Raw genomic sequence first — 288,358 nt, forward strand, 5'->3', positions numbered from 1 at the left:
AACCACAATGAGATACCATCTCACACCAGTTAGAATGGCAATCCTTAAAGTCAGGAAACAACAGATGCTGGAGAGGATATGGAGAAATAGGAATGCTTTTACACTTTTGGGAGTGTAAACTAGTTCAACCATTGTGAAAGACGGTGTGGCGATTCCTCAAGGATCTAGAACTAGAAATACCATTTGACCTAGTGATCCTATTACTGGGTATATACGCAAAGGATTATAAATCATGCTCCTATAAAGACACATGCACACATGTGTTTATTGTGGCACTATTCACAATAGTAGAGACTTGGAACCAACCCAAATGTCCATCAATGATAGACTGGATTAAGAAAATGTGGCATATATACACCATGGAATACTATGCAGCCATAAAAAAGGATGAGTTCATGTCCTTTGTAGCGACATGGATGAAGCCGGAAACCATCATTCTGAGCAAACTATCACAAGGACAGAAAACCAAACATCACATGTTCTCACTCATAGGTGGGAACTGAACAATGAGAACACTTGGACACAGGGCAGGGAACATCAAACACCAGGGCTTGTCATGGGGTGGGGGAATGGGGGAGGGATAGCATTAGGAGAAATACTTAATGTAAATGATGAGCTAATGGGTGCAGCAAACCAACACGGCACATGTATACATACGTAACAAACCTGCATATTGTGCACATGTACCCTAGAACTTAAAGTATAATAAAGAAAAAATAAAATTAAAAAAAACTTAGTATAACCTAAAAAAATAATGTGGCACATGTACACCGTGGAATGCTATGCAGCCATACAAAAGGATGAGTTCATGTCCTTTGTGGTGGCATGGATGAAGCTGGAAACCATCATTCTGAGCAAACTATTGCAAGGACAGAAAACCAAACACCACCTGTTCTCACTCATAGGTGGGAATTGAACAATGAGAACACCTGGACACAGGGCAGAGAACATCACACACTGGGGCCTGTCATGGGGTGGGGGTTGGGGGAGGGATAGCATTAGCAGAAATACCTAATGTAAATGATGAGTTAATGGATGCAGCAAACCAACACAGCACAGGTATACGTATGTAACAAACCTGCACGTTGGGCACATGTACCCTAGAACTTAAAGTATAACAAATAAATAAATACTTAACTCTTCAATGCCCAAACAATGATAAACAGCTACAAGTATCAAGACCATTTAGGAAAAAAATGACCTCACCAAATGAACTAAATAAGGCACCAAGGACCAATCCTGGAAAAACAGAGATATGTGACTTTTCAGACTGAGAATTCAAAGTGGGTGTTTCGAGGAAACTAAAAAAAAATTCAAGGTAACAGAAGCAATTCAGAATTTTATTAGATAAATTTAACAATGATATTAAAATTATTAAAAAGAAGCAGAAATTCTGGAGCTGAAAAATTGACATACTGAAGAATGTATAAGAGTCTCTTAATAGCAGAACTGATAAAGCAGAAGAAAGGATCAGTGGGCTTCATGATAGGATGTTTGAAAATACAATCAGTTAAGTCAAAAAATTAAAAAGAATAAAGCACACACACAAGATACAGAAAATAGCCTCAAAAGGGCAAATCTAAGAGTTATTGGTCTTCAGTAGGAGGCAGAGAAACAGATAAGGTAGAAAGTTTATTCAAAAGAATAATATCTGAGAACTTCCCAAACCTGGGAAAAGATATCAACATCCAAGTACAGAAAGGTTATAGAACACCAAGCAGATTTAACCCAAAACAGACTACCTCCAGGCATTTAATAACCAAACTCTTGAAGGTCAAGAATAAAGAAAGGATCTTAAAAGCAACACGAGAAAAGAAGCAAATAACATACAATGGAGCTACAATATACCTGACAGCTGATGGAAAGCTTTCAGTGCAAACCTTACAGGCCAGGAGAGAATGGTATGACATATTTAGAGTACTGAAGAAAAACAACTTTTACTCTAGAATAGTATATCTGGCAAAAATATCCTTCAAGCATGAAGGAGAAACAAAAACTGAGGAATTTCATTAGCACCAGACCTGCCCTACAAAAACAAGCTAAAGGGAGTTCTTCAATCTGAAAGGAAAGGACATTAATCAGCAATAAGAAATCATCAGAAGGACCAAAACTCACTGCTAATAGTAAACACACAAAACCCCCAGAATAGTGTAACACTGTTAATTGTGGTGTGAAACTACTCTTATCTTAAGTAGAAAGACTAAATGAACCAAACAAAATCAATAACCACAACTTTTCAAGACATACACAGTACAATAAGACATAAAGAGAGGCAATAAAAAGTTAAAAACTTGGGAGATAATGTTACAGTGTAGAGTTTTTATTAGTTTTTTGTGTGTTTGTTTATGCAATTATGTTGTCATCAGTTTAAAATAATGGGTTTTAAGATAGTATCTGCAAACCTCATAATAACCTCATATTGAAAAACACAATGGATACACACACAAAAAAAGCAAGAAATTATACCGCCAGAGAAAATCACTTTTACTAAAAGGAAGATAGGGAGGAAGAAAAGAAGACTTGAAAACAACTAGAAAACAAATAACAAAATGCTAGGTGTGTTTACGTATCAATAATAACATTGAATGGAAATGGACTAAATTCTCCAATAAAAAGACACAGAGTTGCCTAATGGATGAACAAGCAAGACCTAGTGATCTGTTGCCTACAAGAATCACACTTTATCTATAAAGATACACATAGGCCAAAAATAAATGAATGGAAAAAAATATTCCACGGCAAAGGAAACCAAAAAAGCGCAGGAATAGCTATACTTATATCAGACAAAATAGATTTCAAAACAAAAATTGTAAGAGAAAAAAGTCATTATATAATGATAAAGGGGTCAATTCAGCAAGAGGATACAATGGTTCTAAGTATATATGCACCCTCCACTGGAGCACCCAGATATATAAAGCAAATATTATTACAGCTAAAAAGATAGACCTAAATACAATAATAGCTGGGAACTTCAACATCCCACTTTCAGCATTGAACATATGTCCCAGAAAGAAAATTGACAAAGAAAAATCAGACCTAGTCTGGACTACAAAATAAATGGACCTAATAGATATTTACAAATGGAAATTAAACAATATGTTCCTGAAGAACCAGTGGGTCAATGAAGAAATTAAGAAGGAAACTGAAAAACTTTTAGAAACTTGTGATAATAAAAACATAACATATTAAAACCTATGGGATACAGCAAAAGCAGTACTAGAGAGAAGTTTATAGCTATAATTGCCTACATCAAGAAAGAAGAAAAACTTCAAATAAACAACACAATAATGCATCTTAAAGAACTGGAAAATCCAGAGCAAACCAAATTTGAAATTAATGGAAGATATAAAAATGATCAGAACACACATTAATGAATTTGAAATAAAAATACAAAAGATTAAACAAAAAGTTGTTTTTCTGAAAGGATAAACAAAATTGACAACCTTTAGCTAGACCAACAAAGAAAAAAAGGGAGAAGACCCAGGGAAATAAAATCAGAGACGAAAAAAAGACATTACAACTAATACTACAGAAACTTAAAGATTATTAGTGGCTACCATGAGCAACTATATGCTGCTAACTTGGAAAATGTAGGGGAAGTGGATAAATTCCTAAGCACATACAAAGATTGAATCATGAAAAAATATCTACAACCTACCAATAACAAGTAATGGGATCAAAGCCATAATAAAAAGTCTCCCAGTAAAGAAAAGCCCAGGCCCAATGGCTTCACTGCTGAATTCTACTAAACATTTAAAGAATTAATACCAATCCTACTCAAACCACTTCAAATAATAGAGGAGGGAATACTTCCAAACTCATTCTAGAAGGCCAGTATTAAACTGATACAAAAAGCAAAGAGGTGTCAAAGAAAGAAAACTATAGGACACTACCTGTGATATACATAGATATAAAAAATTTAACAAACTATTAGATACCAGAATTCGACAATATATTAAAAAAATCATTCATCATGACCAAGTGAAATTTATCCCAGGGATGCAAGGATGGTTCAACATATGTAAATCAATCAGTGTGATACATCATATCAACAGGATGAAGGACAAAAACCATATGATCATTTCAATTGATGCTGAGAAAGCATCTGGTGAAGTTCCCTTCAGCATCCCTTCATGATAAAAGCCCTCAAAAAACTGGGTATAAAAGGAACCTACATCAACATAATAAAAACCATGTATAACAGACCCACAGCTAGTATCATACTAAATGAAGAAAAACTGAAAACCTTTCCTCTAAGATGTGGAACATGGCAGAGATGCCCACTTTCACAACAGTTATTCAAGATACTACTGGAAGTTCTGGCTAGAACAATCAGACAAAAGAAAGAAATAAAGTGCATCCAAATTGGAAAGGAAGAAGTCAAATTATCCTTATTTGTAAATGATATGATCTTGTCTTTGGAAAAACCTAAAGACTTCACACACAAACAAAAACCTATTAGAACTGACAAACAAATTGATTTAAGTTGCAGGGTGCAAAATCAATATACAAAACTCTGTAGCATTTCTATATGCTGACAGCAAACAATCTGAAAAAGAAACCAAAAAGGTAATCTCATTTTCAATAGCCACAAATAAAATTACATACCTAGGAGTTAAACACAGAAGTGAAAGATCTCTATAATGAAAACTATAAAACACTGATAATAAGAGGACACAAAAAATGGAAACATATTTAATGTTCTTGAATTGGAAGAGTCAATGTTGTTAAAATGTCCACACTACCCAAAGCAATCTACAGATTCAATGCAATCCCTCTCAAAATACCAATGACATTCTTCACAGTAAAAGAAAAAACAATTCTAAAATTTACATGGAGCCACAAAAGACCCAGAATAGCCAAAGCTATCCTAAGTAAACAGAACAAAACTGGAAGAATCACATTTCCTGACCTCAAACTATGCAACAGAGCTATAATAACCAAGAGAGAATTGTACTGGCATAAAAACAGACACATAGACCAATGCAACAGAGTAAAGACCCAGAAACAAATCTACACACCTACAGTAAACTTATTTTCAACAAAGGTGCTAAGAACATACACCGAGGAAAAAGACAGTCTCTTCAATGAATGGCTTTGGGAAAACCAGATGTCGATATGCAGAAGCATGAAACTAGACCCCTGTCTCTTGCCATATACAAAAATCAAATCAAAATGGATCAGACATAAATCTAAGACCTCAAATTATGAAACTACTACAAGAACACAGGGAAACTCTCTAGGACATTGGATTGGGCAAAGATTTTTTTGAGCAATGCCCCAAAAGCACAGGGAACCAAAGCAAACATGAACAAATGGGCTGGCATCAAGTCAAAAAGCTTCTGCACAACAAAGGAAACAACAAAGTGAACAGATACCTGAGAGAACGGGAGAAAATATCTGCAAGCTACCCATCTGACAAGACATTAATAACCAGAGTATATATGGAGCTCAAAAAACACTATAGAAAAAAAATCTAATAATCCAACTTAAAAATAGGCAGAAGATTTGAACAGACATTTCCTCAAAAGAAGACATATAAATGCCAAACAGGCATACAAAGAAGTTCAACATCACTGATCATCAGAGAAATGCAATTCAAAACTACAGTGAGATATCATCTCACCCCAGTTAAAATGGCTTTTATCCAAAGAACAGGCAATAACAAATGCTGTTGAGTATATGGAGAAAAGGGAACCCTCTACACTGTTGGTGGAAACATAAATTAATAAAACTACCATGGAGCACAGTTTGGAGGTTCCTCAAAAAAACTAGATCTACCATATGATCCAGCAATCCCATTGCTAGGTATATACCCCAAAGAAAGGACATTAGATTCTCAGAGATGTCTGCATTCCCATGTTTGTTGCAGCACTGTTCACAATAGCCAAGATGTGGAAGCAACCTAAGTGTCCATCAACAGATGAATGGATAAAAATATGTGGTACATATACACAATGGAGTTGTGTATATTCAGCCACAGAAGAGAGTGAGATCCTGTCATTTGCAACAACATGGATGGAACTGGAGGTCATTATGTTAATTGGAATAGGCCAGGCAAAGAAAAACATTGATGTTCTCACTTATTTGTGGGATCTAAAATTCAAAACGATTACACTTGTGGAGATAGAGAGTAGAAGGATGGTTGCCAGAGGTTGGGAAGGGTAGTGGCAAGGAGGTGGAGATGGGAGTTGGTTAATGGGCACAAAAAATAGAAAGCATGAATAAGACCTAGTGTTTGGTAGCACAACAGGGTGACTATAGTCCATAATAACCGTACATTTTAAAAGGACTGTAAGACTATAATTGGATGGTTTGTAACACAAAAGATGAATGCTTGAGAAGATGGATAACCCATTCTCCATGCTGACTATTATGCATTGCATGCCTGTACCAAAATATGTCATGTACTCAATAAATATATATACCTACTATGTACTCACAAAATAAAAATTTAGAAAAAGAACTGTTAAGGAAAATGGCGTATTATATGAGAGAATGAGATAGGCTGGAATTTTTTCCCTTGAATAAAAAGGGATGTTTAAAAATTTAAATAAAAATTTCCAAGAAATTTTGTAAGGTATTAACAATTTGCAAAAGTAATCCTAGTTGCATTATCTTTTCAGGTGTGTAAAATTGTATAAATAAAAAAATACATCAAATGTTTTAAGACTCAGATGGTAACATGAGTGCATCAACAATTTTATACATTTCCACTGATTTCAGTTTGAGGACTGCCTGAGGAATCACTGTTTAATAGGTAGACACATTTTAAGATAGTACCTTTTTTACATGTTAGGGTAAATCTGGGTATTTTCTACCAAATAGAATCACTTAAGTAAAAACTTGTTAGTGTGTCATGAGCACTTTTCAGCATCAGCCACAGACATATCATAATTATAATTATCATGAGCCTGACATTCTTCCAGGATCTTCGGGTCTAACACGCTTCTTGAGCACATCTTCCTATGGCACTGAGGCGATGTCTATTCATGAATTTCCTTCCACCGCCATTTTTTGTTCTTAATTTTACCACTAATTTTCTTCCCTGCAGCACCTCCACAAACAACTTACATGTAATGCCTCCCTCTGGTTGCAAAACATCAATTTCATGATTAAAGAAATAAAGAAGGTGAATTACAGCAAGTAAATGGGGAATACCCTTCAGAAAGCAGCCTTATAAGAGCTGCTGATAGATAACATAAAAACAAAAAATGGATTATGATAATGTAGCCCTCTCATACATGAAATACAAGCCCCAGCTGAAAGGAGTTACAGAACCTCTAAAGGGCCGTCAGTAACCTGTCTAAAAACTTACCAAATTCTCTCTCTGGCTGGAAGGGTCAAACTACTTGCCCGCTGTTGATTTACTTCCTCAGCAGGACTCCATTGAAACTTCTCTCATATAAAAGGAGGCATTATCAAAGACATTACATGGTAAACCTGACCCACCATACTATGAAATGCTTATCAGCTATTGGAACATGTCACCTAGATTTTGAATTATGGTTTAAAAGGTGAGAAATTAACACCCACCTACACATGTACATGCACACACACACATTGTTTAAGAAAAATATGAATATGAGCTTATGGTAAAGGCTCTAGTCCTTACGCTGTTGATGACATTGATCAAGGGAATATACAAACAAGGAAATGTGTGACATTGAGCAGCCCTATGATTTGTACCCCAGAGCACCAAACGGCACTATTAATTACAGCCAAAAGGAACACAGGCAGATTTGGGACTCAAGTCTCTAAGACATGATTATAGCCTGAAAAATATCAAAACTAAGTTTATAAGAAAACAGAATATTTGAAACACAAGAAAGATCACGTTCCATTCCTTTGTTAAAGGTAGTAATAAATATTGTACCTATAGTAAGTGTGCAAGGTGATTAAAAATAATTAAAACCTAAAGAGTGGGTGAAAGCATAAAATAATTCTATTTCTTAAAAAAGACCTACACAAAACTAAAAATGTAGTGTTTTATTCAGCTATATATTTTCCATAAAAACATTATAGTCTCACAGATACACTTATGGTAAAAAATAATAAGCTAAATAAACTCTGAGAAACTAGTAACTAATAATAATAATTATAAGAACCACCACTACCACTGGCATAATGATCTATGCTTAGCTCATGTGCTATCTAATGTCCTCAGGGCAGACATTACTCATCACGTTTCTCTGCAGAGTCCAGAAAAGATGCAACATTCTTCTCAACACAGATATCCAGGCAACTGCTACCAAACATCCTGAACCACAGGACAAATCTCTTTGTAACCTATAGACTCTACTTACTGGACAATTTGTAGATTAGTTATTTCCTAACTTTCTGTACATAAAAGCAGTGTCAACAGACCAAAATCTAACTATTGGTCTCCACTATGGAATTAGAAAGCTATCCTTGGGGAGAGGGAGAAACTGTCTAATGCATGTCAATTTGTTAAGTACTAAATTTTGTACATTAAATTCATTTAAATATGATTTTTCAGGAGAGACAGAATGAACGCAGGGGAGAAAATTACCCCCAAATCAGCATCTTTTATACCAGTATGTGTTAAAGAAAATGAACTAAATATCATGAACAATGCCAACTACTGTGTCCCTGACTATTCTCCTCACCTCTTCCAAGCAACTCAAATCACTTTTCTTCCCTAGATACCTCAAAGCAGGGTCTAACTACAAAATATATGCACTCTTCTTTAAATACACGTTTTCCTGGTCATTTATTATATAATTAAACTAAAACTCAATAGGTCGTTATACTTCTGCTGTGTTCAGTGTCTTGCATGAGGAGAAAGATGTCCAGCTTTAAACTTTTTCCATCACAGGTTAATAGCATAGGAAGAATTTTGTGGAAGGTCTGAACTAGGCCGCATATTTTAAAAGAAATACACCTATTACCTTTAAAATCATATATATTCACTTCCAACTCAAATGGCAAACGAAGCACCTCCCACTCGAAGCCCAGATGAAATATTTTAAATGTGTGTTAAATAAAAAATTTCTGGCCGGGCGCGGTGGCTCACGCCTGTAATCCCAGCACTTTGGGAGGCCAAGGCCGGTGGATCACAAGGTCAGGAGATCGAGACCACGCTGGCTAACACGGTGAAACCCCATCTCTACTAAAAATACAAAAAAAAAAAAAAAAATTAGCCGGGCATGATGGCGGGCGCCTGTGATCCCAGCTACGGGAGGCTGAGGCAGGAGAATGGCATGAACCCGGGAGGCAGAGCTTGCGGTGAGCCGAGATGGCACCACTGCACTCCAGCCAGGGCGACACAGCGAGACTCCGTCTCAAAAAAAATAAAAAATAAAAATAAAAAATAAAAAATTTCTAAAGCAATTTTGTAGGGTATTAACAATTTGCAAAAGTAATCCTATTTGCAATATCTTTTCAGGTTGCACATACAGAGGAAGAGAGATTGTTTAAAATAATAAAAGCATTGATGGTAGAGACAAAAGGAAGATACCTTAGCTGATAGTTAACAGACAGAAACACAATGATGAAAGAACACAACAGCCAAAAATACCAGACAGAAGGGGACTCTGGAAATGTCACCAAAGCCACAATGACCAGGCTATTCAAAGAGGTGTGATCAGCATCAGCTGGCTACTCAGGTCCCTTGCCTTCTCATTTACTACCTCTAAACAAAGCACGTTCCTCTGGCAGGAGAGGTATTTATACCCCAGCATAGACCTAGGCCTGTCTCTGAATAGAGTGAGCCACCTGCCTATGTGGGGACACACCTTGTCTTGTGGCCTGAGATGAGGAAGGCAGGCCTGGAGGTGACTTGTGGATCTCCAAACCTGACGCTGGAAGGGGGAGCCAACACTAGGGTAAGATGTTCTAAAGCTCATGACCCCAAAATACAGCCTCCCTGATTTTGTTTGTTTGTTCCAAGAACATAAGGGGTTCACCCTAGCCACTCCCACCTACGCACCACAGGGAAGCTGGTCTGTTGACATCCCTGGCCACTGGCAGCACTTGTAGAAGCCCATAGTTGCCCATCCCAGCCACGACCTTTAAGACCTGCTCAGGAATCAGACCTTTCCAGCTGCAGTGGAAACCCATTAGGCCACCTATACTATTCAGTCTCCTCCTTGTCCATAAAAATGAACAGACAGCCAATGACCACCCAGTCATTTAAGGAAATCCAACAGCAAGAAAGGAAAGGACAAAGATGTAAATAGAAAGCGAGGCAGAATCTGAGCACAAGCGAACACACTAGCCCTAGGAGAAACAGATAATTCATGGATGAGAAACCTTCAAACAGATAATTCATGAACAAAAAACATTCAAAGGATATTACATCATATTATGTTAAATATTACAACACAGTCTAGTTCACCAAAGAACAAACTTGGCAAGGCAAAAAATGGAAATCAAAAATAATCAAAGACCTACTGAAGAAGTAAAAATAAAATCTGTTGAAATTAGTAATTTACATGGGCCAGGGGCGAGGATGGGGCCTGGTTCATCACAAAGGGGTCACTCTGAGTGATGAAATGTTCTACATTTTGATCATGGTCATGGTTACTTGACTACAGGTGTTTATCAAAACTCATAGAACCATATTCTAGAAAGAATAAATTTTACTCTATAAAAAGTCTGAAAAGTGATTTTAAAAAATGCTTCTTGAAATAAGTGCCCAGCAGAACAAACAAAATATCTTTATCAGACATACCCTAGACAGATTTCAGCATCCAAAAGTAGAACTTCAGAAAGCTTCTGGAGAGGGAGAAAAAAGTTTGCCTATAAAGTTATCTTGGGCTGGGCACAGTGGCTCTTGCCTTTAATCTCAGCACTTTGTGGGGCCGAGGCGAGCAGATTGCTTGCCTGGGCAACATAGTGAGATGCCGTCTCTTAAAAAAATGAGAGACAGCGAGCGAGAGAGAGCGAAAGAGTGAGAGAGGAAGTTATCATATATCTTATCAGCAAAACTATGCCTTTAAAATTTAGAGGGAAAATACTTTTCTACCCTATGAAGACAAAAATGTGACATTTTCAATCAAGCAATGACTCAAAGTTACAACCCACGTACACCATGTTTTTAAAAATTAATATAGGATATTTTTTATGAAAACAAAAATATTCAAGAGAGAACTAAATGGTATAGCAAATTCAGTGACAGCTAAAAATGCCCTAAAATGGTGTTTTTAAAACTTTGATTAGAGCCAACAGTAAGAGATGCATCTCCTCACAGCTTAGAACACACACAGATGTGTATAAAATGCAAGCTTCAAAGTAATATCTAGACTTATATTATGTGATGCTCTAGAAGTTTTCCTATTCTATTCTAGTATATTCCTTTTTAAAAATACTGTTCTTTACCCACTAAATCAACGTCCTGACTCAGTAGTGGATCCAATCCATAGATTAAAAAACAGATTTCACAGAAGCAAGCAAGCAGAAACAAAACCATGAAGAATATGAGGATCTACTAGTCCATGACATGTGGGATACTCCTTTTGACTGGGAGAGGTCTAATGGATTATGGAGTTGGAGAATATTTTTGAAATACCTATTGTGTTAGTTCTTCTCATGTTGCTACAGAAAAATACCTGAGATTGGGTAATTTATAAAGAAAAGAAATGTATTTGGTTTATGGTTCTGCAAACTGCACCGGAGGCGTGGCACCAACATCTGCTTCTAGTCAGGCCTCAGGAAGCTTCCAATTATGGTGGAAGGCAAAGGGAGAGCAGGCGGGTGTGTCACATGGTGAGAGAGGAGGGAAGGAGAGAAAGGGAGGGAGAGGGAGGGGGGAAGGAGAGAGAGAGAGAGAGAAAGAGAGAGAGAGAGAAGGTAGTATCAGGCTCCTTTAAACAATCAGCTCTGGCCTGAACTAACAGAGTGAGAACTCACTCATTACCACAGAAGGGCAAATCTCCAACACTGGCGATCACATTTCAACATGAAATTTAAAGGGGACAAATATCTAAGCCATATCACCAATTGACTTTTTCTTCCTCCCACTATTTCCCCCTTTCTGTCTCCCCAATGTCTCACTGAAGGAAGTACTCTTTCCAGGGTTCAGTCTTAGGAGGGATGACAGTGTAGAAAATGGAAGTGGCCAGCTAGGTTCTGCTTTGGTATCTCCTAACACCTAAAGACATTAGGTAGAATATACTAGGAGCTCCTTGTGGGGAAATCATTATAAAGAAAATGGCTCTAAGAGATTATCATTGAGATTAAGAGAGGAAAGGAATAAAGAGAAGAAAGAAAGGGGAACTTTGTACACCTAGGCCTGGCTCAGATCCCCCAAGCCCAGGCAGATAGGTCATTGACAGCCTCAACAGTAGTGGCCCATGGGGACCAGGAAGCCCATGTCCACAGGAACTTCATGTGTACTCCATGGCAGTCTAGAACCACAGGAGTCAGAAAACGAAAAAGGCAATGGAAACAGGAAGAAGGAATCTTTCACAATAAACTATGTAGGCTTGGGATTGAGAACCAGGCAATAAAGCCAAGATGTGGCCTCCTGCAAGGTCCTGGCACCATGCAAGTCCCCAGTGATTTAGCCACTATTTAAAGGAAAAGGATGTGGAGACTCACATTTACTCATATTAAATTTTCATAAAACAAATTTATATTAAGTTTTCAAGCCAGAATAAGCACTAGAATAAAAACTGTTATGGGAAAATAAAGTTACATTTCTGGTACATCTTAGTCCAGGACTGAGAGTTACACTTCAGACAGTTACATTTTCTTTTGTTGTTGTTAACATCTATTTTAGGTTCCAGGGTACATGTGAAGGTTTGTTACACAGGTAAACTTGTGTCACGGGGGTTTCTTGTACATATTTCATTACCCAGGTATTACGCCTAGTACCTGATAGTTATCTTTTCTACTCCTCTCCCTCCTCCCACCTTCCACTCTCAAGCAGACCTTAGTGTCTGCTGTTCCCTTCTCTGCGTTCATGAGTTCTCATCATTAGGCTCCTACTTATAAGTGAGAACATGTGGTATTCAGTTTTCTGTTCCTGCATTAGTTTGTTAAGGATAATGGCCTCCAGCTTCATCCATGTTCCCACAAAAGACATGACCTTATTCTTTTTTATGGTTGCATAGTATTCTGTGGTGTATATGTACCACATTTTTTTTGGCCAATCGGTCACTGCTGGGCATTTAGGTTGATTCCATGTCTTTGCTATTGCGAATAGTGATGCAATGAACATTCACATGCATGTGGCTTTATGGTAGAATGCTTTATATTTCTCTGGGTACGTACACGGTAATGGGATTGCTGGGTGGAATGCTAGTTCTGCTTTTAGGGTGGAATGGTAGTTCTGCTTTTAGCTTTCTGAGGACTCACCATACAGCTTTCCACAATGGTGGAACTAATTAACACTCCCACAAACAATGTATGTGTTCCCTTTTCTCCACAACCTTGCCAGCATCTGTTGTTTCCTGACTTTCTTATAACAGCCATTCTGACTGGTGGGAGATGGTATCTCATTGTGGGTTTGATTTGCATTTCTCTGATCATCAGTGATACTGGGTTTTTCTTATATGCCTGTTGGTTGCATGTAGGTCTTCTTTTGGAAAGTGTCTGTTCATGTCCTTTGCCAACTTTTTAATGGGGTTGTTCTCTCTTGGAAATTTGTTTAAGCTCCTTATAGATGCTGGATATTAGAGCTTTGTCAGATTCATAGTTTGCAAATATTTTCTCCCATTTTGTAGGCTGTTTGTTCTGTTGATAGTTTCTCTTGCCATGCAGAAGCTCTTAATTTTAATTAGACCCCATTTGTCAATGTTTGATTTGACTGTGATTGCTTTTTGTCTTTCTCATAAAATCTTTGGCCATTCCAATGTCTGGGATGGTATTGCCTAGGTTGTCTTCCGGGATTTTTATAGTTTTTGGTTTTACTTCTAAGAGTTTAATCCATCTTGAGTTGACTTTTATGTATGGTGTAAAAAAGGGTCCAGCTTCAATCTTTTGCATATGGCTAGCCAGTTATTCAACAGACATTTACTGAATAGGGAATCTTTCCCCCAGTGCTTGTTTCTGTTAGCTTTGTCAAAGAACAAATAGTTGAAGGTGTGTAACCTTATTTTTGGGTTCTCTCTTCAGTTCCCTTAGTATATATGTCTGTTTTGATTACTGTAGCCCTGTAGTATAGTTTGAAGTCGGGTAACCTAATGCCTCCAGCTTTGTTCTTTTTGCTTAGGATTGCCTTGGTTATTCCAGCTTTTCTGATTCCATATGAACTTTAAAATCGTTTTTTTCTTTCATTTTTTTTTTTTTTTCCAGGCAGAGTCTCGCTCTGTCACCCAGGCTGGAGTGCAGTGATGTGATCCTGGCTCACTGCAACCTCAGCCTCACAGGTTCAAGCGATTCTCTTGCTTCAGCCTCCTGAGTAGCTGGGGTTACAGGTGTGCACCACCACACCTGGCTAATTTTTGTATTTTTAGTAGAGATGGGATTTCACTGTGTTGGCCAGGCTGGTCTTGAACCCCTGACCTTAAGTGATTCACCCCGCTTGGCCTCCGAAAGTGCTGGGATTACAGGCATGAGCCACTGTGCCTGGCCCGTTTTTTCTAGTTCTGCAAAGAATATCATTAGTAGTTAAATATAAATAGCATTGAGTGTACAAATTGCTTTGGGCAGTATGGCCATTTTAATGATATTGCTTCTTCCTATCCATGAGCATGAAAGTTTTTTAGCCTTTACATTTGTCTGTGTCATCTCTGATTTCTTTAAGCAGCAGTTTGTAGTTCTCCTTGTAGAGCTCTTTCGCCTCCTTTGTTAGCTATATTCCTAAATATTTATTTGTGTGGGCATTGTGAATGGGATTGAATTCCTGATTTCGTTCTCATCTTGACTGTTGTTGGTGTATAAGAGTGCTAGTTATTTTTGTACACTGAATTTGTGTACTCAGACTGCTAAAGTTGTTTATCAGCTTAAGGAGATTTTTGGCTGAGACTATGGGGTTTTCTTTTCTTTGGAAATGGAGTCTTGCTCTGTCACCCAGCTTGGAGGGCAACGGCATGATCTCGGCTTCAACTATGGGGTTTTCTAAAGATAGAATAATGCTGTCTTGCAAACAGGGATAGTTTGGCTTCCTCTCTTCCTGTTTGATGCCCTTTATTTATTTGTTTGATTGCTCTGGTGAGGGCTTCCAATACTGTGTTGAATATGAGTGGTGAGAGAGGGCATCCTTGTCTTGTGCTGGTTTTTGAGGGGAATGCCCCCAGCTTTTGCCCATTCAGTATGATCTTGGCTGCAGATTTGTCATGAATAGCTCTTATTATTTCAAGACATGTTCCTTCAACATCAGTTCATTGAGAGTTTTTAACATGAAGGGTGTGGAATTTTGTGGAAAGACTTTTCTGCAAATATTGAGATAATTGTGGTTTTTGTCTTTGGTTCTCTTTATGTGATTAATCACATTTATTGATTTGCATAGGTTAAACCAACTTTGCATCCCAGGGATGAAGCCTACTTGATTGTGGTGGATTAGCTTTTTGATGTGCTAATGGATTCAGTTTTCAAGGATTTTGTTGAGGATTTATGCATTGAAGTTAATCAAGGATAACAGCCTGAAGCTTTATTTTCTGGTTGTGTTTCTGCAGGTTTCGGTATCAGGAGAATGCTGGCCTCATAGAATGTGTTTGGGAGGAGTCCCTCCTCCTCAGTTTTTTTTTTTTTTTTTGGAAGCATTTCAGCAGAAATGGTATCAGCTCTTTTTTGTGCATCTGGTCGAATCTGGCTGTGAATCCATCGGATCCTGGGCCTTTTTTTTTTTTTTGGTAGCTTATTTATTCCTATTCAACTTTGGAGCTCATCATTGGTCTGTTAAAACATTCAATTACTTCTTGATTCAGTCTTGGGAGGGTGTATGTGTAGAAAAATTTACCTATCTCTTCTAAGAAGGTTTTCTAGTTTGTGTGCATAGAAGCATTTTTAGTAGTTACTCATGTTACTTGTATTTCTGTGGGATCAGTGGTCACATTGCCTTCATCATTTCTAATGGTGTTTATTTGGATTGTCTGTCTTCTCTATTAGTCTAGCTAGTGGTCTATCTATCTTATTAAATTTTTCAAAAAATCAACCCCTGGATTTGTTGAACTTTTGGATAATTTTCTGAGTCTCAATTTCCTTCTTCAGTTAAGCTCTGACGTTGGTTATTTCTTGTCTTCTGCGAGCTGTGAGGTTGATTTATTCTTGCTTCTCTAATTCTTTCAATTGTGATGTTAGGTCATTAATTTGATACCTTTCTAACACTAATTTTTATTGTGTTGTGGTTCAAGAGTATGTTTGGTATGATTTCAGTTCTTTTCATTAGCTAAGGATTGTTTTATATCCAATTGTGGGGTTGATTTCAGAGCATGTGGCATGTGGTGATGACAGAATGCATATTCTGTTGTTTTCAGGGACAGAATTACGTAGAGGTCTATCAGACCCACTTGGTCCAGTGTTGACTTCAGGTCCCATATATCTTTGTTAATTTTCTCCCTCAGTGATCTAACGTCAATGGAGCGTTAAAGTCTCCCACTATTATTTTGAGGGAGTCTATGTCTCTTTGTAGATCTCTAAGAACTCGCTTTATGAACCTAGGTGCTCATGTGGTGGATGCATACATATTCAGAATAGTTAGGTCTTCTTGTTGAATTCAACACTTTACCATTATTTAATGCCCTTCTTTGTCTTTTTTGATCTTTGTTGGTTTGAAATCTGTTTTGTCTGAAATTAGGATCGCAAGCCCTGTTTTTTTCTGTTTTCCATTTGCTTGGTAGATTTTCCTCCATCCCTTTATTTTGAGCCTATGGGTGTCATTATGTGTTAGACACGTTTCTTGAAGACAGCATATGATTGGTTCTTGTTTTATATCCACCTTGCCACACTGTGCCTTTTTAGTGAAGGGTATTTCACCCATTTACATATAAAGTTAGTGTTGATATTTGTGGATTTGATTCTGATGTTGTGTTGTTAGCCAACTGTTATGCTGGCTTGCTTTATAGTGTCAGTGGTCTGTGTATTTAAGTGCATTTTTGTACTAGCTGGTGGTGGTCTTTCTATATTTAGTGCTCCTTTCAAGATCTCTTGCAAGGCAGGTCTGGTGATAACAAACTCCCTCAACTTTTGCTTGTCTGAATAGGATCTTATTTCTCCTTCACTTAGGAAGTTTACTTTGGCTGGATATGAAATTCTTGGTTAAAGGATTTTTTTTCTTTAAGAATGTCAAATATAGGCCCCCAGTCTCTTCTGGCTTGCAGGGTTTCAGCTAAGAGGTCTACTGTTAGCCTGATGGGGTTCCCTTTGTAGGTGACCTGCCCTTTCTCTCTTGCTGCCTTTAACATTCTTTCTTTCATTCGGACCTTGGAAAATCTGATGATTATGTGTCTTGGGGATGGTATTCTTGTGTAAAATCTTGCAGGAGTTCTCTGTATTTCCTGAATTTGTTTGATTCTCTAGCAAGTTTGGGGAAGTTGTCATAGGCAATATACTGAAATAGGTTTTCCAAGTTGTTGGCTTTCTCTCCGTCCCTTTCAGGGATGCCAGCGATAAATAGACTTGGCCTCTTTATATAGTCCCATACTTTTCAGAGGTTTTATTCATGTCTTTTGGTTGTTTTTATAATTTTTTGTCTGACTGTCTCATTTCAGAGAGCCAGTCTTCAAGCTCCGAAATTCTTTTCTCAGCTAGATTTATTCTCCTGTTAATACTTGCAATTGCATTGTGAAATTCTTGCATTGTGTTACTCAACTCTGTCAGGCCTCTTAGTGGTGGTGGTGTTTTTTTTTCCTATGGTGGCTATTTCATCCTTCAGCTCCTGTATTATTCTATTGTGATTCTCGGTTTCCTTGCATTAGGTATTGCCAGCTTCCCGAATCTCAACGGTCCTCATTCCTGCCCATAGTCTGAATTCTATTTCTATCATGTCAGCCAGCTCTGTCTGGTTAAGAACTCTTCTTGGAGAACTGTTTTGGTCATTTGGAGGACGTATGACACTCTGGCCATTTGAGTTACCAGAGTTCTCGCGTTGGTTCTTTCTCATCTCTGCATGTGGGTGTTTCTTTAACTTCAGTGCAGACTCAGTACAGTCAATAGACTTCTTTTCTGGATGTTTTCACAGAACTGACACTTTATTCGGGTCTTGATTTGAAGCTGACTTCTTGTCTTTGGTTTCAGAGGTGGGTATGTTAGCAAGGTACTTTTGGCATTGAGGTTCTAGGGTGTGATCCAGTAGGTGGCGCTTAGGAATATTGGTCAGTTGGTAAACTCTTGCTCGCTTGTGTGCTCCTCTATGTTGAACCACACTTGCAGCCCTGTTCCTTCCCAGTACTCTGAAAGTATGGGTTCCTCTCCCCCTTGAGTGCTGGCTGTAGATTGTGGCTTGGCACTCCTGGGCTGCCCGCTGCAGCTCGGGGGCGATCTCAGTGTTTATGTTCCTTCCCCAACTTGGAGGCACAGAGAAAGGGACCTTAGTAGTGGCTGTGGCCAAGGGTCTTTCGCGTGTCTCCTGGGGGCTCCACCCATAGAGATGCAGGTCAGCATTCACTCAGTGCAATCAGCCCAGGTTGGAGTGTCTGTGCTGTGGGCCCAAGCCGGGGGTTCCCTGTCTGGTAGTGAGCAGAGGGGAGCGTGTGGGGCCCATGGGAGATGGACTGGCCTCCTCTCCTTGGGTCAACTGCAGCTCGTTGGAGGTGTGGATCAAGGACATAGGGTCTTTGCTCCTTCACTAGTCCAAGGGTAGCAAGGGCAGTTCCACTGCAGACGCAGTGGCAGAGAGGCTTTCAGTTGCCCCTGGAGGCTGTGTCAAGGGAGTTGCCGAGCTGCCACTGGCTCCATAGGTCTGGTGAGTGGTGGCTAGAGGACCTGCCAGGTGAGGAGTTTCAGGAATGGGCATCCATGTAACAGTGTGGCCACTTTCTGTAGGGCTGCTGCAGTATGCTGAGGGCCTGCTCCAGTCCCTAGTCACCTTGGATTTTTCAGCACCTGGAGGTATGAAGGTTGCAAAACAGCAAAGATGGTGGCCTGCCCCTCCCACTGGAAGCCCTGTCCCAGGGAGGTATGGAGCTGTTGACGGCCTGAATGCATCTGTAGGAGGTAGCTGGAGAGACCTCGGTTGACAGGTCCCGCTGAGTGAGGAGAAGCCTCACTCAGAAAAATATTGGGGCCACTTTTCTTTTTTCCTTCTTTTTTGAGGGAGTCTCACTCTGCCACCCAGGCTGGAGTGTAGTGGCGCAATCTGGGCTCACTGCAACCTCTGCCTGCTAGGTTCAAGCAATTCTCCTGCCTCAGCCTCCCGAGTAGCTGGGACTACAGGTGCATGCCACCACGCCTGGCTAACTTTTTGTACGTTTAATCAAGAGGCCGTGTCACCATGCTGGCCAGGCTGATCTCCAACTGCTGACCTCATGATCTGCCCACCTCAGCCTCCCAAAGTGCTGGGATTACAGGCGTAAGCGATTGTGCCTGTTTTTAGAAAACAGCACTACGTTTTTTTCAAAAACCAGTCTGTGCATCATTCTGTTGAGCAGCTGTGTTGTGCTGTGCTGTGCTGTGCTGTGCTGTGCTATGCTGGGGGTCTGCTTCCGTCCCCGATCTCCTCGTTCACTTCTGAGCCCGAAGGCTGGAAGGGCTAAGTTGCCCAAATAGAAGAGATGGTGGCCTACCGCACTCCCTGGGAGCTCCATCTCAAGGAGATTTGGGACGTCTGTCAGCCAGAGAACACTGGCAAGGGTGGCTGGACACCCCAGTTGAAAGCTCCCACCCAGTGAAGAGGAACGGGATCAGGGACCCACTTGAAAAAGCAGTCTGGCCACATTTTCGTAGAGCAGCCCCCAGTTGGCCCTTTTAAGCGGGTCCCTGATCCTGGTGTTTTCCACCTGACAGAGATCTGAAACCTCCCCAGGATGAACCTCCAAGAAGGAGAGGCAGGCCGCCATCTTTGCTGTTGGGGCAACTTAGCCATTGCATCCTGCAGGCTTTAGAGGGTTCAAGCCGATCGGGGGTGGCAGTGCCAGCCGAGCCCAGCCACACGCCATCCTCACTGAGCGGGACCTCCCAACTGGAGTCTCCAGGCACTCTTGCCAGTGCTCTCCAGCTGACAGAGGTTTGAGGCCTCCCTGCGACAGAGCTCCTAAGGGGAGGGGCAACCTGCCATCTTTGCAGTTTTGGTGGCTTGGCGGATCCAGCTTTCTGGCTTGGAAGTGAACCCCGTGACCAGGAATGGGAGCGTACCCCCAGCACAGCACAGCTGCTCGATGAAAATATGGCCAGACTGCCTACTTTTTTTTTAAGCATTGAGAGATGGACTGGCCTCCTCTTTTTGGGTCAACTGCAGCCTGCTGGAGGTGTGGATAAGGCAGGTAGGGTCTTTGCTGCTTCATTAGTTCAAAGGTAGCAAGGGTAGTTCCACTGTAGAGGCAGTGGCAGAGAGGCTTTCAGTTGCTCCTGGAGGCTCTGTTCAGGGCATTGCAGGGCTGCTACTGGCTTGGCATCTCTGGTGGGAGATTGCTGGAAGCCCAGGCCCAGAGGACCAGCCCCCTGAAGAGATACGGTAATGGGCATCCACGTGACACTCTGGAGACTTTCCTGTAGGGCTGCTGCAGTATGCTGGGGGCCCAATCATGTCCCTAGCCAGCTCGGATCTTCCAGTATCTAGAGGTAACACGAGTGAAGGCTGTGAAACAGCAAAGATGGCGGCCTGCCCCTCCCTCCAAGAGGTCTGTCCCTGAGAGGTATGGACCTGTTGGTGGCCCAAACACACCTGTAGGAGGTGGCTGGAGACCACAGTTGGGAGGCCCTGCCCAGTGAGGAGGAACAAGATTGGGGCCCCCTTTAAAAAGCAGTCTGGCCTCGTTTTTGTAGACCAGCTGCGCTGTGCTAAGGGTCCGCGCTTCAGCCCCCAGTCACCTAGAACACTCCAAAGCCCACAAGCTGGAATGGCTAAGCCACCCAAATGGCAAAGGTAGCGGCCTGCCCCTGCCTCTGGGAGCTTCATCCCAGGGAGGCTGGAAACCTCTGTTGGCTGGCAGACACTGGCAGGGGTAGTTGAAGACCCCTGCCAGGAGGTCTCACACACTAAGGAGGAACAGGATCGGCAGCCCACTTTAAAAAAGCAGTCTGGGCTGGGCACGGTGGCTCACCCCTGTAATCCCACCACTTTGGGAGGCCGAGGCGGGCGGATCGCTTGAGATCAGGAGTTCGAGGCCAGCTGGGCAACATGGTGAGAACCCGTCTCTACTAAAACTCCAAAAATTAGCTGGGCATGCTGGCCTATGCCTGTAGTCCCAGCTGCTCGGAAGGCTGAGGCTGGAGAATTGCTTGAACCCAGGAGGCAGAGGTTGTGGTGAGCCGAGATTGCACCATGTTTTTGTAGAACAGCTGTGTCGTGCTGTGCTGTGCTGTGCTGTGCTGTGCTGTGCTGTGCTGTGCTGTGCTGTGCTGTGCTGTGCTGGGGGACCACTTCTGCCCCAGGTTGGCCTGCACTCTCTGAAGGCCAAAGGCTGGAATGGCTAAGTCGCCCAAGTGGCAAAGATGTTGGCCTGCCTCTCCTTCTGGGAGGTCCCACTGCTCTGCTACCGCCCCCCACCACATGGGCTTGGAATCTCCAAAGCTCAAAAAATGCAATGGCTAAGCTGCCCAAACAACAAAGATGTCAGCTCATTTCTCCTTCTGGTATGTTCAGAAAGGTTTCAGATCTCTGTTGGCCAGAGAATAGCACGACTGGGGACCCACTAAAAATAGTCAACGAGGGGCTGTTTTGCAAATACGTGGCCAGGCTGCTTTTTTTAAGCCCATAGAGAGGTGGGTGTGGATGGGGTCCCCCAGCACATCACAGCTGCCCTGTGAAATGAGGCCAGACTGCTTTTGTAAGTAGGTCCCTGTTTCTGTGTCTCTTCACTGGGAGGGAGCTCTCAACTGGGGTCTTCAGCTACTCTTGCCAGTGGTCTCCAGCTAACACAGATTTGACTCCTCCCTAGGATGGGACTCCCAGAGGGAGAGGCGGGCCATCTTTGCCACTTGGGTGGCTTAGCCATTCCAGCCTTTGGCCTTCAGAGTGTGCAGACCAACCTGCGGCAGAAGTGTTCCTTTAGTACAGCACAGCAGAGCTGTTTTACAAAAACTTGGCCAGGCTGCTTTCTTAAGCATGTCCTGGATCCCATTTCTCATCACAGGGCCAGGCTGCTTTCTTAAGCGTGTCCTGGATCCCGTTTCTCTTCACTTTGTAGGACCTCCCAAATGGGGTCTCCAGCCACCCGCACCAGTGTTCCTTGGCCGACAGACATCTTAAACCTTGCTCTGTGGGACCTCTCAGAAGGAGGGGCAGGCCACATCTTTGCCATTTGGGCGACTTAGCCATTCCAGCCTTCGGCCTTCAGAGACTGCAGGCCAACCTGCGGTAGAAGTGGTAGCACAGCACAGCACAGCACAGCGCAGCACAGCTGTTCTATGAAAACATGGCCAGGCTTCTTTCTTAAGAGTGTCCTGGATCCTGTTTCTCCTGACTTTGTGGGACCTCCCAACCGGGGTCTCCAGCCACTTCCATTGGTATTCCTTGGCCGGCAGACATCTTAAACCTCACTCTGTGGGACTTTCCAGGAGGAGGATCAGGCTGCCGTCTTTGCTGTTGGGATGACTTAGCCATTTCGGCCTTCAGTCTTTGGAGAGTCAGAGGCATCTGGAGGCTGGAAGAGACCCCCAGCACAGCACACTTGCTTTATGAAAATGGGGCCAGACTTTTTTGGGGGGTGTGTTTGTGTTTTGAGATAGAATCTCCTTCTGTTTCCCAGGCTGGAGTGCAGTGGCACAATCTTGGCTCACTGCAACCTCCACCTCCTGGGTTCAAGCAATTCTCCAGCCTCAGCCTTCCGAGCAGCTGGGACTACAGGCATAGGCCAGCATGCCCAGCTAATTTTTGGAGTTTTAGTAGAGACGGGTTCTCACCATGTTGCCCAGCTGGCCTCGAACTCCTGATCTCAAGCGATCCGCCCACCTCGGCCTCCCAAAGTGGTGGGATTACAGGGGTGAGCCACCGTGCCCAGCCCAGACTGCTTTTTTAAAGTGGGCTGCCGATCCTGTTCCTCCTTAATGTGTGAGACCTCCTGGCAGGGGTCTTCAACTACCCCTGCCAGTGTCTGCCAGCCAACAGAGGTTTCCAGCCTCCCTGGGATGAAGCTCCCAGAGGCAGGGGCAGGCCGCTACCTTTGCCATTTGGGTGGCTTAGCCATTCCAGCTTGTGGGCTTTGGAGTGTTCTAGGTGACTGGGGGCTGAAGCGCGGACCCTTAGCACAGCGCAGCTGGTCTACAAAAACGAGGCCAGACTGCTTTTTAAAGGGGGCCCCAATCTTGTTCCTCCTCACTGGGCAGGGCCTCCCAACTGTGGTCTCCAGCCACCTCCTACAGGTGTGTTTGGGCCACCAACAGGTCCATACCTCTCAGGGACAGACCTCTTGGAGGGAGGGGCAGGCCGCCATCTTTGCTGTTTCACAGCCTTCACTCGTGTTACCTCTAGATACTGGAAGATCCGAGCTGGCTAGGGACATGATTGGGCCCCCAGCATACTGCAGCAGCCCTACAGGAAAGTCTCCAGAGTGTCACGTGGATGCCCATTACCGTATCTCTTCAGGGGGCTGGTCCTCTGGGCCTGGGCTTCCAGCAATCTCCCACCAGAGATGCCAAGCCAGTAGCAGCCCTGCAATGCCCTGAACAGAGCCTCCAGGAGCAACTGAAAGCCTCTCTGCCACTGCCTCTACAGTGGAACTACCCTTGCTACCTTTGAACTAATGAAGCAGCAAAGACCCTACCTGCCTTATCCACACCTCCAGCAGGCTGCAGTTGACCCAAAAAGAGGAGGCCAGTCCATCTCTCAATGCTTAAAAAAAAAGTAGGCAGTCTGGCCATATTTTCATCGAGCAGCTGTGCTGTGCTGGGGGTACGCTCCCATTCCTGGTCACGGGGTTCACTTCCAAGCCAGAAAGCTGGATCCGCCAAGCCACCAAAACTGCAAAGATGGCAGGTTGCCCCTCCCCTTAGGAGCTCTGTCGCAGGGAGGCCTCAAACCTCTGTCAGCTGGAGAGCACTGGCAAGAGTGCCTGGAGACTCCAGTTGGGAGGTCCCGCTCAGTGAGGATGGCGTGTGGCTGGGCTCGGCTGGCACTGCCACCCCCGATCGGCTTGAACCCTCTAAAGCCTGCAGGATGCAATGGCTAAGTTGCCCCAACAGCAAAGATGGCGGCCTGCCTCTCCTTCTTGGAGGTTCATCCTGGGGAGGTTTCAGATCTCTGTCAGGTGGAAAACACCAGGATCAGGGACCCGCTTAAAAGGGCCAACTGGGGGCTGCTCTACGAAAATGTGGCCAGACTGCTTTTTCAAGTGGGTCCCTGATCCCGTTCCTCTTCACTGGGTGGGAGCTTTCAACTGGGGTGTCCAGCCACCCTTGCCAGTGTTCTCTGGCTGACAGACGTCCCAAATCTCCTTGAGATGGAGCTCCCAGGGAGTGCGGTAGGCCACCATCTCTTCTATTTGGGCAACTTAGCCCTTCCAGCCTTCGGGCTCAGAAGTGAACGAGGAGATCGGGGACGGAAGCAGACCCCCAGCATAGCACAGCACAGCACAGCACAGCACAGCACAACACAGCTGCTCAACAGAATGATGCACAGACTGGTTTTTGAAAAAAACGTAGTGCTGTTTTCTAAAAACAGGCACAATCGCTTACGCCTGTAATCCCAGCACTTTGGGAGGCTGAGGTGGGCAGATCATGAGGTCAGCAGTTGGAGATCAGCCTGGCCAGCATGGTGACACGGCCTCTTGATTAAACGTACAAAAAGTTAGCCAGGCGTGGTGGCATGCACCTGTAGTCCCAGCTACTCGGGAGGCTGAGGCAGGAGAATTGCTTGAACCTAGCAGGCAGAGGTTGCAGTGAGCCCAGATTGCGCCACTACACTCCAGCCTGGGTGGCAGAGTGAGACTCCCTCAAAAAAGAAGGAAAAAAGAAAAGTGGCCCCAATATTTTTCTGAGTGAGGCTTCTCCTCACTCAGCGGGACCTGTCAACCGAGGTCTCTCCAGCTACCTCCTACAGATGCATTCAGGCCGTCAACAGCTCCATACCTCCCTGGGACAGGGCTTCCAGTGGGAGGGGCAGGCCACCATCTTTGCTGTTTTGCAACCTTCATACCTCCAGGTGCTGAAAAATCCAAGGTGACTAGGGACTGGAGCAGGCCCTCAGCATACTGCAGCAGCCCTACAGAAAGTGGCCACACTGTTACATGGATGCCCATTCCTGAAACTCCTCACCTGGCAGGTCCTCTAGCCACCACTCACCAGACCTATGGAGCCAGTGGCAGCTCGGCAACTCCCTTGACACAGCCTCCAGGGGCAACTGAAAGCCTCTCTGCCACTGCGTCTGCAGTGGAACTGCCCTTGCTACCCTTGGACTAGTGAAGGAGCAAAGACCCTATGTCCTTGATCCACACCTCCAACGAGCTGCAGTTGACCCAAGGAGAGGAGGCCAGTCCATCTCCCATGGGCCCCACACGCTCCCCTCTGCTCACTACCAGACAGGGAACCCCCGGCTTGGGCCCACAGCACAGACACTCCAACCTGGGCTGATTGCACTGAGTGAATGCTGACCTGCATCTCTATGGGTGGAGCCCCCAGGAGACACGCGAAAGACCCTTGGCCACAGCCACTACTAAGGTCCCTTTCTCTGTGCCTCCAAGTTGGGGAAGTAACGTAAACACTGAGATCGCCCCCGAGCTGCAGCGGGCAGCCCAGGAGTGCCAAGCCACAATCTACAGCCAGCACTCAAGGGGGAGAGGAACCCATACTTTCAGAGTACTGGGAAGGAACAGGGCTGCAAGTGTGGTTCAACATAGAGGAGCCACACAAATGAGCAAGAGTTTACCAACTGACCAATATTCCTAAGCGCCACCTACTGGATCACACCCTAGAACCTCAACACCAAAAGTACCTTGCTAACATACTCCCATCTGAAACCAAAGACAAGAAGTCAGCTTCAAATCAAGACCCGAATAAAGTGTCAGTTCTGTGAAAACATCCAGAAAAGAAGTCTATTGACTGTACTGAGTCTGCACTGAAGTTAAAGGAACACCCACATGCAGAGATGAGAAAGAACCAACGCGAGAACTCTGGTAACTCAAATGGCCAGAGTGCCATACGTCCTCCTAAGGACCACAACAGTTCTCCAAGAAGAGTTCTTAACCAGACAGAGCTGGCTGACATGATAGAAATAGAATTCAGACTATGGGCAGGAATGAGGACCGTTGAGATTCAGGAAGATGGCAAAACCTAATGAAAGGAAACCGAGAATCACAATAGAATAATACAGGAGCTGAAGGATGAAATAGCCACTATAGAAAAGAAAAAAAAAAGAAAGAAAAAAAACCCTAAGAGGCCTGATGGAATTGAGTAACACAATACAAGAATTTCACAAAGTCTACAGCTCCCAGTGTGAGCGACACAGAAGACGGGTGATTTCTGCATTTCCAACTGAGGTACCGGGTTCATCTCACGGGGTAGTGCCAGACAGTGGGTGCAGTGCACCGTGTGTGAGCTGAAGCAGGGCGAGGCATCGCCTCACCCGGGAAGTGCAAGGGGTCAGGAAATTCCCTTTCTTAGTCAAAGAAAGGGGTGACAGACAGCACCTTGAAAATCAGGTCACTCCCACCCTAATACTGCGCTTGTCCAACGGGCTTAACAAACGACACACCAGGAGATTATATCCCACACCTGGCTCGGAGAGTCCTACGCCCACGGAGCCTCGCTCATTGCTAGCACAGCAGTCTGAGATCAAACTGCAAGGCGGCAGCGAGGCTGGGGGAGGGGCGCCCACTATTGCTCAGTCTTGAGTAGGTAAACAAAGCAGCCGGGAAGCTCGAACTGGGTGGAGCCCACCACAACTCAAGGAGGCCTGCCTGCCTCTGTAGGCTCCACCTCTGGGGGCAGGGCACAGACAAAAAAGAAGACAGCAATAACCTCTGCAGTCTTAAATGTCCCTGTCTGACAGCTTTGAAGAGAGAAGTGGTTCTCCCAGCACGCAGCTTGAGATTTGAGATCTGAGAACGGGCAGACTGCCTCCTCAAGTGGGTCCCTGACACTCTAGTAGCCTAAATGGGAGGCACCCCCCAGTAGGGGCAGACTGACACCTCACAGGGCCGGGTACTCCTCTGAGACAAAACTTCCAGAGGAACGATCAGGCAGCAGCATTTGCGATTCACCAATATCTGCTGTTGTGCAGCCACTGCTGCTGATACCCAGGCAAACAGGGTCTGGAGTGGACCTCCAGTAAACTCCAACAGACCTGCAGCTGAGGGTCCTGACTGTTAGAAGGAAAACTAACAAACAGAAAGGACATCCACACCAAAAACCCATCTGTACGTCACCATCATCAAAGACCAAAGGTAGATAAAACCACAAAGATGGGGAAAAAACAGAGCAGAAAAACTGGAAACTTTAAAAATCAGAGTGCCTCTTCTCCTCCAAAGGAACACAGCTCCTCACCAGCAATGGAACAAAGCTGGACACAGAATGACTTTGACGAGTTGAGAGAGAAAGGCTTCAGAAGATCAAACTACTCCGAGCTAAAGGAGGAAGTTCGAACCAATGGCAAAGAAGTTAAAAACTTTGAAAAAAAATTAGATGAATGGATAACTAGAATAACCAATGCAGAGAAGTCTTTAAAGGACCTGATGGAGCTGAAAACCAAGGCACGAGAACTACGTGATGAATGCACAAGCCTCAGTAACTGATGCGACCAACTGGAAGAAAGGGTATCAGTGATGGAAGACGAAATGAATGAAATGAAGCGTGAAGAAAAGTTTAGAGAAAAAAGAATAAAAAGAAACGAACAAAGCCTCCAAGAAATATGGGACTATGTGAAAAGACCAAATCTACATATGATTGGTGTACCTGAAAGTGACAGGGAGAATGGAACAAAGTTGGAAAACACTCTGCAGGATATTATCCAGGAGAACTTCCCCAATCTAGCAAGGCAGGCCAACATTCAAATTCAGGAAATACAGAGAATGCCACAAAGATACTCCTCGAGAAGAGCAACTCCAAGACGCATAATTGTCAGATTCACCAAAGTTGAAATAAAGGAAAAAATGTTAAGGTCAGCCAGAGAGAAAGGTCAGGTTACCCACAAAGGGAAGCCCATCAGACTAACAGCTGATCTCTCGGCAGAAACTCTACAAGCCAGAAGAGAGTGGGGGCCAATACTCAACATTCTTTTTTTTTTTTGAGACGGAGTCTTGCTCTGTTGCCCAGGCTGGAGTGCAGCGGCGTGGTCTCGGCTCACTGCAAGCGCTGCCTCCTGGGTTCACACCATTCTCCTAGCTCAGCCTCCCAAGTAGCTGGGACTACAGGTGCCTGCCACCACGTCTGGCTCATTTTTTTAGTATTTTTAGTAGAGACGGGGTTTCACCATGTTAGCCAGGATGGTCTCGATCTCCTGACCTCGTGATCCGCCCTCCTCAGCCTCCCAAAGTGCTGGGATTACAGGCATGAGCCACCTTGCCCAGCTTTAACATTCTTAAAGAAAAGAATTTTCAACCCAGAATTTCATATCCAGCCAAACTAAGTTTCATAAGTGAAGGAGAAATAAAATCCTTTACAGACAAGCAAATGCTGAGAGATTTTGTCACCACCAGGCCTGCCCTAAAAGAGCTCCTGAAGGAAGCACTAAACATGGAAAGGAACAACCAGTACCAGCCACTGCAAAAACATGCCAAATTGTAAAGACCATCAAGGCTAGGAAGAAACTGCATCAACTAACGAGCAAAATAACCAGCTAACATCATAATGACAGGATCAAATTCACACATAACAATACTAACCTTAAATGTAAATGGGCTAAATGCTCCAATTAAAAGGCACAGACTGGCAAATTGGATAAAGAGTCAAGACCCATCAGTGTGCTGTATTCAGGAAACCCATCTCACGTGCAGAGACACACATAGGCTCAAAATAAAGAGATGGAGGAAGATCTACAAAGCAAATGGAAAACAAAAAAAGGGAGGGGTTGCAATCCTACTCTCTGATAAAACAGACTTTAAACCAGCAAAGATCAAAAGAGACAAAGAAGGCCATTACATAATGGTAAAGGGATCAATACAACAAGAACTAACTATCCTAAATATGTATGCACCCAATACAGGAGCACCCAGATTCATAACGCAAGTCCTTAGTGACCTACAAAGAGACTTATACTCCCACACAATAATAATGGGAGACTTTAACACCCCACTGTCAACATTAGACAGATCAACGAGACAGAAAGTTAACAAGGATATCCAGGAATTGAACTCAGCTCTGCACCAAGTGGACCTAATAGACATCTACAGAACTCTCCACCCCAAATCAACAGAATATACATTCTTTTCAGCACCACGCCACACCTATTCCAAAATTGACCACATCGTTGGAAGTAAAACACTCCTCAGCAAATGTAAAAGAACAGAAATTATAACAAACTGTCTCTCAGACCACAGTGCAATCAAACTAGAACTCAGAATTGAGAAACTCACTCAAAACCGCTCAACTACATGGAAACTGAACAACCTGCTCCTGAATGACTACTGGGTACATAATGAAATGAAGACAGAAATAAAGATGTTCTTTGAAACCAACGAGAACAAAGACACAACATACCAGAATCTCTGGGACACATTCAAAGCAGTGTGTAGAGGGAAATTTATAGCACTAAATGCCCACAAGAGAAAGCAGGAAAGATCTAAAATTGACACCCTAACATCACAATTAAAAGAACTAGAGAAGCAAGAGCAAACACATTCAAAAGCTAGCAGAAGGCAAGAAATAACTAAGATCAGAGCAGAACTGAAGGAGATAGAGACACAAAAAACCCTTCAAAAAATCAATGAATCCAGGAGCTGGTTTTTTGAAAAGATCAAGAAAATTGATAGACCGCTAGCAAGACTAATAAAGAAGAAAAGAGAGAAGAATCAAATAGATGCAATAAAAAATGACAAAGGGGATATCACCACCGATCCCACAGAAATACAAACTACCATCAGAGAATACTATAAACACCTTGCTGCAAATAAACTAGAAAATCAAGAAGAAATGGATAAATTCCTCGACACATACACTCTCCCAAGACTAAACCAGGAAGTTGAATCTCTGAATAGACCAATAGCAGGCTCTGAAATTGAGGCAATAATTAATAGCTTACCAACCAAAAAAAGTCCAGGACCAGATGGATTCACAGCCGAATTCTACCAGAGGTACAAGGAGGAGCTGGTATCATTCCTTCTGAAACTATTCCAATCAATAGAAAAAGAGGGAATCCTCCCTAACTCATTTTATGAGGCCAGCATCATCCTGATACCAAAGCCTGGCAGAGACACAACAAAAAAAGAGAATTTTAGACCAATATCCTTGATGAACATTGATGCAAAAATCTTCAATAAAATAGTGGCAAACCGAATCCACCAACACATCAAAAAGCTTATCCACCATGATCAAGTGGGCTTCATCCCTGGGATGCAAGGCTGGTTCAACATATGAAAATCAATAAACATAATCCAGCATATAAACAGAACCAAAGACAAAAACCACATGATTATCTCAATAGATGCAGAAAAGGCCTTTGACAAAATTCAACAACCCTTCATGCTAAAAATTCTCAATAAATTACATATTGATGGGACATATCTCAAAATAATAAGAGCTATGTATGACAAACCCACAGCCAATATCATACTGAATGGGCAAAAACTGGAAGCATTCCCTTTGAAAACTGGCACAAGACAGGGATGCCCTCTCTCACCACTCCTGTTCAACATAGTGTTGGAAGTTCTGGCCAGGGCAATCAGGCAGGAGAAGGAAATAAAGGGCATTCAATTAGGAAAGAGGGAGTCAAATTGTCCCTGTTTGCAGATGACATGATTGTATATCTAGAAAACCCCATCGTCTCAGCCCCAAATCTCCTTAAGCTGATAATCATCTTCAGCAAAGTCTCAGGATACAAAATCAATGTACAAAAATCACAGGCATTCTTATACACCAATAACAGACAAACAGAGAACCAAATCATGAGTGAACTCCCATTCACAATTGCTTCAAAGAGAATAAAATACCTAGGAATACAACTTACAAGGGATGTGAAGGACCTCTTCAAGGAGAACAAACTACAAACCACTGCTCAACGAAATAAAAGAGGATACAAACAAATGGAAGAACATTCCATGCTGATGGGTACGAAGAATCAATATCGTGAAAATGGCCATACTGCCCAAGGTAATTTATAGATTCAATGCCATCCCCATCAAGCTACCAATGACTTTCCTCACAGAATTGGAAAAAACTACCTTAAAGTTCATATGGAACCAAAAAAGAGCCCGCATTGCCAAGTCAATCCTAAGCCAAAAGAACAAAGCTGGAGGCATCAGGCCACCTGACTTCAAACTATACTACAAGGCTACAGTAACCAAAACAGCATGGTAATGGTACCAAAACAGAGATATAGATCAATGGAACAGAACAGAGCCCTCAGAAATAATGCCACATATCTACAACTATCTGATCTTTGACAAACCTGACAAAAACAAGCAATGGGGAAAGGATTCCCTATTTAATAAATGGTGCTGGGAAAACTGGCTAGCCATATGTAGAAAGCTGAAACTGGATCCCTTCCTTACACCTTATACAAAAATTAATTCAAGATGGATTAAAGACTTAAATGTTAGACCTAAAACCATAAAAACCCTAGAAGAAAACCTAGGCAATACCATTCAGGACATAGGCATGGGCAAGGACCTCATGACTAAAACACCAAAAGCAATGGCAACAAAAGCCTAAATTGACAAATGGGATCTAATTAAACTAAAGAGCTTCTGCATAGCAAAAGAAACCACCATCAGAGTGAACAGGCAACCTACAGAATGGGAGAAAATATTTGCAATCTACTGATCTGACAAAGGGCTAATATCCAGAATCTACAAAGAACTCAAACAAAATTACAAGAAAAAAACAAACAACCCCATCAAAAAGTGGGCAAAGGATATGAACAGACACTTCTCAAAAGAAGACATTTATGCAGCCAAAAAACACATGAAAAAATGCTCATCATGACTGGCCATCAGAGAAATGCAAATCAAAACCACAATGAGATACCATCTCACAACAGTTAGAATGGCAATCATTAAAAAGTCAGGAAACAACAGGTGCTGGAGAGGATGTGGAGAAACAGGAACACTTTTACACTGTTGGTGGGACTGTAAACCAGTTCAACCATTGTGGAAGTCAGTGTGGCAATTCCTCAGGGATCTAGAACTAGAAATACCATTTGACCCAGCCATCCCATTACTGGGTATATACCCAAAGGACTATAAATCATGCTGCTATAAAGACACACATACATGCATGTTTATTGCGGCACTATTCACAATAGCAAAGACTTGGAACCAACCCAAATGTCCAACAATGATAGACTGGATTAAGAAAGTGTGGCACATATACACCATGGAATACTATGCAGCCATAAAAAAGGATGAGTTCATGTCCTATGTAGGGACATGAATGAAGCTGGAAACCGTCATTCTCAGAAAACTATCACAAGGACAAAAAACCAACACCGCATGTTCTCACTCATAGGTGGGAATTGAACAATGAGAACACATGGACACAGGAAGGGGAACATCACACACTGGGGCCTGTTGTGGGGTGGGGGGAGGGGGGAGGGATAGCATTAGGGGATATGCCTAATGTTAAATGACAAGTTAATGGGTGCAGCACACCAACATGGCACATGTATACATATGTAACAAACCTGCACGTTGTGCACATGTACCCTAAAACTTAAAGTATAAGAAAAAAAAAAAGTCAGGAAACAACAGGTGCTGGAGAGGATGTGGAGAAATAGGAACACTTTTACACTGTTGGTGGGACTGTAAATTAGTTTAACTATTGTGGAAGTCAGTGTGGCGATTCCTCAGGGATCTGGAACTAGAAATACCATTTGACCCAGCCATCCTATTACTGGGTATATACCCAAAGGATTATAAATCATGCTGCTATAAAGACATATGCACACGTATGTTTATTGTGGCACTATTCACAATAGCAAAGACTTGGAACAAACCAAAATGTCCATCAATGATAGACTGGATTAAGAAAATGTGGCACATATACACCATGGAATACTATGCAGCCATAAAAAAGGATGAGTTCATGTCCTTTGTAGGGACATGGATGAAGCTGGAAACCATCATTCTCAGCAAACTATCGCAAGGACAAAAAACCAAACACCGCATGTTCTCACTGATAGGTGGGAACTGAACAATGAGAACACCTGGACACAGGAAGGGGAACATCACACACTGGGGCCTGTTGTGGGGTGGGAGTAGGTGGGAGGGATAGCATTAGGAGATATACCTAATGTAAATGACGAGTTAATGGGTGCAGCACACCAACATGGCGCATGTATACATATGTAACAAACCTGCACGTTGTGCACATGTACCCTAAAACTTAAAGTATAATGATAAAAAAAAAGGGAAAACAGATGAGAAAGGCAGGGACTATAGTTACGTCAATAGGGACAAACACTGCAGTTTTAGTCAAATATGTGCCATCTTTGTAGTAGATTTTGACAGGTAAATTCTAAATTATTGTCTTCTTGATAAGTAAATGTGATGCTTAATGCCATGGCAGCTGTTGGTATCTTATGCCATTTATTAAAGGTCTACTAAATCCTTTCAAGGCATATGAGCCAGTGCTCCTGAGGAAAGCAGTGACATACATGCTTTCTCCTGATGTCTCCAAGTATGTAAAATTCATTAAAGCTATTCCTGAACAATATAAAGGAAGTTTCCTCAGTAAGGTAAATCTTCCCAATCTTTTGCCCTAGGAGAAAATGTGGATTATAGAAAAATAGTGGGTGTGAGTAAAGTGGGAAATTATTTGGGTAATGAGAATATATTTTTTTCTTTGGGGCAAGGAAGCAAATCATGAAAACAAGATTGGAATACAGAAATATGATACTAATATATATAGTAAATTCTTGAGAAAAGAGGCTGATAAAACAAAATTTTAAAACAGAAACAATAATACAAGATTTAGAACAAAGTTTATGAAAAAAGTGTAAAAAAATACATTCTTGTTCAGAATATATAAAGAACTCTTACAAATCAACAACAAGAAGGCAATCAATTAAAACATGGTCAAAGGATAACGACCAGGTTTTTCATCTAAGAACATAGACAATGGCCAGTAACCACATGAAAGGATGGTCAACATCAAAGGGAAAGGCAAATCAAAACCACAATGAGGTACCACTTCACACCACTAGAATGCCTATAATAAAAAAGATGAAAAATAAATACTGGAAAAGATGTGAAGAAATTGGAACCCTCATACACTGCTGGTGGAAATGTAAAATTGTACAGCTGTGTTGAATAACAGCCTGACAGTTCCTTGAGATTAAACACAGTTACTATTTGACCTCGATTCCCACTTGAGTATTTACCCAAGAGGAACATATGTCCACATATGTGTCCACAGTACGTTATTCATAATAGTTAAAACCTGGAAACAATCGAAGTGTCCATCAACTGTTAAATAAAATGTGGTATTTCTCTGCAATAGAAAATTAATTGCAAATAAGAGGAAATAAACTACTGATACATGCTGTATGATATAGATGAGCCTTGAAAACATTATGCTAAGTGAAATAACCCAGACACAAAAAGCCAATGTTTTATGATTTCACTTATATAATATACCCAGCATAGGTAAATTCATAGAGACAGAAAGTAGAATACAGGTTACTAGGGATGAAGAGAAGGATTATAGAAAGATATTTAATGGGTACAGAGTTTCTATTAGGGATGATGAAAAAATTCTAGAAATGGATAGCAGTGATTGTTGTATGACATTGTGAATGTACTTAATGCCACTGAACTATGGAGTTAAAAATTGTTAAAATGCTAAATTATATGTTATGTATATTTCACCAGAACTTTCAAAAAGAATTGACAAAGTTTAGAGCATTTTAAACAGAATACAAGATTTGAACTAAAAAATTCAAGAAAAAACTACATTTAAAAATTATTTTAAATTAAATATCAACTTAACCTTCTCCCCCAAATCAATTAACCTTATAATTATATTAACAACATAAAAACCATATGATTATGTATTAGATGCAGAAAAAGCATTTGAGAAAATTGAACATTTTTCATTAAAAAAATAACCTCAGCAAACTGGAGATACAAGAGAATTTCCTCGACATGTCAAAGGGCATCTTTAAAATACCTAATGCTAACATTCTATGTAATGATGAAAGGCTGAATGCTTTCCCTGAAGATCGAGAAGGCATGTCAGCTCTTACCACTTCTACTCAACACTGTACTGCAAATTCGAGCCACTGTAATCACTTTTTAAAAGGGAGTTGGGAGAAGGAAGAAAGGAAGGAAGGAAGAAGAAAAGGAAGAAAGAAGGGAGGAAGGAAGAAATGGAGGAAAACAAAAGGCATCTAGACTGAAAAGAAACAGGTAAAACTATCCTTATTCACAGACATAATCATCTATGTGGAAAACCAAGTGAAGCCAATTACAACGCTACTGGCACCAATGAGTTTTGCCACATTGCAGGATACATGACCAATATATAAAAATCAATTGTAATTCTATATGTTAGAAATAAACTGCTAGGAATTGAAATTTTAAAAATAATACTATTTATAATAGCATTAAAATATAAAATTCTTGGGAATATATCTGACACTATGCAAAATATCTGTACAATGATAACTAAAAAGTATTGTTGAGAAAAATCAAAGAAGATCTAAGAAAATACCTTATCCACGAGTTGAGAGAGTCATCATTATTAAGATTCTTTACCATGACATAATGCAATCACAGTCCAAATCCAAGCAGGTATTTTGTAGAAATTGACAATTGATTTTAAGACTCTCATGGCATGTAGATGACACAGAAATGCGCAGTAACTCTGAAAAAAACAAAAGAATAAATTTAGAGGAAAAATACAACCCAGTTTGAAGAATTATTACAAAGCTACAAAAATCATAACAGTGTGATTTTGGCATAAAGATAAAGAGATCAATAGAACAGAACAGAGTCCAGAAACCAAGTCTACATAAAACACATACACACACACATACACTCACACATACACACACTCTCTCTCTCTCTCTCTCTTAAAATATGACTGGTCAAGTGACTGCTTATGAACTGTAATTGCTTGATACATGAGTCTAGCATCTCTTGGCCTTAAATCACTACCATAACCTCGAGAAGCTGATGATGCCTTTGTTTTCTGAGAACAGTTTCAGTGTGCAAGCTGACAGTTCCATAGAGATGGAACAAGTGTAGAGCCAGAAAAAAAAGGGATACACACAGACTTCTTAAGACTTTTTTTAAAGCTATTGAAGATGATAAACTAATGAGGCATAAGTATACTTTTCATTATGAATGTTTGTTTTCACATCTTTCAGTAATGTGTATAAGAAAAAGTATTTAATGTGGTATTTGTTAACCAAGCAACCCATTCACTATTTATATTTATTTCAGAAATCCATGATTTAAATTTAATTCATAATTTTTGGCAACATACCTTCATCTACTTCTGCAGTTATGTTTCCTTGCACACCTGCTGCATCTGAAACTGTGAAATCTTATTAATAATGTTTAAGTTAAACAAGAGACATTATCATGTAGCCCTATTATATGTCAAGGAGGGTTGATCAACACTAACTTGAAAATCTGAAATCCAAAATGCTGTACAATTTGAAACTTTTTGAGCACCCGCATGATACCACAACGGGAAAGGTCCACACCTGACCTCATGTGACCGGCTGTGGTGGAAACACAGTTAAAACTTTGTTACATGCAAAACATTTTTGTAAAACATTGTACAGGCCAGATGTGATGACTCACGCCTGTAACCCCAGCACTTTGGGAGGCTGAGGCAAGTGGATCACCTGAGGTCAGGAGTTCAAGACCAGCCTGGCCAACCAACATGGTGAAACCATCTCTACCAAAAATACAAAAATTAGCCTGGTGTGGCTGCACGCACCTGTAGTCCCAGCTACTTGGGAGGCTGGGGCAGGGGATTGCCTGAACCTGGGAGGCAGAGGTTGCAGTGAGCTGAGATCACAGCACTTCACTCCAGTCTGGGTGACAGATCAAGACTCTGTGCCCCACTGCATCCCCCAACCCCGGGCAAAAAAAAAAAAAAAAGTAAAACATTGTGTAGAATTATCTTCAGGCTATATGCATAAGGTATATATGAAACATAAATGTATTTCACGTTTACTCTTGGGTACCATCCCTAAGGTATTTCATTAGGTGTATACAAATACTCCAAAATCTGAAAAAATCCGCTTTTGGTCCTCCCAAACATTTTGGACAAGGGATATTCTAGAAAAATAAAATTCCTTTTCAGTGTGACAGAAAATAAGAGATTGACTTGTTGAACTTGAACTTACCAAAATTTTCTGAAGCTGCTCAATTTTGTCCGCTCGCTTTTTCGTTCTAATTTTTAACACGGCATTTTCTATTTTAAGCCTAAAATATATATTTTAAAATAATTATTCTCAGACATAATTTTTTTTTAAATCATATAAATTCTGAACAAACATCTGAAGGAATAATTATATAAATTCTGAGATATTTGAAAAGTAGAAAATTGAGAAACTGTTGTTATTTTTTTACCTTTGTATTGTGGGTGATGTGTAAAATTAAAAATAATGTAGAAAATTTATGCATTTCAAAATAGCCTAAAGCTGAAATTTTTCCTTGACTTCACATAGACATACTTATTATCTTAACTGATACAATTCTCCTACTACACTACTCATTTGCTTTATAAATACTCAAGATATTTTGTATGTTGCTTTAAACTGTACTTTTGCATGTGGTCTGGCAACTCCTCAGCACGTCTTAGAATCTCTGTGCGTTGATTCTGCATTTCTTGCAACTAAAACAAAGAATTAAAAACAACCTTTAGGTGTGGAAATAACCCAAATGCCCATCAATAGGTGAATGAATGAACAAAATATGGTTATATATAAAATACTGTTTTTAGACTATCACAATCTATTTTATTAAAAAATGATAATCTAGGACAAATCGACCTATTACTTTTTTTTTTTTTTTGAGACAGAGTCTCGCTCTGTCACCCAGGCTGGAGTGCGGTGGCACTGTCTCGGCTAACCACAAGCTCCGCCTCCCAGGTTCACACCATTCTCCTGCCTCAGCCTCCCGAGTAGCTGGGACTACAGGCGCCTGCCACCACGCCTGGCTAATTTTTTGTGTTTTTTAGTAGAGACGGGGTTTCACCGTGTTAGCCAGGATGGCCTTGATCTCCCGACCTCGTGATCCGCCCATCTCGGCCTCCCAAAGTGTTGGGATTACAGGCGTGAGCCACCGTGTCCGGCCCCTATTACCTGTTTTTTAACTAAATTTTACTGGAATGCAGCCACACCCCTTCAGTCTGCATATTGTTTACGGCTACTTTTGTGCTGTAACTGTAGTGTTGAGTTGTTGCAACAGGGATCTTATGGCTCACAAAGTCTCAAATAATACTACTTGGCCCTTTACAGAAAAGTTTACTGCCTATGCTCTAGGATTAAAACACAGTATTTTTCTTTTCTAATTTCTATTTTATCAGATATTCAAATTTACAAAATTGGTAAAATGGGGAAACATAGGAAATTATAGTAAGCATTTATCTTTTTCAATTCCAAACACCACTATATCAACCATAATTTCATTTCTTTTTTGTCTGTATGCATTTAATTTTTGTTGTAGCAAGAAAACTTGCACTTTTTTTTTTAAGATGGAGTCTTTCTCAGCCACTCAGGCTGGAGTGCAGTGGCACCATCTTGGCTCACTGCAACCTCCACCCCCCCAGGTTCAAGCGATTCTCCTGCCTCAGCCTCCTGAGGAGCTGGGACTACAGGCGTGCACCACCACCATGCCCAGCTAATTTCTGTATCTTTTTTAGTAGAGATGGGGTTTCACCATGTTGGCCAGGATGGTCTCAAACTCCTGACCTCAGGTGATCCACCCGCTTCAGCCTCCCAAAGTGCTTGGATTACAGGCGTGAGCCACCGCGCCCGACCCATTTCTAACATTTAAAACTAAGCATCATCTTTCCTTTCCAGGGAAACCAGAAGAAAATTTTAAAATAAACAGAAAAATAATTAAAATAGATAGATTCTCCTATCGAGTGGCAGGGCTCATGTCATCATTAGGAGATAATTTATTTAAAAGTGTCATCTTAAAATGCAGGGATGTCCATTGACATGCCAAAGGAGAAGCCACGTTGTCAAAATGCCCACTTGACCCACCCAAACATCTCAAACCTACCCTTTGCTGACCTTCTATAACCCCATTTGTAAAGTTTTTTGTTTTTGTTTTAAGCAAGAGAAAGTAGACACATACATGTTGGCAAATGCTAACTGTCCATAGTCATATGACTCTGACTATAGACCAATATAAAGTCAGAGCAAGGATTTTCATCAAAATACTAATTTATTCTGCAGAATGGACTTTCTGTACCAGTTAACCAGAAACCCATGAAATAAGTAAGCACAAGTCTTTATTCACACAGAAAAGTAGAGATTAAAAAAAGAAAATTTTCTGAAACATTCCATTAGACATTATCCTCTGAATTAATCTGGCTTGTCTCCACGTGGCAATGAAAGAAATCACTAAAAATATACTGTAAAAAGAAAAAAGAATTATCTAATCTTCTGTGAGAAATGATGTGTAATTCTCAACTTTCATAAGGGGAAATAGTGTAAGAAAAATATTTATAATTATAAAACATGGCAGAGATTGAGAAATGGATGTATTATAAAGATAATCAAATTTTAATAAAATTAATTATAATGAAAATACAAAAGAAAGCTCTCCACTGAAACTAGTGTCCTGAAACACTTGATATTATTTAACCAGCTACAGAGTAGCTGTTGACATGCTAAGTTTCATACATACTTGACTTCTCATCTGGCCTAATTTCTTTTTTAAACTTCGTGCCTCATCTTCTAAATTAATGCGACGTTCTGATGAAATCTCTAGCATAGCTTCTAACAGCAATTGTTTGTTCAGGGCATCATCCACTTCTCGTTGAAGCTGTCTCCTGACTACCTGGTAAGATGTTATTTTTGTTACTGATTTTACATATCACTTATTATTAAATTTTGTTAATAATATTTAACTCTAATATATACACTTCGAAAAATACCACCACACACTGATTCTTCTTCTCCTCCTCATGTGTACACATTCCTGTTTATTACTGAATCCAGTTAAGGATAAAGAAGGTGTTATCTTTGTGCCAAACTGGTGCCGTGTTACTCATACAACAGATTCAGCGCACTGATGAATGCGCAATGCTTAAAAACCTTCTGAGGTCTCAAAAAGAAACAGGTATGTGGGTGGGACTGGTGGCAGTGAATTTTACACTGCAGTGTTTTCCCTCTTTTTTATAAGAAGAAGCTCAAATCAACCTCAGAGTTCTTCACATATTCAGTCACCAGCTCAAATCCTTCCAATAGATTTCCATCTCAGAAGAAAACTAACATTCCAATGGCCTTAGAGGCTCTAGTTAACCTGGCTTCCACTTCTCTCCCTGACCCCAGCTGCTATGTCTCTCTTCCCTACTCCCACCATTCCTACCACCCCTCATTAGTCTAAAAATGAGGATCCAATGTGAAACTAATAAATCACAGACAGCTAAGCTGATCTTTGTACCGGACAACCTTATATCCAAATGAGAGTCATTGAGCCTTGAAATAAAAATTAAGACCACATTTTTGACTGAAAAATTGAAAGTAAGTTATAAATGCCAGTGGGAAGATTAAATCAAATATGGCTTGGCTAACATTTACCACATTTTCCCCATATTATAATGTAAGAAAGATGTCTTTAAAGAATGGAATGTTTGTATCAATATATAATTTGAGACCGAATTATTTTCAGATTTAAGTCAAATTGACATGAATGAAAATAAAATTATACCAACTAAGATACATTAAAAGCTATTGAGGAAGAATAATTATAAAATAGGAAATACACTTTAGTTCATCTGGGAAATCTGGAATTAACTGTCAAAGTAATCTAATTAATTGAATCTATTTCAAAATAACACTTTAGGTATGAATATTTCTTTATATCTGCTTTATCATAATCCTAAAATGTGGCAACATACAGACATCAAAATTATTTCAGCAGTGTAAGACTACATTATAAATGTTAGTCTATATTAACATTTTGTAACTGAAACGTTTAAAATTTCCTAAGTGTCACATTGTCTTTACTCAAAGGAAAGCATCTCCTAGGTCTAACTTTTATTTGCTGGAAACAAATTCCGTTTCTAAGGTGATACAGCAGAACCGTTTATCATGTATATATTTTGATATTCAACTAGATTCAGTGTTTAGCCATAACCAAATATACTTTAAATTTTACTTCAGGAAGTTTGAAAAATACTTATCTTTCTTGATACTTACTTCTCTTTCTTCTTTCTCTTTTTCATATTGGCATTGTCTTTCTTTTAAAAGAGTGCATTCCTTCATCAACCCCTTATTGTTCTCTTCTAGCTTTCGACACTCAGCTTGAAGTTTTTCTACAGTATCTTCACATTTGACTTGGATATTAATTATTGTTTTTTCCTGATTGTCAGCTTTCTTGCGAGCATCATTACATTGCTGTTGATACAACAGATTTTGGCTTTGTAGGTGAAATAGTCCATCCTCTACAGATTGCTGCTTTCTCACGTATTTTTCCAAAATAGGTTGGTCATTTTGGTACATGTGCTCAATGTCCTCCAATCGACGCTGTGTTCGGCTTAGGACTCCTTGCATGTGTTCTATATGCAACGTCTTTTCTTTGAGAGCCTCTCTTTCATAATGGAGCTCAGTTTCCAGGCCACTGGATGTACTCTCAGCTTTAGAAAGTTGCTGAGAAAGAATCTGAATGTGAGAATTAGTGTCTTCTTGTAAATGACACCATTCATTCACTGTGTTCTGGAAAGCAAGCTGTAGGTCTCCTTTTGATGACTGACGCTGATCATGATCACATACGGCAGCAGCCAGTCTACAATGGCATGATTCCATTTCTGTTTCCAGTCTTGATGTGCTTTGTTTTTCCTTCTGTAGCTCAAAATTGAGCATTGTATTCTCATCCATCAGAACATTAAGCTCTTTACTATACCGGGTTATTGTTTTTGTTAATGTTTCCTCATTCAGCTTGAGAGTCTTTTCAAGGTCTTCATTGTTTTCCTTTATAATTTCAATATCTTTGAAATATTTATTTTCAGTTTCCTGGTTCTGATGTTTTATTGTGTCTATTTCCAGCCTGAGTCTGGCAATTTCATCCCACATCAAGTGATTTTCCTGCCACAGGTCTCTTTCTCTTTCATGAGTATGAGAATTCTAAATAAAACAAAGAAAACTCTCAACTAGCACCCAATAAAATGATATATTATGATTTCTTCTGAGACTAAATAAGTAATAACCTGTACGTTTATACAATGAAAGAGTTGCCATCTGGATATCCAACTGGAAAAAAAAAGTTGAATCAAAACCTCAAACCTTTTAGAGCGTAAATTCTCAAAAGTTCAAAAATGTATTTGAAGACAATGAATCTACGAAAGCAAAAAAAAAGAAACCACTAGAAATTCTTTAAGAATCTAATTTTTTTTAAAAGAAGTCTTTTACTGAATTTCAACAAACCCAAAAACATAAATGATTAATAACTATGATTACATTTAGAAACTGGGTTTACACACTAACATCTAACCTTTACTTTCCCTATAGTAAGAGCCTTAGCTCTGCAGATATCTGGACAGATAAAATTTTCCAAATTCCTTAAGTTTCTTTTTCCTGTGAATATTTTATAGATAATTCTACTTTTCTTACATTTTTAGAGTCAGTTTTAACAATGACATGTATTGATAAATGACAGATCTAGGCATTGTACTAAGCACTTTTGTATGCATACATCAATAAATTCATTTAGTTATCACAATTCTGCAGGGAAAGGTTAAAAATAGAAGCAAGCTGCTGGATTTTTCCTAGGTTCTCTGACTCTGCTTCTAGTGCTCCTCCACCAGATCACAGTTACTTCCATGGGGTAGATATACAAATACAATAGAAACCTTTTCTTTCAAAACACCAAAGAAGATAAAATTTATAAAGCTCTTCTTAGGAAATCCTGAGATTATGTACTATTATGATAACTTTTATTTCCTTTTCACAATGTTTGAAACCATAATTAATGCAAAATAGGGAAAACTACACTGAACTATGTCACTAGGAACAAATTACTTACCAACAAAATATCACTAAGTATATATATTATGGGATATCATTGTTTTCCAAAGGTCTTTGACCTGAAATAAAATATAACTTTGAAGCCAAGATTTATAATAAATAATTGTAGCTATAAGTATCATTTATTTTTAAGATGAAATAAAATTTGTGGTTTGTTTTAGAATATCCCTAAGTCAAAGGGATATTCTAAGTAATATTAATAAAATAAAATTAGAAATGCAAAATTTTACCAAACATTAATTTACCTGATTTAAGTTACTTCTTACAGTCTTCAATTCCACTTCCAATGATTTGAGAGTCAGTTTAGATTGTTTTTTCACTTCAGTTTGTGTCCTATATTGCTCTTCCATTATTTTTAACTCTTCTATATCTTTTTCATACAACTCTTCAGCCTTTATTCTTTCTTCTTCTTGTTGTTGTAAGATAAATCTGTAGTTAAATATACTTATCTTAAAATCCTTTAAAAACAAAACACTTATATGCTGGTTTATTATCCTAATAAAGTGCCCAAGTTCTTGAATATTTTTTCTTTCTAGTTTTCATGTTAATTTCTCACTTCGATGTCTTCCAAAGAAGACATATAAATTGAAAGGTAGTAAGGAATGAACATCCTGCTAATTGATTAGCTTCTGTTACTAGTAATTCTCGTAAATATTATGGAAAAGGATGTTGAAAATTATTAGCTAAAGTTACAAGTTAAAAATTACCTTTTCTTCACACAGTAATAATTACTCCTCAGTCAGGATGAATCATTTAGAGTTAGCTAATTTTTTAAAAAGTTATTTTTTATAAACAAGTTGATACCTTCACTAGAAATAAATTTTCATCTTCATGAAATATGGCAGGTATCCCTAAACATGATTTACATTGTAAGATAGCACCTCCAGATGCCTTCTTGCAACATGTATCTCCAGATGACAATAATCCAAGACTAAGCTAAAGAATCTAAGATGTTACCCCATACGTTTTATGTTTCTTTTTCTGGTAACACTTTTGACTTATTCTGTTGATTAGTATGTATTTTACAAACAATTTTAAAATCCATTCTCAAACAAGACAAGATCTAATATTTAAACAATAAAGAATAATATCTGCCTTCCGCATAGAAGTTTGAATTAATTTAAACTCTGTAGCAGAGACAGATGTTCACTAAGCTAATCAGTAATCACTTTCCATTTTACTTTTCATTCGCTGCATATTAAGAGTAAAACTGGGCCAGGCGTGGTTGCTCACACTGTAATCCCAGAACTTTGGGAGCCCAAAGCCAGCAGATAACTTGCGGTCAGGAGTTTGAGACCAGTCTGGCCAAAATGGCAAAACCTCATCTCTACTTAAAAAAAAAAAAAAAAGAAATTAGAAAGGCATGGTGACGTGTGCCTGTAATCCCAGCTACTTGGGAGGCTGAGGCACAAGAATTGCTTGAACCCGGAAGCAGAGGCTGCAGTGAGCTGAGATTTCGCCGCTGCACTCCAACCTGGGTGACAGCGCAAGACTCTGTCTCAAAAGGACAAAAAAACAAACAAACAAACAAAAAAACTGGTTAATTTTAAAAATAATTACTCTGGGTGGAGAAAAGTATACATTTCATACTCAAATTAGAAATTATAAACTTTCTTAAGAACAACTTAGTAATATTAATCAACGATCTCTTTTAAAAAGCTCCTATACTCTAACCAGATAGCTTTATTTTGAAAAATTTATCCAAAGTAAAGAAATAGAAATGTAGAAAACTATGGATCTGTAAGATGTTTCTTACAGCATTAATACAAAAAATTAAAACCCCCAATTTCAATTTATTAAATAATGAAATTTCCATAGGGTGGAATTCTATATAGCCATTAAAATAATGATTTAAAGGAATATGCAATTAATTATTAGAGAAGTATTCACAATTAACTTGTGATTTTTTATCCAAAAATTTCACATTCCACAATTTTAAGAGGTTTTCTTCTCTATTAAACCCTAGAAGGTAAGTCAGCTATTACAAAAATTATCCTACATATCCTTAGTATAAATAGTTGAAATATTCCTTTAAAACTAGAATGTGATACCTCAAATTACAGAGCTTTTTTTTCCCTTGAAGATTCTGATGCTCTGACTGTGATTTGGTTTTGTCTGTTTCAGATAGTACCTTTTGTAGTACGCTAATATTATTTTTCATTTTTTGAAATTTTACTTTAAGTTGTTCACAGTAACATTTTTGATCCTCTATTGATCTTCCACATGCAGCTGTTGCATTCTTGCTTTTCAATAGGCTAACAAAATCTGTAACCGGGAGAAGACAAAATAGAGATAAAATACATGAGTAGGTTTTTAAATATAAAGGACTATGCATTTCAACATGGCACTCATTCATACACTGAATGAATATGTACATATTAAGTGCTTGCAATGTGGAAAATATTTCAGAAAGCTCTTCAGATAAAACAGACAACACATCTGATCTTGTTTAGCTTCAAGTGTAGTAAAGAACACAGACAAAAATGTGACAATTACAAATTCGGATAGATGCTATAAGAATACATGGCTGTTTTAGTCACGTAAGAGAATCTGACCTATCCTTGGCTCAGGGAAGATTTCCCTGAGGAAGAGAAGGAGACACTGAGAAATAAAAAATGAGAAGGAAGCAGTTGAGCAAAGGAGGAAGCAAAGCACTCTGGCTAGTCTGCTGCACGTGCTGGAGCTCTGCGGCAATCTGCTTCCAGCCAAGAGGGAGCAACGGGTGCTGATTTTCCTCCTTACCTGAAACAACCAAAAACAACACAGACAAAATATATTCAACAATGATTTTCAACACAGTGGACTTCAGATAATGAAGATGGTCGTCACTAAAAGACAGGAAACAAATGTAGGCCTTTTTGTTGACAGAGCTTCTTTTGTTGACAGAGCTTCCAGGCCATGACAAAGCGAGAAAATCTGACATAGATTCCCTGAGCTGGGGCGGTGACGCTAAGAATCTGGTAAAACAAAAGCAGAGAGAAATCACAGGACAGAATACTGGAGAGAAGAAAGCAGCAGAGGAAACAAACCCTGGAGATCTGCAGAGGTCCCCTCTAAAGTATTTAGTGGAATAATGAAAAAAATGGATGTGTGCTAGGAAACTTCCTAAGACCAAGGGATGGCGAGCGGTGGAGGGGACACGATAGAAAAAGATGAGGAGAAACCAAGCCTGCTGTTCACAAAGTGCCCGGAAGAGGGTCCAATCCCAAGAGCCAGGCCCAAAACACTCATACTTCACAGGACAACAAATAATCCGAAAACTCTTGCCTCAGGAGTGGCAAATTACTCAAAATCTAAAAGCAAGAACAAAAAGAATTCTGTTTATAAGTAAATCACTGTACCCCAAACAAAGCTCGAGACAATAAGTGAAGGCATGAAAGGTATTTCTTTAAAAATCAAACCACACTTGCAGAAATGTAAATTACAATGTCAGAGGTAAAAACTACAGTGGAGGAAAATAAACACAGATCGCAATCGTAAATTTGTCATGATGAACTATGAGAAACCTTCAAGCAACTAATATATAAATCCCCAAATAGAAAGGAACAAAGACAGAAAAGAAAATTGAAAAATAATTGGCCCAAAAATTCTAAACTTGGCAAAATCCATATTCCCACAGATCCAGGAAGGAACTGTCTGGGACAAAAAAAATAAATAAAAGTGTACCATTGTCATTTTCTTATACCATCTATGATGTGGTATAACATTACTTGAAGGTAGACTGTGATAGGTTAAAATTATATACTATAAATCCTAAATAAACCATTGAGATAGCAAAGAGTTATATATAAAAAACCAAAAAAGAAATATGAAATCAAATCATAGAAAACAGCTGATTAATCTAAAGGAAAGCAGAAAAAGAAGGGGAACAAATAATAGCGAGACTAACAGCAATCAAACAGCACAATGACAGACAAACTTAACTATACTGAATATCACATTATAAATGAAACTGGTCTACAAGCCTCAATTAAAATGCAGACTGACAGATTCTATAAGAAAGCAATACCCAATTACATGCTGTCTATAAGAAATGTACGTTAAATGTAAAGACACAAATCGGCTGCAAGAATAGAAAAAGATATGTGCTAACACTTGACAGAAGACTACTGAGAAGAAATGGTTCAATTAATATCAAAGTAGATTTCATAGCAAAACAATTTCCAGCAATAAATAAGGTCACGTCACAATGATAAAAGTTTCAGTTAATCAAGAAGATATAATAGTCCTAAATGTTTATGCCCCTAATAACATAAGAAATTCAAAGTACATGAGGCCAAAGTAGATAGAACTATAAAAAGAAATAGACAATTTCTAGGTAATCTGAGGTTTCAATACCCTTTACTCAGGAAGTGATAGAACAAGGAGGCAGAAAATTAGCAAGAATAGAGCAGACTTAAACAACACCATGCCTTTCAAGTACCTATGGAACACTTGCCAAAATAGACAATATTTTAGGCCATACAATAAATCTCATTAAAAAGATTAAGTAAAAAGAATGTAAGTCATACAAAGTACATATCCTGACCACAAATCAATGATATTAGAAACCAATAACAAAAATAATGCTAAGAAATATTCAAATACATGAAAACTAAGAAACATACATCTAAATAACCCTGGTTCAAAGAGATGATGAAAAAAGAAAATATTTTGAACTGAATAAAAATGAAAAAATAACATATCGGGGTTGGTAGAATGCAGCAACAACTGCACTTAAATACAAAATTTTTAGCACTAAATGTCAATATTAGAAGAGTCTCAAATCAATAACCCTGACTTCTACCTTAAGAAAATGAAAATAAATAAATAAATAAAAAATAAAATAAGAGAATTAAACCCAAAGCAAGCAGAGGGATAAAAAACAAAACCACCTGCTGTGGTCTGAATGTGTTCTCAAAAGTTTATATGCTGAAACCTAATCACAAGGGCAGATTTTTAGAGGTAGTCATATCATGAGAGCCAAGCCCTTCTGAATGGGATTAGTGTTCTTACACAACACACCCCAGAGACCTCCTCCGCCCCTTCTGCCATGTGAGGACACAGAGAAAAAGAACACATCTATGATCCAGGAAGGTTCCTTACCACACAGCAAATTTGACAGCACCTTGACCTTGGACTCCGCAGACTCCAGAACTGTAAGAAATCATTTTCTACTGTTTATAAGCTACCCAGTCTATGGTATTTTGTTATACTATTGGTTTCAGGAAAAAAAAAAAAAGAAGATCAGCAACACCAAACACTTTGGAAGATTGATAAATGTGAGAAATCTCTATTTACCCTGGCTGATCAGGAAGAAGAGAAAATACAAATTACTAATTTCAGAAATGGGTAATGTCACATGATTACAGACTGTACAGATACAAAAAAAAACCAAGGTGACATTATAATTTTTATGTGTAAACATGACAAAATAGATAAAATTAACAAATTCCTTAAAAGGGAAAATTACTAAATCTTAACCAAGAAGCAATAAATAACCTGAATTGCCCTAAATATAAAAAATAAACTTCAGTCATAGCTGAGGACCGTCCTAGAAAAAGAAATTCAAACTCAGCTAGCTATGGCAGTGAACTCCACTAAACATTTTCAGAAGAAATAATACAATTCAACACTAACTCTCCAAAAAGAAACAAAAAAGAGTACATCCCAACTCACTCTTTAATGTTAGCATTACCCTGAACCAAAACCAGACAATGATATTACCAATAAAAAAAACTCCCTCATGAGCGTGAATGTAAAAATTGAACCAATTTGTGAAACAACCAAGACATCCTCCAATACGTGAATGAATAAACTGGTTAAACAGCCAAACAATCGAATATTACTCCATGCTAAAAAGATATGACAAATCAAACCATGAAAATACATGAAGGAACCATACATGCATATTACCAAGTCAAACAAGTCAACCTAAAAAGGCTACTTTCTTTTTTTTTTTTTTTTTTTTTTATTAAGACAGAGCCTTACTCTGTCTCCGAGACTGGAGTGCGATGACACAAACTTGGCTCACTGCAACCTCTGCCTCCCAGCTTCAAGCAATTCTCCTGCTTCAGCCTCCTGAGTAGCTGGGATTACAGGCGCCCGCCACCACACCCGGCTACTTTTTGTATTTTTAGTAGAGACAGGGTTTCGCCATGTTGGCCAGGCTGATCTTGAACTCCTGACCTCAGGTGATCCACCCATCTTGGCCTCCCAAAAGTGCTGGGATTACAGGCGTGAGCCACCGTGCCCGGCCTAAAAAGGCTACTTTCTGTATGATTCCAACTATATGACTTTCTGGAAAATGTAAAACTATGGATATGGTAAAAACATCAGTGGCTGCCAGAGGATGAGGGACACCAGGAAAGGATACACAGGCAGAGTACTGAGGATTTTTAGGGAGGTGAAAATAATGTATATGACACACATACATGTCAGTGTACCTTAAGACCAAACCCATACGATGTATAGCACCAGTGCACAATGCACACTACGGGCTGCAGGTGATTCTGATGTGCCAATGTAGGCTCATCCATTGCAGCAACTGTACCACTAAGGGGAGGGTTACTGATAAGGAGGGAGGCTACATATGTGTGCAGGTAGAGGGTATTTGAAAAATCTCTGTACCTTCCTCTCAATTTTGCTGTGAACATAAAACTGGTCTGATAAATAAAGTCTTTATAATAAACCAATAAAGACTTTATCATAACTTCTTTAGCAAATTGAATCCAACAGTATAATAAAAGGACAATACATCATAAACAAATGGGGTTTTTTCCCAGGACTGCAGGGTTGGCTTAACATTCAAACATCGTTGTTATTTGCCAGATTAACAACGGAAAACAGTAGATCCACAGAATCATCTCGACAGATACAGGCATTTGATACAATTCAACACTCATTGCTGATTTTGTAAAAATGAGAAAGTCTCAGCAAAATAAGAATCCAGGGACCTTCTTCAGCATGATAAAGAACATCTATGATGAACCTACAGCTAACATGTATCATGGTGAAAAACTGAATATGTTCTCCAGAAGATGAAGAACAACACAGGAATGTCTGCTTTCACTGCTTTTATGCAGCATTGTTCTGAAGAGTCTAGTTAGTGCAGTCACGTAAGAAAAAGAAATAAAAGTCATCCCAGTTGAAAAAATAAATAAAACTGTCTTTGTACACAATCATGACCACACAATAGGTTTACGTAAACTCTAACCTGTGAGCCAGCTTTTTGTCTTCGTCAATGAGCACAGCTGTGTTCATTAATTGTACAGGTTGCCTAGGGCCGCTCTCATATTACAATGGCAGAGTCTATCAGCTACAACAGAGACCCCTTTTGCCACAAGTCTTTAATAAGAGGGTACTTTGAGAAAGAAAAGGTTTGAAAATCTTTGGTCTATGTAGAAAATCTGATCAAATCTACCAAGAATTAATAAGTGAGTATTATTAGTACCAGGACTAATAAGTGAGTTCAGTAAGATTGAAGTATGCAAAACCAACATACAAAAATCAACTGTACTTCCATACACTCGTGATAAACAATCAGACTAAATTTTTAAGCATATGATTTACAACTACATCAAAAACTGAAACAGAGATAAATCTGATAAACTATAGAAAGACATATACACTAAAAACTACAAAATATTACTGAGAAAATTAAATATGACATATAAATGCAGACATCCATTTTTTTAAAGAGTAGGAAGATTCATTATTGTTAAGAAGTCCATTCTCCATAAATTAATCTACAAATGCAACACAATTCTAACCTAATGTCCAACAAGCCAGCACTCGTTGGACATTTTTAAATGACGAGGTGATTCTAAATTTTTTAAAATTGACAAGCTGATTCTAAAGTTCATGTGGAAATGCAAAATCTAGCATAAGCAAAACACAACAAAGAATAGAAAAATCAACTTCAACAATTATTATACATCAACAGTAACCAAAACAGTGGGCCACTGGTACAGGATGAGTATCCCTTATTAAAAATGCTTGGGACCAGAAGTGTTTCAGGTTTTGGATTTTGGAATATTTGCATCTACATAATGAGATATCTTGGCGATAGGACCCAAGTCTAAACACAAAATACTATTTCAGAAAGACAGATGGTAATTAAAAAAATACTTTTAATAATTTTGTGCATGAAACAAAGTTTGTGTATATGAGGTGAATATGTTTAGTCATTAGGATCATGCATATTAACCACACCCATAAGAATGGCTACAAATAAATACTGCAATACTTAGTGTGACAACACAGTAACCGCAACAGTCCTGTTGCGCTGATCAGATGGAAATGGTACACTTTTTTTGAAAACAATTTGGCAGCTTTTTCTAAAAAGGGAACATAAAGCAGCATAGGACACTTTTGTGGGTTATGGATAACTATCTTGATTATGGTGACACTTTCACACATGTATGTATCTGTCAAAACTTATCAAACTATACACTTTACATATGTGCACTTTAACATGTATCAGTTATACCTCACTGAAGCTACTGATTGTAGGAGCAAACACCTGGGGCACTGGCTGTGACACACGGAGAAACAAGGGTACGGAATGAAGCAGTATAAAGCTAGAGCATTGTCATCTTTACCTTATAGCAATGACAAGTGGCAGTTGGGTGTTAAGCAAGCAGGTAACATGATCAGATGTGAATTTTAAAAATGTATATAATTATGATTGCAGAATAGACCATGGCTTTGGAAGGTGGGGCAGTAGGGAAAAGAGGTGTAAGGTTATCACAGTATTCCAGGTACAAGATAATGACAACCTGACCCTGGGTAAAGGCATAGAGGAGAAGCAGAGTCAACAAATAGATTGGGAGTGTCATTCACACTGAGAAAGGTACAGTGGAATGATCACAGCTCTTTGGCTAAGAGTATACAAGATAGAGTAGTTCTCATTCTATGTTCACAAGAAGCATATTTCCGAGATGAACATCCCTATAACACATCAGTGTTCTATGGTGCAGTGCTAAGCAATATGTGCATACATTACTATAGGATAGGGAAAGAGCCTTATATTTATGCATTGGTCCTACCTTTACACTCCATTCCACTTTGTTCAATGAGTAACATAAAATTCTTATCATCAGAGTAAGGCAACTCATCATCCTCTGAGGTTTTTTCAGATGACCCAGTTATGTCATTAAGGTCATCCCTGAAATATATTTGGCTTTTAACCTATAAAATAAATAACACTGTTTCAAAATGCCCTCGAAATATTTATAGCATATACTAAATATACACCAGTGGGAATTATCTGTCTTTTTACATGAGCAAAAACACAGGTACTTCTTAAAATAACTGACTTTGGTTAAAAGGGTGCTTTTATGAATGGTTACTGCTGCTTTATCAAAGTCAGTGTCTTTACAGCAAAAGATTTTCTGTTTTTTACCGTGATCTTTTTTAAGGTATGTTCAACAGCATTCTTGACAATTTACTTTTATAATACCTTGCTCTTTTCATTAGAGGTTTTCCTTGCAAGCCTAAAAAAAACCCAAAAAATTCCAATCAGGCAAATAGTAAATATGTAAAATACAAAGAATATCTAAAACTTTTTTATATAAAACCTCTGTGTTTGTAGTTTCTCTCTCTTATTTATAATGTTTACAGGTAATGTTTTTACAGGTGATGCAAAATACAATTTTTTTTACAAGGGGAAAAACTATAAATGGAAAGGGTAGCACTACAGGACAAATGAAATATATTAATATCAAAAAATTAAGTTTAAATCAAGCTTTCTGATCATCAAAGACAGAAAAAAATGTTATTTGCAGTATTTGATAAAAAAATATGTATCCTGGGGTTTTGCCCTTTTTAATACAAACAAAGTTTTACTGGTACTAAGACCTATTTGATAAATATTACTTATGTAACAGAATCCCTTTTTTAATGATAACATTAGCTAGCCTTTTAGGGACATACTGTGCAAGTACTGTGCACTATTCTAAACACTGTACATGTATTTAAGTCATTTAAATCCTCCCAGCAATTCTGTAAAGTAGGTAACATAATAGATATTTTATAAAGAAAGAAACTAGGCACAGAAAGGCCACATAACTTGCCCAAACACATAAAACTGTTCAATAGCAGACTAAGCATTCAAACCCAAGAACTCTGGCTCCAAAACATGTGTTTTGCAATATGCTATGAAAGTAATATTTATTTTCAAGTAATATGATAGCAGATGAATTCATATTATCTTTCCATTTGCGAATATAAGTAATAATTTCTGAATTTTGTAATATTTTAAAAATAAGATTTTAACCTTGGCATTTTTTTTTAAGTTCAGTGGTACAACTGCAGGTTTGTTATATATGTAAACTTGTGTCACAGGGTTTTGTTGCAGATTATTTCATCACACACGTATTAAGCCTAGTACTCATTAGTTATTCTTCCTGATCCTTTCCCTCCACTCATCCTCCACTCTCCACCTTCCAGAAGGTGCCAGTGTGTTTTGCTCCTATCAATGTGTCTATGTGTTCTCACCATTTGGCTCCCATTTTTGAGAGAGAACATGTGGTATTTGGTTTTCTTTTACTGTGTTAAATTGCTAAGAATAATGGCCACCAGCTCCATCCATGTTCCACCAAATGACATGATCTCATTTTTTTATGGCTACCTAATATTTCCTGGTATATATGTACCACATTTTCTATATCCAGTCTATGAGTGATAGGCATTTACTTTGATTCCAGGTCTTTGCTATTGTGAATAGTACTGCAATGAACATATGCATGTGTCTTTATAACAGAATAATTTATATTCCTTTGGGTATACACCCAGTAATAAGATTGCTAGGTTGAATGGTACTTCTGTCTTTGAGGAAATGCCACACTGTTTTCCACAATGGCTGAACTAATAATATACACTCCCACCAACAGCGTATATGTATTCCTTTTTCTGTACAACCTCACAAGCATCTGTTATTTTTGTACTTTTTTTTTTGAGACGGAGTCTCAGTCTGTCACCCAGGCTGGAGTGCAGTGGCGTGATCTTGGCTCACTGCAACCTCCGCCTCCCAGGTGCAGGCAATTCTCCTGCCTTAGCCTCCTGTGTAGCAGGGATTATAGGCGAGTGCCACCACGCCAGGTTAATTTTTGTATTTTTAGTAGAGACGATGTTTCACCATATTGGTCAGGCTGGTCTCAAACTCCTGACCTCGTGATTCATCTGCCTCGGTCTCCCAAAGTGGTGGGATTACAGGCGTGAGCCACCATGCCCAGCCTGGACTTTTTAATAATAGCCATTCTTACTGGTGTTAGATGGCATGTTAATAGGGGTTATGATTTGCATTTCTCTAACGATCAGTGAAGTTGAGCTTTTTTTCCATGTTTGTTGATCTTGTATATGTCTTCTTTTGAAAAGTATCTGTTCTTGGCCTGGAGCAGCGGCTGACATCTGTAATCCCAGCACTTTGGGAGGCCAAGGTGGGCAGATTACCTGAGGTCAGGAGTTCGAGACCAGCCTGACCAACATGGCAAAAACCCATCTCTGCTAAAAATACAAAAATTAGCAGGGTGTGGTAGGGCATGCCTGTAGTCCCAGTTACTCGGCAGGCTGAGGCATGAGAATCACTTAACCCGGGATGGGGAGGTTGCAGTGAGCGGAGATCACAGCACTGCACTCCAGCCTGGGAGACAACGCCAGACTAAAAGAAAAAGAAAAAAAGAAAAGTATCTGTTCATGTCCTTTGCCCACTTTTTATGGGGTTTTCTCTTGTATTTAAGTTTCTTACAGATGTTAGATATCAGACCTTTGCCAGATGCATAGTTTGCAAAACGTCTTCCCTTGTGGAGGTCGTCTGTTCAGTCTGATGACAGTTTCTTTTGCTGTGCAGAAGCTCCTTAGTTTAATTAGATTCCATTTGTCAATTTTTGCTTTTGTTGCAATTGCTTTGGCATCTTCATGATGAAATCTTTGCCAGTGCCTATGTCCAGAATGGTATTGCCTAGATTGTCTTCCTGGGTTTTTATAGTTTTTGATTTTACAGTTAAATCTTTAATCCATCTTGAGGTAATTTTTGTTTATGGTGTAAGGAAAGGGTGAAATTTCAATCCTCTGCATATGACTAGCCAGTTTTCCCAGTACCATTTATTAAATACGGTCCTGTCCTTGTTGCTTTTTGTCAGGTTTGTTGAAGATCAGAGAGTTGCAGGTGTGTGTTCATATTTCTGGGTTCTCTATTCTGTTCAACTGGTCCATGTGTCTGTTTTTGAACCAGTGCCATGTTGTTTGGTTTCTGTAACTCCATAGTATAGTTTGAAGTCAGGTAGTGTGATTCCTCCAGCTTTGTTCTTTTTGCTGAGGACTGCCTTGGCTATTCACACCCTTTTCTGGTTCCGTATGAATTTTAAAATAGTTTCTTGTAGTTCTGTAAAGAATGTCAATGGTAGTTTAATAGGAACAGCATTGAGTCTACGAAATGCTTTGGGCAGTATGACTTTTTTTTTTTTTTTTTTTTTTTGAGATGGAGTCTTGCTGTCATCGGCCTGGGCTGAAGCACAATGGCATGATCTCTGCTCACTGCAACCTCCACCTCCTGGGTTCCAGCAACTCTCTTGCCTCAGCCTCCCAAGTAACTGAGATTATAGGCGCCTGCCACCACGCCCGGCTAATTTTTGTATTTTTAGTAGAGGCAGGGTTTCACCATGTTGGCCAGGCTGGTTTCAAACTCTGTCTTTGAGCAGTGTTTTGTAGTTCTCCTTGTAGAGATCTTTCCCCTCTCTACTTAGCTGTATTCCTAGGTTTTTATGTTGTTGTTGTTTTGGTGGCAATTGTGAGTAAGAATTAGTTCTTGGTTTGGCTCTTCACTATTGTTGGTCTATGGGAATGGTACTAATTTTTGCACATTGATTTTGTATCCTGAGACTTTCCTCAAGTTGTATCAGCTTAAGAAGATTTTGGGCTCACACTATGTGGTTTTCTAGGTATAGGATCATGTCATCTTTAAACTAAGATAGTTTGACTTCCTCTCTTCCTACTTGGATGCCCATTATTTCTTTCTCTTGATGGATTACCCTGGCCAGAACTTACAATACTACATTGAAAAGAAGTGGTGAGAGAGGGCATCCTTGTCTAGTGCCACTTTTCAAGGGGACCGCTTCCAGCTTTTGCTCATTCAGTATGACGTTTGCTGTGGGTTTGTCATATATGGCTCTTATTATTTTGAGGTATGTTCCTTCAATAACTAGTTGAGAGTTTTTAACATAAATGTTGAATTTCATCAAAAGACATTTCTGAATCTATTGAGATGTGATTATCTCAATAATAAACAGAATAATTCTGTTTATTTGATTAATTACATTTATTGATCTTTTTTTTTTTTTGAGAGGCAGTCTCGCTCTATCATCAAGGCTGGAGTGCAGTGGTGCAATCTTGGCTCACTGCAACCTCTGCCTCCCGGGTTCAAGCAATTCTCCTGCCTCAGCCTCCTGAGTAGCTGAGACTACAGGTGTGTGCCATCACATCTGGCTAATTTTTTGTATTTTTAGTAGAGACAGGGTTTCATCATGTTAGTCAGGATGGTCTCAATCTCCTGACCTCATGATCTGCCCACCTCAGCCTCCTAAAGTGCTAGGATTACAGGCGTGAGCCACTGTGCCTGGCCTATTGATTTGCACATGTTGAAACAACCTTGCATCACAGGGATGAAGCTAAATGCTCACATCAAAAAGAAAGATCTTAAGTTCACAACCTAATGTCACAACTAAAACAACTAGAAAGGCAGGAGGAAAATCTAGGTGAGTGACTGACATTCTGAAAGCCAAGTGAACAAAGTGATATAGTGGAGAAAGTTCTCCATGGGGTCAAATATTGCTGATAGGTTAAATAAAATGAGATCTAAGAAATTATGTCTAGATGTATTACAGTGAAAAAATGACAAGCTTGAGAATAACAACTTTGGAGGAGTGGTGAGAGTGAAAATTACAGCAGTGAGTTCAAGAGTGAATGGAAGGGAAGGTTGAGTCCATGAGTACAGACGGTTCAATTTCAAGGACATCATACCTAAGTGGCATTATCATGGATGACCTAATTTTCTTCTTGCTCAGCTGTATTTCCCAATACTTTTATAATGATTAATTACCTAGTATGTTTTAACACGTTAAGCATTTAAAAAATTAAACACATATGGCATTTTTATAAGCCAGACTATGGTATAAATGAATAAAGCCATAAAATTATAGAGCATTTCTAGATTATATAAAAGTGATTATCATTTTGCTCATGCTTATAAAGACCACAGAAAGACTAATGATTTCAAGGACAGTATTTCTTACTTGAGAAAACTCACCCAACTCTGAGACATTTTATACTCATCAAATACACAAAACAATTAGTCATACTAAAATACTCAATTCTGTAACAAGAATAAAAAGTTACAATGCAAAAATATCTTCTTTCGTAAACTTAATTTTTGTAAATTATACAATATGAAGTCACTAATGAAAAATATGGTGTGGTGCATACTTTTCAAAGGAAGACTAAAGACATGCATTGAGAGTGCCTCTAAACAGGAAATACACTGCATTGGCAGCACCTTGGTTTTAAGCACACAGGTCAGCAAATTAATAGTGTGTGCCAAATTCAGCCTACTACCTGTCTGTCTGTTTTTTTTTTTTTTGGTAACAGTGAAACCTATTCTTTTATTGAATGACAACGAAACCTATTCATTTATTGAATGACAGTAATTCATTTATCGAGTGACAGAGTGACACCTATTCATTTATTGTCTATGAAAGATGTTGGACTACAACAACACAGACTCTCTGGTCCATAAAGCCTAAAATTGTTACTATCTGGTTCTTTACATAAAAAGTTGGCCAATTCCTGGCTAGGTAGATCAAAGGTCCTTTGATATACTTCGATAACGTTTAGCAATATTGTAAATATTTATATAAAATATGGATCCCCATGTGCAATCCCTTGGCAATATTCAGATTATTATAAATGTCCAATATTTGAGCACTTTTGCATTGAGAAAAACAACAATTTTATAACTAACGATTATGTTGATAACAAAGTAAAGTGCCAACGTAGCATGTAGCTTCCTTTTCTAACTCAGTAAACACTACAAGTATTAAGATCATACAGTATTGTATTCTGACAAAATTTGCTTAAGAGAGTTGGTACTTGCAGAGTGGGGTACTGCTATAAAGATAACCTGAAAACGTGGAAAAAACTGGAACTGGGTAACGCACAGAGGTTACAACAGTTTCAAGGGCTCAGAAGATGACAGGAAGATGGAAAATTTGGGAATTTCCTAGCGACTTGCTGAATGGTTTTGACCAAAATGCTGATAGTGATACGGACAATGAGGTCCAGGCTGACATGGTCTCAGATGAAGATGAGGAAGTTATTGAGAAACTAAAGTAAAGGTCACTCATGCTATACTCTAGCAAAGAGACTGGTGGCATTTTGCCCCTGCCCTAGAGATCTGTAGAACTTTAAACTTGAGAGAGATGATTTAAGTATCTGGCAAAAGAGATTTCTAAGCAGAAAAGCATTCAAGATGTAACCTAGCTTATTCTGAAAAGCATTCATGTAGTCACAAAGATGGTTTGAAATTGGAACTTATGTTTAAAGGGGAAGCAACCATAAATGTTTGGAAACTTTGACGCCTGACTATGTGGTAGAAAAGAAAAACCTGTTTTCCGGGGGAGAAATTCAAGCCTCCTGCAGAAACTTTCATAAGTAACAAGGAGCTAAGTGTTAATAGCCAAGACAGTGGGGAAAATGTCTCCAGGGCATGTCAGAAATCTTCCCAGAAGTCCCTCCCATCACAGGCGCAGAGGTCTTAGAGGAAAAAATGGTTTCTTGAGTTGGGAACAGGGCCCCACTGCTCTGTGCAGACCTGCGACATGGCACCCTGCATCCCAGCTGGTCCAGCTCCAGCCATGATAAAAAGGGCCAAGGCACAGCTCAGGCTGTTGCTTTAGAGAGTGAAAACCCAATGCCTTGGCAGCATCCATGTGGTGTTGGGGCTACAGGTGCACAGAACACAAGAGGTGAGGTTTGGGAACCTTTGCCTAGATTTCAGAGGATGTATGGAAATGCCTAGATGTCCAAGCAAAAGTCTGCTGCAGGGGCAGAGCCCTCATGAAGAACCTCTGCTAGGGCAGTGCAGAAGGGAAATGTGGAGTTGGAGCCCCCAAAAAGAGTTGCCAATGGGGCACTGCTTCGAAGAGCTGTGAGAAGATGGTGACCATCTTCCAGACCCCAAAAAGGTAGATCCACTGACAGCTCATACTGTGCACCTGGAAAAGCTGCAGGCACTCAACATCAGACCGTGAAAGCAGCCACAAGGGCTGAACCCTGCAGAGTCACAGGGGCAGAGCTGCCCAAGGCCATGGGAGCCCACATTTTGCATCAGTGTGCCCTGGATGTGAGAAATGGAGTCAAAGGAGATCATTTAGGAGCTTTAAGATTTAATGACTGCCAAGTAGAGTTTCAGACTTGCATGGGGCCCATGGCACCTTTCTTTTGGCTAATTTCTCCCATTTGGAATGGGAACATTCACCCAATGCATGTACCCCCACTGTATCTTAGAACTAACTAACTAATTTTTGATTTCACAGGCTCACATCCTTGTCTCGGATGAGACATTGAACTTGGACTTTTGGGTTAAAGCTTGACTGAGTTAAGACATTGGGGGCACTGTTGGGAAGGCAGTATTGGTTTTGAAATGTGAAAAGGACATGAGATTTGAAAGGGGCCGGGGTGGAATAATATGGTTTGGTGCTGTGTCCCCACCAAAATCTCATCTCAAATCATAATCCCTACCTGTCAGAAGAGAGACCTGGTGGGAAGTGACTTGATCATGGAGGCTGTTTCCCCCATGCTGTTCTTGTGATAGTGAGTGAGTTCTCACAAGAGCTAATGTTTTTAAAGTGTGGCACTTCCTTGCTCTCACTCTCTCCTACTACTTTGTGAAGAAGGTGCTTGCTTCTCCTTTGCCTTCTGTCATGATTGTAAATTTCCTGAGGCTTCCCCAGCCAGGAGGAACTGTGAGTCAATTAAACTTCTTTTGTTTATAAATTACCCAGTGTCAGGTAGTGTCTTTATAGCAGTATGAAAATAGACTAATACAAGATGTGTTATCAAACCCAATGCTTTAAAGATACTTTACTGGTGAAATAATCACTACACTATAAATGCAACTTCATTTTTATAAGAGGGTTGCATAGTACATTATTTTATGGGTGTGACTACTTATTTCCTTTAATTAACAGACTTTTACACAATCTCAAACATTTTGATATGACAATGCTATAATGAAAGTTCTTACCATATATATGTATGCACGCAACAATTTCATATAAAGAAATAACTACACATGCATATATATGTTGGCCTATTGCATGTTATGTATATGATATACAAGATATCTTCTATATCATATGTATAATAAATATACAATTAATGACCTCAACTGCTTGTGTGTATGTGTAAACTCATATTTTCCTGTAGAATCTAGTCCCAGAAGTAAAGCTGTCAGGTTAACAAAATGACATATTTAAAATTGTGATGCATGCTACTGAACTACCCTTCAATAAAGATTTACCAATTTCATTTAGCAACAGTGTATAAGAGCATGTCTTTCTTCACATTTGTCTAGTTACTTTTTAAATAAAACATCAATATGATTGGAAAGACCATATCTCATTGCTTGTTAATTTGCATTTTATGATTACCAGGCAAGGCAGAATATTCCTCACAAAAGTATAAAATTTGTTAATCGTACATATTAACCCAAATTAGAATTCATTTTATAGTACAATTAACAGTGATCCGCTGTTAACTATCGCTACAGGATTACCTATCAAACTCGCCATTCTCCTTCCCGGGAGATTGATGATTATCAGGTTTTCTGTTCTTTATTTTGTGAATTAATTCATCAACATCATCATTATAATTGTCACTGTCATCAGCATGTACGTTTCTTGACACTTCCATTTTCTTATTTCTGCATTTCTTCATTTTTTCTTCAACCTTCAATGAAAGTTTCATACTGAGAATAATTGTCATTATTTTATCCAATAGAAAGAACTTTTTTGTGTTCATTCATTTAATCACTTGACTCAGTCTGTCATATTAGTCATGACATGATAAAATACCTTGTGCTTACTTTTTCATTATATATAATTATGTTATAATTTTTATTGAAATTCATATAAAGTCTGATTTATTTCTGTTTGAGTGAATAAAATTTTCAAAACTTTCAAAACGGGCCCATTCCAAATTTGTGCTTTTATTCCCATTGCTGTCTAATATACATTTTCACCCCCGATGCCCTTGTGATGAGCAGAAATAGAGAAATAAAAAGACGAAGCCATCAAATCTGTCCTCTTCTATTTTTACCTCCTGGAGTTTACACTAAACGGCCAGATTTAGAGGATGTGGGGCTTCAAGAACAGAAAGGAAGCTTTCCCCTTTCTACGGTAAGCTTTCTTTTCCCACTGTCTTTTATTTTACTTTCTCCCTTTGGATCCTAGGATATCGAAAATGTGAAGGTGCTTGCTGAAATACAAGAACCAAAATTTGAAACCACAAAAGAAGCAGAGTGAAACTGCTGAGATGCTACTTTAGAGTTCTGGAAAATGAGATGCTTCCACAATTTCACATTCAGTAACCATGACATTTTATAGCTGGAGGATATACAGTGTAAGTAGTTATCTACTTTGGCCCCATTATCAAAAAAGATTAAATGATTCATCTAAATCCCCTGGCATTTTCCAGCATTTTATTGCACAAAACCTGATAATACTGTTTCATAAGGCTGAATCAGATAAATTACCGATAAATTCATCAAATTAATCAGAAGAATTAAAAGTGTAACTCTGGGAAAGTAACATAATGCCTCAGAAGGGGCTGAGAGGCCTCATCTACTTTTACTTTTTAAGATGAACATCACCAGATTTTTGTCTATCTTTAAAACTCGATGTACCGAAATCATGTTTCTACTTTGGAGTCAAATACTAAATTTTGGGCTGAGAATCCATGGTACTGACATAATAAAGTTATACATGCTAAAACTTATGCTCTATTAAACAAAATCACATTAAGATCTGCTTTGACAGAAACATGCGGAAGTTGTGATTAAAAAATAGATGGAGATATCTATATACATTTGTTTTCAAACATACTTAAGGTTGTCATGATGAAATTGTAAGCCTTAACATATTGAGTTAAATGGATCAACTTGCACATCTGAAAGCACAACATACAGATTCCTTTGCCCATGAATATTTGTTCCAACTCTCAAGGACAGACACATTTTTATAGCACTTCTCAGTCATTGCTTCCTTCCCATTGATTTCCCACTTTAAGTAAGTGCAATTCATCTTTAAGTCAATAGGGAAAAATTAAACCCTAGAGCTTATTAAATTTTTAAGCAATTTCCTATAGGCTAACCCTAGTTTACAAGTGTCTATATCCATGATATATGAATAGATTTTTTTCCCAGTCCCTATGCCACTTGTAAAATGGACAGACAGACTTGGGTTGATCAAGTAATGAAGATTATAGAATGTTTTCCTGATCTCCTATCATTTAAATTGAGAAAGAGCCTATTTCTACACACAATTATGTATATAGATAACCCGATTTTACGTAAGAGCTTTTCATAAGTAAAGAAAATTAGAATGCACCAAATAATTGGTCAAGAGAAAAAAAACGAGCAGCAGCAAGTGGCCCTGTAAATCTTTCTGAACTTTTCTTTTTTCTTTCTAAGAAGAGCTGTGAGAAGAGAGTGACCATCTTCCAGACCCCAAAAAGGTAGATCCACTGACAGCTCATACTGTGCACCCGGAAAAGCTGCAGGCACTCAACATCAGACCATGAAAGCAGCCACAAGGGCTGGAACTCTAGTTGTAATATGCGTGCCTCATTCTTAAGTCTTTGTATATTGTGCTGTAACTATTCTTCTAGATGTACTTTTAATGCTCTGTCACTGTGTGGTGGAGAAGAATGCACATTTTCTAATCCAAGTTCTATTCTTTTATAGTTATTTGTACTGTAATTATGATATAATGGTTTGTGGAACAAGTTTTGAATTGGTTTTGTATTCTTATTAAGTGTCTGTAACAACAGAAACACTATGCTTTTTTTTTTCTCACATACTTAATTTCTCTGGAGCAGGTAAGCCACAAATCTAAAAGGCTTGTTGGATCACTAAACTGAGGCACATTTCTGATGTCCAATTTGCAATTAATGTTATGTTGGTGATTTTTTCATCATGTACCTATAACACTCTTGGTCTTCTTTTATTTCAATTGTAACTACTTCTGGGTTCCTTGCTTTTGTACTTTTTGTGTCATTATAAAATTCTCCCGGTCTATGTTAAAAGCATGTTCTGTGTCTGGTCTGTTACTATTTTCACAGTATACTTTATTTTCATTTAAATAAAAATCAGAAGATGACTGGCAAGCAAATTCTGGAGGCCAAGAGTATAAATGAGATCAAAAGACATTTATGAGGCTGCACTATTTTTAAACAGGAAATATTAGGAATACATATTAGATGAACACTCTAGATACATCTTTTCCTGACAATCAGGTGCATTATTTGTCAAATTTGAGGGTATTTTCTTTAAGTTTGCTATTCCTGTAGAGTTATCATGGAGTGGCTCTTCCTAAAAACGAGGCAGCAGTTTTGTATTCTTCACAAATTTCACCCAAATTCTGCTTTAACTCAATTTTGATGAGTTTTAAAGTTTTTTTCCACCTCATTTGTCTTGTTTGATCCACGTTTTCCTCATACTTTTGCACATAAGGGAGTCTTGTATATACAGATATATGCTATTACAATACTTGTTCACTTCTGTTTGTTGAGACATTTTTTGCAGATGTGAAAGTGGAAGATTATGAGTTTTGTTTGTCAGATGTCTTTTCTGTCAGGGTATATGTTTTAAGGATAACTTTGTCTTTAAATAATGAAGTATGAAAAAATGAAAATTTAACTGTTAAATTTCTTAATCTATGTTTACCTAATCCCAAATTACTGTCTTGTAACCAAAAAGTGAAAAATAGTTTGCATAAGCCTAAAATATAAGAAAAACACAAACTATCAAACTTTACTTTGACAGTGTCTGGAGTAACATTAATTCATTGTGTGATAGATTTACCAAAAATGAAAATAAGAGATCATTTTTAGTAGTACAAAGGCATCTTCACTTAACAAGATTTTATCTCACTGTACTGGAAATACTGATACCCAATAGTGCACATTTGAGTGTTTTTTTCCAAAGATTACTAACCGGTGAGTAGGCAAACTTAAAATTATTAGGAGTCAAAATCAACACCAATCAAAAGAAAAGCAAATTCTTACATTTTAATTCAAATTATATACTGTAATATGATAGTGTTATATAGCTATATAAACTATAGGCTTAAGTCAAGTTCTAATAAATTTTCAGGTCCACAAATGACAATTGATTTTAAAAATTTAACAATATTTGCAGATTTCCTATGTTGAAATAAATTGGGAACATTTTTGCTTGAACCCAAACACCAAAAGTGCCATTTTGCAAGGTCTGATTCTCTTGATAGGTAGAGTTGGGTTGATTTTATGACCCCATTCTGCCCTGAACATAGATATTGAAATTAGTAAGAGATCACAATGGAGAATACATTTTTAATCTTGGTATTAGTCACCAGTAATATAAAACTGCAAATTTTGGACCATTGGCAATGATTACTTCTTTAACAGGAATCCAAATCAGCAGCCATCATTGTTAAATTATTCATAATTTTTATTGCTTAAAATTATAATTCAATATTTGATATTACCTTCTTTATTATATTAGGTTATAAAAATGGAACAGCAAACAATACTCCGGAACTTTTTGCCTCAGTTCCAAGGTTAATATTAGCTGTAAAATCACTGTAGATTCTTAGAACACTTTAAATTTTATAAACAGTTAAAATGTTATTAAAATTAACTATTAAATTACATTCAATTGATTCTAAAAGGCTAGTCCAAAAGTAATTTCATTTGGATTATGCTACATTACCAAAGAAAACCAGAAATTTGAAATTAAATTTTTACATACCTGTGGCTGGCTGCTTTCACATCCTTCAAGCCTTTCTTGCTCTCCCTCTGATGTCGTTTCTAAGTCTTGTTCTGCTCACAAATCCATATATTTAGTTAAAATGAACTACTTAGAACAATTAGATAAAAACTTTAGTCTTTATAAAAATAGAAAATAACATATTTTTCTTCTATAAATTGAGAATTTTAATGAAGCTTAATCTTTAGCGATATATCTACTTCTTAAGAATTACTTCTAGTTCTCCAAAACTTCAACAAACTACTTGGCAAGACACCAGATGTCACCAGATTCAAGCCATAGACCAACATCTCAAAGATTCGCTCACAAATGAATCCACCCAACAATATAAATGAACAAAACCATCAGAAAAACAAAATTTGAAAATCCAGTACTAACAGATAAACTAACACTACATATTGTTCTTTACTTCCTAATATTACCTTTATAATAACACACTAAACCTGCTTCTCATTATGAGTAACTTCCAATATGACTGTTACTGCTTATACCTTCATCCATATACACCCCGTTCATTATATCTGAAATGTCTTCCTCTACTATTCTGACAAATTTCATTTTTCAACAGCTGTGTAAACTCTTCTCTGATTCTGGCTCTTTCCCCAGACAAACAGTTTTATATAATACAGGTTTCATAAAACATGCAATTAAGGTTTCAAAAGTGAGTTTATGTTTTAACCGACTATAACTAAAATACAAAGTAGGGGTTGGTGGATGACCCTGAGTTTTCAGGAATGAAACGGCGGTTCTCTGGAGACTGAGTACCCTTTGCGGTGCCCAAGGAGGCCGAGCTCTGTTGCTGCGAACCCCAGTGGTCACACCTGCTCCTATCTCAGCATTACTTCAGAACCGACCTACCCCAGAATGGTGTGGAGTGCAGTACATTGGCTTGTCACCAAGCCACCATTCTGGTTCCCAGGTTGCGTCTCTCCACTGGACTAGTGAGAGGGTCGTCAGTGTTTTGCTCCTGGGCCTGCTTCCAGCTGCTTATTTGAATCCTTGGCTCTGTGACGGACTCTACTCCTTGCTGCAACCCTCACTCTTCATAGTTACTGGGGCCTTGGACAAGTTGTTACTGACTATGTTCATGGGGATGCCTTGCAGAAAGCTCCCAAGGCAGAGCTTCTGGCACTTTCAGCTTTAACCTTTGCTGGGCTTTGCTATTTCAACTACCATGATGTGGGCATCTGCAAAGCTGTTGCCACGCTGTGGAAGCTCTGACCTTTCTGACTTAATACTTTGAAGAACTGATGTATGCCTCTTTGCCTCTGCTTTGTCATGCCATTCAACTCACAATAAGGAAGAAATAACAGGGTAAGTCCATTGGTGGACAGCCTTCTTCTCTTAATCACAAGATTGTTTTCCAAATTTAATATTTGAGGAAAAGGTTTGAGAGGAATTATGACTAAGAAATTGTGAGACTGAGTTTTGTATTGCGGTGAGTTAATGGGGTTGCCTCCCAGCTTCTCATAAGAGTCACAGTATAACTAAACATGATATGAGCTTTTGCCTTTTATCAATCTCTTAAAGAGAATCCAGCTTTATTACTATTAATATATGATCAAATTTCTGTTTTTGCCCTGGGAATGATGGACAAAGGGAAATACTGTTAATTCATGAATAAAAACATCGCAGAAAATTAGAGAGTGTTCAGTTTTTGAAAACTTCCCTCTCTATTCAGTAGATACCACCTACTGATGGTTACATATACTGGGGAAATTTTAAAATTAGGAAATGCTGATATCTCACATTATGAATTTCTAAATCTTAGGAAGAAAAGCTTGGAGTGCTTCTGAATATAGAGAAGTTCCATTTAAGGGCAAGGTTCCCCTTGTAGACATATCAAAATATTACAAATTCTAAACTGAGACTCAAGTCTCAAATGTGTTTTACTTGTTCTGAAACAATCTGTCCATGAATATGAAACTATAAGTAATACATTGCTATTTTCCCACTATGGGAATCTCCAATGTGAAAATGTATTCTATGAATTGTTTTTAAATAAAATGTTGTATAATTAAAAAAAAGAAAAGTACACACATTCCAAAATGAACCTAATGGCTTGCAAAAAAAAAGTGTTTTTCAGTTAAGAATAGCAAATCATGATCCTGAGAGGATAAATGTCAAAGCTTATGGGAGAGTGCTGTGGCATATCTTTAATGCAACACATCATACTTAATTATACCATTATCCTACATGTATTTTTAAGTTGTGGGGCTGTGTGGCACAGCATGTGTCCTACTTCAAAGAGGCAGCCCCTGGTCTGTTCTGGTAATGGTTGCTGTACTTTTACTATAATGTGCTGAGGCTAGAGTTGGGCTATTCGAATATTATTATAATAATCTTTTAGCTAATGGTAACAGAGTGTCTTCTTCTAACAAAATTGATATTATCATGACAATTAACTAGCAGATAGAATAAATCTCACCCTAACGAAGTAAATGTATCTCATTTTATCTCCACTTGGGGGGAATTAAGTCAATACTAGTGAGACATTCTTGGTATGAGAATATGTAACACGGCCTGTGCTTCTCAATAAGGAATTTATTTTCTGACTTCTCTACACAGTAGGTATCTTTAAAAAATAACATCCTATTGGTATTGGTACAGTTCTTATTGATGTTTGTTCATGGTACCAGAAAGGTCTCATTGAAATTCTTATTTTAAAGACAGTTACTTTTTGAGTGACACAAATCACTATGTCAGAGTTGATCTCTGAACAACACAGGTTTGAACTGCAAGGGTCCACTCATCTGCAGACTTTCTTCTGCCTTTGCCACCTGAGATGGCAAGATCAATCTCCCTCTACCTCCTACACCTCCTCAGCCTAGCCAACTTGAAGACTCTGAGGATGAAGAGCTTTATGATGATCCACTTTCCACTGAATAAAAATATATTCTTTCTTCATTATGATTTTCTTTATAAGTTTCTTTTTCTCTAGTTTACTTTATTGTAGTAACAATACAGTATATAATACATATAACTAATATGTCTTAATTAACTGTATAATCAATAAGGTTTCTAGTCAACAGTAAGCCATGAGTAGTTAAGTTTTAGGGGGGAGTCCAGAGTTATATACAGATTTCAAACTGAATGGGGGACTGGTACCCCTAAATCCCACACTACTCAAGGCTCAGCTGTAATATGTATTTACTAAATGCAAAGCATCTATTTTATAAATTAAAATATCCAATGTTATAACAAATCCAATTCATCATAAGGTGACTACAAAGAAAACATACCACATACTAACTTAATCTTTTTTCTTATTTACACAAAAATATCATCTAGAATTTCAGAAACTACAATAATGAGTTTTTTTCAGATAATACTGCTTGAGATTATAACTTGCCTACAAGTAACTTTTTAAATAATTCTGAAATCTAGATTACTAAGAAAGTAATTAAAAAATATACATTCAATTTAGAGTGGTTTTTTTAAACTGCTGTTTTATGATCAAAACTTCCTTCCTCTTATTTTTTTATCTATGACAGGACCATCGAGAGGAATTCACTATCAGAAGTCATACCTGGATCGCTATTTTGAAGACTTTTACGTCTCTTGTTTGCTTTATATTCAGAAATTATTCCACGAATGCTATGTATCAAAATGCAGTAAATACAATTACTATTTTAATACTGATATGAAAAACTTTACCAAATACATTAAATTCTTAAGAGTATATCAAACAATATCAGAACTTTAATTATACACTTTTAGTTTGTAAGCTCTACAAAACTCTTATTAAGCTTCTAATTAAAGAAGAAAAAAGTATGAAGTGAGGACAGTATAACTCAGTAAATTAACACATGTGAAGTTGACATAATGGAAAATGATCTGACTCATAATAGGACCAATGGGTATTTGTTCTTGAACAAGTCTCTTCTCTTAGGCTCAATGTCTTCTTCTAAAGAATGAAGGTTTTACTACCTTATTTATTAGGTTATTATAAATGTTTAATGAAACCACATTTTAATGTGCTCAGAGAAATAGTAAAGCAATGGAATAATTTGTTCTTGAACTTTTTTGCTGAAATTATTTTGGAATCCCAAATGAAATCCAATGTGTATTTTCACATATGTTCTAATATTAAAATGTTATGATCTTTTGAAAATGTTGTTAAGTCCTAATTTTGCTTGTTACTTGTTCTATTATTTGTAGCTTATGATTCAGGACATCTCAACTATTTCACAGTTTGTAACTAAATTGATAAATAGATTGTCTCATTAAAATAGATAACATGATTATCCATTGTTACTTATGTCATCAATCACACCAAAGGCAGAAAGCTAACAGATGTCAAGACCTGGCTTGGACTACTACTATTTTTCCTCTATAGACTCGAACTCTGAACTGGCAGATCTTTGTTAGAATGATGCTTCCTCTCCATGGTCATCCCCAACTGACATGGAAGACAAAAACCCTCATATTTTTGAAGTGTCATGAAGGAGATGCAAGTGGTTATTTTTTCATTTCTGAGATACATACTAACAATATATTTGCACACAACACACCACGAGTTTACTCAGCGCCATTCTCATTTCATAGATTACCTTACTCCAATGTTTTTGTAATGAAAATGTGTAATTTCATTATTGGCTAGCACCTGTTTTGCTTTGACTCACACTGTTTTCCGGGAACTTGTCAGCAAACTAGTCAAATGGCCTTCTTGTAACTGTGTAAAATATGGACTGCTTCACAGATTAGTGTGACATGCTTATGCAGGGGCCATGCTAATTTTCTCTGTATTGGTCCAACTTTAGCATATGTGCCGCGAAGCAAGCACAAAGCTCTACTTTTGTAAATGGATGCTGATCAGTCATGGATGAAGCTTGGCTCTGTTCAGTCCAACTCACCTACTTGAGACAGATAATTCTGACTAATGGCTTCCTATGAGGTAATATTTGAAGATATTTTAAAAACTTGAGGTGGAGAAGCAAGTGGGCTGGGAGATTTTTATTATTATGGAAAACAGATCACTCAAGGGGCCAACCACAAGTCCGAGCCCACTGCGGACAACATGGGACCTTCCTCTATCTAAGAAAAGCTGCTACATAAGATATAAAGGGGCTTGGGGTAAAAAATCTGGTAACAAAGAAGAAAAAACTTTGATATCTTCCTGCAACACTATCTGAACATCTCTAACAGCTTAGAACTATCCCAACTAATATTTGCTAGAGAGAAGACAAACAAGGGACTCACAGAATAACTTACCATGAAGGTCTAGGATTCCAGGCTAAGATGTGTGCTCCACATGAGGTTTTGAGTATGGGGGGGAAGGGTCAATTTGCTCACTACGTGTGTGGGTAAAGCTAGAATGTCCAGCAGCCAGAGCAGGGTACTGGTGTTTTGGAAACAACAGCTGGGCATATAAGCATATTTAGGTGAACTATAAGATGGGACTTGGAAGCCCATGTATAGGTTACTATAAAGACTGAGGATCTGAATCACAAGGGGCATCCTGGTGGCAAAGGTCAATCTTTACCAGACTGCAGGAGCAGTTTCAATGACAAAAAGCAGTAACAGAATCCATAGAAAGAACAGAATAATTAGAATGTCCTTTCCCCCCACCCACCGCTCCCCACTGACTTGTAAAACATGATTGTCTTCCTCAGACTTAGGGAACCTCTTAGGTTCTTGAAAAATTCAAGGTGGAGGGTATAGGAGACAGCTCCCAGGAGATAGTCCAACATTTTCTGATACACTGGACATTTCAAGACTCATAACTAATTATAAAAATCATTTTATCCCATGCGTAGGGGTTATACTTGGAATGAAATGGAAAACATTAGGATCCCTAAGCATAGAAGTCTTAAGAGACTTGAGTTAAAGAATCCTACACTCATTGCTACTTCTAACTTGTCTAGTCTTATGCTTGATTTCTGGCTGATGAAGTGGACTAACTCACTGCCACTCCAAAACTACCTGAACCAAACTATGAAATCTCACTTGATATATAAGATGCAATGGTTACAATAACTTTAAACCTCAATTTAGTGTTCACTAGCCTTTTTAACACTTACGCTTGAAACTTAGAAGCAACAGCGTAGTCTTCTGCAGTCCATCCAGATATATCTTGGCAAAAGACATCAATATTGTGCTGAAGAAGCTGGTAGACTACACTTGTTGATCCATTACGAGCAGCAAGTATCAGGGCTGTTCTAAAATAAGAAAGATAATTTCATGCTTAGGAACTTTAGCAAAGCTATGTTAAAAGCTAAATTTATAAACTTTACAAATTTAATATGCCTGTCCATGTAGAATTAACCAATTACATGTACTAATAAACACAAACTTCTTGGGTGCTCAAGGGTTCATCTTTGTAAATTGCCACCAAAGCCAAACAGAAGGAACAACAAGGAAGCCTCTTGTCCCACTGGGATATGACATAGCAGAAGTTGATAAAATAAAGTCCTTTGATGGGCAGAATGCTATGCTCAGGTCACTTATCTAAAGTAGCTAAAAATTTAAGTGAAAAATTATCCATTTCTTCCCTAGTCTGATATAATATATTGTAATTCAAAATCAGCGTGGGGTCAATAAGAGCTATCTGCAGGTTTAAAACAATAATAATAATGCTAATAATAGCCACAGTAGTTTCAGTTAATAATGCTGATAATCATATGCGAGGCACTGGATTAAATGCCATATATACATATATTAGTTATACACAACCACCCTTGAAGGATATATTATTATTCTCTTGTTTCATAAAGGAAAACACTTGGTGATAAGTAATGTTCCCAAGGTCACACATCTAGTAAGCAGAAAAGCTAAGAATTAAACCCAGTCTTGTGTGAATCTATAGCCTATCTCTTTTTTCTCATTGTCACCCATGGCTTGTAGTCATTAAAAGTTTACCCAGTTGAAGCTATCTTTTTTCCCTCTGCCCACACTAATTAAAAATAACATCAAAATACACTAGAAGTAAAAAGAAGAAAAAACCCAATGAACCCACAGTATCTGGCAATAGCAATTAATAGTCACTTAGGAATAACCTAACATTAATATTTTTGAGAGAAAGCAAGCTAAAGCAAAGAGTCATCCAAAACACAAAATGATTTTCAACTCTAATTTATCTTTAACAAAGTATTTTTAAAGGAAAAGCATGTAAGAAGCAGAGGTTGAAACTACTATAAAAGAGTTAAGAAATTTCAATATTGAGTCACAAAGTAAACTAAAAGTTGAAGTCTACACTTTTAAAACAAGTAAAACCAATATGAAATCCCTTTAGTTAACATAAGATCATATGACTCAAAGTATCACCTCATCCATCAACAAACATCAGTCAATGTAACAAGAGAAGACAAATCCTGCAATACACTATTTTTTATGTTGCCCAGTCCAAATAATTGTTTTTCTACCTGATGACTTGTGCTGGTATTTCTCTCTATCCCAATAATAATAAGTTAATCTTATCAATTTAATATTTCTGACAAGTGACTGTTACCACTCTAGAACACCACTCAGGTTTAAAAATGAACAAAAAAAGAACTATTGTACCTTCCAAAATCATCTATTGCAGTTAAATCTGGTTTTTTCTTCAACAAAAATGCCACCATTTGCTCTTTTTTCCTATTTACAGCTAGTAAAAGTGATGTATGTCCATCCTGCAAAACAGCAAAAACAATTTATAATTCACAAAATTACACACTTCCCAACTGAACTGAAAACCTTATGTTAAGATCCTATGAACTTAAACATGAAGCAGAAAGTAAATAAAAAGCAATCCCTTCCTTCTCACTCCACTGTGCTTGCCCACATGCTGCTCCTTCCCTTTCAGATACCCCTCCTAGGGTGTCTGGAAGGCACAGTAACAGACTGGAGCACATATGCCTCACATAAAGGGATAACCGCTGCACAGCATACTCAACAGTGATATGAGCTCAAGGGAATCCAGATGTGATCCTTTAAGAGAAGCCTGAAATCTAGACACGTGTATGAGTTTCCTAAATTTTACATGTTGACACAGCTTATGGAGGTAAACTAACCTAAATCTATAGGACACATTTAGACTACAGACCTCGTGTTTTCATATTTGTTATGAATGTATTTTTAAATAGTTGTATGTAAAGCAAATATTTGCACGTAATATATTTCCTTCTAGTTTCAGATGTTTTACTAAAAAAAATCATATGTCAATGGTAAAACAAATATACTTGAAATACTTTGAAAAGAACATTGGTTGATCATACCTGGCTTCTTGCTTCAATATCTGCACCATATGCAAGCAGTTTTCTTGCCATTGATATATTCTCATTATCAATGGCATAGTGCAGAGCAGTGTTGCCATACATATCTCTAACATTTGGGTTGGCGCCATGTTCCAGCAGGATGGATGCACAAACTTCTTCTTGACATTGTACAGCCTGTCAGTATTAGACCAAGAAATAGACTGTAAATTCTAGGAAATCTTCCACAGGATTCACCAACTAGTCACATTTCAATGAGGTGAATTAATTTTATTCTGTGAATTTAAATTAAATCCATCCCATGCTGAAAGAGTTGGCTACCATATACCTTGATCAGAGCTGTCCTGTTTTCACTGTCAGTGAGGTTAAGCTGGCATTTTCTGGCCACCAAGTCAGCCACCACTCCCGGATGGCCATGGGCACACGCCAAATGTAGAGCAGTCCTATGAGAATGAGAAGTCGTTTTAGGCAATTGTAGTGCACAGTCCCAAAACATACAATGACGCATGTAATTGTAAACATCAAATAGTATGTTATCCCTCTGCCTTCAGAACAAATAGTTACTTTTCTTGTGAAGAAAGGCAAGGTTTCCACATCCCGGGTGCTGCTGAGCCTGCCAGGGTAGAAAGCCCAGTGCCCTTGGTGACAACACTCACCCCACCCCCACCCCCACCCTTGCATCGTACCCACATCCTACCCAACTCTACCCCCCACCAGTCCCCTCACTCCATCCAACCCCCACCCCATCCAAGCCTCACTCCACTAGACTCCCCACCACAGTCCCCCACCCAACTCTACCCCTCACCACAGTCCCCCACCCCATCCCACCCCCCACCAGTCCTCCACCCCATCCAACCCTCACTCCACTCCCCACCACAGTCCCCCACCCAACTCTACCCCTCACCACAGTCCCCCACCCCATCCCACCCCCCACCAGTCCTCCACCCCATCCAACCCCCACCCAACTCCACCTCCTAATACAGTCCCCCACCCAACTCTACCCCCACCACAGTCCCCCACCCCACCCACCCTCACCTGACTTCCACCCCACCCAAGCCTTCACCCCGCACCGTATCTCCCCTACCCAGAAACCAGGAACAGGGGCTTCTCCCATATCCCCAGGCCTCCTCCCGGCTTCCTGTTCCCCTTACCTGTTCTTCTTGTCCCTGTCGTTCAAGTCATTCAGCCTGAGCAAGATGCTCTCCATCACCTTGTTCACATCACCTGTGATGGCAGCTTTGTGGATCATGCCCAGATCCTTCTGCCGGACTCGGTACCCGGGATTTGAGAAGCCATCCTTGTCACGATTCTTCCTCCAGGTAGCCATGCGTCTCCTGCAGGCCGCCAGGAACGACCCCCTGACCTCCATCCTGAAGCCAAAGATCTTCTCCCAGGCTGAGGAACGGCTTCAAGACACCTCAGCTCCCACTCGTTTTCTGCCTCTCTGGAGCGCAGCACCAGCACGTAACCAGGTCCAGCTGCAACCTCCGTCAGGGACACTCCAGTCTCCAGCTGCTCGGAGGAGCACCTAGCCCAGCAGAGCCGTTAGGCACCAGCGCGCATGTGCACCTCAGCCGGCCCACGAGGCCATCCGCGGAGAAACAGCCCTGAGCCTCGCGCCCTCCATTCGCGGGCGCCACCTGCTGGTGGCGCACCCGCCCTCCCCCCACCCCCCACCGCCCCCCGCCTCCCCGGCCAGAACCCTTAGGCACCAGGGTACATGCGCACCTCAGCCTGCCCGCGAGGCCCTTCCCGGGAGCTGCGCACTCTCGCGAGCGCCGCCTGCTGGCTGGCTCACGCCTGTGATTCCAGCACTTTGGGAGGCTGAGGCAGGCGGATCACGACCTCAAAAGATCGAGACCATCCTGGCTAACACGGTGAAACCCCGTCTCTACTAAAAATACAAAAAATTAGCCGGTCGTGGTGCCGGGCGCCTGTAGTCCCAGGTACTTGGGAGGCTGAGGCAGGAGAATGGCGTGAACCTGGGAGGCGGAGCTTGCAGGGAACCGAGATCACGCCACTGCACTCCAGCCTGGGTGACAAAGCGAGACTCCGTCTGAAAAAAAAAAAAAAAAAAGAGCCAGGCTTTCGGTGCCCGGCAGGGACTCAGGAGGAAGCCGCAGAGCCATAGATCTGCCTTGGTTGGTTCTGCCCTAACTTCGCCCTGTGCTACCCTGGGCCTGTTCTACCCTGCCCTGCCCTGCCTTTGGCTCTGCCCTGATCCTGCTTTGGCCCTCACACTGGCCCTAGTGCAGACCTGGCCCTAGCCCTAGCCTTGGCCCTGCACGGCCATAGCCCTAGCCCCCTCCAGGACCCCTCCCCAGTGCCAGCTGCAGGCCCTGGAGATGCTGCAGTGAGCCCAAGAGTACAACGCTCTTCAGCCTGGTGTGGCACGGCACAGCGCAGCGCCCAGGCCCTACTCAACTATGGTGTCACCACGGACACCAGCACACTGCTGGCGGGACAATGCCACCTGCTGGAGCAGGACGAGAACAGAGACACGCCACTACACCTGTCCATCATCCATGGGCCGACCAGGGTCATCAAGCACATAGCCCGTGTCATCTACCACACCCAGCACCTTGGCATCGTCAACCTCACCAATCACCTGCACCAGACACCCCTGCACCTGGCAGTGATCACCAGGCAGATGAGGGTGGTGAGCTTTCTGCTTCAGGTGGGTGCAGACCCAGCACTGCTGATTGGCATGGAGACTCAGCCATGCACCTGGCACTGCAGGCAGGCCCTGGTGCCTCTGAGCTGCTGCATGCACTGCTTTGGAGTGGAGCTGCCGCTGTGCCTCGGCTGTTGCACATGCCTGACTTTGCAGTACACCTGGCGGCCCAAGCCCAAAGCCCCAAGTGCCTGGATCTGCTGGTGAACAGTGGGCCTGAAGTGGAGGCCACAGAGCGGCAGGGGGGCCAAACAGCCTTGCATCTAGCCACAGAGATGGAGGAGCTGGGGTTGGTCACCCATCTGGTCACCAAGCTTCGGGCCAATGGGAATGCTCACACCTTTGTGGGAAACACACCCCTGCACCTGGCAGCGGGACTGGAGTCCCCAACCCTCACCCTCCTTCTGAAGGCTAGTGCTGACATCTATGCTGAGAATGAGGAGCCCCTGTGCCCACTGCCCTCACCCCCTACCTCTGATAACGACTGGGACTCAGAAGGGCCTGAGAAGGACACCCAAAGCAGCTTCCAGGGCCACACGCCTCGACCTTATCCACAGCACCAAGGTGAAGACCTCGCTGCTAAATGCCGCTCTGAACACCAGGGAGCTAGCTGCCCCTGACCCCACCCAGCCCTGCAGGGCCAGGGCTGTCACTTGGTGACACAGCCCTGCAGAACCTGGAGCAGCTGCTAGACGGGCCAGAAGCCCAGGGCAGCTGGGCAGAGCTGGCAGAGAGGCTGGGGCTGTGCAGCCTGGTGGACATGTACCAACAGACGGCCTTGCCCAGCGACAGCCTCCTGCACAGCTATGAGCTGGCTGGCGAGGACTTGGCAGGTCTGCTGGAGGCGCTGTCTGGCATTGGCCTAGAGGAGGGAGTGAGGCTGCTGAGGGGTCCAGAGACCTGAGACAAGCTGCCCAGCACAGCAGAGATGAAGGAAGACAGGGGGTACGGGAGCCAATCAGTGGAGCAGGAGGCAGAGAAGCTGGCCCACCCCCTGAGCCACCAGGAGGCCTCTGCCATGGGCACCCCCAGCTTCAGGTGCACTGACCTGCTGCCTGGCCCCAGCCCCCTTCCCGGACCCCCCGTACAGCATCCCCACCTATTTCAAATCTTAAATTTAACACCCCACACCCACCCCTCAGTTGGGACAAATAAAGGTTTCTAATGGGAAGAGAAGGACCCCTCCTTCCCAACTTTGGAAAAAAAAAGCCAGGCGTTTCCCCAACCCCTCATGCTCTGGCCAATCCACCTGTGTTCCTCAATCAGCCCAGGCTCCTGGAACACAGCCTGCTCTGCCTGCGCGCAGGGGCAGGGGCCTCCTGGAGCCTCCTTCTCTACCCCACTCCCTGTCCCTAGACAGACCTTTCCATCAGTCAAAGCTCCACCGGGCAGGAGGGCAGAGCCCCAGCTCTGGTTACCAGAGATGGGAGGTGGAAGAGAAGACTTGAACAGGTACCGGAAACAGGTACAAAGTAACACTCAGATGACAGGGAGGAATTCCGCTCTTCTGTTCCACAGCAGAGTGATGACAGTTCATGGCATCATTGCACCTCTTTCCAAAAAGCTTGAAAAGGAGGATTCAGAATGTTCTCATCAGAAAGAAATTTTCTTTTTCTTTTTCTTTTTTTTCTTGAGACGGAGTCTTGCTCAGTCACCCAGGCTGGAGTGCAGTGGCCAATCTTGGCTCACTACAACCTTCGCCTCCCAGGTTCAAGTAATTCTGTTGCCTCAGCCTCCTGAGTAGCTGGGATTACAGGCACGCACCACCACACCTGGCTAATTTTTGTATTTTTAGTAGAGATGGGGTTTCACCATGTTGGTCAGGCTGGTCTCAAACTCCTGACCTCATGATCTGCCTGCCTCGGCCTCCCAAAGTGCTGGGATTACAGGCATGAGCCACTGTGCCCGGCCTCCACAAAGAAATTTTCACAGCGGTATGAGGTCATGGAGACACTCAATAGCATGATGTCATCATTCCACAGTGTACGTGTGGACCAACATGTCTCAATCTATCCTCGCAGTGTAATCATTTACTATTTGGCAAATGCGATTCAAGAAATATGAATAAGCAATGGTAAAACTCACGTGAGACCATGAAATTTCCTAAATTTCCAAAGCAATCCTAAGACGTCCAGACTCCATCGCATGCACCACACTCCCCGATTTCCAATGTCAGGGAAAAGCTAGGGACCCGTTTCCACCACACAGACCAGTGGAACAGAAAAGAGGACTCACAAGTACACCCACACACCAAAAACCACCTGATCTTTGATAACATCCAGGAAGATAAGCCATGCAGAAAGGACTCTCTATCGAATCAATGGTGCTGGGAAAGTGCACAGCCACGTGCAAAGGAATATCCCTGGGCCCTTACCTTCACCCTATACAAAAATCAACTCAAGGCAAATGAAGGATGCCAATGGAAGGCCTTGAGCTATAAAAATCCTACAAGAAAACCTGAGAAATACCCTTCTTGACATGGGCTTGGGCAAAGAATTGATACAGCTGAGTTTCCCAACAGCAACGCCAAAACAACAGGGCTTAACAAGTGGGATCTAATAAACTTCTGGAAGAGCTGACTCAGAGCAAAAGCCATCACCAAACAACTGAACAGACAAGCTACAGAATGGAAGAAAGTGTGTGCAAACTGTGTATCTGACCAATGTTTTATAACCAGAATCCTATAAGGAACGTAAACAAATCAATCACCTATTTTTGTGCATTTTTAGTAGAGACAGGGTTTCACAATGTTGCCCAGGCTGGTCCCGAACTCCTGAGCTCAAGAGATGCGACAGCCCTGGCCTCCCAAAGTGCTGGGATTACAGGTGTGAGCCACTGCGCCAGGCCAAGTATTTAACCTCTTTATGCCTGTTTCTTACATTTGGAAGTGGGGATGCTGTAAGTACCCAGGCTATAGAGTTATTGTGAGAATTAATGCCTCACATATATACAAATTTATACAGCTATACTCTTAGAACAGTACCAGGAGCAAAGAAAGTACTGGTTAAAATTTTAGCGATTATTAACTACTACAAATACTACTACTATTATAAATAGCATATGATGTATTATTACTACTATAGTTATCTTAAAAATCTAAAATAAAAATTTTAAATAATATTCTAATGTAATCTGTCAGGGTTAGGGTAGAACCAGTTCAGGGCCAGGGCCAGGGCCATGGCAGGACCAAGGTCAGGAGCAGGGGTCAGTGCCAGGCCAAGGCCAGGGCTAGGGCCAGGTCTGTGCTAGGGCCAGTGTGAGGGCCAAGGCAAGGTCAGGGCAGGGCCAAACTCAGGGCAGGGGAGGGTACAGAAGGCCTAGAGTAGCACAGGGCGAAGGCAGGGCAGGGCCAACCAGGGCAGGTCTATGGCTGGGGCAGGGCCAGGGCCAGAAGCAGGGTAGATGTAGGGCCAGGGCAGGGCCAAGACAGTGGCAGCTCCAGGGCAGGGCCAGGGTTAGGACCACGGTCATGTCCAAGGCCAGTGCCAGGAAAAGGGGAAGGGCAAGGGCAGGGCCAGGGTCATCTAAGGACCAGGAAAAAAGCTAGGCCCAGAGCAGGGCCAGGGTTAGGACCACGGTCATGTCCAAGGCCAGTGCCAGGAAAAGGGGAAGGGCAAGGGCAGGGCCAGGGTCATCTAAGGACCAGGAAAAAAGCTAGGCCCAGAGCAGGGCCAGGACAGGTACCTGGCAGGGCCAGGGTCTGGGACAGGGCCATGGTAGGGCCAGGGCCACAGCCAGGTCTGTGCTATGTCCAGGCTCAAGACAAGGCCCAGACAAAACTAGGGTGAGGGCTAAGGTAGGGCCAGGGCAGGGTCAAAGCCAGAGTAGGGCAAGGACAGGGCCAGGGCAGGGTGATGACACAGCCAGAGCATGGCAGGGCAGGGTGGTGCCAAAACCAGGGGCTGACCAGTGCCAGCTCAGGGCCAGGAAAAGGCCAGGGCCAGGACAGAGCCAAGAAAGGGTCTGGGTCAGGGCCAGGACCACAGCAGAGCAGGGCCAGGGCCAGGGCCATGGCACAGTCAGGGCAGGTCCTTGACAGGGCCAGAACCAGGCCATAGTGAGGGCAGGGCAAAAGCCAAGGCAGGGTCAGGGCAGGTCCAGGGAGGGGCCAGCGCCAGGCAGGGCCAGGGCACAACCAGGGCAGGGTAAGGCAGGGCAACAGTACCAATGGGCCATGGCAGGGTGAGGTCAGTGCCAGGAGAGGACAGAACAGGCAGGGCCATGGTGTGGCCAGGGCAGGAAAGAGCCAAAGCAGGGCCAGGACAAATCAGGGCGAGGACATGTCCAAGGCCAGCTCAGGGCCAGACCAGAACCAGGACCATGACCATTGGCAGGACCAGGGTCATGACAAGAGACAGGGCCAGAGCCAAGGCAGGGCCAGTGTAGGTTCAGGGAAGGTCCTGGCCAGGGCAGGGCAGGACCAGGACAGGCCAGGTAATGGTAGGGCAGGTCCAGGGCAGGGCCAGGCTGAAGGCCAAGGCCTTGCCCAGAGCAGAGCCAAGGCAGAGGCAGGGCCACGGCATGGCAGAGCCAAGGTAGCACAGGGCCAAGAAAAGGCCAGGGCAGTTAGGAGCCAGGGCAGGGCCAGGACATTGCCAATACCGGGGCAGGGCCAGGGAATGGCCAGGGCAGAGCCAGGACCATGACCATGGCAGGGGCAGGACCAGGTTCGGGGCAGGAGCAAAACACGGGCAAGGACAGTGCAGGTTCATGGCACAACCAGGGTCCAGAACAGGGGCAGGGCAGGGCCAAGGAAGGGTCTGGGCCACAGCAAGACCAGTGACAGAGCTGGGGCTAGGACAGTGACAGGGCCAGAATCAGGGGAAGGGCCAAGCAGTGCAAGGCCAGGGTGGGGCCAGGCATTTCAGGGTCAGGGCCAGGGCAGAACCAGGGTAAGGTTTCAAGCAGGGAAGGGCCAGGGCCAGGACAGGTCCAGGGCAGGGCCATGACAGGAGCAGGGGCTGGGGTAGGGCAAGGGTAGGGCCAGAACAAGGGCAGGGCCAGAGCAGGGTAAGGGTCAGGGCCAAGGCCAGGGTAGGGACAGGATGAGAAATATGGCAGGACCAGGGGTAAGGCCAAGGCCAGGGCTGAGTCAGGGCAGGGGAGGGCATGGTATGGCCAGTGCAGGACAGGACCAGAGCTGGTCCATAGACAGGGCAGGGCCCATGATGCCAAGGCAGGGCCAGGCTAGTGCCAGGGCTGAGGCAGTGTCCGAGGATGTCCAGGGCACAGCCAGGTCCAGAGCCAAGCCAGGGAATGGCCAAGTCAGGGTAGGGCAGGGCAATGGCAAGGCTGGGTCACTGCCGGGACAGGGCAGAACAGGGCAAGGTGATGGTAGGGGCAGGGCAGGGATAGGCCAAGGCAGGGCCAGGTCACTTCAGGGCCAGGACATCTCCAAGTCCAGTTCAGGGCCAGGGCCAGGGCTATGGCAGGACAAAGGCCAGGGCAAGGGCCAGGGCCAGAACCAGGTCTGGGCTAGGGCCAGGTCCAGAGCACGGCCTAGCCAAGGCTAGCGTGAGGGCCAAGGTAGGTCCATGGCAGGGTCAAACCAGAGTAGGACAAGGGCAGGTCCAGGGCAGGGTGATGACACAGCCAGAGCACGGCAGGGCGTGTGGTGCCAAGACCAGGGACCGACCAGTGCCAGCTCAGGACCAGGAAATTTCGACCATGGCCAGGGCAGAGCCAGGAAAGGGTCTAGGTCGGGACCAGGACTAAGGCAGAGTAGGGCCAGAGCCATGGCAGAGTCAGGGCACGTCCCTGGCAGGGCCAGGTCCCAGGCCAGGGATATGGCAGCAGCAGGGACAGGGCCTGGATAACGGTCAGGGCCAGGGATATGGAAGGACCAGGGTCAGGGCCAGGGCCTGGGCAGGGCCAGGACAGGGCCAGAACCAGGCCATAGTGAGGGCCGGGCAAAAGCCACAGCAGAGTCAGGGCAGGCCCATGGAGCGGCCAGTGCCAGGAGGGGCCAGGGGACAACCAGGGCAGGGTAAGGCAGGGCAATGGCACAACTGGGCCATGACAGGGCGAGGTCATTGCCGGCAGAGGGCAGAACAGGCAGGGACATGGTGGGGCCAGGGCAGGGACGGGCCAAGGCAGGGCTGGCACAAATCAGGGCCAGGACATGTCCAAGTCCAGGTCAGGGCCAGAACAGGACCAGGACCAGGACCATGAACTTTGGCAGGGCCAGGGCCATGGCAGGCCCAGGTTCAGCACAAGGAGCAGATCAGAGCCAAGGGCAGGCCAGCACAGATTCAGGGAAGGTCCAGGGCAGAGGCAGGGCCACGGCTTGAGCCAGGGAAGGGCCAGTGCAAGGGTAGGGCCAGGGCAGGGACACAATAACACAGGGCTAAGACAGGGCCAGGGTGGGGCCAGGGCAGGGTAGGGCAGGGCCAAGACAGCCAGGTAACAGTAGGGCAGTCCAGGACAGGGCGGGGCCAGGCTGAATGCCAATGCACTGGCCCTCCCTACAAGGCTCCTGCCACCTGGCCACTGCCGCAGCTCCGCCACTGCCATAGGCCTGCCCCCACCCTGGCTGCTGCCACCTGCCTTCCTAGTGTTGCGACCCTCCTACCTCTCTGGCACGCTTCAGCGAGGCAAGCTGCAGTGTTGCAACCTTCAGTGTATGGCAGGTGTCTTCTCCTCCTCCTGGCACGGAGCAGCTGGGCAGACAAAGCCAGAAGAGCCTAGAGGAAGATGCAAAGGGTGGTAGCATCACAGCCTCGCGTTGTCATGTGAGCCACTGGGTGGCAGAGGCCAGTTTCAGCAAAGGCACTCACACCCAGCCTCCAAAGTCCAGCCTCTCCTTTTGGCCCAAGCTAGCCAGGAACTGGGGCCTAAGGTGGGTGCTGGAGACACCACAGAGCCCAGCTCCCCACTCCACAGGAGCCGCTGGGCCCACCGGGGCTGCACTCCTTGTTGAGCAGGAGCAGCAGAAACTCAGAGATCAAGCCAACCCTCTGCATCCAGGTGCCAATTCCCGTTCTGGACGCCTCCACGCACAGGGCCCTGTTCCCTGTGGTGTCTGCTACTCCATACCCAGAGGTGCCAGGCAGTCTCTGTGGCACAGACCCAGAATGCACAGGCCCAGTAACCATGGCAGGTGTGGGCTCTGCCATGCTTAGGATTCCCACGGAAACACTGTGCACCTGCCACACTCCAGTATGAGCAACAGGAGGTCGCCCTCTGGAGTGTGGAGTCCAGGGAGAGGAGAATTGCTCCTTCCTTGGATGCCACCACTGTCGCTGCCACCTCTACCAACCACCGCCAGCAGTGCAGCCCCCAACAGCACCCAACTAGCCCCCCTCCATGGCTAGTCCTGCCTCAATAGCGCCCCCCACTTCCACCCCCAACAAAGCCGCCAGCAGCGTAGTACCTGATTAGTGCCCCTAACCTGTCCTCCTCCACAGGCACTGCAGCCCCAGAGAGCACCCATAACCCACTCCCCGCCATGGGCAGCACCGCCCCATATAGTGCTACCAACAGGTACCCCCAACGCACGCAGTGACACCTCTGAGAGTGCCCCCAACGCACCCCCTACTGTGAGAAGTCCAGCCCCAGATAGCCCCTGTCCTACCACTCTGGTAGTGCTGCAGTCTCTGTCGCCGCCACCACCAACCACAGTGAGGCGAGCCGCTGCGCCACAGGCTCTAGCCTCCAGCTGCCAGGCACGGAGCGGCTCTTGCTGACGGCCGCCTCCTACCACTTCAACCACGCTGCTGTCTCCATGGCCATCTTCTTTGACTACAAAGGAATAAAACTAGATATAAGTAAGAGAGTGATTTTGGAAACCATACAATCACATGGAATTTAAACAATCCATTCGTGAATGAATGACTAGTGGGTCAATGAAGATACTAAGATGGCAATTGAAAAATTTCTTGAAACAAATGGTAATGAAAACACAATATACCAAAACTTATGACACACAAAAAGCAGTAGAAAGGCAGAAATGTATAGCTATAAGTGCCTACCATCCAAACAGAAGAAAAACTTCAAATAAACTATACACCTTAAACAACTAGTAAAGAACAAACTAAACCCAACATAAATAATAAAGATTGTAGCAGAAATAAAATTGAAATAAAAAAACACAAGATTAAACAAAAAGTTGGCTTTCTGGAAAGTTAAATAAAATTGACAAACTTTTAGTCAGGCTAACTAAGAAAAAGAGAAGATTCAAATAAATAAAATCAAGAGATAAAAAAAGGAGACATTACAACTGATGCTTCAGAAATGCAAAGGATTGTAACTGGCTATTTAATAGGCCAATAAATTAAAAAGCCTAGTAGAAACTGACAAATTCCTAGACACATACAATCTACCTAGGTTGAATCATGAAAACATCCAAGACCTGAACAGATCGGTAACAAATAATGAGATTGAAGCCATCAGAAAAAGTCTCCCAGTAAAGAAAAGCCCAGGAACCGATCGATGGCTTCACTTCTGATGGCTTCACACCACACATTCACAGACCTAGTACCAATCCTACTCAAAGCTATTTTGAAAAACAGGAGGGCAGACCTAGTACCAATACTACTCAAAACTATTTTGAAAAACAGGAGGGAATACTTCCAAACTTATTCTATGAGGCCATTATTACCATAATACCAAAATCAGACAAAGACATCAAACAAGGAAACTACAGGCCAGTATCTGTAATATTGATACAAAAATCCTCAACAAAATGCCAGCAAATCAAATTCAACAATACATTAAAAAGATAATTCATCATGATCAAGGGGGATGTATCCCTGAGATGCAAGGGCCATTCAACACAAAATCAGAGGGATACACCATATTAACCGAATAAAGGACAAAAACAGTACAATCGTGTCAATTGAAACTGAAAAAGCATCTGATGAAATTCAGCATCCTTTCATGCTATAAATCATCAAAAATCTGGGTACAGAAGAAACATACCTCACCATAATAAAAACCACACGAGAGAGACCCACAGCTAGAATCACATAGGATGGGGATATATGGAAAGCTCTTCCTCTAAGATCTGGAACATGATAAGGATGCCCACTGTCACCACTGTTACTTAACACAGTACTGGAAATCCTAGCTGAAGCAAAATCCTAGCTAAAGCACACACCAAACTGTCCCCCTCCCCGCACCCCATAGCGCCCTCAACCCAAAACATCCCACCCGCCCCCGTGGGCAGTGCAGCCCTGGATAGTACCCTTAACCCTCCTCACTGCTGCCGGCAATACAGTCTGGGATAGTGCCCCCAACCCGCTCCCTGCCGAGGGAAGTGCAGCCCCGGACAGGGCCCCCAATTAACCAATAGTGACATTTTACTTTGCCAATATTAAGATGATCTTCTGTTGAAATTTAGCTGAAATCTGTTTAACCCCAGAAATGGCTGCACTAAAACTGTAGAATTGATTATGACATATGAGGTGATGAAGCTGACCTACGTAGGGATGAAATGACATAGTATCTGAGATCTTCTTTAAAATGTTTAAGCCAAAATAAATACATAAAGTAAGTGTGGCAAAGATTTACTGGAGCTGGGAAGTGGATGGGTGACCTTTTTCTGCTATTATCTCTATTTTTGTGTATGTTTGAGATGTTTGATAATATGAAAGAAGGATCAAGGGAAAGATGCTTTAGAAAAAGATTTCACATGGAACTGAAGCTGTGCATGACTTTCCATTCTTTAAGTTGGCCTGTGGGATTTGACTATCCCAAATCAACTTCCCGCAATACCTTAAGAATGATGAGCACTTACTGAGACAGCAAACAGCGATGGTGCTGATGTGACTGGAAGTGTAGGTAGAGGAATAAATCATCCTTGAATCATGTAACAAATGGCAAAGAAAGTGCTACCACAGTGGGTCTGGTGATGTGCTATTCTCTATTGCTACAAGAGAAATAATGCATTTTCAAGTATTTTATTATTTCCTTTATATCCTTTAAGTGCTCTGTCAGCTTGATCAATACAGAGAAAAACACATTTTCACTATGATAAAAAGAACTAGTCAAAACCTACTGTGAGAGTAAAATAAAATTAAAATGACTTTTTTTCTTTCAATAGCCTTATTTCCATTGAAAGTCTGAGATAAGATGCTAAATGTCACTGGTAGAAAGCTGTGCAAAATGCTGCCCTTCAATTCCAAGGGTAGGTGGTTTAGAAACTGCATTGACCGGCCAGGTGCAGTGGCTCACGCCCGTAATCCCAACACTTTGTGAGGCCGAGGTGGGCAGATCACCTGAGGTCAGGAGTACAAGACCAGTCTGGCCAACATAGTAAAACCCCATCTCTACTAAAAATACAAAAATTAGCGGGGTGTGGTGATGGGTGCCTGAGATCCCAGCTACTTGGGAGGCTGAGGCAACAGAATCACTTGAACCCAGGAGGCAGAGGTTGCAGTGAGCCGAGATCATGCCAGTGCACTCCAGCCTGGGTGACAGAGCAAGTCCCTGTCTCAAAAAAAGAAAAGAAAAGAAAGAAGGAAGGAAGGAGAAAAGAGAAAGAAAGAAAAGGAAAAGAAAGGAAAGAGAGAGAAAAAAGAAAAGAAACTGCATGGACCTACCAGCACATTTTCTGATGTTATAATGAGTCTATTTTTGTTTCTTTTGGGGAGATGCTGGTGTGGAGATGCTTTTAGCTAAGAAAAACATCATCTTAGATTTTCACTTAAAGCTAAAAAGATCTAACAATTTTAATAATTGGGAAGACATCAATACAAATATAAACTTTTCTGTACTAAAACTGTAGAATTGATTACGACATATGAGGTGATGAAGCTAGGGGAGAGTCAACCATTTCCTGGGATTCTCTAATTCTGTAACTTACTTTATGTACTGTTTTACAGTTCAAGAGGTGTTTTCACATCAATTGCCCCATTCCATCTTTATTTCCACTCTGTGTGCAGGCAAGGCTTTATGAAGTAATGCTCTACAAAGAAACTGAGGCTCGGAGGGGCAAAATGATGACTTGATCAAGGTCATACAGTTACCAAAAGGGTGGTGACAGGACTATTGATTTATAATCAATAAATTACTTAGAAGAAATTACTTAGAAGACAAGAGTAACGAAAATGGAGACATGCTAACCCTTGCTTACCTTTCAAAGCCAATCTGCCGGAATGTCTTTTCCCATGTTGAGCCTGTAATGGAAGGGAGAGACATAATCAGTGCACATCAAGGACTCAGATACTTTTGTCCAGCTTTTCCACACACGCTAGATATTTGGTTTTATGTTTAGGTAGGATGACTGGTTTTTCTTCAAATGCATTACTCCCCACCTCCAGTCCCAGATGGCCTTTGTAGAGTACAGAAAATTTAATAAAAAGTCCGCATATACAGAAGTCGAGTCCACATAGGGATTTAAGTGCATATAACCTGCAATGTGGCCAGCCACAATGGCTAATGTCTGTAATCCCAGCACTCCGGGAGGCCAAGGCAGGCAGATCACCTGAGGTCAGGAGTTCGAGACCAGCCTGGCCAACATGGCGAAACCCTTTCTCAACTAAAAATACAAAAATTAGCCGGGCATGGTGGTGGGCACCTGTAATCCCAGCTACTCAGAAGACTGAGGCAGGAGAATCACTTGAACACGGAGGCAGAGGTTGCAGTGAGTCAAGATCGCACCATTGCACTCCAGCCTGGGCGACAAGAGCAAAACTCCATCTTGAAAAAACAAAACAAAACAAAACAACAACAACAACAACAAAATCTGCATGTGACAGAACTCTCCATGCCAACCCCTCTGGTAAAGCATTAGGCCACGCCAATAATTCTCTAAAAATCTAAGTGTGTCCTGCCCAGAAAAATATGGTGGAACTCTCCTGTTAAACATAATCAAACAGCTGTATGTTCTAAAATTCAACTTGTAATTTTGTGGAGCAATCTGGAAAGCCAGGTGACACTGAAGTTCCAACACATCACCCACCGTGCCTTTATCTTACCAGTGTTGACCACAGAATTCACATTTCCTTTTTTTTTTTAAGCTAAACATGTTAAATCAGAAGAACACACAAATACTATTCCAACTGATATCAAGAACACTATATCCAAATCCATAAGAGAAGGACAGCTGGGTATAAAAAAGATGTTATACAATTTTTCTATGTAATATTTCTTCCCTATGTCACAGGCATATAATAATTTTCTGAGTACCTGATATAAGGAAAAGTGCTAAATTTTAGGAAAAACCTTTTTAATAAAAATTCTGCATTTACCAAAATTAAGGATTTGTGCCAACCCGTGGCATTTGTTTACATTTTCCTGATGCTTAGTCAATGGTAAACATATTTTGATTTCAGTAACTATTGCAGGTAAATACCCACCTAGCCCTAAATTCATAAATTGTGTTGTGCACTAGTTGCTTGATAATCACAGCAGGTAGTTATTGATAATTACTGCCTTTCTGATAGAGTTACTTCTGTCCATAGGAAACGGTGGGTTCAGCACTGAGTCCGCAGCTAAAAGGCAGCTGAAAAGCTACCTGGCTTCTTTTCCTAAAGTCAAATTAAACTCGTACAGTGCTTAGGTTTATTTCTTGAGAACTCTGCCTCAAAGGCTTCATCTTCGGATGGCCACTCAGTGTCTCCTAGACATTAGGCTTCCTCAAGAGGAGTAGGAGGCCCCAGGGCCAACTCTCTGGCCTTCTCTAAGGACTGAACTAGTCCCAGGAGATCATGATCATGGGGTTTTGCCAGGGGACCTGGGTTCATACTAGTTGGTCATGATGGAGTGTTTTAAATAATTTTGATAAATAATAAAGGACTAAATTTCGGATGTGGATTAGACACACAAACACATTTAAAGCCGATTCAGGCTTATATTCTCACATGAAGTCACTCTTCTCCGGCTGAATTCCAATGTGTTTTGCTGAGTAGCAGTAAAAAAAAAAAACACAGACTTTGAGCTAACCAGCCCAGGAATTTCTCTTGGCCCCTGGCCCAGGGGAGTGGGTCCCATGTGAATGTCTTCTGACCTGTGAGTCACATGCAAAACAATTAAGAATCCCTTTCTCAGGAATTCTTTTTAAAAATAGTGTTATTTTTAATTGACACATAATAATTGCACATATTTATGGGAACAGTGTGATATTTTGATACATGTGTATGATGTGTAATTCTCAGACAATTATCCTGCCCCTGAGATCCTAGCAATTAAGAGACTGGCAGAGAATCCATAACCTGCGGAAGCCACAGTGTGTTCAAGAACGGTGGCAACTGCCGGCCTAGACTACGAGGTGGGAGAGAGGAGAGTCTCCTACCAAAGTGAGAACAAGATGGCCAAGCACAGGCCAAGAGTGGAGGGTCGCCGGAGGGAAGGATTGGACGGTGAGGAGGTTGAGATGCTGCTCGCCTTAACTTCTCTTGCTTCATGGAAGAAACAAAGCACCTTTTACATTTTTCTGCATTTCCATTCTTTTCTAAGATATTTTCAGTATTATTCCTATTTTTTATTTTTAATAGGTTCAATTTTTTTCTTAATAGGTTCCATTTATTATTCAGGTAAATTTTTTAATTTAAATGATTTTGCTATACTACATTGTCAGGCTTTTTTAACAGGGAGTTTTAATTTAAAAATAAGTCCCACCTTCCTATTTCTGTGAAATGTAAACTTATGTAAACAGGCAGGACAACTCAAAAGCTTTCGATGCAAGACACTCAGTACTCCTGAGAATAAACATTAGGCCACTCAACCAGGCACAACAGCAGTGGCAGAACGACTTCTTTCTATTCACCAGAAATCAACTTAATAATTTCAGTATCTGACATAACACAGGCTCATCATTTTTTGCCATTGATACTTTCCTAACCATCTTAACATGCTAGGTATGAGACTAGATATGTTAAAATATGGTTTCTGCCCTCAAACTCCACATACCCTAGAGGTTTGGATTTTTATGTCTTTTGTGAGCACTTAATCATGATGAAACAAGAAACACACAATAAATGGAACAGACATGTCCAGATCCTTTGGCACCACGAATATTTCTGGCAGCCCATTATTCAGTTGCCGGGGAATTCTTTTAAAGCCGTTAACCATGCTTTACATGGTAAGGTAATACTATTCACTTTCGCCAAAGCAGTCCAACAAGTGGAAAGAAGTAGCTGGCAGACTTCATTGATTCAACACTTTTTAAATGAGATTTATAATATAGAGAAGTTTAAAACATGTTGTATTTTTCAGGGAAACCGAAACAGCAATAATAATGAAAAGGAAAATATATAGCATGGAGAATGGATGTCCAGTCATCTCTCAGTATCCACAGGGAATTAATTCCAGGACCCCTGTGGACCCCAAAATCTGCAAGTGTTCACATCCCTGATCTAAAACAGTGTAGAATTTGTATATAACCTAGCATCCCCTGCATACTTCAAATCATTTGTAGATTAATTATAATACATAGTAATATATATAAATGTTATGTAAATAGTTGTTATATTGTACTTTTTTTACATTTGTGGTGTTTTTATTGTTGTATTTTTTTCAAATATGCTTTTTCAAATAATTTTGATCTGAGGTCAGTTGAATTTGTGGGTGCAGAACCCATGGATATGGAGGGCCAACTGTAATTCATAGAAGGGATTTTTTCCTTTCAAATCTTAGATGAAATAGTTAGAAACAATGAACTGTGATTCTTCACTTTCAGAAACTGTCCTTTGTAGATCCAGTATCCAGTCAACAGAATTGAAATGCAGAGTGGAAGATGGCAGAGTCCAGACACAGTAAACAAACCTTGGACTAAACTGCATTCAGCTGCAGAGCCGGTCCCGATGTCTACCACGTGTGTCCAGGGTGACAAACCAGCCTTTAAGCTCCTTTCAGGTAGGATGTTTCCTCCTGAATAAGTAAACCAGCCATCGCTCCTTTACGAATGAATCCGGCTCTGTCTGTCCATTCTCCTCTCACCCTCCCTCTTCCACCCTATCTACCTATCAACCTCTGTGGCTTCCATTTTCCCTCCTCTCTAATAACATTGCTGCGCCACATTTAGCTACATGGGGTCAAGATGGAACCTCTGCCAGTTTCTGCACCTATCTGGTAGGAAGCTCTCTCTCCTCAGCTGCCAGAAAGCCAGGCTCACCCATGACCAAGTTTGCTGCCACATGCAACAGCCTGTGTGTAAGAGGGAAGAATGGGTCACGTGTGCAGAGGGAAGCAGGGATGGAGAGAGGAGGCTGACTCCTCATGGCATCCCCATCTGCCTCTGTGCACTCCATCAGGATGCCCTCGCCTTCCCTCACTTCCCAGTTACAGGGAAGAAAAAATAACCTGGGTCACCTATTCTCATTTTAAGTCGGGGCTCTGATACCTGTATCTCAAAGAGCACTCAATATAGACAATGAAAATAAGAACAATTCCTTGAGCATCCAAATTTTAGGTTGTGAGGAAAGCATGTTTAACAATTTCTAGGCCGGGCGCGGTGGCTCACGCCTGTGCTCCCAGCACTTTGGGAGGCCGAGGCGGGCGGATCACGAGGTCAGGAGATCGAGACCATCCTGGCTAACAAGGTGAAACCCCGTCTCTACTAAAAATACAAAAAATTATTCAGGCGTGGTGGTGGGCGCCTGTAGTCCCAGCTACGCGGGAGGCTGAGGCAGGAGAATGGCGTGAACCCGGGAGGCGGAGCTTGCAGTGAGCCGAGATTGCGCCACTGTGCTCCAGCCTGGGCGACAGAGTGAGACTCCGTCTCAAAACAAACAAACAAACAAACAAACAAACAATCTGTAGCCATCTTTAGTCCTATTTTAAATCAAGAGTGGCATTTCCCCCAAATTAACATAGCAATAAAATAGTTCACGGTTATTAATCCCTTACCAAGTAGGTGCTAGCTTCCTATATATTAGCTAACTTAAGCTTCTCAAATACTCTGTGAAATTAGTACTATTACTACATCCCCTTTTCAGGTGAGGAAACCAAGAGTTAGAGATTAGGGACCCCAGAGCCAATGTTCTTATTTATTCATTGTATTGTCTTATCTTGGGGACTGTGTTCTAGTCTCCCCTTCCTTCTCCATATTCATGTTTTTATTCTCTTCCCTATCATGCGTCTTCTTCCTTCTACCATCTGGTTATAATTTAAAAAAAAACAAAAAACTGGACCCCCAGCTCCCTCCAGGCCCAGAGCAGCCGCAGAGGACAAAGGAGCACGTCGGCGCGGGGGAGGGCCGGTCCTCCGGCCGCCATGAGGCTCCGGGCGCCACTGGGCCCGAGCCGCGCTCCTGCTCGCCCGGGCTCTGGGGCGGCCCGCTAGGCCAGTGCGCCGCCGCTCGCCCAGCAGGCCCCGGCCGGCAGCTTGGAGCCGCCCGGACGCCGGCGGGGCCGCGCGCAGCCGCCGCTGCTGCTGCCGCTCTCGCTGTTAACGCTGCTCGCGCTGCTGGGAGGCTGCGGCGGCGGCGGCGCCGCGGCACTGCCCGCCTGCTGCAAGCACGATGGGCGGCCCCGAGGGGCTGGCAGGGCGGCGGGCGCCGCGGAGGGCAAGGTGGTGTGCAGCATCCTGGAGCTCGCGCAGGTCCTGCCCCCAGATACTCTGCCCAACCGCACGGTCACCCTGATTCTGAGTAACAATAAGATATCCGAGCTGCAGAATGGCTCATTTTCTGGGTTAAGTCTCCTTGAAAGATTGGACCTCCAAACAATCTTATTAGTCGTATAGATCCAGGTGCCTTTTGGGGACTGTCATCTCTAAAAAGATTGGATCTGACAAACAATCGAATAGGATGTCTGAATGCAAACATATTTCGAGGACTCACCAATCTGGCTCGGCTAAACCTTTCGGGGAATTTGTTTTCTTCATTATCTCAAGGAACTTTTGATTATCTTGCCTCATTACGGTCTTTGGAATTCCAGACTGAGTATCTTTTGTGTGACTGTAACCTACTGTGGATGCATCGCTGGGTAAAGGAGAGGAACATCACGGTACGGGATACCAGGTGTGTTTATCCTAAGTCACTGCAGGCCCAACCAGTCACAGGCGTGAAGCAGGAGCTGTTGACATGCGACCCTCCGCTTGAATTGCCGTCTTTCTACATGACTCCATCTCATCGCCAAGTTGTGTTTGAAGGAGACAGCCTTCCTTTCCAGTGCATGGCTTCATATATTGATCAGGACATGCAAGTGTTGCGGTATCAGGATGGGAGAATAGTTGAAACCGATGAATCGCAAGGTACTTTTGTTGAAAAGAACATGATTCACAACTGCTCCTTGATTGCAAGTGCCCTAACCGTTTCTAATAATCAGGCTGGATCTACTGGAAATTGGGGCTGTCATGTCCAGACCAAACGTGGGAATAATACGAGGACTGTGGATATTGTGGTATTAGAGAGTTCTGCACAGTACTGTCCTCCAGAGAGGGTGGTAAACAACAAAGGTGATTTCAGATGGCCCAGAACATTGGCGGGCATTACTGCATATCTGCAGTGTACGCAGAACACCCATGGCAGTGGGATATATCCCAGAAACCCACAGGATGAGAGAAAAGCTTGGCTCAGATGTGATAGAGGCGGCTTTTGGGCAGATGATGATTATTCTCGCTGTCAGTATGCAAATGATGTCACTAGAGTTCTTTATATGTTTAATCAGATGCCCCTCAATCTTACCAATGCCGTGGCAACAGCTGTACAGTTACTGGCTTACACTGTGGAAGCAGCCAACTTTTCTGACAAAATGGATGTTATATTTGTGGCGGAAATGATTGAAAAATTTGGAAGATTTACCAAAGAGGAAAAATCAAAAGAGGTACTTTTCTAAATTCAGATTTGTAGCATACAGTGTCAACAAATGGTAGTGTGACAGAGTTCAATCTGTATATTTTAAGGCCTGTTTATGTTTATCATATTTGAACTAAAAGCACGCTTTTAAATTTCCAGAATTTTGTGGCGATACTTCTGCCTCTTCTCTTATAATGACCTGTTTGTTACTGGGACTGGGAGAGGTGAACTCTCAGTTCCTGGACATTAAGGTCCAGAGATATAGCAGAGGTTGCTGGTGAGAAAGCAGTGTTCTGCCTCCACACTGTGGCTTAGGCAGGGCTGCTTAGCTCAGCCTGCTGGATTTCTCTTCTCCACACACCCCTGAGCTCATCTTTTGTAACGGGAGTTTTAGTCACCCAGATCTTGCAGTAAATTCCTTTTAATTGTCCTTGTAATGTCCTAGAGAAATGAGAGGCTGTTTAGGCGCTTTTTTGAAATTCAAAATGATTGGACTATATAAGTTTTAAAAATGCAGTGAATTCTACAAGTGGTGTATTTTACCTTAACGGGACCACACTGAAACCATGATATGCTTGTCCACATGATATCTTCTAGGGGAAAGAAATTGACAAGCACAGTTTACAGAATGAATGAGCAGCAAATTAATGTTTTGAATAATTTTTAAGGGGCAGAATTATTGTGTTCTTAAGCTTTATGTTTAAAGCTTTGTGTGAACTTTATATGTACAATTTCTTTTGTGATATAATCACTTATAAAGAAATGAATTATAGAGGTAGAGGGAACCTCAAGCAAGTTGTAAACTGAAGCCCACGCTTAGGTTAGGGCAGGCCTGAAAACAGAACCCAAGATCCCTGACTCATCCATAAGAGTTTTCTGTAGCATCACATTCACCTTCTCATACAATGTGGCCCTGACTTGCAATTCTAAAAGTGCTTTGTATACAACTGTGGGGAAAACACTGGGCTGAACAAAACCTGCATATTTCTTTATGTAGAACTTCTCAGATCCATTAATATTGCTAAAATGTAAATAATAAGCCTTGTTTTCCTAAATCATTCTAATATATTTTTATATATCAATTATATATACACACACTTATATATCACATATATATTCTAATATATAATATATATTTAGATATATCTAATATGTATATCACATATTTATATATCTAATATGGATATATTCTTATATATAATATATATATAAGAATTAGTATCTTGCATTCTGGTAATAAGTTTTTGGAACTGTGGCCCTAGTGCATTAGGCACTTTACTTGATAGGATGTAGTTATTAAAGGAAGGAAAATAGATATATGTATATAAACGAGACTTAGGCAGATGGGCCACCTCACTTGTCAGCGGGATAACATTTCATTGGTTTTCTGAACTTCAGGGGCCATGATTTTCTAATAACTGCTCCTGATACTTGTGTCTCCAGGGCACAGCCCACTTTCCTGCAGTGAATTTTTCTTGCACTGGGAGAGGCCATTTGGATTCTGGCTCTGTGATTAATATTGTGCTCCATTGTTGCTTAAGATGACGGGTTAGCTGCCCACAGGATTAGCAGTCAAGTCATTTCCGGGAGTGGGATGTTTCTAGTTACTAGAATAATTGTAATGACATTTGGAATGTGGACATGGAAGAACATTCGCCATCGAAGAATACATATTTATGATGTGACCCTGTTTTGCTCACCTCTCAACTTGAGCAACGTGGTGTCCAGAGGTGTATGTTGAACTGTTTGCCAGCGTGTGGAAGAATGGTTGACTGCGTTGACGGGTTCTTAGGTGGAAGCATCGTATTGAACTGGAAGTAGACATGATTTCATTAGTTATTAATTAACCATGGGCTTATTCTTCATTTTTCAAATGGGGATGCTATTTTCTCTGTATAATTTGAAAAGTGTATGTGCACAAATACAGGCGAACAATTTTGCAAAATAGTTGCAAAGCTTGGTTATCATTTTATTAGGTTATGAAATAAAACATTTTTATGACCTCAGATGCTAAGAAGGGAGTCCTTTTAAACAATCACGAGTGCATCAGTTACTTCTGTAAAAATTTACTGTGAAGAAGATTGCTGTCACTTTTACTGGTTAACATAGGACAGAAAAGTTATGATTATCTTCGGAAGCAAGTGATGGCAACTTATTAACTGTCAGCACAAGAAACAGGAAAATATTCAGGATTGAATAATTGAGATATAAATGTAATAATATTGTGTGTGATGCAGTGACTGACATACAGTTCTTTGGCAATTTGAACCACAGGCCATAGGTTTCACCATTTATTAGTGTAGTGAAAAAAAATTAGGAGGCTTAAGGGCTTCATTTTAAGTTAATTACCACAGCATAAAATTATGCCAAGTTATCCTAAAATGCACCTAGCTTAGATAGAGAAATAATTAATTAAATTGATTTTTGTATTATGTCTGAAAGTTATTCTTTTATGGGTGATTTCATAACTAAAGTACTGTGGGGAAATAGCTTTTTAATCTGTGATTGAGCCTGGCCAACACAAGCTGGCACTTTGTTGTCTCAGGATAGTCATTAAAAGCTCTCAAACTGCCAGATCTAAGTGATATATTTAGTGGATCCTTTTAAAAACAGTTAAAGGTTGTCTGTCAGGCAACAGAAGTGTCTGTTATGTATTTACTAAAGTGATTTTTCTTATGAAAATAGTATGCGTATTTTATAAGATGGGAAAATTAAATATAAAGATTAGATCTGAAAAAAAAACCACCTTTTTTATTCCACAAAGTTGTAGTGTCTGATGATGAATTCTGGAAGCTTGTGAATGCCTATAGAAGTTCTCTGTCATCAAACCTCCTTGCACACGACCTTCCATCCAGGCCCTGAGAATTCTCCTGTGTTAATTTTGTTTAACACTCCACAAGCACAGGGAGAGTTCGTTCTGTACAAATATACATAGACAAAGGTCATTCACTAATATACTCTCAACAGCTGATGGAACAAGGGCGATTATTTTTTATTTCCTCTAAATTTTCTGCAATAGTGGTTTAAAACCATAGGGCTTTGTTATTACTTGAAATCAGACATCTGAATTCTAGTAACAGCTCTGCCTCTGGTTATCTTTATTTCTTTAGACAAGTTACTCTTCGGTCTTTCTCCTCCCTTAATATAACACAAAAGAGTTTGTTTTTGTTTGGTTTTGTTTTGTTTTGAGACGGAGTCTCGCTCTGTCGCCCAGGCTGGAGTGCGGTGGCACGGTCCCAGCTCACTGCAACCTCTGCCTTCCAGGTTCAAGCGATTCTCCTGCCTCAGCCTGCCGAATAGCTGGGACTACAGGCACGTGCCACCATGCCCAGCTAATTTTTGTATTTTTAGTAGAGACGGGGTTTCACCATGTTGGCCAGGATGGTCTCTATCTCATGACCTCTTGATCTGCCCACCTCGGCCTCCCAAAGTGCTGGAATTACAGGTGTGAGCCACCGTGCCTGGCCACAAAAGGGTTTTTAACAGGCTCCTTTCATTTTGCAGTTTTATATTTTCATGAACATCATCACTGGAAAAGCAGACATCTCTGTCTTCATATTGTAAATTCATTATTCACTTGGTCATCATGTTTCTTCATTGATTACTTTTACCAATCATTCTTTCAATGGATTCATTGCTCAATTTTTACCACAGAAAAAAGTAACTTCGTTTTCCCTCTAGGTTACCTAATGTAGTGGTAAAACTGGTGGTGAAAGGAGGCACCGTTTTCATTTAATTCAACAGTTTTTCATGAAGCATGTCTCAGCCGCTGAGAGCCACCTGAATGTGGATCTGCCCCTCTGCTTTTTCAAAATAATCAGCAGAAAAGGATTAATAATTCGTGGAGGTGGTGGTTTTTTGCCAGCATATTCCTATAAAAAGGGAAATATTTTCACATACTGTAGGGGCTGCCAGGCAGCTGAACATGTGGCCTGGCACGGAAATTGGTGATAAAACTAAAATATCAGGAAATTGTACCACTCATAATTTTTCTGCCAGAAGCTTCATTTACATTATTTTTAACTCTTGAGAGAAAAAGATTTTCATATCTAATCAAAGGAGCCAAGACTTTTTACCATGCATTGAACATTGAACATAATGTGAAATTCTAGGAGAAAAATAGATTTTTCTTCTCAATTAACCAATAGTGACATTTTACTTTGCCAATATTAAGATGATCTTCTGTTGAAATTTAGCTGAAATCTGTTTAACCCCAGAAATGGCTGCTCTAATATGTACTCGAGTAACACAATTTTCTCAGCAAATTAGTAATTTCAGCCTTTTGGGTTAAATGGTGAGATCTATAAAATTTTCCAAGTCCTATTTCCCACACGAGATTTATCATTAATAGATTAAAAGTAATTGTAAAAGATAGAGGTAAGACAAAACATTATTTATCATCCCTTAATAGTTTTCATATTTAATGACATATTATTTTTTAAAATATCATTTTCACATCTACCTAATTCCCTTGCAATGTCTATTTTCCCCTGATCTGATCATAAATATCTAGATGGCACCCCCTTAAGTATATGACAATTGCTGTTGTTTATATTTTGCTTTTTATCAACCATGTATCCTTTGTCAGTTTTCATAATGTCTTAATATTTTATCATTGTATATGAAGGGTGGGTGATCCCTTCATAAAAGACAAAAGTCAGAATTCATCAGTCTCACTATCAACATATGTTCAACAGTGCGCTTTTCAAAATAAATAGCTTTATATTTTTCCTTATTTGTAAAATATCATGATTTACAAAACATGAAAACACTAAAAATCTTTTATTTTTGCATAGACATTCCTACACACTAAGACCAGCACATACAAAATACGACCACTCTATTGTGAATCCTGCTTTAATTACATATTAATATATAATTAACTGTATGTCTATAAATATAGTCATGTAATCACTTTACTGCTTATATAGTGTTCCATAATTTAACAGAATTTAATTTCTGATTAATATGTAAATTTATATCTACAGTTTTGCTATTATACATAAGAATGCGATCAGCAACTTTACCTATATCTTTGAACATTCATTCAATTATTCCTTTAGGGCAAATTCCTAGAAGTATGATTACATGTATATGTAAAATTTTGATTAACACTATCAAAATTCTAACCCTCAAATTTATTCAAATATATATGCTCAATTGAATTGAGTTTTTATAAAGCTGTTTTATCTTTTACAAAACATTTTATCTTAGCTTATATTTTTATAATTAGTAATAAATTTTCTTAGATTTGTCAGCAATTTTAACATTTTATTTGTGTGTTGTGTGAATTGTCTCTTCTATTAGATGTTTGTCTTTAATTCTTTAATCCCAAATATGGCATATGTGCAGCCAAGACATTTGCCCTTTAGGTTAAAAATTTCATATACTAACTTCCCTGAACAGAAATGATGAATGTTTATCATTATTAATTTTTACCATTTTAGCTTTTGAATTTTTCAATTTTCTTTTGTTGTCCCAGTAAGTGCAAACAAATATAATATTTGTTTTTTGGCCCTTAGCAATTTTTTAATATCCAAATAGCTCAACTCCAGAAGGTATTGAATGAGCTCAACACATGTGTTATGCCCCCATTTTGGGTTGGCCAGTCAGGCTGAACAGACCCTGCCACACCTACTCACTCTTTGTAGAGACTAGGGCAGGTCTGTTCACAAACATCCATGCTTCAACACTCTCATCTATGCACGGAGGGTGCTGCAACAACTTAACATTGTTTCTTTTCAAAAATTACTTCCATATTACTCTCAAAAGAAACATGAATCCTAAATAATTAACTCCATCATCAAATAATGAATTTTCCAAGATAATCCTTGACTACAAGATTTCTGGTTTAAGATTGGTTCTGACTGGCAGTCTATAACGCTTCCTCTACCAATTCCCACTAAAGTAGATGTAGACACACTGGAAAGTAGACACACACACACACACACACACACACAAAGTTGAGCTACTAGTAAAAATCCCTTTAGGAATCTTAAATAGAATCGTAAGGGAATTTTCACTAGTAGGTCAATTTAACTGAATTGCAAAACTCAAATGATAGTGTTGTATGTATATGTCTCCCATGGAAACCAAGCAAACAAGCCAGCCTTAAAAAAGATACAAGTATATTTCATTCTTTTCCCACAGTGTTCGCCCTAATTCAGAAACACAAGATTCGCACTAAATAGAAACTGGGCAACTGTGTCCTTCCTGAATAGAAGCCTCCTTCTGAGAAAGCCAGACTCTTGCTCTTATCATTATCATGATCACCCCACCTTCCCCTGACTTCTATTATCTTTCTACATGTAGTCCCACTCTCAGAAACAACAGGGCAATTGGGCGGTAAGAGAGTGTGCATAGCGTGTGTGTTGGGAATCATAGAAAGAAAGAAGCTAACCCCCACAGCCCAGTGTCTTTTAGGAGATACCGCACTCGTCAGTAAAAAGTTATCGGAACAGTTAGGGACTGAAAATTCCTGGCAATATCCAACATGAACACCGGAAATAGCCTAACTATGCAGTAATTATAAAATGTTTATATATGCTATTTAAATATAGTGGGTAGTATGTGACATTAAAATTAGATTTTTGATAAAATGTGATGAGAAGAAAAAAAGCCACCCTGCGGCCGGGGCCGGAGCTGGAGCCGCCGCTGCCGCCGTCTGGAGCTCCCCCGCGCGGACGATGCCCGCGGTGCCCGCCCGGGGCTCTGGGCTGTGAGGCCTGGGGCCCGGGGTAGCTATGGCGTCGGCTAGCGCGGCCCGCGGCGCCGCCTGACAGGTGTGGGCCCCGGCGGCAGCGGCGCGGAGCAGCACGTACGCCAAGAGGGGCAAGGGTTCGGCCGTTTCCTCCGACAGCCAGGCCCGCGAGAAGCTGACTTGGGATGCCCCACCCCTCCACAAAGATGACTGTCCCCTCTGCCCAGCCTCTGGGTCATTTTGGAGAAGAGGCTCTTCTGGCCGCAAGGTGGTTGGCGCTATACATCTACGAGTACCTGCTGCACATCGGTGCCCAGAAGTCAGCCCAGACCTTCCTGTCTGAGATCCGATGGGAGAAGAACATCACGCTGGGGGAGCCCCCCGGGTTCCTGCACTCCTGGTGGTGCGTCTTCTGGGACCTGTACTGCGCAGCGCCTGACCGAAGAGAGGCCTGCGAGCACTCTGGCGAGGCCAAGGCCTTCCAGGACTATAGCGCTGCAGCCGCCCCCAGCCCTGTGATGGGGAGTATGGCCCCAGGTGATGCAATGGCCGCAGGCCCCATGGCAGCTGGCTTCTTCCAGGGCCCCCCCGGCTCCCAGCCATCCCCCCACAACCCCAACGCCCCCGTGATGGGGCCTCACGGTCAGCCCTTCATGTCACCGCGCTTCCCAGGGGGCCCCCGGCCCACCCTGCGGATGCCGAGTCAGCCTCCCACGGGCCTCCCCGGCTCCCAGCCCCTCCTCCCTGGCGCCATGGAGCCCTCCCCACGAGCCCAGGGGCATCTGAGCATGGGCAGCCCAATGCAGAGGGTGACGCCTCCTCGCGGCATGGCCAGCGTGGAGCCCCAGAGCTATGGAGGCGGCATGCGACCCCCACCCAACTCCCTTGCCGGCCCAGGCCTGCCTGCCATGAACATGGGCCCAGGAGTTCGTGGCCCGTGGGCCGGGCCCAGGAGTTCGTGGCCCGTGGGCCAGCCCCAGTGGAAACTCGATCCCCTACTCCTCCTCATCCCCTGGCAGCTACACGGGACCCCCAGGAGGAGGTGGGCCCCCTGGAACACCTCATCATGCCTAGCCCTGGAGATTCTACCAACTCCAGTGAAAACATGTACACTATCATGAACCCCATCGGGCCGGGTGCCGGCAGGGCTAATTTCCCGCTCGGCCCTGGCCCAGAGGGCCCCATGGCCGCCATGAGCGCGATGGAGCCTTACCACGTAAGCAGATCCCCGGGCTCGGGCGACATGGACGGGTTGCGGAAGAGCTCCCCTGGCGCCGTGGCCGGCCTGAGCAACGCCCCGGGCACCCCGCGGGACGACGGCGAGATGGTGGCCGGCGGGACCTTCCTGCACCTGTTCCCGAGCGAAAGCGTAAGCGACTGCTTCGACTCCCCCGCCGCCGGGGCGGCGGGGGGGCCAGAGCAAAACCTTGACCGCGGCGGGCCAGTACTCGCCAGGGATGACCATGAGTGTGTGATGGTGCGGCAGCCCCGGGCCTCTGCGGGCCTAGGCTTCTGCCCAGCCTCCCTGCTCAGGGTGAGGGGCTGAGGTCACACCTCGGGCACCTGGACTCCTGGCCAGTCAAGGTTTGCCCAGCTGGGAGGCGCCACACGAAAGATTCTTACCATTTTATTAGAAACGCAAGGACCTCAGAGACGTTCTTTTCTGTATGGACCGTTTCTGCCATTTGTATTTTGTCCCAGAGAGAAAGGCTCTTTGGGGGGCCCCTCTCCCCAGGACGTCAGGGGGTGGGGCCCATCAATAAATGGAAGCTGGTTTTGGTTTTTGGTTAAAAAAAAAAAAGTGATGAGAAAACTCAGACACAGCCTTCATGCAATTTTGCTGAAAATATAGTGAACATGCTCTTACAACTCATTCATACCCAGGTTTCCATGACTTCAAGTTTTGTGTTCTTTTTCTGCTACTTCAGTAAGAGTATTTAGAGACACAAGATGGCCAATCATAGAATCTGGGGGAAATTAACAATATTTAAAGAGCAGATCAAGAAAGAGGAACTACTTAAGACAACAAAAGGAGGTATGAGAATGTGCAGGCCAGGCATGGTGGCTCAGGCCTGAAATCCCAGCAGTCTGGGAGGCCGAGGCGGAGCGGAGCACCTGAGGTCAGGAATTCGAGACCAGCCTGGCCAACATGATGAAACCCTGTCTCTACTAAAAATACAAAAATTAGCCGGGCTTGGTGGTGGGCACCTGTAATTCTAGCTGCTCGGGAGACCGAGGCAGGAGAATTGCTTGAACCTGGGAGGCAGAGGTTGCAGTGAGCCAAGATCCTGCCATTGCACTCCAGCCTGGACAACAAGAGTGAAACTCCATCTCAACAAACAAACAAAGAAGCAAACAAAGGATGTGCATGGAGGAGTTTTAAGAAAGAGGGAGTCAAATCTAGTAGAGGCCAGCTTTGATTAGAGGTGATCATTCATCACAGGCCTTTTGGAGAAAATTGGTGACGTGTATCAAAAAAGTTTCAGTGGAATTGTGGAAAAGATAAGTGTGATGGAGCAGTGAGTTGTGAACTAAATGAAAGGTAGAGAAGGGGAGACAATGAGGACAGACTTCTCTTTTAAAAAGCCAGAAAAAAAATGGAGATGGAAAGGGATGAGAATGCAGGTGGGAGGTGAGACAGACAAAGAGATGAGGTGAGGCCAAAGGACAAGGTGGTCCTTGAGCGCAAGACCCATGGGAGTCCTTATAAACTAAAGGGTAGGAACCAGGGGCTGAGCAGAGGCTGACAACACAGAGGAAAGGACGTTTCCAGATTCCTTAGTAGCTGAGTGAGAAGACCCTGAGCACTGGTAGAGGAGCATGGCATGAACAGACAGAGGACTCTGAGAGCAGGAGAAACAGAAGACGACTGTCCTGGGTCCAGATGTGCAGCAGGGGATGTGCAGCAGGGGATGGGCAGGAAGGCGGGGAGTTCAGACAGGACTCATAAGCTGTGAGTGCATGGAGAGGCAAGCTGGCTGACTGCGTATTTGCATAAATGCAGTTATTATAAAATCCATATATAGATTTTACTTTTCAAAGAACTATAACACACAGAACACCAAAACTATACAAAATAAAGCCATCTGTTTTAGAAAATTTAGAAAATACTTAAGCATATGGCCGTGTTCTTCATTAAGAATAATAGACCTTTACTGTGTAAGTCTGAAATTCTGAGCTGCCTTTGAATGGGCTCCATGATATGCTCTGAAAGCTACTTTAAAAACAAACCTCTGATACCCATTGGTTTATTTGTCTTCTGTCTCTTTCTCATAAAAATTGACTATAGAAGACATTTCCAGCAACCATAATTTAAGTGATTTCAAAGCTAAATGAATAGGAGTTTCCTGCACCATCTCATAAGCATTGCATTTGCCCAGAAAACTGCTTAAACTTGACTTCAGACTTTTACTACACTCTGCTTCTATAATGGATCAGTTCTCTGGTTTATATGAAATTCTAAGAGGCTTGCATAAGATTTCATCCTACTCATTCTTACATGAACTTCATGATATAATGAAATAAAAATGTAATGAGATAAAAATCTCTAAGCAAATTACTTCCTAAGTGGCAAATCACTAGAAAGTGAGAATTGTTATAATTCTGTCCGTACTCCACCTCCAGGGATGTGCTTTCAGGAACAAAGACGGATCTCAGTGTTCCAATGAAGCAAGAGTGGCTGTGACCGTGGTCCAGTGCAGCAGAGGAAAGACCTGTGTCTGAGCATGAGGCCATGTTAGAGAGGCTCCTGGGGTTTGGCTCCTCTTCCTGCCTCACCCCTTCTACTTTGAACCCCTGCCCCAGTTCACACCCCCTCCACTGCCCTTCAGGAGTAAGGCACACTGCACACACACACACTACACACTCACACACTGTACACACACACTGTACACACATTGCACACTCACACTGTACACACACTGCACAGACATGCACACATTGCATACACATGCACACTGCACACACATGTACACACACTGTGCACATGTACACACACTGCACACACGTACACACTGCACACACACAGTGCATTCACACATGCACACTCCTTCTGTGTGTTTCAGATGCTGCCAATGCTGTGGGTGCCCTGGGGGAGACAGGGTCCCACAGGGTCAGCAGGGAGGACTGGCACTGGTGGTCTGAAGGGCTCCCGGGCTAAGTGTGAATCATAGCAGGGCAGGGCTGGGGTTGGGGAGAGGGAGAGGGGCCATGGGAGGGGTGTGGCGTGGGGACGCTCCTCCTCCTCACCCCTGTGGTCCCCTCAGATCTTCAGGGTCAGCAATGCCAAGCTGGAGCCACAGGCCAGGCCTTCCAGTCCTGTGACTGGTGAGTGACTCGGATAGGGCTGGTGAGGGATGAGGGCCTGTGTCCCTGGAGAAAGTGGGAGGCGATGGGGAGAACTTGGTCTCACCTCTGCCTGGAGAGAAGGACTTCCCACAGGATCCCCAGGGCTTCCTGGCCTCAGGGGCGATCCTGGAGCCAAGAGAGAGGTGAGTGACACACACACACACAGCTAGGTGTCGCTCCATCACCCTCAGCCCTGAAGCCTATGGGACCCTGAGGCCCCCGCTCTGCTCCAGGCCCCCAGCACCAGGCCATGGGGTCCCTGCTCAGGGAGGGCCATTCAGAGACCCTGTGCCCTGTCCCTCTCTGTAACTTGGCCCTTCTCCCCCATGTGCGTGACTCCTCCTGCATCCCCCTGGCCACCTGCTCCCTTCTCTAGGGGTACCCAGGTCTCGTTGGACTGATCAGGTCCCCAAGGAGGCAGGGAGAGAAGGGAGATGGGGCCTTCCTGGCCCTCAGGGCTGCCCTTGGCAGAGAGTGAGTGGTGAGTAGAGGGCCTGGTGGGATTCAGATTGGGGGTGGGGAGGGGTGGGGTTGAGTCTCAGCTGTCAGGGAGGGAGCAGAGGCTGGGGAGGAGGTGGGAGGAGGATCCAGTTGAGCCAGCCCCCTACCTTCCCTAGGGTATTCCAGGAGCATCCAGCCCCACTGGTCCTGGAGAGATCCTGGCGTCTCCGTGAGCACCACCCTCTGTTCCTCCAATAAATCCCCTGAGCCCTACTGTTTTCTCCCATGACCTCCAGCATAACACGCCGAGTCCTCAGGGTCCCCATTTGTCCTCACACCTCCAGTGCTTCCTCCCCATACTTCCTGGGCTCCAAAGTCCCCAAATACTCCAATGCCTGCCCCTGCTGTGGTAACCCAAGGCTCCTGTGGACTCGGGACCTGGCCTCTGCACTCCTCCGAGTCCCGTCCTTCCCCTGCAGTGACCGTTCCTCATCTCACAGGGACCTTTGGGCCCAAGAAAAGCCAAAGGAGCCACAGTGAGTGACCCCATGAGCTCTGACCTTTGCCCCCTCCCACTGGACTTGAAACTGTCTCTCCAGGGCAAAGAGACCCCCCAGGGAGACACTGATCCCCAGCCAGGAAGCTGACTCAACGCTTCTGTGACCTTGATCCCATGTGTGACCTCTTGACCTCTCTATGACCTCATTTACTCCTTTGTCAGGGCCCAGCCGGACCCAAGGGACAAAAGGATGTCCAGGGCCCTTCGGGACACACAGTGAGTTAGGAGTCAGGGCTCCCAGGACACCTGGTGAGGAATCTGGGCTCCTGGGATACCCGGTGAGTGAGAAGTCAGGACACATTAACAGGATCATGAAAGCATAGCTACTCAAGTAACTAAATAATTATGCAACTAATTTTTTCCTCATCACTAAAACATAGTTATGGACAGATTATTTTTAAAATACAACACACTAACAAGTAGTTTATCCTTAAAACTCAGTTATGGTTTGTTGTTTGTTAAGGCCATTGCTTGGGGAAAAGAAAACAGGAGAAGGAACAAGATGATGATACCGAGAAGAAAACAGACTGGAAGGAAGGAAAAAGAACAGGGGAGGGAATTAGAAGGCCTATTATGACACCTTTTTCCACTCCCTGATTCATGAAATTTGAATAAGTCCAATATCAACAACAAAAAAAAAGCAAAAAGATATACAAGTAGTCACGTCCTAAATTTTGTTAATAGTGAGATAATACCGAGGGGGGCGGATCACCTGAGGTCAGGAGTTTGAGACCAGCCTGACCAACATGGTGAAACCCCGTCTCTATTAAAAATACAAAAATTAGTGCCCATAGTCCCAGCTACTCTACTTGGGGGGGGGGGCTGAGGCAGGAGAATAGTTTGAACCCGGGAGGCGGAGGTTGCAGTGAGCCGAGATCGCACCACTGCACTCCAGCCTAGGTGACAGAGTGACACTCCATCTCAGAAAAAAAAAAAAAGAGTGAGATAATATGCTGACACTTACACCTGGCTCATGCAGAGGAGGGCTCCCTCCAGAGACTGCAGGAGAAGGGGGAGGACTCCTCCTTGCCCTGGCTGTTCCTCCCTCGCTTCCACTGAGGCCCATGGTACAGCACCCGAAGCTTCCTACCCACCCAAGTCTTGGCCAGGCAGGCCCTGCATTGCTCTTACTGCCCCTTCCCGGCCCCTAGACTTGCTGCTGCTGTCCCCACCAGCACTAATGTCAGTACAACCATCGCTACTGTTGCCCTCAATGCACTGGCCCACCCTACAAAGCTCCTACCACCTGGCCACCGCCACAGCCCCGACCCTGCCACGGCTGCAGCCAGCAGTCCTCCTACCACTCTGGTGCACTGCAGTCTCCGTAGCCACCACCAACCATGGCGAGGCGAGCAGCAGCCCCAGGCCATCAGAACCACGGCGGGTATGGAGGCCCTACCATGTTCAGGATTCCCATGGAAACGCTGTGCACTCCCTGTGCTCGAGCAGGAGCAGGAGGAGGTCACCCTCGAGAGTCTGGAGTCTGGGGAGAGGAGGAAGGCTCCTTCCTTGGAGGCCACTGCTGTTGCTGCAACCTCTGCCACCACCAGCAGGGCAGCCCCTGATAGTACCCCTAACCCGCCACCCCACTGTTGGCCCCAGGATAGCATCCCTGACACCCGGCCTTCACCACTGCAGTTTAGCACCCAACAGTGCCTCCAACCCGTCCCCGCCTCGGACGTTGCAGCACCAGATAACTCCCCCAACCTGCCCCCTCCCATGGGCCATGCAGCCACGGATAGGACCCCCAGACAACACCACCCCCCACCGCTGCAGGTAGTGATGCCCCTGCTCCCCGCCATGAACAGTGCAGCCACAGATCCTTAAGGCCCCCAACCCACTCCCCGCGATAGGCAGTGCAGCCCCAGATAGTGGATGGCACCGCCAACCATCCCCCAGCCACGGGGAATGACGCTCTGGATAGCGCACCCAACCCGCACCCCACCACAGGCAACGTAGCCCCTGATAGCGCCCCTATCCCATATGCCACTGCCGGCAGTGTAGTCCCCAACTGCGCACCAAATTCAACCCCCACCACAGGCAGTGCAGCAACTGATAGTGCCCCTAATTCACCCCCACTGACTGCAGTGCAATCCCCCTCCAGTGCTCACAACCCACCTCACCAACCCGCCTGCCACTGGCAGGATACCCCCCAAACTACCCCTTGCCGTGGGCAGTGAATCGCCCAATAGTGCAGCCAATCCACCCTCTATCATGGGCAGTCTGGCCCGGTAGCGCTGGAAAACCCCCCACCAAGCACCTCCCTGCACCCCCCAACCTCTCCATCGCCCCCCCCGCCACCAGCCATGTAGTATGCGATACTGCCCCTAACCTATGCCCTGCCATTGGCCTTGCAGCCCCAGATAGCACCCCCAATAAGCCCCCCACCATGGGCAGTGCAGCCCCGGATAGCATCCCCACCCCGCTGTGGGCAAAGAAGCCGGATCAGTCAGAGAGCCCCGACCAGTCCCCACACCCCCACACCGCTGCCAGTGTAACCACAATAGCGGCCCCAACCTGCTCCCTGTTGCAGGAAGTGTAGCACCCATAGTGCCCCCAACCAGCCCTACTGCTGCCGGCAATACAGCCCAGGATAGTGCTGACAACCCCCCCCCCCCCGCAGTGGGCAGTGCAGCCCCAGATAGCACACCTAAAGTAGTGACGCCCAGGATAACACCCTAACACACTTAAAGTGGTGCTGCCTGGAATAACACCCCAACCAGATCCCGGCCGTGGGCAGTGTAGCCCCAGATAGCACACCTACCCCATTGCCTTTCTATACTCTGGCCGGCTGCAGTGTCCATCGCTGCCACCAACCCCAGCTAGGCGAGCCAGTGAGGTGAGTCAGCGAGGCCAGCCGCAGTCCCGTAGGCTCTAGCCTCCAGCCTGCAGTAGGTGCCTCCTTCTTCCTCTCTTCCTTTAGCCAGGCATGGAAGTAGCTCTCGCTGCCAGCTGCCTCCTACCACTCCATACGCTCTGCAATCTCCATCACCGTCACACACCATGCAGATGCAAGCCCTGGTGCCACAGGCTCCAGCCTCCAGAGTGTGGCAGGGGAGTCCACTTCCACCTTCTCTAAGCTGCAAACTGAGTGGCTGGACAGGTTGACAAAGAACAGCCCGCTACGGCGGGACTCCCCCTTAGCATGCATTATATACTGAGGTTATGCAAGCGAGGTTCCTGGATTGGATGAGAGAAAACTGCTAGACCTATTCTAATTGAACTTTATTTTCATGTTCTGATTGGATGAGAGCAAGTCTTAGAATAACCAATCAGAACGAGAAGATAAAGTCCAATCAGAGTTGGCCTAGCTGTTTTCCTTTCATTCCAATCAGAACATGTAGTTTATAAACTTGGTATATAAAGCATGTCAAGGGGTCACACCATTCCAGCTTCATCTGTGTCTGCCTTCCTAGCTGCTGCATTCCCAGCTTGGAGTAGGAGATGCCCTCTGCCGCATGCTGGAGGCTGGAGCTTGCGGGACTATGGCTGGCCTTGCTGGCTCGCCTTGCTGGCTCGCCTTGCTGCGGTTGGTGACAGGGACAGACACTGCAGTCTGCCAGAACGGAGAAAGGCAAAGGGGTAGGTGCGCTATCCAGGGCCACACTGCCCGCAGCCTGGGGTGGGTTGGGGCCCTATCTCAGGCATCACTGCCTGCCTTGGGTGGCTGGTTGGGTGCGCTATCTGGGGCTGTGCTGCCTGCACCAGGGGGTGGGTTGGGGGCCCTATCCAGGGTTGCACTGCCCTTTGCAGGGAGCGGGTTGGGGGTGCTATCTGAGACTGTATTGCCGGCAGCAGTGAGGTGGGTTAAGGGTACTATCCAGGGCTGCACTGCCCGCGGGGGCAGGTGGGGGGTTTTGGGTTGAGCGGGCTATGGGGTGCTGAAATGCCCACGGTGCAGGGAAGGGGAAGGTTTGGGTGTGCTTTAGCTACGATTTTGCATTAGCTAGGATTTCCAGTACTATGTTAAATAACAGTGGTGACAGTGGGCATCCTTATCATGTTCCAGATCTTAGAGGAAAGGCTTTCCATATATCCCCATTCCATGTGATTCTAGCTGTGGGTCTCTCTCGTGTGGTTTTTATTATAGTGAGGTATGTTTCTTCTGTACCTGGTTTTTTGATGATTTATAGCATGAAGCAATGTTGAATTTTATCAAATGCTTTTTCAGTTTCAATTGACATGATCATATGGTTTTTGTCCTTTATTTGGTTGATATGGTGTATCACACTGATTGTGTGTTGAATGACTCTTGCATCCCAGGGATACATCCCACTTAATCATGATGAATTATCTTTTTAATGTATTGTTGAATTTGATTTGCTGGTATTTTGTTGAGGATTTTTGTGTCAATATTAGAGATACTGGCCTGTAGTTTCCTTTTTTCATGTCTTTGTCTGATTTTGGTATCGGGGTAATAACGGCCTCATAGAGTAAGTTTGGAAGTATTCTGTCCTGTTTTTTAAAGTAGTGTGAGTAGGATTGGTACTAGGTCTGTGAATGTGTGGTGTGAAGCCATCAGCAGCCATCGGTTCCTGGGCTTTTCTTTACTGGGAGACTTTTCCTGATGGCTTCAATCTGATTACTTGTTACCACCAATCTGTTCAGGTCTTGGATGTTTTCATGGTTCAACCTAGGTAGATTGCATGCATCTAGGAATTTGTCAGTTTCTACTAGGCTTTCCAATTTATTGGCCTATTAAATAGCCAGTTATGATCCTTTGAATTTCTGAAGTATCAGTTGTAATGTCTCCTTTTTTGTCTCTTGATTTTATTTATTTGAATCTTCTCTCTTTTTTCTTAGTTAGCCTGACTAAAAGTTTGTCAGTTTTGTTTAACTTTCCAGAAAACCAACTTTTTGTTTAATCTTGTGTATTTTTTTCATTTCAATTTTATTCCTGCTACAATCTTTATTATTTATGTTGGGTTTAGTTTGTTCTTACTTTACTAGTTATTTAAGATGTGTTGTTTATTTGAAGTTTTTCTTCTGTTTGGATGGTAGGCACTTACAGCTAAAAATTTCTGCCTTTCTACTGCTTTCTGTGTATCATAAGTTTTGGTATATTATGTTTTCATTACCATTTGTTTCAAGAAATTTTTCAATTGCCGTCTTAGTATCTTCTTCAATGACCCACTAGTCATTCATTCAGGAGTGTATTGTTTAACTTCCATGTGATTGTATGGTTTCCAAAATTACTCTTCTTATTGATATCTAGTTTTATTCCCTTGTAATCAAAGAAGATGGCCACAGAGACCACAGTATGGTTAGAGTGGTAGGAGGCGGCCATCAGCAAGAGCTCCTCCTTGGCTAGCTGCTGGAGGCTAGAGCCTGCTGCCCAGCGGCTCGCCTCACTGTGGTTGGTGGTGGTAAGTGCAGGGCCCCTTGCAGAGTTTATCAGATCCCCCACTGAGGAAGGCTGCAAGGCAAAGACCCCCGCTGCGCCACCATGCCTGACCTGAAGATGCAGGAGGTGAAGAAGATCTGCTATGAGGTGGCCCTGGCTTACTTCCACGACGGGCAGGCTGAGATTGAGGCCCTGGCCACCCTCAAGGTGTGGGAGTTGTGTCACACCTATGGCAAGCCAGAGGGCCCCAGAGATGCCTGGAGGGCTGTGGCCCGGGATTTCTGGGACACCGTGGGCGAGGAGGAAGGAGGCGGAGCTGGCAGTGGTGGTGGCAGCGAGGAGGGAACCCGAGGGGTGGAGGTGGAGGACCTCCAGGCCCACATCCGCAAGCTCATGGGGATTCTGCAGCAGGTGAAGCTGCAGAACAGCAGCAAGGACTGGGAGCTGCAGGCCCTGCAGGACCGCATGGTCTGCATGGAGAGGATCATCCCCCTGGCCCAGGATCATGAGGATGAGAATGAAGAAGGTGGTGAGTTCCACTGGGCCCCACCTGAAAGATGAGAGGAGGCAGCCCCCAGTGACCACATGCCCTCAGCCTGGCCCCCCTCACCACCACTGTCAAGCTGGGAGCGGGTGTCGCGGCTCATAGAGGAGGACCCTGCCTTCCATCAAGGTCACCTTTGCTGGCTTAAGCAGGAGCAGCTACAGCTGCAGGGACTGCAGCGCTGTGAGGGCCGGAGCGGGGGTGCTGCGCAGGCCCCCAACCCGCTTTGTAACCCCTCACGACGCAAGCTGCGCTTCCCCTTCAAGAGCAATGCCCAGCACTGGAGTCCTGGCCAGGGATGGGGAGCGGGGAGGCTCCAGCTCCACCCCTTCTCCCTGAGGAGGTCACTCCCCCTCCAGCCACCCCTGCCCGCAGGCCTCCAAGTCCCCGAAGTTCCCACCATCTCCGCAGGAACTCCCTGGAGGAAGGGGGCCAATCCTGGGGAGCGGGTTCTGCACAGCCTGAACCCCAGCACTTCTAGGCCAAAAAGCACAACTTATATTCAGCAGCCCCGACTGTACCCAGCCCAGCGGCCCCCAAGACCCTGCTACCCCCCCATACACTACTCCCCCACAAATGAGATGGCAGCGCTCTGCCCCTGACCTCAAGGAGAGTGGGGCGGCTGTGTGAGTCCCACATCCTGGGCAGAGGGCCTGGTGGGGCCCCTTGCTAGGAGAAGGGAAGACGCCTGAGATGCTGCTTCCCCCAGAAGTACTGGGGCAGGGAGGCTCAGGAGATGAGAGAGAAGGTCCGAGCAGGTGATAGAAGACATGGGGGAGACCGAGGCGGAGGCTGAGGAAGAGGGCGCGGAGTTGCCAGGAGCAAACCAGAGTGAAGGGAGAGGTAGGAAGCTGCCTCGGGGCCACCCCTTGCAAGGGGGCGGGTCCCACAAATGCTGCTATGGGTGAGGTGGGGGCTAGGGTGCTGCATAGCCAGTGTTTGAGTTTCTTTTCAAGTAGGGGAAAGGGTAAGAGGACTGAGAGTGAGACAAGCTCTCCCCAGCCTCTATCCGTCTGGCTGTCTGTGGTGGTTTCTGTTTCTAAGGAGGCATAGTGGGATCATAAGTCATTCTCCTCCCCTTCCAGGCCTCCTGCTATATTTGGGGGCCTGACTGGTTTGGCTGGAGTCCCATGAGGATGTGGGCCCTTTAATAAAGGATAGCAAACGGGGAAAAAAGTATAACTTATTCTTCCATTTTCCTCTTGACAGGCATTTTATAAATTTTAATTTTATGTCTAGTAGTTTATTCATTTACCATTTTATATTTTTGTAGTGTTCACTCTGGTTATTACAGTATTCATTTTTAACTTTTTTTCTCTACCTTAAACTAGGATGTAGGAAACAGGACTTTTCTACATCACAGGCAGTGTAAGACTCTCAAAACAGTTTAACTTTGTTTACCCTTATCCTGCCTTTTTTGCCATTGTTCTGATATACTTGGTTTTTATGATTGTCAGATTCTAATAGACATTACTGTAGTTGCGTTGAATTTCCTTTTCGGGTTTCTTCATTCCATCCTGCAGTTTTGTTCTTCCATCAAATATTATTTTTCTCCAACATGAAGAACTGTAGTATTTCTTGTTGTGCGTTGTTTACTGTTGTCACTTCTTTTTTCAGTCTTTATTTGGAAAATATATTTATTTTAGAAGAGTGTCCTTGAAAGGTTTAGAATTTTCTGGTTGCCTTTTTGACTTTTTAAAATGTCATTCCATTTTGATTTTCTCATTTACAAGTTACCTGTTCAAAATTTGCACACTGTCTTCTGACTTTCATAGTTTCTCTTGAAATGTTTGCTGTCAGTTTGGCTGTTGAGACGGCCTACTTCTATCATTAGTTTATACAATTTATTTCTCTGCTAGGTAAGAGTGGGATAATTTCATACTGTGTTAAGGATAAATTTCTTTCTATGCTCGGAATAGGAATTCTTTGATATGTGTGTTCTGAACATCTTCTCCCACTCTGGGTTGCATTTTTATTCTTTTTATCTTTTGATAAAATGAGTTCTTAATTTTCATAGAGTATGGTTGATGTAATTTGTGCCCTGTTTAAGAAGTCTTTGCCTATTCTGAAGTCATGAAGAAAAACTTTTTACGGCATTTTCTAAAACTTTTTGCTTTAATTTCCAAATTTAGATATGTACACTGTCTAAGATGGATTTTGCTTACACTTAAGATGGCAATAAATCTCATTATAATGAACCTAGGACAATTTATTGAAATTATTATTTTTCTGAAACCTTGTCATGAATCAAGTGTCCATATCCATGTGGATCTATTTCTGAACTCTCTCTCTCCTGTTCTGTTGATGCATTTGAAAATCCTTACACCTATGTCACACTACCTTAACTAGAAATACCAAACATTTGTTGTATTGAATTCATAATCTGTTTCTAAAACTATATTTTTATTTGTATCTTTCTGTGTACATAATTGTTTTACTTTATTATTGTAAGAACTTTTAATAATATTGAATAAAATTGGAGATAGCAGGCATCCTTATCTCAGTCTTAGTTTTTTAGTTAAACATTTTCCATATTTCACCACTAAGTACTGATGTTTGCTGTAGACATTTGTAGACATTGTTTTACCATTTAGAAAATTCCTTTCTATTTCTAGTTAGCCAAGAGTTTTTTATCATGCTTTTCTGCATCTACTGATATGATCCTATGATCATCTCTTGGTTTTTAAAACTATTTATTGTTACCTATATTTCCACATTTCAGAAAATTCCCTCATGGTTTCCATGGCCTATTCTTTTTTTAAGCCTGTTAAAAGCCAATTTACCCTCAGATTCTATTCCTGATTATTTTCTTTTCTCAGTTCCCTCACAACCTTCTGATTCACTCTTGATGGGCTTGAACACCACTAAATTATCAATGTCTCTCAAATCCTTATTTTCATTCTTGATCTCCATATTATGCTTCGAATTTAGTATATTTAAGACCCATCTTGCTGGAATACTGTGTTTAATCTATTTTTCCCTGATTTTCCTGGCTTTGTGACTCTAGTATCTGAGCCACTGTTCATGCGGATCACCTGAGGAAACATTTTTTCCTCTCCATGAATTGGTTCCCACGTTTTGCTGCTCTCTGTCTTCTATTATCAGTGCCCTATTTTCATCCCAGTTTCAACTACAGTAGTTTATGTAAAGGGTCTTGTTTTATACTTTATCTATTCCCTCCTCTCTCAAGAGAATTGCTTCTATAGAGGAAACCTGGCAATGTGATTTCATTCTATGCTTACGTCTCACCTTCTGCTCTCCATTTTCCACAGCAGTGATCCCTAGAAGAGGCGTACACTTAGAGGATGTTCAGAAAGATCCAACTGGTCATCTCCTATATACTCTGCAGAAATTTCAAGTATAACAGTTCAAAAATCTTTCCATTTTCTACACATCCTTATTGTCTCTGAATTAAAGGATTAGAACCCGGAATACGTATTGCAATGAAATAAATAAAATATTAGGCTGTTTTCTTCATTTTAAAATCCAAATAAGAATTATTTATAATAAATGAATTTATTATTTATTTTTATAATTTTTAAATATAAATCTGTAATGCTGAATAATATTCTAGAAAATAGTAAATGATCAAATGCTTTGGAGTCTGTTGCTCTGTAGCCCATTCCCTGAATACTTCCCTGGCCCTTTTTCTCATGAAGGCACCAGGCCATATTCTCATCTCCTGTGCTGTTTGCCCTTTTGCTAATTTTTTACGTGCTGGAGGCCCCCACCTTTGCCTGTACCATGGCTCTGTGCTTATGAAGGACACAGCATAGTAATACTTCAACCAACAGCTGTGCTTTCTCAGTGAAGCTCAAAACAGAACCAACTTACTTCCTTATTTACAGAATTAGCCAATCTTCTGTGTATTTTCACCATTGTAACATATTTTCTTACCAGACTTTATGCTCCATGAATACAAGAAGGTTTTTAGTAATCTTAGTATTTCCAGAAATTATAATCATTTCAGGTATGTTGTGCAGACTTGATAATTTTTTGCCTCCAAATGAATTCACAGAAGTAGCACTAAACACATAAACAGATGTTCATGTATATTAAATGTTCTGTGGTTTTAAAGACTATTAAAAAAATAAAGCAAGATTAAATTGAGTGGGCTTCTTGAAGGAATAGTCATGGGAAACTTTATTGAGATCAACAGAAGAGCAGAAATTTGACTGAAATGACTGTGAGACATGAGGATTCTGCCTCTTTTTAGCAGGGGTAACAGCAGCTGCTAGCCATGGGCAGGAATGTGCTTGGTGGTTTTGAGGAATAACAAAAAAAGTCACAGTGGCTGAAGGGAGAAGGCAGGAGGTGATGTCAGGAGGCAGTAGACTCCAAAGGTGAGCCTATCGTAAGCTTTATTCAGTAAATTCATTTTATTCTTAATTTAGTGGTAGATTTTCAGCAAATGAGCAACGTCTGATTTATGTTTGTATGGGAGTTTTCTCTATATTTCTGTATATTTTCTCTATAGAGAAAATACTAGGCAGGGCATAACATATAGAGCTCATTAAGGAGCTGTGGTCGTTTCCCTCCTGAGTGATTGTGGTGGCTTGGACAAAACCGAAAGGCCTAAAGGGAATGAGACAAGATTTGATTCTCTCAATATTTAGAAAGTGGGGTGATAACCATATAACGAATATTTATAACATCAGAGTACCAGAAGGAAAGGAGAGAGGTATTTAAAGTATTCGAAAAAATAATGGCTGAAAATGTCCCAAATTTAGCAAAAGTTATGAAACTACACATTCAAGAATCTGAGATAACATCAAATAAGATAATTTTAAATAAATCCATGGTGAAGGCAAATCATAATTAAATTTTTGAAAACTAAAGACAAAATCTTCAGAGTAACCAGAGATAAATAACACATTCCCTACATAAAAGAATGGCAGATTTCTCATCTGAATCCATGGTGGCCAGAAGGAAGTGTAGGACATTTTCTCAAGTACTGAAAGAAAAGAACCATAACAAAATTCTCTATCTTTTGAAACTATGTTCATGAACAAAGGGAAATAAAAAGTTTACCAGACAGGAAAACTAAGAGAAAATGTTGCTAGCAAACCTACCTTTAAAAAGATGACTAGGGGAGTTTCTCTAAATAGAAAGGATATAACGCAGGAAGGCTTGGAACACAGGAAAGAAAGAACATTGGAGGTTGGCAGAAATAGGGTTAAATGTAATAGAATCTGTTTCTCATGAGTTTCTGACATCATATTTGATGTTTGGAGAAAAATGCTCTGTATGTAGAGGAAATACTTAATTCTATTTAAAAGGGGGGAGGGTAAAGGGATCTAAGTAGAATGAAGCTTTGTACATTTCACTTGAAGTGGTAAAATGCTGACTAATGGACTGTGATAAGTTACATATGCACACTTTAATATCTAGAACTGCTAAGAAAATGATAAAGAGTATTGTGCTTAGAAACACTGTGAATAAACAAGATGGAATCTAAAAAATGTTGATATAACCAATAGGAAAATAAGAAAATGGTAATAGATGAATGAAAAACTGAGAAAACAAAACAAATAAAATAGCAGCCTAACATAGCAATATTTATCTTAAATGTAAATAATCAATGTGTATCAAAATACAAATTGACAGAGTGGAAAGAACAAGAAACATAATTCTAAAATATTTATAGGAAATTCATAACATAGTTAACAACATGAGTTGATAAAGAATAGAAAAAGATATACCATACAAACATTACTCAAATCAAAGTAAGAGTGGCCCCATTGATATCACATAAAGTCGACTCTAGAGCAAAGAAAACTTGTGGGCAAAAAGATCACTATATAACGATAAAAGTATCAATCCAACAAAAATGCAGTTATCCTAAATATGTCCCCACCAAACAAAAGAACCTCAAAGTACACAAAATAAAACTGACTGAGCTGAAAGGAGAAATAGGCACATTTTAAATTCTAGTTGTAAGTCTGACCACCTCACTCTCAGCAGTTGGTAGAATCACTAGGCGTTAAATTACTAGCAGACATAGAACAGGAGAGCACCATCAACCAATAGGGTAGAAGCAACATTTACGGAACAGTGCCCAACAGCAAAATATACACTTTTTCTCAAGTGCTCATGGACTATTCAGGAAGATAAACCATATCCTGGGCCATAAACCAACCTCAGCAGGTATAAAAGAACTGAAATCATTCCGAGTGTGTTTTCTGGCCATAATGAAATGAATCAAACTATGAATTAATTCATAGTAGAAAGACAACAGCAAAATATCCAATCACTTGGAAATGAAACAACAGACTTCTAAATAATATTTGGATCAAAGAAAAAGCCTCAAAATAAATTTTAAAAATTCATGGAATTGAATAAAGCCCTGCTGATAGGGAAATTAACAGCACTAAATGTTAACCTCAGAAAAGAGGAAAGGCCTCAAAACGATAATTAACTTTCTACTTCAAGAAACTAGAAAAACAAGGAGGGACGGGACAAGGTTGTGGCTGATCCCAGAGAGGTAGTGGCAGCCACTGAGGCAGAAAGTGGGACTGGCACACACCCTGAGCACATCGCAACCCCTGTGCACCCAGCTGTGAACCGGGGGAGCAAGATCAGAGGCCGGTGCCAGCTGTGCCAACTCCAACAAGGACACATCCCTAGCTGTGGGTAGTAAGTCCAGTTATAAATTTTTCTCTCTTCTTCTGTGGATAAGCTGGAACAGATCCCTGAATTGCACTGATACCGAAGATGCGTGCATTATAGAAAATTGTTGTCAAGCACCTTAGTGGCCATTTTGAACCTCAAAGCTCAGAGGAAGCTAAAGGTTTGCCACTTGAAAAAGGGAACTGAGATCTGCAACTACAGCTACTCCAATAAGACAGTGGCTGTGGAGCTCCAAAGGCAAAGGCTAATAGCGTGCCTGGGAGATCCTTTGCACTTCCACAACATTTGGGACTTGAAGGTACTGCCTGGGATCAGGAGATCCTCCAAGCCCTGCAGGCTTGTGAGCACTACCAATAGTTACTGGGCCTAGGCAGGGAATGCTGTATCTTTTCTATTTTAAATTTATACAATTTATTCAGCAAAGTAATGAGATATTGTGGTTGCAAGTTTCAGTATTTGCCTAGCTTCCCTTTTCATTTTGCAGAATTAGAACAACCTCAAATACTTCAAACTGCGTTCCAAACCAAGGCATATAGCAGCTGAAGTTCTGAGGGCATTTAAGTGGAGTTATTCCATGAAAGATCATTTTAGATTTTTTGGAGTGGTGAAAGTTTAGGATGGAAATGAAAAGGTAAAAATATTGTATCTGCTCTGCCTTTTCAGGATTTCAGGTTTTTTTTAACAGAGGAAGGGTGAGAGATGCCTGTTTCCAGGTCATTGTGCCATGGTCACACCTGTTGAATCGCTTCCAAAGGGGGTTGGTCAACTGACCATCTGCAGTGAAATGCCCTGATATTCCTGGGTTGGCTTTACAGCAAGTCTCTAAATGCTGGGAGCACATAGTCAGTTCTCACTGTGCAGACTTTTCTAGAGGAGCTAGCGTGTAGATTGTATTGTTACTAGGCAGAGGGAAAAGGTGAGGAGGATAAACTTTTCTTTAAAATCTCTTATATGTCCATCCTGAACCCTCAGTCAGATGGGATCCCAGTCAAGCCATATTGGGTGTGCTCCCAAGTGGAGCAGGCTGCTGTCTACCAAAGAGAGAGAAGGGCCATGGCAAGAGGCAGTCTTGACCTGCCCCGCAGGCTTATGACACAGGACCAGAGGGGTCTCTCTCTGTCTCCTTCCAGAAACCAGCTTTGGACTCCATCTCTGAGGAGGCATATTTGGATAAAGTGAGTGTTAATGGAGGAAAAAAAATGTCAAAGGGTACATGATAGATTTAGAACCCTGAGCTGGGGTTTCCTGGTAATCAAAGAGACAGTTGCATTTCAAGTTCTGTGTGAAGATATTATTAGTTTTGGTGTCTGCCTGTTGACTTTTACACTTCTGGTGATTTGGGAACTCTAATTTACTTTGCCAGGTTTCTTTTGTCTTTCTCTGGGATTGGTAGCTCTAGAAGATGTTGGCAATTTGCTTCCTTCTTTCAGCCTCAGTTTTCTGTTTAAAATGAGGCAGTTTGGAAGGGTGGCCTCTGAAGTCCTGGAGCCATCAACCCCTGCTCCCCCTTGGGTGACCCTGGCAAGGCTTGGCACTTTCACTTCCAGACACAGAAAGCTCTGTGCTTACCTGGGTAGAATCTGATGTGAGCACCCCATAGAGGGAGGACTAAGGATTCTTGGTTGAGAAAAATGAAAGGAGTTTATGTGGGTTTGCTGAGTAATCATCATGGGAAAATTACTCATGTCTATTTTTCCTTTGCTTATTTCATTGCTATGAGCATCTCTTTCTCTTCCCTTACACTTTAACCCCCCTGAGTCCCATCAAGTCCCAGTGTCACTGGCAGGCCTCAGGCATGTGCAGGTCCGGCAGGGAGGCAGGGAGAGCTAGAAGTACTGAGTTGGCCATTAGTAGAACTCTTACTGCCATTCCAGGAACCTAGATGGAGACTGCAGAGTGGATGGAACGGTAGGAGGCAGCTGGCAGTGAGAGATGCTCCATGCCTGGCTACAGGAAGGGAAGAAGGAGGAGTCACTCGCCACAGGCTGGAGGCTGGAAGCTGGAGGCTGGAGCCTGCGGCACCACTGCTCACCTCGCTGTGGTTGATGGCAAAGACCGAGACTGCAGCCAGCCAGAGCGTAGAAGGGCAACAGGGTATGTGCGCTATCCGGGACTGCTGGTTGGGGGTGTTATTCTGGGCGTCACTACTTTAGGTGTGCTATCTGGGGCTGCGCTGCCTGCATGCTACGGGGAGTGGGGGTGGTTGGGGGCACTATTACCCTCTATACAGCTGGGGGCTGTGGGGCTGGCCGCTTGAGGGCGCTATCCGGGGTTGCACGGCCCCTGGCAGGGAGCAGATTGAGGAAGCTCTCCTGGGCTGCACTGCCTTCATTGGAGGTCGGGTTGGGGGTGCTATCCTAGGCTGTATTGCTGGCAGCAGTGGGGCAGGTTGGAAGTGCTACTGAGCAGGTTGGGGGCACTATTGGGGTTACACTGCAGGTGCTGTGGGGGTTGGGGGGACTGGTGGGGCACTGACTGGTCTGGCTGCATTGCCCACGGTGGGGAGCGAGGTGGGGGTGCTATCTGGGGCTGCACTGCCCACGACGGGGGGCTTGTTGGGTGCACTATCCATGGCTGCACTGCCCATGGTGGGGGGTGGCTTGGCAGCACTACTAGGACTGCAATGCCCGTGGCAGGGGATAGGTTAGGGGCAGTATCTCATGGTGCTACACTGCCAGTGGGGGACGGGGGGGTGCAGAGATGTGTAGGGGGGTTTTCAGGTGCTATTGGGGGCCAAACTGCCCATGATAGAGGGTGGATTGGGTGCCCTATAGGGGGCTACACAGTCCATGGTAAGGGGCAGTTTAGGGGCAATACCCACAGCCGGTGGCAGGCAGGGTGGTGGGGTGGGTTGTGGGCACCATCAGTGACTGCATGGAAGTCAGTGTGGGCAAGTGAGGGGTGCTATCAGCTGCTGCACTACCTGTGGCGGGGATCGGGTTTGGTGCACTATCAAGGACTACACTGCTGGCAGCAGCATATGGGTTAGAGGCACTTTTGGGAGCTACACTGCCCATGGTGGGGTGTGGGTTGGGTGCACTATCCAGGGTGTCGTTCCCCAAGGCTGGGGGATGGTTGGGGGTGCTATCCACTATCTGACGCTGCACTGCCCATGGTGGGGTGTGGGTTGGGTGCGCTATCCAGGGTGTCGTTCGCCAAGGCTGGGGGATGGTTGAGGGTGCTATCCACTATCTGGGGCTGCACTGCCCATCATGGGAAGTGGGTTGGGGGCCTTAAGGATCTGTGACTGCACTATTCATGGTGGGGAGCAGGTTACAACACTTTCTGGGGCATCACTGCCCATAGTGGGGGGTTGGTTGGGGGTCCTATCCATGGTTGCATGGCCCACAGCAACAAGCAGGTTGGGGGCACTATCGGGCTGCATTGCCCACGGCAGGGGGCAGGTTGGTGGCGCTATCTGGTGCTGCAGTGTCCGAGGTTGGGGGCTCTATCAGGTGCTACACCACGGCAGCAAGTAGGGAGCGGGGGTGTTAGGGGCAATATCCCGGGGCTATACTGTTGGCAGCAGGCAGCAGGTTAGAGGCGCTATCAGGGGCTGCCCTGCTGGTGGCAGCAAAGGTTGCAGCAACAGCAGTAGCCTCCAAGGAAGGAGTCTTCCTCCTCTCCCCGGACTCCAGACTCTGGAAGGTGACCTCCTCCTGCTCCTGCTCGAGCAGGGCAAATGCACACTGTTTCTGCAGGAATCCTGAGCATGGCAGGGCCCCCACACCCGTGGTGGCTCCTGGGCCTGCACCCTCTTACTCTGTGTTACGGAGACTGCCTGGGACCCCTGGGCCTGCAGGACAGGGAGTAGCAGACACCACAGGGGGACGGGGCTCTGTGGGTGGAGGCACCAGGATCGGGAACCAGCACTTGGGTGGGAGGGCTGGCTGGGTCTGAGTTGCTGCTGGTTCTCCTCCCCAAGGACCATAGCTCTGGGGAGCCCAGCAGTTCCAGTGGAGTGGGGAGCTGGGCAATGTGTTGTTTCCAGTCCCCAGTTCCTGGCCAGCTTGTGCCAAAAGGAGAGGCTGGACTTTGGAGGGTGGGTATGAGTGCCTTCAATGAAACCGGCCCCTGCCACCCAGTGGCCAGCATGATAAGGTGAGGTTCTAATGCTACCACTCCCTGCATCCTCCTCTAGGCTTTTCTGGCTTTGCCTGCCTAGCTGCTCTGTGCCAGGAAGAGGAGGGTCACCTGTTGCACACTGGAGGCTGGAGCCTGCAGACGGCCTACGGCTGCCGCTTGCCTTGCTGCATTTGGTGGCTGCTATGGAGACTGCAGCATGCGGTAGGAGGACAGCTGGCTGTGGCCATGGCAGGGGCAGTGCTGCGGCAGTGGTCAAGATGGTAGGAGCCTTGTAGGGTGGGCCAGTGCATTGAGGGTGACAGCAGCGGTCATTGTATTGGCATTGGCACTAGCGGCGGCAGCAACAGCAAGTCCGGGGGCTGGGAAGGGGAGGAGTAGGAGCACTGCGGTGCCTGCCCAGCCAGGCCTTGGGTAGGTAGGAAGCTTCAGGTGCCATACTGCCTCAGTGGAAGTGGTGGAGGAACAGCCAGGGCAAGGAGAAGTCCTCCCCCTTCTCCTGCAGTCTCTGGAGGGTGCCCAACTCCTGCTGGCGCATGAGCCAGGTGTGAGTGACAGCATTATCTCACTTATTTGTTTTTCCCCCTGAGATGGAGTCTTGCTTTGTCACCCAGGCTGGAGTGCAGTGGTGCGATGTCAGCTCACTGCAAACTCTCTCTCCTGGGTTCAAGCAATTCTCCTGCCTCAGCCTCCCAAGTAGCTGGGATTACAGGCATGAGCCACCATGTCCGGCTAATTTCCTATTTTTAGTAGAGATGGGGTTTCTCCATGTTGGTCAGTCTGGTTTTGAATTCCCGACCTCAGGTGATCTGCCCACCTCAGCCTCCCATAGTGCTGGGATTACAGGCAGGAGGTACTGTGCCCAGCCAAATTCTTTCTTGCATGAGGTCCAAGAACTCGCTCTTGAGGTCTGGATCAGGACCCCTTTCTGATAATACCTGTATTGTATTTTGGAATTACATAACTTGCTTGGTTTCACAGGATCACAGCTGGAGAAGAATTTTGCCTGGGAATGACTCATACCTTGAGTCTCAACCATATGTGATTTAGATTATATTTATTTTTTATTTTTATTTTTTTGAGACAGGGTCTCACTCTGTTGCTCAGGCTGGAGTGCAGTGGCACAATCTCTGCTTACTGTAGCCTTGACCTCCTGGCTCAAGTGATCTGCTCACTTCAGCTGGGACTGCAGGCCTGCACCACCACTCCTGGCTAATTTTTAAAATTTTTTGTAGAGATGGAGTTTTGCCATGTTGCCCAGGCTCATCTTGAACTCCTGAGATCAAGTGATTCTCCCAGGATCACTTGTGGGGGGCTCCCTAAGTGCTGAAATTACAGGTGTAAGCCACCGTACCCAGCCTGAGTGATATTTAGATGAGACTTTGGACTTTAGGTTTTAGAGTTGATGCTGAAAGGAGTTAAGATTTTTCAGGTTGTAGCGATGGACTGAACGTATTTTGTATGTGAGAAGCACATGAATTTTGAGGGGTCAGGGATGGAATGTTGTTAAAAACTGAATGTGTCCTTCAACATTCATTTGTTGAAAGCCTGATCCCCATGTGATGGTATTTGGAGGTGGGGCTTGTGGTGGGCAATTAGGGTTAGATTAGATCATGAGGGTGGGGCCTTCATGATGGGATTAATATCCTTATAAAAAGAGAGACACACAAAGTTTCCTCCCCTGCATCTGTATCTCTCTCCATGCATGCACCAAGGGAAGGCCAGATGAGGACAGGGCCAGGAAGAGTGCCCTCACCAAGAATCTGACCATGCGGGCCCCTGCAACTTTCCAGAACAGTGATAAATCAGTGTTTGTGGTTTACATCACCATCTACGGTAATTTGTTAGAGCAGGCCAAAGTGACTAAGACGCTTCCCCTAGGTCCCAATAGTTACTTCTTTAGGATGAAAGTTCTCTAAAAATCCTTTCAAATGCAAAAGCTTTTCCAAACCAAAGGATATCCCCAGAAATATACCTTTTGTATACGTGACTTAAAACCAATAAGCCTTTTTATGGCTGAACCATGGATAGCCCAGGTGTCCCCATGAAGGGTGCAGAAGCTGCAGCTTCCTTGATCCAGAGTCAACTCCCAAAGATGGCCAGAGAGAAAGAAAGCACAAGCCCTCGTTGTCACAGGCATTAAGAACAGTGTTTCTGCAAACTTGTCTCTGGTCTCCCACAAACCTGAGCTGCCTCCAGTCACACAAACCTGCTAATCCGTGACACCAGACTGGTGATACTGAGATGAGACTTTCTTGGTCAATAAGGCAACGAGGGGACAGATGACAGAGGTCCCTTATGGGCTGAGAGACCTTATTGAGACAAAGTCCCCTGAGAGCTGGAATAGTCGGACAGAAAATGTTCCTCGTGCAGCCCTTTCCTGACAGCCAGTCACATCCACGTGCAGGCCAGGGACCCGTGCTCCAGCCAGCAGAAAGCCAGGGAGAGAACTCTCTCACCAGATCCATGCCATGCTGTCAGGACACACAATAAAACAGAAGGAGAATTTTGCTGGACTTTTCAGAAATTGGTGATCCACAGCAAAATGGGTCCAAACAGATGCTGGTCCAGTGAGAACCATAAGATCACCAGTGTGTGAGGCCGGATGGAGCAGAGGCTGCTGGGAGAACCGTAAGCTCACCCGCTGCTGGGACCTGTGCCTGTGCTCTCCCCTGTGACCAATGACAGAAAAGACAGAGGAAAACAATGGTTGTCCCTGAGAGGAAAGGACATGAGTGCTGAAAACCAAGCTCACAAGGGTCACCCAAAGAACGAGCTCTTGCAAAGATGTTCTTCTACTAACTCGAATTTGGAAAGGGAAATACAAGGAGAGACTTTTTACCACTCTCGCTCGACCAGATTCTGAGCAGAATTGTGGGGGGCTGGTGTGGTAAGAATTCCTCCTTTCGTCAGCATGGTCAGTGTCGAGAGATCTTGGTTGCACCCTCAGGAGTGAGCCCCAGTCATTCCTTTGCGGCTGCCAAAACTCTCTAAGTGGAAGAACTTTTCCTCTATCCTCTTATGTTCACTGCCTGGGGCCCTGTGAATTAAACTTTTTTAAAAAACAAATTAACAGGGAAAAAGGCAAATATTTTTAAAAAATCACTGGGCACGGTGGCTCATGCCTGTAATCCTAGCACTTTGGGAGGCTGAGGCAGGTGGATCACCTGAGGTCAGGAGTTCAAGACCAGCCTGGCCAACATGGTGAAACCATATCTCTACTAAAAATATAAAAAAATTAGCCAGGCATGGTGGCAGGCACCTGTAATCCCAGCTACTCGGGAGGTTGAGGTAGGAGAATCGCTAGAATCCTGGGGATGGAGGTTGCAGTGTGCCGAGATCTGCTATTGCACTCCAGCCTGGGCGACAGAGTGAGACTCTGTCTCAAAAAAAAAAAAATTACGTGGCTGAGTGCAGTGGCTCACATCTGGAACCCCAGCACTTTGGGAGGCTGAGGCAGGGGATTGCTTGAGACAAGGAGTTTGAGACCAGCCTGGGCAACATAGCAATACCCCATTTCTACAAAAATAAACAAATTAATAACAAAAATGTTTAAATAAATGTTTTATGTGCATGAGAATTTACCGAAAAGAAGTGAAACAAAAAAGTGGTTAGACTCGGGCTTACCTGCCATTTTAACAGAGAATAGGAGGTTTGGGTTTCATGGATGGGAAATCATGAAGAAGTGGCTAGGAACATATGGGGGATGCTAACAGAAGGTGACGGTGAGTTTAGCAAGGTTTGTTCATGCTCACTCCCTCTCCACTGAGAAGAGTCACTCTCCCCTCCTGGCATGGAGAGAGGGGGCACCTTCACAGGGGAATTTATGCCCTGCTTTCACACGGAAAAGGGGAGGGCAGACAGCTCGTCCTGCATGTGCCCATTCTCAGTTTCCTCAGCTCAAAATAATCCTTATGCCAAAGTGGCATATTTGGGGGTGTATATTCAGTATATAAAGCACTTAGCACAATTCCTGGCCATATTGAGTGCCCATATTTAACGTTTCTTATTACTTTTTTGTTTACCATAGTTAGGTTCTGAGCTGGGTGCTGGAGTTACAGTATTATAAGTTATAATGACATCATTCCTGTCCTCAAGAAGTTGACAATTTGAAGCAAAGGGAGACAAACATGAACACAAACAGGTACACAAAGTCATCAGTGTTCCATGCCATAGAAACACAGCCGCGTGCTGGGTGCGCAGAAGGAGCAGTGCATTATGTTGGGGTGGGGACTCCCAACATAGCTGCAGTGAGTTTTGATCACCACTATATTGTTGCCTGAGTGACACAGTGAGACTCATCTCAAAAGAAAAAAAAAAAACAAAGATCGCCTCAACCTCCCAAGTCTCAATCTTCCCATCTCAGCCTCCTGAGTAGCTGGAACTGCAGGCACATGCCACCACACCTGGCTAGATTTTCTATTTTTTGTAGAGATGGGGTCTCGCTATGTTGCCCAGGCTGGTCTCAAACTACTGGGCTAAACAATCCTCCTGCCTCAGCCTCCCAAAGTGCTGGGATTATAGGTATGAGCCATCATGCCTGTCTTGATTATCTTTGATAAAAATGGAGGTGATTCTAGAGAGAAATTTTGTTTCAGTGGAAAACTACAACCCATCCTGGTGGATTATCAAATACTTGTCATGTTTACTGTCTTTGAGTTATTTTCACCTCTTTGTAAACTGGATCTGGCCGTCTTGTGCATGTTGTCAGTAATGAGTGTTTCCAGTATTCTCCCCTGTCCTAATTTGGCATCACTGATAACTAAAACTGCCCTTTTCCAGAAACCCTGAAACCTGAAGCTGAATCACTCAGTGTAACTTTAACAGAATCATCACCACAGCAGTTTGGGTGACTCAGAAAGTTCACCAGAGCACAATCCTCCAAGCGCCGGGAAGTAACAGGACTGCGATGCTGTGGCTGCCATCCTCATTCCGCTATGTAAGGATCCTTGGAGACCAATATCTAGAAATCTGAACTAATGGCCCTGTGAACTTAGAAACAGGATCTATAGTCAGCACCAATGGTTAATCTTTGTATTTCCTTTGTATCCATAGAAATGCCCTCATTCAATGCCTGATTGCTTGCACACATAAAGACCCACCTTTGGGGGTGCCCCACCCCCACCTGCACCACCACCTCCTGAAATGAGACACAGCTGTTTAACTGGACTGAGATATTCCCAGGGCAGAGAGACTGGTTTAATGGGAACAATCAAATAACTTCGCTTCTGGAATGTGACACATCATAGAGAAGTTTCAGACAGGGAAATGAAGGAGCCTAAATGATGCCACTCCACAATATGCCATTGTGGCATAAGGATTATTTTGAGCTGAAGGTAATGGAGGATCCACACGTGCTGAAAGAGTTCTCTGTCTTCTCCTTTTCTGCCTGAAATCAGATCATAAATGCCTTCTTGTGAAGGTGGCATAAAGTACCCTGTGAAGGTGTCCCCCTCGCCCCCACCAAGAACAGAGTGGCTCTTATCACCGGAGTTAGCACCAAGATGAGTCCACATAAACCAGCCTTTCTGAAATAGCCTTGTCTTCCATCACCTTCCCCAAATACTCCCCAGTCACTTCCCAGTGCCTTGTCCTCCCTCAAGGTCAAATACTCTTTTCTTTGTTAAAGTTATCAGCCCCTGAGTCTCACTGCTTCTTTGAGTTCCACTTCTTTTCTGTGAATTCCTATGCACATAAACATTAATAAAAATTGTATACTTTTTCTCTTATTAATCTTTATTTTCAGTGTAATTTGCAGGTCCCCATTAACTGAACCTAAGAGGGTGGAGGAAACATTTTTCCTCACCAGCAATATATCTCTCACTTAATCCTTAACCTATGAATAGGTACCATGATTATCTTTATTTCACTGATGATGCCACTGAGGCACAGATAATGTAAAAATCCTGTCCAAGGTCTCTCATAGCTAGTAACTGATGTAGTTGGGACATATTAAATAAATGATGACTGGCATGTTCAGTCGAGTTAAATTAAGATTTTTCTGAGTGTTCTGGGAAGATTTGGAAAATAAAGCCATGGCCCCGTTCTTCAAATATTTATTTAATTGGCAGTACTTGTTACCAACACAAAATTGCACACGTCAGTGTTCAGAAGCATAACTCAGATTCCATCTTATACTTAGCCAAACCTGATTAAATGGTTTCCCAAAGTTACTGTTGTAGCCATACAAAGACAAAAACAACCTCTTGTCAAATCAGAAGAGCCACAGAAAACAAGAGAGTACCTCAAAGTCAACCAGTGACTGCTGAAAAACATCTATCCAGAAAAAAGAAAAAGAAAAAAAAACAGGCATGGCTTTGGGAAGAAGACATGAATTTGAGATCTAGCATGAGGAAGTATGGAGAGGGAAACTGGTCTAAAATACTGTTACATTATAAATTCACCACTGGCCAAGTGTCATGTGAAAAGACAGATGAAGGACTGTGAAGAAATTAAAACTGATTGGCTCAGACAGTGAAGACTGAATGTGTTTGTAAAAGCTTCATACATGGACAGTTAAATATGTTGATCACGGCATTTTGTTTGTAACTTGCTGGTCATTGATGTTTCTTAAAACTGTTGTTTAAGGCATTACAGGTATTTTTCTGCAACAGTCAATATGAGGATTTGTACTACAAGAGATAAAATATATGCTATCATTGTTTTTTGTTTGTTTGTTTTTTGAGATGGAGTTTTGCTCTTGTTACCCAGGCTGTAGTCCAATGGCGCAATCTCAGCTCCTGCAGCCTTGGCCTCCTGGGTTCAAGAGGCTCTCCTGACTCACGCTCCTGAGTAGCTGGGACTACAGGCGTCTGCCACCACACCTGGCTAATTTTTGTATTTGCAGTAGAGATGGGGTTTCACTATGTTGGCCAGCCTGGTCTTGAACTCCTGACCTCAGGTGATTCGCCTGCCTCGGCCTCCCAAAGTGTTGGGATTACAAGTGTGAGCCACCGTGCCGGCCTATCAATGTATTCTTTAAGCATCTTTTTATTTTGATAAAATGTAAATTTGTTTAACCCTGCTGCATGCAATAACTCAGCCCCCAAATCCTGTTTCAATTTAAAAAACAAAAACAAAAAACACCCTCTTGTCAAAAACTTGATTAAACTCTGGGTGAACTAGTTTTCTCACTTTTTTTCTTATCAGGCTTAAATTTTTATTGCATATCCTTACTTTAGCCATGGACTGAGTTGGTATTTTTTGGTTATGCACTCACAGCACGGCACAATGCATGGAATAACGGCATGTGTTCCGTCACAGTCCCCGCTGTCCTGTGCCCCTGCCATCGCGGATACAGCCGAGCCCCACGGTTAAGCTCCTCCCGACCCAGGGACAAATGGCCTCGCCCAAGGGCGCAGGACGAGTCCCAGCCCAAGCCATTCTGCAGGGCCCTGACCAGAGGGCGTCTGCGGCCTCGCGTGCTGCGCAGTTCTTCCGCTCGGACAGCAGGGGGCGCGCTGCCCTTGGCAAAGAAAGCCTCCGCGCCCAGCGACCAGCACCCAGCGCCCGCCTATACCGCCGCGCGGGCCGGTACCGGGTCAGGGCGGCGCGGAGCGGTGGGTTGCAGAGACAACCCCAAGTGGTGGCTGGTCCCGGAGAGTCTGTTCCCGTTGTGCTGTCGCCTCGCAGCCCAGGGCTCCCGAGAGTGAGGAGAAAGCTCAGGCTCCCAGGGCGGGCCCGCTTGGTCCCGGGAACTCGGGAGTCACCGCCGTCAGTGTTACCGGGTCCGAGAGCGCGGGTCGTTGGAGCGCAGTGTGGCCGCCGCGTGGGGACGTCTTGGGGGAGGTGATGGCGACGCTGGGGGGCGACCCGGGGCACCGCGTGGTCCCAGACAGCTGCGCCCAGCAGGGCAGACGGGCGCCCCAGCCCCTCAGTCCAGCCCGGGCCCATCCTGCTCCGGGCTGCGGGGACTGGGGGCGGGCCGCCCGGGGGCGGCCTGGGGCCTTGGAGATGTGACCCAGGTGACACGGACTCTGGGACCACCTGCCTCTCACGCCGGGGTGCCCGAGTGCCCTCATGATTTGAAGAAGAGGGAGACAGAGTCGGAGCCCAAAGCATCTAAAAGCCGCGCTGGCAGCACGAACCCAGATGACGAAGCCGCACTCGCGTCTGAAAGCGCTTTCCTTCTACGCGTGCAGGGACGCGCCTGGCAGCGGCCCACCCTGAGGCTGCAGGACAGGAACCGGTCCCCCGGATTCCTCTTCCTCAGGAGCCCTTACAGAGTCCACACAGCCGGCTGCGAGGGAGGAAAGAGCCCACTCACATCTCCACGTGTGGAGGCCGCCTGGCCTGGAAGCTCATTCCCTGCAGAAACTAGTCTCTCCAGGAGCCCCAGGGTGCCCCTAGCAGGAATCACCACACCCATAGCATAGCTCTCTTCCATTACTTAGTGATGGCGCCTCCCAAATCAGCTTCCCCCTGCCAGCCAGGAGCTGTTTTCGCCATAGGCACTATTGCCTAATAGGCAGCTGGGACATTCCACCTTCACCTGCTGCCAGGAAAACAGGTAGAAGGCCAACTGCATTTAGTTCAAATAATGCAAAAAGGGAAACATTGTTAAATTTTTGCATACGAATATTGATTTTATTAAAATCTGGAGATATCTTTTTTGAGACGGAGTTTCACTCTTGTTGCCCAGGCTGGAGTGCAGTGGCGTGATCTCAACTCACTGCAACCTCCGCCTCCCAGGTTCAAGCGATTCTCCTGCCTCAGCCTCCCAAGCAGTTGGTATTACACGCGTGGGCCACCATGCCCGGCTAATATTTTTGCATTTTTAGTAGAGACAGGGCTTCACCATGTTGGTCAGGCTGGTCTCAAACTCCTGACCTCAGGTGATCCACCTGCCTTGGCCTCCCAAAGTGCTGGGATTACAAGCGTGAGCCACCTCACCCGGCCTAAAATCTGGAGATATCAAACCTAAATATATATTCCCTTCTTTTACAAAGTGAAAAAAAAAAAAAAACTAACTCTATAGAATGTGAAAACAGAGACATATCTTAATAGTAATACATGTTAAGTGCTTTAATTCAATTCCTGTTGTTGAAACCCAAAAGCAAAAAAAAACCCAAAACCTTTGAGAAAGCTGCTGGTACCAAAATGGAGTCACTTACATTAAACTCCAGCAAAATGGAGTGGTGGGAGGCCATCAAGAAGCCCTCACGCCCACATGCCTGAAACAGGACTTATCCCAAGACTTTCCTGCACCCAGACCAGCATCACGACTTAGTGCAAGGACTTCTCGAGGCCACAGTATTCCAGATCTGCCACCAGCATGCAACACTGACCTGGCAACAGCCGCCTCCCCCAATCAACAGAGCCAACTCCTGCAGTGAGCTTCTGTCACCTACGAGCCTTGTTTCAAAGCCGCTCATGTGTACATCTGTTTGTCTTTAAAAGATTCCTCTTTGGCTAGGTGCAGTGGCTCATGCCTGTAATCCCAGCACTTTGGGAGGCCAAGGCAGGCAGATCGCTTGAGGTCAGGAGTTCGAAACCAGCCTGACCAACGTGGCGAAACCCCATCTCTACTAAAAATACAAAAATTAGCCGGGTATGGTGGCGAGTGCCTGCGATCCCAGCTACTCGGGAGGCCAAGGCAGGAGACCCACTTTAACCCAGAAGGCAGAGGTTGTATTGAGCCAAGAGCAGAGCGAGACTCCATCTCAAAAAAAATAAAAATAAAAATTTATCTTTGCCATGACATCCCTGGATATGCCCTGATCCATCATTGTAGCACACACATCCTGAACTATAATCCCTTGCCTAGTCCCAAGTGAGCCCATTTGTTCTGGGTCCTATCTGAGCTTCTTTTTAGCCTGACACCTGCACAACTGCTGCGTGTGGTGACTCACAGTTACTAATATCTCAGTGAAACTCTTCTCCAAGCCAAGGGGCCCAACAGACTTGGCCCTCCGTGCACAGGCAGGCCTGATGCATGGGAGTGGCTGGGAGCCACCACCCTGTCAAAGGCGGAGATCTTGGAACCACCTGATGGCATTCCAGACTTACAGGTGGGGAATTAATGACTTCACAGCATGGAAACTTCCAGTTGGCAGCAGTTGCAGGCCATTCTGACCCTTACTGAGATGGTTTTTGGGGAACGTGGTCCAGATGGTGGATGTGACACTCTCAGCCGGCACAGGTATGAGGACTGAGGCCATCCTCGGGCAGGGGCAGGAGATGGAGGATTGCCAGCTGTCTGGATCTGGGCAAGGGCTATGAGGTGGCACACCATCCAACCTGAGCAACTCATGGCCCTACACGCCAGCTCCTTCCCCCAAGGTTGGCAGGGGATTCCCTGTCCAGTGCCGTGACTTTTCTAGTGTTGGACGCACCAGACATGCCTGCAATCTACCACAAAACTAGTGACTGCTGAGACCTGGAGGTCAGAAGGTTGGAATAGGTGATTGCTAAGGGACATTCCCTTCTGAGATTCCATTATTCAGTCCGAGAAGCCCACAGGAGACACTGTCAAAACCCTCCAAATTACTTTCTGCATAGACATATCAGATCATTCTGATGGAGGGCAACCCTATAGCATGACTGACAACCATGACATTCTCACCGAATAGAGCTACAGCTGCCACCTGAGGGCTTCCTCTCCTCTCACTTGATGATGGTTAGAACCAGCTCTCCAGTAGAAGGACTGACACACGCAGTATCACAAGTATCCTCCCCGTGTTTCCAGCACAAAGTTTGGACTGCTCCACATGGTGCCCAAGGCCCTGAGTTGGCCTATGTGTTTAAGCATCACCTCCCCAACCCTCCAAGCAACAAGATGCCTCCTGCAGCCATGCAGAACCACGTGTTTATCCCACTGCAGCCCTAGCCATTTCTCTCTGCCTCCACCTGAACATCCTGCTCCAGATCCTTTTCCCCACCCCCCTCACATCTCCAGCTGGCCTGCTCGGTGCTGTCATGCGGGCACTGTGAGCCTGCAGAGTCCAGGGGGTTCCTGGAGGGCAGGGCTCCTGTTTACCTATGCATCTGGTAAGACGGGACATGTGACTAGTGACAAACTGAAACCTCTGCTCCTTGTGAGATGCCACACTCTGGGAAGTTGTGTGGCTACTACTTGCATAGGAACTTGGGCACTGGAGTCACCCCTTAGGATCTTCCCATTCCTAGAGGCCAGCGGTGTTGTTCCCCTCTTCTTCCAACTTCAGGTTCAGATTTTGGCCTCTCCATTCCAGCTTAGTGATGGTTGCCCTGCCCCAACCGGCTCTGCACTCCTGGCTTTGAAGCTGCAGTTCCAGATCCTTTGCAATAGCCCCTTGCTTTTGTCCCCTATGTCTTCATCTTCCATCTGCGTCACCCATCCCACACTTACTACTTTTGTGTTTTTTTTGTTGTTTGTTTTTTTCTGAGACAGGGTCTCACTCTGTCACCCAGGCTGGAGGGCAGTGATGCAATCTTGGTTCAGTGCAACCCCCGCCTCCTGGGTTCAAACGAGTCTCCCACCTCAGCCATGTAAGTAGCTGGGATTACAGGTGCACGACACCATGCCTGGCTAGTTTTTGTATTTTTAGTAGAGACAGGGTTTCACCATGTTGGCCAGGCTGGTCTTGAACTCCTGACCTGAGGTGATCTGCTCGCCTCAGCCTCCCAATATGCTGAGATTACAGGTGCTTTTGTTTTAGATGTGCTGTGGGCTGTGGCTGACTGCAGTGACTAAATGGTAGAGAGGCCTGCCCAGGCGACCCCCAGGATGCGACATGGCTTGTGGTGTTTGGGGCATCCAGTCCTGGCACTCGCTGATGCCATCTATATGGACTTCTCATCTTCACCTTCCTCTACAGGGGGCCTCTACAAGTGACTTAGCTTCACTCCACCCTGAAGCCTTCACTCACAGAAAGAGGAAGCAATTTGTGGGGCTGAAACTGGGAAAGGAAGTCCAGGGCAGAGAAAGAGGCAAGAAGCAGTTGGGGTTAGAAGCCTTTGACTCTGGGTCCTCTGTCCTGGCTCCTGCAGTCTTTCTGCTCTTCTTGTCCATCTGTTTGGTGTGGTCACGTGCATGCACTATTTCATTTGATCCACACAGTCCTGGGAGGAGTGCAGTTTAATTCATTTTACAGAGGGGCACAGAGAGGCTAGGCCAGTACCTCAAGTTTACCCTGCTGCTGAGTGGCCCCCTGTGCTGACATGCATAGCCCCTGCATGTCCCAACATCTGCTGGGGACAAAGCGCTGGTTCAGATGGCCTGGTGCCTCCCCAGATCACCCAAGTTTTAGGCCACTGATTTGGGCCTCTGCTTATGTTTTCAAAAAGCTGCTCTATTTATACATTGCCTCCACGGAAAAAAGCAATGATGAATGTGGTTCCTACTAGGAAAGCTATGGGATGTATTTTTCCAGCCCTGAAGTCTTGGGTATGGATGATAGAACTGATTGTAAATGGCTTAATAAATCAGGCAAAGCCTGTCTAAGCTGTGGTGTAATCTAAATATTTCTAGTTTTCTTGAATAACATTTGGTTATTGGAGACATCATGATCTTTTCATGCTTTAATAATATATTTAACTGTAAAAAACAAAAACAACAAAAAACCAACCACAGTTGATGTGTATGGAAGGTAAAATCTGGAGACCCCCAAACTCACTATGCCCAAGGGAAAAGGTAAGCTTGGAAGCCGAGTCAGGAGGAACACCGACCTTCCTTTTGTTCCTCAACAGAATGGCTAGAGATAGAAGGCAGTGTCTTCCCAGGTGGCCTCTCTCACCCAGACAATGTAAATTAACAGCGTATCTTCCCGGTGAGGGATGAGAGGAGACGAAAAATACCGTCTCCCCCATGTAACCCACTGTTCCTCTTCCCCCTCCTTGCCTGCAGTATGTGGATTAATGAGCTCTAATCAAGGATGAGACCATACCCGCTTTTGTTTTCTTTCCTCTTTAAATATTGAAGTGCCCAAAATCCTTTTTGGAAAAAAGTGCAGACCACAGATCCTACAGTGGCTTGTGTCCTTTTCCCAGGCACATCCTCAATCTTGGCAAAATAAATCTCAACGCTGACTGAGACTGCCTCCGTCATTCTCTGGTTTCATGGTACTCTCCTAGGTGTCGTCCTGGGACATGCTCCCAACCCTGTGAGGGAGGCAGCCAGGCCCCCAGTACAGACTTCACCCGGCACCAACAGAGAGCTGACATGGCCCTCTCAAGGCCACACAGCTACCTGAACATCAATCCGCGTCCTGACTCCTGGTCTGAGTGGTGACAGTGATGCACTAGGACAAATGTTTTACTTTTTATTTGGGATTGGATCATAAAGGCAGCAAAACATTTGATGACTCATGTCCACAAGACACTCAGTGAAAACTGTTGAAATGAAGGGAAAAAAAAATGAGGGCAAGTATCCTGAAGCCTATGAGTGGAAATCAGAATGAATGTCATCACCAGCGATAGATGAATATCATTTTGTAAGAGGTCTAAATGACATAGCAAGCAGTTTTGCTGACTCTGAGGATCACAGAGGTAAGCAGCCCATTTCGTTTCTGGGAGGCTTGTCCAGGGATGAATGAGGCAAGCCCGCAGGTCCCCACCTTGGGTGCCTCTCTGTGCTCCAAGGTTCACTCTGCTTCTCCTGAAGCCGCAGGGATGACGCTCATGCGGAATACTTGCTGAAGGCAGCCTGAGACTCCAGACAGAGCAGAAGCAGAAGCAGAAGCAGAAGCAGAAGCAGAAGCAGAACCAGGAGTCAGCTCAAGCTCCCTCAGGGCCTCCTGCTGTCCTGACCCAAGGGCTGGGAGGGCCTTTCCTGAGGTTGGGGAAGGGGGCAGTTCTTTCTTTTTGTTTTTTTGTTTGTTTTGTTTGTTGAGACAGGGTCTCGCTCTGTCACCCAGGCTGGAGTGCAGTGGAACAATAATGGCTCACTGCAGCCTCAACCTCCTGGGTTCCAGCCATCCTCCTGCCTGAGCCTCCCAAGCAGCTAGGACTACAGGCACACACCACCACACCTGGCTAATTAAAAACTTTTATTATAGAGACAGGGTCTCATTCTGTGGCTTAGGCTGGAAATGCAGTGGTGCAATCATAGCTCACTGTAACCTCAAACTCCTGGGCTCAAAGGATCCTCCCATTTCAACCTTCCAAGTAGCTGTGCACCACACCCATCTAGTTTTGGGTTTTTTTTTTTTTTTTTAGAGATGGGGTCTTGCTATGCTGCCCAGGCTGATCTGGAATGCCTGGCCTCAATCCTGCCTCAGCCTCTCAACGTGCTGGGAGAGTTATTTTGTTGAAGAAAACTTCCAGATATTATATGACTAATAAGCACTACATCTCAAAATCCATGAGAATGTAAGAAATTTCTTGCACATCTGTATAAATACTCAGATCTGAGTATATTCTGAGAAAATTAAGATGGGCTAACGAAGGCCTAAGGGAATAATCAGCAATTTGGAGAGACATGAGCATATTTTAAACTCATTTAAAAAATCCAAACTATTTATTGAAAAGCTCTACTAAACAAAATTAGTTCAGACAAAGCAATAAGATGACGAATCAAGCTCTCTCCAGAGATGAAAGAAAAGCCAGTCTCAAAGATGACTATAACTAACGCTGTTGCTGGAAAGACAAGGGCACCGAGCCAGCCCCAGGAGAGGCTCCACTTCTTCAAAGACAAAACGATTCCAAACGTGGCAGGACACAGTGCTCACCCTACAGTGAACCTCTGGGAATATGTTATTTTTTAAATTCAGTTAATCTTTCTTCTTCTTTTTTTTTTTTTGAGACAGAGTCTCCTGTCGCCCAGGCTGGAGTGCAGGGGTGCAATCTCAGCTCACTGCAACCTCCACCTCCCGGGTTCAAATGATTCTCGGGCCTCAGCCTCACAAGTAGCTGGAATTACAGGCATGCGCCACCATACCCAGCTAATTTTTGTATTTTTAGTAGAGATAGGGTTTCATTATGTTGTCCAGGCTGGTCTCAAACTCCTGGCCTCAAGTGATCCACCTGCCTCGGCTCCCCAAAGTGCTGGAATTACAGGCATGAGCCACCGCACCCGGCCAAGACTTTCTCATTCTTAAACTTCAGGAAAGATGTCTGGCCAGCCAGTTAATAGCCTCATTAGAATTATTCTTACATACTATTCCGCCTCCTAAAGAGAAACAAGTAAGGCCCAGTTTCTCCTCTTTAAACTGATCACAGATTGGCCAGGTGTGGTGATTCAATCCCAGCACTTTGGAAAGCTGAGAGGATCACTTGAGTCCAGGAGTTTGAGACCAGCCTGGGCAACACAGTGAGACCCCATCTCTACCAAAAAATTTTTAAAAATTAGCCTGGCATGCTAGTGCATGCCTGTGGTCCCAACTCAGAAGGCTAAGGCAGGAAGATCACTTGAGTCCTGAGGTCAAGGCTACAGTGAGCTGTGATCACACCACTGCACTCCAGGCTGGGAGACAGAGCAAGACCCCAACTCAAACAAAAACAAAAAAGCTGATCACAGAAACAACAGCTTTCAGAGATTAGTTTCCTTCTGTCTGTCCCATGTCTTGGCTTCTGAACACTCACATGATATTACTGGGGTCGCCTTTAGGGTATTCATCAGAGGCAGCAGCTGGCACACACTGGACTTTGGGTTTCATTCGCATGGACTTTGGGTTTCATTCGCATGGGCTTTGGGTTTCATTCGCAAAGCTTCCTGAGAGCATAGATCCACAGCAGTGGATGAGAGCCACAGAGTTGTTTGGGAATCAGGCGACATGCTTAAAGAGGAAACAGATACACACAGGGCCATTATTTTGATTTATTGCATTCTGAAGTACTCCGGGGGGAGGGCCTGAGAACGATCCGCTTTATCAGCAGTTCTAAAGCCTTATTACCTGAGATTTATATTCTGGGGGGAAAAATCAAGATTGGATTATCAATACGTATTTCACAGGAGATTTGAGTTTTGGCCCTGACAGAAGAACACGTACTAACCTGAAAAAGGCTACGTGAGATTAAAGAGAGAAACAGCTAAACACCAAATCCTGGTGAGAGAGACGTGGATTTAAAAGGCCAGCCACTCACTGTAGCGTGACAACTCCCTCTGGGGTAGCCAGGAGCGGAGCGTGAGCCACTGGCATGGAGCGTGGGCCACGAGGGCCACCTCCCCAGGAGCCCACAGCAGCCCAGGGAGGCCTTGGGAGCAGCTTTGCCTCAGCCGCAGTCACTTCTCATCATCCCGCCCATAGTTAATCGTCTGTAAGGCCTGAGCTATGAGCATCGCCATCTCCCGGGTGCTGGCCGCAACCACTCTGCAAGCCATGAGGTCGAGGGGTCCACCTGGAGACAGACAGAGAGAGCCAGGCATCCGGGTTACCAGAGAGGGCTGAACAATGTTGTGTAACAACTTATCCCACATGCACACAGCACAGGAAATGGCACATGGAACCGTGCCCAAGCCCCAACACTCGTATTAAACAGGTGGTCTAGGAGTGAATCTGGCAAAGAATAGAGGGATGGAGCCTCTCCCGCCCCACCCCAGTGTGAATGCAGTCAAGGGCTGCACAGAACAGAGTGCAGCTCTGAAGCTGCCACTGCCTTAAGAGATGGAGAACATAAAAGTCCTAAGAAATGCAAGCAATGGGCTAGACCCGAACAGGGGAGCTGCCCTTCTCAAGCATGACTGTGCACAGGGGTCAGCCAGGGGCTTGTGAAACCAAGGCTCTGCCTCAACAGGTCTGGGTGGGGCTGAGGCAACCTGCCTGGGGGTGCACCGCTGCTGTGGGACCCACACTCGAAGAAGCTCGGGCAAGATGATAAAGCCTTGCATCTTCCTGAGGGATATGAAACAGCTCTGGATGCATGGGCTGGAGACCTGCTTGCACATACGTGAGCCTTCAGGTGCTCTAGTGGTAAAATCAGAGTGATGGCGGCTTTAAAATATGGAATGGAGGCCGGGCATGGTGGCTCAGGCCTGTAATCCCAGCACTTTGGGAGGCCGAGGTGGGTGGATCACCTGAGGTCAGGAGTTCGAGACCAGCCTGACCAACATGGCAAAACCCCATCTCTACTAAAAATACAAAATTAGCTGGGCATGGTGGTGAGTGCCTGTAGTCCCAGCTATTCGGGAGGCCAAGGCAGGAGAATTGCTTGAACCTGGAAGGCGGAGGTTGCAGTGAGCCGAGATCATGCCATTGCACTCCAGCCTGGGTGACAAGAGTGAAACTCCGTGTCCAAAAAAAAAAAAAAAAATGTGGAATGGGGTCGGGCATAGTGGCTCATGCCTGTAATTCCAGCACTTTGGGAGACCGAGGCAGGCGGATCACGAGGTCAGGAGATCAAGAGCATCCTGGCTGACACCGTGAAACCCTGTCGCTAATAAAAATACAAAAAATTAGCCAGGTGTGGTGGCATGCGCCTGTAGTCCCAGCTAGTCGGGAGGCTGAGGCAAGAGAATCACTTGAACCTGGGAGGCGGAGGTTGCAGTGAGCCAAGATCGCGCCACTGCACTCTAGCCTGGGCGACAGAGTAAGACTCCATCTTAAAAAAAAAAAAAAAAAAAAAAGTGGAATGGGCCTGCCCAGTCCTGCTGCCAATGGCTGATACCTCTTCATTTTTATACCTTGCTGATATCTTAGTCAAGCCTTTCCAAAGGAGAAATAGGAAACAAGTAGAAATCAAATTACAAAAGATCCGCCGTCCATGCCCAATAGATAAAAGTGAGCTACAGTGTTTCTGCTAAAAGCTCGGTGAGAATGAGATCTGTTGGATTCACCTGGCTTCTGATTGTTACTCCTGAATGAACATTAGATGCAAAGGTCTGCCTGAAACTAGGTGGATGTAGCAGACAGCACAGAGTTAGGGGCCCATATATACCCCCAGGAGCTCAGTCACTGGGCCTCAAGTGACCCTGAAGCAGAAGGAACAGCCACCTTCCAGAATCATCCTCCAAAACCCAACCAGACGCTCATGTTCTGTGCTGGTGCTGACCCAACACCAAGCTAGGGGGCCTTGCAGAAGCAACTAACCTCAGAAATGTGGGGAGCACAACACCTGCTCTGTTCATCTCATTGGATTCCTGTGGGAACCCTTAGAAAACTGTCATTGGGCTGGGTGCAGTGGCTTAGGCCTGTAATCCCAGCACTTTGGGTGGATCACTTGAGGTCAGGAGTTCGAGACCAGCCTGACCAACACGGTGAAACCCCACCTGTACTAAAAATACAAAAATTAGCTGGGCCTGGTGGCGTGTGCCTGTAATCCCGGCTACTCGGGAGGCTGAGGCAGGAGAATCGCTTGAACCCAGGAGGCAAAGGTTGCAGTAAGCCGAGATCATGCCACTGCACTCAAGCCAGGGCAACAGAGCGAGACTCTGTCTCAAAAAAAAAAAAAAAAAAAGAAAACTGTCAGTGGTGTGTAAATGGGAAGTGGCAGTGCTGCTGCCATCTGGTGAAGATATCCTGATCCTATGGTGGCAAGGGATGGCAGGAAGGAGGCCAGGCTGGTGCAGGCCACTGCCATCATAGCACCCTTGCATGCTCTCAATAACACAAACTGTGGACGGGCACGGTGGCTCACGCCTGTGATCTCAGCACTTTGGGAGGTCAAGACCATAAGGTCAGGAGTTTGAGACCAGCCTGGCCAACATGGTGAAACTCCGCTTCTAGTAAAAATACAAAAATTAGCCTGCCATGGTAGCACACACCTGTAATCACAGCTACTCAGGAGGCTGAGGCAGGAGAATTGCTTGAACCCGTGAGTAGGATGGTTGCAGTGAGCCGAGATTGTACCACTGCACTCCATCCTGTGTGACACCAAGACCCCGTCTCAAAAAAAAAAAAAACAGAAACTCTGGGGAAGGTGGGAAATTCAGCTGGTGAGGACTTCAGGAAGTGCCCCACCTACAGTGTCTCTCAGTCTAGTTTCTGCCGCTGCATTTCAGGGACAGGAGAGCTCACCCGAAGTGTCTATCACGATGCCGCCTGCTTCTCTGATGATGACCGTGGCAGCCGCCAGATCCCAGCAGTGCAGGCCAAACTGGTAATAGGCATCCGCGGCCCCTGAGGCCAGGTGGCAGAGTGCCAATGTGGAGCTTCCAATCACTCGGACCCTGGGGAGACGGAAGGGAGGACAGATGCAGGCGGGAGTGGAGCCTTTTCTGTGGTGTGCAAGCCGACTTCAGCCAGGTACCCCGGGTGGGCATGTTCCCTAGTGAAAAATGAAGCACAGCACTTCTGCCAAAGCTCTGGAGGCTGAATATAGGGTCTGGAGCCACCAACCAACAGGCCTCTGCCAGACGCAAATGCTTTGTGCCATGACAGCTCCCAGCTGACCTAGCTACTGAGCACCTGAGATGCAGCAACCAGAGAACTGAATCCTCCTCTACTGAACGTGACATTAAGTGTCAGTGGTCTCACATGGCTAGGGCTCACAGCACAGCCCTACTGGGAAGGCAAGAGACAAAGAGGATTCACTGGGCTTTGATAAGCCTGTCTGACGCCAGGCCCCCTTGGGAAGGACTGTAAGTATTTGCACCATTCGCTGGTTGAGCAGCATGAGGTCAGTTCCATGGATTCTGATCAGAAGCGACACAGGTGCCCACGCATCTCCAGAGGCCTGGCTATAGGAGTATCTACTGCAGGCAGGCCCCTCAGAGGGCTTCCCGGAGTCTGATGTTCATGTGCCCCTCCCACTCTTTCCACGCCAGGCTTCCTCCTCAAATCCCAGGGGAGTTTTAGGAAGCCCGTGTTCCGTTCTTCCTCCTCTGGCTGCAGGGTGTTCCCCGAACTGAACCTCCTACCCATGCGCCTTGGCATGCAGCAGCCGCTCCATGTTACTCAGGAACAGCTTCAGGGTTGCAGGGTCACGCTTGGGGCCAATTTCTGTCAGAACCAATGCCTTTGAGAGATCTGCAATAAAAAGAATTTCCTGTCACCAGAAAAATCAAGTCTTGGTTCTAACTAAGGAGTACAGGCTTCCAACGTGAGCCTTTCTTTCTCAGAGTAATGATCATCTTTCGACTGGTTCATGCTGAATGCTTTTCTGATAGCTATGTTGAAAACTAAGGATGGACCAGGCACAGTGGATCATGCCTGTAATGCCAGCACTTTGGGAGGCTAGGGAACAAGGATCACCTGAGGCCATGAGTTCCAGACCAGCCTGGGCAAGATGGTGAGACTCCATCTCTGCAAAAAAAAAAAAAAATTAAAAGTAGCTGGGCATCGTGGCACAGGCCTGTAGTTGCAGCTACTCAGGAGGCTGAGGTGGGAGGATTGGTTGAGCCCAGGGGTTCAAGGCTGCTGTCAGCCATGATTGCGCCACCACATTCCAGCCTGGAGGACAGAGCAAGTCCCTGTTTCTTAAAAAAAAAAAAAAAAAAAAAAAAAAAAAAAAAATCACCATCATTCAACCAAAAAGAAAAGCAAAATGACTCCAAACTGGGAACACTCAATGTTTGGAGGGAAAAAATGCTTCATTAATCGTCTAACTGCTGCAATCGCAACGATAGAAATACCATTTTCTTGGAGAAAGCAACTTTTAAATAATGCTACTTTGGAAAGGGAAGCTGCAGGAGTGAGCCCTCTGGACGCAGGGGGGTGCCGACACCTGGAATTCATGGCCTGCCGTTTATGTAACAGCAGGCAAGGCTGCCAGGGCCAGCAAGCCTGGCTCAGGGCAGGACGTGACCGGGATTCTGCTCTTGTCCCTGACTCACTGCTGGGGATCAGAGCAGTTTGTCCTTGTTGTGCCACACACCCAAACACAGCCAAACTTCGGTCATGTCCCGTCAGGCCTCACTGCCCGGGCAGGACAGTGCCAAACCAGGTGTGCTCCATGACAAAATAAAGCCACTCCCAAAGTCGGGGAAACAAATCCTATCACATTACTGCACTCAATGGACCCAGTTCTGTGTCACCACTTTCAAATTCTCCGCTCACCCAGGAAATCTCTCAGCCAGAATCCAGGTCCAAGTGTCCCTTTTCTTCCATGGAAACTCTCATTTTACACCTTAAGGGACTTTCTGCAAAACACCTGGCTCCACACCAAAGCAACCTGCCTGCCCTCAGGAGGTCCAGATCATTCACCGCCGGCCATGCCCAGCACTGAAGCTGAGCTATGAGGCACTCCTGCCCTGGGACTGGGCAGCAGGCCCTCCACAGATACCACCTGAGCCCTGCAGCTGCCACCCACAGCTGGGACAAAAGGCGGCTGTTCCAGGTGCTCCCTAATCCACACAGGATCTGCAGACAGGCTCCAGCAACCCTTCCATTCCTTACCCTCCAAACCCCACCCTCACCTGGCCACAAACAGATGGTATTTTTTCCGGGGTGGGGGTGGGGAAGGCTTCCATTAAAGAAAAAGACATCAGCAGACCCAGGCTGAGTGGGCACTCGATAAACAGTTACTGAATGAATGAGTGCTTTCCCTCAAATGCCAGCACTCAAGAAGGTAGGATTAGAGTCTTTGTTTCGATTTGGTTCATTAAACTACTAGTATTTTAATTTATGGGAGAAATGTTTGAGGCAGAATTTTGTTGGCTAATCTAAGAATCTAAATACTATATACAATACTGATTTTGGGGGTAAACTAATTCTGAATTACGAATATTTTAGTTAGAAATGCTCTTTTGGTCGGGCGCAATGGCTCACGCCTGTAATCCCAACATTTTGGGAGGCCGAGGCGGGCAGATCACCTGAGGCTGGGAGTTCAAGACCAGCCTGACCAACATGGAGAAACCCCATCTCTATTAAAAATGCAAAATTAGCCAGGCATGGTGGTGCATGCCTGTAATCCAAGCTAGCAGGAGGCTGAGGCAGGAGAATCGCTTGAACCCGGGAGGCGGAGGTTGCAGTGAGCCAAGATCACACCATTGCATTCCAGCCTGGGCAAGAAGAGCAAAACTCCATCTCAAAAAAAAAAAAAAAAATGCTCTTTTGAAATATAATAATATGGTAATCTGGGGAATGCGTGTTAAATTAAAATTAAAAAATAGAAATTGGACTCACAAGAAGAGATACAGATGGCAAATAAGCATATAGAAAGATGCTCCACATCATATGTCCTCAGGGAAATGCAGATTAACAACGAGACAAAGCCAGGAGCACGGCTTACGCCTGTAATCCCAGCACTTTGGGAGGCTGAGGCAGGAGGATCAGGAGTTTGAGACCAGCCTGGCCAACATGGTGAAACCCCGTCTCTATTAAAAATACAAAAATTAGCCGCGTGTGGCAGCGCGTGCCTGTAATCCCAGCTACTCAAGAGGCTGAGGCAGGAGAATCGCTTGAACCTGGGAGACAGACGTTGCGGTTAGCCAAGATCACACCACTGCACTTTAGCCTGGGTGACAGAGTGAGCCTCCGTCTCAAAACAACAATAACGAGACACCTCTACACATCTGTTAGAATGGAGAAACAACACTAACTACAACAAGTGCCAGCCAGGATGTGGAGCAACAGGAACGCGCATGCATGGCTGGTGGAAATGCAAAATGGTGCATCTGCTTTGGAGGATAGCTTGGCAGTTTCCTACAAATCTAAACATACTCTTACCATACCATCCAGCAATCGTGCCCCTTGGTGTTCACCCAAGGAGTTGAAAACTTGTTTTCACATAAAACTTTCACACCAGTGTTAAGAGCAGATTTATTCATAACTGCCAACACTTAGAAGCAACCAAGATGTCCTTTAGTAGGTGAATAAATAAACTGTGGTACATCCAGACAATGGAATATTATCCAGCACTTAAAGGAAATGAGAAAGCATGAGAAGATACGGATGAACCTTAAATGCATATTGCTGGGTGAAAGAAGCCAATCTCAAAAGCTACACACCGTATGATTCCAACTCCATGACATTCTGGAAAAGGCAAAACTATGGAGACAGTAAAAATATCAGTGGTTGCCAGAGGCTCAGGGGAGGGAAGAATAGGCGGAGCATGGGGGGTTTTTAGGGCAGCGAAAATATTCTATATGATACTGTAATGGTGGATGCCTTACAACACCAACAGTGAAGCCTAATGAAAACTATGAACCTTGGGTGATAATAATGTGTCTCATCTTAACAAATGCACGCGATGCTGATGGATGGGGAGGCTGTACGTGTGTGGGGACAGGAGGTGTATAGGAACTCTGTCTCTCTGCACCTTCTGCTCAATTTTGCTGTGAACCTAAAACCGTTACTCTAAAAAACAAAGTGAAAGAAAGAGGGAGGAAGGGCAGGGAGGGAGGAGGGAGGGGGAGAAAAGGAAAGGAGGAAAAGGAAAGAAGGGAAGGAGAAAAGAAAAAAATGGGATGGCTTGCATGATACTTTGGCCAGGAAAATCAAGGAAGAATGAATTGTCCCAGAGGAGGCCATGGGGGACAAGAAAGTGAAGTGGCAGTGACATCTTGTCTAATCCCACCCTATTTCTAATGTACTCATCTAACAACTTCAAGTCATACACGTGCATACAATGCTTTTGTTTTTTTTTTTTTTTTGAGATGGAGTCTTGCTCTGTCACTCAGCCTGCAGTGCAATGGTGCGATCTCAGCTCACTGCAACCTCTGCCTCCCAGGTTCACGCAGTTCTCTTGTCTCAGCCTCCCAAGTAGCTGGGATTACAGGTGCGCACCACCATGCCCAGCTAATTTTTGTATTTTTAGTAGAGACAGAGTTTCACCATATTGGTCAGGCTGGTCTCAAACTGCTGATCTCAGGTGATCAACCCATCTCGCACAGTGCTTTTTAAAAATGATTTTATAGCTTATTCTGTTGCTCGCTCTTTCAATATAAAAACATCTCATATACATCTTTTGCCATCAGTATCTTACTCTTAACAGCCGCACTCTATTCCATCTGGTGCAATAACTGCAATTTATGTCACCATTCCCCTGAAGATGAACAATTTTCATTTTTATTGTAAACAATGCTTCATAAACATCTTTTCTATAGAGGTTTATACAGTCATACTGATTTTTTTCGAGATAGATGAACACAAGTGGGATTTCTGAATTAAAGGGTGTGCATATTTTAGGTTTTGATATAATTTTCCAAATTGCCCTCTGGGAAAGCTGAATCAATTATACATACGCCCCCTCAACCCTACTGGGCTATGAGGGATCCTGTACTATTTCCAAGTCCCTAACAGGCAGGCTCACCCTGGAGGTACACTCTAAGAGTGATTTTCTCTGAGCGGTAAAATCAGGACAGTGAAATCCTAACACACAGGGCACTTGCTGGCACCAGTGTTAATGACCCTGGGAAGAGATGAAGGAAGACACTGAAGATTTCTCCCCAGGAACTAGGAAGCTGAGCAATCAATTTCCATTGGGAGATAAGCACCTACTCTTAAAGGCCTCACCCAGTCTCCCCACACCTGAGGGCAGAGATGAGCACAGGGCGGGTGGGTGGAGGAAAGTCCGCCAGTGCCAGCCTAGACAGGCAGGTACTCCCCATGCCAGGGCTGGTGTAGGAAGCACAGAGATCTTCCAACCAAGTGCCCTGGGGTATTTCACAAAGGGAAGTTAATTTGTGTGCAAGCAACAGCAATTTTTCACTTGCTGACAGTGACCAGGTCCTCACTCTTCCTGACAGGCCTGTGCGAGCACTTCCCAGCCTACGTGCCACTGCCCCTGTGCAACAGATGAGAAATCCAAGCTTGGAGAAGCGACATGAGCTGCTCAGGCCATGGAGCCATTAAATGGTGGGGCCAGACTTACACCCAAGCTTGTCTGGTGATTGTGTGAAGGCAGGGGTTTCTTCCATAGTTTTCCAGTTTGTGAAAAGCTTGCTCTGAATCCAGCACCTTCCTCTTCTGGCCACCCTGAATTAATTCCTTCTCATTCTTGCCAACATACATTTTCCCACATGAAATCAAGAACAGAGTATAGGCTGGGTGCAGTGGCTCATGGCTGTAATCCCAGCACTTTAGGAGGCCAAAGCAGGTAGATCATTTGAGGCCAGGAGTTCGAGACCAGCCTGGCCAACATAGGGAAACCCCGTCACTACTAAAAGTACAAAAAAAAAAAAAAAAAATTAGGCAGGCGTGGTGGCACACATTTGTAATACCAGCTACTGGAGAGGCTAAAGCACAAGAATTGCTTGAACCTGGGAGGTGGAGGTTGCAGTGAGCCAAGATCGTGCCACTGCACTCTAGCCTGGGCAACTGAGACTGGCTGTCTCAAAAAAAAAAAAAAGAACAGTGTATATAACAGAGTATAAAGGAGGTCTGAATGTTGCCACCTAAAAGCAAAATGCTTTCTACTGTTTGATTTTGCTCCAGATAAGGGGGAAAAAACTTATGACAACCCCTACTTAATACTATCTTATGATTATTTCTGACTAGTTATCCACAATTACTATGATTTTTGTATTTTATTACGCTTTGTCCTATATTTACCATATCTTAGGTCTTAAACGCACACATACACACAAATATATATATATATATATATTTTTTTTTTGAGATGGAGCCTCATTCTGTCAGCAGGCTGGAGTGCAGTGGTGCGATCTTGGCTCACTGCAACCTCTGTCTCCCGGGTTCAAGCAATTCTCCTGCCTCAGCCTCCCGAATAGCTGGGATTACAGGCATGCGGCTAATTTTTTTTGTATTTTTAATAGAGACGGGGTTTCTCCATGTTGGTCAGGCTGATCTCGAACTCCTGACCTCAACTGATCCACCCACCTCGGCCTCCCAAAGTGCTAGGATTACAGGCGTGAGCCACCGGGCCCGGCCTAATATATATCTTTTTAATTTCAAATATTCTGTGATTTCATGGGAAGCAGGGAACAGGGAGTTCTTGCTTAATAGGTGGAGTTCTTGTTTGTAGGAACAAACATTTTGGAGATTATGTAGTGCTGATGATTGTACAACATTGTGACTATAATTAATGTCATTGAATGGTATGCTGAAGAGTAATTAGAATGGAAAACATATTTACATACATTTTACTACAATAAAAATATCTCATACATTTTGAAATAGGACATCTCTGTTTATTCTTTCAATAAACAGATTTTAGGATGAAAATGAATAGCCAGTGACTTCCGACAGTTTGGAAACCCTTGCTCTGGTTGAGCAATGCTAAGAGTATGCTGTCTTAGGGGAAACTTTACAACTCAAATAATGAGAGAAGTCATTTGAGTACACTGAAATACGTACTCATGAGCTGGGCGTGGTCGTTCATGCCTGTAATCCCAGCACTTTGCAAGGCTGAGGTGCACCGATCGCTTTGAGATCAGGACTTCAAGACCAGCCTGGGCAGCATGGCGAAGCCCCATCTCTACCAAACATACAAAAGTTAGCCAGGCATGGTGGTGTGTGCCTGTAGTTCCAGCTACTCAGGAGGCTGGCTTTGGAGAATCACTTGAGCCCAGGAGCAGAGGGTGCAGTGAGCCGAGATCAGCCACTGCACTCCAGGCTGGGTGACGGAGTCTCAAAAAAAAGAAAAAGAAAAAAGAAATATGTACTCACGGAGTAAGAGGCAGTTGTGCTTTAAAGCCTATAAAACATGCCTGTGGGCACAAGCTGGTTTTGTTGGATATATAACTTCTGTGACTACACTTTCATCAGTGTGTTGTTTTGGAGGTTTTTTCTGAGACAGGGTCTTGCTCTGTTTCCCAGGCTAGAGTGCAGTGGTGCAATCATAGCTTCTGTTACCTTGAACTTCTGTTACCTTGAACTCCCATGTCAGCCCTCTGAGTAGCTGGAACTACAGGCATGCACCACCACACCCAGCTGATTTTTAAATTTTTTGTACAGATTGGGGTCTTGCTATGTGGCCCAGGCTGGTCTCAAACTTCTGCTCTCAAGTGAACCTCCTGCCTCAGCCTCCCAAAGTGCTGGGATTACAGGTGTGAGCCATCGTGCCTCACCTAACAAGGCCAATATTTTAATACTTCACAAAAACAATGAAGAGGGAGCTCTAGAACCATGAAACTACAAATGCTGTCTGGAGCCCCACCCCCGCCCTCCAAGCCCCCAAAGCCCAGGAATCCAATGTCAAGTAACAGTAGGTAACCAAAAAGAACTATGGTTGAATCCCACACACAATTATCCTAAGAAAAAAAGAGTGAGGAGCAGAGTAACATGTATATGCCAATAAAAGAATTTTGCCAAAAAAAAGAAATCTAACCACAAAATAGGAGTAATAAAGAATATCAGGAAAAAAGAGCATAATCCAAATCACAGGTCACAGAACTTAGGAAAAATTACATAAAGGAAATATTTCAGAAAAGAAGACAAACTAAAAGGAACATAATGAATAAACACAAGAGATTATGCTTTGCAGGAAATTGAGGGTGAAAAAGAGGAAACTTTTTTAAATAAGATAATTGCTGGAAAAGATAAAAAGAGTACAAGAGGAAATGATAGTGAAAGCCCAACATACATTCAAGTCCCAAAAGACAAAAAACAAAGCAACACAATTGGGAAATAAAAAAAATATTAAAAACTGTAATTCAAGAAAACTCTTCTACAATTTAAAATAAGAGGCCAGTCACAGTGGCTCATGCCTATAATCCCAGCACTTTGGGAGGCCGAGGCGGGTGGATCACCTGAGATCGGGAGTTCGAGACCAGCCTGACCAACATAGAGAAACACCATCTCTACTAAAAATACAAAATTAGCCAGACATGGTGGTGCATACCTGTAATTCCAGCTACTTGGGAGGCTGAAGCAGGAGAATCACTTAAACCCAGGAGGTGGAGGTTGCAGTGAGCTGAAATCTCGCCACTGCACTCCAGCCTGGGCAACAAGAGCGAAACTCCATTTCAATAAATAAATAAATAAATAAATAAATAAATAAATAAATAAATAAAGGCCGAGTGTGGTGGCTCATACCTGTAATCCCAGCACTTGAGGCCGAAGCGTGTGGATCACCTGAGGTCAGGAGTTTGAGACAAGCCTGGCCAACATGGTGAAATCCTGTCTTTACTAAAAGTACAAAAACTAGCTGGGCATGGTGGTGCATGCCTGTAATCCTAGCTACTCGGGAGACTGAGGCAGAAGAATTGCTTAAACCTGGAAGGTGGAGTTTGCAGTAAACCGAGATTGTGCCACTACACTCCGGACTGGGCAACAGAGCAAGACTGTCTCAAAAATATATATTTTTTTAATTTTTTTGAAAAATCGTATCTAACACTGTAAGCCTGACAAGTTTCCAACACTTCAAGAGCTCTCCTGAGGAGTGGTGATATTAATATGACATTTTTAGTATTTTATTAAAAACTACATCAGCACTTAGAAGAGCTGAAAATCTCAGTGAAACCATTTCCCAAACGACCAATACATGATGTTATAAAATCAACAATGAACAAAAGATCCATTCAAAGTACAAGATAGCCCAATGGATTTCAATGTAACTGAGTACCAACAAATCCACTAGATTTCACACTGCAACTAACCTTTAAGAAATCTCTACTTGGCCAGGCGCGGTGGCTCACACCTGTAATCCCAGAACTTTGGGAGGCTGAGGTGGGTGGATCACTTCAGGTCAGGAGTTTGAGACCAGCCTGGCCAACACGGTGAAACCTGATCTCTACTAAAAATACAAAAAAAAAAAAAAAAAAAAAATTAGCCGGACATGGGGTGCGTGCCTATAATTCCAGCTACTCCGGAAGCTGAGGTGGGAGAATCACTGGAACCTGGGAGGCAGGGGTTGCAGTGAGCCAGGATCACACCATTGCACCCCAGCCTGGGCAACAGAGCGAGACTCCATCTCAAAAACAAAAAAAATTGCCACTTTTTGAGTTTTGGTTTGATATCAAACAAAAATGCCCTCAGTTATCTGAAAAGAGATTTAAAACACTTCTCCTTTTTTAAACTACGTATCTATGTGAGGTTAGACATTTTTTAAGACATCAAAAACAGGCTGGGTTGGTGGCTCACACCTGTAATTCCAGCACTTTGAGACGCTGAGGTGGGAGGATGGCTTGAGGCCAGGAATTCGAGACCAGCCTGGGAAACCTATCGAGACCCTGTCTCTACAAAAATATTTTTTAAATTATCCGGGCATGGTGGTGAGCACCTGTAGTCCTAGCTACTTGGGAGGCTGAGGTGGGAGGATCATTCAGGCCCTGGAGTTGGGGCTGCACTGAGCTACGATCACACCATTGCACTCCAGTGTGGTCAATAGAACAAGACTGTCTCTAAAAAATAATAATAATAATAATAAAAGACACCAAAACAACTTATTATAACAGATTGAATGCAGAAGCAGATATGAGAATCTAGTTGTCTTACATTAAGCCAGACATAAAGAAATTTGGAAAAAATGTAAAACTATCCTACTCTCCTCACTAAAGCTTTCTTATTTTGGAAAATATGATTATTTCCCATAAAAATATATTATTCACGTTAAAATGTAATGAATTTTTAATCTTAAAATGAATTAATAAATGTTTTAAAGGCCTTCAGTAATTTTTTCAGGAGTATGAATGGGTTTGTCCTAAGATCAAAAAGCTTTAAAAATGCTATACTAGAGAATGTACTTCACACAACCAGAATGACTGGAGAAGCATCAGCACACAGAACAGTGGTGGCGTTAAATCTGTACCCACCTGTGGAACCAAGACTGAATGATGGCTTTGAGGTGAGAGCGTGGCACACAGTGGCTGGGTGCTATCCCAATGAGGATGCAGCACAACCATCCAGAGGTGGACAGGTGACAGAGAGAGGACATGACCCGTAGAACAAGCTTGTCAACTGTTACTGAGAGCAAAGGTTATCTTTTTATTTTTTTAAGAGATGGGGTTGAGGCCGGGTGTGGTGGCTCATGCCTGTAATCCCAATACTTTGGGAGGCCCGGGCGGGTGGATCACCTGAGGTCAGGAGTTCAAGACCAGCCTGGCCAACATGACAAAACCCTGTCTCCACTAAAAATACAAAAATTAGCTGGGCATGGTGGCACGCGCCTGTAATCCCAGCTACTTGGGAGGCTTAGGAGGAAAATCACTTGAACCAGGGAGGCGGAGGTTGCAGTGAGCCGAGATCGCCCCATTGCACTCCAGCCTGGGCAACAAGAGTGAAACTCCATCTCAGAAAAAAAAAAAAAACAGAAAAAAAAACCCAGTATAACTCATTATCGACTCTATATTTTAAAAACATGGTCAGGTGCAGTGGCTCACAACTGTAACCCCAGCACTTTTGGAGGCCGAGGCAAAAGGCTCACTTGAGGTCAGCAGTTTGAGACCAGCCTGGCCAACACGGTGAAACCCCGTCTCTACTAAAAAATACAAAAAAATTAGCCAGATGTGGTGGCACGTGCCTGTAGTCCCAGCTACTCAAGAGGATGAGGCAGGAGAATTGCTTGAACCTAGGATGTGGAGGCTGCAGTGAGCCAAGACTGCACCACCGCACTCCAGCCTGGGTGACAGAGTGAGATCCTGTTTCAAAAAACAAAACAAAACAAATAAAAAATACGTACTTCCTAGCACAGTCCAGTGAAAAGGCAACAAAGACTGACCCAGGAACAGGAAGTCCCCCCAGAACGCAGACTATGACCTTAGGAGGCCACTTTCCATAAAAACGAGACAACTGGAAATTTGAACACTGATGGGATTATTTGCTGCTTTTAGGGATGCATTTTGGGTAGAGAGTGATATTGATGATGTGATTGTATTTGTAAGAGAGCAGTCTGTTTTTGGAGACACGCTGAAGTACTGACTAGGAAGTGACCTGATGCCTGGGATTGGCTCCAGGCAGCTGGGGGTGGCAGGACCTGGTGGACACACACGAAGCAGGCGTGCTGCCATGTGAGGGGTCATGGGGCATCATTTTGCTTTTTCTGTGTACTTTGTGTATGTCTGAAATTTGCATGGTAGAATTTGAAGAAGCAGCTAATAAAATTCTTGCCTTCTTCTAATCCTTTACCTCTATCCAGTGTTGTTTTTTAACTTGTGAGTTGAAGATATTCCAGCAAGGCATAACAGAAATAAGAAAGGGGAAGCCAAGGGAAGCAGAAAGAGAGAGGGAGAAAGAGAGAGAGATTAGTGGTGCTTGTCTTAATGACTGTGTCCTCCAGAAACAAGTCCTAATTTTAACAACGGGGCATGACTTGATTGGTTTTGTGCAAAGATTCAAGTTTCTTCTTTGATAATGGTTCTCATTTTAGGATACTGTGCCCCAGGCACTATGCTGGGTGCTTTATATGCGTAACTTATTTAATCCTCTCGGTTATTTTTATTATCATCAGCATCCCCGTTTTCAATATGAGGACTGAGATTCAGAGAGGTTAAGGAACTTGCTCGAGTTCTAGTCACCTTAGAAAGTGGCAGAATCGGCCAGGTGTGGTGGCTCACACCTGTAAGCCCAACACTCTGGGAGGCCGAGGCGGGTGGATCACTTGAGGTCAGGAGTTTGAGACCAGCCTGGCCAACATGGTGAAACCCCGTCTCTACTAAAAATACAAAATTAGTCAAGTGTGGTGGTGCGCGCCTGTAATCCCAGCTACTTGGGAGGCAGAAGAATCACTTGAACCCAGGAGGTGGAGGTTGCAGTGAGCCAAGACTGTGTGCCACTGCACTCCAGCCTGGGTGACAGAGCAAGACTCCATCTCAGAAAAAAAAAAAAAAGCGGCAGAATCAGGATCTGAAATTGGGTCTGCATGGTGCCAAGAGACCATGCTGCTGAAGAGCATGCACTGTCACCTCCTGAAGTCCATCTACCCATAGGAAAGGAAACAACCATGGTAGAAAACACGTGGAACCGCCTGTCCTGAATGGGCCAGTTTAGGTTTTCACTGATTCTTTTTGGCCTTTCTCCCATATGGAGGAATCTGGTGATATTTTATAGCATTGTGAGACAGGTACTGTAAGGAACAGAAGAATACCAGACAAATGAGAGAAGCCTCAGACTAGCAGCAGCTATCTGCTATGCACTTTATCCATCAGAATTTTTCTAAAGTCACAAATGAGTTTCAGAACATGAGCACTTCATGTTTCCTTCATTCTACGAAATTACCAGGCCTACTGGGGGCCACATAAAGGGGCCCTGGACAAAGCTCTTGCCCTAGTGGAGTTGGTGCTTGAGCTAGCAACCTGCAGGCGGGGAGGACGCAGAGTTGCAGCCTGACTGAGCTACACGGGCGGGCAGCCAGGATGCCAAGAGCATGTTAATAGAGTTCAGTGTTATAAACCAGTGAAATATAGAGCAAAGTTCACCCGAGCATGCTTAATAGCATGCTTCCTCACCACCAGTTACACAATGAGGCTGGAGTGGGCACCTCCTGGCACGCACAGCTGTAATTAAAGCTACTTTTTTCACTGCCAAACAAAACACTTCTGGAGAGGGAAGGTGAGGCAGGGCCAGAGGCCATTCCAAGGCCTCTCTGGGTTCAGAAGCTCTAACTGGTGAGTCCAGCTGCTGGCTGCCCCTCAGAGGCCCCCATGACTTCTCCCTTCCCCTGCTCTGGGCTCTCCTGCAGCCACCTCCTCTCCTTTGCACAATCTTGCCCCTCCTGTCCCTCACACAGTGGCGGGCCCTCTCCTGACACCTCATCCATCCTGGCCCGCCACTTTCCTGGCCACACGGGCTCACAGCAGCAGAGATGGGCCATGGCCATAGCTCCTCTCACTGCCTCGAAGGCCATCTGGGCACACAGGCATCAGCCAGGGAGGAAAGAAGTAGGAATAAATAGAGACAATGAAGAAAGGTTGCCAGGAAAGGAATTTTTAAGAGAGGCTGGAAGTGGGTCAAGAGGGGAGGCGGCAGGGAGGCTGATGGGAGAGCAGAAGAAAGAGTGTAACTGGCAGGGAATGAGATGGGGGGCCCTGCATGATGTCCACGCCAGAAACACACAAGGCAGAAACAAGCAGCAGTGCACTTCCGCCTTTTCAAACCCAGACACGCAGGTATTATGGAGCTTGTAAAATCTCCCATGCAGCTGCTGCTAGTCTGAGGCTTCTCTCATTTGTCTGGCATTCTTCTGTTCCCTACAGTACCTGTCTCACAATGCGGTTAAAATATCACCAGATTCATCCATGTGGGAGAAAGGCCAAAAAGAATCAGTGAAAACCTAAACTGGCCCATTCAGGACAGGCGGTTCCAGGCAGTATGCAGGGAATGGGAACCCCTCTCTCAGAGCCACTGGATGACCCTGAGATTCTGGGCTAAGGAAATCACGGCAGGCCATAACTGCAGAGGGGCTAAGGTGCCTCTTTACATGACTCATTCCCCAGGATGGCTCTTCTCACAGAAGCTGAAGCCAGTTACTGTTGTGCACACTCAGGGGCCACAGACTGCACCTGGGCAGCAGTGCCTGGGCAAAATCGGGACCACCGAGGTGTGCCGGGTGCTCTGAGGGGAACAAGCACCTGGCCTTGGGCTGCTCACCCAATCCCACTACAACCAAATCGTGACTGCAACTGGAGTACCTTTAGCCTGAAAGATGAGGGATGTGAGCGCAAAGCAGAATGAGGTTATTTAAAGCTCCTGGCCACGTGAACAAAAACACTAACGTACAGAACTGGCTCCATTTCCAGTTCATCAGGGACACGATGTCCCTAAAAAGAGATGACACCATCAGCAAGGGACCTCCACCACCGTCCCACATCATGGTGGCTTTGGCATTCTCCTTTCACACTTTTCTTTCAGAAGTAAACTGAGACGAGCGTTGTGAAGCCCACCTGTCTCCCCGGAGACCCGGAGCCGCTGGCCATTGCAGAAGGCGCCCCGACCCCGCCGGCCTGTGTACAGCCGCTCCTCCGTGCAGTGGTAAATCACTCCGAATTCAAGCTGTGGGCGGCAGAGGCAGGACAGAAAACAAAGATGGTTCACTCGTTTGATGTGGGAAAAAACATCGTTATTCAAAGATGAAGACTGCGCTAGGCGTTAGGATAACACATTACACTGTGACAGAAATTACCTTTCCAAAAGGAACTGAGAAAAAGCAGTGCCTGCATTTAAAATGAGACCTGGACATAAAAGCAAGCTTGCTTTTGCTAAATAACTACAATTTTAAAATATATTCGGACTAATAAAACTTTAAAAATTAACATCATAATCAAGCATTAGTAACCAGAAGTTACTGAAAAAGCTTAATTTTTTAGAAAGGCCCCTTTTGTTGCTGAAAAAAAGAATGTTACTTGTGACTCTAACCAAACCCCACAAGAAATCCTCAAAATTGCTGATGTGTGAAGAATGGAGAATGCATCTGTAAAGCCAGCGGAATCTCAGAAGCCCAAGGACAGCCCCAGCGAGGAAGAGGCACCGCCGCAGACTGGGGACTGACCCGTGAGCAGGCAGTGCGCTGAACAGCGGCCCCACTGCCCCACATCAGGGAACAAAGCGTCAGACCACAGCCTCCCAGGATGAAGCAGCAAAAGGAAGAGGTCAGCGTGGAAAAGGACGGCAGCCCACGGCCGCGTGCCTCTGTGATCTTTCCTCTACCGACTTTTCACCACTCAGGGTTAACAAGGGCCAGCATGCTTGCTTAGCAAGTTAGCCAATTGTTCACCTCTCTGGAAAATTAAAAAAACACTCTGGCCAAATGCCTTAGGAAAGCCTTGGCTGGCCCTGGGGTGAGCACAACCACCCTAGAGTGGACACCCCAAGCTACAGAGAAAGGGTTTATTTCTGGGGGTTGGAGGCGTCATTCAGTCAACGCTTTTTCAGAGCCTGCAGGTGTCTGGCAGCATTTCATCATCCTTCCCCTTCCGGTACCCTGGCTTTAAAGGAATCCTCACGACCAGGTCAGTCCTAGAATTCGGCTGGTTCCTGAGGCCTGTGAAGAGCTCCCAGAGTGCAGAGGAATGTCCCCCACTCCCATGGGGAGGAGCCCACCACGAAAAGCCAGGAGCTCCCGTATTCAGTCTAGGAACATAGGACAGACCCTAGCCGACCCACAGAAGGGCTGAGGACCTAGCCAGCTGTTCCAGCAGCCCCTTCGCACAGTCACAGAACATCAATCAACCCCTGAAGTACTGCTCAGCCTCCCACCCACTCTGGGCACCACAATATTATTTAACAGAGAAAGAAGTCCATCATTGCATCCTTAGACAAATTACAGTATTACAATTCTTACTTATCTTCAGCTTAAGTACTTTGAGATACTTTAGTACTTAACTTTAAATACTTCAACTTAAGTACTTCTCTCAGCTCCCCTGCCAGGGAGTCTGTGCTGAGACTAAGGTGAAGCTGCACAAATGCTGCTCTGAAGCAGGGCTGCCTTTGAGAAACATCAGCACTCGGCCCTATTTAAATAAAACTGTTTCAATTAGAAAGAAATTAAGGCTCTTCTCAGTGCTGCTGCTTGAATTACTTAATAAGCTTTAAACCTCAGCCCCACGCCTTCCATGCAGGTCGCACAACACTGTGTAGTTCAGAAGGTCTATGGGAACCATGAAAGAGCTACGTTCTCATGCTAATAACTAGAGGAAGATAAGAAAGAATTATTAGAATATTGGGATTGAGGATGCTCTCCAAAACTAAGTGCTCCTTTTAGTTGGTGAGATCACACGCTCTAGGGGTCAGCTGGAGATGCACTTGGACCGTTCACTTAAGACTTCCGCTTCCACAGCAGTGTCACAAATAGACCACGGGTGACACGAGGCCAGCCCTCCACGGGGGACAATGGCCGGCCACGGAGCCCCACCCCACACATCCCAAAGCCAGTCTGGACTTGTTTATTTTCTCGGATTTGAAACCCACAGGCTTGGATTTGCCAGTCATGATTAAGGCACAGGGCAAACAGCAAACCAGGCGCACAGAGGCTGAAGCCAGAAAGGAAGGATGGCCAGAGGGAGCCCAGGGAGGGGCCCTGGGGACCCGGGCCACACCCGCACCTCTTGTCGAACAGCAAATCCAATGCTAACCGCCACAGTCGGGAATCTGCAAAGGAAAATAGAAAGGTTTACTCTCTGGAACAAGAGCGGCAGCTCTCGGGAGCCTGTGTGCTGTGCGGCTCCCCGCAGGCTCAGAAGGACCTTCCTACACTCTGGGTGGGTTGGTTGTTTAAAAACTACTTCCCACAGTTTCACTAACTGCTTCCAAGACAAACAGAATAAACTGACCATGTCGTAAGACAGTTAACCTTGAAAGAAAACAGCACTGTGAAAGTCACATAAGACTGATGTAACTCAACAACCCTCTGAAGCCCAATTAGGAAGGATCTCAATCATCTGTTTTCTGGTTCTCCGGACCTAAAGGGACAGCAGAGCCCTCCCCAAAGGCCAGACCCAGCCCCAGGTGGGGCGCCAGGCAGGTGGTCCCAGAAGGCACCACAGCCTCCCCATGGGGGCCAGTTCTGAGCCACAGCTCACCCTGTGGCACTGCTAGCATCCCTGCCTGAGTGCCCAGTAGCCAGCTGCAGGGACAGCCATGGCTGCAGACAGTTTTCATCATCAGTTTGCCTGCAGTTTTGTGATTCTGCTATTGCCGCTCAATATCTTCAAAATAATCCTTCCTTTATAGGGAGATCATTGGAGCTTAAAAACAGGCAGGAAAGGCTGGGTACTGCAAACTGAGAGGAAAAATGCAAAACCAATTGTACACAAATGCAACTCTGACTGCCAGGGTGTGCGGGACCTTGGGATGAGCCGCTGGCTTCCAGAGCAAATGCACCATGTGCCAGGACTCACGCTTGTTCCAGTGCCCAGGAGAGCTTTCTCCCACTGCTGTGGCCCAGCACTGGTGGGCACAGGGGTGAACAGGCGCCATCTGAGTGGCAGCTGCTGGTGGCTTTCGGATGTCTTCAGACCACAATGATCACCACAGCTATAGCGTGGGGTTCAGGAACTGTCAGGATCAGCTCTGGAGACTGTTCTGAAATTGCTGCTCTTTTCCCAGTCACCTCCCCAGTACCAGGTTCCCCCCAGGGGTGCAGACAGGAAACTATGTCTCTGGAGCCACTGAAGACCCTCGAATGGACGTGTGGCCTTCACCATGTGACGGGGCTTCACCTCCTGTGTCACCATTATGACCACCCTGGAACCACGAGCAGGCAGAAGTAATGAGGCTCCACTCAGTGACATACTCTGGGGAGGAGAGCCCTGGGAAGGATCATGCTTTAGTTGAAATGAGAGGAGAGATTGGTGACACATTTGCTGGCACCAGATGGCACGACTCCACTGCCTCGAAAGGGTCACCTTGTGTAGGCACAACTGAATTCTCGAGGCAACTTACCTAGAAAAAGGCTGTGCTTAGCATGGAATAACTTCATGTTTTACATATAAACATGCCATCAGAGGCAGATCATAAAGGAGCCCACACCCGGGCTCTGCTCACCCTTCCTGCTCAGCACGTGCAGCCCAGTGTGCTGGCGTGCACTGTGAGCGCGGGAGCTGCAAGCCACCCGCCCATGGAATGGGAATCTCTCCAGGGTTCTCCAGAGCTGGAGAACCATGCTCCGTTTAAGCCACATCATGCTCTGTGCCCCAGGCCCCCAGCCACCTGTGCGTGTAGACAGGCAGCGCAGCACCATCACCTGCCACTGTCACAGAACACCTGTGGTCGTGTCCCTGTCACCTTTGCCTCCTGTCACCTCACCATCCCCGAAGCTCCATTCCCTTCACCTCCCCACACCGGCCCTTCTGACCTCCCCAAACCTCCTGCTTTTTGTAACCACAAGGTTTGCTCTCACACAGGAAGATGGCTTTCAAATCTCACCTGTCACAGGCCACTCTCTACACCTTGGGCTCCGGGCCACTGTGGGGCAGCACAGGCTTTGCATCCCAACCTCACCTTTTTCTCCAGTGGGGGTGGGGTGTGAGGGGAGTCAGACTCCTTCAAGGGGTCCTTGTTAAATGCAACCCAACATTTTTAACATAACAAACTGGTTTTTAAACAAGTGCAGATTTCCTAACATACTCCAAGAGCCTCTCACAAATGGAAAACCTTATTTTAAAAATATCAAGATCTGATCATCTTTCTGATGAGACTATGAGTGTACTATAGGTTTGTTTATATATTCCTGCCTTAAAAAATGCTGCTTTTGAAAAGACAAAACCTCACAGAAGAGGACATGTTAAGCCCTGCAATGGAGGCGATCCCTGCTCAGCTCACCTGTGCACAAAATTGCAGGTGCCGTCGATGGGGTCGATGATCCACGTTGGGCTGTGGGTGAGCACACACTTGGCCCCAGAAGCCGCGGCCTCTTCTGCAATGAACCTGCAGTGGAAGAACCCAGCCTGAGAAAATGCACCAAGGACACAGAATAACGTGCCTGAAATTGCTTCCAGTCCCGTTAAAGAAAAAGGTGGCACAGCAAACAGATGTCATCATGGTTTCTCTGGGTCAAACAGAGGCAGAGTCTTTAAACAACCATGTGCTTTTTGACCTGCCTGCCAGCAGACCTACTCAGCAGGATTTAGAAAACAGAGTGACACCTCAGTGCCAGCGTTCAGAAAGAGCACCAGGGAATTCCAGCAGGCCAGGCAGAGAAATGCAAGCGTGAAGAACACTGGAAAACAGATCTTCTGAAGCAAAACTAAACTCGATTTTAACTTCAGTCTGGAGGGGAGGAGGCTGATGAGATATGACCAAGCAAGGTGGCCCAGGACTCTGACTTTGATTCTCCCAGTCAATGCTGATACCTGGGCACCGAGGGGTTAAATGCCACTTGTAGCTGAGATCTCCCACGTCTGTACCCAGCCTGGCTCACCTGAACTGCAGACACAGGTGACAAACAGAGCCCCCCCGCAGCTGGTTCATTTCCCAAAGGTGCCCTTCCTGCCCTGGTCTCTGACTTCCCTGGTTTTTTTGTTGTTGTTTTTTAAGAGATAGGGTCTTGATCTGTTGCCCAGGCTGGAGTGCAGTGGTATCATCATAGCTCATGCAGCCTCAAACTCCTGGATCCAAGCAATCCTCCTGCTTTGTTCTCCCAAGTAGCTGGGACTACAGATGCATACCACCACATTCAGCTAATATTTTTATTTTTGTAGAGGTGGGGTCTTGCTACATTGGCCAGTCACAAATCCAGCTTCCCTCTGGGAGCAAGCAAGGGTGGGGCTGCAGGAAGGAGAGAGGCTGGGACGCTCCCTGCCCGCCCCTGCCCCATGTGCCCTGTGCAGGCTCCACTCCTCCATGTGGCCTGCTTGGCACATTCCTGCTAGAGGGACATGGGCGGCCTGCTCCTGCACTCTGCAGCAGGCGCTGGGCTGGCCCCTCCTTTGTAATGAGTCCCTCTGCAAACAAGGCCCCCTACAATCCTCACTTGAGTGTGCATCTGTCCTGCTAGGAACCTGACCGAGACTATGTTCTCTCAAGATTCACCTGCACAGAAGGGAACTCCTGGTTTTCTCTACTTGCCTCTACCTCCACGAATGGCAACTCCCAGCACCCCCTGCTCAGGCCAAAAACAAGGGAAAGCACTCTCGCCCCATGCACTGTCACCCTTCCTCCTGCACCCCACCCACACGCAGGCCCACACACACAGGGAAGATGCTGTGGTCAGGTGTATTCGCAGCCCACCTTCTGCAGGCTGGTCCCTGTGGAGCTGGCCGCTGTTTACACCTTTCAAAGGCATTCTCAGGATCAAAGAAAAGACTAGATCTAAAGCATTCAGGGCAGTGCTTTTGACACTTTTGGACTGTCCCAAGTTCACTAAGGGTGAGGCCTTGGGCAGGCACTAAGCAAACATCTGTTCTGTGCATGACTATGTGGCTTTGCTGAGAGGTTTTCTATCCAGTTCCTGTGCCGGGTTCACATGTGCACTAGAGAAAAAGGAGACCTGCAGAGAGTAAGAAAAAGAAAATGAGTGAAAAACAAGCAAGGCGCGGTGGCTCACGCCTGTAATCCCAGCTCTGTGGGAGGCCAAGGCGGGCAGATCACCTGAGGTCAGGAGTTCAAGATCAGCCTGGCCAGCATGGTGAAACCCCGTCTCTACTAAAAATACAAAAATTAGCTGGGCGTGGTGGTGGGCGCCTGTACTCCCAGCTACTTGAGAGACTGAGAGAGGAGAATTGCTTGAACCCAGGAGGTGGAGGTTGCAGTGAGCCAGAGGTTGCAGTGATCCTAACGTTGCAGTGAGCTGAGATCACGCCACTGCACTCCAGCCTGGGAGAGTGAGACTCCATCTCAAAAAGAAAAAAAAAAAGAAAAAGAAATAAAAATACAAAAATTAGCTGGGGGTGGTGGCGCACGCCTATAATCCCAGCTGCTTGGGAGTCTGAGGCAGGAGAATCGCTTGAACCCAGGACGGGAGGGAGGCAGTGAGCCGAGATCATGCCATTGCACTCCAGCCTGGGCGACAAGAGTGAGATTCCATCTCAAAAAAAAGAAAAGAAAGAAAAGAAAAGAAAGAAGGAAGGGAAGGAAGGAAGGAGAGAGAGAGAAAGAAGGGAAGGAGGGAAGAAAGGAAAGAAAGGAAAGAAAGAGAGAAAGAAAAAGAAAGAAAGAAAAGAAAGAAAGAAAGAGAAAGAAAGAAAGAAAAGAAAGAAAGAAAAGAAAAGAAAAGAAAGAAAGAAAAGAAGGAAAGAAAGAAAGAAGCGTCCCATGTCCTGGTGTTTGGTGTATTATCCACTGTGGTCATCAGCCTCCTGGAAGCCACTTTCCCCGCACAAACCATGTGGTCTAAGATTTGGCATCAATGAACTTTTGGATAAGACTGGAGACTTTAGTGTGAATGGAAAGACTGAAATGAAAACCTCTGTGACCGCTCAGCGCCTTACAGTAGCCAGTCACCGCATATGGCTGCTTACATTTGAATTAAATAAAGACTTCAGTTCTTCAGTCTCATGAGCCACCTTTCAAGTGCTTGGCAGTCACGTGGGTGAGCGGCTACCACTGTGGACACAGCAGATGTGGGCCACCCCTGCAGCAACAGACAGAGCCGCTGGCAGTGCTGTCCTCCCACTGAGATGCTGAGAGGCAACAGCAGGCATCTCATGGTATTCGATGTCACTTTTTTTTTGAGACAGAGTCTCGCCCTGTCGCCCAGGCTGGAGTACAATGGCGCGATCTCAGCTCACTGCAACCTCTGCCTCCCGGGTTCAAGCGATTCTCCTGCCTCAGCCTCACAAGTAGCTGGGATTACAGGTGTGCGCCACACGCCTGGCTAATTTTTTTTGTCTTTAGTAGAGATGGGGTTTCACCATGCTGGCCAGGCTGGTCTTGAACTCCTGATCTCGTGATACACCCACCTCAGGCTCCCAAAGTGCTGGGATTGCAGGCGTGAGCCACCACGCCTGACCCGATGTCACTTTTCTATGCACGGGAGCTGCCATACACACTGTAACCACCCTGGTCCCCATCCACTCTGGGACCATCCTTCCACTGCTGGGTTATGAAGTTCATGCCTGGGATGCAGAGTCATCCAGCCCCTCCATTTTGCTGATAAATTATCTAGAAATACAACCCTGGGATACGACAAGTGCACGCATGCATCATCTCAGGCTGTGCCACCTCCTCCCCAGCCCCCTGGAGAAACCCACGAATAAGCAGGGGCTTCTGAGCCAAAGACCAGGTCAAGTCAAGCCAGGAGCACTAAGCAAGACACCCAAGGAATCATCAGCTGTTCCTGGAGAGCCTGGGCAGGCTCAGTCTGCCCCTGGAGCTTTCAGCCTAGCCAGGCAAGGCAGATGAGATGCGGTGAACCCAGGCTTCTGGTTCTTCATCTACACTGCACGCCTTGCTCCTTGCAGGAACTGCCTCTCCACTCTCAGTTGTCCACATGCTTCTAGGTCAGGTGATGCACAGGCCCACCAGCCAGAGCCCCTGCTCAGGAACTGGTGCTCCCCAAACAGGTCTAGGAGGAAAAATGGTGGGTAGAAGCTGCAATGGCAGCTGGGGCAGGGGGTGGAGAGGCTGCCTCCTGACAACAGCAGCCTGCAGGAGACACACAGGTGATGATTCCACTTAGGGCGTGACCATAAGTGCTGTCAGCACTGCCAGTTTTCCTAGAAACTTCAGGCACTAAATCTGTTTTTCCATGTCTTCTGTAGCTACGTGACTTTCCTCTTCTGTAATGGCTTGCAATGACGTTTTTAAAGAAAACGCTCCACACCCTGAAAACACACATAAAAGGAGCAACTACGAAAGCTTAAACTGGGCACAAGGTTGACAAAGCAGCGAACAGATATGACTCAGGTCCAGAGGGACTAGAAATGACTCAGGCACAAAGGTAAGTTTCTAAGAAACTGAGGAGGAATGTGCAATTCTTCTCCTTTTTAAGCCTGACTTCAAGTAGGAAACTGAAGCGGTGGAAAGAAAACCGCCAGTGAGCCCTGAAGGAGGAGGCAGTGTGGGTCTGCAGGCACTGACACTCCACACCCACGACAGCTCACGCTGCAGCACCCAGACCACCCACGCCGCATGCCCACGTGCCTCCCGGGACACTCAGGAGCAGGAGCTCTGTCTGTTCATTCGCCAGATGTGTGGGACACCCTTTAGGGAAGTCACCAAGCAGCTTGTTTTCCCAGCAGCAACTATTAATATAAGTTAATTTGTTAACAAAGCTTCTGCTGTGTGTAACCTTTATTATTTATCTATTTGTTTTTTAGGTTTCATTTAGCGTAACCCAGCAAGTGCTTTTAGAAATTTTTTTTTTTTTTTTCTTGGAGACACGGTCTCGCTTTGTCAGCCAGGCTGGAGTGCAGTGGCAGGATCATGGCTCACTGAAGCCACAAACCGCTGGGCTCAAGCAATCCTCCTGCCTCAGCCTCCTGAGTAGCTGGGACCACAGGCATGCATCACCACACCTGACTAACTCTGCCTCACGTTTTTTATGAGAATAACTCTAAGTATCCACACTGAGCACTGGAGGTTTTTCAGCAGCTGATCATTCATACCCTAGAGCTGTCTTCCTCATCACCCACCTTGTGTACACCTCTGCCCATGAGCCTGCCTGCCCGCCTGCAAGGTGGCACGAGCATCCCCCTTCCCACCTGCCTCATGCTTGTGGGCAGCAGGGAGCAGGCTTCTGCCCTGTGTGGCTGCAGTGGTGTGAAGGCCAGCACAGGCGTGAACCGTGCTCGGTCTTTGGAGGCACCAAAAATACTTCCCTGGTACATGGGAAGAGATGTACAATTTTTATTCACTTAAACCTGATTTTACTCATGTAGGAAGCTAATACCTGTGAGATGAAAGACAATGTTTTACAGCTCTCTGCAGAGGGAGTGGGGAGAGTCTGCTCTGCAGACACGACTGTAGACAGATGTGTGAAATCATAAAGACCTTCCTAAAAGCCACTGGAACATCTACATAAAATCTACAATATAAGCAGGGCACGGTGGCTCATGCCTGTAATCCCAGCACTTTGGGAGGCTGAGGTGGGTGGATCACTTGAGGTCAGGAGTTCAAGACCAGACTGGCCAACATGGTGAAACCCCGTCTCTACTAAAAATACGAAAATTACCCAGACATAGTGGTGCATGCCTGTAATCCCAGATACTTGGAAGGCTGAGACAGGAGAATCGCTTGAACCCGGGAGGCGGAGGTTGCAGTGAGCAGAGATTGCACCACTGCACTCCAGTCCGGGCTACAGAGCAAGACTCCATCTCAAAAAAAAAAAAAAACCCACAATATAAATAGGAAAAAAAATGCACATGACTAAATTTAGGGAAAAAAAGAACATTCCATATGTCTATCCAATAGACAAGAGGAAAATAGCAACTGGATTAAGGCTAAAAGTTTGGTAATAAGTTATTATAGAATATTATATCCTACTGCATAACTTAACCACTTTTCTTTTTTAAAAAATAGTTTTAACAAACCCTCCTTATAATTTTGACAGCTAAGTGCCTTTAAGCCCCTTTTTCCTTTCTTTTTTTTTTTTTTTTTTCTGGCTACTTAGTCTGTTTAGTCTGTGACAAGAAGGTCAGGATCATCCCTGCTGTCCGCAAAGGAGATGATTTATGATACCCTGTCCCCATCTTCACAAGCCGCTGCCCAGTGGGAAAGCAGCTGGATGTCAATGTCCAGCTGGTGGTGGCTGGGAGCATGTTTTTCCCATGTCAAGGACTCTGTTTGATGTTTTGCTTGACTCACGCATTCAACAGACACTGCTCTGTGCTGGGCACTGCAGGGCAGCCGGTTACATGGGGGCTCTGGAGCAGGGCTGGGAAGACAGCTAAAAACACTAGACCCTTGAGCTGCCGGCCTCATCTCTGGGCCTAGGCCAACCCAGAGAAGCTCCAACAGGCTGCTCCACAGAAGGGACAAGGACGAGGTTTCTATCACTATAGCTCGGGGATGCTACTGAATCTTTTCCAAGTAGCTACACTTGTATCTCACTCAAAATCATCTGAAAACAGGTTTAGGCACCCCACAAAGCCAGGGCATGGCAGGAGACAGCTAATGTGGCCAAGGCCAACAGCACATTCCAAAGACCCAATCTATAAAAACCCGGCCTTACCATGCTGCCTTTTTTTTTTTCTTTTTTTTTTTTTTTTTTTTGAGATGGAGTCTCACTGAGATGCCCAGGCTGGAGTGCAATGGTGCAATCTCAGCTCACTGCAACCTCCACTTCCCAGGTTCAAGCGATTCTCCTGTCTCAACCTTCCAAGTAGCTGGGACTACAGGTATGCGCCACCATGGCCCAGCTAATTTGTTTTCGTATTTTTAGTAGAGACGGGGTTTCACCATATTGGCCAAGCTGGTCTTGAACTCCTGATCTCAAGCTATCCACCCACCTCGGCCTCTGAAAGTGCTGGGATTACAGGCGTGAGCCTCTGTGCCCAGCCCTGGTTTGCTTTTTGTCATGTTACGAGTTAAATGCTGGGACTTCAGGGATGACCACAGTCAGGTCCCTCATTCACAGGTGAGGAGTTTGAGGCCCTAAGTGGTGAGATTTGCCAAAGCTGCTGGGGCCAGTGACAGAAGCAATTTTATTTATTTATTTTTTATTTTTTGAGACAGAGTTTTGCTCTTGTTCCCCAGGCTGGAGTGCAGTGGCATGATCTCAGCTCACTGTAACCTCCACCTCCCAGGTTCAAGCGATTCTCAAGCCTCAGCCTCCTGAGTAGCTGGGATTACAGGCACGCACTACTATGCCCAGCTAATTTTTTGTATTTTTAGTAGAGATGGGGGTTTCACCATGTTGGCCAGGCTGGTCTCGAACTCCTGACCTCAGGTGATCCACCCGCCTCGGCCTCCCAAAGTGCAGGGATTACAGGTGTGAACCACCGTGCCCAGCCTATTTATTTTTTTGTTTTGAGACACGGTCTCACTCTGTTGCCCAGGCTGCAGTGCAGCGGGGTTTTTCATAGCGGCTGCATCAATTTACATTCTCACCAACAGTCTGCAAGGGTTGCTTTTAATCTATATATATATATTTTTTTTTTTTTTTTGAGACAAGGTCTTGCTCTGTCACCCAGGCTAGACTGCAGTGGCAGCATCACAACTTGACCTCCAGGACTCAAGCGAGCCTCTCACCTCAGCCTTCCAAGTAGCTGGGAGCATAAGCGTGCACCAGCATGCCCAGCTGATTTTCAATTTTTTTGTAGAGATGGGGATTCACCATGTTGCCCAGGCTGGTCTCAAACTCCTGGGCTCAAGCAATCCTCTGACCTTGGCTTCCCGAGGTGCTAGTATTACAGACATGAGCCACCGCACCCCAGCAGAAGGAAGTTTAAACCTTATCACTCTTTGATTCAGTCTACACCTGTCTTCCAGGTCAAGGACCAAACCTTTGGACTTCATGCATGAGTGAAATAAAACAATAAAACTGGGGAGCCTGTATCAGGTTTTTAAAAAAATGTTATTAAGTCTATCTTTAATATCATTTCATGAAAGACTAAAATCAAGGAAAGAGAAAAGCTCAGAATAAAAGTCTTTCCTAAAGGAGGATGAGAGGTAACTTCAAATTAAATATATTGTTTAAGGGATATATTTAAATACTTTGAAAGTAGAAAAAAATCACAATGTCCTATTTTACAAGTATACAATTTTCTCTCATCACAAATTTATCAACTTTTCTATGATCTAAAATACAATTAAATCCCCGAAATTTACTTTCTTTTTAATCTTAGTCATTGGCAAAAAAAACTCACTTCACATAAATATGTTGAAAAACAACTGCATTTGATGTCAATTTTTGAGGCACACTGAGCAGAGACGAGAACAGCCGCTTTCACCGTGTCCACACATTCACCCTCAGAGCTAGGGAAGATGGGGGTGACACACAGACTGGGGCTGACCGTGGTGCAGCCACAGTCCACTGGCTTGTGGGCTAGAGCTTGGGAACCCCAGCTTTCAATCACTGATTCCTGGACAGGTGTGTGGGTCTGACCCTACCAGGGGGCCTTTTCAGAGATGGAGGCTGGTGTTCGGCCCGGGCACGCTCCCAGGTAAGCCTGCCTCACCCTACCTATAATCCCCTGCTCTGCGTCATGGTTTTCCAAAGGAACTCTGGAGTCTGGCGGTCCCTGGCAACCCTAAGGCCTCAAGGGTGGAGGGAGGTACCTGTGCTCATCCCATAATACATTAACTTTTACCTTGTGTACACAACAGCGAGTATCTAAATTTACCTTTTACAAATGGAACCAACTGCACACATTAACCCAACAGTGGGTTGCGTGCAATCTCAGAGTGCAGTTTGTCCAAGTGACCTGACTGAAACACATCACAGCCCCAATAACTTCACTGTGCCTGATCCTGCATCTCCTCCAAGCCTTTACCAGACCCCACACAGATGAGCCAGCCCTCCCATGCCATGGCCACATGGATCATCACCGCAGAAAACTCTAGGCCAATATGGTTAATAAAGGACCTGGAAACAGCCGGCTCGCTACTGCAGCATGCATCCTCTCAAAGAATCCATATGATAAATTCTTTTGCTATTGCCCTTTGATTAAAATTAGGTTTATTTATTTATTTTTCGAGATGGAGTCTTGCTCTGTCACACAGGCTGGAGTGCAGTGGTGTGACCTCGGCTCACTGCAACCTCCGCCTCCAGGTTCAAGCAATTCTCCTGCCTCAGCCTCCCGAGTAGCTGGAATTACAGGACGATGCCACCACACCCGGCTAATGTTTGTATTCTTAGTAGGGACGAGGTTTCACCATGTTGTTCAGGCTGGTCTTGAACTCCTCACTCGTGATCTGCCCGCCTCAGCCTCCCAAAGTGCTGGGATTACAGGTGTGAGCCACCCTAAAATTAGGTTTTAAAAGGCTTTTTAAAAATCACAAACACTGGGGCCAGGCGCAGTGGCTCACACCTGTAATCCCAGCACTTTGGGAGGCCGAGGCGGGCGGATCATGAGGTCAAGAGCTCGAGACCATCCTGACTAACAAGGTGAAACCCCGTTTCTACTAAAAATACAAAAAATTAGCTGGGCGTGGTGGCGGGCGCCTGTAGTCCCAGCTACTCAGGAGGCTGAGGCAGGAGAATGGCGTGAACCCGGGAGGCGGAGCTTGTAGTGAGCCAAGATCGCGCCACTGCACTCCAGCCTGGGCGCCAGAGCAAGACTCCATCTCAAAAAAAAAAAAAAAAATCACAAACACTTTACATCCTATAACTATTGTAACCAATTCTTGGGATCCTGACCTCAAGCAGAGTAGGGAAATAGGAAGTAAGAGAAGCTTAAACTCAAAGGTTGTCAACAAAACAAACATGAGCGACTGGCAAACAGAAATTCAGAGGGAGAGCTGGTAACCTTGAGATAACCTAACAAGTTAGAAGGAAACGACGGGGAAAAAAAGAAGGTAAGTGTTTAACACTGGCTTGTTCTTTCATTTATATAATCATTCACAGAAAAAAAAAAAAAAAAAAAAAGAGCCAGGTGGAGTGGCTCCTGTAATCCCAGCTACTCAGGAGGCTGAAGCAGGAGGATCACTGGAACCCAGGAGTTCAAGGCTGCAGTGAGCTATGATCATGCCACTGCACTCCAACCTGGGCAACTGAGCAAGACCCTATCTCTTAAAAAATATATAAAAATAAATGTAAAGAAAAGTATTTTAAGCCTACCATGTGCTGAATGGACACTGAGGGAGAGTACCATCTATATTTCTGCCACCTAAGTCCATCTAAACCTGGAACCTGACAGTTATAATACCCTACAGCCAGAAATCCAATAACTGGTATTCCAGTTTTAAGAATCCAACATCTTTAAAAGAGTCTACGTAACGAAGAAAAAAGATCCCTTGCATGGTCTTCAGCATTTATACTGCAGAACTCTAGAGGTGAGAGAGGGGCCTTAGAACCCCCCAGAGTTAAAGAAGATGTCTCAATCTCGGGTTCATGCTATGCAAAATGCTGTGTAAATATTTTAATTTTTCTGAACAAAAGATTAATAGCTAGCATCAAATACTCAAAGGGTGACCCCAAAAAGGTTAAGAGGTGCTCATACAGGCCTCTTGCGGGGACAGCTCTGGGGCCCGGCTGTGGCAGCCATTCCCACTGCATCCTCTGGCCTGGGTGAGGGGGCATGCATCACTAAGCACTAGTGGTGGGCCGGGGGCCCCACGCGGCTGCCAGTGCCACTTGGCATCCCATCCTCCTGGGAAAGTTGCCCAGGCAGCTGAACAGGCACAGGCCCCCAGGGGACATCACCACTCCAGGCTTCTTAGGGTGGGTCACACTTCTAGTGGGTCCTTCCAGAAATAACAAATGGTTGAGTACAGGGGTGCAAGGAGCTTTTCCTGAGCATGCATTGTGAAAAGAGCTGCTTCAATATTCATAAGAGGATGCACTGACGTGATGGTTGTTAAGATGACAGTAAAAAGAACGAAAACAGGGCTGAGTTTGCTTAGTAAGTAACTGACAAATTGCAGGTTAGGCTGCGTGGCTTAGGGCTTCACGTCTGGCCACATCAACAAACGGCAGAGCCCCTGACCCCGGCAGACTCTGCATTCTCTATGAGTGTGGCCACGGTTACTGGGGGTGTTTCCCAGAGAAGTACACCTACCTGTGTGAAGGAAACCTCTCTCGCAACTCAGAAATAATTAAATCTTCCACAAGGTGATCCGTTTCTGTCACAAGATCTGCAGCTGATGTTTTTGTTGAGACACGTTTTTCCTCAGTAAGGGCTTTTCTGATGATCTGAAATAAAAGTACGGGATTTGGGTTAAACATGCAAACATCCTCCTCCCAGGCAAAGGAATTATCCACTCCTTCGAGTCCCCTCTGTATTCAGCCTGCCATTGGGGGGGGGGAGGGTGGGGGCAGCAGGTGTGGCTCTGTGGGTCACTGACTTCTTGCATCATTGACCTCAGAGCTAATATCACAGCCTAGGCTCTCTGGGTTTCTAGTGAGCCTTAATGACTCCACCATTATTCTTTTACAAGAAAAATTATTTCTCCATTACTTGAAATTATTTCAAAATTATTTTGTTGCACCTGTGAAACAATTTCTCTTCGAGTAAAAGAAAAACACAGGGGTTTTGAAAAGAGCATGAAACTTCCTCTGTAAGAATGGCCCAAAACAAGATCATGTTACACACCTGTGCCCTGTATAATCCCATGAATTCAAATTTAGGAGATTTCAGTGTAAAGTAAAAGCTTATTTTCCCTAATTCACTTTATCCCATGAAATGGGATATGCCCTCGAATCTGATTGTAAATGTTCCCACTGAGAAACCCGGGAGAGCTAAACTGTGTTTCAGGAACCATGGCCAGCTCTCACTGCACTCTGGGCTGGAACAGCATCAGCTGTCTCAGAGTTCATGCAAGGATCCACAGGGCTGAGCTCCGACACAGGCTCCGCAGCTGTGCAAGCTGCCAACACACTGGTCTAAACCCATCACAGCTATACATAGGAGCAAGGACTGGGATGGTCCCAAGAACCCCAGGAAAACCCAAACAGGAAGGGATAAAGAGTGGCTAATCAGTCCCTGGACAACTCCAGAGGGACCAGTTCTGGTCCAGCCCAGGCCTTTCTTCTCCTTTTTGTTTTGTTTTGTTTTGTTTTACAGACTGGGTCTCTCTGTCACCCAGGCCGAAGTGTGGTGTCATAATCACAGCTCACAGTAACCTCAAACCCCAGGGCTCAAGTGATCCTCCCACCTCAGCCTCCCCAATAGCTAGGACTACAGGCACATGGTACTGCACCCAGCTCATTTTTTATTTTTTGAAGAGACAGGGTCTTGCTATGCTAGACAGGCAGGTCTCAAACTCCTGGGCTCAAGCGATCCTCCCACCGCTGCCTCCAAAAGTGCTGGGATAACAGGCGTAAGCCACCGCGCCCAGCTCTTGCCCATTTCTGTCTGTCTTAACAACTTGGTGTCTCCCTCATCATGATGACAAAGTCAGGGCACCTAAAAACGAACTCAGAGCCTTCTTCCTAAACTATCTACATCCCAGAATCCTGTATTTCTCTCAAAAGGACCATCAATTGGCCAGGTGCCCAGACGTGACATCCATCACGTCTTCTGATAAGCACACACCAAGGACCCACTCATGCCAGGCCCTGTGCTGCCAGAAGCACACGGGGAATTCTACAGAACAGGCAGGAGCCCCCAAAACTCAGCCTCCCATGTGCTCCTCCCCATACGGGGCTGCCTGCTCTTCTCATTGCCTACATCCCAGAGCTGGCCCACGCTGTACTGAGCCGAGGCAGTTTTTGTTTTAATCTTGGTTGCAAAAAAAAACAGATATATGTTATAGAAAATTCAGAATGTGATAGGTCATACCAAAAAAAGCATACAGCGTCCACATAGCCATGTCCACTGGGTAGCCATAACTCCAGGACTTCATATTCCTATGACAGCCTCCAGCTCCCACCACCCAGGCCCTGCCTCTGGCCAGGGTTTCCTAGTTCCTGCTCATTGCCACCAGGTCAATTTTCTCAAATCACCAATTTGCACACAGGACTCTCAACAAATCAAGCTCCACAGGCCTTGTCTGTGAATCTCACACTCCTCACATGTGGCTCCCGTAGCACCTGCCCATGGTCCAGGACCCTCAACCCTGAGCTGGCCAGACAGGCCTTCGGCACAAAGCTTGTCTCATGTATGGCCACGGTGATTCCTGGTGTGTGTGTGTTTCTGTTGTGTACCTGTAAGTGTGTGTTCATGTGGTATGGGGGGAGTCAGGGTGTGTGTCTCTGTATCTCTGGGTGTGTGTGTGTGTGTTGCTGTGGTGTGAGAGGATGCAGGGTGTGTCTGTATGTCTATCTCTGGGTGTGTGTGTATCGGTGTGGTGTGGGAAGATGCGGGGTATGTGTGTCTCTGTGTGTATCTCTGGGTGTGTATGGATTTCTGGTGTGTGTGTGTGTTGGTGTGGTGTGGGGTTGTGGGGAGTGTGTGCATAGAGCTGGGGTGAGAAAGGCAGCCTAACCAGGGGACACAGCCCCAGAGAGGATATGGCAGCAGAGCCTCTGGGATCTCGAGGAAGGGCAGACTGTGCTGCACAGGTCTGACTGGGGTCTGAGAGCTGCATTTCTGGTAAGCTCTATGGTGACCCTGATGCAGGGGTGCTCACTTCAGTAGCATGGAGCTAGAGCAGAGTCTCAAACTCCCACGTGAAGAGAGCCACTAGGAGACCAGGATGTTCCACCTCAGCGGGCGGGGTGGGCAGGTGGTGGTGGGTATTGAACCCAGGACCACCACCTGAGAAGACAGTGGCTTTACTTCATGCTTGTGGCATCCCCACATGGGGAGCAGCCGTAAAGCTACCTGCAAGGGTGGCTGGTATTCCACCCGTCCACCCTTGCAGCCTCTACGCAGCAGCTGGATGGGGAATTTTCAGACACCAATTACATCACATCACTTTACTGCAGAAAATGATCCAACGGCTTCCCGCCGCTCACAGAACACATCCCAAACCCCAGGGCCCTTGGGAAACTCCAAATCCCAAATCCCAGGGCGAGCCCTTCACAGCTCACCTCCGACAGGTCAGCCCCAAGTTGCTCTCCTGCTGTGCTCTGGGGTTTTCTCACTGATCCTAACCAAATCTGTTTCTGCCCCAAGGACTTCCTGTTTTCTGATCCTTCTACAACTTATCGTATCCCATCTGAAACCATCCTTCCTGTCAGTTTTGTTTTTGACTGTCTCTCCCAGGCAGGAGCTCGGAGGGCAGAGCTCTTTTCTACTTCCCTTCGTCCTTCCTGTCTGTTTTGTTGTTGACTGCTTGTCTCACCCAGGCAGAGGCTTCTGAGGGCAGAGCTCTTTCTGCTTCCCTTCTGTACCCCTAGCATCAGGAATGCTCCCTGGCATTCAGCAGATACACATACAGCAGGTACACAGAGTTCTTTGAAAGAATGAATAAAACACACATTGGGCTGCTTGAATAGACTGTAACATTTTTCCAAACGGGAACACTAGTGTCTGTGTGAGTGCTGACCACCCAGGTCCTTCTGTCTGGCTGTTTTTCTGGTTGCCCTGTTGAAAAGATCCAGTGCTTCTATCCACAAGTCCCACCTCCTGGAGCTAGACCAGATCTGCTTCCTGCACTCAGACCCACTCTCCCGGCACAGCCAGACGCACTTCCTAAAACACTTCCTAAAACATGGTCACGGTGACCATGCGTCTCCCCAGCAGAGCACTTGGTGGCGCCCTGTCACTATGTGGATAAAGTCAGAACCCCTGAAGGGAGCATACAATAGCTTCCAGATTTGCCCTTGTAGCAGAGACCATTTGACCCCAAACGTCCAGTCTCCCCTTTTTCCTTTTAGGAACGGAACCTCCAAGTTGGAGCAAGCACAGAGCTGCCTCGCAATCTGCACGCCACGCGGATACGTGCGGCCTCAGCACCAAGTTCTGCCCCAGAGGATGGGACTGGAAGCAAGACCTGCAACTTCCGAGTCACATCCTCAAAAGGATACTGCCTTGCACTTCCTCGTGTCCCATTCCCCCTCACCACAGGCTACAAAGTAGGTGTGGTGCTGCCCATGCAGGAAGAAACACCTCGGAGCAATGAGGGAGGACAAAGCTGGGTCCCTGGATGACTTTGTGGAGCAGACCACCCCACCCCATACCTCTTACTAACTAGACTTCCCCTGCTCCTCTTACTGGCCTCTGTGAAGAAACCAAACAAACCATCAACTCAGCAGCTGCGGGCCTTTCCCGACCCCTTTCTCAACTCCCCTCCCCTCCCCTCCGAGCTCTGAGAATGCCATGGCCCTGTCACACGGAATCATTAACCCTGGAGTCTCCTGATGGAACCGCCTCAGCCAGCCCACTGTCCTCCTCCTTCATGACTCACTTCAAACATCACCTTCCACATGAGGAGCCTCCAGCTTCTGCGGGCAGAGGGGCACTCACCCAACTGTGACTACAGCACTTACACAAGCCACCAACTGGCACCCACAGCACTTATCACTCCATGTGTCTGCTCAACCAGCCTGGGTAAGGAACCCTACCCTCTCTGTCTCTGTCCACCGCCAACAGGCCATGGTGCACCCTGCATGGGGGCTGCCTCATGGGGGTCTCCAGGAACATCTGCTGAGTGAATGCATAAAGAGTCCTTGGCTGCTGCACACTGAGCTCACAGTTAACTAAATGCTAGAAGATTTTGTAATATGTCCTTTTGTGTCACCTTATCTAAGCTCACTGGTATTTATACACTCAGTTTTCCACATTCAAAACATACACAGCTGTGTGTGTGGAGGAGGCGGGTGCTGGGGGCCCTTGGGGCAGCTTGGAGAATGCTGCAATCTGGGTGTGTCCGCCAGGAAAACAGGGCCGAGTCATGGGTTACAGAGTGGGAAGAGTGGATTCAGAGGCAGGATGCTGTGTTGTGTTATGCTCTGTTGTTATTTTTCTCTTGAGACAGGGTCTCTCTCTGTTGCCCCAGATGGAGTGCAGTAGTGCAATCTTGGCTCACTGTAGTCTTGACCTCCTGAACTCAAGCAATCCTCCCGCCTCAGCCTCCCCAGTAGCTGCAACTACAAGCATGCACCACCACACCCGGATCATTTTTATTTTTATTTTGTAGAGCTGAGGTCTCACAATATTGCCAAGGCTGGTCTCAAACTCCGGGCCTCAAGTGATCCTCCCGCCTCGGCCTCCCAAAGTGCTGGGATTAAGACGTGAGCCACTACACCTAGCCTTCATAATCTTTTAAAATATTAACTGTTTTCTGCTTTTATTAATATTTATTATTGCAGTTTCTCTGATGACTTTCTTTGTGAGTGTGTCACAAGGAAGGCCATGGGGCTCGAACATGCCTGTACCTCCTACCGGCAGGGCAGGTGACCCTGTGGCCAGCCTCTTCCACTAGACCTGGCCTCACAATCGGGCTGCTGTCTTGCGTCAGGTGTGCAAGGCCCTTCACACCCAGCCAGGGCAGCATGCCCCATGCCAGGCTCAAGCCCCCTCGAGTGTCCTCCCTCCTGTACCTCCATGTCTTTGGACACGATCCCTTGTGCCTTCAATGACATCCCTGGCCACCTCCTGCCTGTCTGTGCTCTCAGCCTCCATCTACTCCAGCACACCTCCTCCAGGAGGTCACCCGTGTGGCCGTCCGCCCACTGCCCTGGCTGAGGCCCCTCTTCCTGGGTCAGCTACTGCACAGCCCACTGTACTTGGTCACTGCCCCGTCCCCTCTACTGGGCCATGCACTCCTCCAGGTTGGGAGCTCTGCATTTCATCCCAGTAGCTCCAGGAACTACCCTCACCCCGGGCAGGGTGCTGATGCCAGCGACATGCACCCATATACACCAGATAGGGCTCTATCAGGTGTACTCGGGGGCCTTGCACACATGGGGGCTGCGCCAGCTAGCTTCCTTCAGTCACCAACAGACAATGACACTAAGCTAACCTAAAAAAAATCAGAAGCCTTGTCCTGTAGCTCTTCATGAAGATGGGTATGAAAAATTCCCTTCCAGGATGTAATTCTTGTTTTCAGCAGTTTCATAACATCAGTGGGAGTAGAGAGGGATACAGTACACTCCAGAATCAGACAGCTCTAAATTCAAATTCTATATGGGTTCTCATGGCCTTCACTTCCTCTTCTGTAATAACAGTATATCTAACACATTGGGTTGTTTTAGGAATCACATGAGGTATTGTAATGAAAAGGTCTTGGTCCACAAACTTATTTACACACAGAACCTCACCAGTATCAGTTGTGAGAACATGTATCTGAGAAAATCTAATGACTTTCTCAGCTAATTTTTGTATTGTTACAAAAAATAAGAACCTACCGTACATACAATGTACAAGTTGCAAATAGGATGCTAAAATACTAGGTTAAGAAAAGTTTAATTCACGAATTGTCCTATGCTAAGAGAAAAGGTGAGGAAAAGTGCTGTATTTCTAAAATCAGTAAGCGAGACTCAAACAGCCCTGCCCTTTAGCCAGGATCACGTCCACAGGGCGAGGGAGCACATGGGGTTGCCAGGTAAGTTCCCGCTGAACCCCTTTACCATGGCTATTTTCCCTCAGTCTTAGAGATTTTAAACACTCTCACTCCACCAGCAATGAGTTAGGTATCCTGGTTTTTAATTAATGTTTTTCAGCTACTCGCTAACTAAGCATGCACTTCACAGACCCCCCTGGCTCGGGTCTCTCCTTCCAGTAGCATTCTGTTAATGTATAACATATAAAATATGGGCCTGAAGTCACTGAAGCCTGAATTTCAAATCTAAAAGGAAAGGTCACCATCAACTCCAGCTTCAGAGACATCCTAGGCTAACATATTCATGGAGACGTCCAACTATCTTTCCTGTCTCACCCCATCTTGTTCTTGTGCTCCTGTCCCCATCCAACCTTTATGCCAGTCACTGCAGGGCAGCTGGCATGTGCTCTGGAACCCAGGCCCTGTGCATCATCCACAGAGCAGCACGCCGGAGCCTTGCCAGAGTGCGGTTTCAATAGGAGATGTGTCTTTCCCTCTGTCAGGTCAGGAAGATGTGGCCACTGGAGGTGTGCACCTGACAACACGCCCCATGTTTATGCTTCCAGATTTACTGCAACACAAGTGAATGTGTTGTGATGGTTAATTTTATGTGTCAACTTGACTGAGCTATGTGGAGCGCAGATACTTGGTCAGACATTGTTCTGGACTAGGCGTGGTGGCTCATGCCTGTAATCCCAGCACTGGGAGGCCGAGGCAGGCAAATCACCTGAAGTCAGGAGTTCGAGACCAGCCTGGCCAACATGGGGAAACCCTGTCTCTACTAAAAATACAAAAATTAGCTGGGTGTGCTGGCACACGCCTATAATCCCAGCTACTCAGGGGGCTGAGGTAGGAGAAACGCGTGAGCCCAGGAGGTGGAGGTTGCGGTGAGCCAAGATTACGCCACTGCACTCCATCCTGGGAGACAGAGCAAGGCTCCATCTCAAAAAAAAAAAAAAAAAAAATTGTTCTGGGTGTTTCTGCGAGGGCATCAGCATCTTAATCAGGAAAGTAGATCCCTCTCCTTCCTGTGGGCGGGCCTTGTCCAACAGCTGAGGGCCCAAACAGAATGAAAAGGCTGACCCTCCCCCAAGTAACAGGGGGTTCTCGGCAAATGGCCTTGGGACTCTGTCCACATGAGCAACTCTTCCTGCCCTATGGCCTTCAAACTGGAACATCAGCTGTCTCTCCGCGTCTCCAGCTGCCAGCCCATCCTGCAGACTGGACCCACCCACCTCCTGCCGGTCCCGTTTCTCTGAAGAACCTGATACGTGTGACTATCAATAAAACCTAACAGTTCATCAGGTACCCAGGTAATAACATGCCTATCACATGGTGTCATGTGGCACATGTGGTCAGCAGTTCACAGCTGTTGATGCATCACAAATCTCTGTACAACCTCAACCCTGGGAGGAAGAGGAGGAGCTGGTCCAAGCAGACGTGGCTCCCAGGCCAGCCCACCTCAGGCTCTCGAATCCTCAACGCCTCCTTTAGTCTCGTGGCTATTTTTCCCCTCACCTTGATCTCTAGTCGCCCTCCGCCCTGACAAGGCACTGGCACCTTCCATACCAATGCCAGCAGCCACCCGTCACCCACATCCCAGCTGCATTCCCTGTGTTCCAGGGCCCGTGGCCTGTGGCCCCTGCCTCCCCTCGTGGCTTTCCTCCTATCTCCCCACCATTCTGCGGCTCATCTCCCTCCCACTATTCCTTGAAAGTGGGTGTCTGCAAGCCCTCAGACCTGCCTTCAGCAGCTGAGCTTCCTGGAGATGGCCTCCACCTCACACCCTGCCCAGCTCCACGGCCTGAGCTCAAGCTTACAGAGCGCTTCCTCCGCCCCGTGCTGTTCTGAGCAGTTCACATGTACATTTATTCCACACAGTAACTCTGAGGACAGCAAAAATTATTCTCCATGTTAAAGATGAGGAAACGGAGGCACAAAGAAATGGAGAAAGTTGCCCAAGGCCCTGCAGCTGTAAGGTACAGGGAAGGGGTTCCCAGCACCACAGTCCAAGTCCACCATCGCTAAACAGAGCCGACCCCACGGCTGGAGCCGTCACAATTGATTACTTCCTAATCCCTCTCCAGCTCACATTTCTCTCAAAAGCAATGACAGCCAGCCAGCTGCATGAGCCAGAAACCCAGAGGTCCTTTATTCCTATGTCTCCTTCAATGTACGACTCATCAAGTCCACCCCAACTCACAGCCCCCAAGGGCCACACCCCATCAGTTCGAGCAGGACACCCACCTGCAACTCTGCCCTCCACACAGGGCCCCCAAGTCCTGACCTCTCCCACCTCAAACTTCAGCCAAAGTGCATTTCTTGGAGGTCCTTGGTGCTGTGTTCTCTTTTGCCCCTTCTGCTTTCATCTTCTCTATTGGCCCCGACCCCTCCTCTTCTCTCTCCCCTCCCCAAGCCCATCACCTAACTTTCCTAGCTGACTCCTGCTTTTCTTTCTAAAGACACACTCAGCTGTGACTTCTTCCAGGAAGCTGTCCACATCCCAGGCGCTGGGATGGCCTCCCAGTCCCCCTGCACACTGCAGTGACTGGCCAGGTCTGCACCTCCTCCATCTCTCACATGAGAGGTGAGCCCAGGGGCAGGGCGCCAGTCTGCAGAAGGCCTCCTGCAGCGCTCATGGCAGGCTAGGGCAGAGCTGGGACAGCGGACACAGGATCCTGAGACTGGTTCAGCCTAGAGACCAAGGCCTTCCCTCATTCCCACAGAAGAGAGAAGACGCAAACCAGGCTCCAGGCTCCTGTCTCCATTGGGCCCAGGAGGAGGCCAGGAGAGAGGGAGGGGCCTAGACTCCGGAACTCCCCTCTCCTTCTCAATGTCTCAGCTCCCCATGCCTTTGAGCTCCTGCCTTCCTCCACCCCTAAAGCTCGGGGAGGGGGCCTGTATCTCACTAGCAGCCTCTCCATCCTCTGGCTGAGTGATTTCACCCACCCTCCTGCCCCAAACTCCAAAGACAGTAATCTCCCCTGGGCAGCGCTTCATTGGGGTGAGCAAGTGACAATCTCAGGGCCACAGAGTCCAGCACTCACTCTCCCCGTGGGGATGAGCCGTCTACCAGCCTCTCCTTAAGGGGGCACAGGTGGGACCTCACTGGCACCCTGGAGTGCCAAGGGCTGGGATGAGGCTGCCCAGAGGCAAGGGCAGAGCCTTCTGCCCTCCCCCTTCTTATCAGACAGCTTTTGTTAGCAAAATGGGTAGGAAATGATAGGGACCTCTCAGATAGGGTCAGGAGCAGTGGGCCTCGGACCCTTGGAGACCATGTGCCGACCCCCACCCCACCCCACCAAAGGGACAGCTGCTACTCTGTGCCTGCCAGCTGCTGTCTCACAGGAATTCTGTCTCTGCTGATGTTTGAAATGTTGGCGAGTTTTCGAATTTCTCATGTAGGCTGACCCCACCCTGCAGAGCTAAGCAAACACTGCAGGCGTGGACCAGGCGAGGCAGGAGCTGGAGGCCATCACCACCGCCTCCTCCCCCTCCTGCCTCCCCTTCCTCCAGCGACAGGTGCACTCAGCCCAGGCAGGAAGAGCGGGGAAGCCTTTTCTGGAGAAATGAACCACTTCAGAAATGACCTCCACAAACTGGCATTTGTGAGGCTCCCAAGGAGGAAAATGGGAGCCTGACCTGAGCTCATCTGACGGCAAAGCCCATCAGTGGCCAAGCCTGCTCTCCTCCTGTCCGGGACATGGCCCTAAATACCATCTCCAGGAACATGACTTCCACACTGCATCTCTGCCGTCAGCTTGGGTGCAAATCCAACATCTCCACTTAGTGAAACCCCGTCTCTACAAAAAATTAAAAAATACATATTATCCAGGCATGGTGACACATGCCTGTAGTCCCAGCTACTCAGGAGGCTGAGGTGGGAGAATCACTTGAGCCCAGGAGGTAGAAGCTGTGATTGCACCACTGCACTCCAGCCAGGGAAACAAAGCGATACCCTGTCTCAAAAAAATAAAATAAGAAATCTACTGGCAATTCGAGCTTAACCTGCGCAGAAGAGAACACTCGACTCTCAGCTCCAAACCTGTTCCTCCTGCAGTTTTGCCATCTCAGAAAGTGGCAAATCCATTCAACCAGCTTTTCAGGCCTAAACCCCTGAAGTCACCCTTGGCTCCTCTCTTTCTCTCACACCCCACATCCAACTCAGAGACAAACCCTGTCACCTCAGCCTCCAAAGTAAATCTTCTTCACCACCTTCTTCACTGCACCCCAGTCAAATCCACCCTCATTTCTCACGTGGCTTCCTATCAGATATCTGATTCTGGTCCCCCTAGTGTCCCACACAGGACCTCATGCAGCAGCCAGGGTGGTCCCCTATATAGAGTCCTATAAAGCCCCACACAAGACTCTGCCCCAAACCTCCCCTCACACTCAGAGTAAAAAGGCTAAAGTCCTTTCCTGAGTTGTTAATGATTCTTTGTTGGATGAATAAATTTATAATCAATGTGTTATTACCATCATTTTAAAAGCAAATAATATCAAAGAAGCCAATAAACAGCTGGGCACAGTGGCTCACACCTGTAATCCCAGCACTTTCGGAGGCCAAGGTGGGTGGATCACATGAGGTCAGGAGTTTGAGACTGGCTTGGCCAACATGGTGAAACCCCATCTCTACTAAAAATACAAAAATTAGCCAGGCGTGGTGGCACATGCCTGTAATCCCAGCTACTCGGGAGGCTGAGGCAGGAGAATTGCTTGAGCCCGGGAAGCGGAGGTTGCAGTGAGCTGAGATCGCACCACTGCACTCCAGCCTGGGCGACAGAGCAAGACTCTGTCTCAAAAAAAAAAAAAAAAAAGCCAACAAACATGTGCATTTAACTTCATTAATTATCTAAGAAACGCAAATTAAAACTACAATAAAATACCACTTCAAGCCCATCAGAATGGCTACAATAAAAAAGACAGACCATACCACGTGTTGTGGAAGACGTGGGGAAATGGGAACCCTCACACACTGCAGGGTGGAGTGTAACTTGGTACATCCTCTTTAGAGAACTACTTGGCAGAATTTACATTCCCAATGACACAGCGATTCTACTCCTACTATTAATAAATCCCCAACAGAAATGCACACATAATCAAAAGACATGTGCAAGAAAGTTCACAGCAACATTACCCGTATTAACTCCAAACTGGACATTATCCAGTTTGCTCAAGAGTTGAATGAGGCCAGGCGCAGTGGCTCGTGCCTGTAATCCCAGCACTTTGGGAGGTCGAGGCGGGTGGACCCCTTGAGGTCAGGAGTTCTAGATCAGCCTGGCCAATATGGTGAAACGCCGTCTCTACTAAAAATACAAAAATTAGCCAGGCATGGTGGCGCATGCCTGTAGACCCAGCTATTCAGGAGGCTGAGGCAGGAGAATCACTTGAACCCGGGAGGCAGAGGTTTTGATGAGCCAAGATCACGCCACTGCACTCCAGCCTGAGCGAGAGAGCTAGACGTCGTCTCAAAAAATAAAAATAAATAATAAATAAAACAGTTGAATGAATAGTGATGTACTCACATAATAAAATACCATGCAGCGGAAGTTCCCATTGTGCCACTCCAGACTAGCAGCATCTATGTCAGCTGGGAATGTTAGAAATGCGTATTCTGGTGCCCACTCCACACCTAGTGAATGAGAAACCCTGCAGTGGGACCCCATTTGCCTTAATAAGCCCTCTTGGGCTTCCAACACAGCCAAAGCTGGAGAAGCACTGCTCCACAGCAGCGACCCAAGGAATGTGACCACACCAAGGAGATCACGAAAAATCCTGCTGGGAAGATGGATGGCTCACAATAGGTATACAGAAAACTAGACAAATGCAAAGCAAAACGAAACATTCTTTAACGAAAATACAAGTTGCATTAGAAAGAAAGGAATACACTGCCGGGCTGAACCATGAGTTACATCTGCATGGCCATCCGAACATGGACATGGACGCCCATGGAACCACATGGGCAGGGCCACTACAAGGTGTAACACAGAATAATTCTGTCAACAATGAACAACTCAAGAAAGCATGACAGAAGCCTATTACTTAGAAATGGGTGTAACGCTCAGAAAATTGAGAACAGGGACTCTGGACACAGGACAAGGGGTGAGGAGCGCGGGCCAGGTGCTGCTGTTCTTCATCATGTGCTTTCAGTGTTACCTCACTCATTACATTCCCGGTGTGAATAACCAGCAAAAAGGAAAATCACAAATCAAAAAAATACTGTGTTGGTAAAGCCAGATGGACAAGTGGGGACACGGGTCAAGAGCCCACCAATGTGCCTTCTACCCTGAAGAGCCAGAGGTAGACAAAAGAGTATTCATATTCCAAGGACCCACTGTGTGGAGGGCACACCACCAGGCAAGGATAAATAAAGTCGCGAGGAGTGCCAGCTCAGCAGGACCAGGTGGGGCACTGGAAAGACAGGGAAGGCCACCTGAGAAGCGGTCCATGAAGGAAGGGGCTCAGGAGCCGGGCTCTGGAGACAGGGAATGGTTTGCATACTCCATAGGCCAGAAGAAAGGCAAGAAAATGCAACATGTGTTTTGCAAACACCAAGCAGAGCGACCAGATCTGGCCGGACAAGGGGACAACAGGCTCACTTCGCAAGGCCGGGCCTCGGGAAGCATAACCTGCAAGGGTGTGTAAGGCCAACTAGAGAAGGGGGAAGTCTGCGGTCCTGAGGTCAGTGCTGGGTTTTTCTTTTTCTGCTTTGTCCTGAGATTTTGTTACAAGTAAACAGAGATGAATTTCCTGTGAAGCTAATGACGCTTAAGCATCAAGGCCCCCACTTGCCTGCAAGGGACCCTAACAAAGTGTTCACAAAGCCGTACACAAACCCCTTTTGTAATGGGCAAAAGTCAGCTGTTTTGACTGTAGATCTAACCTTGTGCCTTTCCACTTAAACTGTCCTTCCATCAGACTTTGCATCAGGTGGCACTGGCGTGGATACAGCCAGTTTGGGCTAAAGATAAGCTGAGTAGATGAACTAACTTTGCTTCAATAGGGTTTGCAGTCACATTTCTCTGTAAGTTACTGAGAGCCATCCAGTGTAGAAAGGGCTTCCAGACATACTCCCCTGTCCATCACGCCAACCCACCTGGCATGGTGACAAAAACATACAGGACCAGAGGAGCACGTGAGGTGGACACAGGCACCGGCACTGAAAATGCGTGGATCACAAAAATAAACCAGATTTCAACTGCACAGAGCCAGAAGCAAGTCTGTAAAAAACAGACTCACTTACAACTAATGTATAAAAAAATTCATAGAAGGTTCTCAATTTGATGACATCCTAAAAATTTATAAGCCAATTGTTACCAGTAACAAGTTTGAAGCCTAAATTTTCTAAATTATCAGTAATAAATTTCAATCAGCCAAGCAACAGGAAATGCTGAATTTATCTTTCTATTCTCCCCATATAAAATATTACAAACTCATTGTCATTCAAAAGATGCAAACAGTATGAAGCCAGAAAAAGGGCAAAAAGTATTACGGAAGTATGAGAAGCAGTGAAAGAATTGTTATTTTTGTGTATTTCGTGATATTTGCAGTATTTCTTAGCATCTTAGAAATTTATAGATGTGATTGTTCTTATTCTAAATAACTTTTATATCTAAGTTTGAATTTGTAATTTTGTTTTTTTTTTTGTTTTTTGTTTTTTTTTTGAGACAGAGTTTCACTCTTATCACCCAGGCTGGAGTGCAGTGGTGCAACCTAGGCTCACCACTGCATCCTCCACATCCCAGGTTCTAGGGATTCTCCTGCCTCAGCCTCCTTAGTAGCAGGGATTACAGGCGTGTGCCACCATGCTCGACTGATTTTTGTATTTTTTTTTTTTTTTTTTGAGATGGAGTCTTGCTCTGTCGCTCAGGCTGGAGTGCAGTGGCACGATCTCTACTCACTGCAAACTCCGCCTCCCGGGTTCACGCCATTCTCCTGCCTCAGCCTCCCGAGTAGCTGGAACTACAGGTGCCCACCACCACGCCCAGCTAATTTTTTGTATTTTTAGTAGAGACAAGGTTTCACCGTGTTAGCCAGGATGGCCTTGATCTCCTGACCTTGTGATCTGCCCGCCTCGGCCTCCCAAAGTGCTGGGATTACAGGCGTGAGCCACTGCGCCCGGCCACAATTTTTGTATTTTTAGTAGAGATGGGGTTTCACTATATTGGTCTCAAATTCCTGACCTCAGGTGATCCACAAGCCTCAGCCTCCCAAAGTGCTGGGATTACAGGCTTGAGCCACCACGTCTGGCAAATTTTGTATTTTCTTAAAGAGGGCCCCCTAAATTGTCTAAGTTTCTGGCCCAACAGAAGCTGGTTCAGCTCCGCGGGAGGATTTGAAAGGCAGAGCTGTCTACAATACTTCTGTTCACACATCACACAAAAGATGACAACCATCCACATCAGTGAATACTGTCATCTGTACCTGGGGTGGGGCTGTGGTCACTCCCTCCCCAAAAGCCCAACAGCCAGGGAGGAGGCTGCCGTCACAGTGTGGGTGGCTGGAACTAGGAGGGCAGGGATGATCCCCAGGGTCACGGAAGGAAGAGTGGCACAGAAGCATGGAGGGGGCAGGTGAGGGAATTGGGAGCCTGGGACAGGGAAGCCTGCCAGGACTGGGGCAGAGGGGAAATGGAAGCAGTTTCTCCAGGGCCACCTTGAGCGGAACCAGTGTCTAAGAGAGAAACCACAGTGCACCTTTATCTCTTGGAAGGTCTCTCCTTCGGCTCCCTCACCTTTCCGCATCTAGAACACAGACTCCATCTCAGGGGCAGCTGAGAGCAGCGAACAACAGAGTGGTAGAATGCTGGGTGCTAGTCAAGGGTGAGCATCTGGGGCCCCTGTGACTTTGCCAACATTCTCTTCACTAAGGAGAACTCCAAAAGGATCACCACTCACGACCTTTACACCCCGAACCAGGTCATCTGGCTAAAGGATATGTTTTCTCCAGTCAGCCCCCGATTGCGTTAGGAGACAATCTGTCCCTCTTTACACAGGTTCCGATGACCTTGTGTGGCTTCTGTTTGTCCCAGCAGCAGACCTTCAGGCCATTCCCTCAGCACTGCCCGGCAGGCAGGAAGCATCAGCATAATGCCTGAGGGGGAGCCCCGGCGGCCCGGGCTTCCTGACCAGACTCCTAATGGCAGCATCTTTATTGCAACCCTCTCCAGCGTTTAAAAAAAGCTTTTTTTGTTGTTGGCAAGTTGCAAAAACATAAAATATCTCTTAAGTTAAAAGTCATAGGAGCCTTAGAACTGTTCCTGCTCTATTGCAAGCTCTTTATGCACATTTGTTAAATAATAACATAAAATTTTAAAATCTTCTGTTTCTTCAAGGATCTAAATTTGAAAACCACAGAAACTCCTAACTTAGCTCGCCAGGGTTTACACAGCAATGTCTGAATCCTAAGCTGGCTTTTCACTGCCTCAAGGAAGAAAAGTTTTACGGTAGAACCTAAAAGTTCCTAAATATCTGGCTGATGCTTGCTCTGGAAGGAAAGCTGGGAGGCAGGGAAGGATGGAAGGAGAACCCGTGTTCCATGCACACAGTAGCTCTGCTTTCCAGGAAGAACGCTTGCACTGAAGCTACAAGCTTCATCTGCCTTGCAGGAAGGTTTAGGGTCCTCCTTTTCCTACAGGAGGGAAAGGTCAAAGGGTGGAGTTTCACAACACTCTTTTAAATTCATTCATTCTTTACGGTCTGAGGCTTGGGTCCTTAAAACCACAAAGGGAAGGAAGGCCCTTCAACAAAAAATGAGTCTACTTAGTATTGCAGATTAATTTTTAAACAGGATTAGAGGATTTGCACCAAGGTAAAGCACTATCCACTTTATGACGACTCACTTCAAATTTAAGATTGATAACGGTCCAATTTTAACATCTAGGGAAACTGGTAGAGCATTTTCGGACTGTCAGACCTCAAAAAAGAAAACAAATGTTGTTTGAATATAAAAGGCCAATCTGCTCTCAGCACACCTCCTGTCTCTCAAATCCCCGAAAACAATCACTTTTTTTCTTTTTTTTTTTTTGAGACGGAGTTTTGCTCTTGTTGCCCAGGCTGATGTGCAATGGCGCGATCTCAGCTCACTGCAACCTCTGCCTCCCAGGTTCAAGTGATTCTCCTGCCTCAGCCTCCCAAATAGCTGGAACTAAGGCACGCGCCACCATGCCCAGCTAATTTTGTATTTTCAGTAGAGACGGGGTTTCACCATGTTGGTCAGGCTGGTCTCGAACTCCTGACCTCAAGTGGTCCACCCGCCTCGGCCTCCCAAAGTGCTGGGATTACAGGCGTGAGCCACTGCGCCCGGCCCACGATCACATCCTAAGAGACAAACATGGAGTAAGCCATCTTACAGTCCTGGGAGAACCAACACTCGCTTGCCTACCAGTACTGTCGGTGTGTCAGGCACTGCTAAAGGTACTGAGGAAAGTGGAAGGAACAATGACAAAAATGAAAAAGAGAAGAGAGGAACTGCACTCCATTTTAAACTCTGCTCGCTGGTTTTCGGTAGCTCTGCGGCTCGGTCTTCATCCTTCCGGGCAGTGTAACAAGTTCCTCCTGAACTCTGAGTCCGTGGCCGTCGCGGAGCTGAGCCACTTTCAGGGTGTGGGTCAGAGTAAGTTTGGGTTGAGGATGCTGCAGCCAGGACAATCAAACGGCAGCCCAGCCAGATCCCCACGAGGCTGGGGCTTAGCCCCGGGCTTCCTACCGCGAGCTGAATCCATTCATAGGTCCTTAAAAATCAACAGCCCCGTACGCTAGCCCTGGAGAGATTTCTACATTCTGACCACTCACTCAAACGCAAAGGTCACGTTAGCCGCTGAACTCCAAAGCAGAGGGGCTCGCCGCCAGGGCTCCGGGGGTTGGAGAAGGGCGCGGGAGGTGTGTCCAGGACACCAGCACAAAGGCTCTTTTCACCGCTCCGCGCCCCGCGCCCTCGGGTGCGGACCCTGGGCGCCCGCCGGCTGCGCGCCAGGACCCCGCCACTCCAGGCGGCTCCCAAGGCCCACGCGCTTCTGCTCCGCCCGGAGTTCCGAGCCCAGCCGTGGCGCTCACCTGTCCTGCCCGCAGCGCCAGCTGCACGGCCGCCTGGAAGCACTCCTCCCAGGGGCCGGCCGCCGGCGCCGCCTGGTCCTCGCCGCTCGGCTTCATCGCGGCCTCGCCGGGCCCCTCCACCTCCAGCCCCCCTCGGCGGGACTCCGGCTCCCACCGGATCCCGCCGTCCCGCCGCCAGGCTCCACACTCCCTGTGCCTGCTCCCGTAGCTCTGCGCCTAGTCCGCCGCCCGTCCCACACCTGCGCTGGCGGGAAGGGCAGCCAGCGGGCCGCGGGAGCCGCGCGTCCTGCTTTCCGCTCCCCGCCCTCCGCCCCGCCCCGTGCCGAGCCCGGCCCAGCTCCCCGCCCCGCTCCCGGCCCAGCTCCCTGCTCCCGCGCCCGGCCCCGCTCTGCATTCCCCACCCCGCCCCTCGCAGAGCTCGGCCCCGCCCATTCCCCCCTCTTCCCCGCCCCTTGACGCTCCCGGCCCCGCCCCGCACCCGTTGCTGCTCCTGGCCTCTTCCCGCGCCATGCCCGGACCTGTCCTGCACCGCCCCTCCCGCTGCCGGCTGCGCCCCATACCTGGCCCCGCCCCTCTAGGCTAGCCCTGAACACAAATCAGCGCCGAGCCTCGTCCCTCTCCGCTCCGCGCTTTACCTCCAGCCCCGCCCCTGTGGTGCAGCATCACCCTCCCCGCTCGGGGCGGACCCAACCCTGCTCCGCCGTGCCCCGCCCCGCAGCGCGCGGAGCGGGCTCCAAGTCCAACTCCTCTGAGCCTCGAGCCCCGCCTCCCTCTAGTTGAGCCCGGCCCGTGTCCAAGCCCCGCCCCACCGCCACGCGCTGAGACAGGCCCCACCCCCGGCTCGTGCAGAGCTCGGTACTGTTCTGGGTCAAGCGCGCGGAGGGCGGCTTGGGCCACCGCGGAGCTGGGAGGGAGGAGCTAGGAGCGGCTGTTTTGGGGGCCCGGGCAGCTACTGTCTGTGTGGACCCGTGCGGTGCCGGCCCAGCCCCGGAGGTGCGGGGGAGCGTCCTGTCCGCAGATCCCCGCGCACGTGGCGCCGGGCGTCCCTTCATGGTCTGTGTTCGGATTCGGGCTCGAGCGCCAGGGGCGGCTGGGCCAGCACCTTCCGACCGGTCGCTTTTTGTTCGCGGAGGCCGCTGGGCGCCAGGCGTAGTTCTCGGCCTCGCAGGAGCTCAGACCGCCGAGCGCACAAGGCCGCAGTGTTCCTGCAAGCGGCCGCCCCGCGCGGCAAGTTTGGTCGCAAACAAGCTCTCCCTCCGCTAACCCCAAACACTGCGAGGACAGCGGCTGGGCTTTATAAACTCTTCACACCCAAAACTCGAATTTGGAGATGGAACTGTGATTGCGATGAGCCTCTGTAGTGAGGAATGACCTTTCCAACCTTGGATTCTCTTGCTGGCCCATGTAAACATAAATAGGAGGCATTTCCCGAAAGAGTGGCCGCGTGGTTTCCAAAGTTAATTTCATAAGCCGCTCTGCCTGCCCGTTTTATAAAAGATGCTAACCCACGTAAAATTATTCTGGAGTGCCACTTCGGAGTCTGGGAGAATAATGGGAGTTTGTACAAGAACCTTGATGGGGCATTTTTTACACACTTAAAGTAATAATGAAATTAAACGTTTTTAGTTTTTGAGTACTTTATGTTGAAACACCTTGTGGAGAAACTTTAAGTGTACCGTATAAGAGACAAAAAATACAAACAGGAGGATTTACAAACAGGAAATACAAACACGCAGATATGGGTACAACTTTAGGGACTCTGGCCTCACCCAGAGCCCTAATCCTACGGCTCAGAAAACTAGACCAATTGCCCTGCCTCCCACCACGCCAGTTTGGCAGCTAAGGGCGCACTCCCCTCCATCTTTTTTGGGTTCTTATGTTTTTATGATGTTTAAGACAGAGGCCGGGTGCGGTGGCGCACGCCTGTAATCCCAGCACTTTGGGATGCCGAGGCGGGCGGATCACGAGGTCAAGAGATGGAGACCAGCCTGACCAAAAAGGTGAAACCTCGTCTCTACTAAAAATACAAAAATTAGCTGGGCGTGATGGCAGGTGTCTGTAATCCCAGCTACTCGGGAGGCTGAGACAGGAGAATCCCTCGAACCTGGGAGGCTGAGGGTGCAGTGAGCCGAGATGGCGCCACTGCGCTCCAGCCTGGCAACAGAGTGAGACTCCGTCTCAAAAAAAAAAAAAAAAGACAGCAGGACTTCAGAATGCACTTAAGATTGTGCTGTGAATGCGTTACTTTAAAAGAAATGCATTCTTTTGTTGATTTTCATGACAGGTTTTCATTAGCGGTCACTTCCAACACCAAGCAAACAAAGTTAAGAAGTGGCAAAATGTCTCTTCCGCCTCTTCCCGGTTCTCCTTTCTGAACACCTCTCCCTGTGCTCCTAGTACTGTCACCCCATCTGGAAGCTCAGTTATATCTTTAGATAAACTTTCATTATAGATCCCAGCTTATCTAAACATCTGGAAAAAGAGTTAACTTTCTTTCCGAAATGACATATCTTAAGGCAGCGTAGTGTGGTTTTTAACGGCATGAGGCTTTGAAGCAGCCAGGTTTCCTAAATTAAAATATTGGCCTCTCTTCTTCCTTATTGTGTGGATTTGAGCAAGTTAAAAATAACCGTTTTTGCCTGTTTCTTCAACTGTAAAGTGGTCTTTGTAACCATCGTATGGGTTAATGTACTTGTGCTTGGAACGTATGTGTTTGCTATTATTATTAAAGACTGGTCATTTATGCACCAGTGTGGGTAGCCTCAAGCAATCAGCATACCGCTTGGCACCCAATAGGTGTTTAATAAATATCTGTTCGGCCAGGTGTTGTGGCTGACGCCTGTAATCCCAGAACTTTGGGAGGCCGAGGTAGGAGGATCATCTGAGGTCAGGAGTTCAAGAACAGCCTGGCCAACATGGTGAAACCCCTTCTCTACTAAAAATAAAAAATTAGCTGGGCATGGTGGTACACGCCTGTAATCCCACCTGCTAGGGAGGCTGAGGCAGGAGAATTGCTTGAACCCTGGAGGCCAAGGTAGCAGTGAGCCAAGATTGCACCACTGCACTCCAGCCTGGGTGACACGAGCAAGACTCTATCTCAAAAAATAAAAATAGGCCAAGCGCGGTGGCTCACGCCTGTAATCCCAACACTTTGGGAGACAAAGGTAGGCGGATCACGACGTCAGGAGATGGAGACCATCCTGGCTAACATGGTGAAACCCTGTCTGTACTAAAAATACAAAAAAATGGCCGGGCGCGGTGGCTCACGCCTGTAATCCCAGCACTTTGGGAGGCCGAGGTGGGCGGATCACAAGGTCAGGAGATCGAGACCATCCTGGCTAACACAGTGAAACCCCGTCTCTACTAAAAATACAAAAATTAGCCGGGCGTGGCAGCGTGTGCCTGTAGTCCCCAGCTGCGGGGGAGGCTGAGGCAGGAGAATGGCGTGAACCCGGGAGGCGGAGCTTGCAGTGAGCCGAGATTGCGCCACTGCACTCCAGCCTGGGCTACAGAGCGAGAATCCGTATCCAAAAAAAAAAAAAAAGAAAAAAAGAAAATGTAGAGGGAAGTGGCCGGGCGCGGTGGCTCAAGCCTGTAATCCCAGCACTTTGGGAGGCCGAGGCGGGCGGATCCCGAGGTCAGGAGATCAGGACCATCCTGGCGAACACAGTGAAACCCCGTCTCTACTAAAAATACAAAAAATTAGCTGGGCGTGGTGGAGGGCGCCTGTAGTCCCAGCTACTCGGGAGGCTGAGGCAGGAGAATGGCGTGAACCCCGGAGGCTGAGCTTGCAGTGAGCCGAGATTGCGCCACTGCACTGCAGCCTGCGTGACAGAGCGAGACTACTTCTCGGAAAAAAAAAAAAAAGAAAGAAAGAAAGAAAAGAAAATTTAGAGGAAAGAGTGCATTATTTTTGCAATTAAAAGTTGATTTCAAACATTAAGCAAAAATTGTTACGATTTTACTGTAATGGGCCCAAATCCTGGTCAAAGAATCGTGGATCTACAAATGTGATCAATATCACCTGCATCTCAGTAGAAATGCCCCCAGTCGAATGGCAAAGAGCATCAACCCTTTTCCCATTCTAGAATATTCCTTGAAGGGCCCTCAATCTGTATCATTGACCACCCAGATTGTCTACTCAGAGACCCAAAATATTAGACAATTATTTGTACAATTCAATCCACATAAATAATGTTTTGTTACGTAGATAATGGAGAAGCTATTTTGGCTTGGATAATTTGATAATTATCCAGAGCCGCCCACTTTCCTTTGTGTGTATAAAAATCCAGATTTAGTTTATTAAGTTCTGTCTTATATTTATTATAAGCCCCCTTACTACAATTTTTTTTCTTCATGTTTGGTCGTCAGTAATAAGAGAACAGCTGGCCACCATCTGCTGCCTAAGAAAAAAGACATATATTTATTATATCCTTAGGAAGACTCCTAAATTACCCAGCTAATTTTCTTTTTTTTTTTTTTTTGGAAGAGATAGGGTGTCATCCTTGTTACTCAGGCTGGTCTCGAACTCCTGGGCTCAAAAGATCCCCACCCCCTCCCCACCCTGCCTTGGCCTCCCAGAGTGCTAGGATTACAGAAGTCAGCCACCACACCCGGCAGAAATCAGCTTTTTCTAATGAATAATGCGTATCACTCATGCGTCAATGATGACTCTCTGTGGAGATGTAAAATACTCTTCCCCAGCTGGCCTCCACCACAGTCTGCACACTGTCTCCTTCAGAGGCCCTGGAAGCCACATGAACTTTCCTTAAGCCCCTAGCATACTGCACTCTGCCTTGAAAAACTGTATCTTAACTACCCCTCCCCACACCCCACCCTAGGGCACAGTCCTTCTGGTGAGGCTCTGGTCACCAGAAGGCCACATGCACAGTGCCTGGGTGAGGGCCCAAGAAGCCAGGGCAGTGGCAGTGAGAAGGTGAAAGGACAGTCAGGACAGACTTTATGTCCTTTTTAATCTGCGAGTTCCCTCCCCTCATGTTCTTTATGGAAGAAAGCAGAGTCTAAATAAACAAAATGTCAGGTAGTGTTCTTTTCTTCCATCCACTTCTCCAGCTTCCCCAGGTTACCTTGAAATCTGATCTTATCTCGGCCGGTGAGGTGGCTCACGCCTGTTATCCCAGCACTTTGGGAGGCTGAGGCTTGTGGATCACGAGGTCAGCAGTTCGAGACCAGCCTGGCCAACATGGTGAAATCCTATGTCTATAAAAATGCAAAACTTAGCCAGGCATGGTGGCAGGCGCCTGTAACCCCAGCTACTCCAGAGGCTGAGTCAGGAGCATCGCTTGAACCCGGGAGGCGGAGGTTGCAGTGAGCTGAGACTGTGCCATTGTACTCCAGCCTGGGCAACACAGCAAGACTCCGTCTCAAAAAAAAAAAAAAGTCTAATCTTATTCTCCAGGGCCAAGACATGCTGACTTGGACATTTGAGGAGCTTTTTTGTTTTAGCTTATCTAAATCCCTAGAAGTTGGTCGAGAATAATGTCTGACCATCCTTAAACCGAAGTGTGGAAAATTGACATTAGAAGCTGAATTGTACCACCCCACTCTCTGCTCCCAAATTTATATACTGAATTTTGAATCTCAGAATGTGCCTCTATTTGGAGATAGAGCCTTTAAAGAGGTAGTTAAGTTAAATTGGGTTCATCAGGGTTGGCCCTAATCTGACTGGTGTTCTTATGAAAAGAGGGAATTTGGACACAGAAAAACACACCAGGAGTGCAGCACACAGTGGGAAGGCCACGTGGGGACCAGTGAGAAGGTGGCCATTGCAAGCCAAGGAGAAAGGCCTCAGAAGACACCAACCCTGCTGACAAATTATTTTTTTTTAATTTTAGATGCAAAGGGTACATGTGCAGGTTTGTTAAAAGGGTACACTGTGTGATGCTGATGTTTGGGCTTCTAATGATCCTGTAACGCAAGCAGCAAACATAGTACCTAATAGGTAGTTTTTCAACACTTGACCCCCTCCACCCTCCTTCCTTTTGGAATCCCCAGTGTCTGTTGTTCCTATCTTTGTGTCCGTGAGTACCCAATATTTAGCTCCCACTTATAAGTGAGAACATGCAGCATTTGTTTTTCTGTTCCTGCATTAATTTACTTAGGATAATGGCCTCCAGCTGCATCCATGTTGCTGCAAAGGACATGATTTCCTTCTGTTTATGGCTGTTTAGTATTCCATGGTATATATGTACCACACTTTCTTTTCTTTTCTTTTTTTTTTTTTTTTTTTTTTTGAGACAAGGTCTCCTGCGTCACCCAGGCTAGAGTGCTGCAAGACGATGGCTCAATGAAGCCTCAACCTACCACCTCCCAGATTCAAGTGGTCCTCCTGCCTCAGCTTCCCAAGTGGCTGAGACTACATGTCATCACACCTGGCTAATTTTTTTCATTTTTTCTAGAGACAAGGTCTTGCTATGTTGCCCAGGCTGGTTTTGAACTCCTGGGCTCAAGTAATCCTCCTGCCTTGGCCTTCCAAAGTGCTGGGAGGCATGAGCTACCACGCCTGTGAACCACCCTGCCTGGCCTCCCACATTATCTTTATCCAGCCTGCTGACACCTTGATGTTGGACTTTCAGCCTCCAGAATTGCAAGAAAGTGCATTTCTGTTTTTAAGCTGCTTAGTCTGTGGTGTTTTGTTACACAGCCACAGCAAACTGATACAGCTGGACCCAAGGAGGTTTGTCTTGGGCATCAGCACATTAGGGGTTACGAGGCACTCTTCTCTGCCTAGAGGCCTTGAAGAAGGCAGCAAGGAGTGCAGAGCACCCTAGGAACCAAAAATCAGTGCCAACCCTCCTACTCCCCAACCCAGCCAAACTGCTCAGGGTCACTTATGCAATAACTGGAGTCAGCCAGCGCCACAACTTTTCACTAAACTAAGTCAGATAGATGATTACAAGACATGCTCTGCATTTAAATATCACCCAACAGTGTGCACAGCCCCACAACCACGAACAATTCTGGGAGTCTTTGCTAAGCGATAGATATTAAAAAAAAATCTGTGGGGTTATTTCTACTTATTTATTTCCACTATATAACCAGAGATGCCTTTTTTTTCTACTCTGGAAAATCCTCCCAAGTCATTATTTTCCACTGAGGAAGGGGTTAATGTGCTGGTCATTGCTCCTCCTTCTGAGTGTAACACAGTACCAGATACTCCCTGAGAATTCACATGGTATACTCTGGCTTTCAAAACTTTGCAAACTTTTTTGGGATTCGCATTTCTTCTTTGTTCTGCACTTCAGCCACTCCTTATGGGGATTCTATGCCTGTGGATCCAACATTCATAGATCCTGGAGACTACAAAATTGTACTTCAACAATTGGTGATACCTTCCATCTGTTAAAAACCCTATCCTGCAAGGCCTTGGTCCTAAAAGAGAATTTCCAGTATTTTTCTTTCTTTTTTTTTTTTTTGAGACGGAGTCCTGCTCTGTTGCTCAGGCTGGAGTGCAGTGGCTTGATCTCGGCTCACTGCAAGCTCTGCCTTCTGGGTTCACGCCACTCTCCTGCCTCAGTCTCCCGAGTAGCTGGGGGACAACAGGCGCCCGCCACCATGCCTGGCTAATTTTTTATTTTTTGTATTTTCAGTAGAGACAGGGTTTCACCGTGGTCTCGATCTCCTGACCTCGTGATCCGCCTGCCTCGGCCTCCCAAAGTGCTGGGATTACAAGCATGAGCCACCGCGCCCAGCCTTTTTTTTTTTTTTTTTGAGACGGAGTCTTGCTCTGTCACCAGGCTGGAGTGCAGTGGCATGATCTCGGCTCACTACAACCTCCACCTCCCAGGTTGAAGCGATTCTCCTGCCTCAGCCTCCTGAGTGGCTGGGACTACAGGTGTGTGTCACCACGCCCAGCTAATCTTTTGTATGTTTAGTAGAGGTGGGGTTTCACCATGTTGGCCAGGATGGTCTTGATCTCTTGACCTCTTGATTGGCCACCTCAGCCTCCCAAAGTGCTGGGATTACAGGTGTGAGCCACCATGCCTAGCCAAATTTCCAGTATCTCTAATCCCATGCACCTGAAATTCTCCACGACACTTGAGTTGAAATTAACGATGCTAGCCTAGCAGATGGTATTTTGTAATCCACACTCAGTTGTACAACCTGTAACTGTCTTCATTTACCCACAACCAAACTTCCTTTTCTCAGCTCCCTTCCTGCCTGATAGCAGAAAACTCAACCTACTTACTTCCAGACAACTCAAGATGTGTTAGTGATTTTTCAGACATTTCAGGTTTAAAATTCACTCAATGCAGGCCTGCAAGATGGTTTACGCCTGTGATCCCAGCACTTTGGGAGGCTGAGGTGGATGGATCACTTGAGGCCAGGAGTTCGAAAGCAGTCTGGCAAACACAGTGAAACCTCATCTCTACTAAAAATACAAAAATTAGGTCAGGCACAGTGGTTCACACCTGTAATCCCAGCATTTTGGGAGGCTGAGGTGGGCGGATCGCCTGAGGTCAAGAGTTCAAGACCAGCTTGACCAACATGGTGAAACCCCATCTCTACTAAAAATACAAAATTAGCCGGGTGTGGTGGCACATGCCTGTAATCCCAGGTATTTTGGTGGCTAAGGCGGGAGAATTGCTTGAACCTGGGAGGCGGAGGTGCAGTGAGCTGAGATCACACCATTGCACTCCAGCCTGGGCAACAAAAGGGAAACTCCGTCTACAAAAAAAAAAAAAAAAAAAAAAGATTAGCCGGGCACGCCTGTAATCGCAGCTACTCTGGAGGCTGAGGTATGAGAATCACTTGAAACCGGGAGGCAGAGGTTGCATGAGCAGAGATAGAGCCAATGCACTCTGCACTCCAGCCTGGGCGACAGAGCGAGACTCTGCCTCAACAAATAAAATAAAATGCAGTCAATTCCTCTTTTTCCTCGCAGGTCCCTGCACCTCAGTCCCTGCTGTGTCCTGCCCCTGCGGATGCTGAGACTGGACGTTCCTGTTTTGGCCCCAGTTCTGCTGGCCTCTTCTGAGTGGCCCCTGACACACTGGTCCGCGATCGTGCTAGTCTCTTCTGTCCAGGGGGCCCCTGGGCTTGCCACACTCCCTGGGGCGCCGCAGCCGTAGGTCCGGGGAGGCTGCGCACCGCTGGGCCTGGACATTCTCTCTTCGGCTGCCGCGCCACTCCCCCGATGCAGGTGTCCTGAGGAAGGAAACCAGGAGCTTGCCTGTACCCAAGACCCGCAGGAATGGGGCCCGGGCCCTAAACGTTTCCAGGAAAAGTCACCTTCTGGCACAACCCTCACCCTCACCTCTGCCTCTGCAGGAGGGGAGTGCGCGTGGGCCTGGATGTTCACCCGGCCTGGGATCTAGTTCTCCCGCCTGCTTTGCCGCGCTCTAGCCTCGTCCCTCCAGCCCCTCTGCACTTCCGTCTACGGGGCGGAGGAGAGACACAGGCTCTGCTGCAGCGTATCTATTTTTTTTCTATAGTTTTAAGTTCGCGGCAAAATTAAGGGGAAAGTACATATACCCCCTGCCGTATCCGTATTATTTCTTTTTCAGTTGCATTATTTCGTTTGTCAGCATTAACCCAAGGAGAAATGCTTTGTTCCCAGTTCTTAAGAAAAATGCCAACCCCACTCCCACTTTCAGGGTAATTTACGCCTCAAATCTCACTGCCTGCATGAGGAAGGTTCCTGGGATTGAATATAAATGGAGGTGGAAATATACTGACAAATTCTCCTGACTGCCTGTTTTGTTTTGTTTGTTTTGTTTTGGTTGATTTTTGGTTTTTGGAGACAGAGTCGCCATATGTTTCCCAGGCTGGTCTTGAACTGCTAGGCTCAAAGGATCCTCTTACCTCAGCCTCCACAGTATTTGGGATCACAGGAATGCACCACAGTCCCCGGCTCTGCCCGCTCGTATTTTAAAACTGGATTCTTTGTCCTGGCACGGTGGCTCATACCTGTAATCCCAGCACTTTGGGAGGCCGAGGCTGGCAGATCACTTGAGGTCAGGAGTTCGAGATCAGCCTGGCCAACATGGTGAAACCCCGTCTCTATTAAACATCAAAAAGTAGGCTGGGCACGGTGGGTCACACCTGTAATCCCAGTACTTTGGGAGGCCAAGGCAGGTGGATCACTTTAGATCAGGAGTTCGAGACTAGCCTGGCCAACATGGCGAAACCCCCATCTCTACTAAAAATACAAAAATTAGCCGGGCATGGTGGCGGGCACCTGTAGTCCCAGCTACTCAGGAGGCTGAGGCAGGAGAATCGCTTGAACCCAGGAGGCGAAGGGTACAGTGAGCCGAGATTGCGCCACTGCACCCCAGCCTGGGAGATAGAGCAAGACTCCACCTCAAAAAAAGAAAAAAATAATATTAATACAAAAAGTAGCCAAACATGACGGCATGTGCCTGTAATCCCAGCTATTCAGGAGGCTGAGGCAGGAGAATCGCTTGAACCCAGGAGAGAGAGTTTGCAGTGAGCAGAGAGCTTGCACCATTGCACGCCATCCTGGGTGGCTCTGTCTCAAAATAAAAAAATTTTTAAAAATGACTGTTTTCAGGCAAATATTTACCTGCTTTTTTTTTTGTTTAATCAAAAGCTTATGTTCCATTTGCAAAGGTTTTTGTTGTTGTTGTTGTTTTCAAACCTAAAAAGGTTTGTTATGTTATTGCGTCCAGTTTTCGTATGTTTTACTACAGATAAAAAAGGAGAAAATTGCCCCTGGAACAAATGTGTATGATGATGCGTACAAAAATGCTACAAAGTTACTAGATAACATTTGAGAAGAAAACACAGTGAGACTGTGCTGCATTTGATCCACTTATCAACACACTTGACATTATGAAGTGAGTGGAACAAAGACCAACATGACTCAAGGAGATTTATCTCAAAACTTTGTGTCTTCATTACACAAACACCCTTTTTTGGAAGTGTTAATGCCTGCACTTTCTTTTCCGGGTCATTTTGGCAACTGCAGAAAGGGGGCAGTTAATGCGCTCAGCCCTCCCAGGCTTCCTTCACCATTTTTAATTTATCCTTCTTTGTTTAAAATACTTCTTCTTGGCTGGGCATCGTGGCTCATGCCTGTAATCTCAGCACTTTGGGAGGCCGAGGCAGGAGCGTTGCTTGAACCCAGGAGTTTGAGAACAGCTAGGGCAACAAACTGAGACCCTGTCTCTACAAAAATTCAAAAATATTAGCCGGGCATGGTACACGCCTGTAGTCCCAGGTACACTGGAGGCTGAGGCAGGAGGATTGCTTGAGCCCAGGAGGTTGAGGCTGCAGTGAGTTGTGATCACACCACTGCACTCCAGCCTGGGCAACAGAGTGAGACCCTGTCTCAAAAAATTAAATAAATAAATAAATAAATAAATAAATAAATAAATAAATAAATAAAATGGAATTCATGGCAGCTATCAAAAACACTCATATTTTCATCAAGGCAACATAACTTTTAAAAATCTGATCTGAACTTAAAAATAGAAAATGCTGTGTGTGTGTGTCTGTGTGGAGGACAGGAGAGAGAGAGCAGAAATTTGCCACATATCTTTCAGAAATATATAGCTGATTGAAGAAAGCTGGTGAATACAGAATCTCATTAAGAATTTCCATTGCTGTGAGGCCGGGCGTGGTGGCTCACACCTGTAATCCCAGCACTTTGGGAGGCCGAGGTGGGCGGATCAACTGAGGTTGGGAGTTCAAGACCAGCCTGACCAATATGGAGAAACCCCGTCTCTACTAAAAATACAAAATTAGCCAGGCATGATGGCGCATGCCTGTAATCCCAGCTACTCAGGAGGCTGACGCAGGAGAATTGCTTGAACCCGGGAGGCGAGGTTGCAGTGAGCCGAGATCGCGCCATTGCACTCCAGCCTGGGCAACAAGAGTGAAAGAAACTCCATCTCAAAAAAAAAAAAAAAAAAAAAAGGATTTCCATTTCTGTGCCGGGTGAGGTGGCTCATGTCTCATGTCTGTAATCCCAGCACTTTGGAAGGCCATGGCAGGAGGATCACTTGAGCCCAGGAGTTCAAGACCAGCCTGGGCAATACGATGAGACCAATGAGACCCTATCTCTACCAAATTTTTTTTTTTTTTTTTTGGAGATGGAGTCTCACTCTTGTTGCCCAGGCTGGAGTGCAGTGGTGCAGTCTTGGCTTACTGCAACCTCTGCCTCCTGAGTTCAAGTGATTCTCCTGCCTCAGCCTCCTGAGTAGCTAGGATTACAGCTGCCTGCCACCACGCCTGGCTAATTTTTGTATTTTTTAGTAGAGGTGGGGTTTCACCATGTTGGCCAGGCTAGTCTCAAACTCCTGACCTCAGGTGATCCGCCCACCTTGGCCTCCCAAAGTGTTGGGATTACAGGCGTGAGCCACTGCGCCCAGCCAGATTTTTTTTGAATTAGCCTGGCGTTGTACTGTGTGCCTGTAATCTCAGCTACTGGGGAGGCTGAGGTGGGATGATCACTTGCGTCTGGGAGGTTGAGGCTGCAGTGAGCCAAGATCCCATCACTGGACTCCAGCCTGGGTGACAGAGGGAGAACTTGTCTAATTTAAAAAAAAGAAAAAGAGAATTTCCATTTCTAAGGCAGCCGCCACTATTAAGCACATTTTTTTTTTTTTACCTTGAAGACGAATATGAGACTCAAATGAGATACGCACATTCTACTTGTCTGTGTCTTAAAAAGAAAATATTATAGTCAGCACCAAAATTCGAGTCTTTTCTGCCAGGAAAGGGACCCAATTTAAGGGGGAAAATAAATATAAATTTCAGATTTCTGCATGGATACATCCTCATGTATATCATTTGTTCATGTAGTCACTCATTCATGTACTAATTCAACTAATTCACTCATTCATGAACTGATTCAACCCGAAGTGCTAGGATTACAGGCGTAAGCCACCACCTCTGGCCCAGAAATGGAAATTCTTAATGAGATTCTGTGTTTACCAGCTTTCTTCTGTCAGCTATATATTCATGAAAGATGTATGGCAAATTTCTTCTCTCTCCCTCTCTCCTGTCCTCTACACACACACACACACACACACACACGCACACACACACACACACACAGAGTATTTTCTATTCTTCTATTTATTCAATGCACATTGGTCTTTGGTGGTTAGGGAAACAAGAAGGGAAAGGGAGATGTAGGATTCTATATTATCATCACTCATTTCATTGGTAGCCCTGCACACTAAGGCAGGCACCACCTAGGGTCCCAAATTGAGTTAGAAGTGTGACTGGACAGAAAAAAATACTATGTAGGATACAAGAGATGACAAGGCTGCTGGGTGGGCCTAGCAACAGATTGTCATTAGAATGGGCTTGGAAATTAGTTTGCAGAATCCGGGGGAAAAAACAGATGAGAGATGCAGAATTTTATCAGGTAACATTGTCAGATCAGTCATTGTCATATCAGTGAGAGTAGGAAGAAAGTGAAAATAATGCCGAAGTCTATTAGGTTCCGAGGTCTTGGGCAGAAACCTTACCTTCTGTGAATTGAGATCCACTGTTCCCTGAGGGGATGAGCCTCTTATCCCTGGGAGGATGTAGCATTAAGCAAAGAAATACTAAAGGGACTCAAACTCACATGCTTAATATCTCCATGTTAAAGAGCTATCGGTATACAGTTGGTAGGTTCTAAGGGGTTCTTACAGGTAAGTTTTGTAATTCAAGTTAAAATATGTAATTGAGGGCTGGGCACGGTGGCTCACAACTGTAATCCCAACACTTTGGGAGGCCGAGGCGGGTGGATCACAAGGTCAGGAGATCGAGACCATCCTGGCTAACACGGTGAAACCCCGTCTCTACTAAAAATACAAAAAATTAGCCGGACGTGGTGGCAGGCACCTGTAGTCCCACCTACTCGGGAGGCTGAGGCAGGAGAATGGCATGAACCTGGGAGGTGGAGCTTGCAGTGAGCCAAGATAGCACCACTGCACTCCAGCCTGGGCAACAGAGCGAGACTCCATCTCAAAAAGAAAAAAATATATATATATATGTAATTGAATGTGTGTGGTTTGTTCCTTTTGTTGTTTTTTTTTGTTTTTGTTTTTTTGTTTTTGTTTTTGTTTTTTTTGAGATGGAGTCTTGCTCTGTCACCTAGGCTGGAGTGCAGTGGCATGATCTTGGCTCACTGCAACCTCTGCCTCTTGGGTTCAAGCAATTCTCTGCCTCAGCCTCCCGAGTAGCTAGGATTATAGGTGCCCACCACCATGCCCAGCTGATTTTTGTATTTTTAGTAGAGACGGGGTTTCACTGTCTTGGCCAGGCTGGTCTTGAACTCCTGACCTCGTGATCCACCTGCCTCAGCCTCCCAAAGTGCTGGGATTACAGGCGTGAGCCAATTCACCCGGCCGTTCCTTTTGTTGTTTTAGAGACAAGGTCTCATTCCATCCCTAAGGCTGGAGTGTAGAGGCTGCAGCGCACTGCAGCATCCAATTCCTTGGCCCAAGCGATCCACTCACTTCAGCCCTCCAAGTAGCTGGCACTACAGGTGTGCACCACCACCTCCAACTAATTTTTAAATTATTTGTAGAGACAGGGTCACCAACTGCTGGACTCAAGTGACCCTCCCACCTCACCTCCCAAAGTGCTGGGATTACAGGCCTGAGCCACCACACCCGACCAAATCTGTGATTTTAAGATGAGATTTTACTAAAACATTTAAATTAAATTAAATGTTAAAACATTTAAGTGAGGCCAGACGTGGCGGTTCATGTTTGTAATCCCAGCACTTTGGGAGCTCGAAGCGGGCAGATCACCTGAGGTCAGGAGTTCAAGATCAAACTGACCAACATGGCAAAACCTCGTCTCTACTAAAAATAAAAAATAAAAATAAAAATAAATTAGCCAGGCATGGTGGTGCCCGCCTGTAATCCCAGCTACTTGGGAGGCTGAGGCAGGAGAATCACTTGAGCCCTAGAAGTGGATGTTGCAGTAAGCCGAGATTGTGCCACTGCACTCCAGCCTGGGCAACAGAGTGAGACTCTGTCTCAAAAAAAGAAACTAGCATTTAAATGACCTTAAGTTCACCATATTAATGCATTTAATTTGTAATTATCAATGTTATTTACAAATTTTTGGCCAGGTGCAGTGGCTCACACCTGTAATCTCAGCACTTTGGGAAGCCAAGGCCAGAGAATTGCTTGAGCTCAGGAGTTAGAAACCAGCGTGGGTGACATGTCTCTATTTATTAAAAAAAATTAATAATTTAAAACTTGGAAACATTTTGTCTAAGTGAGACGATTGAAGTGCTTAAAAATAAATTATTAAATATATAAAAGCATTTAATATGTTAAAGCACATGTAACAATATTTGCAAATAATCAAATTATAAAAATCACTATTAAAAGTGATTGTTGGCCGGGTGCGGTGGCACACGCCTGTAATCCCAGCACTTTGGGAGGCCAAGGCGGGTGGATCACCTGAGGTCAGGAGTTCTAGACCAGCCTGGCCAACATAGTGAAACCCTGTCTCTACTAAAAATACAAAAATTAGCTGGGGGTGGTGGCAGGCGCCTGTAATCCCAGCTACTCAGGGGGCCAAGGCAGGAGAATCACTTGAACCTGGGAGGCAGAAGTTGCAGTGAGCTGGGATGGTGCCATTGCACTCCAGCCTGGGGGACAAGAGCAAGACTTCATCTCAAAAAAAAAAAAAAAGTGATTGTTGGCCGGGCGTTGTGGCTCACACCTGTAATCTCAGCACTTTGGGAGGCCGGGACGGGTGGAACATCTGAGGTCAGGAGTTTTAGACCAGCCTGACCAACATGGTGAAACCCCGTCTCTACTAAAAATGCAAAACTTAGCCGGGCGTGGTGGTGCACGCCTGTAATCCCAGCTACTCAGGAAGCTAAGGCAGGAGAATCACCTGAACCCAGGAGGCGGAGGGTGCAGTGAGCCGAGATCGCGCCATTGTACTCCAGCCTGGGCAACAGGAGCGAAACTCCGTCTCAGAAAAAAAAAAAGTGATTTAAAAAAAAGAAATTTTTTTTGGCCGTGCGTGGTGGCTCACGCCTGTAATCACAGCACTTTGGGAGGCCGAGGCAGGCGGATCACTAGGTCAGGAGATCGAGACCATCCTGGCTAACAAGGTGAAACCCCGTCTCTACTAAAAATACAAAAAATTAGCCAGGCGTGGTGGCACGTGCCTGTAGTCCCAGCTACTCAGGAGGCTGAGGCAGGAGAATGGCGTGAACCCTGGAGGCGGAGCTTGCAGTGAGCCGAGATTGCACACTGCACTCCAGCCTGGGAGACAGAGCGAGACTCTGTCTCAAAAAAAAAAAAAAAAAAAAAAAAAATTTGAGACAAGGTCTCACTCTGCCACACAGACTGGAGGGCAGTGGGTTCACTGCAGCCTTGACCTTCCTGGGCTTAGGTGATCCTCCCACCCCAGCCTCCCAAGTAGCTGGGACTACAGGTGGATGCCACCACACCCAGCTAATTTTTGTATTTTTTTTGTAAGGACAGGGTTTCACTATGTTGCCCAGGCTGGTCTTGAACTCCTGGGCTCGAGCAAAATGCCTGCCTTGGCCTCCCAAAGTGCTGGGATTATAGGCATGAGCCACCATGCCTAGCCAATTGTTAAAATTTGCTAGAAGGAATATGAATGAAGTGGAACTAAAAACTCTTTTAAAATCAAATATTAATTTTTAAGACCAAGGCATCTCCGAATACTTTTTCCTCTGCACAGAAAAACATCCTCAAGGGTACTGAAAAATGTACTGACTCCTAAAACTCTCCCAAATGTATTTCTCTGGGAGTGGTGGTAGTAGGGGAACCATCCCTGAGGCAGAGAACTGAGTATATTTTATTTCTATTTATAGGAGAGTTCTACTGAAGTTGTTAATAAAGTTAACTTCTAAAGTCAATTCTACTGCTTCCATATTTGGAAAAAAAACCCTCCGTGTGTTCATGAGCATCATTCTCAAGTCATCTGTATTCCAGAGCTGAATTCACCTTTTGTTTGGCTATTTGCAACGATTTCTAACATTTCTAACAAATGACATACATAAACCCTAAGATTGCTCACATTTTAGGCTTCTTATTTCACATGCGTGCAGTTTTATACTAATATTAACTTTGTGTTCCTATAAAAATGTTTTGCTTACAACAAGGGCCTGTTTCCTAGCATTCTGAATAGTTTTGTGATGAAGGGTGAAGACTTTTGGATAAAGCTCAAAAAGAGAAAGAGAGAGCAGTCCCTATATCTCAGGAGAATGAGCAAGGAGATGCATTCTGAGGCAACAGTGTTAAGGTTAAGCCAGAGTATGAACACTGAGGTGTCAGCATCCTCCCAGCAGGAGGTGCATTACCAGAGCTAGCCAGGGGCCTCTTGTCTTGGCTACTGAAGAGTGTGAGGAGTGAGAGCATCAAACCATGCTAATTCCACAGGCTACCGACCTGAAGGGCCTCCCAAACTACCCTGGGGAAAGCTGTAAATGTGCTGCTAGGCTTCAGATTTAGGTAGGGCCAAAGAGAACACGTTCCTTATTTTGCAAAAGCAAGCACATAGAAAGTAACCATCTAGGCCAGGCGCGGTGGCTCACGCCTGTAATCCCAGCATTTTGGGAGGCCGAGGCAGGCGGATCATGAGGTCAGGATATCGAGACCATCCTGGTTAACACGGTGAAACCCTGTCTCTACTAAAAATAGAAAAAAAAAATAAAGAAAAAGAAAAAATTAGTTGGGCGTGGTGGCATACGCTTGTAGTCCCAGCTACTCAGGAGGCTGAGGCAGGAGAATCGCTTGAACCCAGGAGGTGGAGGTTGCAGTGAGCAGAGATCGTGCTACCGCACTCCAGCCTGGGTGACAGAGCAAGACTTTGTCTTAAAAAAAAAAAGAAAAAAAAAAAAAGAAGAAAGAAAAAAAAGAAAGTAACCAAAGTAACCATGCACTCACTAGGCATGGTGGCTCACACCCAGTACTTTGGGAGGCCAAGGTGGGAGGTCCCCTTGAATCCAGGAGTTTGAAACCAGCCTGGTCAACAAAGCGAGATCCATCTCTACAAAAAAAAAAAGAAAGAAAGAAAGTAAGTAACTTGGAAGGATTCTGAAACTCCCCTAGCAGGATGGTCAAGGAGTTTTTATCTCTTTATGCTTCACTTTGCTGGAGTAGCAACTCAGTACCACTGGTATTTGTGCCACAATTACTTTAAAGGTATCTAAAATTAGTATTCACCCCCCACACCATACATATAAATTATGCAAACATAAGTAGGTGATTGGAAACATTTATTTTTAGCCAATTTTGCAAAATTAAAAGACCAAAGACATTGTCAAACTAGTAGAGTGAGCCTAATATGCCTTAAATGAATAAAAAGGATTCAAATGAGAAATACAAGAAAATACAAATAGTAGATGATGCATTTAGTTAGCAATGATTTGTTGTTTAAACAAAAATATTGTTTTGGATCAACTTGTTCTCAACCAAATTATTTTGGATCCAGTGATCTGACACACAAAATGCAAATGAGGAAGGGATGCAAGCCAATGATCCAGAATAGGATCAGATTTTCCAACGGCATAATGTAAACTTTGTCCAAAGGCTCATGGGACTTTCAGTGGGTGGATTTAATGTTGTGGGGAGGGGGGGGGGGGCAGTGCAAGAGGAGGGATAAAGGGTCAGTGCTGCCAGGACTTGTCTAGTCCTTCCACACCCTCTAATCATGATCTGCAGGCTCTTTGCAGCCTGAAAGATCCTTTGACTGATAATATTGTGGCTCTGATAATCCTATGACATTACTAACTCCTCGTTGCTCCAAGAAACTTTCCTTCTTTATCAAATTCCAAGCTTCTCCATAAGGAAGGCTGTGGCAGGAACAGAGAGATGTATGCAGTACTGAAAACAGCAGTGGCAGAAATGATTCAAAGCTTTCTTGCCTTCTAAGAACACCAAAAATTAAATTTATTTAAGAATAAATATCCTGGGACTGCTGGGAGGGAGAAAAGGGCGTAGAGACTCGTTTTAGAAACATGATTTATCAGGCAAACTGCGCACTGTACCCTCTTTTAATGGCTCAGGATGTTGCAGAAGAATGGAACATTAGTATATTATGCTGAAATTTTGGTTGGGCGCGGTGGCCCACGCCTGTAATCCTAGCACTTTGGGAGGTCGAGGCAGTCAGATCCCCTGAGGTCAGGAGTTTGAGATCAGCCTGGCCAACATGGTGAAACCCCGTCTCTACTAAAAATACAAAAATTAGCTGGGTGTGGTGGTACGTGCCTGTAATCCCAGCTATTTAGGAGGCTGAGGCAGGAAAATCACTTAAACCTGGGAAGCGGAGGTTGCGGTGAGCCGAGATCATGCATTTACACTCCAGCCTGGGCAACAGAGCGGGACTCAGTCTCAAAAAAAAAAAAAAATATATATATATTTGTATATATTATAATATATTAATATATAATATATATTATATACATTATACATAATATAATACATATTATATACTATATATTTTTATACATATTATATTTTTATATAAGTTTATATATTATATATTACATATAAATGTTTTGTATATTTTCATAATTTTTAATATATAATATATAAATATATATAATATATATATAATCCTAAAATTTTAATTTATTGAAATGTCTTTTTTTTTTTTTTGAGATGGAGACTCACTTTGTCGCCCAGGTTGGAGTTCAGTGGCACAACCTCGGCTCACTGCAACCTCCGCCTCCCGGGTTCAAGCAATCTTCCTGCCTCACCCTCCCGAGTAGCTGGGACTACAGGCGCCTGCCACCACGCCCAGCTAATTTTTGTATGTGTATATATATATATTTTTTAGTAGAGATTGGGTTTCAGCATGTTGGCCAGGCTGCTCTCGAACTTTTGACCTCAAGTTATCTGCCCACCTCGGCCTCCCAAAGTGCTGGGACTACAGGTGTGAGTCACTGTGCCCAGCCGATTTATTGAAATGTCTTTACTTCTCTTAGTACATTTATTCTTCTTAGGTGGTGCAAAGAGTGATATAAATGAAATATAGATCCAGCTTAAATCAATTCGGAAAGCAAAAATGCTAGAAGGCTCTTCTTTTTCCAGGCTCTGAGCCCCATTCCCAATTCTCATCCAGCGGCACCCCCATTGCTGAGAAGCTTCCCAGGCTCTGTCGCTGGGCCCTCTGATAACAACCCCCTGGACACACACCCACTTCAGGGAGCGTAGGTGCGTCTGCACGCGTGCGTGCGCGCACACACACACACACACAGACACACACACACACACTCATCCTCTTCATGGAAAGCTCTTTCTCTTCTGGCTTGGAATGAAACCTAGCTCTCTCCATAAGAGTCTCTGGAAACTCTTAAGCATCCCCAGGGCCAGGGATGCGTGAGGATGGAGCAGGGTGGCGAGCAGAGGGGAGTGATGGCCCCTCCTCTCTCCACCCTCACAGGCTCCATCTTCATGCCAGAGCCCTAATTCCTCTAAGGCCCTTGCCATTCAGCAATTTCACTGCCAATGGTGTTAACGTCAGGGCCACCAGTCCTGCTTTTCAGCAAGATAGTATGGGAATGGGACGTGGCTTCTACTTCATGTTGTTTTTGTTTTCTTTTTGTTTTGTTTTGTTTTGTTTTGTTTTTGAGATGGAGTTTCATTCTTGTTGCCCAGGCTGGAGTACAATGGTGCAATCTGGGCTCACTGCAACATTCGCCTCCCGGGTTCAAGCGATTCCCTTCCTCAGCCTCCCAAGTGGCATGCGCCACCACGCTTGGCTAATTTTGTGTTTTTAGTAGAGATGGGGTTTTACCATGTTGGTCATGCTGGTCTCGAATTCCTGACCTCGGGTGATCCACCCACCTCAGCCTCCCAAAGTGCTGGGATTACAGGTGTGAGCCATCGTGCCTGGCCCCTACCTCATGTTTAACATGCCTTTTACTTGAAAAATTCTAGGAACTTACCTTACGAAACCTAAATATCAAACCAGGGTGTCCAGTGTGCCACCTCAGGAAGGAATGCTGAACAATTGATTTACATCTTGTTGCTGCTGGCCAGGCCACCAGAGGACCCTTGACACAAGAGAATCATGGCAGCCAGATATGCTGACCTGCATCCCGTCCCCTCAGTGCTCCGCCCTACTCCTGATATCAGTTCCCACACTTTGCCTAATAAAAAGGCTTTATTTGGCTAGGATTACAGGTGTGAGCTACCACACCCAATCCTTACTGCATTTTCTTTTCTTTTTTTGAGACTGAGTCTAGCTCTGTCGCCCAGCCTGGAGTGCAGTGGCACAATCTCAGCTCACCACAACCTTCGCCTCCCAGGTTCAAGCAATTCTTCTGTCTCAGCCTCCCAAGTAGTTGGGATTACAGGCACACACCAGCACTACTGGCTAATTTTTATATTTTTAGTAAAGATGGGGTTTCACTGTGCTGGCCAGGCTGGTCTTGAACTCCTGACCTCGTGATCTGCCCGCCTCGGTCTCCCAAAGTGCTGGGATTACAAGTGTGAGCCACTGTACCTGGCCCCTACTTGCATTTTCAACAGCACTTCACCTGGAGGATTATTTCTCCTTGAAATTCTCTTGTTCGTTTTGGGACATCAGTCTCTGCCGGTATTCTTTGCACTTCTCTGACTACTGCTTTTCCAGTCTTCTGGGAAGTGCTTGGTTCTTTGTCCTCACCCCTTTTTGGTCTAGGCCCACTCTATTTACCATGTACTATGTACTGACCAAGTGCTGTGTGTTCACAGATGTGCTCCAGACAGACTTAAAGCACAGTCCCTGTCCTCAGGGAAATTTCAGGGAACTTGCAGTGTGGAGAGAAGTAGAATGTAAGGGAATCATTGACATACAGTATGACATATGAAACAACAGAAGCCTTTGTTTAGTCCAGAAGTTGTGCAAAAGACAGGGTGGACTCTCCCTGGAGCAAGGTCTGGGAAGGCTTCACGAGGGAAATGAGGGTAAGAATTGCCTTCACAAATAGACAAGGATAGAAAAATTATTTCAGGCAGAGAAAACATTCCCAGGGCAATGCAAAAAGGTAGGCGGAAGTAGATTCACACAAATAGAATTCTGAGCAATTTGCAAATAGCATATTCCTCTATTTCCATGATTTTCAACCAGGGCAATTTTGTCCTGCCCAGCAATATTTGGCTATGTCTGGAGACATTTTTCATTGTCACAACTTGGGGGGAGTGAACATCTAGTACTTTAGTAGTTGGAGGCCAGAGAGGCATCTAAACACCCCACAATTCACAGGACAGGCTCTCACACAAAGCATTATCCGACCTAAATGTTAATAATGCTGCCATTGAGAAGTCATGTTCTATTTTCACTCCAGTCTGAGGAGTCCAGCTCCCCGCCAGATTCTATGTGTGATTTTTCAGACTTGACCATAGGTGGTTATGTTAGAAACAAAATGCTTGTTCCTCAGTGCCGCAAAGAAATAGCACTCAAACATAAATTTAATTTTCTCAGCAAGGCAATTTTTACTCCTATAGAAGAGTGTGACTTGTGAATCAAGTAATGGTGAGGGCACACCTGGACAAGGGAGGGGAAGGGGTTCTTATTCCTGACGCAGGTAGCCCCTACTGCTGTGTCATTCCCCTGTTGGCGAGGGTTGGACAGCACAGTCTAAGCTAATTCTGATTGGCTATTTTAAAGAGAGCAGGGGTACCAGCCAGAGTGGCCGGGTGGGTAGTTTAGCAAGAAGGGTGGTTACTCCGAATGATTCAGGTGAGAGCAGGTGACTGGGGTGACTCATGTCAAAGCAGGTGACCAGGGGAACAGATGTGAACTACTGATTAGAACTGGCGGGAAAGTTGTTTACTGAAACTAGAGGCAAGGGGGCGAAGAGAACCAGGAGGTTAAACTTTAAAATGAAGAATCAAAGAATAAGAGAGCTGAACATACTGACATACTGATTCTTTGAAGAGAAACTTGGAGTTCACTATATCTAACAGTTACAAAGGTATTTACCTGGCAGGTCTCTGAGGGCTGGGGAGCTGCACCTTCCATCCTAGCCTTGCTGCATAGCTGGTGCATTGCAGTTGTACAAGGGAGTTGCAGTCAAAGACTCAGAAGCGACCTCCCACCACCACCCCCAAGCTGGGTTCTTAGACACATCTGCAGGCTTAGCCTAGGTACCTCCATTTTGAGGTGAGGGGAGGTGCCTCAGGTGAGACCACCTTTTTCCTTTTATAGATATATAAAGTATATATTTATATATATATATATATATATTTTTTTTTTTTTTGAGACAAAGCCTCGCTCTGTCACCCAGGTTGGAGTGCAGTGGCATGATCTTGGCTCATCGCAACCTCTGCCTCCTGGGTTCAAGCGATTCTCCTGCCTCAGACTCCTGAGTAGCTGGGATTACAGGCGCCCACCACCATGCCCGGCTAAGTTTTGTATCTTTAGTAGAGACAGGGTTACACCACGTTGGCCAGGCTGGTCTTGAACTCCTGACCTCAGGCAATCCACCCCCCTCGGCCTCCCAAAGTGCTGGGATTACAGGCATAAACCACCGCGCCCAGTCATTTATTTTATTTTTTAAAATAAAAAATAGAGACGGGGTTATACCATGTTAGACAGGCTGGTCTCGAACCCCTGACCTGATCAACCCACCTCAGCCTCCCAAAGTGCTGGGATTACAGGCTTGAGCCATGGCCCCCCTTCTCTGGGGCGCTTTGAAGACGTTTTCCCCTCTGGGACACAGTGTTTGGTACTTTTCCACTCCTAGCCCTTCCCCTCTCCCTCCCCAGGCCCCCAGATCCTGGCAGCTGAACCGGCTCTGACTCAGCTCTAGAAATAGTCACATTACGCAATTATTTGGTTTTCTTTGTCTTTGAATCTAGCAGGCACTTAATGATTTTAGAATTGAATGAATGAGAACATGTTTTCATTTTCCAGATGACAAACCTAAAAGAAGTCATTAACAGGATGATAGAATAAGCCTTTAAGAAATTTTGTGGACAGCTTGGCAAAGGAAAATGAAATTTGGGCAAACATAAAATCCTCCATTTAGGCCTACTAAAACAGTAACCGTAGAAGTGTGGAATGCAGCTGTTCTAGGAATCAGCATATGCAAGTGCTAGGACTCCCTGATATTTAGGAGCATGTGTGAGGCAGGAAAACAGGGTCTGGAGGCAGGGAACATAAGGCAGGGGACACTTCGGCTATCACAGGAAATATCCTCTCCACAGTAAATTATTTTACAACTTTACTTCATGCTCTTCACTTACATAGGGCACACCCCTTTCCAAAAATTCTGTAATGGGGCCCTTGAGCCCCTTTGCTTGGGCCTGCTGCCACACTGTGGAGTGTACTTTCATTTTCATTTTCATTTTTTTTTCTTTTTTCTTTTTTGAGATGGAATTTCGCTCTTGTTGCCCAGGCTGGAGTGCAATGACAAGTTCTCAGATCACTGCAACCTCCACCTCCTGGGTTCAAGCGATTCTCATACCTCAGCCTCCCAAGTAGCTGGAATTACAGGTGTGAGCCACCATACCTGGCTCTATTCACCATTCTTTAGAAGGGCCACTGACCACAGGGAACATGTGTAAGGAACCAAATGAGTGAATTAGGATGCTTATCTTGGAGAAGCCAAGAAACAGCAGCAAAGAGCAAGATGATGTGAAGAGTTCTCAGGAGGAAGGGCCTGAACAAAGTTGCATTTGCTACAACTCTCATGGAACAGAAGCTTCCAGACCACACACTGACATGGGCCTCTTGTGAGCCTTCAACCTAATTTTGTGTTCATAATTGTTATTCTTCTTCCTGAAAAAGGGCTTCCCAAATTGAATACGGTTAGCCCACTAACCAGTTCTGGGTCCACCCTAGAGCTAGAATGAGCCTGCCTGACTCCGTAACTCCTTAGGACAAAACAAAGGCTAATAATTGAAAATTACACTGAGGCAGCTGGGCGTGGTGACTCACGCCTGTAATCCCAGCTGCTCGGGAGGCTGAGGCAGGAGAATGGCATGAACCCGGGAGGCAGAGCTTGCAGTGAGCCAAGTAAGCCACTGCACTCCAGCCTGGGCGACAGAGCGAGACTCCGTCTAAAAACAAAATTACACGGAGGCAGAACATTGCTCAAGATCTGGAAATTCTCCCAGTCAGCTCCATTAAAAATTGGGATGGGCTGCGGAAAACCCGTGAGCATGTCACTGGAAGTCTTCAAGTAGGGGCAGAGTGATCGCCTGCAGGATGTTGTAAGAGGAGCTGATGATCTCTTCCAACTCCAGGAATCTGAATCTCTAAAATAAGCTGTAGAGCATTTAGAAATCATATTTTAGCTGTGCATTATAGCGGGCACCCCAAGTTCAGACATGTTGTTAGCATTGTTTAAATTGCTGTAGTACTATAAAGTAATGCAAATACATATTCAAAAGTATTCAATATTTCAGAATGACCTTTTCTCAAACATTCACCATTAGGAAGTTACTGAATTTAATTGGCAATACACTCCTAATCTCCCACTCCTCTAGCCATGCTCTCGGATACTGGATTCCTTGCTCAAAAATAGCCTAGGTTGGCCGGGCGCGGTGGCTGACGTCTGTAATCCCAGCACTTTGGGAGGCCAAGGCAGGCAGATTACGAGGTCAGGAGATCAAGAGCGTCCTGGCTAACACGGTGAAACCCCATCTCTACTAAAAAATACAAAAAAAAAAAAAATTAACCAGGTGTGGTGGCGGGCTCCTGTAGTCCCAGCTACTTGGGAGGCTGGGGCAGGAGAATGGCATGAACCCGGGAGGCGGAGCTTGCAGTAAGCCGAGATCACGCCACTGCACTCCAGCCTGGGTGACAGAGCGAGACTCTGTCTCAAAAAAAAAAAAAAAAAAAAAAAAGCCTAGGCTGGGTATGGCGACTCATCCCAGCACTTTGGGAAGCTAAGGCAGGTGGATCGCTTGAGCCCAGGAGTTCGAGATCAGCCTGGGGAACATGACAAAACCCCATCTCTACTAAAAATACAACAACAACAAAAAAAATAGCAGGACATGATGGCACGCACCTGTAGTTCTAGCTACTCAGGAGGCTGAGGTGGCAGGATCACCTGAGCCCAGGAGGTGGAGGCTGCAGTGAGCTGTGATCATGCCACTGCACTCCAGCCTAGGTGACAGAGTGAGACCGAGACTCTGTCTTAAAAAAAAAGAAAGAAAGAAAAAGCCCAGAAGCCCCATCCCAACAGCTCTGTCATCATCATTGCTGCCATGACAGTCAAGTGCAGCAGGCACTTGGTCTTTCAATGCACGTCAGATGTATCATCACAGTGAACCGCTGGTGACAGTTTGACTGACAGTGATGACGCCATGTGCTGTAGATTACTAATATTCAGTTTCCTAGTAGAAAGGAAGTCAGCACTGCGATCAAGCCAAAGACACCTCCATACAAATCCTGTGATCTAATCTATGAGAGTCTGTTTTCTTGGACCTCATACCCAGTATGACATCAGTCATGGTCCAGTCAAGAAAGCAGAAACAATCTTAGCATTTCAATAGAGAAAATTTAATGTAAGAAATTGAGGCCGGGCGCGGTGGCTCACGCCTGTAATCCCAGCACTTTGGGAGGCTGAGGCGGGCAGATCACCTGAGGTCGGGAGTTTGAGACCAGCCTGACCAACATGAAGAAACTCCATCTCTACTAAAAATACAAAATTAGCATTGCGTGATGGTGCATGCCTGTAATCCCAGCTACTCTGGAGGCTGATGCAGGAGAATTGCTTGAACCCGGGAGGTGGAGGTTGTGGTGAGCCAAGATCATGCCACTGTACTCCAGCCTAGGCAACAAGAATGAAACTCCGTCTAAAAAAAAAAAAAAAAAAACAAAGAAAAAAGAAAGAAATTGGTGAAGCAGGCAGGGCGCGGTGGCTCACACCTGTAATCCCAGCACTTTGGGAGGCTGAGGCAGGTGGATCAGCTGAGGTCAGGAGTTTGAGACCAGCCTGGCCAACATCGCGAAACCCCATCTCTACTAAAAATACAAAAATTAGGCTGGGCGCGGTGGTGGGTGCCTGTAATACCAGCTACTCAGGAGGCTGGGGCAGGAGAATTGCTTGAACTTGGGAGACAGAGGTTGCAGTGAGCCAAGATCATGCCACTGCACCCCAGCCTGGGCGACAAAAAAAAAAAGAAAAAAAAATTGAGAAAGCAAGTAAAAGGGCAAAAACAGAAAACTGAGACAGCAAGGACCTTAAAGGCAGGAGGCAGTGTGGAGGTCAAAGCAGCTCCACCACAGACGCTGATCCACCATGTTGGCTTGCGATTAACTCCTATTCCCAGAAGCCTCTAAGAGTTCCAGTCTATGTGTTGTTCCTCGTGTAAGAGCAGGTACTTTACCATAAATCCTGCCCTTAGGTCAAACAACCGTGATATCATATTTCAATTGTCCTACACATCTCTTCTGAAGCATCTACACCCTTTCCCAATGGTGTGTAAACCCTGGGTCTGGGGATGATGGCGCAGGGTCTATCATCTCAACTCGCAGTGACCGAGACACAAACCTGGCTTCTGTTTGTAAGTCCCTATTAAATGTTTCTTTCTAAGAAAGTGGATTTGTCAGCCTCCTTTCTGGGCCTCTCAGCTTCCTTGGATTTGGGGGGCAGGTTTGCATAGACCTGCTCACCACAAAACAGGTAGCTACCAACCTTAGGGTTGGGGAAACAGGGGCAGAGGTTGAGGTTGTCAGAACCTGGAAGCTGGGAGGAGGAGTGTCACAGAGCTGGGAGCTGGACCTCTATGCAGGACACTGCTGCGGCTGCCATGGCAGGCTCAGAGGGGGACCTTAAGGAAAGGGTGCTTCCTGGCTGGTGCTGTGACCCCTGCAGGGCACAGGGAGTCTGGCTCAGAGTGTGGGGAGAGCTGGAGGGAGGCTGACAAGGACAGCAGGTGAGCAGGTCCCTTCTGCCTCTTCCAGCCCCTTCCCCCACCATCTCCTTCCCGCACTCCTCCTGCTAGATTTTAACAGGAGTCAGCTGCCAAAGGGAGACAAACGTGTCTGCAGAGTCTTAGCCTCAGCATCAAATTGCAGAGCAGGGGTGGGTTGTTTTGAGCTGAGAGACAAACGCTTAATAACCGGCACAACAAGGCTGGGCACGGTGGCTCAAGCCTGTAATCGCAGCACTCTGGGAGGCTGAGGCAAGCTGGATCATGAGGTCAGGAGATCGAGACCATCCTGGCTAACACAGTGAAACCCCGTCTCTACTAAAAATATAAAAAAATTAGCCGGACATGGTGGCACGTGCCTGTAATCCCAGCTATTTGGGAGGTTGAGGCAGAAGAATTGCTTGAACCCGGGAGGCAGAAGTTGTAGAGAGCTGAGATTGTGCCACTGCACTCCAGCCTGGGCAACAGAGCGAGACTGTGTCTCAAAAAAATAATAAATAAATAAATAAATAAATAAAATAACCAGCACACCACCCCTGCCCACACACACAGGACAATGTCTGGACTCCTTGGGGTGGCTGATGCAGCCCCTCCTGACCTGGCCTGCTCCCCAGCCTTCCCGCCTCCCTCTCTGAAGGAAGCCTCTTTCCTGTCTCTCTAGATCTGGCAATATTCACCTCCCTTAGGTTCTGCTGCAGCTGCTCAGGTAACTATGAAAGCACCGGAAACGCTTCTCATTTATTGACTAACACATCTGTTTCCCCTACTAAAATTCCCAAGCCCTGGCCAGGCACAGTGGCTCATGCCTATAATCCCAGTACTTTGGAAGGCCAAGACAAGAGGATCACTTGGGCCTAGGAGTTCAAGACCAGACCTGGCAACATAGCAAGACCCTGTCTGTACAAAAAATTAAAAAATAAAAAACTTAGCTTGGTGTGATAGCACGTGCCTGCGGTCTCAGCTACTTGAGAGGCTGAGATGGAAGGATCGCTTGAGCCCAGGAATTTGAGGCTACATGCCATTGCACTCCAGTCTGGGCCACAGAGCAAGATCCTGTGTCTTAAATAAAAAGAGTGTTCATTTAGCCCAGGGGATAGATTGCACACCTCAGCCCTTCTAGTCTGGGGTACCAGGCATAAGATAGAGACCAGGTCTAAGTCTTAGATCTTATAATTGGAAGAGAAGTGACCTGCTTCTTTGCCTTAGATTTTTTTTTTTTTTTTAAACAAGGTCTCACTCTGTCGCCCAGGCTGGAGCTGGAGTTTGGTGGAATGACCTTGGCTCACTGCAGCCTCAACCTCCCCAGCTCAGAGATCCTTCCAGGTCAGCCTTCTGAGTAGCTGGGACTACAGGTGCACACCACCACGCCCAGGTAATTATTTAATTTTTGCAGTGACGGGGGTCTAGCTATGTTGCCCAGGCTGGTCTCAAACTCCTGGGCTCAAGTGATCCTCCCACCTTGGCTTCCAAAGTGCTGGGATTACAGGCATGAGCCACCCTGCTGGCGGGGCCTTTTTTTCAGAATGATTATTTTCTATTGTTGAGATGTAGCTGATGTGAGCTGGCTTCTTGGTAGTCTTGAAATAGCCTGTATTCTTTACTACAAGCAAGTTATGTCAGACCAATTTTAATTTTTCCTCTCCCAAGAAACACAAGCAGTCCATGAGTGAAAGCAGCCAAGGGGCCCTGAAGAGGTAATACAGATTGTAGACCACTTTAGTAAATACCATGAGTTTGTTTTCATGTATCTAATTTACCTTCATCTTTACCAAGAACTTTTTTGTTTAAAACACTCTTGCCCTGCACTAAGATTTTCAATATATTTCCCTCCCTTTTCTGAGCTATTAGCCTCTCTCTTCTCTGAGACGGAGTCTCGCTGTTACCCAGGCTGGAGTGCGGTGGCGCGATCTCGGCTCACTGCAACCTCTGCCTCCTGGGTTCAAGCTCTCCTGCCTTAGCCTCCTGAGTAGCTGGGATTACAGGTATGCGCCGCCAAGCCTGGCTAATTTTTGTATTTTTAGTATAGATGGGGTTTTACCATGTTGGTCAGGCTGGTCTCAAACTCCTGACCTTGTGATCCACCCACCTCGGCCTCCCAAAGTGCTGGAATTACAGGCATTAGCTACCACGCCCAGCCCTATCTTCTTACCAATTTTAATGTGCTGTACTGTATGTGATTATCCCCAACCAATTGTTTAAATCATATAGTCTAGCCTATTACGTGAATGGGCACCTACCTAAATCTTGAAACTCTTCACCTGGGTTGCAATTATATTCCCCTCTCCTTTAAAAATCCTTATATGTCTCATTGGTTGTTCTTCCAGATTCATTTACCAACCACCACACTCTATTAGAAGCCAGAGTTTATGGGGTTAGAGCTGGAAAACTGACAAAGTAAATTTCCTTTAGTACCTCTCATAACAGCCCAAGTCAATATGATGCTTCATGTTAAGCAGTGCAATCACAGCAAGTAATAAGACTCTACATACCAAACCACATTTAGCTTGTTGTCTTCGAGTTTTTGGTAGAGTCTAGTGCTGGGGGTGGCAGGAAGAGAGAGGGGACACAGCATGGCCAGTGCTGTATAGCATGGAATGCTTTTAACAGAGAACAAAGTGTTTGTACTAAAAGGCAGGAATCCGGGGCTCAGTAGGTGTTGAGTAACTGAATTGCTATGAATGATTTTCCGTCAAAATCTAAATAACATTCCAGCCTTTGCCAGCTTCATAGGGGAATTAGATAGCAGGAATGCACTGAGTTTGTGCTCCTGGGAAGACTCCACGATTGGGGGAAGGAAGGCAACAGAAATGAGGGCAGGGATGTTGTTTATCTCCGTCCAAGCACAGGAGGCTCCGGGTGGGATGACAGGTGGGATGACCTCCGTTTACTGGTGGCCCAAAAGCCCACCTATGCCTTCAGGATGAAGTGTGCTCTGCTCCTCACCCAAAGGTTTATTTTTGGAAACCTTTAACTGAAGTACATGCACGTTCAGAAGAATACATGTATCCTGAACATACAACTCACTGGACTGTCACAAACTGACCATACCTATGCAACCAGCACCAGGTTAAAAACATATTATTTTATTTTAATTTATTTATTATTATTATTTTGGAGACAGGGTCTGGCTCTGTCTCCCAGGCCGAAATGCTGTGTCATGATCTTGGCTCACCGCAACCTCCACCTCCCGGGTTCAAACGATTCTCCTGCCTCAGCCTCCCGAGTAGCTGGGATTACAGGCGTCCGCCACTACGCCTGGGCTAATTTTTGTATTTTTAGTAGAGACAGGGTTTCGCCACATTGCTCAGGCTGGTCTCGAACTCCTGACCTCAATTGACCCACCTGCCTCGGCCTCCCAAAATGCTGGGATTACAGATGTGAGCCACCGCGCCCAGCTAAAAAGATATTTTAATAATATGGATGCAACTCTGCATGTGTATGAAATGCAAAGGTGACAGGGTGTTATGAAAATGTCTCCCTTCCCTCTATTTTCTAGTCACCCAGATTTCCTAACTATTAAGAAAAAAAAAATTGTCATTAGTTTCTTAACCAATGGATTTTAAACCAGACTTCCTGACATCTGTAAGATCTTGGCTTGGGCTCGCGGCCTCGGTGAGGCTGTAAGCGTCTTTGTGTGAGCTCAGGACGGCGCTGGACAGGTGGGCCCTGGCTCCAGCTCCAGCTGCAGCGTCCTCCCCGCGCTCCCGAGCCTATCCCTCGGGCGCCGGCCTGGGCTGTCCAGCGAGAGCGGGCGAGGGGCAGGGCCCCGGGCTAGGTCCAGGCCGGCAGCTGGCATCAGGGGGGGTCCGGGTGGGAAGACCGGTTGGGGTGGGGGTGCACAGACCCTGGGAATCTGAGACGCAAGGTTTCCGGCTCTTGGCCGCTAGTGAGGAAGGCTCGAGGCCGATCCTGGCCCAAAGCAGGGCGCCGGGCCATTGTCAGTCCTGGGAAGGGGGATTGGGAGGAGCCCGAGAGGGGCGGCCATTCCCTGGGGCGGCGTGGAAGGGAGGCAGCACCTCCAGGCGACGAGTAGAGCTGGGCCCTGGCGGGCTGCCACTGGGGTGTCTGGCAGTCCCTCCTGGGTCTAGCGCTGTTCCTCTGAGGTCTCGAGGTGGTCCTTCGGGTGTGTCTGGGGTAAGCCCCTCTAGAATCTGGGGGCGGCCTCCCGGGGGCCATACTGCATCACGTAGTGGAGGTAGGCAGAAGCCGGTTGGGGAGGGCCCGCGGTGCTTTTGGTTTGAAGATCTCCAGGAAGAGTGATTTTAAAAAATAGCCTGACTGACGTGTAAAGAACCCTATCAAGTACCGTTTGCTGAGTCATGAGTGCCTGTTCAAGTTCAAGCCTGAGAACGGAGGGAAAGGGTGGGTAAAAAAGGACTCGCCAACGCCGCGGCGCCTCTAAGCTGGTAAATACGGCCGGCCTGAAGTGGGCCAAAGGTCGCCGCCTGAGGGACACACAGGCCCAGGCCCAGCGGCTGGCCTGAGTCTACGCGGTTTGTGGTTCCTCCTTAGGAAGCCAGATATGGCACTTTCACTTTAAAGATAATAAAGAAAACGATTTTAAATGAAAATAATTTTTTTTCCCTTAAGGGGTGTACACTTTTACTTGGGTCACCTTTTGGTCTTCTTTCTTTTAATAAAGAAACCCAAAAGTATGATCTCTCTCAAGTTTTTTTACGTAAAAAAATGTATAATTTTATTTTGTGTAGAGACGAGGTCTTGCTCTGTTGCTCACACTAGAGTGCAGTGGCTCAATCATAGCTCACTATGGGCTCCTGGGCTGAAGCCATCCTCCCTCCTAGACCTCCCAAAGTGCTGAGGCTACAAGCATGAGCCGCTGCACTGGCTTCTCATGTTTATCTATTATCTGGTGCCAAAAAAAGGAGCTATTTTAACTCATCAGCATTGCAGTTAGTTTTGAAGCTGACCATCCGATAGATGTTTATGGACAGTTCAATCCTGGGCTATGTAATTTTGGAAATAAAATGATAAAATTGTTCTTCTGATTCTATGGTTTATCTTCTAGTTGGGAAGATAAAACCAGTACGTGTAATGTAATACATGACAATGGAACATTCTACATAATTAAGGGTTAACTCTGAAATCAGAAGACAAGTTTTCCAAGACTTGGGAAGGTGGAGAGATCAGAGATCAGTGAGAGAACAAAGAATCGGGTAAGTATTCCAAGAAGAGGCGCGTCTTACAGTGTGGATCACATTTCTGTATGGGTGAGGTGGCTCACACCTGTAATCCTAACTTTTTTTTTTTTTTTTTTTTTTTTTTGCGACTGAGTCTCGCTCTGTAGCCCAGGCTGGAGTGCAGTGGTGCGATCTTGGCTCACTGCAACCTCCGCCTCTAACACTTTGGGAGGCCGAGGTGGGCGGATGGCTTGAGTCCAGGAATTCAAGACCAGCCTGGGCAACATGGGGAAACCCCTTCTCTACAAAAAATACAAAATTTAGCCGGGCGTGGTGGCACATGCCTGTGGTCCCAGCTACTCAGAAGGCTGAAGTGGGAGGATTGCTTGAGCCCAGGAGATCGAGGTTCCATTGAGCCATGATTGCGCCACTGCATTCCAGTCTTGGTGACAGAGTGAGACTGTGTCTCAAAAAAAAATTCTGTGAGTACTTGCTGGGTTACACTAAATGAAACCTCCTGGTTGATAGCTGAATGCTACGCACGTGTGCGTGCGCACACACACATACACATACACACGGTACAGACGGGGTCTCTCTATGTTGCCCAGGCTGGTCTCAAACTCCTGGGCTCAAGCAATCCTTCCTCCTCAGCCTCCCAAGGTGTTGGGATTACAGGAATGGGCCACTGTGCCCGTCAATAATTCTTTTTTTTTTTTTTTTTGAGACGGAGTCTCGCTCTGTCGCCCAGGGTGGAGTGCAATGGCGCGATCTCTGCTCACTGCAAGCTCCGCCTCCCGGGTTCACAGCATTCTCCTGCCTCAGCCTCCCGAGAGCAGGCGCCTGCCACCACGCCCAGCTAATTTTTGTATTTTTAGTAGAGACAGGGTTTCACCGTGTTAGCCAGGATGGTCTCAATCTCCTGACCTCGTGATCTGCCTGCCTCGGCCTCCCAAAGTGTTGGGATTAGAGGCGTGAGCCACCGCGCCCGGCCCAATAATTCTTTATATTACTCACTCTTTTGAAATAATTGGTGTAGCTTCTCTCTCTTTATTGGACCCTGATAAGAGAATCACTTAGTATTAATTATTTTGCGTCTGGCTAACATCATCATCATTTTGTTGGTGAGACTCAATCGAATTGTTACAGGTGATGCAGGATTTTTTGCTCCTTAGCTCAGATAGGTCTGGGTTCTTGTCTCATGACCAGAAAGAAGTAGGCATGTGGACACTCAAAGAGTAAGGTGGAAAGTTTTATTGAGTGATTAAACAGCTTTTAGCGGGGAAGGGATATGGGAGTGGTCCCCCTACCCCAAGGCAGGAAAGTTCTCAATATGGCTAAGCCTGGGGCTTTTTATGGGCTCAAAATAAGGAGTGTGTGATGATTGGTTTGTGAGTATGCAAAATGGGTCAAAGCAAAGACACCACTCAAAGGTGGGCATGACAGTGTAGAAAGCCAATTAGGAAAGGGTAGGTATATGTAAAATAGGTGAAGGATGGAGATCAATCAGAGGAAAGTGCGCCAAATGGGAAGGCATGCTATCCTTCTGGTCTGAGGATTTAACTTACAGCTTGGCTTTCAGGCTTTAAACTGCCTTCGGCTTGGAGGTGGGGTTTCGCCAGGGACTTGCCCCTATCTACCTAGGCATTTGGCTGCCTCCTGTCTCTGTCACAGGTAGCTATAGTTCATGAATGTTCACAGCTGTGTAGCACTGTACTGTGTTAACACACCACCATTTATTCACCTACTCTTGGTAGACAGGTTAGTTTCAGGTTTGGGCTATTATATACACCACTGCTGTGAGTATTCTTGCACATGAGCTTTGTATACAATGCATATTGTATGTATTTCTGTAGGTGTATCCTAAAATGGAATTCTTGTAGCATAGGGTATGTGTACCGTCCTTTAGCAGATCATGCCACATGGCTTTCCAGAATGGCTGTACCAATTACACATTCACCAGCAGTGTAATGAGAGTTCCCATTCTCCACAGCCTAACCAGTTCCTGACATGTCAGACTATAAATTTTAGCTATTCTGGTGCAAGTGTGGGTGTGTCTCATTGTATAAGTTATCTATTTCTGCATAATAAATTATCTCAACATTTTTTGGCTTAAAAACTTGTTACCTCAGTCTCTTTGGGAGTGACTTAGCAGGGTGGTTCTGCTCAGAGTCTTTCATGAGGTTGCCGTCAGCATTGATATGGACAGGAGACGGAAATACTGGGTAGAAGAGAGCAGTTTCCTGGCAAAAGCCCCACCCTTGAGCCTGGAAACCCGCAGCCCTAAATGAGAACAGGCATTCCTGTTTTCATGCCCACAAGTTGTCTTTTGGCCCACCATGCTGCCCATCCTATATCCATATAAACCCCAAACCCAGGGCTTTACAAGGAGATAAACAGAAGTGAAGAAGAATGGCAGAAGAGCACAGCAAAGAGAAGAGAAGTAGCATCTGAGCGCCAAGAGGAGTTCGGCTGGGGACAGTCAGAGAGGAGGTGGGCCACTAGATGGCCAGACTCCAGGGGAAGATCATCTTCCCACTCCATCTCCCTTCCAGCTCCCCATCCATCCCACTGAGGGATAAAACCCCCACATTTATCCTTCAAGTCTGTGTGCGACCTAATTCTTTCTGGACACCAGACAAGGATATGGGTACTAAGAGGGCACTGAGCTGGTTAATAGTTAAGTTGACTGCGGACAGCAAGGCTGAAAGAGCACACTGTAACACATGTGCGCTTTGGGAGTCTCAGACACCCACCCCTGGACACTGCCATGGGGCTGGAGCCCAGGGCCACTTGCCCCAGCTCCTGTACTTGCTCATCTGCATGCTCCCCACCCCATAAGGGGTTTGAGTGCACACAGTGGCCGAACAGATGAGCCACGCCCCTGTCACACATCCTGTGAGGGTGTCCGGGAACTCTCCCTTTTCAGCATGTTGTCTGGGGCTGAAGACTTGCCCAGGGCTGAGGGGCTCCCTCATGCAGCACTTGCCAGGGGGCCCCTGTTCCTGGCCACATGGCCTCTCCATAGGTCTGTTCAACCAGATCACTGAAGGCTGACAGTGTCTGTTTGCTTTATTCTAACTGTCAGAAGAGCGTCTAAGGTTAGCCACTCTCAAGGGGAGGGGAATTGGGCTACATCTCTTGGTGGGAGAAGTATCAAAGAATTTGTGGGCATATTTTAAAGCCATCACACTCATTATGGTTTTATTTTATTTATTTATTTATTTTTTTGTAGAGTCAGGGTTTCGCTATGTTGCCCAGGCTGGTCTTGAACTGCTGAGCTCAAGCAGTCCACCCGCCTTGGCCTCCCAAAGTGCTGGGATCACAGGCATGAGCCACCATGCCCGGCTCTCATTATGGTCTTAGTTTATTTTTTTAATTTGAGATGGAGTTTCATTCTTGTCCCGCATGCTGAAGTGCAATGGTGCCATCTCAGCTCACTGCAACCTCCACCTCCTGGGTTTAAGCGATTCTCATGCCTCAGCTTCCCGAGTAGCTGGGATTACAGCCGCATACCATGCCTGGCTAGTTTTTGTATTTTTAGTAGAGACAGGGTTTCACCATGTTCGCCAGGCTGGTCTCGAACTCCTGACCTCAAGTGATCCGCCTGCCTCGCCCTCCCAAAGTGCTAGGAGTACAAGCATGAGCCACCATGCCCAGCCTTGGTTTTAGTTTATAATTGGTTACTAATGGCCAGGTGCAGTGACTCATGCATGAGTCATAAAAAAATTTAGCAGGGCGTGGTGGTGGGTACCTGTAATCCTAGCTATTTAGGAGGCTGAGGCAGAAGCATCGCTTGAACCCAGGAGGTGGAGGTTGCAGCGAGCCCAACCACGCCATTGCACTCGAGCCTGGGCAACAACAGCAAAACTCCGTCTCAAAAAAAAAAAAAATATTGGTTACTAATGAAATAGAGATTGTCCATGCATATATTCTCTTTGGTTAAGTGTCTGTTCAAATCTCTCACCAATTTTTCTGTTTAGTCTTTTAAGAAAATTGATGTGTATGAGTTCTTTCTATATTCTGCGCACAAGCTCTTTGTCAGAAGTATGTGTTGCCCAGGCTAAGCATGGTGGTGTTACAGGAAAGGGAACTCGATCCAGACGCCAAGAGAGGGTCCTGGTTTCTTGTGAAAGAAAGAATTGAGGGCGAGTCCACAGTGGAAAGCAAAAGCAAGTTTATTGAGAAAGTAAAGGAATTGGCTGGGCGCGGTGGCTCATGCCTGTAATCCTAGCACTTTGGGAGGCTGAGGCGGGCGGATCACGAGGTCAGGAGATCAAGACCATCCTGGCTAACACGGTCAAACCCCGTCTCTACTAAAAATACAAAAAATTAGCCGGGAGTGGTGGCGGGCATCTGTAGTCCCAGCTACTCGGGAGGCTGAGGCAGGAGAATGGCGTGAACCCGGGAGGCGGAGCTTGCAGTGAGCCGAGATTGCGCCACTGCACTCCAGCCTGGGTGAAACAGCGAGACTCCATCTCAAAAAAAAAAAAAAAAAAGAAAGTAAAGGAATAAAATAATGGCAACTCCGTAGGCAGAGCAGCCCCGAGGGCTGGTGGTTGCCCATTTTTATGGTTATTCCTTGATGAAATGCTAAACAAGGGGTGGATTATTCATGCCTCCCCTTTTTAGACCCTAAAGGGTAACTTCCTGATGTTGCCATGGCATCTGTAAACTGTCATGGCGCTGGTGGGAAGGTAGCAGTGAGGACAATCAGAGGTCACTCTTGTGGCCATCTTGGTTTTGGTGGGTTTTGGCTGGCTTCTTTACTGCAACCTGTTTTATCAGCAAGGTCTTTATGACCTGTATCTTATGCTGACCCCCATCTCATCCTGTGATTTAGGATGCCTTAACCGTCTGAGAATGCAGCCCAGTAGGTCTCAGCCTCATTTTACCCAGCTCCTATTCAAGATGGAGTTGCTTGGGTCCTCACACCTCTGACAGTGGGGTTACATGACTGTAATCCCAGCACTTTGGAAGGCCAAGGCAGGAGGATTGCTTGAGCCCAGGGGTTCAAGACCAGCCTGGGCAAGATGGTGAGACCCTGTCCCAACAAAAAAATTTTTTTAAATGTATATTTAGCTGGGTATAATGGCATGTGCCTGTAGTCCCAGGTCCTGGGGAGGCTGACGGGGGAGGATTGCTTGAGCCTGGTAGGTCAAGGATGAAGTGAGCCATGGTCACGCTACTACACTCCAGCCTGGGCAACAGAGTGAGACCCTGTCTCCAAAAAATGTATAATAATAATAATAATAATAATAATGAAGTATGTGTTGCCCATATCTACTCATTCATGGGTAATCTTGAAACTGCCTTTGCAAAAGTTATATCCATGAGAAAATTATAACGGTAAACTAAGCTAACCTAACCTCCATCTTGCCTTTCCCTTAATTATTCCCAGATTATTGGACTAAGCTAACTTTGGAAGACCTTTCAGCTGCAGTTTAAATAATAACAGGCCTTGCCCAAAACTCAGCTGCTTTTGTAAAGCTAATTGGAGGCCATCACGCTGAGAGAGGAGAGGAGGCTGGGTCCTGCTAAGTTATCCAGAATGTTATAAAATATGATACATCCCCAGTTACTCCTCCAAATAACACCATTCTTGAAGATTGGCCTTTTGAGATATCTTTCCAGGTTTTTTGCATGTCTGACACCCATGGCTCCACCTGGATGACAACCCTCGCTCCTGTGGCCACACCTAGAGTCGACCAGCCCACAGGAGGACCGCTTCAACCCACTATGATTTCATCTCTGCCCCCAACCAATCAGCAGCAAGCACCTGTTACCTAGCACCCCCCTCCCCAACACCGCTTCCCCCAAACTGCCTTTGAAAAAACCCTAATCTGATGGGGCGTGGTGGCTCATGCCTGCAATCCCAGCACTTTGGGAGATCGAGGCGGGCAGATTGCGAGGTCAGGAGTTCGAGACCAGCCTGACCAACATGGTGAAACCCCGTATCTACTAAAAACTACAAAAATTAGCTACTAAAAACTACAAAAAAGCTACAAAAATTAGCTGGATGTGGTGGCACGTGCCTCTAATCCCAGCTACTCAGGAGGCTGAGGCAGGAGAATTGCGTGAACCCAAGAGGTGGAGGTTGCAGTGAGCCCAGTGGGTGACAGAGTAAGACTTTGTCTCAAAAAAAAGAAAAGAAAGAAAAAGAAAAAAACCCCTAATCTACGAGCTTTGAATGAGATGATTTGAGTACCAATTCCATCTCCCAGTGTTATGGCCAGCCTTGTGTCTATTAAACTCTACTACAATGCTGTGGTCTTTCTTTCTTTCTTTCTTTCTTTTTTTTCTGAGACAGAGTCTTGGTCTGTCACCTAGGCTGGAGTGCAGTGGTGCAAACTGGGCTCACTGCAACCTCCACCTCTTGAGTTCAAGCAATTCCCATGCCTCAGCCTCCCGAGAAGTTGGGATTACAGGCATGCGCCACCACCCAGCTAACTTTTGTATTTTTAGCAGAGATGGGGTTTCACCATGTTGACCAGGCTGGTCTCGAACTCCTGACCTCATGATCCACCTGCCTTGGCCTCAGCCTCCCAAAGTGCTGGGATTACAGGCGTGAGCCACTGCACCCAGCCTGTGGTCTTTATGCAGCGAAGAACACCTCAGGTAGCTACAAATTTTTCTCTTTATACCTTTCAGTGTTTTCAAATTCCTTGCAATTAACATATATTAATTTATATTTTTAAATATATTTAAAAAGTAAAGTTTTGCTAGGTGCAGTGGCTCACACTTGTAATCCCAGCACTCTGGGAGGCCTAGGCAGGTGGAACACTTGAGGCCAGGAGTTGGACACCAGACTGGCCAACATGGTGAAACCCCATGTTTACTAAAAATACAAAAATTAGCCAGGCATAGTGGCACACGCCTGTAATTCCAGCTACTCAGGCTGAGGCACAGGAATCATTTGAACCTGGGAGGCGGAGGTTGCAGTGAGCCAACATCGTGCTACTGCACTCTGGCCTGGGTGACAGAGGGAGACTCAGTCTCAAAAAAAAAAAAAAAGTAAAGTTTTGCCAGGGCGGTGGCTCATGTCTGTAATCCCAGCACTTTGGGAGGCCGAGGTGGGCAGATCACGAGGTCAAGAGATGAAGACCATCCTGGCCAACATGGTGAAACCCTGTCTCTACTAAAAATACAAAAATTAGCTGGGCATGGTGGCATGCACCTGTAGTCCCAGCTACTTGGAAGGCTGAAGCAGGAGAATCAGTTGAACCGGGGAGGCAGAGGTTGCCGTGAGCCGAGATCATGCCATTGCACTCCAGCCTGGTAACAGAGACAGTCAAAAAAAAAAAAAAAAAAAAAAAAAATAGGGGCTGGGTGCGGTGGCTCACTCCTGTAATTCCAGCATTTTGGGAGGCTGAGGCGGGTGGATCACGAGGTCAGGAGTTCAAGACCAGCCTGACCAACATGGTGAAACCCCGTCTCTACTAAAAATACAAAAATTAGCTGGGCCTGGTGGCGCACGCCTGTAATCCCAGCTACTCAGGAGGCTGAGGCAGGAGAATCGCATGAACCCGGGAGGCGGAGGTTGCAGTGAGCTGAGATCGCGCCATTGCACTCCAGCCTGGGCAACAGAGTGAGACTCCGTCTCAAAAATAAATAAATAAATAAATAAAATAAAGTTTTAGTGGCAGTTGGATATAAGAAGCAGACTACAGAGGGTTAAAACATCGATGGGTGTTTGGGATGGAAGGCAGTAGGTGTTGGCAGGACAGCTATTGCACAAAATTATTCATTGACCTGAACATTCTCAATTCTTGTTTCTTTGGAACTTATAAAGGCAGATATTTAACATGCTTTAATTAATAAAGTTCTTTTGCACTTTTGAAGACTATTCAATGGATAACACATTCCGTCCCCTGCCTTCCCAGCGTGGGCTGCCTCTGGCCTAGAAATGCAAATATTTGCTTGTTCGTAAAAATGCGTAGCTGAGAGCTTCAAAATGTGAGCAAGAACATCATATTTGTTTGCAAGTAACTAGCAAAGCAGCAGAAACATTGGCTGACTCCAATAATCTTTAATCATTATCCCCTTCCCTGCAGTTTCCTTCAGAAACCGTTTACCTGTAATTTGTTAGGAGACAGCTCTGAGCTTCTCATTATGAGCCCTTCACTAATTCCACCAGAGCATCAAAACATTTCAGATATTCTAATTGTTGGTACTTTGTCATCCTTTGGGACTTAATCTAAAACTCTGTCATGAGAGAATTTTCTTTTTCAGAGCTAAAAATATTGTGAATGGAACCATATTACTGGTGAGGTCAATATATGCTTCTAGACTGTTTAACATGAGAAGTAAATTAAAAAGCCTCCAGATTTTGTTTTTCCTAGTTAGCCTCTCTTGGAATCCCATGAATGATTTCTTTCCTAACTAAACACCTTACCTGGTTAGGATCTACTGTTCAATTGTCATATGAAGAGGAAACAGATTGGCTTCCCATCACGGCAGAGGGGCCACTTGCGCCATCTGCTGGGGACATTGCTAATCATTTTATAATTTCATGAGGTAATGGGCTTGATTCAAGTGAGTTCACAACCTGATCACTTTCAATATCTCCGACTAACAGCTATTTGCTCTGAGACCCTCCGTCATTAGATTATGTTTCAGAGTATAATTTAGTTTTCCTTTCAGTAGATAAAAATAATTTTAAGCCAAAATATGCAGAGTTATCCCAGTCACTGTCTGCTGTCACTCCAAAGGATGCCCTAAGGAGGGTTTAAATAATAGAGTTGAAAAATAGCTAATTTCTTTCTTTCTTTTTTTTTCTTTGAGATGGAGTTTCACTCTTGTTGCTCAGGCTGGAGTGCACTGGTGCCATCTCGGCTCACTGCAACCTCTGCCCCCAGGGTTCAAGCGATTCTCCTGCCTCAGCCTCCCAAGTAGCTGGGATTACAGGTGCCCGCCACCACGCCCAGCTAATTTTTTGTATTTTTAGTAGAGATGAGGTTTCACCATGTTGGCCAGGCTGTTCTCGAACTCCAGACCTCAGGTGATCCACCCGCCTCGGCCTCCCAAAGTGCCGGGATTACAGGTGTGAGCCACCTTGCCTGGCCAAAAAGTAGCTAATTTCTTTAGGGCAATCACAGTGGTGTGCGTGTGTGTGTGCGTGTACGTGTGCGCGCTTTTCCCTCAAACTGATGTCACTGACTTCTTTCCTTCTTCCCCTTTTGTTTCTTCTTCGTTTTGCTCTTTCCATTCTCCCTCCTCGTCTTCTCCTCTTTCCCCCTCCTTCTTCTTCTCCTCTTCCTCTCCCTTTTCTTTCTTTCTTTTTTTTTCTTTTTTTTCTTTTTTTTTAGGGATGGGAACGTGCTCTGTTGCCCAGGCTTGAGTGCAGTGGCTAGTCACAGGTGCAATCATAGCTCACTGCAGCCTTGAACTCCTGGCCTCCAATGATCCTCCCACTTCAGCCTCCTGAGCAGCTGGGACTACAGACATCTGCCACTGAGCCTAACTTTCTCCGTTTTCTAATTATCAAAAAACATCGACTGGGAATCTTGTCTCCAGGTTACACTATGATCTCCCAGGCATCTAGAACAAGACCCATGAGTGAAATAGCTCTATGTATATTCTGTTAGCAAGCTTTGCAAGCTCCAAAATTGTGGCAGAAGACAGCGACATGCCCTGGGGGAGGGAGGTTGGCCAGATAGCTCAGAGGTCTTAGGGTGCTTGGGTGCCGGGCTCAGAACTGGCCAGACTGTTGGGGCCTCTGCTCTCTGGAGAGCTGGAAAGGGTAGAATCAGGACCTGGGCTTAGAGTGTGCACACTTGGTCTAGGATTTGTCTTCAGGATCAATTATTTTCTTGACAACCATCTGGTTGCTTTCTGCTGAGCCCTGCATTGGCACCTGCATTCCTGCTCCTCCCCAGCCATGGTCCCACACCTGCACTCTAGGCCCCTCCACCCCTCCCCTGGGAAGCGCCCTCACTGTGTGGTAGTCTGGACTGTTCGACTTCTTGGCCTGGTAATCCCTGGCTTTCAATCCCTGGGCCCAAGCCTGCTCTGCCCATGGCTGAACTTCGCCAGCTCTGCCTGCTCAGGGGAGGAATTTTTTTTTTTTTTTTTTTAGATGGAGTCTCGCTCTCTCAGACTGGAGTGCAGTGGCACAATCTCGGCTCACTGCAACCTCCACCTCTGGGGCTCAAGCAGTTCTTCTGCCTCAGCCTCCCGAGTAGGTGGGACTACAGGTGCACACCACTATGCCCTGCTAATGCAGGAGAGGATTTGACAGTAAGTTGATTCAGGGCACATTACTTTCTTTGCTTGGTTACAGCTGGAGCCAGTTTGTTCCAACAGTTAGTAACTTTACATCTTTGATTTTCCTTGGGATGTGACTGCAGTGTTTCCACAGTTATAGCTCCAGTTCAGGAATTTAAGAAAATTGCTTTGTGTAATATGAACTGGAAACTAGTGAACTAATTTCTTTTCTTTTTTTCTTTTTTCTTTTTTTTTTTTTGAGACGGAGTCTTGCTCTGTCGCCCAGGCTGGAGTGCAGTGGTGCGATCTCGGCTCACTGCAACCTCCGCTTCCTGGGGTCAAGCCATTCTCCTGCCTCAGCCTCCCTAGTAGCTGGGATTACAAGCGCCCACCACCACACCTGGCTAATTTTTGTATTTTTGGTAGAGACGGGGTTTCACCATGTTGGCCAGGATGGTCTCAATCTCTTGACCTCGTAATCTGCCCACCTCGGCCTCCCAAAGTGTTGTGATTACCGGCATGAGCCACTGCGCCCAGCCTAGTGAACTACTTTCATAAACTACAGACCTGCTTCTTTGTAGAGTGAGTTCAAATGATGTCTGGGAAGTGATCAGCACTTGGATCACAGAGGAGTCAGGACTCTCTGTGCTTACTTCCTGCTTACGGAGTTCGGAAGTTTTAGCACTTTCAGTTGTTGCTAGATAGACGGAATGTGATTACACCTCTACTCTTGACAGTTTTTAGAGATAATATTGGAGCATCTCTGTGCTAAAATCAAAAGCAATCTTTTTGTCTTATATTTATTTTGTAAAGTTATAAAAATAATTTTAAATACTATCAACTGAGACTATTCGCTCTTCAGAGGAAATTGTTCCAGTTTTTCTTGAAGATCCTTACTTTATTCTTCTTTTTTTCTTTTTCTTTTTTATTTTATTTAATTTATTTTTATTTATTTATTTATTTATTTATTTATTTGAGACGTAGTCTTGCTCTGTCGCCCAGGTGGAGTGCAGTGGCGCCATCTCAGCTCACTGCAACCTCTGCCTCTCAGGTTCAAGCGATTCTGCTGCCTCAGCCTCCTGAGTAGCTGGGACTACAGGCACCTGCCACCACACCCGGCTAATTTTTTGTATTTTTAGTAGAGATGGGGTTTCACCGTGTTAGCCAGGATGGTCTCAATCTCCTGACCTTGTGATTTGCCTGCCTCAGCCTCCCAAAGTGCTGGGATTACAGGCATGAGCCACTGCTGGTCTCCCTTCCTTCCTTCCTTCCTTCCTTCCTTCCTTCCTTCCTTCCTTCCTTCCTTCCTTCCTTCCTTCCTCCCTCTCTCCCTCCCTCCCTCCTTCCCTCCTTCCCTCCTTCCCTCCTTCCCTCCTTCCTAGACAGAGTTTTGGTCTTGTTGCCCAGGCTGGAGTGCAGTGGCCCAATCTCAGCTCACTGCAACTTCCGCCTCCCGGGTTCAAGCAATTCTCCTGCCTCAGCCTCCTGAGTAGCCGAGATTACAGGCACTGCCACCACGCCCGGCTAAGTTTGGTATTTTTAGTACAGACAGGGTTTCACCATGTTGGCCAGGCTGGTTTCGAACTCCTAGGAGATCCACCCGCCTCGGCCTCCCAAAGTGCTGGGATTGCAGGCATGAGCCACCGCGCCCGGCCCCTTCTGTCTGTTTTTCAAAATGATACCTACTATTGTTTGAGCAAGCGTTTTGGCAGCCAGCTATGCTCATATTTTTTGCATTTATTTTGCTAAGGTACAGACGGTCCATTACCCTAGATATTTTTATAATTATACATAATTACTACAACAAATTAAATAAACTAAAACTTTAAAGGCATTAAAACACAAGAGAGTACTTTCTCTGAATTAGTGGTGATGGCAATAGTAAAGAAACAGGCTGGCCGGGAGTGGTGGCTCACGCCTGTAATCCCCACACTTTGGGAGGCCGAGGCAGGCGGATCACGAGATCAGGAGATCGAGACCATCCTGGCTAACACGGTGAAACCCCGTCTCTACTAAAAATACAAAAAATTAGCCGGGCGTGGTGGTGGGCGCCTGTAGTCCCAGCTACTTGGGAGGCTGAGGCAGGAGAATGGCATGAATCCGGGAGGCGGAGCTTGCAGTGAGCCGAGATTGCGCCACTGCACTCCAGCCTGGGCGACAGAGCGAGACTCTGTCTCAAAAAAGAAAGAAAGAAACAGGCTGGGTGCGGTGGCTCACACCAGCACTTTGGGAGGCTGAGGTGGGTGGATGGCTTGAACCCAGGAGTTCGAGACCAGCTGGGGCAACATGGTGAAACCCTGTGTCTACAGGGAACACACAAAAAATTAGCCAGGCATGGTGGTGTGCACCTGTAGTCCCAGCTACTCAGGATGCTGAGGTGGGGGGATTGCTTGAGCCTGAGAGGTTGAGGCTACAGTGAGCTGAGATCATGCCACTGCACTCCAGCCTGAGTGATGGAGTGAGACCCTGTCACACACACACACACACACACACACACACACACACAATTGTAGAGAAATATAAAGAATCTTGGAGGTTTTCAAATTTTTCTTCTGAAATTTGAGTGGTTGGCCAGGTGTGGTGGCTTATGCCTGTAATTGCAACACTGTGGGAGGGCAAGCCGGGTGGATCACCTGAGGTCAGGAGTTCAAGACCAGCCTGGCCAACATGGCGAAACCGTGTCTCTACTAAAAATACAAAAAAAGTAGCCAGGCATGGTGGCACATATCTGTATTTCTAGCCACTCAGAAGGCTGAGGCAGGAGAATCACTTGAACCCGGGAGGCGGAGGTTGCAGTGAGCCGAGATCGCACCACTGCACTCCAGCCTGGGCAACAGAGTGAGACTCTGTCTCAAAAAAAAAAAAAAAAAAAGAAAGAAAATTTCAGTGGTTGACATGTTATAATAATATACATTGACACAAAAGCTGGGTAGTATATTAGTCAAAAGTCACAAGTACCAGTTCTCACCCTTACTAGCTGTTGTGACCTTGGATAGTTTACTTAACCCTTCTAAGCTTTAGTAAGTGCTCAATAAATGTTAACCTAAACTGGAAGCAGGCTGGGCACAGTGGCTCATGCCTGTAACTCCAGCACTTTGGGAGGCCAATTCAGGAGGAAGGCTTGGACCCAGGAGTTCAAGACCAGCCTGGGCAACATAGTGAGACTCTGTGTCTACAAAAAATTCTAAAAATTAGCTAAATGTGGTGATGCATTTCTGTAATCACAGTGCTTTGAGAGGCAGAGGTGGGAGGATCACTTGAGCCCAGGAGGTTGAGGCTGCAGTGAGCTATGATCATGCCACTGCCTTCCAGCAGAGGAAGACACTGTCTCAAAAACAAACAAACAAACAAACAAAAAAAGCAAATTAGCTTCAGGTTCCCTTCCCCTCCTGTAATATGTATTGCAGTAACCAGCCTCTCCATAGCATAACCGATGATCCCAGCCTCCTGATATTCATGCCCTGTGTAGCTCCCTCCCATACTTTATCAGAGTTGGTCTGTGTGGCCAGTAGAATATTGTAGAAGTAATGTGTGTCACTTCTGAGATGGGGCTGTAAAAGCCTGTGGCTTCTGCCAGCTTGGGGAGACGTTCATGCTGCCAATGGAGAGGCTCACTTGGCAAGAAGTCCGTTCCGGAGCAGCAAGGTACCCAGCCAGCAGCTGGAGGGAACTGCGACATCCCAACAACCACGCGGATGAGCGCGGCGGCGGGGCCTCCCGACAACCATGTGGCTGAGCACAGCGGCAGGGCCTCCAGGCCCAGGTGGCTGCAGCCTGGCTGACAGCTTAGCTGCAACCTCAGGAAAGACCTGCACCAGGTGCCCCAGCTAAGCCACTTCTGAATTCCGAACACTCAGAAGCTGTGAGGTAACAGGTTTGCTAATACATGTGCCAATAATTCACATATCAACACATCTGTGATCCTTTTTTTTTTTTTTTTTTTTTTTGAGACAGAGTCCTGCACTATTGCCCGGGCTGGAGTGCAGTGGCACAATCTCAGCCCACTGCAAACTCCACTTACCAGGTTCAAGTGATTCTTCTGCCTCGGCCTCCCAAGTAGCTGGGATTACAGGTGCCCGCCACCACGCTCAGCTAATTTTTTATATTTTTAGTAGAGACAGTGTTTCACTATGTTAGCCAGGCTGGTCTCTAACTCCTGACCTCGTGATCCACCTGCCTCGGCCTCCCAAAGTGCTGGGATTACAGGCATGAGCCACCACGCCTGGCCGCCTTTCTTTATTTAAAGCTGGGTTATTTCATCTAAGACATGCATTGCAGTGAGTCTGACCCTAGGCGATGTGCATCCTTTTTTTTCTTTCTTAATGTACCTTAAATAGTGGTTCATCTTACAGTTCATGATGTCTTAGATTTGAGGAAATAGTAAATCATATCATAGTTACATGATCAAACTTTTTTTCCTTCTGAACCATATTTCCTCACGCTGTCAAAATTTTTGTATTTGGAATGAATGACTGGGTATCTGTAACAAAGATGCATAGGCACATTTGACACTTAGAGGGATTTCAGCATTTACTGACCGATTGTGAAACGACATTATCATTGTGCAGTTTTTCTACATTGAAGAAACCTACATATTTATAGGTTTTCATTCACCGTTCCTGACTCTCCCTTATAATATCCTTTATTACAGTCTTTTGTTATAATGTTGAGTTTTTGTTTGTTTGTTTGTTTGTTTTTGAGACAGAGTCTTGCTCTGTCACCTGGGCTGGAGTGTAGTGGTGCCATCTTGGCTCACTGCAACCTCCGCCTCTCAGGTTCAAGCGATTCTCCTGCCTCAGCCTTTGGAGTAGCTGGGATTACAGGCATGAGCCACCATACCTGGCTAATTTTTGTATTTTTTGTAGAGATGGGGTTTCACCATATTGGCCAGGCTAGTCTCAAACTCTTGACCTCAAGTGATCTGCCCGCCTCGGCTTCCCAAGATGCTGAGATTACAGGCATGAGCCACCATGCCTGGCCTTATAATGTTGAGTCTTTAGGCCTCAGAAGCAGGCCTCGGGAAACAGAATCTCTCTGAATTTCTCCTGCCCAAGGCGGGACTCGATTCTGATTGTGGGTCATAAGACCCTCATTGCAGACAGGGTCCTGTCCCACACCCTAGAGGAAGGAATGCTCCGCGGAGAGGGCAAGAAAGACCTGAACAGCTGAGCCTTGCTGGGTTTCTCAGTCTGTTACTATTAGATCATTCCCCTTTTGTCCAATCGCATTTCTGCACAGTTGTCCTCAATCACACCTATTCAATAATGTCTCCATAAAAGGCTCAAGAGGACTGGGTTCTGAGAGCTTCCAGATCGCTGAACATGTGGTGGTTCCTGAAGGGTGGTGGCCCTGGGGAGGGCATGGAAGCTCCACGTCCCTTCCCACATGCCTTGCCCTATGCAGCTCTTCATCTGTATCCTTTGCAATATCCTTTACTATAAACCAGTGAACATAAGGAAAGTGTTTCCTTGAGTTTTGTGAGCCGTTCTAACAAATCAATTAAACCCACGGAGGGGGTTGTGGGAACCCCAATTCATAACTGGTCTGCCAGAAGCACAGGTTACAGCCTGGGGCTTTTGATTGACATCAGAAGTGGGACAGTCCTGGGGACCGAGGCCTCAACCTGTGGGATCTGATGCTGTCTCCAAGTACAGAGTGTCAGAACTGAGTTGAATTGGAGGACACCCAGGTGGTGTCCATGCAGAACTACTTGCTTGCTTGGTGTGTGGGGAATCTGCCTCCCCACATTTGCTCACAGAAGACTTCTGTGTTGATTGTTCTTGAGCAAGAGAATCGGAAAAGCACTTGGAACAAATGTGTTTTTTCCACCCAGAGACTGTTTACAAATCACCTGAGCGTGCAGTGACTTTATGCTCCTGGCTTATAAATTCCATCCACCAATCACTGATAGGCTGGTCATTTAAATCACAGGACTAAATGCAGCCTGGGGGAGGATGTCTCCACCTGTGCCCCTCTCCCACATCCCAAATAGCTGTCAGTGTCAGAAGTGGTACAAGGTGAGAGGGGGAAGGGGGAGGAGGACAGGAGTAGAAACAAGGTGCTTCAGAATTTCCCCATCGTAACCAGAGGGCAGTTTGGTAGCAGGGGAAGTGTGGGTATCTACAATCAGACTCCTTTATCCGGGCATGGTGGCGCACGCCTGTAGTCCCAGCTACTTGGGAGGCTGAGGTGGGAGGATTGCTTGAGCCTAGGAAATAGAGGCTACAGTGACTGTGATCACACCACTGCACTCCAGCCTGGAAGACAGAGTGAGACCCTGTCTCAAAAACAACAACAAATTAAAAAAAGAACAGAATTAGACTCTTGCATGTTTATGTAAAACTAATGCAGATCATGAATATTTTCATAATGCATTTACTGGGTCATTGGAATTATGGCATCTATTAATTACAGAGCATGATCTAACAGAACAATCACAGCTCCATTTTCTCTCCCCTCCCTCCCTCCCTTCCTTCCTTGACAAAGTCTTGCTCTGTTGCCCAGGCTGGAGTGCAGTGGCGTGATCTTGGCTCACTGCAATCTCTGCCTCCCAGGTTCGAGCAATTCTCCTGCCTCAGCTTCCCGAGTAGCTGGGAATAATCACGTGCCACCATGCCCGGCTAATTTTTTTGTATTTTCAGTAGAGATGGGGTATCACCATGTTGGCCAGGTTGGTCTCAAACTCCTGACCTCAAGTGATCCGCCTGCCTCAGCCTCCCAAAGTGCTAGGATTACAGGTGTGAGCCACCATGCCCGGCCTATATCATTATTATTTCTGCTTTGTGAATGCCTCACAGATTCCTCCCAATACTCATGGAAGTAAACTCCTTAACAGTCCTCAGAAGGGCCGTGCAAGTCAATGAGTCACTTGCAGATTATCATCTGGAAATGATCCGGTGTCTTAGAACTTTCACTACTGGCCGGGCGCAGTGGCTCATGCCTGTAATCCCAACACTTTGGGAGGCTGAGGCTTGTGGATCACCTGAGGTTAGGAGTTCGAGACCAGCTTGACCAACATGGTGAAACTCCATCTCTACTAAAAATACAAAAAATTAGCCAGGCATGGTGGTGCATGTCTGTAATCCCAGCTACTCGGGAGGCTGAGACAGGAGAATTGCTTGAACCCAGGAGTCGGAGTTTGCAGTGAGCCAAGCTCGTGCCACTGCACTCCAGCCTGGGCAACAGGCGAGACTCTGTCTCAAAAAAAAAAAAAAAAAAAAAAAAAAAAAAAAAACTTTCACCACAAGGAGTTTTTCTTTTAGTGATTCTTGGTAGGCATTTGAACTGGTCCTTTCACTTTGAGATTCTTTTCCTTTGCCCCTCTGATCAAGTCAGCACACACCTTCTCCAGGGATTTTACCTTGCGGCTCCTTAGAGTGATTCTAATTGGTGAATTGCCACCTCTGGCTCCATGGGTGTGTTTTAGTATCTTTAAAATCCATGGCTGCCAGGCACGGTGGTTCACACCTGTAATCCCAGCACTGTGGGAGGCCGAGGCGGGCAGATCACCTGAGGTCAGGAGTTTGAGACCAGCCTGGCCAACATGGAGAAACCCCGTCTCTACTAAAAATACAAAATTAGCCAGGTGTGGTGGCGGGCCGTCTGTAATCCCAGCTATTCGGGAGGCTAAGGCAGGAGAATCGCTTGAACCCGGGAGGCGGAGCTTGCAGTGAGCCGAGATCGCGCCATTGCACTCCAGCCTGGGCAACATAGTGAGACTCCGTCTCAAAAAAAGAAAAAAGAAATCTGTGGCTGCTGCGCGGTTTCCTGGCTGACTTGATTCTGGGCGAGAGCGAACAGTGGTGAGTGAGGAGCAGGAAAGGGGAGACCACAGCCCACACTGCCCTAAACGGCATCTTCCTCCAAGAGCTCCCTTTCTAGTTTGTCTCCATTGCCCTGAGAAGGTAACTTTGGTTATGGTCTTTTCTTTGTTTTTTTGTTTTTAGATGGAGTTTGGCTCTTGTCGCCTAGGCTGGAGTGCAATGGTGCGATCTCGGCTCACCGCAACCTCCACCTTCCGGGTTCAAGTGATTCTCCTGCTTCAGCCTCCCAAGTAGCTGGGATTACAGGCGCCCACCATCTCACCCGGCTAATTTTGTATTTTTAGTAGAAATGGGAGTTTCACTATGTTGGTCAGGCTGGTCTAGAACTCCCAACCTCAGGTGATCCGCCTGCTTCGGCCTCCCAAAGTGCTGGGATTACAGGCATGAGCCACGGCGCCCAGCCTGATTATGGTCGTTTAATCAGCCCTGCAATCCCCACTCCATAATGCCATCCTGCCAAGCTTCCTGAGCTGCTGTCTTTAATGTTAGATGCTGGGGCAGGCAGAATAGTGCCCCCCAGATAGCCATGTCCAACTCCCCAGGCCCTGCCAATATGTTACCTTTCATGGCAAAGGGGAATCAGGGTTGTAGATGGAACTGATGTTGCTGTGGAATAACAAGAAAGATATTTGGTCATTGTCCCTGGTTTCAGGCACAAAGCTCTAAACCCTTGGAATTTTGAGCAATAGAGTGTTAAGAGCCTCTTTTGTTTTAATGAGGCAACTCTTGTACTTAGCTTCAGGGTGGGAGCTGGCTGCCAGAAAGACCAAGCTTGATTAGAAGATCAGCATTTCCTGCACCCCCTCCCCCAACCTCCAGGGAAGGGAGAGTGGCTGGAGATTGAGCTGATCACCAGTGGCCACAGTCAAACCTATGGACTGAAGCCTCCATAGAAACCCCTAAATGATGGGGTTCAGGGAGCTTCCAAGTTGGCAAACACATCCTCATCCCAGAGGGTGGTGCACCCCACCTTGACTGAGACAGTGGCTTCTGCACTCGGGACTTACCTTGTCCCGGGTACTTCTTCATCTGGTTGTTCATTTGTACCCTTTATAATAAACGGTAAGAGTAAGCACAGCTTTTCCTGAGTTCTATGAGTCATTCTAGAAAATTATTTAACCTTGGGGTAATGAGGTAGTTGAAACCTCTTTGTAGGAACTTTCCTTTGTAGGTCAATCAGCAGAAGTTAGGCTAACCTGGGAACCCAGTCCTTTCTTTGGTGTCTAAGGACAGTCTTGTGCGACTGTGGAGTCACACAAGAACTCCAGGTAGTGTCAGAAAGGAATTGAATTGTAGGACACCGAGCTGGCATCAGAGAGTTGGAGAAGTGGTGTTGGAAAAGACACGTTTGATGTCAAGAGGAAGAAAAAACCCTCAGTTTTTTTTTTTTTTTTTTTTTGAGATGGAGTTTCACTCTTGTTTCCCAGGCTGGAGTGCAATGGCACGATTTCAGCTCTCTGCAACCTCTGTCTCCCGAGCTCAAGCAATTCTCCTGCCTCAGCCTCCCGAGTAGCTGGGATTACAGGTGCCCACCACCACGCCTGGCTAATTTTTTGTATTTTTAGTAGAGATGGGGTTACACCATGTTGGCCAGGCTGGTCTCAAACTCCAGACCTCAGGTGATCCACCCGCCTTGGCCTCCCAAAGTGCTAGGATTACAGGTGTGAGCCACCACGCCCGGACTGTTTTAGCAAATTTGACAAAATGTGGGTAATTTATCCATATAATAGAAAATGCCTAATATTCATTAATTGAAAATTAGAAATTACATTAAAATATTCGGTACTTTTTTTAAACTATTCTACTTTTACATATTTGGGAAGATTATTTTCTTTAACGATTCTGTTTTATATATTTTATTAATTGTGTGATCTGTTTCCTGAAATTAATATATGCTAGAAGGAAAATTACCTTTATAAATGTTAGCATCTTAAAAGTCATGTCAATATGCAGATTTTGATAACAATCGGTATAGATAAACTAATTCTAAAGTTAGGAATGGGGCCAGGTGCGGTGGCTCAGACCTGTAATCCCAGCACTTTGGGAGGCCAAGGTGGGCGGATCACTTGAGGTCAGGAGTTCGAGACCAGCCTGGCCAACATGGCAAAACCCTGTCTCTAATAAAAATGCAAAAATTAGCTGGGTGCGGTGGCGGGTGCCTGTAATCCCGGCCACTCGGGAAGCTGAGGCAGGAGCATGGCTTGAACCCGGGAAGCAGAGGTTGCAGTGAGCCAAGATGAGCCACTGCACTCTAGTCTGGGTGACAAAGTAAGACTCTGTCTCAAAAATAAATAAATAAATAAAGTCAGCAATAGGTCATGCCATGCTTTATTATATCTGTGACGCTTTATTATATCTGTGGCTTTGAAAATTAACATTATTTTACTAACCATACTCAACAATGCTTTTTGAAAAGGGATTTATGACATAAAATTCTTTTGGAAATTAAAATGCATGGTATAATTCTATGGTTGGTCAGATTACACTTCAGGTGTAAATGAATTATAAATGAATTACCTTAAAAATGTATTTCTTAGGTTTATGTTTTATGGACTTAATAAATATTTTATTACAATTTTTTTTTTTTTTTTTTTAGACAGAATCTCACTCCGTCACCCAGGCTGGAGTGCAGTGGCGTGATCTCTGCTCACTGCAACCTCCACCTCCTGGGTTCAAGTGATTCTCCTGCCTCAGCCTCCTGAGTAGCCGGGAATACAGACTCATGCCACCACTCCTGGCTAATTTCTGTATTTTCAGTAGAGCTGGGGTTTCATATTGGCCAGGCTGATCTCGAACTTCTGACCTTGTGATCTGCCCTCCTCGGCCTCCCAAAGTGCTGGGATTACAGGCGTAAGCCACCGCACCCGGCCGAAAAAAATCTTAAACTTACAAAAACATAGAGAGAAATATAGCAAATGCTTGTATTAGTTTTCTATGGCTGCTGTAACAAATTACTACCACTTTAGTGACCTAAAACAACCCAAATTTACTACCGTACAAGTCCTGTAGGTCAGGAGCCCACACGGGGCTCACTGGGCTAAAATTCAGGTGATGGCAGGACACCTGAGCATCTGCAGGATCATTCATTCCTTGCCTTTTCCACCCTTGAGAGGCCACCTGTGGCATTCCTGGGCTTGTGGCCCCTTCCTCCATCTCCGGAGTCAGCACCAGCGGCCACATCCTTGTCAGGTTGAATCCCTCTGAACTTCCTTCCAGTGTTACGTCTCTTTCCAATTCTCATTTGCAGGTAAAGGTTCTCGGAAGGACCCAATGAGACTGGGCTCACTGGGATAATCCAGGATCATCTCCCATCTCAAGGTTCTTCATCGCATACTTGCAAAGCCCCTTTTGCCATGTCAGGTAACTTGTTCACAGGTTTGAAGATTAGAATGTGGACATGTTTGGGGGGCATAATTAGGCCTAGCACAATGCCCATGTACCCATCTCCTTGCTTAAACATTAAACACTTTGCCAATATTGTTTCTCCTATCTCTCACTTTGTTCTCTAAAAAACTCCAGGAATTTGTTATTAAGTTTTATTAAAGCAAATCCCAGAAATAATATAATTTGCCTGTAAATATGTTAATATGTTTCTCTGAGGCCTTTAAAAATCATAGCCACTATGGTATTATCGTAATAAAATTACCTGTAGTTATTTAATGTCACCTAACATTCAGTCCATGTTTAAGTTTCCCAATTTTTTTTTTTTTTTTTTTTTTTTTTTTGAGATGGAGTCTCACTCTGTCGCCCAGGCTGGAGTGCAGTGGCGTGATCTGGGCTCACTGCAAGCTCTGCCTCCCGGGTTCACGCCATTCTCCTGCCTCAACCTCCCAAGTAGCTGGGACTACAGGCACCCGACACTACACCCGGCTAATTTTTTGTATTTTTTTTTTTAGTAGAGACGGGGGTTCACCATGTTAGCCAGGATGGTCTTGATCTCCTGACCTCCTGATCTGCCCGCCTCGGCCTCCCAAAGTGCTGGGATTACAGGCAAGAACCACCGCGCCTGGCCCCCAATGTTTTTAAAAATGCCATTTATTTATGTAAAAGTTTGTTTGTCTTAATCATGACCCAAACAAGGTCCACAAATTGCATTTGGCTAATGTGTCTCTCAAGGTCCCCCCACCCTCTTTTTTTTAAAGACATGGGGGATCTAGCTGTGTTGCCCAGCTTGGAGTGCAGTGGCTATTCACAGCTGTGATCATAGCTCACTACAGCCTTGAACTCTGGCCTTAAGCAATCTTCCCACTTCAGCCTCTGAACATTCATTTTTGAAAAAAGAAATTGGGTCACTCGGTTTGTAGAATTTCCCACATTCTGGATTTGGCAGATTACTTCCTGGTGGTGTAATCTAATGGGTTCATTTGGCCCCTGTATTTCCTTTAGCCTGTGATTAGTGTTATAAGCTTAACTGGTTCTAGTTTCCCTTTCTTTGTTAGTAGAGAGAATACTTTAGAGGTGAGGCTGCGAACAATCCGCGGTGTCATATTAGTGTGTTTATGGAATCAGGCTGTCCCAGTTTCGATTATGTCAAAGTTGTTCACCTGATCATATCTGAAGATATTACAATATTCTTAATAATAATAACCATTTACCGCATACTTATTGCATACCAGGCATTTTGCTGGCTGTGTCCTATATAATTCCTCAAACCACATCTCCGCGTATTAACCACACTCATAGATTTGTGAAAATGTACCAGAATTGACTGGTTGGAAGGCTCTATGTGGATTATTACTCTGAGCATGTTTACTTCTTGAAATATGAAATAATGGCTCCTGCTTTTAATATACAGGCTTATTTTGAGGATTTTTTGAACGGATGTGAGAGCACTTAGAAAACTGGAACGCGCCGTGCTACACCATTAAAATTAGTAACATCAGTGAGAAAAAAGCAAGTGCATAATAAATATTATAGTTATCCTGATTGTCTCCTTTATTCATCACACACTTCCTAAGCACATCTCTGGAGGGCACTTTCCAAGGCTCCGGGGGAGGAGAGGAAAGAGGCGCAGCCAGGCCTGGTGGGTCCCGGAGGGGCAGCGCGGCGCGGGAGGGGAACGGGGAGGCACGGCCTGGCTGCCACCGCGCGCGGAGCCCGGGAGCGGCTCCGGGGCTGTCAGCTGCCCGCCTGGCTCCTCCAAGGCCTGGAGCTCGGACGCGGGCTCTGGGGGCTTCTGGGGCGGGGAAGCGGGCTCGCGGCGAGCAGTGGCCGCCCCCGGCCGCCGCGGTGGCTGTGCTCAGAAGCCGGCCCTGGCGTCAGGAGGCCGGGCGCGCCGCGCGGGGCGCGAGTTCCCCTACCCGCCTGTGCGCCCCGCAACGGGCCCTTCCTGGGCCCTAACGACAGCTCGCCCGTGCTTCGCCCTCGCAGCTCTCCTGTGTCCCCAAAATGCCTTTCCCGCGTCCCCCGCCCTTCAGCGGTGACTGCCCAGGGGACTCTGTAACGCGACACTCAGACTGCCGAGCCTGCCAGGCACTTCGGGGAGGGCGCTAGGAGCCGGGACGCGGCCGCCGAGCGTTAGGTTCCGGCCTTTACTCCGAGTTGCGCACGGAGCCCCAGCTGCGGTTGTCCGCTCTGGGGATCACAGGCCGCGGAGAGCCGGGAGCCACCCGCCGGGCCCCTTCAGACGACCCGCTTCCGCAAACCGGCCGTGGGACTCCGGCGCCGGGCGGACGAAGCGGCTCTGGGAAGACTCGGTCTTCCCCCGACGACTGAGGTCGCCGGGGCGGGGCTTCAGTGACAGGCCCGCGCGCTACCGCGGAAACAGGAAGTTGGCTGGGTGCGCGCCGGCTCCGGCTGCAGTTCCCGGGTCCCTCGGCCACCGAAGCCACCCTGCCCTGGTGAAAGGGCTCCCGCACCGCCCGGTGCTCCCCATCTGCCTGGCGTTGTGCGCAGAGCTGGAAAGCATGGCTGTTGTATGTATTCTTGCGCCCGTGTGACAACATTTAAACTTCTAAAAACGGAACCGCCTTCCGTTTTAGGATTGCAAGTTAACCTAGGAAAAACAGCATTCTGCAAATTATTTGCTGGAAAATCTCGGTGACTCAAGGCCCATGTATTACTTTGCAGGGGTCTCTCAGTCTAGTTTACTGGTGTAGATTTAAAAAAAAATCCATCTTATCAAAAAATACCGTTTAAGGTGGAAAATTTCAAATGCAAGTCGCAGTTGATGAGATTGCAATTAATATATTTAAGATAGTGAATTAGAGAAAAACTACAGGTCAGTGCATATTAAGTATTTTTTTCATATTTTGGGGGGATTAGATTTTTAACGATAACTTTGAAGTTAAAAATTAAAAGATAGACTGGGTGCCGTTGCTTAGGCCTGTAATTCCAGCACTCTGGGATGCTGAAGGGGGAGGATGGCTTGATCCCAGAGGTGCGAGACCAGCCTGGGCAACATAGCAAGTCCCCCGCCCCCACCATAACAACAAAAGTACCAAAAAAAACCAAAAAGCCAGGTGTAGTGGCACGCACCTGAAGTCCCTGCTGCTCGAGAAGTTGTGGGGGAAAGGATCGCTTCGGCGCAGGAGTTTGGGGCTGCAGCGAGCTGTGACGCAGCCTGCGGTTGACAAAAAGTCAAACTCTGTAAAATATTTGAAGGGATTAATTCTGAGCCAAATATGAGTGACCATGGCTGGTGACACAGCCATTTGGAGACCCTGAGAATGTGTACGCAAGGTGGTCGGGGCCCAGTGTGGTTTTATGCATTTTAGGGGAGCCATGAGTCATCAGTCAAATACATGTAAGATTAAGATGTACATTGGTTCGGTCCATAAAGGTATGACAGCTGAGGAGGTGGGTGGGTCGGGGGCTTCCGGGTTATAGGTAGACTGAAAATTTTCTGATTGGCATTTGGTTGAAAGATTTATTATCAATGGAAAGGAATGTCTGGGTTACAATAAGAAGCTGTGGAGACTGAAGTTTTATCATGCAGATGAAGCCTCCAGGTAAGTTAAGTGTCCAGCATGTTAAATGCTGGTCTGCTTTTCCTGAATTCCAAAAGGGAGGAGGATGAAATGTGTCAAGTTCCACCCCCACTTCCCATCATGGCCTAAACAAGTTTTGCTTAAAACAACCTAAAACAAGGTTAACTCTGGAATGCCCTTGGTGGGGTCCATGCAGATGGTTGAGGGGCCTTAGGATTTCATTTTTGATTTACAATGGGAGGTGGAGTGAGACCCTATCTCTAAAAATAAATAAATAAATAAATAAATAAATAAATACAAATTGAAAAGTTCAAAGATAAATTTTTTTTTTTTTTTTTTTTTTTTTTTGAGACGGAGTTTCGCTCTTGTTGCCCAGGCTGGAGTGCAATGGCGCGATCTCGGCTCACTACAACCTCCATCTCCCGCATTCAAGCGATTCTCCTGCCTCAGCCTCCCGAGTAGCTGGAATTACAGGCATGCGCCACCACCCTGGCTGATTTTGTATTTTTAGTAGAGACGGGGTTTCTCCATGTTGGTCAGGCTGGTCTTGAACTCCCGACCTCAGGTGATCGCCCACCTCGGCCTCCCAAAGTGCTGGGATTACAGGCATGAGCCACTGCGCCCAGCCTAAAGATAAAATATTTGGCTCCCAATTATGGCTTGCAGTGATTATTCACACATGTTGGGCAGAAATGTTTTATATAATTTATATATAAATACAGGTATTTTATATTATAATTCATGATAGGTATTCTTGGCCACTAACCCAATGTCTTGTTTCTTTAGCTTCTCAGCTTCTTTTTTACTTTCAAAGTTGGTCAGGTTTCCTGTTAATAGTTAACTAAATGAAAGCTCACTCACTGACAAAACACACATTTTTGGTTTCATTTCAGATAAATGAATTCTGATTTTGGGGAGCAGATGCCAACTTAGAGCCTCGTACCAATCTCTCTGTCTTTAAAAGATGAGGTGACTTGGTGATTTTCCTGGAAAATTATAGGTAATATATAATCTAGCTTCCATATTTTACGGATATGTCTGGAGGTACCAGAGAGGTGCATCTCTGCCTTTCCATCCTAGGCCGGCCTGAACTGTCTTGTGGAAGCTGTATACTGTTCCTGCTGGGTTATCGTTTGATGATCTTAATAAGACTGATAAATTGAACTTGGGAGTGAAAACAGTAACACTTTAAGAAATTTTGAATTTTAAGGCTGAGGACTAGGCTCTGATTTTTTTTCTATCCTCACAAAAGCACTGAGGTGGACACTGTGGGTTGTGAGGTTCAGGAGGGGTAAGTGGCTGGCACAAGGTCACAGAGCAGTGCTGCCATTTGGCTACTTTCCAATTCAGCATAGCTGCCCTCTCTGCTGCTGGTATTCACAGCATGCAAGATAAAATACTCACCAAGGAACAAGTGGCTAACTCCTCACAGAGCTCTCACGGTTTCCTCTTTCCTGACAAAAAGGTAGGGCTCACCGGGGTGGGGGTGTCTGCAGAGCTCCCAGGTGCTGGTGGTCAGCAGGTTTCCTTCAGCTGAGTCAGAAAATGGGGAGGCAGAAAGTGAGGAGGCTGGGGTAAGGTTTGGCCCAGCAAGTGAGTGAAACAAGTCAATTTATACCCTTGGGAAGCAAGCCGTCCGGTAGGAGTGAAGCCTTATTACCTAATGCGGGTGCCATTTCTGGGGAGAGAAGGAATCTCTTCCCCCACCCTATCAGGCCTACAAGTTATTCTGTCTTCATTTCAGGTAGGAAAAGAGGGCATGTTTTGGCCATAACATTGAAGACAACCTTGGGAATGCTAATTCAATGAGTCTTTGGTAGAGGAAGAAAAGGAATTTCCCAAGATTTGAGCAAAAGGTGTTTTTTGTTGTTGTTTTTTTGTTTTGTTTTGTTTTGTTTTGAGACAGTCTCCCTCTGTCGCCCAGACTGGAGTGCAGTGGCCCAATCTCTGCTCATTGCAAGCTCTGCCTCCCAGGTTCAACTGATTTTCCTGCCTCAGCCTCCTGAGTAGCTGGGATTACAGGTGTGCACTACTACACTAGGCTAATTTTTGTATTTTTAGTAGAGACGGGGTTTCGCCATGTTGGCCAGGATGGTCTTGAACTCCTGGCCTCAAGTGATCTTCCTGCCTCCACCTCCCAAAGTGCTGGGATTACAGGGTGTGAGCCACCTGCCCAAAAGGTGTTCTGTTTAAGGATCTGCTGTCAAAAGTTTTCTAAATAGGTTTTTGTTCTGTTATCTTTTTTTTCTTCTTCTTTTTTTTTGAGATGGAGTCTCACTCTGTCGCCTAGGCTGGAGTGCTATGGTGAAATCTCGGCTCACTGCAACCTCCGCCTCCTGGGTTCAAGTGATTCTTGTGCCTCAACCTCCCAAGTAGCTGAGATTACACGCTCACTCAACCACACCCGGCTAAGTTTTGTATTAAATATATTTAGTAGAGATGGGGTTTCACCATGTTGGCTAGGCTGGTCTTGAACTCCTGGCCTCAAATGGTCCACCTGCCTTTGTCTCCCAAAGTGCTGGGATTACAGGCATGAGCCACCATGCCCTGCACAGCCACTCTTATCTTTTAAAAAATGATCATGTTGGGCTGGGCGCAGTGGCTCATGTCTGTAATCCCAGTATTTTGGGAGGCCGAGGCCAGTGGATCACTTGAGCCTAGGAGTTTGCGACCAGCCTAAGCGACATGGTGAAACCCTGTCTCTACAAAAAATGCAAAAATTAGTGGGGCGTGGTGGCACACACTCACCTGTAATCCCAGCTGCTCCAGAGGCTGAAGTGGGAGGATTGCTTGAGTCCAGGAGGCCGAGGTTGCACTGAGCTGGGATCACACTACTGTACTCCAGTGTGGGTGACAGGGCGAGACCTTGTCTCAAAAAAAAAAAAAAGATTATGTTATACCAGATAGCTGCTTCACATGGTTATCAGGGTCTTCTCAGGAAAATATGTAACAGTGCCAGCCAGCTTGCTTGCTCTCTTTCTCTGTCCTGTTTGCTTCCCCAACCCCTTCTGCTCTTCTCTCCTTTTCTACTATCCTCCTTCCTTCTTTCCTTCCAAGTCTTCCTCTGGTTGAATGGCTCTGTGTAGGATATTTTAAATTCCTTTTTGGAGAAAAAGAATGTTAGGGGTAGAAGGTATTTGATTTACAAGTGGCAAATCCATACAGATCTGCAGCAACCTCAATTCTTGCCTGCTCAGAAAAAAATAATTCCACTGAGGGGCATAAGGCAGAAAAAGAGACTGAGGCAAGTTTCTGAGCAGGAGTGAAAGTTATTAAAAAGCTTTAGAGCAGGAAAGAAAGAAAAGTACATTTGGAAGAGACCCAAGAGGGCAATGTGAAGGTCAAGTGCAGTGTTTTTTGTTTTTGTTTTTTTGTTTTTTTGAGACGGAGTCTCGCTCTGTCCCCCAGGCTGGAGTGCAATGGCGCGATCTCGGCTCACTGCAAGCTCCGCCTCCTGGGCTCACGCCATTCTCCTGCCTCAGCCTCCCCAGTAGCTGGGACTATAGGCGCCCGGCACCACGCCCGGCTAATTTTTTGTATTTTTAGTAGAGACGGGGTTTCACCGTGTTAGCCAGGATGGTCTCGATCTCCTAACCTTGTGATCCGCCCGCCTCGGCCTCCCAAAGTGCTGGGATTACAGGTGTGAGCCACCATGCCCAGCCAAGTGCAGTGTTTAACCGTAATCCTAGGACTTTATAGGCTGACCCACTTCTGGCGTCTTGCACCCCTTCTCCATGATTCTTCCCTTAGGGTGGGCTGCCTGCATGCACAGTGCCCTTCTTAAGCTTGGGAGGTGAGCATGAGCAGTGTGTTTAGGAAGTTGTACACATGCCCATCTGTGGCTTTCTTTTTCCTGTGGAGTGCCCCCAGAAGGTCATACTCTGCCATTTTGTCTCCTGATGTGTATGCCCAGGAAGTTGCCCCTCTCTGGCGTCTGCATTTAATTAACACTTTAATGTGGCAGCTGTGGACCCTCAGGAGATTGTCTCTCCTTGGCGCTGGCTGCTAAATGATCGTTTTTAGCGAGGCAATATGTTAACTGTTGAATGGGCACCTGGTGATCACCTGACTTTCCTGGTGGGTGGGAAGAGCCCTCACCTGCCCCGCTCATGCCTGCCTATCTGTAACAAGAACACAGAAGTTTGAGGGAAGCGCCAGAACTCCCCTCTAACCCGGTTTGTTTGCGGTAAGGTCGCTTATCTGCAAGGAGTAAGAGGCCATGCTGAGTGAGCTCAGTGGGGAGTTGGGGCAGGGAGAGCCCAGGTTGCCTGGAAGTGCAAACCCACAGGCTGTCTCTACATCCTCTGTCCTGCTCTCTTCATCCAGGGAAGCTGGAGGACTGCAGTTTTGCATCCTATCCTGCCTGAGCCTCACTTTGGGCTGTCAGCCAGCCTTGTCTCCAGCCTGCTCACCACTCACTGATGCTTTTTGTGCCTCTTAGTCATAACTGCTCAAACAAGGCTCACTCTGATGAAGAGAAGGGAGTGTAGAAGAGCAATTATCAAGGTGTCATTCTGGTATTTGATCTTGGGAAACCAGAAACCTACCAAACAGCAAGGGTTTGCATACTGGAAGACTCCTCAGCCCGCCCCAGAAGGTCAGCATTCCTTCCCTCTCAACTAGTTCTGTACAGCTGGAGGAAACATACGGTGTTAGAAAGTTTCAACTATGGTTTTGGGTTTAGCTTTTAGGATTTTAGGAGATTCTAGGCCTTTTGAAAGAAAAATGAGATAGTAAGATCGAATGGCTGCCTTTGACATATTTGATTTAATCAAAACAAAGGAAATTGCGTGGCGTTAAGGAACCTGTTATGTATCCCTCAGAGGCTCTCCAGCAGAGAACCCAGGCCCTTCACCATACTGGTGCATGGTTCCTGCCACTTGTGCAGTCCATTCTGAAGTTTCTTACAGATGAGGTGGGTGACTGCAAACAGGCACTGCTGCTTCTCCTCTGTGTCAGAGTAAGCACAGGCAGCACAGGGTGGCTGCACATCCTGAGTTGTCTGGGACAGTCCTGGTTTACACCATTACCCTGTTTTAATTTTTATTAGGGACATTTTTCACTCAAAGCTGTCCCCAGTTGGAAGATAAAGGTATGTTGTGACTGCGATTATGCAGCATGTATGGTTTGCCTTAGAGAAAAGAGAGGTGACAAAAGTTCTAAGTGAAGAAGATAAAGTACAGCTTGACCAGCTGATAAAGATGTTGTGGGGTTTTGGAGGAGAATTTCAGCAAGAGCAGTTGACTCCAGATGATATGCAAGGCTGCTTTTGACCTCTCTGTCTGAAAGGACATAGTTAAAATCCAGTATTTGTTTGCCGTTCCCCCTTTATTTATTTATTTTGAGATGGAGTCTCACTCTGTTGCCCAGGGTGGAGTGCAGTGGCACGATCTCGGCTCACTGCAACCTCCACCTCCTGGATTCAAGCGATTCTCCTGCCTCAGCCTCCCTAGTAGCTGGGATTACAGGCATGCACCACCACACCTGCCTAATTTTTGTATTTAGTAGAGATGAGGTTTCACCACGTTGGCCAGGTTGGTCTTGAACTCCTGACCTCAGGTGATCCACCTGCCTTGGCCTCCCAAAGTGCTGGGATTACGGCTGTGAGCCACTGTGCCAGGCCAGCTGTTCCCTTTTAAATTAAGTACTTAGTCTGGGCACAGTGGCTCACGCCTGTAATCCTAGTACTTTGGGAGGCCGAGGCGGGTGGATCACCTGAGGCCAGGAGTTCGATACCAGTCTGGCCAATGTGGTGAAACTCCATCTCTACTAATAATATGAAAATTAACTGGGTGTGGTGGTGCACGTCTGTAGTCTCAGCTACTTGGGAGGCTCAGGTAGGAGGATTGCTTGAGCCCAGGAGGTGGAGGTTGTAGTGAGCTGAGAGCACACCACTGCACTCCAGCCTGGGTGATGGGAGAGAAACTCTGTCTAAAAAAAATAAAAATAAATAAATAAATAAATCAAGAGTTAATATAGGTAATGCCGTTCTAATGAAACAGAGGAATGACAGTCCCCAATGGAAGGGCCGTCCATTTCACCATTTCCTACCCTTTCATCTTCTGAAAAGCCAGAAATAGTAATGAATACTTAATAGTACCATATACCCATTGCCAATGCTCCATTAGAATACTTATGAGAAGATTTCTTCATTTATCAGTTTCTGAAGGTATTGCCAATTTTTCAGTTAGGTTTTAAACTTTTGATAATGGCTCAAAGTACATTTTCACACCTATTTATTTTTCTTTTTCTCTTACTTTTTTTTTTTTTTTTTAATGAGACGGAGTCTTGCTCTGTCGCCCAGGCTGGAGTGCAGTGGTGCAATCTCGGCTCACTGCAGGCTCCGCCTCCCGGGTTCACGCCATTCTCCTGCCTCATCCTCCCGAGTAGCTGGGACTACAGGCGTCTGCCGCCACGCCTGGCTAATTTTTTGTATTTTTAGTAGAGACGGGGTTTCACTGTGTTAGCCAGGATGGTCTCGATCTCCTGACCTCGTGATCTGCCCGCCTTGGCCTCCCAAAGTGCTGGGATTACAGGCGTGAGCCACTGTGCCCGGCTTATTTTTCTTTAGGTAAGGTTTAAAGGTTTTCCATGTCTTAATGGTTGCTTATAGACACCACTGTAAAACAAGCTAGGGACTCTTATAGGGAATGGGGGTTATTTTATTTTATTTTTTTGAGATGGAGTTTTGCTCTTGTTACCCAGTCTGGAGTGCAATGGCGTGATCTCAGCTCACTGCAACCTCCACGTCCTGGGTTTAAGTGATTCTTCTGCCTCAGCCTCCTGCATAGATGGGACTACAGACGCCCACCACCACGCCCAGCTAATTTTTTTTTTGAGATGGGGTCTTTCTCTGTCACCGAGGCTGCAGTGCAATGGCGTGATCTTGGCCCACTGCAACCTCCGCCTCCCAGGTTCAAGCGATTCTCTTGCCCTCAGCCTCCTGAGTAACTAGGATTACAGGTGCACACCATCACCCTGGCTAATTTTTGTACTTTTAGTAGAGATGGGGTTTTGCCAGGTTGGCCAGGCTAGTCTCGAACTCCTGACCTCAGGTGATCCGCCCACCTTGGCCTCCCAAAGTGCTGGATTACAGGCTTGAGCCACTGCGCCCAGCCTAATTTTTGTATTTTTAGTAGAGACAGGGTTTCACCATGTGGGCCAGGCTGGTCTCGAACTCCTGATGTCAGGCGATCCACCCGCCTTGGCCTCCCAAAATGCTGGGATTACAGGGGTGAGCCACTGCACCCAGCCAGGAATGGGCGTTATTCTTAATTTCCCTATGCAAATGTAGAGTTCTGAGGATGCATTTCACAGAGGTGATTTTAGACCCTGGGGAAATGAGGTGGTTCTTGACTCCATGCCTATGTGTGACATGAAGTTCCTAGATTCATGTTAGAAAATCATCTTCCTAGAAAAGGACTTTATTTTTTTATTGGTTCAATTAGGGTCTCTGGTCAGTGTCTCCCAAAGCTCCCACCCCTTAAGACTTCAGGGGCTTCTTTGACATCTGAGCTCCCTATACCCTCCCTGGGAAGGTCACCGCCCTTCTCAGATGCTCATCTTGAGCGCAGTTGAAGAACCTGGAAGTAGAATGCCGCCATTTATAGCCTATCTCAGGGCAGCCTTTTACCAACTTTTCTCTTCAGAGGTCTCAAAAATAGATGCTTTCTTTACAGGATGCAAAGCTCATCCAAGATTTGGGATGAATCCATAAAAATTTTGAAGGTTCCCTTACAGAAGCCACTATACATAAATAGCTTATAAAAGAAGGCCATCCAGAGTTTTAAGGCACATTTGCAGGGAGAAACCCATTTTTGTGAAAACATATAATCTGGTTGCAGTACTCAATATTCATATTCACAGATGGTGGCTCTGTTGCAATCACCCACAGTTTCTTCCTGCCCACTGCACAGACAAAACCATTCACTGAGACTATGGTACTGCAGTAAATAAGTAGTTTGGGCTGGGCTGGGCACGGTGGCTCACGCCTGTAATCCTAGCACTTTGGGAGGCTGAGGCGGGTGAATCACTTGAGCTCAGGAGTTCAAGACTAGCCTGGGCAGCATGGCAACACCCCATCTCTACTAAAAATACAAAAAAACAAAATTAGCTGGGCGTGGTGGCACACACCTGTAATCCCAGCTACTCGGGAGGCTGAGGCATGAGAATCACTTGAACCTGGGAGGCAGAGGTTGCAGTGAGCTGACATTGTGCCATTGCACTCCAGCCTGGGTGACAGAGTGAGACTCTGTCTCAGAAAAAAAAAAAAAAGTTTAATTAATTAAGGCTGGCCACTGAGAGATGGAATTATTACTCAAATCAGTTTCTCTGAATCTCAGAGGTTAGGGTTTTTATGGACAATTTTGTGGGCAGGGAGCTGGGGAATAGGAGTTGTTGATTGGTTGGGAATGAAATCATAGGGATGTAGAAAACAGTCCGTGTGTGCTGAGTCCACTTCTGGGTGGGGTCATAGGATCAGTTGAGCCATAAAATATGGGTCCCAGCAGAGTCAGTCAGGTAGGGTAAATCAGTTGCCCGAAAGTCTGAAAAATATGTCAGAAGACCAATCTTAGGATCTACAATAGTGATGTTATCTATAGGAGAAATTGAAGGAAGTCACAAATCTTTGTTACCTCTGCCCTCATGACTCCTGAGCATTTAGGGATTATAGAAACTACATTCAGCAGAATTCAAGCCCCTCCCCTAATCCTAATCTCGAAACCTTTCATTAGTTTTCAAAGGTGGTTTCAGCCTCAGAACAGGGAGTAGACTATTATCATCATCCTTGCTTCAAAGTTAAACTATAAACTGGCCTGGCAAAGTGGCTCACGCCTGTAATCCCAGCACTTTGGGAGGTTGAGGCAGGTGGTTCATTTGAGGTCAGGAGTTTGAGACCAGCCTGGCCAACATGGCGAAAAACCGTCTCTACTAAAAAAATATACAAAAATTAGCTGGACGTGGTGACGAGTGCCTGCAATCCCAGCTACTTGGGAGGCTGAGGCATGAGAATCACTTGAACCCAGGAGGCAGAGGTTGCAGTGAGCCCAGATCACACCACTGCACTCCAGCCTGGGTGACAGGGGAGACCCCGTTTCAAAAACAAAACAAAACAAAACCAACAAACAAAAACCTATAAACCAAATTTCTCCTAAAGTTAGCTTGGCCTATATCCAGGAATGACCAAGGACATCTTGGCAGTCAGAAACAAGATGGAGTCAACTATGTCAGATTTCTGTTACTGTTATAATTTTGCAAAGGTGGTTTCACTGTCAGATCCTGGCCTCTGGGTCCAATGTGGAATGAATTCCTTGGATCTTTGAAGCACATTTTCCATGAATATTCACTTATTTTGTGGAAAAGCAGAGTAGAAAAGTGATGAATTAACACCAAAAGCAACACATTACAGGCGGCTTGTGACCTGTTGATTTTTAAGGTCAAGGAGGGGTGGTGGGGAATCCTGGGAGTCAAAATTACACTTAAATAATACTGAATTTTCCCATTATGTCTCCTACCTTGACACACATCATTCTCATGGATTCCCATTTGATGATTTCTAGAATACTAACGAAACTTTATCATCTTGGTGAGAAAAGCATTCTAATAGCTTTATTCTGACATATGGAGGTATGGAGAGCTTGAAGGAGTCAGAGAGGTCAGTTGTTTTCCTTATTAGTAATCTGGCATATTATTATTGTAAAAGTATAAGACGATTAATTTGGAAATGTAGATAGGATTATGTAACTCATTAGTTCTTAATAGAGGGAGGTCGTGATACCTGTATTATTAGGGAACATAACTGAATTCTTTTCCTTTTCCCGTAGGTGCCCAGCTAAGACCTGAATGCCATCACCCTCCCCAGGGCTCTGCAGTTTTCTCGTGGTGAACCCTTGATGGATTTGTTGTTGCTTGAGAAATGGCGATGATCGAATTGGGGTTTGGAAGACAGAATTTTCATCCATTAAAGAGGAAGAGTTCATTGCTGTTGAAACTCATAGCTGTTGTCTTTGCTGTGCTTCTATTTTGTGAATTTTTAATCTATTACTTAGCGATCTTTCAGTGTAATTGGCCTGCAGTGAAAACCACAGCCTCTGATGGTGAACAGGCCACACGTGAGCCTGTGCTCAAAGCCATGTTTTTGGCTGACACCCATTTGCTTGGGGAATTCCTAGGCCACTGGCTGGACAAATTACGAAGGTAAGAGGTAAAATCAGGAATCTTTCTAAAATTCTGTAGGCAAAACGGTATAGCCCTCTCCTCATAGGCAAGGCTTATGGCTTTAGGTTACTCTTAGTTATTTTCCTCTCAAAGGAGGACATTTAGGGACATTTGACTTTTCCTTGAATTTACCATTTACTGAGGATATATACAGGGCCCCATAATTTGGGAGTCAGATCTGGGCCACATCGCTTTGTGACTTTGGACAAGTTGTTAGGGCCCCTCTGAGCCCCTGCCTCCTTGTTTGTAACTGGGTTAAAACAAGAAACATCACAAGATGTGCCACGCAATGACAACAAGATGCTACACAATGCCTGGTGCCTGGGACTGGTCCCCTGGGCAGGGGAGGACACAGATGTGGGTTGGTGGTCCCATCTCACCTTCATTGCTGTGTAACTTTGAGCCTATTGGGTTTCAGCCTCCTCTAGGCAGCAGAGGAGCAGAGCAGATTTGTGGCTGTCACCCTGGGGAAGGATCAGGTCCTATCTTTCCAACTCACACCTGCCCCTGCATGGTCCATTGTTTTTTTCACCAGGAAGCTTTTTAAACAAATTATTTTTAGGCCAGGCGCACTGGCTCACGCCTGTAATCCTAGCACTTTGGGAGGCCAAGGCAGGTGGATCACCTGAGGTCAGGAGTTCAAGACCAGCCTGGCCAACATGGTGCAACTCCATCTCTACTAAAAATAGAAAAATTAGCTGAGCATGGTGGCGGGCGCCTGTAATCTCAGCTACTCCGGAGGCAGAGGCAGGAGAATCGCTTAAACCTGGGAGGCAGAGGTTGCAGTGAGCTGAGATTGCACCACTGCACTCCAGCCTGGGCAACAGAGCAAGATTCCATCTCAAAAAAAAAAAAAAAAAAAAAAAGAATAAATAATGAAAGAGCAGCTATACCTTTTTACTAAGAGTTTTAACCAAAGGAGGCATGAGCTCAAGAAGGGCCGGTGGGGGGCCTGCAGTGTCTTGGTCTTACAAATTGATCCTGATTGATGTCTGGTCTCGCCAAGTAGCCTTCTGTGCCTTCTTCCTGCTGCTGTTTCTAGATTTTTACTTCCCATGGTGAATAACATTAAATCAAGAGAGACTGAGAAGCTGGGTGCAGTGCTTCACGCCTGTAATCCCAGCACTTTAGGAGGTGGAGGTGAAGAACTGCTTGAGGCCAGGAATTTGAGACCAGCCTGGGCAGCAAGGCAAGACCTCATTTCTACAAAAAAACAATAAACAAAAACCAAAAATAGCTAATTTTTGCTATTTATGCCCGCTTGTAGTCCTAGTTACTCAGCAGGCTGAGGCAGGAGGATCACTTGAGCTATTTTGAGCACCAGAGTTTGAGCCTCCAGTGAGCTATGATCATGACACTGCAGTCCAGCTTGGGCGACAGAGCAAGAGCCTGTCTCTAAAAAAAAAAGTAAAATAAAATAAGAAAAACGGAGAAATGTATTTTGAGAGAGATCTTGGGTAAAAGGCCTTTCAGGGGTGATGTGTACCATTCAGTTCACTTGGGATCTAAAAATCTTCCTCTGACCAGAAATTACATTGACTGATTAAAATGGGGTCTAGCTCTGTTGCCCAGGCTGGAGGGCAGTAGTAAGGATCATAGCTCACTGCAGTCTCCCAAGTAGCTAGGACAACAGGCTTGTGCCACTACGCCCAGCTAATTTTTACTTTTTTGTAGAGATGGAGTTTTGCTGTGTTGCCCATGCTGGTTTTGAACTCCTGGCCTCAAGTGATCCTCCCTCCTTGGCCTCCCAAAGCATTGAAATTACAGGTGTGAGTCACTGCACCCAGCCTACTTTCCCCTATTTATATATCCCAGGACATAGCATTTCCCTTTTGTAGAGGAGGAGCAGCCAGGAAAATGCCTTAAAAAGGAGGAAAGGTTTGGATTCCTTAGAAAAATGACATAGGCTGGATTTGGTTTGGTTGAAGACGGGGAGGGCTGAGCAAGCACTGACATTTTTGAGCACCTGCTGTGTGCCTGTGCCATGCTTTACAAATGCTGTCTTATTTAACCCTGTAACTATCCTGTGCAAGTAGGGTTTAAAATCCCCATTTACCGGCCGGGTGTGGTGGCTCACGCCTGTAATCCCAGCACTTTTGGGAGGCTGAGGCGGGTGGATCACCAGAGGTCAGGAGTTCGAGACCAGCCTGACCAACATGGAGAAACCCTGTCTCTACTAAATATACAAAATTAGCTGGGTGTGGTGGCACATGCCTGTAATCCCAGCTACTTGGGAGGCTGAGGCGGGAGAATCATTTGAAACGGGGAGGCAGAGGTCGCAGTGAGCTGAGATCACACCATTGTACTCCAGCCTGGGCAACAAGAGCGAAACTGCATCTCAAAAAATAAATAAAATAAAATAAAATCGCCATTTACCAATGAAGACACTGGGCATCAGAATAGGCAGTTTTTTCAAAGCCACACAGCTTTTCAATGGATTGAGCTGGGATGTTAAGCCATCGTCTGTCAGATTGCAGATCCCAGGCTCTTTTTTTTTTTTTTTTTTTTTTTTTTTTGAGGTGGAGTCTCGCTCTGTCACCCAGGCTGGAGTGAGTGCAGTGGCATGATCTCAGCTTACTGCAACCTCCGCCTCCTGGGTTCAAGCAATTCTCCTGCCTCAGCCTCCCAAGTAGCTGGTACCACAGGCGCATGCCACCATGCATGGCTGGTTTTTTGTATTTTTAGTAGAGACAGGGTTTCATGATATTGGCCAGGCTGGTCTTGAACTCCTGACCTTATGATCTGCCCACCTCGGCCTCCCAAAGTGCTGGGATTACAGGCATGAGCCACCATACCCAGCCTCCAGGCTCTTTTCATTTGCTTGTCTTACCTCTGGGAGGATTACTTGCATGTCTGAAATCTCCAGGATTTCCTGTTTTGATATTGGCTAGCCTATTTCTCTCGTCATCTCCCCTCCAACTTGGAAGCAAAGAAGGAAGTTGAAGTCCTTTTAAGAAGAAGCTAAAATTAAGCTAGATACAATAATCTCCTCTGTGTGGTACAAAATCAGTCTACATTGAGCATCTTTGGAAGCTGCATTAGGCTCTCTCAGATCCCAGTTGCTGTCTTGACCGAGTGATGGCTGCAGGGTGCAGAGTGGGGCCTGTTCCTGCACACCACAGTGTCTGGGGTGTGTGGAAGGGATGGCCGGACTCTTCTCTGATACTTAATTCCCCACCTTTAATCAGATATGGACTCTTTGGCCCTTCAAGCCAGGGATGGGAATGCAAGAGTGGGGCTCTGGAAGAAGGAGAGTGGAACCATTTAGTTTTCTGTTTAAATGGTGCATAATACAGAAGTAGCCTCCACCTAGGAAAGAGACTGATGCCTTACTTTTCCCTATTGGCATCAAGGGAATGGCAGATGGAGAGAGCCTTTCAGACAGCTCTGTGGTTGCTGCAGCCAGAAGTCGTCTTCATCCTAGGGGATATCTTTGATGAAGGGAAGTGGAGCACCCCTGAGGTAGGACTCTGTGTTCCAGGTGCCCTCATCCTGCTGTGAGGTCCTGCACAAGTATCCCAGAGAATCCACGAAGCAATGTCAGCTTGAGCTGGAAATTTTATGGAAGTTGTACTTACTACTGATATTAAAAATGCGTAGGCTATTTGGAAGATGATTAGAATTCATAGGCTATCTAAGATTATTAGAACAACTCAATCTTGAGTTAGGTTGGCTAATTGTAAACATTTGTCTATGTAGGAAATATGTCGATTAGCCAGATATCATTTAGTTGGAATACACTGTTTTGTGAACCTCTTGGGAAAGGGAGAAACGGGCAAGATAGATGTTATTTCAGTTGTCACCGAAATTGCAAAATACATATTGAAATGTACATTTCATTTCACACTCTTATTGAACCACGACATTATGAGAATCGTGCTGCAAAAGAGACTTGCTATTCTCCTCTGATTTTCTTTTTTCTGAGTGAGAGATGCAGAAGGAGCCCTGGGGACTTGATGTGAGGATCCTCTGCTTTCAGAGGGGGCTGAGACCCCTGCCTGGGTATTGGGGTAATGTAAGACTTTCCACAAACCAAAGAGAAAAGCTGTTCTCACCTTAGTTGTCACAATGTTTTGCTTATTACATCCTTGGAACAAAACGAATGAAGACATGAGCTGTTCTTGCTGCTTAAAAATGTTCAGTCACTAATGGTTTTTGGAAAATCTCAATTTGGGGTATAGTTTAAAAAACTTCATCACATGCCTGTAGTACCAGCACTTTGGAAGCCCAAGGCCGGAGGATTTTTTTTTTTTTTTGAGATGGAGTTTCACTCATTGCCCAGGCTGGAGTGCAATGGCGCAATGTCAGCTCACTGCAACCTCTGCCTCCCAGGTTCAAGCGATTGTCCTGCCTCAGCCTCCTGTGTGCTAGGATTACAGGCATGTGTCACCACGCCCGGCTAATTTTGTATTTTTAGTAGGGACGGGGTTTCTCCATGTTGGTCAGGCTGGTCTCAAACTCCTGACCTCAGGTGATCTGCCCACCTCGGCCTCCCAAAGTGCTGGGATTACGGGCATGAGCCACCGTGCCTGCCCTTTCTTTTTCTTTTTGGTGCTGTGGGGGATGGAGTCTCACTCTGTCACCCAGGCTGCAGTGCAGTGGTGTGATTTTGGCTCACTGCAACCTCCGCCTCCTGGGTTCAAGCGATTCTCCCTCCTCAACCTCTCGAGTAGCTGGGATTACAGGCACACACCACCATGCCCTGCTAATTTTTTGTATTTTAGTAGAGATGGGGTTTCACTGTGTTGCCCAGGCTGGTCTCGAACTCCTGAGCTCAGGCAATCTGCCCACCTTGGCCTCCCAAAGTGCTGGGATTATAGGCGTGAGCCGCTGCGCCAGACCTAGGCCAAGGCAGGAGGATCGTTTGAGCCCAGGAATTCAAAACCAGCCTGGGCAACTTAGTGAGACCCGGTTTCTACAAAAAATACAAAAATTAGCCAGGTGTGGTGGTGCACGCCGCTACTCAGGAGGCTGAAGTGGGAGGATCGCTTGAGCCTGGGAGGTCAAGGCCACAGTCAGCTGTGACCACTGCATTCCATCCTGGGTCACAGAGTGAGACGCTGTCTCAAAAAATAAAGATAAAAATCAAGGAAGACAAACAACCAAAACCAAAACAAAACAAAACAAAAAACCCCACAACAAAAATCCAAAAAACCTTACTGGCATTTCCTAGGACAATTCAATAGCTGCACAAGAGAAGTCTTGTTTCAGAGTTGATAGGAACCAGTTTACAGAGTTGCAATGTTTGTTATCATCTAGGCTATAATTAAATGTGAGATAGTGGAAATGTTATATGTAAAAACAACTAGTTACAAAATGAGGTTGGATAGATATGTTGCTTTTCCAAATTAAGGGCAACATTTTATGTTTTTCTATGTCTGTTATTCTGATTTTATGTTACTCTAACTTTATATTTTTTTATTTTTTTCAGCTGGTGTCTTGCTCTGTCACCAAGGCTGGAGTGCAGTGGCGTGATCTCAGCTTACTGCAACCTCTGCCTAGCTTACTACAACCTCTGCCTCCCTGGTTCAAGTGATTCTTCTGCCTCAGCCTCCTCCAGTAGTTGGGATTACAGGCACCCGCCACCACACCACAAAATACAAAAATAATTTTTGTATTTTTAGTAGAGACAGGTTTCATCATGTTGGCCAGGCTGGTCTCAAACTCCTGACTTCAAGTGATCCGCCTGCTTCAGCCTCCCAAAGTGCTGGGATTATAGGCGTGAGGCACCACGCCTAGCCATCTAACTTTAAATGTTATTTGTTAAGGTGGAATCTTTGTAAATGTATTCAAGGACTCTATCCAGCATATTTCCTTAAGTTTTGCCAGATTTACAACATTTAGGATAAAGTTGGTTACTATCTAGAATAGAGGGTTTTTTTTTGTTTTTTTCCCTACCCTAGGGTGTTTGTACAATTGATATTTCTAGCTTTATAAAAATAAGAACTACACTAACATAACTCTGAAGCAAGTATCAGAATAATTTTGAAAAATTTTACAATTTTACAAAATGTTACAATAAGTATTTTTTGTCTTTCTTTCTCCCACATCTCATTAGTTCTCGTTTCCACAGTTGTAGCCATAGGGGAATGCCACTTTTAAAAATGTTCTCATCCTTGTCTTAGTTGAGACACATGAAGAACTTACTGGACATTTTGTCACAGCCTGTTCTTACAGCATGCCCAGATCTGAAGCATTTCTCCACCAGGGTCTATGAATGGTCTTCAGGGGCTCTTGAAATAATAGGTGTATGAACCAAATATTTTTTGGGATTGCCAGTTATTGTTTTAAGATGGGAGAGGATACCATTTAAAAATTTGGCGTCAGGCTGAGCTTGGTGGCTTATGCCTGTAATCCTAGCACTTTGGGAGGCTGAGGCAGGTGGATCACTTGAGGTGAGGAGTTTGAGACCAGCCTGGCCAACATGGTGAAACCCTGTGTCTACTAAAAATACAAAAATTAGTTGGGCATGGTGGTACACGCCTGTAATCCCAGCTATTCAGGTGACTGAGGCATAAGAATCACTTGAACACTGGAGGCAGAGGTTCCAGTGAGCCAAGATCATGGCCACTGCACTCCATCCTGGGTGACATAGTGAGACCCTGTTTAAAAAAAAACAACAAAATAAAACAAAAACTTGACATCAAATTAAATAACAATAAGTATTAATTGTAATCTTAAAAAAAGACGTATTATGGCCAAGTGTGGTGGCTCACGCCTGTAATCCCAGCACTTTGGGATGCCGAGGTGGGCGGATCATGAGGTCAGCAGATCGCGACCATCCTGGCTAACACAGTGAAACCCCGTCTCTACTAAAAATACAAAAAATTAGTCGGGCGTGGTGGCGGGCGCCTGTAGTTCCAGCTACTCAGGAGGCTGAGGCAGGAGAATGGCGTGAACCCCAGAGGCGGAGCTTGCAGTGAGCTGAGATCGTGCCACTGCACTCCAGCCTGGGCAACAGAGCGAGACTCCATCTCAAAAAAAAAAAAAAAAGTTCTACATCATCTTTATGGGCATCTGATTTGAACAGGGGAATTCATTCACTTCTCACATCAAAATAGGGATCATTGGCTGGGTGCGTTGGCTCATACCTGTAATCCCAGCACTTTGGGAGGCTGAGGCGGGCAGATCACGAGGTCAGGAGATCGAGACAATCCTGGCTAAGATGGTGAAACCCTGTCTCTACTAAAAATACACACACACAAAATAAGTTAGCCGGGCATGGTGGCATGTGCCTGTAATCCCAGCTACTCCAGAGGCTGAGGCAGGAGAATCGCTTGAATGCGGGAGATGGAGGTTGCAGTGAGCAGAGATCGCACCACTGCACTTCAGCCTGGAGACAGAGCTAGACTCCTCTCAAAAAAAAGCAAAACAAAATAGGGATCATGTTTTTTTAGCCACAGGGCAGAGATGGTTCTCTGGCTCTCAGCAGTGATTCTTTTTCCCTCAGGCCTGGGCGGATGATGTGGAGCGGTTTCAGAAAATGTTCAGACACCCAAGTCATGTACAGCTGAAGGTAGTTGCTGGAAACCATGACATTGGCTTCCATTATGAGTAAGTAGTTCACAAAAGCCCTGCACCCTGAGAGCTCTTGTTAACTGTAATTCTAAATCTGTTGGAATTCAGGTGAAAGCCCTATTTGTGCTGTCTTGAAATTTGTTTTCTTCAAAAGATGTAAGCTCTGGGATATTAAACTCTTTAAGGGGTTTTTACTTGGTGCATAGTACACCCTCAACAAATATCTGTGGAATGAATGAATTGTATGTGCCCTTGGGAAACATCTAACTTGAAATGTACATTTAATGGCCAATTATTATCTTTGGGAATGAAAAACCAAGATCATTTAGACTTTAACATTTATATAGTGCTCTAGTGCTTATAATGTGCCATCTGTTTCAAGTACTTTACTTCCATATATTAACACATTAATCTTTACCATGGTCCTGTTGTTTTACCTATGGTACCAATGTGGAATCTGAGGCCCTGGGCAACTAAGTAACTTGCTCCAGGCTTCATAGTAAGTAGTGGAACTAAAATTTGAGCTTTGCTATCTTGGGGCCAGGTAGAGCCCTTAACTAATAATGCTAGTCTGAAACTCAAGTGTTGAAAGTTATTTTGTGTTCATGATAACTCTAGGAGTTTCTAAAATGGCTTGTCCTGAAAAATGTTTCTTCTCACAATTGAATATAGGATGAACACATACAAAGTAGAACGCTTTGAGAAAGTGTTCAGCTCTGAAAGACTGTTTTCTTGGAAAGGCATTAAGTGAGTATTATTTGTAAATTCTTCCAAGACCTTTAGTCCTTGGAAACTTCATTTTTTAAAGGTGCCTGCCATACTGGGATCTATCATCTACCTGCGTTCTGTTTAGCCTGGTTTATGACCTTTAAACAGCAGTGCCTTAGGCTGTCCTTGCTGGTGCTCACCATGGGAGCCGATGGATGGGAAACCTCAAACCACCCTGGTTTTCCTTGACAACCCCATAATGAATCGGTCAGTTTATGACTCTGCCCAGCCACTGTGGGAATGATAGTCTTTCTGTCTGCACTGTCTCTGGGTAGCACAAATTTCATCAGCCCACTTTGTAAAGGAGTCTTTATTTGATCAAAATGTACTAATTTCACTTTACAAAGACTGTTCTCGTAGTTATGGTGTCATGGGATTTGGTGGCAAGTGTGTCACAGTTCCTCTGTAGCTCTGTGCCACCCATCTCCGTTGGCCTGGGCTTTTAGACCAGAGCATCCTGACCCTTAGCTTGACCATGAGCAGCTCCCGCTCTGCGAGGCCACCTCAGTGCCCATCTCTACATCCTTTCTGGGCTGTGTATGCGGCTGCAGCACAGTGGACAGGACTCTATACTCTATACTGATTATAGACGCGGTGGAGAAAACACGTGGGAGTGGAAGCCTTTTCTCTTTTAATCTTGTCCTTCCTGTGGGTGCCCAGCACTCTGTTGACCTTGGACACAGCAGGTCTGCAGGTGAGGTCATTTCTGTCCAGCGGCTTCACCACCAATGCTCACCTTTCCCTCTGCCAGGAGGGCAGTCTCTCTAGTAGGTGACTTTCTCTGCTGACTCATAATAGAAGCATGATACAGTTTGAATTATTTCCCTCTAAGTGTGTGTTTAAGACACTTCAAACAGCTTATCATACTGCTGATCACTTGATAACTCCACTCCTTATCTCTAAAACGAGTTAAATTTCAAGCAGTCTTTACTGACAGGTACTTTCGTCATTCCAAGATGGTATGCATATAGGAAATAAAAGTGTATTTAGTGGGAGTCTTTAAAAAAGATGTGGCTGCTGAGTCTAACCACAATGGACTTTGTTATTACCCTAGTTTGGGATTATCCATACCCAGTTAGCTCTAACCGGCACCCTACCCTCTGCCTTACTTGCTGTGTGTGTCTGTATGTCACTGATGCACTCTGTGGTTCCCTCTACCTGTTAGTCACAATATCTGACACGTACTGAGTACTTTCTAGTGGCAGGCTGTGTTCTAAACACCTGCCATGTCATTTCATTGAATCCTCACAACCAGCTGATGGGGTGGGCCTAGGGTTCTTAGCCCCCTGCACAGAAGAGGCGCTGTAACAGATGAGGTTCTGGTTAGAGGATGAGCTTAGACATAGTCTAACTGCAGAGCTTCTGTAATCTGGGATTTCTCATAAGTTTAGGGTCAAAAACCCTTCGATCGTGTCTTAGACAGAACTCCCAGTAATGCTATTTTTGTTAATATTGACTCATATTTAAAAATACACCAAATTATTCTGGGTGGGATTGAAAGCTGCTCTGGGCTTGTTTCTTTGCACTGGATGCTTAGCTTTCTTTTCATGGGAACAGCAGGGAAAAGAAAGCACTGATACCCCCAGCGGCCTCACCTGCGTTTCCCTCCGCCTCAGCTTCGTGATGGTCAACAGCGTGGCGCTGAACGGGGATGGCTGTGGCATCTGCTCTGAAACAGAAGCAGAGCTCATTGAAGTTTCTCACAGACTGAACTGCTCCCGAGAGGTAGGAGAGCATCTGAATGCCACAGGTGCCTTCTGTCCCGTGTCGCTCTGCTTCGGTTGCTCACTCAGCCCCCTAGCTCTTCTTGCCCTTTGATGAGGGTCAGGTGTGCGGATTAATGGCCTGACTTGTACCCAGCAGGCACGTGGCTCCAGCCGGTGTGGACCTGGGCCTCTGCTGCCCACGTCTGCCCCTGTCCTGCTGCAGGTGAGCTGGGGGAGGAAAGGGCTCATGGCAGACAGCAGGCAGCCTGTGGTTTCACGATAGCCGCCTGAACTCCTCTCTCCACCCCGGACAGCATTATCCTCTGTATCGGAGAAGTGATGCTAACTGTTCTGGGGAAGACGCTGCTCCTCCAGAGGAAAGGGACATCCCATTTAAGGAGAACTATGACGTGCTTTCACGGGAGGCATCACAAAAGGTTTGCCAGGGTGTCGTGATGCTAATTCATGTCGCAGTGTGACTCTCATCACCTTGCATGTCAACAAGCAGAGTGCCCAGGCTAGAGCAGGTGTTTGCTGAAACGTTCATGACTTAGTTATCACCTGGGGACAGGGGTGGAGGCCTGGCTTTCACAGTATCTCAGATTTTCATTTAATCGCTTTTTTTTTTTTTCCCCAGTAAACCTACTTCTGTTTCCTACCCTCAAGTCAGTAATAGTCTCAGCTATTCTTTGTATTCAGAGTTTTTCACCAACTTAAATGTATTTAGAAATGTGAATGGAACTGAAAAGTCAATTTTTTAGGGACTTCATTAAAATTAAAATGCATTTTCTTATATAGATTTATATAATACATATTACATTATATATAATATATAAATATAGGACATATTTATAAGATAAATGTATAAAATATTTATAAAGATAAAATACCGTAAAAAGTATATAAAATCTGGGATGAGAACAAAGGGCTGACCTTACCTTTGATTTAGTGTAAATAAACCAAAGGATTTTTAAGGAAAAAAATAAACCAGTCCTTCAAAATAAGGATTTAGTATGTAATTTAATGAAAGAAGCGATGGCCAGCGGCCGTCTGCTGAGCGGTGAGAGCCTGGTTGAGGATGAGCTAACAGCCTGCTTTGCTGTCTTCTCGGCCACTGTCAGCTGCTGTGGTGGCTCCAGCCGCGCCTGGTTCTCAGTGGCCACACGCACAGCGCCTGCGAGGTGCACCACGGGGGCCGAGTCCCCGAGCTCAGCGTCCCATCTTTCAGTTGGAGGAACAGAAACAACCCCAGTTTCATCATGGTAACGTGAAAGTTTATTTTTGTCTGAAAGCTTTCATAAGTATTTAAATCAACACAGTAATCAACTATTTAATTGCTGCAATCGGTCAAAATTTACAAAAGCCACACACAAATTTCCCTCCCTCTACACGTAGCTCCATACACTGCCCCTTGCCAAACACCCTTCCGGGAACCAATCAGCATGACATTCCTGGGCAGTTAATGTGAGAAGCGAGGGCAGGGCACCGTCCAGGTGGACTTTATCCTTCAGGGAGGGCCGTGTCCTCTCCTCTTACACTCTGTGTGTGTTTAATTTTCTAAAGAAACAGCCATTTATTCATTAGCTATACTCAGCCATCTTACTTTCTAAACATGCCCATTTGACCTGGCAGAGAACGCTACAGCTTTTGCAGGTTGATAAAAGATGTTTCACTTAATGACCACTGGGCGTTTTAACTCCTTTCAGCCATGGGCTCCTGCATCCAGCTCATGATGCTGGTACGACAGGTTCTTTTACTTCATAAAAAGGTGGAGGAAACCCTAACATTTTCAAATTCAAAGTAAATGAAAACATTTGCCACTGTTGTTCCACATAAAAGTATCTGCAAAGAAAAGCCCATGGAGACGACCTGGACACATGTATTTCTAGGCAACAGATGCTTAGTTGAGCATCAGGGGGCAGGAAGACACCTTTCCCTCCTTGTTCCTCACTGACCGATGGCCCTGGAACTCCACGGTGCCTCTCTGAATCTCTGTTATGGATCCCCCACTATATTTGATGGGAACCCAGTGAGCCAGGGGCCAGTTTTGACAGGTCAGTGTCCCAGACATTTTCCACTCAGGCACACTTGGGCCTTACTTGTCTCTCCTGCCGGAGCCTGGGCTGGTTGGGGGTGAGCTGTGCAGGGGGAAGGCTGGGCCCCCTTGGTCTCAGGTGAGGAGGGCCCGTTCCCTGCCTCACCTGAGGGGGACCTGAGAAGGCAGTCTTCCCTCTGCTGTTTCTAAGACTGTGGTGTTCAACCTGTGCCTGGTGCTCTCAGCATAACTTTCCCTTCTCCTTTCCAGGGTAGCATCACGCCCACAGACTACACCCTCTCCAAGTGCTACCTCCCACGTGAGGATGTGGTTTTGATCATCTACTGTGGAGTGGTGGGCTTCCTTGTGGTCCTCACACTCACTCACTTCGGGCTTTTAGCCTCACCTTTTCTTTCTGGTTTGACCTTGCTCGGAAAGCGTAAGACAAGATGAAGAGCAGGCGCCATTATAAATATCAAAGCCCAAGAAATGGAACTTTGGGCAGAGATCATGTTAGAATCAAGTGGATGATGAGACCAATTACAGGCCGTCTCTCTGCACAGCACAGAAATTCTCAATCACTGAAATGAGTAACTGCAAAATAAATAGTTGATTGTACTGTTCTCATGCTATAAAAGTGGACAGGTACTCTACAACAAATCTGTTTTCTCATTTTTATCAAATATATGTTATCATCAAAGGTTGCATTTGTACAGTATGTAAATGCTATTAATGTCGTCACTCACATGCATGACAGTCCTTGTTCCCCCAGGAAGGGCCTGGTGGCCCCAGCACACACTTGGGATTATGTGTATACATAAATATTGGGCTGTTTCCCTCTTCCTGTGAAGTGGTTCTCAAATTCCTATGTACTGTAAAGCTGTACCCTTAAAAGTACAGATGTGGCAGGGCGCAGTGGCTCACACCTGTAATCCCAGCACTTTGGGAGGCTGACGCGGGTGGATCACTTGAGGTCAGGAGTTCAAGACCAGCCTGGCCAACATGGTGAAACCTCGTCTCCACTAGAAATACAAAAATTAGCCAAGCATGGTAGCAAGTGCCTATAATCCCAGCTACTTGGGAGGTTGAGGCAGGAGAATCCCTTGAACCCGGCAGGCGGAGGTTGCAGTGAGCCAAGATCATGCCACTGCACTCTAGCCTGGGCAACAGAGTGAGACTCCGTCTCAAAAAATATATTAAAAAAAAAAAAAGTACAGATGTGATGTGCAGAACATATTGTTTTCGTAGATTTTTATACTTGATCAATTAATAGAATCAGATTTTTAGATAAGTGTAATTTTCTCTATAGGAGACCAAGTTGCTACATCTGTTAATGCCTGTCAGTGATCAAAAGAAACTTAAAAAGTGGAATGGGATATGGCTTTTGGTACCTGAAAATAAATGCTTTAATAATTGTAAGCCAGATAAAAGTTATTCTTTTTGTTTTTTTTCTTAACAGTCTGGCTGTTGTTTGAATTAAACTCTTAAACAGGATGTTTAGAGGGTAATTGTTGAGTAATGATGCATACAACAGCATACTTCCCTTTCTTGCTGGGGGTGTAGCTTTTCAGTTTTCTTGTTTTACTTTGACAGTGCAAGGGGAACTGAAAATAATTTCCATTGTATTTATCTTAGTTCAGCTGAGGGCTTTATGAGACAGTGGATGGGAGGGGCAGTAAGACGGTGATGAGATAAAATATGTGTGTGTTGCACTGACTGTCTATAAAGTTATCATCCTTTCTTCATGAAAAAGTAGCATTTAAATCTGGATGAGTTTATAAAGGATTACAAAATGCTGATTTATAGAGTAAACTTTAAAATATGAAAGACTAAAGACTAAAAGAAGGGTAATGAAGTAATGTAGGCTGTCACTTCTCTAGATTTGCATTGTTGAAAATTTAACTTTGGACATCTTTATAGATTATTTTAGACCTACAGAAACTACCCTCAACTCTGTGGCTACAGATAGAATATGAAGCATCATTGCTACATCAGTTCTTACTTTCTAGATATTGTTGGTGTGTCATAATGTTTGAGGCTGTATTTGTAAGTCTTGCAAGTGTGAGAAAGAGCCGTATCTTTTGACTTTATACTTCAGATTAAGGTTTTGTAATGTTTCTTCTTCAAAAGGCAAGTGAAGCTGTCATCCTCATTCTCCTAGGCCAGACACAAACATTGACACGTCAAGGTTTTTTTTTTTTTTTTGGCCTGAGTCTCACTTTGATGTCCAGGCTGGAGTGCAATGGCGCGACCTCGGCTCACTGCAATCTCCACCTCCCAGGTTCAAGTGATTCTCCTGCCTCAGCCTCTCGAGTAGCTGAGATTACAGGCGCCCGCCACCATGCCTGGCTAATTTTTGTATTTTTAGTAGAGACGGGGTTTCGCCATGTTAGCCAGGATGGTCTTGATCTCCTGACCTCGTGATCCGCCTGCCTCGGCCCCCCAAAGTGCTGGGATTACAGGCGTGAGCCACCGCGCCTGGCCACATTTTGTTTTTCTCTTACTGTTAGCTTATTTGTATGATGCAGCCTGTGTCCAAAGTTTTGACTAAGGGAAGGATGGACCTGTTCCCACTTAGGGAACTTGAAGAAGTGTTTCATTAGCAGACTAATGAGGAAACGTATTGTCTAGACAGAGAGAAAAAAATCCCTGGTTCCCTGAAAAGATTAGATTGCAATTTGTACCCCTGAATTGAGTTCAGGTTTTTACAGCTCAGAGAAGTAACAGCAGGTGGTTGCAACAGCTTGTGATGTTGGTACATTGTCGGTAGAACGTGGATGATTAACATGTATAACTTACAATTTTTTAAATCAGGGAGTATTTTATAAAGTGCCAACCTGATAAAATATCCTAAATTCTACAGCTACCATTCATTCCTTTTTTCAGAGTAAGCAGCAGGTAATGTTGACATTAAGCTCTTCAGCACAATACAAACACATTTCATGTACAGGTATAGATAGCCATGGTGAAGGCACAAAGATCTACAAGGATTTTTCTTTAGTAGTTGTACAAAAGAATATTACATTTTGTGGTCTGTACAGTGTAATAAACCAGCAATAGGGACAACAACAAAGAGAATCTAAGAAAGAAGACTATGCCTAAGTATAGGGAAAGTTTAGAGAATCATTTTTAGACAGGACACATTTTGCAGTAGTGAATCTGGTAGGTTTTCTGCCTAAGAGGCTCAAAGTAGCTCTAATTCAAATGCCTGAGGCCAGCAGCGACTCTGAATGTGACTGTAAAAGGGTTTCTGGTCACTCTGTCGCCTTGGGTCGACTCTAAGTCTTGGGCTAAGGCCAATGGGAAGGGACCATCGCTCGTCAGCCTGCAGCTTCATAAAGGGAGAATCAGAGACGGCCGTGGCTCAGGGCACTGCACGGACACTCTTGCAGTCACGGTTGATAACGTGGAAAAAAAAAACCAACTGTGTTTTCTCCCCATCTACCAAGTTCTCCTCGATGAATCAATAAAGGGAGAATGAATAATGGGGCTCCCACCTGGAGAGATTCTGCTGCAGTGTCGGCAATGAGAGTCGGTGGTTTGGGGGTGGGATGCTGCGGGAGGCTGTATTCAATGACAACAGAAGCTACACAACCAAACCTGAGGGGACAGAGGTAGCCAGAGGCTTGGTGGTCGACACAGAACGGGACAGACGGCAGCGAGATGGAACTAGAGACTCTGCCTCCTACCATGGCATGGGGCTGGCAGTCAGGCAGTCCGGGGTGCCGCTCCGTCGCAGGGTGGCGGCAGCATCCTCACAAGAGCTCATACTGCTTGAGGTGCATCCGCTGGATGATGTCGCGGCAGTCGTTGAACACCCTGCGGATGTTCTCCGTGTCCACGGCGCAGGTGAAGTGCGGGTAGCAGTAATGTTTGCCGTCACCGGTGGCCGTGCTGATCCTCTGCAAGAGAGAGCGTGTGCACTAGCCCTGCGCGGCCCCAGCATGTACTCTGGGGAAGGACTAGGCCACGCTGAGCAGGTGCTGGAGGCTTTGGTGATGGTGGCCTGCTTGTTTTGCATGGGAGCACTTAGAGGCAGGAATGGTCTCAATGCAAGCATCGGCTGAGGACCCAGATAACCTTACCCTTATCATTGCCCCCAGGAGGCTGAAGCAGCACAGATAGGTCAGAGAAAGCCCCGGCAGGCAAGTCAAGGGAGGAGCTTCCAAAAACGAAGGTCTGAACAGAGTTTTCTGTGACAATGGGAATGTCCACTGTCTGCCCTGCCAATATGATAGTCGCTATCTAGCTGATACCACCAAGGGGCTGATTTCTAATTAGCTAATTTTATTTTATTTGTTTATTTATATATTTTTGAGACTGAGTCTAGCTCTGTTGCCCAGGCTGGAGTGCAGTGGTGCAGTCTTGGCTCACTGCAACCTCCACCTCCCAGGTTCAAGGGATTCTCCTGCCTCAGCCTCTCAAGTGGCTGAGATTACAGGCGTCCATCACCATGCCCATGCCTGGCTAATTTTTGTATTTTTAGTAGAGATGGGGTGTCACCATGTTGGCCAGGCTGGTCTCAAACTCCTGACCTCAAGTGATCCGCCCACCTCAGCCTCCCAAAGTGCTGGGATTATAGGCATGAGCCACTGTGCCCCACCTAATTAGCTTGTTTGTTTTTTTGTTTGTTTGAGATGGAGTCTTGCTCTGTCCCCCAGGCTGGAGTGCAGTGGTGCCATCTTCACTCACTGCAACCTCTACCTCCCGGGTTCAAGCAATTCTCCTGCCTCAGCCTCCTGAGTAGCTGGGATTACAGGCGTGCGCCACCACGCCTGGCTAATTTTTGTATTTTTAGTAGAGATGGGGTTTCACCATGTTGGTCAGGCTGGTCTCGAACTCCTGACCTCGTGATCCGCCCGCCTCGGCCTCCCAAAGTGCTGGGATTACAGGCGTGAGCCACCGCGCCTGGCCAGCTAGTTTTAATTAAATGTCCATATGTGCCCAGTGGTTCTGTATTGGACGGTGCAGCGGCCCCGTGGCGGCCTCCACACAGGGGCAGTTTAGCATCTGCTAAGCAGGGTGTCCCCTGGTTATCGGGGGAACGTTTGCTGCCTTCTGGGAGAAAAGTGATCTGTTGTCAAGTACCTGAGAAACAGGGTTAGACATTATGAATCATGGTTTGTGGGGACACCTCAGTGATGTGCTAATGTGCACTATGAAGCTAAGTGCAGTGGGTGTGGGGACAGGCTGTTAGGGCCAAACTGTGTTCCCTGAAGTTGTGTGGAATCCCTGACCCCTGGCACCTCAGGTATTTGGAGATAAGGCCTTTACAGAGGCAATTACGGTAAAATGAGGTCATTAGGGTGGGCCCTAATGCAATATGACTGGTGTCCTAGAGAGAAGAGGAAACCAGGAGGATGCAGCCACGTGCGAGGGAAGACCCCGCACCTTGATTTCAGACTTCCAGCCTCCAGAGCTGTGAGAAATACATTTCTGCTGTTTAAGACACTCAGCCTCTGCGGCACTTTGTTATGGCAGCCCGGGCAGACTTAGACAGAGGTCCTGTGGAAGCTCACCTTCTTCCTTGGTGCCACGGGAATCCCTGGGCCTCCTCCTCATCCCCTCCACTCCTTTTTCAATCCTGGGAAACAGCCTTTAGAGAGCTGCTTGGACCACAGAAAGGGTATCCTAAAGATGTCATGAGGTATGAAACTCCTCACAGGGGGACAGACCTATTTTAGCAATAGTCAGGCTTCTCTTGAGCGTTAAAAAAAAAACTTATGGACACTAAAATGAGTAGGTTATATATATGTATTTTTAATATATATATATTTTATTATACTGTAAGTTCTAGGATACATGTGCACAACGTGCAGGTTTGTTACATATGTATACATGTGCCATGTTGGTGTGCTGCACCCATTAACTCATCATTTACATTAGGTGTATCTCCTAATGCTATCCCTCCCCCCTCCCCCAACCAGTTATATATCTTTTTAATCCCAAAGCACCAGGTGAGGTATTTGGCACACACACAGTAAGTGTGTAGTGAATGAATGAAAAATAGGCTTTTGGCTGGGTGCAGTGGCTCACACCTGTAATCCCAGCACTTTGGGAGGTGGAGGCAGGAGGATCACTTGAGGTGAGGAGTTCGAGACCAGCCTGGCCAACATAGCAAGGCTGTATCTCTATAAAATTTAAAAATTAGCTGGGTGTGGTGGTGTGTGCCTGTAGTCCCAGCTACTCAGGAGGCTGAGGCAGGAGGGTTGCTTGAGCCCAGGAGTTGGAGGCTGCAGTGAGCTATGATCTTGCCACTGCACTCCAGGCAGCCTGGGTGACAGTGCGAAGCAATGTCCCAAATAAACAAACTAAAAAAGGCTTTCTTCTGTAATAGTGTGACTATTCATCCCTGCCTAGAGCTTTAAAATTAAGGGAATGGAGTCATTACAAAGGTCGTTGCTTCAAATAGTTTTGTTTTTGTTTTTATTTTGAGATGGAGTGTTGCTTCTGTCACCCAGGTTGGGGTGCAGTGGCACAATCATAGCTCACTGCCACCTCAAATTCCTAGGCTCAAGGGATCCTCCCACCTCAGCCTCCTGAGTAGCTGGGACTACATGCCTGTGCCACCATACCCAGGTACGTTTTAAAATTTTTTGTAGAGATGAGGTCTCGATATGTTATCTAGCTGATCTTGAACTTCTGGCCTCAGGTGATCCACCTGCCTTGGCCTCCCAAAGTGTTGGGATTACATGCATGAGCAACTGCATCCGGCCTAGATGTTTCTAATCTTATTTAAATGCCCAACATATGCATGCTTAATTAACATTTAGTTCTCATTAGAATAGCATTTTCTTGTGTCTTTATGTGCTATGGTCTTACAAAATGCTCCTTAAAAAAGGGATCCCTTGATCTATTACAAACTAAATTCCCTTATTGAAGAGATTTGCAATGCACATTAATTGGCTTAAGTAAAGGCTCTGAGAATCTGACAGACTCTCAGAGAGAGGCAGAGGAACCTCTCTTGCTGTATTTAACATAGCATGTCCCAGATTTATTCAGCTGCAGAAGCTCTCCGGGTATTGCCATGCACTTACGGCCATGCACTTCTGGGGGAACTCTCGTCCTCTGAACTCACCCTGGGGCCTTGATTTCTCCTCACTGTTACTTTCTAACTCACTATAGGATTCAAGAGTCATCCCACAGGGGTGTGCTGGGAAAAGGGTGGTGAAAGGCCAGGCTGGAGTGCCGGTCCCCATGGAAAGGCCCCACAGCCGAGGATCAGCCCTACTGCTACCTGGACTAAGATCTTGTCCACACGTGTTAAGTGCACTTGGAGTACTACCGGGAACACGCCCTTGGGAATGCCTTGGCATGTAATAGTTTGAAGCGAGTAAAAACTCACAGCTAGCTATACGCTGTAGGTTATTTCAAAGAAAATAATATAGACAGATAAAGCATATGTGGCAAGTTTTTGCCAACTGGTCAATTTGGGTAAAGACTATATGGGAGTTTTGTTTGTTTTGTTTGAGACAGAGTCTCGCTCTGTCGGCCAGGCTGGAGTGCAGTGGTGTGGTCTCGGCTCACCGCAACCTCTGCCTCCTGGGTTTCAGCAATTCTTCTGCCTCAGCCTCCAGAGTAGCTGGGATTACAGGTGCATGCCACCACACCCAGCTAATTTTTTGTATTTTTAATAGAGATGGGGTTTCACCATGTTGGCCAGGCTAGTCTCGAACTCCTGACCTCAGGTGATCCATCTGTCTCAGCCTCCCAAAGTGCTGGGATGACAGGCATGAGCCACCGCATCCGGCCTGAGTATATGGGAGTTATTTGTACAAATCTTCTGCCTCATATGTAAGTTTGAAATAATCTCAAAAAGCTGAAGAAAAAAAAGTAAATATCTGAATTTGAGCACATCCATTTTTACATAAACCATCAGACGTTAGTGCTTTTGGATGGAGGAAGAGTATGGGTGCTTAGACTCTGCTGAAGGATGCTGTCCTTTTTGGAAAATACAACAAGTGAATGAAGTCTAGCCCATCCAAGTGCCATTCCCTGGGACGCTGTGTTCTCACCCAGGCTCTGCTGGTTGGAAGCTTTGTGACCTTGGGTGAGAAATCTAACCTCTCTGAACCTCGGTGTGCTCAGCTGTGAAATTAAAGTAACATACCCTTTGTCATCTCTCGTAATGTTAAGGAAGATTAAATGAGATCATCAAGGAGTAATTTGCATATTGTAAGAAAGAAAAGATTAAGAAGGGAGGTAGAAAAACAAAGGTTAACAAAATTGCTTACCAAAAACAGGTCACGGATAAAGAACTTGGCTCTTGTAACTTTGGGATCTTCTCCTGCATCTGGTGTTGCTGTAGAAATGACAAATGGAACTTTATTTAAGCAACATGAAACAAAGATACAACTCTACGAAAACACAGAAGGAATTTCAACGTTAGACTGCTGTATATTCACAGCATTAAAATACATGTACAGCAAGGCAAAAACAAACATGTACTTTTTTTTTTAAGAGACGGAGTCTCGCTCTCTTGCCCAGGCTGGAGTGCAGTGGCATGATCTCGGCTCACTGCAACCTCCACCTCCTCGGTGCAAGCGATTCTCCCACTTCAACCTCCCTACTAGCTGGAATTACGGGCACCCGCCATCACGACTGGCTAATTTTTGTAGAGACAGGGTTTCACCATGTTGGCCAGTCTGGTCTCGAACTCCTGACTTCAGGTGATCGGGCCACCTTGGCCTCCCAAAGTGCTGGGATTACAAGCGTGAGTCACTGCTCCCAGCCAAACATGTAATTTTCATTGCCCTCTTCTCCTACATCATTTTAATAGTTATTGCTCTGATAAAACTTTTCTCTGGGGGTGCTATGGTCTCAATGTTTTTGTCTCCTCCAAATTCATATGTTGACTGCTAATCTCCAATGCAACAATATCAAGAGGGGCAGCCTTTGAGAGGTGATGAGGTCATGACGGCTCCGCCTTCATGGATGGGATTATATCCTTGTAAGAGGCCTGAGAGAGACCCCTCACCCTCTCCACCATGTGAGGAGGAAATGAGACAGTGCCATCTATGAAGCAGAGAAACCCTTACCAGACACTGAATCGGCTGGTGTCTTAATCTTTGACATTCCAGCCTCCAGTACTGTGACTAATACATTTCTGTTGTTCATAAATTATCCAGCTGTGTTAGTCCATTCTTGCATTGCTATAAAGACATACCTGAGACTGGGTAATTTATAAAGAACAGAGGTTTAATTGGCTCATGGTTCTGCAGGCTGTATGGGAAGCACGATGCTGGTATCTGCTAGGCTTCTGGCGAGGCCTCAGGAAGCTTCCAATCATGGCAGAAGATGCACAGGGAGTGAGACATCTCACATGGCCAGGGCAGGAGCAAGAGAGAGATGGGGGAGGTGCTACACCCTGTTAAATGACCTGCTCTTGCAGAACCCATTCACTATCTTGAAAACAGTGTCAAGAGGATGGTGCTAAACCATTCATAAATGATCCACCCCCAAGATCCAATCACCTCCCACCAGGCCCCACCTCAAACACTGGGGATTACAATTCCACAAAAGATTTGGTTAGGGACACAGATCTAAATCCTATCACCAGCCTAAGGTATTTTGTTACAGCAGCGCAAGCAAGACAGGCTGGGGTGGGGGAGAAATCCTACTGACCAGCCTGAGCCCCAGAGCTGCCCTCCCTGCAGAGCTGTTGGGAGAGGAAAGCTCGGAGCCTTCAGGCACAGGAGCTGGGCCCTGGCCTCCCTGGGGGCAGCACTGGCAGGGCCTCCATGGACTGCCTCTCAGCTTCCATCAGCCTCCTCTTCTGAGACTCCCCTTCCCTTTTCCTGCTCCCCACTCAGGCATGCGGAGCACCCAGATCACTGTGGCCGACCCTCTAGCTCTAGGCCTTTCTGAGGCATTCTCCCCCGGAAGAGTCCACGTTCATGTGGTCATATCATTATTTTCTGTAACCCCACGAAATCTGAGATCTAGGCGACACAGCTGAGTGTTCTTACCACTCTCTGCCTTCTCTGTTGCAGGGTGTGTGAGGCTGTGAGGACACTGTTGCTCACAGATTCATAGAAGGGAAGGTGCAGCACCCAGTGACGGGCAGGGGAGGGCACAGCACGCGCTGTGGGGGGGTGGGTGGGTGCAGCACCCAGTGAGGGAGGGGAGGGTGCAGCAACCACTGTGGGTCTCTGCCTGGGCTGTGTTCTGGAGTGGCTGGGGAGCGCCCATGTCATTTATCTTGGCGGGGGTGGGGGTCACTGACATACTCTGGAATGCCCAGAGTGTCCGTGTACCATCTGAGGAGTTCTTTTTTCTTTTCTTGAGACTGAGTCTCACTCCGTCACCCAGGCTGGAGTGCTTTTTTTCGTTTTTTGAGACGGAGCCTTGTTCTGTTGCCCAGGCTGGAGTGCAATAGCGCAATCTCGGCTCACTGCAACTTCTGCCTCCCGGGTTCAAGCGATTCTCCTGCCTCAGCCTCCCGAGTAGCTGGGATTATAGGTGCTGGCCACCATGCCTGGCTAATTTTTGTGTTTTTAGTAGAGATGGGGTTTCACCGTGTTGGCCACGCTGGTCTTGAACTCCTGACCTCAGGTGATCTGCACGCCTCAGACTCCCAAAGTGTTGGGATTACAGGCGTGAGCCACCACGCCTGGCCTATCTGAGGAGTTCTGGCGTGTGTGTTGTCATGCCAGCATCACTACAATGGAAACAATGAGCACAGCCAGACCCTCCCTCAGTGTCTGCATTCCCTCTGCAGCCCTCCTTCTCCAGGCAACCACCGATGTGCTTCCTGTCACCATGCATAAGTCTGCACTTTTTTTTTTTTTTGAGATGGAGTCTCACTCTGTCACCAGGCTGGAGTGCAGTGGCACGATCTTGGCTGGTTCAAGTGATTCTCCTGCCTCAGCCTCCTGAGTAGCTGGGACTACAGGCGCACACCACCACGCCCAGCTAATTTACTTTTTAGACATTTACACAAATGCATTCACATGGTGTGTAGTTTTTGCTTTGATTCTTTCTGTCAGCATAATTACTGTGAGTTTCACCCATGCCGTCACATGGGCCAACTGTTAGTTCCTTTTAATTGCTAAGTGAGAGCTGACGTTGGAGTTGATGGTGGTCCCAGGCTTCCAGCAGGTGCTACAGATGCTCAGGGATGGGTGAGTCTCTTGGGAGGGGCAGGGCACCGATGGAGATGATGCATGCTGCTGGGTGAAGAGCAGTCACTGGGCCTGGCACCAAGGCAGCAAGCCAGGGTCCCCTCAGCCCCTGGATGGAAGCCCTTCAGCACCCGCGGCTGGGCAGGTGGCCTTGGCTGTCAGCCAGTGGTGGTGCTTCTCCTTGGTGCTCCTAAGCGGGTAAGGTTGTGTCTCAGAAGGGTGACTTTGGTAGTTCACAGAATGTTCTGGAAAGGTGAGTGACCAGCTACAGGAGGTCAGGCAGGAAGCTGTGGCAGCTGCTGAGATGAGAGGAGTGAGGGCCTGGACCACAGCCATAAGGAGGGAAAGAGGGAAGGGCCTGGGGAGGCAGACCCTGTTGGAAGGACCCCCCTGGCCGCCGAGCCACTGCCTGAGCTGAGTGACGGGAGGTGGCAAGAGGTGGTTAGCGGGAGAATTAAAGACCCAGCTTGCTGGGAAACCGGAAATGCCAGCCACAGAATGCGCAGCAGAAGCCATGCTCTGATGATGTGCCATGGGCAAGCGGCACCCGGCCTCAGTCCTGGAAAGCACATCATCAGGCTGCGGGTAGAGCAAGGCAGTGATGAACTGCAATGAGATTTCCACTTGATTTGGTCTCAGGAAGAGCCTGGACCTTGACCTCATGCTGAGTGACCCTCTGGCAGGTGCAGAGACTGCTGGTGGCTCATGAAAGCAGCTGGGTCTGGTGAGACCACAGGCAGAGCTGGCGCTCAGGCCCATTTCCAATGTCCATTATTTATTCCTATAAGGAAATATGTAGCAGTAGGATTTTTTTTCGGGTCTTTATGACACAGGTGATAGCAGTAGGATTTTGTTGGAAGGCCCCACATGGGTCAGGATTTTACTATGAATATACTTATATAATGCCTCTCCCATGAGGGAGAAAAGAACATTGAACATAAGGAGCAAAAAAGTTTAATGACAAATGCAAGTTTTCTTTTCCCTCTTCATTGAGGATAAAAAATAAATTTTCCAAATCTTAACTATATTTTCCAGGAAAGTGTCTTTTATTCTGCGTTTTCTAGTTTGGAATTCAAGATGTAAGAAGCGGCGTTATTTCACCTTAAATCACTCCTATGAGCCTCTGGTAGACCTGGTGTTCACTGGAAACTGAAGTGTAAGCGACTGGAAACGGAGTGACCAACTCTTCCTGGTCTATCTTCCCAGCTTTAGCACCGACAGTCCCGTGCCCTGGAAACCCCTCAGTCTCAGGTGGCCTGGGATGGCTGCTGGCCCTGGCTGGAAATCCCCAAGGCTGCAGCCACAGCAAGGCTAGAGACAGGAGCAGATAAGCGCGGCTGCTGCCAGCACGGGCTTGGGGACAAAGGGTGCACGGGTTTGGGGACAAATGGTGCAAGGACTGCCTTGCCTGCATGACTCTACCCGTGTGGCTTTGAACACGCTATCTCTCCTCTCTCAGACTCTCTTTCCAAGGGAAAAAATAATAGAAACTACCATGCAGGGTCATCCGAGGGTGAAGTGAGAAGGTCTGTATCAAGGACTAACAAGGCACCTGTCATGTCACACCCAGCCAAAGGCACTAGAGGGAGAGCTCATACCAGCATGACACAGTCACACCCCAAAACGGCTCTTTCTTCTGCTGCATGGTTTCAATGGAAAGTCAAACTCGGAAACATTTACAAATGGGATCCTAAATAGGACATTGTAACACTCTAGTACTTTAGGATATGGGCAGTAGAAAGAGAATTGATTTAAATAAAGTGAATTTCTTTGATTCATCAGAAGTATGTGAATTAGAGTTACAGGACTATTAATAAAACAATTCTATTCCTCAATCATAAGAATGTGTTTTGAAATCTTACCGTCTTCAGGAACAGTATAATTTGCATATTCTGGGAAATAGTCCTCAATTTTTGATTTCCCTGCCAAGACTTTTTCTGCCAGCATATCTTGTTTGTTCAAGAACAAGATGATAGAAATGGTCCGTAACCACCTAAAAAAGGAAAAATAAACATACAAATTTCACATACACTAGTACATGAAAGTGCCTCTAACATAGAAGTTGCTAAATTAGAAGAATACCATCGTCTTCCTAAAAATGTATAGGATTCAAGAAAGTTCAGTACACCAGTATCCTCATTCCATCTGTAAAGAATGATAAACAAATATAGGTACAGGTTGAGCATCCCTAATCCAAAAACACAAAATCCAAAACTTTTTCAGCACTGACATGATGCTCAAAGGAAATGCTTGTCGGAGCATTTCACACTTTGGATTTTCATATTAGGGATGCTGGACTAGTCAGTATAATGCAACTATTCCAAAAAACAACAACAACAAGAAATCTTAAACACTTTTGGTCCCAAGCATTTCGGATAAGGGATACTCAATCTGTAGTTAAGCACTTTCTAATTCAGTCCCATGGGGGATACAGATTTATTGGAACCAAAGCTAAGATTTACTTATGTAATGAGTTCACTTGAATTTCTGTGGTGTAATTTACCAATAAAAGGTCGGAAAACTCACATTAGAAGTGAAAGTGTTAACAACAACAAAGTAATATATGACTCATTAGCTAATAACACGGAGCTTAACATGCAGCTGGCTCGGTTCTTCTTCCGCCTCCATCACTTCAAAGGAATCAAGCTAACTGATTAGTCTACAGGAATCTTACTATCAATTAATAACACAATCTGGCCAGGTGTGGTGGCTCACGCCTGTAATCCCAGCACTTTGTGGGGCAGAGGTGGGCAGATCACGAGGTCAGGAGTTCGAGACCAGCCTGACCAACATTGTGAAACCCTGTCTCTACTAAAAATACAAAAAGTAGCTGGGCGTGGTGTGGTGGCACATGCCTGCAGTCCCAGCTACTCGGGAGGCTGAGGCAGGAGAATCACTTGAACTGGGGAGGTGGAGGTTGTGGTGAGCTGAGATTGCACCACTGCACTCCAGCCTGGGGGACAGAGCAAGACTCTGTCTCAAAAAAAAAAAAAAGAAAAAAAAACCCACACACACAATCCACTTTCCCGTCAAATGGAAATAGCTTACCTGCTTCTTCTAGTAATAAAATATATAACCTTTGTAAAAACAAATCTTAAATTATAGAAAAACATACAGAAAAAAATCAAATGTAATTATACCCAGAAACAATTACTACAGAAGTTTTATGTTTTCATGCCCAAGTTTTTTTCTGTCCTCACACATACTTAAAAACGAGACCATAGTGTTTTAAAATCTGCTTTTTCCTATAAGAAGATTGTGGTCATTTTCCCACTTACACATATAGTGTTTATAAATAAATTCATAATAACTCTATAGTATCCTTCTGTATACCTGGTATTTCCTGACCCTGTTTCTTTCCTATTAACAGTCTTATTACCACAAATTTGAGGATGGTTGTTGAACATTTCATACAAAAACACTTTTCTGATAATCCAAAACTTTTACAAGGTAAACTTGTTTCCTCTCCTCCTTGGTAATATTTCTTCCAAAATATTTCAGAAGAAACTTTGATTTCTAACTATATATGTATGTATTGTGTGTGTGTGCGCTAAATATTCCTTTCTGAAATAATCACTTCTGCCAATCTGCAATGCTAGTAGTTTCAAACATGATTACGTGGTGATTGTGAGCTGTAAGGGATCTTAGAGATCATCTAGTTATTAGTGGATGTCCTAAACTGGTACTTTATTTATTTATTTTCAAAATTAAAAATTTTTTTTTTTTACTTTTTGAGACAGAGTCTCACTCTGTTGCCCAGGCTGGAGTTCAGTGGTGCGATCTCAGCTCACTGCAACCTCCACCTCCTGGGTTCAAGCGATTCTCCTGCCTCAGCCTCCCGAGTAGCTGGGATTACAGGCGCCCACCACCACTCCCGGCTAATTTTTGTAGTTTTAGTAGAAACGGGGTTTTGCCATATTGGCCAGGTTGGTCTCGAACTCCTGATCTCAGGTGATCTGCCTGCCTTGGCCTCCCAAAGTGCTGGGATTACAGGCATGAGCCACTGTTCCCGGCCCCTAAACTGGTACTTCCTAAATTTTAAAAACCAAACAAAACCTATTTTGAACCCTAGATATAGAGTCATCCCTTGATACCCATGGGGGATTGGTCTAGGACTCCCTGTGAAAACCAAAATTTGAGGAGGCTCCTTATATGAAATGGTGTAGTATTTGCATATAAACCATGCACATCCTCCCATATGCTTAAATCATCTCCAATTACCTATAATACCTAACAGTGTAAAAGCTGGGTAAGTACTTGTTATACTGTATTGTTTATTTGTATTATTTTTGTCTAACTTTTTATTTGCTCAATTTTTTATTTTAATTAATTACGTTTTTTGAGACAGAGTCTCCCTCTGTCGCCCAGACTGACGTGCAGTGATGCAATCGCAGCTCACTGTAACCTCCGCCTCCTGGGCTCAAGTGATCCTCCTGCCTGAGCTTCCCAAGTAGCTGGGACTACAAGCGCGCCCCACCATGCCTGACTAATTTTTGTATTTTTTGTAGAGACGGGGTTTCAACATGTTGCCCAGACTGGTCTCCAATTCCTAAGCTCAAGCAATTCCCCCGTCTCAGCCTCCCAAAGTGCTGGGATTATAGGCGTATGCCACTGTAATCTTGTATTATTTTTTGTTGTTGTACTGCTATCTTAAATTTATTTTTGAATATTTTCAATCTGTGGTTGGTTGAATCCGCAGATGTGGAACCTGAAGATATGGAAGGCCGAATGTAATCTTAGCCTTTCAAAACAGAGACTTAAATTTTCTTGACAAAGAACTATCAGAACTTCATCAAAGAATACTCCACATTGGCCGGGTGCGGTGGCTCACGCCTGTAATCCCAGCACTTTGGGAGGCCGAGGTGGGCGGATCACGAGGTCAGGAGATCAAGACCATCCTGGCTAACATGGTGAAACCTGGTCTCTACTAAAAATACAAAATATTAGCTGGGTGTGGTGGAGGGTGCCTGTAGTCCCAGCTACTCGGGAGGCTGAGGAATGAGAATGGCATGAACCCGGGAGGTGGAGCTTGCAGTGGGCCGAGATGGCGCCACTGCACTCCAGCCTGGGTGACACAGCGAGACTCTATCTCAAAATAAAACAAAATAAAATAATAAAAAAATTCCACATTTTAAGTATATCTATACAATAGATGAACTAAAAGAGATACTTCGTACGGTTCTGGATTTATCAGTAAAGAGAGTGTGTGGGTGTGTGGGTGTAGGTGTGTGTGTGTGTGTTTTGAGACAAGGTCTTGCTCTGTTGCCCAGGCAGGAGTGCAGTAGTGTGATCTCGGCTCATTGCAACCCTTACCTCCTGGGCTCAAGTGATCCTCCTACCTCAAGCTCCTGAGTCACTGGGCAGGTGTGCACCACCACACCTGGCTAATTTTTGTATTTTTTGTAGAGACAGGGTTTCTCCATGTTGCCCAGGCTAGTCTCCAACTGCTGAGCTCAAGTGACACACCTGCCTCGGCCTCCCAGTGTTGAAATTACAGGTGTGAGCCACAACGCCTGGCCTGAGCGTATTTTTAACAAAAGAAAATTTGCAATCCAATGGTGAGACTGAATTTGCTATTTTTGTCACCTGTTGTTCCAGATGCTTTCAAAAAGATCCAGGGACTCTCTCAGCCTGTTGGTGTTGTTATCTTCTCGAATCACCATGTTGTAGCTACTGCAGGCTGCGACGTAAATGATAGCTGTGACATCTTGGTGGGGAGAGAAAGGAAAGCACCTCAGTTAGACATCCTCACTGGGGAGTTACAAGAAAGTACACACCCAGCAGCTACTCAGTTCCACAAAAACATTCATTCAGTGATAGGACTATTCAGTCACAGAACAGCCTGCAGGTGTGCCACGCACCACTGGTTGCTTCAGTAATGCACTTGATGAAGAGCCCACCCCAAAAGACAAATGTAAATTTGGGATGCTTAAGTGCTTTTTTTTTTTGAGATGGAGTTTCACTCTTGTCTCCCAGGCTGGAGTGCAATGGCATGATCTTGGCTCACTGCAACTTCTGCCTCCCAGGTTCAAGTGATTCTCCTGCCTCAGCCTCCCTAGTAGCTAGGATTATAGGCATGTGTCACCACACCCGGCTAATTTTTGTATTTTTGTATTTTCTTCCGAGACAGAGTTTCACTCTTGTTGCCCAGGCTGGAGTGCAATGGCGCAATCTTGGCTCACTGCAACCTCCACCTCCCGGGTTCAGGTGATTCTCCTGCCTCAGCCTCCCGAGTAGCTGGGATTAAAGGCGTGCGCCATAACACCCGGCTAATTTTTGCATTTTTAGTAGAGACGGGGTTTCACTATGTTGGTCAGGCTGGTCTTGAACTCCTGACCTCAGGTGATCCACCCGCCCCAGCCTCCCAAAGTGCTGGGATTACAGGCATGAGCCACCACACCCGGCTAATTTTTGTATTATTATTATTTTTTTTTTGACAGAGTCTCGCTCTTTTGCCTAGGCCGGACTGCTGCAGTGGTGCGATCTCAGCTCACTGCAAGCTCTGCCTCCCAGGTTCACGCCATTCTCCTGCCTCAGCCTCCCGAGTAGCTGGGACTACAGGCACCCACCACTGCACCCGGCTAATTTTTTGTATTTTTAGTAAAGACGGGGTTTCACCTCGTTAGCCAGGATGGTCTCGATCTCCTGACCTTGTGATCTGCCCCCCTTGGCCTCCCAAAGTGCTGGGATTACAGGTATGAGCCACCACGTCCGGCCTAATTTTTGTATTTTTAACAGAGCCCCAGTTTCGACATGTTGGCCAGGCTGGTCTCGAACTCCTGACTTCAGGTTATCCGCCCTCCTTGGCCTCCCAAGGTGCTGGGATTACGGGCATGAGCCACCGTGCCAGGCCCTTAAATGCTTTTTTTAATGAGATTAGTATCTAAGGAAGGAGCATCATAATCTATAAATGCTATACTTTACATACTAGTTAGAGATTATCTAATTCAAAAATAGTTAAGCACAGCAGTGCTGAGTTTTAGAATTCACTCCTATTTTCTTGAGAGAGCATAAAAAAATCACCGTTAAAGCACTGGATCCATTTTCTCCTCTCATCCCTCTGGCCACCAACATCAAACATGCTGTGGAAGAGCAAGAGGAACACAATTATTTGGGGGAAGCAGGGGACAATGGCACACGTGCTTGCTTTCCTCTTTTGCTATCAGCAGGTTCCAGCGTTCACACATGGGTCTTGAGTCAAGCTCGGGTCACTGGCCTGCACCATCACTCCCTGTGTGATCCTGGACTGCAAGTGGCTCCACCTCTCTCAGCCGCAGTCCCTCCTCAGTCACCCCACAGTGGGGCTACAGGGGTGAGAGATCAAGCAGACAGCAGCCGGCAGTGTCTGAGGTCCCACAGTAGGTCCTTAATAAATCCAGTGGTTACTAGCTCAGTAATGGTAGAGGTTACCTCCTCAGACACTCAGGCCTCTCTGAGTACAGGCTAAGTCACTGCCCAGGGCAGATCCTTCCTGTGATTTGTTCCAGCTCTCAAGACACTGTGTCTTCCCTCCCCTGGAGAATTGAGAATGGCTCCTTGCTGATCTGTCTACACTACATGCATCTTATCTCTAGCCACCTCTGCCTGGTGACCTGCACTGGGTCTTGATCACGCCTGGATTCAGTGCAGGCTGCTCTGCCCAGCCCGAGCTGCTTCCCGGTCTCGCTCAGCCAAGGCGACTTCAGCCAGTTCTCTCAGAGTTTCTCAGCTGCACCCTGCACTTCATCAGGCCGGCCCAGGCCCCTCTTCTCACAGCCCCTGCTCAGCGCATAAGGCATTTCTCCCTGGGAGAGTTTCTACCTACCCAGATTCTGCTGGATGTTTCCAACCTTCAGAGACTTCCCTGCCTCTGAGATTTCTCCCCTCCCTAAACATAGTGCATGTGCCTTAGGACCACACGGGCTAGATTTTTTTGTCCTGGGCGGGTATGTTGCTGATCCTATTAGAATTTAATCCGTACGCTTTGCATTAGCACACGTGGGGCACGCTGAGATACTTGATGAAAATGGATGAGCTGATGAGCAGAATCCTTTCAAACAAAATCACAAATGTGAGATACAGCTTCATTGTTAGTAATTCCACTATGCCAGGGACTTGGTTATGATGTGGGCAAAACCACAAGTCACGCCAACTCCATACTGCACTGTGCACCTCACAGCAGAGAGACGTAGCTGGCTTTTATCCAGCCTGATAGTGGCCGTGTGAAGGGTTCTTGGGAAATCTGGAAGTAGGTTTCTGTCACCTGTGCACTGCGGAGGGCGCTGGGCACTGCAGGAGTCTCAGAACACACTGGAGATCATGAAACTCTTGCTTTAAGGGACCTCACCCTTGAGGTCCCTTAGAGTTGAGTCAGACATGCTGAGGGTGACTGGGCAAGGTAAAGGGCAGTATACCATCAATGGCTGCATAGTAGATATGCAATGGGAATTCTAAGGGGTCA

General features: G+C 45.4%; 5 protein-coding genes, 1 long non-coding RNA gene, 1 other non-coding gene and 3 pseudogenes across 25 annotated transcripts in view; 6 read left to right on the forward strand and 4 right to left on the reverse strand.

The window, feature by feature from the left end:
- Positions 1-33,945: 33,945 nt before the first annotated feature.
- Positions 33,946-75,126, reverse strand: ANKRD62 (ankyrin repeat domain 62). 2 transcript variants are annotated; one of them, XM_055368432.1, is made up of 18 exons: positions 74,713-75,126; positions 73,890-74,004; positions 73,565-73,738; positions 72,873-72,979; positions 71,393-71,530; positions 68,899-68,966; positions 65,352-65,422; positions 61,119-61,291; positions 52,752-52,785; positions 52,339-52,480; positions 45,361-45,574; positions 43,555-43,738; positions 41,486-42,409; positions 39,969-40,121; positions 37,874-37,944; positions 37,454-37,532; positions 36,580-36,630; positions 33,946-35,955 (listed from the first exon to the last, which is right to left on the reverse strand). In XM_055368432.1, the coding sequence occupies exons 1-17, from the start codon at positions 74,928-74,930 to the stop codon at positions 36,598-36,600; spliced, it is 2,898 nt and encodes a 965-aa protein (XP_055224407.1). In that variant the 5' UTR covers positions 74,931-75,126; the 3' UTR covers positions 33,946-35,955; positions 36,580-36,597. The 2 variants fall into 2 exon arrangements, with proteins under 2 accessions (XP_055224407.1, XP_030859592.2); XM_031003732.3 differs by lacking the exons at positions 33,946-35,955; positions 36,580-36,630; positions 37,454-37,532; positions 37,874-37,944 and having other exon boundaries at positions 39,930-40,121; positions 74,713-75,070.
- Positions 66,011-66,634, forward strand: LOC109023940 (succinate dehydrogenase [ubiquinone] cytochrome b small subunit, mitochondrial-like; annotated as a pseudogene).
- Positions 70,050-70,155, reverse strand: LOC115931524 (U6 spliceosomal RNA). The gene has a single exon (XR_004067995.1). It is a non-coding gene; the product is annotated as a U6 spliceosomal RNA (small nuclear RNA).
- Positions 75,123-77,139, forward strand: LOC101132408 (nuclear factor NF-kappa-B p100 subunit-like; annotated as a pseudogene).
- A 3,376-nt stretch (positions 77,140-80,515) lies between these two features.
- LOC129528335 (adhesion G protein-coupled receptor A3-like) lies at positions 80,516-130,449 on the forward strand. Its single transcript, XM_063699403.1, is given in 9 exon segments — positions 80,516-80,617; positions 82,790-83,276; positions 83,642-83,717; positions 83,820-84,009; positions 92,460-92,835; positions 92,838-93,943; positions 120,355-120,574; positions 122,622-122,826; positions 127,346-130,449. Coding segments are annotated over 9 exon segments (2,763 nt in total). The 3' UTR covers positions 127,347-130,449.
- Positions 109,448-112,597, forward strand: LOC101131338 (kinesin-like protein KIF1C; annotated as a pseudogene).
- Positions 130,450-138,285: 7,836 nt separating the features above from the next.
- Positions 138,286-188,957, reverse strand: IMPA2 (inositol monophosphatase 2). 6 transcript variants are annotated; one of them, XM_055368434.2, is made up of 9 exons: positions 188,655-188,949; positions 171,231-171,364; positions 160,453-160,557; positions 158,235-158,280; positions 156,078-156,186; positions 142,612-142,662; positions 142,278-142,386; positions 141,436-141,587; positions 138,286-138,820 (listed from the first exon to the last, which is right to left on the reverse strand). In XM_055368434.2, the coding sequence occupies exons 1-9, from the start codon at positions 188,748-188,750 to the stop codon at positions 138,705-138,707; spliced, it is 918 nt and encodes a 305-aa protein (XP_055224409.1). In that variant the 5' UTR covers positions 188,751-188,949; the 3' UTR covers positions 138,286-138,704. The 6 variants fall into 6 exon arrangements, with proteins under 6 accessions (XP_055224409.1, XP_063555446.1, XP_030859608.1 ...); XM_063699376.1 differs by lacking the exon at positions 188,655-188,949 and adding an exon at positions 175,622-175,669; XM_031003748.2 differs by lacking the exon at positions 142,612-142,662 and having other exon boundaries at positions 188,655-188,946.
- Positions 188,958-220,459: 31,502 nt separating this feature from the next.
- LOC129528336 (uncharacterized) lies at positions 220,460-241,161 on the forward strand. The gene is made up of 3 exons (XR_008673583.2): positions 220,460-220,591; positions 221,484-221,631; positions 239,745-241,161. It is a non-coding gene; the product is annotated as an uncharacterized lncRNA (long non-coding RNA).
- A 3,379-nt stretch (positions 241,162-244,540) lies between these two features.
- On the forward strand, positions 244,541-270,225 carry MPPE1 (metallophosphoesterase 1). Of its 9 annotated transcripts, none has more exons than XM_055368436.2 (12): positions 244,541-245,536; positions 247,444-247,550; positions 256,111-256,205; positions 256,375-256,747; positions 260,122-260,230; positions 264,219-264,322; positions 264,959-265,033; positions 266,671-266,779; positions 266,915-266,983; positions 267,075-267,197; positions 267,882-268,022; positions 269,066-270,225. In XM_055368436.2, exons 4-12 carry the CDS (start codon positions 256,467-256,469, stop codon positions 269,246-269,248), a joined length of 1,194 nt encoding a protein of 397 aa, XP_055224411.1. In that variant the 5' UTR covers positions 244,541-245,536; positions 247,444-247,550; positions 256,111-256,205; positions 256,375-256,466; the 3' UTR covers positions 269,249-270,225. The 9 variants fall into 9 exon arrangements, with proteins under 9 accessions (XP_055224411.1, XP_055224412.1, XP_055224413.1 ...); XM_055368437.2 differs by having other exon boundaries at positions 266,918-266,983; XM_055368438.2 differs by lacking the exon at positions 266,915-266,983.
- A 740-nt stretch (positions 270,226-270,965) lies between these two features.
- GNAL (G protein subunit alpha L) overlaps positions 270,966-288,358 on the reverse strand; it is a 189,361-nt gene continuing 171,968 nt past the window's right edge. For all 5 annotated transcript variants that reach the window (XM_031003599.3, XM_019014025.4, XM_055368435.2 and 2 more), the window contains 5 exons: positions 286,942-287,000; positions 285,505-285,625; positions 281,781-281,911; positions 277,030-277,097; positions 270,966-272,697 (listed from right to left, as the gene is read on the reverse strand). In XM_031003599.3, coding sequence (XP_030859459.2) covers positions 272,551-272,697; positions 277,030-277,097; positions 281,781-281,911; positions 285,505-285,625; positions 286,942-287,000 — 526 coding nt within the window. In that variant the 3' untranslated portion in view covers positions 270,966-272,550. The remainder of the gene's footprint in view (positions 272,698-277,029; positions 277,098-281,780; positions 281,912-285,504; positions 285,626-286,941; positions 287,001-288,358) is intronic.

The sequence above is a fragment of the Gorilla gorilla genome, chromosome 17, assembly GCF_029281585.2.
Source record: "Gorilla gorilla gorilla isolate KB3781 chromosome 17, NHGRI_mGorGor1-v2.1_pri, whole genome shotgun sequence".
Lineage (NCBI taxonomy): Eukaryota > Metazoa > Chordata > Mammalia > Primates > Hominidae > Gorilla > Gorilla gorilla.

What these genes read in the sequence shown, in the direction of transcription:
- ANKRD62 (XM_055368432.1), bottom strand. Translation starts at nt 74,930, where the DNA reads ATGGAGGTCAGGGGGTCGTTCCTGGCGGCCTGCAGGAGACGCATGGCT. An exon ending in TTGCCAGACCACATGCAAAA is followed by an intron (nt 37,533 to 37,873) that starts GTACAGTTTAAA and finishes TATATATTTTAG; the next exon opens with GCTTAAAATAGAAAATGCCG. An exon ending in AGCAGCTTCAGAAAATTTTG is followed by an intron (nt 36,631 to 37,453) that starts GTAAGTTCAAGT and finishes AAGATTTCACAG; the next exon opens with TTTCAGATGCAGCAGGTGTG.
- IMPA2 (XM_055368434.2), bottom strand. Translation starts at nt 188,750, where the DNA reads ATGAAGCCGAGCGGCGAGGACCAGGCGGCGCCGGCGGCCGGCCCCTGG. An exon ending in TGGCGCTGCGGGCAGGACAG is followed by an intron (nt 171,365 to 188,654) that starts GTGAGCGCCACG and finishes CTTTTATTTCAG; the next exon opens with ATCATCAGAAAAGCCCTTAC. An exon ending in CCGGGTCTCCGGGGAGACAG is followed by an intron (nt 142,663 to 156,077) that starts GTGGGCTTCACA and finishes TTTTTTTTGCAG; the next exon opens with AGATGGAGTCTCACCATCTT.
- MPPE1 (XM_055368436.2), top strand. Translation starts at nt 256,467, where the DNA reads ATGGCGATGATCGAATTGGGGTTTGGAAGACAGAATTTTCATCCATTA. An exon ending in TGGCTGGACAAATTACGAAG is followed by an intron (nt 256,748 to 260,121) that starts GTAAGAGGTAAA and finishes ATTGGCATCAAG; the next exon opens with GGAATGGCAGATGGAGAGAG. An exon ending in GACATTGGCTTCCATTATGA is followed by an intron (nt 264,323 to 264,958) that starts GTAAGTAGTTCA and finishes AATTGAATATAG; the next exon opens with GATGAACACATACAAAGTAG.